Genomic DNA, 232,592 nt, shown 5'->3' on the forward strand with positions numbered 1-232,592 from the left:
GAAATTGTGTGAATGTGACTTTTCAAGACTAATTGTATATATTTGCACAGTTTAAATCTTTTGGTAATAATCTTGGTTTGAATAAATGTTGTCTTTAATAAGCTAATTCATTATTTGTTATGACAGGAATTCAGCTCCCTTGTTTCTGACACTGAGCTTTGTACAGTCATAAATAGCTATACAAAACTATTGATAATTGGCGATTAAACTGACCATTTTAAATTCAAACTTTGTTCTGGCTTCTGGTGGAGTGGGCCATGTCTCTACAAGAATGTAGCACAGTTCTGTAAGAAATGTCACACATTGTGGGAAAGTCCTGAACCGCAGTAAAACCTGCAGCCCTGATTCCAATACAACCTTCTGGGAAACTGCTTAGTCATGAATTGGTAGAGTGTGTGGGGCCCTGGACGGGTTTTCTGGTTCCCAGAGAGGCCACTCTCTGGGATGAGAATCATTACTGCCAGGGCAGTTGAGAAGTTAACCCATTACACGTGATGAGAACACCAGATGACAACGAAAGACATAAAATGCCTATTTTTATGTCTATTGTTTTCCAGAAAGTTATGGGTAATCTGGATAACACCCAATCAAATCCTAGTAGCAGGCAATTCAGAAGGCATAAGATTATTTGAGTTACTAAGCAAGGATGACTTACTGCAGGTAAGACGACAGATAGGCAGGGAAATTAAAACTATATGTGATGCACTAAAACAAAACTTGCCATGGAAGGGATGCAGTGGAGTTCACTTGGTTGGTACCATGGGTCATAGTGTGGAAACAGGACAGTGGGCCCATACCAACCCTCCAAAGAGCATCCCAACCAGACCTCTCCGTAACCCTGAACTTGCCGTGACTAACCCACACATCCCTGCACCCTACAGGGCAATTTAGCACTTAACCTGCACATCTGAGGACTGTGAGAGGAAAGCAGAACACCTGGAAGAAACCCACGCAGACATGGGGAGAATGTGCATATTCCACACAGACAGTTGCCCAAGGGCGGAATTGAACTTGGGTCCCTGACACTGTGAGGCAGCAGTGCTAACCACGGAGCCACCATACCGTCCTATCCCCAATAACTATCTTCTGAGGGTAGATTGGTTGGACTGGGCCTACATTCACTGGCATTTAGAAGGATGAGTGGGATCCGATTGAAATATAGGCAATCAGAGATGAACAGACTCGATACAGGATGGATGCTTTCCCTGGCTGAGGAGTCTAGGGATACAGTCTCAGGATATGGGGTCAACCTTTAAGGATTGAGATGAGAAAAAAAATGCCTTCACCCAGGTTGTAGTGAACCTGCAGAATTCTCTACCACAGAAGACTGTGGAGGCCAAATCACTATTCAAGTAAGAGATAGGTATCGAATTTCAAGGTACCAAGGGGGCGAAAACGGGAATATGGCAGTGAGATAAAGAATCAGCTGTGGCCATATTGAATGGAAGCACAGCCTCAAAGGGCTGAATGTGTGGTCCTGAAAAAGCACAGCAGGTCAGAGAGCAACCAAGGAATAGGAGAATTGACATTTTAAAAGGGAAGACACCAAATAGGAATTATGCCCGAAACGTCAATTCTCCTACTCCTCGAATGCTGCCTGACCTGCTGTGCTTTTCCAGCACCACACTCTCAACTCTTGAGTCCTCACTTTCTCAAAGGGCTGAATGGCTTCCTCTTGTTCCAGTTTTGATGGTGCTACACCCACAGTCAGAAGGGACTTTAAAGTGTTACTATCAGACTTCAATGTGATGATCAGGCCATGGGGTAAAGGGCCAGTATTTCTCTGGTTTACAACCCAGGGTTCACTCAGCGAGGGTACCCCTTTTCAGTCCATTTGAATTAGATTCTGGAGTGGGGTCCTCTGAAACTAATCAAGGGGAGGGTTTTCGTAGCTAGGCTGGGGTTGGGGGGTGGTGGGGGTCCTTCTATGTTAGATGACATCGTTGTGTTCCGGGAGCTGCTCCATGTCCAGGAACATCAAATTACAGAACAGAAAGGTGACGGAAGTGGAGGTATCAATGAGAGGAAACTGCCAGGACAAAGTAGGATGTATAACTTCAACCATACATTATGTAGATGTAAGACAATACACTTACGAAACAGCATCCTTAATATTTAGCTCCAGGAAAAGTGCAGATATTCCTATACACACTGGAAAACAACCCAATGGAATGCAGCCTAAACACCTAGAATGCTTGGACATAAAGCTGATGGTTTTCCCTAGTCCTGCTTGTTACATGGAGAGGGCATATTATTAACCAGAGTAGACCCCAACACAATTCCTCAGCTGGAAGAATATACTGAAGGGGTAGGAAGAGCCATATTTATAACTAAAATAAATTTTCTCAAGAGATACTGACAGGCTTCCTTAACACTCCAAGCTAAAGAAGACTTGGCCTTGGTCTCCCCAGTCAGTCTTTTCCAAAGCCACTTTATGCTTTTCAGACGAAGAAATTTTCCAACGACTTTCCAGAGGCTAATGAAACAAATATAGCAGGGGTTCCCAATTGTGTAATTCAGCTGGAAAGGCTTTTTTGAAAGATTATAGTTAGCTGATTCAGCGATAAACCTTGCCAAAGGTGAGTGGGGAAAACTGAGGGCAAACATAGGGTCAGGGATGGGTGTTGCTGGATCAGCACTAAATTGGGATTGATGATGTTTTTGGAGAAGTGTGATAAGTTGGTGCTGAATGTTAGCTTTGTAACCACTCCACCGATGGACTTGTTAGAGAAAAAAAACAATACGAAGATAGTGTGGTCAGGAGATGGCCAGCATCTTTTAAGAGACTGAAAGCTTCTTCCTCAACAAACCAATGCTGAGTGCCCTGAATTTATATGAACCATTCATAGTGGTTACTATTGATACTGTCGGTTTGGGGATAGGTTAGATTTACCAAAAATCAACACCAAAAGAGATATTCCACTGTGAGAAAGGAAACCTGAGACGGTTAAATGGTTTGAACCCTATTGGCTCCTGCAATACATGGAGACCCTAGAATAGGGCCCAGGCCATAGTAACAGAGGAAGAAACTCAGTCATAAGAAGAATTTAAAATTGATAAGGAGAAGCTTTTGGTAAGCTACTGGTATTTAAAGTTGCTAAGGCACTGGGGCCGAATGATAGATGTCCAATGAAATTGGTAGAAGTGAAAGTGGAAATTGCAGGGGCACTGATAGTTATCTTTCAGTCTTCCCTCCATCCCCTGTTTGATACAGCACCACACAACAGACGTGTTGGAAAGTCACAGATCATGGTATAAAAGGGACAGTAACAACATGGATCCAATATTGGCTGAGTGACAGGAATCAGAGAGTATGGTCAGTGGATATTTCTTGGGCTGGATGAAGGTTTGTGTTGACGTTCACTGGGGTGGAGGGTGGGTATTGGGACCTTCACTCTTCGTGGTATTTATAAGCGATCCACTTTCATGCATCACTGAGAGCTATCAATTCCCACATAAATTTTCACACATTTACAATTCAAAGAAAGCCAAATGCTTACTTTGCATCTGAATTCATTGCAAATCAAAATGTGTTTGACATACTCCTTGCGAGTTCACCTTGTTATACAAATCAGTCAAAATATCCTGGGGAATTGCAAACAACAGTGAAATGATCTGAGGGTGCACAAGTTGCATTATGGGTTGTCAGGTGGAGAGGGGCCAGCTACCACTTTTCTGTCTGTGTGTGCACAGAACCATCGAGAAACCAACAAAGGGACTGGCTGCTCTTTGTTAGTATCCACTTAATTGTTGAATTAATTCAATTCCTGGGGCATTTCCTTTTCATTCCCTTATATCTGGATTGACTGGGATATTGCCTGTACAATCCCGGCATACAGAATGTGGTCTTGCTTTCTTCTGAGGCAGTTTTAGCCAATGCACCTGGGGGTTCACATCTCTCCTGTGGGACAATGAGTTTTATGTAACTGACTGTTATGAGCCAGACCAAACTCCTTCAAAATACATTCAGAAGATGTATTCAGAGCCTAACTTTGTCTCATTTTAAAGGTGTTGTGTTCAGGATACAATTCGACTGGTTAAACGATGTTAAAGCAAAACACACTTTATTCATAATAATTGTTAAAATACAACAAAAGAAATTGGCATATCTTAACTCTATTGAAAACTTAACTGAATAATAGATTATTAAATGCTCATCATCGTCAACATCATAGACAGACCCTTGTAGATGAGGAAGACACTGTTTTACTCTCAGGGTGAGTCTGTAGGTGACTGTACAGATTGATATGGCTACCACAATCACTGTCACACTTGGGGTAGATGGTAGTTGCGAGAAGGGTGGGTGGGGGCATTGATATAGCTCCTTTTGCTGTTCTCACCTGGCTTCCATTTTTTCTACTCATAAACACACATGGCGAAAGGCAAGTTCAGTAAGATAGATTACCTCACAGGTAACTCTCCAGTCCAGGAGGAAAAACATCAAGGGAAAACTGTGAGAGAGAGAGAGAAGCTGGGAGAGATGTAGTGCAGCTTTCAAACCTAGCTTCAAGATCCCAGCAACTGCTACTGAAAAACTCAAACTAAAAACCTTGGTTCTAAGGGAGCTTGACCCCACCCATTCAGGCTGCGTCTGTTGTTGTAACTTAAAAAAAAACTAATGCCTCACAAGCTCTTTATTGGAGTCAAATAGATAGCTCTGTCTTAAAAGCTATCTGCAAAAAAAAAAAGAAATCAGGACAAAATACACCTCTTAAAGCCATAATATCATCACACTGATACATGACAGGGACATTAGTCCCAGAAAGACACCGGCCTAGAATGAGAATGTGATGACATTGCACTGAGAGCTGGATTTGAGAACTCAGGAGCTGCACATGTGAATAAAGGAGTGTTTAAACACATTATGAATTGAAGAGTGTCACTAAGTGTAAAAGGGAACAAATAGTTTCAGGGACAGTAGATGTACAGACACCGAGAGCTGGATAGATACCCAGAGTCTGGAACCTAAAGTATATTGACAGCTCAGGAACAAACTTCCAGAGTGAGGATCTGAAATTAAAACATAGAACAAGGGACAGCATCAGAAAAAGGAAGACACCAAATAGTTCCTTCAAAGTGGCTTCACAGCTAGATGGGGCGGGGGAGGGTGAAGGAGGCATTTGGCACACCTGCCTTCATTGTTCAAAGCATTGAGTCTCGAAATTGATGTTGCGGCTGTACAAGACATTGGTGAGGCCATTTTTGGGGCACTGCCTATGGTTCTGGTCACCCTGCTGTATGAAGGATATTATTAAACTGGAGGGAATGCGGAAAAGATTTACAAGGATGTTACCGAGACTGGAGGGTTTGAGTTATAAGGAAGAGGCAGGAGAGGCTGGGACATTCTTAATTGGAGTGTAGGAGGTTGACCTTACAGAGATTTATAAAATCATGAGGGGTGGTCAAAACTAGGGGGATAATTTTGTGGGCGGCACGGTGGCACAGTGGTTAGCACTGCTGCCTCACAGCGCCAGAGACCCGGGTTCAATTCCCGACTCAGGCGACTGACTGTGTGGAGTTTGCACGTTCTCCCCGTGTCTGCGTGGGTTTCCTCCGGGTGCTCCGGTTTCCTCCCACAGTCCAAAGATGTGCGGGTCAGGCGAATTGGCCATGCTAAATTGTCCGTAGTGTTAGGTAAGGGATAAATGTAGGGGTATGGGTGGGTTTCGCTTCGGCGGGTCGGTGTGGACTTGTTGGGCCGAAGGGCCTGTTTCCACACTGTAAGTCTAATCTAATCTAATCTAATCTAATTTTAAGGTGAGAGGGGAGAAACTTATAAGGGACCTAAGGGCAACATCTTTGCACAGAGGGTGGTGCATGTATGGAATGAACTGCCAGAAGAGGTGGTAAATGCAGGTAAAGTTCCGGCATTTAAAAGACATTTGGATAGGTACATAAATGGGAAAGGTTCAGAAGGAAATGGGCCATCTGCAGCAAATGGGACTAGTTTATTGGGAAACTTGATTGGCATGGACAAATTGGTCTGAAGGGTCTGTTTCCATGTTGTATGGCTCTATGACAGAATTCAGGAATCAAACATTCGAAAAGGAGACTCTGAAGGAGGGACATTTTTTCTTAAGATTACCTACAGTGACATGGTCTTGGAAAACACAAGGATGCAGAGAGAAAAGGAGCCTGAGGGTGGGGATAAACCACTTGGGAAGATTTTGAAGCCAAGTTATGAGGCTGCAACACCCTGGAGTGGGAACATGCAGAATAGTAGTCAGATATGACAGCCCAGAGGGATGGAAGCTCCAACACAGACCTCACCAATAACCTCAACAGTATGATAATGGAGGTCACACAGCAAGGCCAGAGTGGGAGCTCAGGAAGCAGCAGGAACAACTTCAGTCTTAAGGAACCTCACCATCAAGTTAGCATGTTCTATATACTTACGTCCAGCAGCCGATGATGTTCTGGTAAGGCAAAACATGAAAGAAAGTAATACAGAGTATGAGACATTGAATAAAATATTTGATGTTTGCTTTAGCTCCAAAAGAAATTTAGTGACAGAATGAGTGAGATTTAATTAGCTAGCCCAACATTTGGGAGAATCTATTAAAGCCTTTTTATTGGCTGTATATGATCTAGCAAGTTAGAAACAGAAAATAGCACCAGGATTAGGCCATTCAGCCCTTCAAGCCTGGTCCGCCATTCAACATAATCATCCAGCTCCCTTGTACCTGCTTTCACCCCTGTATTCTTTGAGCTCTTTAGTCCTAAGAACCGGATCTGACTTCATCCTGAAAACATTCAATGTTTTGGCCTCAACTGCTTTCAGTGACAACGAATTCCATAGGGTCATCATTGTCTGGGTGAAGACATTGCTCCTTATCACTGTCCTAAATTGTCTACCCCTGTATCTTTAGATTGTGTCCACTGATTCCGCACTCTTCAGTCATTGGGAACATCCTTCCTCCTATCTCGTCCTGTTAGAATCTTATAGGTTTCTATGAGATCCCCTCATTCTGCTGAATGCCAGTGAATATGCTCCAGCACTTTAAAGGTTGAATTGATTAAGTAGTCAGTGTCAGGGATGAGAAATTATCAGATTTTCTTCAATTCAAGGAGGAGTTTTGATTGTGGACTGAAGTGATAAAAGGACTGTTTTAATAAAACAAGGATTGTTGGAGGATTCCTGCGTGTTTTATTTTAGAAGAAAGTAACCTGTCACTCATTGTAAGCACTGTTTACACAGCTGCTGGTTCAGGCAGTAGGAGGGGAAGGTGTAGATGAGCTGGAGCTAGGTGTGTACAGATGAAGACTTACCTGGCAGCAAGTTGCTCATTGGTCTGTGGACTAGAGACCTATCATCCATGAGAAAGGAATTCTGCCTACCAACAACAATGTGATTGGTTGTCAGGTAGCTGAACAGTTTGGGGCTGGGAACAAGATGGAGAGAGGTTATTGGTTCTCCACCAGCCCAGGAGCCCTTTCTCTCTTTCTTTTTCTGTTTTCTGCAGCACAAACCCACAATCAGCATGAAGAAAATCTTTTTTTTTCCTTCAGCAGTTACCATAAACTGTGACTTTTAATCGATAAGTCAAAGACCTTCATAAGTGTGAACCAGTCACTCTGTGCCTAATGAAAACTGGTGAAAGCATCTGGAGAAGGACCATCAAGAAGTAGTTTTCTGATCAACACTGAAGTCATCCCTAGATTAGAATGGTGCTGGAAAAGCACAGCAGGTCAGGCAGCATCCGAGAGCAGGAAAATCAACATTTCATAAAAAGCCCTTCATCCCACACAACAATCTCTTTCTCAGTGTCCCCTCCACCCACAACACCGATGTCTTTTCCTGGCAGTGGCTGTGAATGTAAGGGGGAATTTATAAGGGGATTAGAGAGTTAATATATACTAACTATTGTTTACCCGTAGCCACAAGTCTAACTCCTCGTTATAAAGAACAATACCTGTTAAATACAGAAGCATGGTCTTTTCTTTTTGTCAACTTGGGTATAGCAGTCAGGTAATTTGGGAATTTTGCATCCTTCATATAAAAATATTAAATTTTGGGATGATTCTGTGAATAGCTGGCCTTGATTTCCACTGCATTAACTACCCTAGTGAGGTGTAATGCAGTTCAATTTTGATTATTGTCACATGTACTGAGATACAGTGAAATATGTTGTTTTGCATGCTATCCAGGTAAATCATACCTTACATAAGTACATCACAGTAATAGAACAGAATTCTGAATATTGTGTTACAGCTATAGAGAAAGTGTAGAGAAACATCAACTCTAATAAGCGAAAGGTTTTTTTCATAGGTCTGATAACAGCGGGGAAGAAGCTGTTCTTAAATCTGTTGGTAACTTCTGTATCTTTTGCCTGATGGAAGACAGTATAATGGGGAATGGGTGGGCTCTTTCATTATGTTAGCTGCTTTCCTGAGGCAGGGGAACTATAGACAGAGATAGTGGATAGACTGGGCTGTGTTCACAACTTTCTGTAATTTCTTGTGGTCTTAGGCAGAGCAGTTGCCACAACAAGCTGTGATGCATCCAGATAGGGCGCTTTGTACGGTTCATCTATAAAAATTGGTAAGAGTCATTTTGAACATGTTGAATTTCCTTAAACTTCTGAGGACGTAGAGGCATTGATATGCTTTCTTGACTGAATTCACTATACAGGCAGGAATCAAGGCACAAAATCAGTCAAAACTGCAAAGAATAATTGAGGATTTTACAATTTAGAAAGCACACAAACTGCTACATGGTTATCCCCCACCCCTCCCCACCGCCCCAAACCCTGTCAAAACACCAAAGGGATCACAATCCACATAATCGGCCATATTAGATTGAGCAAGACATGACTCCAAATGGAATCACAATCTCAATGTATGGCCAACAGGGGGAGCAACGTGCTATAAATATGGCCAGCCTCACCACCTCAGAGAATATTGTAAGTTAACAGCACCTTCATCATCTCAAAAACAAAGTCAAAAATCCTGCAAAAAGAACATTGCCAGAGAAATTGAAATATTGTGATGACAAAAGTTCAATAAATTAAAGGCACAGGGCAAAGGATGAAGAAAACATTCCTCAGGAAGATCAAAGAGGGTCAAAATAGATTCATCAACGTGAAGGTACAAGGATTTGAAATTGAATTTAAACTCAATACCAGCAAATATAGAATTCCAAGGATCAGGGAGTGCCAATCATCAGATGCATGGACAAATCACCACAAAACTTAGTAACAGGGGATGAAATATCAATGAAATATTAGACGAACTGAGTAATGAGCATACCCCATTATTCAGCAGAAAGCATTTGTTCATTGGCTTTCGAGAGTGGATATAATTCTTCAGAAGGAAGGCAGTGAGAACACTCCTGCAGCGATGTCCTGTAGCTGAGATGACTGATCCACAACAACCACAACCATCTTCCTATAAGTCAGGAATGACTCCAACCAGTGGAGAGTTTGCACCCTGATGCTCATTGAATATAGTTTTATTAGGGCTCCTTGAGGGCACACTCAGCCAAATGCAGCTTTGCTGTCAAGGGCTGTCCCACTCACCTCACCTCTGGAATGCAGTTCTTTTGTCCATGTTTGAACCAAGGTTGTAATGAGGTCAGGAGCTGAGTGGGTCAGTCGGAACCCAAACTGGGCATCACTGAGTAGGTTATTGCTGAGCAGGTGCTGCCTTATAGCACTGCTGATGATACATTGCATCACTTTACTGATGATCGAGAGAAGACTAATGAAGTGGTAATTGGTCGGGTTGGATTTGTCCTGCATTTTTGTGTGCAGGACATACCTGGGCAATTTGCCACATTTTTGGGTAGATACCAGTATTGTGACTGTACTGGAAGAGCTTGGCTAGGGGAGTTCTGAATCCTCACATCTTCAGCACTATTGCTGGAATATTGTCATGGCCCATTGCCTCTGCAGTATCCAGTGCCTCCAACTATTTCTTGATAACATGTGGAGTGAATTGAATAGGCCGAAGACTGGCATCTGTGATGTTGGGGATTACAGGAGGAGACTGAGATGGATTATCTACTTGGCAATCCTGGCTGAAGATCGTTGCGAATACTTCAGCCTCGTCTTTTGCACTGATGAGCTGGGCTCTTCCATCATTGAGGATGGGGATATTCCTGGAGCCTCCTCTTCCTGTAAGTTGTTTAATTGTTCAACACAATTCCTGATTGGTTGTGGCAGGACTGCAGAGCTATGATCTGATCCGTTGGTTGTGGGATGACTTCACTTTATCTATCACTTGCTGCTTATGAGATTTGGAATCAAGTAGTCCTGCCAGGTTGACACAGCATTGTTAGATATGGCTGGTGCTGCAGCTGGCATGCCCACCTGCACTCTCCATTAAACCAGGTTTGATCCCCTGTCTGGATGGGTGGGTGGGGGATATGCAGGGCCATGAGGTTACAAATTGTATGGAGTACAAGTCTCCTGCTGTTAATGGCCCATAGTGCCTCATGGATGCTCAGTCTTGAGCTGTTAGATCTGTTTGAAGTCTGTCCCATTTAGCACGGTGATAGTGTCACACATTACAGTGGAGGGTATTCTCAACGTGATGTTGGGACTGACTTCATTCAACCACCACAGCCTCGGTGATTGGACAACGAAAAGGATCATATTTGTGCTGTTAAAATTCCTGGATGGATTTGTCTCAGCCAAATTCAAGAGTGAGGATTTTGGGAAGTCCACTTTGGTGGCCGGCATCAGCTGGGTGACCCAGATGAACCAGTTCCCTGGAGCACAGTCTCCAGACAAAGTTAACCTCTCAAAGAAGGCAAAACAAGTTCAAGAGAAGCCACGGAGGAATAAAAATACTCACGACAACTTTAAAGGCAGCAGAAAGGGCTGTTGTTAAAGCGACAGGAAGTTAAGAAACCACAATCGTCAGAAAAACAGGTCAGGCTGAGATTGTCAGAAAGTCTGCAGAAACAGTCAGGAGGAACAGGGAAACAGGCCGAGGAACGAGACTGAGTCTGATAATCACAGAATGTGGGACAGCCGGACTGACACCTCATCAGACAGAGAACAGAATGGTGCATCAAACCCAGGCACAGTACAATACAGTGATCCCAGGGAATCAAATCAGGACATTTTGTCTGGATAGAGTTCTGGATCATCTCTGTTTGCAAGATTCAGACTTTACAGGATAGCTGGAGCAGGTGATAATGGTAAGAATTATGTAAGTTGTTGTCTAAACTATGTTAGGAAGCCAAAGCAAACTACTACAAGAATGTAGAGGGAATTCCCATGGGGAGATCTGGTATTATGCGATTCCTCCAAATTGTTGTCACCATAAAATTAATCTCAGAAAGAGGACTGAGGGTGCAAGCAGAGAGAGAGAGAGAGACAGACAGAGAGACAGAGAGAGAGAGAGAGAGAGAGAGACAGAGAGAGAGAGAGAGTGAGAAAGAGGTCCTAGATACTGCACTAGAGAACTGGACTTGAAAACCTTCAATGCACAGAAGTTAATGAAGGAGAGGGCAGGGCTCCAGCTCCAAGGAATGGAACTTACTGTGTGGACTGAAAACAATGGCTTCCCAACAATGACATGAAGGAAATGTCAGAACTAGCTGTCAGATATACATTCCCGATATAGAGCAAGAGATGAGCGAGGTCATGGGAAGGACTGACTGGACGATGTGCTCTCTGACCCCTGGATACTAGCTGGATAACGTGTTCTCTGACCCCTGTGTACTAACTAGATGATATGCCCTCTAACCCTAGGTAGTAAGTGGATGATGTGTCCTCTCACCCCTGGGTATTAACTGGATTTTGTGCCCTCTGACCTCAGGTAATGACTGGATAATATGCTGTCTGACTCCTGGGTACTGACCAGATGATATGTCCTCTGACCCCTGTGTCAGAGAGAGAGAGAGAGAGAGAGAAAGAGAGAGGCGATGTACCCTCTGCTCTTTGACCCCCTGTTCTTCATCATACCTCCATATTGCCTTACCCATCCGTTCCAGCACCACCGGCCTCAGGTGCAACAAATGCTGGGCCAGCCAGTGACACACAGTATAGTGAATCAATACTGAAAGACTTAACCCAATAACGTAGTGCAGTGTGTAACAGCACTCCCAGTGATTTGGAAAACCACATCGACACATGATGATGCACAACAGCAGGTTGAAAAATGCGAAAAACATTGAAGAGATCAGGCAATGTCAAAAAGATAGGGTGAGGCGTGGGTGTTATTGAAAGACTGAGCTGTCATCCTGGGACCAGTTACCTCAGTCTGCAGTACACCACAGCCATGTGGGTGCTTGTTTCAATCTGTCTACTGTCGGTTTTAATTTGCATTTCACTTTACATGCTGCTTGTTTTTATTTGACTCAGGACTGAGTTATAAAAGAACAGTGACACTATTTTTTAAACTCCTTCCTGGAATTATACCCTGAGTAAGAGCGTGTGTGCCGGTAGTGTGCAGTCAGACTCGATCAACAGTCACGCTAACATCCACGGATTTCATTGAGAATGGCAACAGAGGCAGCTCCTTCCTTGTCTGAGATTGTGGTCAAACCCTCCCTGGTTAACGGGGAGAAATTCATTAAATGGGACGATGTAAGTTGGCGCTGTAATTGACAATGTGATTGAGCCAGGAAACAGAGTTGGATATTCACTGGATGTTGCTGCACCTTTGAACAGGCAGTTACTGTTGAACCCAGCAGCAATGTTGGTAAAACACAAGTCAGGCAGGGAACTGCGCTAAGGCGTGATCAAATACAGAGAGCTGTGCGGGGAAGTTGTTATGCTGCTGGTCAATAAGAAAGCTATGGTGGAAAACACCAAGGGTTAGAGAGGAGCAGGTAGGAGCAGTAGGGTCAGTAAAGTATGGTGTGGTCAGTGAATGATAGTGTGTCAGTGAAGGATGGTGTGGTCAGTGAAGGATGGTGTGGTCAGTGGAGGATGGTGTGGTCAGTGAGGAACAAGTCAGTAAGGAACAGTGTGGCCAGTGTAGGCCAGTTCCCTTTAGCTCTGCAATGTGTTAATCCTTGTCAGACAGAGATCCCTTTCTCCCATATGTTGAAGTGTTATTCTCTATTGCTTCCTTTACCATTCACCTTAAATTGGTGATGCTTGCTTTGTAATATTTATACCAATGGAACTCTGTCCTTCTTTGGAAGATCTAATACAGGAGAGAGGTATACAGCAAATGGCAGAACCCCTAGTAGCATCAGCGTACGGAAGGATCTAGGTGTATACCTCCACAGTTCTCTGAAAGTGGCAATGCAAGTGGACAAGGTGGTTAAAAAGGCAGATGCCTTCATTAGTCAGGGCATAGAGTATAAAAATTAGCAAGTCATATTGTAGCAGAGAACTTTAGCTACATTTGCAATATTGTGTACAGCTCTGGTTTCCACACTACCAGACGGATGTGGGGGCTTTGGACAGGGTACAGAGACGGCTTACTGGGATGTTGTCTGGTTTGGAGGGTATTAGTTGTGAGGGAAGATTGGACAAACCTGGTTTGTTTTCACTTTAATGTCAAAGGGATGAGGGACGAGCTAATAGAAGTTTACAAAATTATGAAATCATGGGTAGAATGGATAGTCAGAGTCCTTTTCCCAGGGTAGAAATGTCAAACACTAGGGCACATAGGTTTAAGGTAAAAGGGGGAGATTTAAAGGAGATGTGAGGGGCAAGTTTTTTTATCATGAGCTGCCAGAGAAATTGGTACAATTACAACATTTAAAAGGCATCTGGATAGGTATATGAATAGGAAGGGTTGGAGGGATATGGGCCGGGTGCTGGCAGGTGGGACTAGATTGGGTTGGGATATCTGGTCGGCATGGACGGGTTGGATTGAAGGGTCTGTTTCCGTGCTGTACATCTCTATGACTTGATGACAGAGGGTGGTGAGTGCCTGGAATGCGCGAGGATGTTGTGGAGGTGGATACAAGACCAGGGTTTAAGGAGCATGTGGACAGGCAGGGAATAGAGAGATATGGACAAATGCTTTTTAGTTTCAAAAGGCATTGTGTGTTGCTGCAGCCTGGGTGGGTCAAAGGAGCTGTTCTTTGTTCTATCTACACTGTCCAGTCCGCCGATCAGTTTATAAAGCTCCACCAAACATTCCCCCGAGCCCCCCCAATCTTCTCTTATCCAGGGCAAACAGTCTCAACCTCTCCAAACTAATGGTATAACGAAACCTCTTCAACCCTGGGATCGCTCCTGTGACTTTTTTTTGCACCCTCTCAGACGCTCTCTTGTCTTTCCGAAACTACGATGACCCAGACTGGATGCAGTGCTCTAAATGAGGTGGAATCGGTGTTTGATCTCAGTTTAACATGACTCCTTGCTCCTGCACTCATAGTGGGGAGTGGGTTCAGTTGCATGGGAGAAGGGTGAGGGCTCAGCAGAGGTTATTGAAGTTTCCAGAACAAGTAATAGGACAGAGAGTGTGAAAAGGATCAGGAATCTAACTTCAGACACAGCAGGTAAGGGGACAACTATGACAAGGGGGTCAGTCGTTTCAGGACTGAGGGCATCCTACTTAAATGCACATAATATATGAAACAAGGTAAATAAGCTTGTAGTGTGGCGCTGGAAAAAACACAGCAGGTCAGGCAGCATCTGGGGAGCAAGAGAGTCAATGTTTCAGGCATACGGCTTCGTCAGGATCCTGATCAAGGGTTATGCCCAAAATGTCGACTCCCCTGATCCTCAGATTCAGCCTGACCTACTGTGCTTATTCCAGCATCACACTGACGCCCCAGCATCTGCTGTCCTCACTCTCTCCTAAATGAGCTTGCAGCACAGATTGAAACTGGTAGGTATGATGTTTGGGGGCTATTACAGAAACGTGACCATGAGGGGATCACAGCTGAGAATTAAATATCCAAGCATACATGTCCTATCGACAGGTCAGGCAAATGAGCAGATGGGGGCGTGGAGTTGCCTTGTTAGTAAGAAATGGAACTAAATCGATTGCAGGAGTGATATAGAGTTGGAAGTCATAGAATCTACATGGGTGGAATTGAGGAACCACGAAGGAGAAAAAAGACCCTGATGGGAATTGTGTACAGGCAGTCAGAATGTCTGAAGAAAATAAAAGGAAGAAAATAAATCAGGAATTTGAAAAGGCGTGTAAGAAAAGCACTATTACAATAATGGTGGGGGACTTCAATTTGCAGGTGATCTGGGAAAAACAGGTTGGTAGTGGATCCCAAGCAAAGGAATTTGTGGAATATCTTTGAGATTTTTTTTGGAACAATTAGTGGTTGAGCCCAGTGGGGAACATACAGTCCTGGATTTGGCAATGCCCTGATTAATAAAGCCCAGGGTACTGCATGTTTTGTGAACCATACTCTCATACAGGGAGAATGCTGGTAAGTGGAGTTGAAATGCCCATCAGCCAAGATTGAATGGCGGAGTGGACTCAATGGGCCGAATGGCCTTACTTCCACTCCTATGTCTTATGGTCTTAACTTACCCTATTAATGAATCACGAACACAGTCAGTTTCCCTATTCCTGTTCTCTGTCTGTCATTTTGCCTTCCATCTTTGTGTGATCTCTCCCCATTCTTTCTTTGAAAATGCATTGCTTCACAATTCTCTGCGTTAAAGTTTATCTTCCACTCCTCTGCCCATACTTTCATGTTTCATGCTATCTGAAAATGTTGGAGTCATGGCCCCGTACACTCAAATCGAGGTATGGAGGTCATCAGCATATCTCAGGAAGAGCAGGGGGCCCTAACACTGATCCCTGATCAACCCACTTCCAGTCCAAAAAGGGATCCATTAACTCCCCTCTGATTCCTCAGACAACCTTGCGTCCATGTTACTATCATCCATTTCAATCCAGGAGCTCTAGTTAGGCTCGTAATCCTGGTGTATTGCATGATATCTAAAGCTTTGTGCAAATCTGTGTGTGCCACATAGTCCTTATCCACCTTCTCTGTTACTTCATTGTAAGCTAATCAGCTGAGCAAGGTTAACCTTTCATCAATCTGCAATGATTTCCCTTCATTAACCCAGACTTGTCTAAGTGACTGTTTTTGTTCTGCCTGAGTTTAATGTTTCTAAACGGTTCCCCACCAAGGAGGCTAAGTCGCTGGGGTTACCCGTACACACTTTATGAATAATTGTATGAGATTTGCAAATCTCCAGACCCCCTGTAGTCTTGGATGATTGAAAAATCATGAGCTAGTACCTGTGCCTCCACAACTTCTGCCCCTCAATGGGTGCACCTCCTTCTTGCTAATGTGTCCCTCCACACCTTTCCCACTGGATGTGGGCCTGTGGGACGGACAGAGCAAAGCCATGGAGCTGCTCCTTGTGTTGCCTAGCTCCTAATCTCTCCTCTGGTGTCTAATCTATCTGGAAATCACAGGAGATGCAGCAGTTCTAGCAGGCAGGCCTGATTGTGAGCTGGTTATTTTCACACTGATGCTGTTTTATTATATTATCCCCTCAGGATACAGGAGTTGGATCACCAGTGGTTCTACGCATTGATTCCCATGGACACTTCCTGTACTGGACCTACCAGAACAAGGTAAGAAGAGGGTTCCACATGCCCACATTTCCCTCCAACTTGTGTCCACTCCTCAGGGTCAGGAGAAGTCCACTCAGCCGCTTCCATCATTCGATAGCTTTGAAGAGGAGTGAGTTCCATATTTTCTCCTGCTTTGCGTGGAGGGGAGGTCCTCCCTGATTTCATTCCCTGAAGGTCCAAGATTGGCCCTCACTGTTTTGGTTTCTGCCAGACAGGAAATCATTTCCCCCCCAGTACTGAAGTGTTTAGTCAACACAAACATATTAATCAGGTCAGTCCCTGCAATCTGATCTGCTCACCTCACTGACAGCCCTGGAGCAGGACCTGTGGTCTCTCTTGGCCTGTGGTCTGAGGGCCCATAGTTTCTTAAGGTCTGTGAGCTTCGGCCCTTAGCTTCCCTGGGTCTAGGTGTTTCTGGCATGGGTCTCTCTAAGCCTGGTTCTCCCTTTGGGCTGGATCTCCTCTGTGCCTTGGTCTCTCTTTTTGTGTTTGGGTCTCTCTTCCTCTGGCCTGTGTCTCTCTCTCTTTGGCCTGCATCTCTCTCTGTCTCTGGCCTGCATCTCTCTCTCTCTCTCTCTCACTCTCTCAGGCCTGCATCTCTCTCTCTCTCTCACCTGGGTCTCTCCTCTCTGGTGTGGGTATCTCCCTCTGGGTCTGGCTGTCTCTCTCTCTCTCTGGGCTGGGTCTCTCTCTCTCTCTGAGCCTGGGTATCTTTTGCTGAGCCTGGGTCTCTCTCTCTCTGAGCCTGGGACTCTCTCTCTCTCTCTGGGCCAGGGTATCTCTCTCTGGGCCTGGGTCTCTCTCTCTCTCTCTCTCTCTCTAAGCCTGGATATATCTCTCTGGGCCAGGGTCTCTCTTCTCTAGGTCTGGGCATGTATCTCTCTCTCTCTCTCTCTCTGGACCTGGGTATCTCTCTCTCTCTCTCTATCAATCTATCTCTGGGCCTATCTCTCTCTCTCTCTCTCTGGGCCTAGGTATCTCTCTCTGGGACTGGGTATCTCTCTCTCTCTCTCTATCTATCTATCTCTGGGCCTGTCTCTCTCTCTCTCTCTCTTGTTCTCTGGGCCTAGGTATCTCTCTCTCTCTCTCTTTCGCTCTCTGGGCCTGGGTGTCTCTCTGGACCAGGATATTTCTCACAGGCCCTGAGTCTCTCTCTCTCTCTCGGCCTGTGTTTGTGTGTGTGTGTCTCTCTCTCTCTGGGCCTGGCTCTCTCTTTGGGCCTGGATCTCTCTCTCTGGGCCAGGGTATCTCTCTCTCTCTCTCTCTGGGTCAGGGTATCTCTCTCTCTCTCTGGGTCAGGGTATCTCTCTCTGGGCCTGGGTCTCTTTCTCTGGGCCTGGGTCTCCCTCCCTCTGAGCCTGGGACTCTCTGGGAAATAGGGCTGACAGGTTTTCACAATAGTCACTCAGTTCTCGTTTCTTTCTGCAGCACGTGGACTGCCTAGACATGACTGTAATCCGTGACACAAGAATCGGAAAATACGCCAAAGTCCCGAAGGTAAGCTCTGGGACCTGAGCTATGGTACTACCCCCTTTCTCCCCACACTCACTTAGTCTCTCCACAAAGATCAGGAGGTGCTACCTATTGACTGATGCTGTCCTTACCCTCCCTACACTTTGCTGGGACTAGACATAGCGAGTGACAAGTGAAGAAAGAACTGTTGGATCCTTCCTGTTCTCAGTATCTTTACTCCCCATTCCCCAGGTCCCACACCCTCCTTTTACCCAGTTACAACTGTCCTATTGGCAGGTCTGACCCAGCAGAGATGGCAGCACTGTGATACACAGTTAGGAGGGAGTTGCCCCGGGAGACCTCAACATTGGCTCCACATTCCATGAAGCCTCATGGCATCAGGTTGAACATGGGTGAGGAAACCTCCTGCTGATTACCACATACCATCCTCCCTTGGCTGATGAATCATTACTCCTCCATATTGAACAGTACTTAGAGGAAGCACTGGAGTAACTTCTGGGAGGGGTGTGGTCACCAAGTCAATTACCGTGGGTTGATAGCAGCATACTTATTCTAAAGTTTGGATTTTGAACCAGTTTCATGTGGATTTAGTGATTTACTTGGCAGTATTTCTGATTTTTAAAAATCCGTTATGTGACGAGAGAATTTCTGGGTCTTAGTGGGAATTTGTGCAAATGAAGCAAGGATGATTTGAGGAAAAAAAACTATAATGTACTGCCTGAAAATGGCTTCTGGTTCAATTGAGACCTTCAAAAGGAGCATTGAATGGTGATTTGGATGGAAATGGTGGCAGGAATATGGACAAAAGATAAACTGTTACCAGCAGATAGACCCAGCACAGGGGCAATGGGATGAATGGCCTCCTTCTGCATCCTAAGAATTCAGTGTGATTGTGATTCAGTGACAGGTCACTTTAAAAATTAAAACAAAAGGTCAATGAAGCCAGATTTCAGACATGGGTCTGATTAGGGCTGTAATAAAATCAGTAGGGATTGTAACAACATGAGCTGACTGAATGCAAAAAGACACATCGTCCTCACTAGTGTAGTTCCCACAATAATCTAGGTAAGAGCCACCACTTGAGTATGCTTTGTGCAAATGGAGACTGAAGATTCGGACACCAGAATGTCAAAATCAGTGTAATTTATTGAATAAAGTATAGTCAAGGGGCCGAGTGGTTCCTGTGTATTTTTATGTTCTTCTGCAGTCATGTTTTCCACATGAGGTTTCACATGAAGAAGGGTACTGAGACTTGAGAGAGGATAACAACACAGATTTAGTATGATGTTGAACTGCAAACAGCAAGGTACACTTGAAATAATCTCTCGGTAGAATAATGAGGACTGCAGAGAAATAAAAATAGTTAAAATGGATGGGACCAGGATACGTAGAAGCAGACTATTTTCAGTAATAGTAGAGGTGCTTAAAATAAAGGAATGGAGGTACAAGATTGAAATTAAAACATTTGTAACAATGGACAGGAGAGACCTCCTCATAGAGATTTGTTGACGTAAATTCCAGGATTAGTGACTGTGTGAGAAAATTGGTTTATATTCCAGATTAGATTGGATAAGCGGACCAAGGTGGAGCTAAGAGCGGGAGATGTGCATGTGATGAGAATTATTAGCTCACACATGGCAGATAAACCACAAAACATGGATAATGTGGGATAGACTGCACAGAAACAGGCCATTGGGCCCATCATACACATACTGCCATTTATGCTGCTTCTATGAATCTCCTTCACTTTGTCTTATCTGAAGCTACTGTCATCACCCTTTATCCCAATCTCCTTTAAAGACCTGTTGAAAATCTCTTGATACTATTAATTTGACCCAGTCCCCATGTTGGGAAGCCTCCACTTGCTGACTGGAGATGTTTCTGTTAAAACAAAAACTTTTCAGTTGTAAACGGTGTGTATTGTCAGTGTAATGGTGACTCTTCTTCTCAGCCATAATAACCTGTGTCCAGAGCCTTTGTCAAAGCCCCCCCACCTCCACAATACAGGGAAACTGTATCGAGACTCCCCGACTTTGTAGTCCCTCCCGCTATACCCCCGGATAGTCTTTTGTGAAGGTCTCCAAACGCAGTGCATCTGTGTCAACGCTCCCCAGCAAGTGAGTGAGTGCCCTCATTTCGATTCACTAAAGAAGAGCAGGGATTTGCATTTTAATAGCCCCTGGATAACTCAAGCCTCAATCATTGAGTCATAGAGTCATGCTGATCAGGTTTCTTCAGTTAACCGCTTGCCTGCCTTTGGCCCAGATCCCTTTGAACCTTTTCTACCCTTGAAACTATCCAAATATCTTTTCAATGTTGTCATTGCTCCCGCCTTTATCACTTCCTCTGGCAGCTCATTCCATACACACACCCCACTTTGTGATTTCTTGGCACATTTAGCTGAAGTGAGGTTTATGGTGTATTTGTGTTTCCTATTATTAGCACAAAACACCACTGTGTGGAGACAACTTCTTGCTTTGAATAACAGAGCTTTCAATAACTTCCGTTAGTGAGTGTAACTAATTGTTAGGAGCCCCATCCTTGCTTTTTCCTTCTTTCCCCTTTTTATAAAAATTAAACTTACCTCCCACCCCATTCATCCAATAGATCACTTCTTGCCATTTGGCATAAATTTCACACATGGACAATTGTCAGAATAAACAGGCCTTTTTCTGAGCAGCAGGCATTGACTTGTGGGGCACGGTAGGGATCAGTGCTTGGACCCCATTTAGAGTCATAGATGTTCAGCAGGGAAATAGACCCTTCGGTCCAACCTATCCATGCTGACCAAATATCCCAACCTAATCGAGACCCATTTGCCAGCACTTGGCCCATATCCCACCCAACCCTTCCAATTCATATACCCATTCAGATGCCTTTTAAATGTTGTTTAAATAATTATACCAGCCTCCACCACTTCCTCTGGCAGCTCATTCCATACACGCACCACCCTCTGCGTGATAAAGTTGCCCTTAGAACCCTTTTATATCTTTGCCCTCTCACCGTGAACCTATGCTCTCTAGTTCTGGACTCCCCCACCCAAGCGAAAAGACCTTGTCTATTTATCCCACATGATTTTATAAACCTGTATAAGGCCACTCCTCAGCCTTCAACACTCCAGGGAAAACAGCCCCAGCCTATTCAGTCTCTCTATAGCTCAAATCCTTCAACCCTGGCAACATCGTTGTAAATTTTTTTTGAACCCTTTCAAGTTTCACAACATCCTTCCAATAGGAAGGAGACCAGAATTGCATGCAATATTCCAAAAGTGGCCTAACCAATGTCCTGTACAGCCACAACATGACCTCCCAACTCCTATACTCAAAGCTCTGACCAATAAAGGAAAGCACACCAAATGCCTTCTTCACTATCTTATCTACTTGTGACTCCACTTTCAAGGAGCTATGAACTTGCACTCTAACGTCTTTTTGTTCAGTAACACACCCTAGGACCTTACCATTAAGTGTATAAGTCCTGCTAAGATTTGCTTTCCCAAAATGCAGCATCTTGCATTTATCTAAATTAAACTCCATCTGCCATGCCTCAGCCCATTGGTCCATCTGGTCAAGATCCCGTTGAAATCTGAGGTAATATTCTTTGCTGTCCACTACACCTCCAATTTTGGTGTCAACTGCAAACTTACTAACTAAACCTCCTATGTTCATATCCAAATCATTTGTGTAAATGACAAAAAGTAGAGGACCCAACACCGATCCTTACGGCACACCACTGGTCATAGGCCTCCAGTCTGAAAAACAACCCTCCACCACCATCCTCTGTCTTCTACCCTCAAGCCAGTTCTGTATCCAAATGGCTAGTTCTCCTTGTATTCCATGAGATCTAACCTTGATGACCAGTCTCCCATGGGGAACCTTGTCAAACGCCTTACTGAAGGCCATATAGATCACATCTACCACTCTGCCCTCATCAATCCTCTTTGTTACTTTTTCAAAAAGCTCAATCAAGTTTAAAAGACATGATTTCTCACGCACAAAGCCATATTGACTATCCCTAATCAGTCCGTGCCTTTCCAAATACATGTACATCCTGTCCCTCAGGATTCCCTCCAACAACTTGCCCACCACTGACGTCAGGCTCACCGGTCTATAGTTCCCTGGTTTGTCTTTACCACCTTCCTTAAACAGTGGTACCACGTTAGTCAATCTCCAGTCTTCTGGCACCTCACCTGTGACTATTGATGATACAAATATCTCAGTAAGAGGCCCAGCAATCACTTCATTAGCTTCCCACAGAGTTGTAGGGTACACCTGATCAGGTCATGGGGATTATCCATCTTTATTCATTTCAAGATATCCAGCACTTCCTCCTCTGTAATATGGACATTTTTCAAGATGTCAACATCTATTTCCCTATATTCTATATCTTCCATGTCCTTCTCCACAGTAAACACTAATGCAGAATACTCATTTAGTATCCCCCCCATCTCCTGTGGCTGCACACAAAAGGCTGCCTTGCTGATCTTTGAGGGGCCCTATTTGCTCCCTGGTTACCCTTTTGACATTAATGTATTTGTAAAACTCCTTAATCCTATTTGCTAAAGCTATCTCATGTCCCCTTTTTGCCCTCCTGATTTCCTTCTTAAACATACTCCTACTGCCTTTATACTCTTCTAAGGATTCACTCGACCTATCCTGTCTATACCTGACATATGCTTCCTTCTTTTTCTTAACCAGACCCTCAATTTCTTTAGTCATCCAGCATTCCCTATACCTACCAGTCTTTCCTTTCATCCTAAGAAGAATATATTGTCTCTAGACTCTCGTTATCTCATTTCTGAAGGCTTCCCATTTTCCAGCCATTCCTTTACCTATGAACATCTGCCCCCAATCAGCTTTCGAAAGTTCTTGCCTAATACCATCAAAATTGGCCTTCTTCCAATTTAGAACTTCAACTTTTAGATCTGGTCTATCCTTTTCCATCACTATTTTAAAAGTAGTAGAATTATGGTCGCTGGCCCAAAAGTCACCTCAGTCACCTGCCTTTCCTTATTTCCCAAAAGTAGATCAAGTTTTGCACCTTCTCTAGTAGGTATATCTACATACTGAATCAGAAAATTTTCTCGTACACGCTTAACAAATTCCTCTCCATCTAAACCCTGAACACTATGGCAGTACCAGTCTGTGTTTGGAAAGTTAAAATCCCCTACCATAACCACCCAATTATTCTTACAGATAGCTGAGATCGCCTTACAAGTTTGTTTCTCAATTTCCCTCTGACTATTGGGGGGTCTATAATACAATCCCAATAAAGTGATCATCCCTTTCTTATTTCTCAGTTTCACCCAAATAACTTCCCTGGATGTATTTCCAGGAATATCCTCCCTCTGTACAGCTGTTATGCTATCCCTTATCAAAAATGCCATTCCCCCTCCTCTCTTGCCTCCCTTTCTATCCTTCCTGTAGCATTTGTGTCCCGGAACATTAAGCTGCCAGTCCTGCCCATCCCTGAGCCATGTTTCTGTAATTGCTATGATATCCCAGTCCCATGTTCCTAACCATGCCCTGAGTTCATCTGCCTTCCCCGTTAGGCCTCTTGCATTGAAATAAATGCAGTTTAATTTATCAGTTTTACCTTGTTCTTTGCTTTGTCCCTGCCTGCCCTGACTGTTTGACTCACTTCTTTTCTTAACTGTACCAGTGTCAGATTGTTTTCCTCACTATCTCCCTGGGTCCCATCCCCTACCTTACTAGTTTAAATCTTCCCGAGCAGCTCTAGCAAATTTCCCTGCCTGTATGTTAGACCCTTTCCAATTCAGGTGTAATCCATCCTTCTTGTACAGGTCACTTCTACCCCAGAAGAGATTCCAATGATCCAAAAATGTGAATTCTTCTCCCGTACACCAGCTCCTCAGCTATGCATTCATCTGCTTTATCCTCCTATTCCTGCCCTCACTAGCTCATAGCACTGAGAGTAATCCTGATATTTCTACCCTCAATGACCTTCTTTTTAAATTCCTGCCTAACTCTCTGTAATTTCCCTTCAGAATCTCAACCTTTTCCCTTCCTATGTCATTGGTTCCAATGTGTACAATGACCTGCTGCTGGGCCCTCTCCCCCTTGAGAGCATTCTGCACCCTCTCTGAGACATCTTTGATCCTGGTACCATGGAAGCAACATACCACTCTGCTTTTTCACTGCTGGCCACAGAAACGTCTGTCTGTGCCTTAAAAAAAGGCAAAAGTGAGGACTGCAGATGCTGGAGATTAGAGGAAAGAATGTGGTGCTGGAAAAGCACAGCAGGTCAGGCAGCATTTGAGGAGCAGGAAAATCGACGTTTTGGGCAAAAGTCCTTCGTCAGAAATTAGGCTGGGAGCCTAGGGGGTGGAGGGATAAATGGGAGGGGCATGTGGCTGCGGAGAAGGGAGCTGAGAGTACAATAGGTGGTTGACGTTGGGGATAAAGGTGAAAGGTTGCGGGGAAGGTGGAGCAGATAGGTGGGAAGGAAGATGGACAGGTGGGACAGATCATGAGGTGGTGGTGAGCTGGAAGGCTGGAACTGGGATAAGGTGGCAGGGGGAGGGGAAATGAGGAAACTGGTGAAATCCACATTGATGCCATAAGGTTGGAGGGTCCCAAGGCAGAAGATGAGGCGCTCTTCCTCCAGGCATCGGGTGGTGAGGGAGTGGCAATGGAGGAGGCCCAGGACTTGCATGTCCTCAGCAATGTGGGAGGGGAGTTGAAATGTTCGGCCACGGGGCAGTTCCGTTGATTGGTGCGGGTGTCCCGGAGATGTTCTCTGAATCGGTCTACAAGAAGGTGTCCTGTCTCCCCAATGCAGAGGAGACTGCATTGGAAGCCACGGGTACAGTAAATGACGTGTGGAAGTACAGGTGAAACATTGATGGATGTGGAAGGCTCCTTTAGGGCCTTGGATAGATGTGAGGGGGGAGGTGTGGGTGAAGGTTTTGCAATTCCTGCAGTGGCAGGGGAAGGTGCTGGGAGGGGAGGATGGGTTGTTGGGGGGGCGTAGACCTGACAAGATTGTCGCAGAGGGAACGGTCTTTACGGAACATGGGTAGGGATACGGAGGGAAATATATCTCTGGTGGTGGGGTCCGTTTGTAGGTGGTGGAAATGGTGGAGGATGATGTGATATATATGGAGGTTGGTGGCCTGGAAGGTGAGGACCAGGGGGTTCTGTCATTGTTGGAGTTGGAGGAATGGGGTTCAAGGGCAGTAGTGTGGGATGTGGATGAGATGCATTGGAGGGCATCATCAACCACACGGGAGGGGAAACTATGGTCTTTAAAGAAGGACCCCATCTAGTGTTTTCAGTGATGGAACTGGCCCTCCTGGGAGCAGATGCAGTGGAGGTGGAGGAATTGGGAATAAGGATAGCATTTTTGCAGGAGATGGGGTGGGATGAGGTGTAGTCCAGGTAGCTGTGGGAGTCGATGGGTTTGTAGAAGATGTCAATGTTGAGTCAGTCATCATTGATGGAAATGGAAGGTCCAGGAAGGGGAGGGAGGTGTCTGAGATTGTTCAGGTGAATTTAAGGGCAGGGTAGAATGTGTTGGTAAAATTGATGAACTGTTCAACCTCCTCATGGAAGCACGAGGTGGCACCGATGTCAATGTTGAGTCAGTCATCAATGTAGCGGAGGAAGAGGTGGGGAGTGGTGACGGTGTAACGACGGAAGATGAACTGTTCTACGTAGCCGACAAAGAGACAGGCATAGCTGGGGCCCATGCAGGTGCCCATGGCTACCCCTTTCATCTGGAAGAAGTGGGAGGATTCAAGTGAGAAATTGTTGAGGGTGAGGACCAGTTCAGCCAAACGAATGAGAGTATCAGTGGAAAGGTATTGGTGGGGAAGTCGGGAGAAGAAGCAATGGGGGGCTTGGAGGCCCTGGTAATGGCGGATGGAGGTGTAGAGGGATTGGGTATTCATGATGAAGATGAGGCATTGGGGGCCAGGGAAATGGAAATCTTGGAGGAGGTGGAGGTTGTGGGTGGTGTCCCGAACGTATGTGGGGAGTTCCTTTTGGGGGGATAGGACTGTGTTGAGGTATGTGGAGAAGAGTTTGGTGGGGTAGGCACAGGCTAAGATGATGGGTCAGCTGGGGTAGTCAGGCTTGTGGATCTTGGGTAGGAAGTAGAATTGAGCGGTGCGGGGTTCCCGAATTATGAGGTTGGAAGCTTTGGATGGGAGATCCCCTGAGGTGGTGAGGTCATGTACGGTCTCTGGGAGATGATTCTATGGTGATGGGAGGTGAAGTCATGGTCGAGGGGATGGTAAGTGGAGGTCTCTTCGAGTTGGCGAAACTCGAAGTAGAAACTACTTTCACCAATTTCCTCATTTCCCCTCCCCCCCCACCTTACCCCAGTTCCAACCATCCAGCTCAGCACCGCCCTCATGACCTGTCCCACCTGTCCATCCTCCTTCCCACCTATCCACTCCACCCGCCTCTCCGACCTATCACCGTCACCCCCACCTCCATCCACCTATGGCACTCTTAGCTACCTACCCCCCCGGCTCCACCCCACCCTCCCATTTATCTCTCCACCCCCAAGGTTCCCAGCCTTATTCCTGATGAAGGGCTCTGGCTTGAAACGCGATTCTCCTGCTCCTCGGATGCTGCCTGATCTGCTGTGCTTTTCCAACACCACACTCTTGCTCCTGACTAGAGAGTTCCCTAACACAATTGATCACTTGGAACTGATGTACCCCTCATTACATGAGACCCTTATTTGATATGAGCCTTTGAGGTGCAGTCCTTTTGGTGCTGATCATTTGGCCCTGCCATTTTGGCTCTGAACTGTTTCGGCGCCAATTCAGAAAAAAAAAGTGTCTTTTAGAGTCCATTAGAAATTTGTTTTTATTGCATTGTTAGAAATAAATCTAATTCTTTTTTATTCATTATTTTTAACCTATTCATTATAAAAACGAATTTCTACATTTTGCTACATTTATCAAACACATAGATAACCATCGTGTGAAAATTTTGGTTTGTCTCTCTTGCTTAGAATGTTTTCAGCCATTTCTGGTATGGGCTCTACAAGAAAATAGAAATAAAATTGTATTACAGCTTTCCAATGTGAAGACAGAAGGGCTTAAGTATCATCAAGGCAGTAGATGACTATTAACGATTGTAAAACGAGAAAATGATTACATAACGAGATTTGAATCTACAGCGGGTCATTACAGCTTTGACTATCAACTCTTGCTAGTTGTGAAAATTACATTCGGTTGTTAGTCATCCTCTCTGCTTTAACCAAGCGGGATGTTTTTAAAATTCTGAATTGGCGCCAAAACAGCTCAGCGCCAAAGTAATGAGTGCCAAAACAGTTTAGAGTCGAAACAGCAGGGCCAAATGATCGGCACCAAAAGGGCGGTGCCAAAACGTACCCGTCCCTATTGAAATATAGGAAACACAGCAGCCAATTTACATATAGCAAGCTCCTGCAACAGTAATGTGAGAAATGGCAGATAGATTGAGGAAGCTATTTGAGCCACAGTAGGCAGAAAGCTCCCTGCACTCTTTCAGAATAGTACCATGGGTATGGTGGCTTAGTGGTTAGCACTGCTGCCTCACAGTAGCAGGAATCCATGTTTAATTCCACCCTCAAGTGACTGTCTGTGTAGAGTTTGCACATTCTCTGGCGTCTGTGTGGGCTTCCTCCAGATACTTCAGTTTCCTTCCAAAGTCCAAGGATGAACAGGTTAGGTGGACTGGCCATGCTAAATTGCCCATATTATCTAGGGATGTGCAGGTTAGGTGGGTTAGTTGAGGAAATACAGGGTTACAGAGGTGGGTGTGATGTTTGTCAGAGGAGCAGTGTGGACTCGATGGGCTGAATGGTTTCTTCCCATACTTCAATGATTTATATTGATCTGAGAGATTAGAGAGGCCCTCAGTGGAATATTGCATCCAAAACGATGTTACCTGTGGCAGCACAGGATATTTTCAGTCCAGTCTGGGAGTGTCAGTCTGACTAAGTATGTTGTACTTTCCCTCTGGTGCCTGGAGCTTGAACAATTTGATACACAGAGTGAAAGTCATTCGACTGAACCAGTCATGAGCGAGGCCTGGGGACAGGATAAGCAAGTTGTTCGACCAGAATGCAAAACTGGTGTCCCTAAAGGCACGCCCCTGATTGATTATCAACACTAACAAAATATGCAAATGCTACAAACCAACAATCTGAAGCACTGACTGCACACAACAGCAACACAAAGGGAGAAATTCAGCTGCAGGTTGGGCCGATACTACCTCAGCTGGATGTTTAAATATAGCACCACAGTGTATGGGTTCAAATCAGAACTCAGCACATTAACAGCAGCATCAGAAACTGGGAAGAGTTATGAACAGTAACAAAAACGGCAGTCAGTCAGTCCATCTCCATACGTGGGATCATTCAGTCTGTGTACATGGGGTCAGTCAGTCCCTGCACACGGGGTCAGACTGTCCCTGTTCATGGGGTCAGTCAGTCCCTGCACACGGGGTCAGACTGTCCCTGTTCATGGGTCAGTCAGTCCCTGCACACGGGGTCAGTCTGTCCCTGTACACGGGGTCAGTCTGTCGCTGTACACGGGGTCAGTCAGTCCCTGCACACGGGGTCAGTCAGTCCCTGTACATGGGGTCAGTCAGTCCCTGCACATGGGGTCAGTCAGTCATTGCACACGGGGTCAGTCTGTCCCTGCACATGGGGTCAGTCAGTCATTGCACACGGGGTCAGTCTGTCCCTGCACATGAGGTCAGTCAGTCCCTGTGCGGGGTCAGTCAGTCCCTGCACACGGGGTCAGTCTGTCCCTGCACACTGAGTCAGTCAGTTGCTGTACATGGGGTCAGTCAGTCCCTGTACATGAGGTCAGTCAGTCCCTGCACACGGGGTCAGTCAGTTGCTGTACATGGGGTCAGTCAGTCCCTGCACACGGGGTCAGTCAGTTGCTGTACATGGGGTCAGTCAGTCCCTGCACACAGGGTCAATCAGTCTGTGTATGCGGGGTCAGTCAGTCCATGTGCACAGCGTCAGTCTGTGTGTACGGGTTGAGCCAATCTGTGTACACTGGGTCAGTCTGTGTGTGTACACTGGGTTAGTCGTTCTCTGTATTCAGCGTCACTCTCGATACATGGCATCAGTCAATCTCTGTTCACAGAGTCAGTCAGTCCCTTTACACCAGGTCAGTAGTTCAGAAAAGGTTTACAAGTCTAATATCTGGAATGAACAGATTGCCTTATGAGAAAAGGCTGGACATAGCAAGCTTTGAAGTATACAAGAGTCAGGATTTGGAGATGCCGGTGTTGGACAGGGGTGGATGAAGGAGCGGCGCTCCAAAAGCTAGTGCTTCCAATTAAACCTGTTGGACTATAACCTGATGTTGTGTGGTTTTTAACATTGTGCAAGAGTCAGAGTTGATTTAATTGAAATGTATAAGATCCTGATGGGACATGACTGGGTGGATGTGGAAAGATGGAGAATCTGGAACTAGGATCAGAAATTAAAAATAATGACACCCTCTGAAGACAGAGTTGAGGAAAAAATATCCTGTCAGGGTTATGAGTCTTTGAAATTCCTTTCCTAAAAAGATATTAAAAGCAGAATTTCTCAATATTTTGAAGGAGAGGTTTCTCCAATGATTTGCTAAGTCCACTGTTACAGCAATTCTCTTACTGGGTCTGAAACTCCAAAGCAGATAAAGGCTGTACCGTGAGGCAATGGCCTTTGGGAGCAGTCCTGCTTTGGGGTTCTGTAGTGTGTGAGGAGAGTCTGGAGACTCCGTGATTAAACCTTGAAGCTCCCAGTGGTCAATCTTTAAAATGAGGCGGTGCAGATGGGCTCAATGGCCTCTTTCCATACGGTAGGGAATGTACGATCAAAGGAAGACAAGAGCAGTCAGATGCCTCTGAGTAATCAAATTAAATGATGATCAAATGGCTACAAACAATTTGGAAGAAAAGTTGATAAAAGAAGTCAAACAAAAGGAGTTGGAGAGCTGACAAGGATTTGGTGTCAAGATTAGAGTGGTGCTGGAAAAGCACATCAGGTCAGGCAGCATCTAAGGAGCAGGAGAATTGACGTTTCAGGCAAAAGCCCTTCATCCTGGTGAACGTTGATCTTCCTGCTCCTCGGATGCTGCCTGACCTCCTGAGCTTTTCCAGCACCACTCTGATCTTGACTCTCATCTCCAGCATCTGCAGTCTTCACTTTCACCTAAGGATTTGGTGTATCAACTGAGGTACCAGGCAGGGGATAGCCAGCACTATTGGACAGAGATAGACATGCTGATGGGATAAAAATGGCTAAGGTTAGACTGGTGGCTCAGGTTTCAGAGAGAAACCCAGTGATTAATCTGTCTCTGTGGATTCCCCTGCTGCAGGAGAATTGATCTTGAAGAAAGATGACACCAAAACTTGATGTGTAGTGGACTGTGAAGATGGTTATCTCAGAGTACAACTGGATCTTGATCACATAGGCCGAGGAGTGGCAGATGGAATTTAATTTAGAAAAATGTGAGGTGTTGCATTTTGGTAAGGCAAATCAAGGCAGGACTTGTATACTTACTAGTAGAGTCCTGGGGAATGTTGCTGAACAAAGAAACTTTGTGGTTCAGGTTCGCAGTTCCTTGAAAGTAGTCTCAGGTAGATAGCTGGGGGGGGGGGGGGTGTAGAAAGCGTTTCACACACTGGCTTTTATTGGTCAGTGCTTTGAGTAAAAGAGTTGGGAGGTCATGTTGTGGCTAGCCCACTTTTGGAATACCGTGTTCAATTCTAGGTGCCCTGCTACAGGAAAGATGTTGTTAAACTTGAAAGATTTACAAGGATGTTGCCAGGGTTGGAGGATTTGAGCTATAGGAAGAGGCTGAATAGGAATTATTCTCCCTGAAGCATTGGATGGTGTGGGGTATCCTTGTAGAGGTTTATAAAATCACGAGGAGCATGGATAAGGTGAATACCAAGGTCTTTTCCCCAGGGCAGGGGAGTCCAAATCTAGGGGGCATAGGTATAAGGCTAGAGGGTAAAGATTTAAGAGGGACCTAAGGGGCAACTTTTGCACGCAGAAGGTGGTGGATGTACAGAATGAACTGTCAGAGGAAGTGGTAGAGGTAAGTACAATTACAATATTTAAAAGGCATTTGGACAGGTACATGGATAGGAAAAGTTTGGAAGTATATAGGTCAATGCAGGCAAGTGGGATTAGTTCTGTGATGGAAACTTGGTTGACATGGATGAGTTGCATTGAAGGATCTGTTTCCATGCTGCATGACTCTATGACTTTATGATTCCAGCAATAGGTAAAAACAATGACTGCAAATGCTGGAAACCAGATTCTGGATTAGTGGTGCTGGAAGAGCACAGCAGTTCAGGCAGCATCTGAGGAGCAGTAAAATCGATGTTTCAGGCAAAAGCCCTTCATCAGGAATACAGGCAGAGAGCCTGAAGGGTGGAGAGATAAGTGAGAGGAGGGTGGGGTGCTCCTTGGATGCTGCCTGAACTGCTGTGCTCTTCCATTGTTTTTACCTCGTTGATTTTAACCCTACTGCGAATCCTCTTGCAAGGATGCCTGCCTTGAAGAAGTTTTCCTCCTCTCTCTGCAAGAATCTCAGGGAGTCCCTCTCCCACTGCAACTCCCAGGTCATTTCCTCTGCCCTGCCACCTATCCACTCCCCTCTCCCCCCCGACCTATCATCTTCATCCCCTCCCCCACTCACCTATTGTACTCTATGCTACTTTCTTCCCCCACCCTCCTCTCACTTACCTTTCCACCCTTCAGGCTCTCTGTCTGTATTCCTGATGAAGGGCTTTTGCCCGAAACGTCGATTTTACTGCTCCTCGGATGCTGCCTGAACTGCTGTGCTCTTCCAGCACCACTAATCCAGAATCTGATTCCAGCAATAATCCACTGGTGTCACAGTGAGAAATTAACAGGATTTCTCATTACCCACTTCAATGATGTTCTGTGGGCACGTTCTATGAAACTTGAATAATTCATTACTGAAAAATGTTTCACCTTGTACTCATCAGGACAATTTCCAAGAATACCAATTCAAGGGGAACATTGCTACTCAACCTTTTGAGATACTTCACTCTTTTGAGATAAACTGGGTACTTTTCAGGTCCAAAAGTACAGATTTAGATCCATGCATTTTTTGTGTCTTTTATTGTGAGAAATGATCTGGCCAGGTTTTAAAGCAGTCACAATTAATCACTGCGAAAAGTGCCCATTCTATCTCAGAATATGTTGAAAATATTGGCTTAAATATTGAGCTGAATAAACTGAGAGTGACTCTGGATCAATAATCCTTCTTGAAAAGTGTTAACCCCTTCCTGATAAATCAGGCCAAATCCTCAGAGAAAGATGACTTTACATCAAAACAGACAAAGGGAAAGTCTACTGTTGAGAAAAATCTACAGAGCTAAGAAAATGTTAAGGGAATTAAATTTAGAAAAACATACACTCAAGTTTCTATCTTTGGGTGACCCAGAAGATATAGAACATAGCTGAAAATGTGTTGCTGGTTAAAGCACAGCAGGTTAGGCAGCATCCAAGGAATAGGAAATTCGTTTCGGGCACAAGCCCTTTATCAGGAGGACCCGAAACGTGCCCGAAACGTCGAATTTCCTATTCCTTGGATGCTGCCTAACCTGCTGTGCTTTAAACAGCAACACATTTTCAGCTGTGATCTCCAGCATCTGCAGACCTCATTTTTTACCCGAAGATATAGAACATAGAACAATACAGCACAGAACAGGCCCTTCGGCCCTCGATGTTGCACCGACCTGTGAACTATTCTCAGCTCGTCCCCCTACACTATCCCATCATCATCCATCTGCTTATCCAAGGATTGTTTAAATCTCCCTAATGTGGCTGAGTTGGCAACATTAGCAGGTAGGGCATTCCACGCCCTTACGACTCTGCGTAAAGAACATGCCTCTGACATCTGTCCTAAATCTATCACCCCTCAATTTGTAGCTATGTCTCTTCGTACAAGTTGGCTTCATCATCCTAGGAAAAAGACTTTCAGGGTCTACCCTATCTAATCCTCTGATCATCTTGTTATGTCTCTATCAAATCTCCCCCTAGCCTTCTTCTTTCCAATGAGAACAGACCAAAGTCTCTCAGCCTTTCCTCATAAGACATTCCCTCCAGACAAGGAACATCCTGGTAAATCTCTTCTGCACCTTTTCCAATGCTTCCACATCCTTCCTGAGATATGGCAACTAGAACTATACACAATATGAAGTGAATCCTTTTTGGTGGTAATCCACATACGGATCTCCTAATAGGTACTCTAGCATATCAAAATTTATCATATTCTTGGTAGAAAAGAATAATAAATATGACCTGGGAAAAGCAAAGAAAATAAATAGGGTTGTCAAAAGTGCCTTAGCTGCTGAAACACTGGAAATAGTAATAGTTACGGCAGTATGCTTGTCTAACATTCAGAAAGAAATCATAGTGCAATCTGAGAAATATTAACCCATAGAAGTTAATGTTCTATCTTTGGAACAATGTATATTTGACAGAAGGCATTGCTGAAGAAAGGTTGAGGTCTGACCTTGCTGAGACAAAGGAAATGTTAACAAGAAACCAGATGCTCAAAACCAAGTGCGAAGATGCAAGTCTTCAGAGTTGTTGGAAGCATTGGGACAGCCTGCAAAGGCTGAGTACATTAATGGTTCTGTATTGGAGGCATGGAGTCAACTTGGTGGTCAGAAACGCAAAGAGCTCATTCAGATGATCCACTACATAACGAGAATCCAGTACTTGGCCAATGCTATGCGGGAAGCTGAGCTGAAAGTTGTGTTGGTCATTCCCTCAGCCATCTCTCCAGGGACCAACCAGCCGGGAACGTTTGGGAAGCAGGGTTTTGAGAAGTTGGCTCATATAGAGGACTGATTCAGTCTCATGATGTATGACCTTTTGAACCAACATCAACCTGGCCCCAAATCCCCCATCCCCTGGATACAAGCCTGTGTTCAGAAATTGGACCCAGATATGGTTTGGAGAAATCACAGGAGGGATGTGATAGCATTAGCTGGGTACAGAGGAGGTTCACCAGGATGTTGCCCAGGATGGAAAAATTAAGCTGTGACAAGAGTCTAGATAGGCTTGGGTTGTTTTCTTTAGAGCAGAGAAGACTGAACCTAGACATGGTTGAGGTGTATCAGATTCTGAGGGGTATGGACAGAGTGAATAAAGAGTAGCCGTTCCCCTTAGTTGTGGAGTCAATCATGAGAGGGCATAGTTTTTGGATAAGGAATGGAAAATTCAGAGGGGATTTTTCACTCAATGGATGGTAGGAATCTGGAATGCACTGCCTGGGAAGATTGTGGAAGCCAGAAACCTTACAACCTTTAAAAAAAAATTTGGATGTGCACTTCAAATATCATAACATTCAAGGATGTGGGACAAGTGCAGGACATTGGGATTAGTGCACTTTCAGTGGTAGTTAACGTCAGTGTTGACTTGATGGGCTGAAAGGCCTTTTCTGCACTGTGTGAATTTATGAATCTAAAAATAAGATTTTCTTGGGAATGAACGTCTGTAGCGTGGATTATGGTATCCTTGGAGGAACAGCAGAGCCGATTGTAGGACACAGATATCATGAGATTCTGTAAGATTACAAGGCAAAACTGCAATGGAATGAGCAAATTGCTGAGCATTACTTCAACTATAAGAGGTACCATGGTGGGAAACACATTGTATTTTACCCAACATTAAAGTCAATCCAGGCGTGGTTGGAGCTGGCAATAGTGTTGGGCATCAGGATACTTAGGAACTAGGCCAGGGCCTGAACTATTTTTACACAGCGCACTGAGCCCCATGTTGATGCACCATTGGCTGCTTTGTTTCTAAAGGCCTGAAAGGAAGATCTCGACCAATCACAGTGTCACCATGCACAGCTCCTGTGTCTAGTGAAGGAAATGGTTTCTACAGGTGAGTTTGGGGAAGAACATAAAGTTTGAAACAACATTGGAAATCTTAACCTGGAGTTCCTAAACCTTCTCATTAAATAAAGGTTTTTGTGAGTTACAAAGAGAGAGATGTAAGTCGACAGCTGTTTTACAAGTAAAGGTGGTTCTGCAAAGAAATTATTTGAAATACTCAAAGAAGGTTGTCTTCTGGTTTGAGGAGTTGTAAGAAAATAAAGTAAGTTTGTTGTTCTGTTCAGATTGTTTAGTGACTAAAACTGTTGTAACTTTTTTGTTTCTAGAAAGAAGGGTAAGTATTCAAAGTTATGTTATAAGATGCAGAATATGACAAAAATATTTTGATTATTTTTCTATGGCTTCTATTTGATTTTAGAAGTTTTATTTAAAAGCAAAGATGAAGTACAGCAGAAGTTAAGCTGTAGACGGGGATAATTAACTAGTGAAGCCGTTGTATAAATATAAAGTGGAATTGGTAGTGTGGAATGAGCTATGTGTCTGATAATCAATAAACTCTGTTCACAAGGAAGAGGGGTTGAGTGAAGAAAATAAACACAATAACCATCAAGAGACAAACTGAACTTAGGAAACTAGTGGCTCTGATGGGATGTATTCTAGGATATTAAAGAAAATAGCTACAGAGAGTGGATACACTGGTAGTCATATTCCAAGAATTCTTAGCTTCTGGTAAAATCCCAGAGGATTAGAAAACTGGCAATGCTACACCTTTATTTGAAAAAAGGAGACAATAAACTGGTAACTATAGTTAAGTCAGCTTATTGGGAAAATGTTAGAGTGTATTACAGAGGATGTAATAGCAGAGCATTTAGAATTACATGATATGATCAAGTACAGTCCATATAATGTCAAGATGGAAAATCATGCCTGACTAATTTATTACAGTACCTTGAGGATGTAACAAGTATGGTAGATAAAGGGGAAACAATGAATTCAATATATTTCCAAAAGACATTGGATAAGGTACCACACATTAGGCTGCTTAATAAGAGCCCATGATTTTGGAGATGGTATATTAGCATAGATAGGGGATTGGATAGTTCATGGAAGAAAGAGTGTTGGGATGAAAATGGAGTATTATCAGGATGGCAACCTGTAACTAGTTAAGTGCAAGGCCACATATATTTACAATATAGGCTAATGACTTAGACAAGTTTACATTTGTCATAGATAGGCATGAAGGCAGATGGTGAGGTTGACACAAAGTCTGCAGAGAGGTACAGACAGGTTAAATGAGTGGGAAAAAACTTGGCAGTTAGAATACAATGTAGGGAAATGTGAGGTTATGCACTTTAGCAGGAAGATCAGAGTAGCTGAATATTACTTAAATGGAGAAAGACTGCGGAAAGCTACAGGACAGAGGGATTTGGATGTCCTTGCCCATGAACCACAAGAAGCTAGCATTCAAGATCCAAGGATAATAGTGGAGGCAAATGGAGTATTGATCTTTACTTGAAACTCTGTGTGGAGGATTCCCACAAACCAGTATTCACTATCTAGCCGAATATGGGAGCTTGTTCCATAGGATGTCCAAACTCAGGTACAGAAACATCCGGAAAGAGTCTGTACATTGGATCCTGCTACATGGAAAAGGTACAACTAGGGGAATACCCAAAGGGAGTACTCCTAAAGGAGGTGGTGGCTGAGTTGTATCATCATTGGACTAGTAATCAAGGAGCCTGCCTAATGCTCAGGGGAACATGAATTCAATTGATAATGGTTACCTGATTGTCATTAGATTAACTTTTCATTGCCAATTATATTGAATGGTGCAATTTTCAATCAATATATTCAGCAATTAAAAGCTAATCTCATGACAGCCATTTAATCATTATCATTTGTTGTAAAACCCCATCGAATTCACTCATGACCTTCAGTGAAGGACATCTGCCAACCTTACCTGGTCTGGCCTACACGTGACTCCAAGCCCACAGCAATGTGGTTGACTCTTAACTATCCCCTGGGATGGGCAATAAATGTTGGGCGTAGTCAGTGACTCCCAAATAGAGTCATAGAGATGTACAGCATGGAAACATACCCTTAGGTCCAACTTGTCCATGTCGACCAGATAATCCTAACCTAATCTAGTCCCATTTGCCAGCGCTTGTCCCAAATCCCTTTAAACCCTTCCTATTCATATACCCATTCAAATCTTGTGAATGATTTTAAAAAATGTGTAAATTAAGATTTAACTTAAATATCACATGCCAGATGACAGTAAGGTAATGGGGAAACAATTGGAGTTCTGACTGAACATTGCCGTGACAACGTGATGAGGACTGTTCACAATGGACCTGTGAAGGTCACCCTGCTCTATGCGGATTCCGAATCTATAATGTGGGAGGTGTTGTTGTCATTGTCGAAGGGAGGTGTATTGACTGCAAGATCTCCGTGAGCGTGTTTCTGAGCCTGCCTCATTTGAATTTACCTTTAGTTAGACAATCAAAGCTGGCCGACAAACCAGAACACAGGAAGGAACTCACAGGCAAATGAGCTGTGGCTGATTTCCTCCCACAGCTCCGAACGTCAGGTTTTTCCAGATCATGGACTGAATGTTCAAACTGCTGTGAGGATCAGAGATCCCAGCTCAATGCGACTGCCCCCTACAGACACTTACCCTCCCTCACCCCCTCACTCACCTTCAACCAACAACCTCTGTCGCTATACCCTTACACCCTCCCATCCCTCCACATTCTCACTTACTCGACCACTCATCCCTACACATCCTCACATGCTCTTACCTATCCATCCCTACACATCCTCACATACCCTCTTGCATCCATTCTCCCACCCTTACACACCATCAGCAACCTTCTCACACTCTCACCCACCCAACCATCCCTACACACCTTATTCACCCTCACCCAATCTTGACCACACACCCATCTCTAAACAGCCTGACCCACCCTCACACACCTCACTTACTCTAATACACCCTCACCCATCCTCACATACCCTCACTCACCTTACCCTCATCTACTAAACTTACACACCCTTATCCACTCTCACGTACCCGCATTCACCCTACTGGCCGTGCCACACTCATTACCCCCACCTCTAAGCCCCTCTCCTGTTTGTCTCTGGTCAGCCTCAGTGATTCTGTCTCCATCCTCAGCAGGGTTGTGAGAGGTCCAGGACAGCGGACTGACTGTCGATTGTCAGTTGGATCCAGCGTGCGTTCTTCTGATGATTCTGTAACCCTGTTTATTTCACAGCATCCGAAAATCCGGGAGATTTTTAATGTGGAAAACCCAGAGTCCAATTTTTATTCCAAGTGCCTCACGGTGGTGTCAGGACCTGATTTCGTGAACCTGACCTTCGATAACTTTGTCGCCTTCAAAGCCAATGTGGTGAAGGTAAGAGGCTGCTGCCCAGAACAGTGTTACAGAGAGGCAGCTGTCTGTGAAATCACAACAAAAATATCACTGTCCAATATCAGCACAGCTCAGCACCTTCCGACAGTGCAGCACTCCCTCAGTACTGACCCTCCGACAGCGCAGCACTCCCTCAGAACTGATCCATCGACAGTACAGCATTCCCTCAGCACTGACCCTCTGACAGTGCAGCACTCCCTCTGTACTGACTTTCTGACAGTGCAGCACTCCCTCAGTATTGATCCTCTGACAGTACAATGCTCCCTCAGTAATGACTCTTTGACATTAGAGCACTCCCTCAGTACTGACCCTCCAGCAGTTCAGGGCTCTCTCAGTATTGCTGGGTGATCTGTGCTGTTTGACGGAAGATTGGATCAGGTAATTAGGGTACAGTGGGATTAAAGACTGAAGGAACCTGGCGGGCCCCTGTCTCCTTTCTTTGTTCTCGCGATGTGAGTGGGGAAAGGGAGTATGTACCGGAAGTTGGAGGGACGTGGTTTCTGACTGAATGTGTGCTTCCTGCAGGAAGACAGTGTCAGTGCTTGGAAAAATAATCTGCAAATAAAGCAGTCACTGGCTCTGTCTTTCCCGGAGCTCTGACATTGCACCGCTCCCCAGTCTGTCCTGATGGTGTGTGTGTGTGTCGTGCTGATACAGATATAGGCTCACACTCTCTGGTCACTCACTTGTAACTTTGCCTGTTCTCCATAGGGCTGGGCTGATGAAATACTCAATCTTGCGACTCACGTGCTGTCACACAATCCCCCTCGATTGGTCTCCATCCAGAAAATGTAAGTCTTCGTCAAAGGTCTGTGCAGATTCTGCCAAAACACCTTCAACCACATGGTAGGGACTCTTTAAAATACAACACCTTCACAGGCACTGAGTGTGGGTCTGACAGAGTGTGTTCGGGTGACTGTGTGAGATCGGGACTAAGGGACAGTGTGTGTTGGTGCAAGTGTGAGAGAGAGATGTGGGTTGGTGGGCGTCTGAGTGAGAGTGTGTGTTGGTGTGAGTGTGAGAGTGTGTGGGTGTTGGTGTGGGTCTGAGGGAGAGTGTGTGTTAGTGTGGGTCTGAGGGAGAGTGTGCATTGGTGTGGGTCTGAGGGAGAGTGTGTTAATGTGTGTGAGAGAATGTGTGTAGGTGACAGCGTGTGTGTTAATGTGTGAGAGAATGTGTGTAGGTGACAGTGTGTGTGCTAATGTGTGATCAAAAGAACATAAGAACTAGGAGCAGGAGTAGGCCATCTGGCCCTTCGTGCCCACTCCGCCATTCAGTAAGATTATGGCTGATCTTTTCATGGACTCAGCTCCACTTATCCTCCCTCTCACCATAACCCTTAATTCCTTTACTGTTCAAAAAATTATCTATCTTAGCTTTAAAAACATTCAATGAGGAAGCCTCAACTACCTCACTGAGCATGGAATTCCACAACTCTCTGGGTGAAGAAGTTCCTTCTCAATTTGATCCTAAATCTGCTCCCCCTAATTTTGAGGCTATACCCTCTTGTCCTAGTTTCACCCGCCAGTGGAAACATTCTCTCTGCTTCTATCTTATTTATTCCCTTCATAATTTTATATAAAGAGCCCCCTCATTCTCCTAAATTCCAATGAATATAATCTTAGTCTACTCAGTCTCTCCTCACAAGCCATACGGCTCAACTCAAGAATAAACTTAGTGAACCTCGTCTGCATCCCCTGCAACCTAACCTCCCTGCTTTTAAACTCAATCCCTTTAGCAATGAAGGACAAAATTCCATTTGCCTTCCTTGTTGTACCCGCAGACCAACCTTCTGTAGTTCATGCACAAGGACACCTAGGTCCCTCGGCACAGCAGAATGCTGCAATTTTTTACCATTAAAATAATAGTCCTTTTTACTGTTATTCCTACCAAAATAGATGACTCCACATTTATATATATTTTACTACATCTGCCAGACCTTTGCCCACTCGTTTAAACTATCTATGTCCCTCTGCAAAGTTTCACAGATCTCTGCCCTGATTTGCCTTTCCAAAATGCAGCACCTCACATCTATCTAAATTAAACTCCATCTGCCTCCTGCCCACATAAAGACAGTATTATGTATACCGTGACACTGTGGATTCAGATACACTGTTCATGCCCCGTCCCTCAGAAATTATAGGCTTGCTTCATGAACTTACTCCGTCACAGGCCCAAGGAGCTGTCAGGTTCCCTGATACTGGGTTCTTCTTCCAGGCGCTGGGTCCCTGATACAGCCCCCTGACACCACTGGGAGGCTTCTAATCCAGATCAGGAAGCCAAATGCAGAAGAAAATATGTTTCAGTTGTAAACTCTTTACTACGCCATTGAATCATACATCACAACTGTGACTTTGAACAAGTATAAGTATCTTGACTTTCCCACTCTTCCACCGTGATCCTGTAGGTTTTTACTTTCTTGCTTCACACACACACACACGAAGCCATAGAATCATGGAGATGTACAGCATGGAAGCAGACTTTTCAGGCCAACTCATCCATGCTGACCAGGTTTCCTAAACTGATCTAACCTCATTTGCCTGTGTTTAGCCCATACCACTCTAAACCTTTCCAATTCATATACCTGTCTTAATATCTTTTAAATGTTGTAACTGTATCTGTATCTACCACTTCCTCTGGTGTTCATTCCATGTACAAACCACCCTCTGCGTGAAAAAGTAGCGCTTCAGGTCCCTTTTAAATCTTTCTCCTTTCACCTTAAAATTATGCTTTCTAGTCTTGAACTCCCCTACCATGGTGACACACACCCTACTTACAAATACCGACACACAAACAGACACACTGCCACGTATACGCACAGCCATGCACACATCAACATACAGGTATACATACAAACATGCTGACCCAAAGACACCCAAAGACATACCAACTGTGCCCCGCCCCCTCCATCATTCGCTGCCTCCTTTCTTCAACAATCTCCTTTTCTCTAAGAATCAGTGCCTGATACCATAGAATCCCTACAGCATGGAAACAGGCCATTAGGCCAAACAGGCACACTCACCAATTCTCTAAGGAGTATCCCGCCCAGACCCACTCCCCTACCCTACACTTCCCATGACTAATGCACCTAACCTACAAATCCCTGAACAATATGGGCAATTTTGCAGTCAATTCACCTAACCTGCCCCATATTTGATCTGCGGGAGGAAACCAGTGCACCCGGAGGAAATCCATGCAGACACAGGGAGAAAGTGCAAACTCCACACAGTCGCTCGAGGCTGGAATTGAACCTGGGTCTCTGGTGCTGTGAGGCAACAATGCAAACCATTGAGCCATCTTGATCCAATTTCCTCATTGAACATATCCTACACCTCCCCAGCTTCCCCAACCTCACCCAGTGATCTCTAACCCAGCCACTCACCGATTCTCTCATGGGTTTACCCTCCACTCTGTGACCCGTTCTCACAACTACCCCCAGGCCACAGTCCCGGCACTGATCCAGTGAGGAACTGGCAGTTGATGGATGTAGGTCAGTCCACGCTGAGAGCTCAGGAATCTGTGAGAAATGTTGACTGGTTCTGTTGTTTTATCTATTGCAGGTATACAAAGATAAAATTATTTGTGAATGAAGAGAGAAGAATTCCAGTCAGAAAGTATGTAGAGAATTTTCAAAGAAATAATCTCAACTTTGGAAGTCTGAAATTTAAAAAATCTCAGATATAACAATAATCTCTGTGGACAAATCATTGAATATAACTACTGATTCTGATATTTAAATAATTCATTGATGATAAAGTATTGCTGTCATTTAAGTCACTGTGGAGTTAAGGGTCACAACCAAAACAGAAACTCAATTCAGTGGAGAAAAATAAAGTTGACATTTTGGGTTGAGGGTGACCCTTCCTCAGAACTGGAGTCACCCTTCCTCAGAACTAGAACTAGAGTTCTGAGGGAGGATCACTCAACCCGAAAGATTATCTCTGATGTGTCTCCATAGATGCTGCCAGACCTGCTGAGCTTTTCCAGAGATTTCTGCTTTTGCGATTTCTGCTGACTTACAGCACCTTCAGTTCTTTTGGTTTTTCCTTTGTGGAGTTCAGGGTGTTCTCTTCTCTCATGTCTGCAGTATTTACCAGATGTTTCCAGCTGATAGGAAGAGGGTAGAAGCAGCACTGGTTGCGAGTCAACTCCCCAGGCTCAAGGTGAGTGTCAACTGAACCATATCATTGCTGTAAACTACTGTAAATATATGGTCAAGAGTGGGAGAATCTGCCGTTCAATAAGATGTGGCTGCTTTGATTATAAACTGAACTCTACCTTCTGACCAATCCCTGATAATCTTTCACTCCCTTAGAAAAAGTTTGTTTCACAAAAGTTTGAAAACATGTATCAACAGATTCAAGAACAACTTCTTCCCCACTATTATCAGACTTATGAACGGAGTTGATCTTTCTTTGCATCTTCGCTATAGCTGTAACCTATATTCTGCATTCTGTCTATTACCCTGATGTACTTACTTACATCAGCGGGATAGCATGCAAAACAGTACTTCTCACTGTATCTCAGTATATGTAATAATGATAAATCAAAACAAATCAGATCAATACTATCTCCCTCGCCCTTCAAAATATTTAAAGATTCTGCATGCACTACTTTTTGAGGAAGGAAATTCCAAAGTCCCTTAAACCTCAGAGAAAAAGTATATTTCCTCATCTCTGTTTTAAACAGGTGCCCCTTTATTTTTAAACTCTGACCCCTAGTTCTAGATTATCCCAGAATCCTTTACACAGCCATTCAGTCAAGTCCCCTCACGATCTTAGATGTTTCAAGTAAGTCACCTCTGACTCTTCTAAACTCCAGACGATATAGGCCCAATCTGTCTAGCCTTTTCTCACAAGTCAACCTGATCATTCTAGTCTAGTAAACCTTCTCTCATCTGCCATGATTGTATTGTTATGAAGTTGAAGATGTGTACTGTACCTTTAAGAGAGATGCTGTTCTGAATTGAGAGCTTACAACCACCTGTATATATGACCAGATGGCAGTCCCAGAGTGTACTGGAAAATTGAAACTATGTATCATTTGGCTGTGAAATAGAAACCGGAGTTTTGGTTGCTATTTTGCTGTTTGCTGTTTTGACAATAATTGGAATTTAACCAACCAGTTTAAATTATGCCCCAGGATACCGAAACCCAATTGAGTTTGAATTTATTGCTTTGCCAACATCGAACCAATGAGATGATCCAATGTTAGGGGTATAAAATGCGGACATTTTGAAAAGTGGTCAGAGAGCAATTGCAAAGCAGACAGAAATTTAGGGAGAACCAATACTTTGCTCTCCAGAAATTAGGGAACACTCTCAATCAAAGGTACCTTTTCATATGAAACATACCCACAGTAAAATCAAAGAAGTGACTCAGGGAGGTCTTTAGCTGGAAGAAGAAAGACACAGAAGACGACAGTGGCTGTGTGGTTTTGAAATAAAGTTAATGTAATTTTAATAAGTGTTTTATTGGAACAGCATATTGGTATAAAGTTGAAGACTGATATTAAGCAGTTAAAAGAAAGGGGGAATTAGAATTGTGAATAGTTGTTTAATGTTCACTTCTAGAGTTAAAAATAAATTGATTATTTTCTTTAAATAGTGGAATTTGGGAGTTCTCTGTCACTCATATTTGAACAGATTACGAGGCAAGGTGAGCTTTTCTGGGTGTTTGGTTTAATTAATAGGGAAGGTTCACCTCTGTGTCGTAACAGTGTTCAATGGAAGAGCAGACTTGAAGAGGTGAATGGCCTATTCCCACTCATTTTTGTTTCTCTACATTTCTATTACAGCCCCAAAAAGTGTACAGTCCTGTCACTCCTAAGAAGTTACAATCATTCCAAAGATTACAGTCTCCCCCTATAGTGATGGTCACACCCCAGAGTTTGTCCATCATCTTATTGAAAGGTGGAGCAAGAACAAAGACCTGGTGACCTCTTCTTGTGGCTAACAGCTATGTTCCTATTACAGTCTCCACAGGCATAACAGCTCCCCTGCAGATTACAGCTGCACACTCCACCCAACCCCAGGATTACAATGCATCCAGAGACTACAATCGCTCAGTCAATAGCTGCCACACCCATTAACAAGACCCTCCTTAGTAATGTTTCTCTTACTGTTTATATTCAGACCGACTCGATCAATCCAGAAGATTTCACTGAATCGATCTTCAAAGTGTTTCTGTCGCATTTGTGTCTCCGGCCAGAAGTCAATCAGATCTTCGAACTGATGTAAGGCTCTTCCTCAAATTTTGACCTGAATCGAATTTATTGTCACGCGCACCGAGGCACAATGAAAAGCTTTGTCTTGCGAGCAATACAGGCAGATCACAGAGTTAACTAGCATAGATAAGTAAATAATAGGTAACCAGTGTACAGGCGAATGTTCAGAGTTTGTGAGTCCATTCAGTATTCTAACAAAAGTAGGGTAGAAACCGTTGCAAAACTGGCTGGTGGTAGAGGTTGTAGAAAAATGTTGCCAAGGTGGGGTGAAGCTTTGAGAATGCTGGTGGCCTTTACTTGACAGCGGGCCTGGTAGATGGATTCTATAGATGGGAGGTTGGTCTTTGTGATTGTCCGGATTGAGTTCACCACTCTCTGTGACTGTCTCTGATCTTGAATGGTACAATTGCCATACCAGGTAGAGATACATCCAGACAGAATGCTCTCGATGGCACACCTAAAAAAGCTGGTAAGGGTATTCACCGTCATGCCAAATTTCCTCAGCTGCCTGAGGAAGAAGAGATGTCGTTGGGCCTTTGTAACCAGTGTGACCACATAAAGAATCCAAGAAAGCTTGTTGTGGATGACCACTCCCAAGAGCTTGACACTCTCCACTCTTTCCACCTCTGTGCTGTGTAAGGGTGGGGGAGGGGGGCATGAATAACATCCCACCAAAAGTCAATAATGAGTTCCTGGTTTCTACAATAGTGAAAAATGCTTCTGTTCAGTGTGAATTGAGATCCATTCCTGAACTGTACATTCTACTATCACTTTGTCCCAGGGTTTGCCTGGATCTCTGTGACCTGATTGGGTGTGGCTGTTAGCAGTGAACCTCAGGGAGCGAAAATATGGCAGCACAGAGAACCCCCTCTAAGGGCAGTTTCCATGACCTAGTGGAGAGCTCTCTGCCTATCTACCGCTCAATATTTTATCAAATCTTTACATGAATCTGGAAGGATTTACAGACAGAGGAAGGGCTGAATGGAGGGATGATTATACTTATTTTTTGGGGAGAGTTAGTCGACCCCATGATGGGTTACTGTTTACATTTTGTTTCCTCTATTCTTTCACTGGATGTGGATATCACTGGCTAGGCCAGCATTCATTGCCCATTCCTAACTGCTCTAGGGTTGAGTGGCTGACTCAGGAAATTAATAGTGAACCAGACTACCAATGGTCTGGAGTCACATGTAGGCCACACCAGGCAGATGGATGGCAGATTTCCTTCTCTGAAGGACATGAGTGAACCAGATGGGTTTTGGTCTCAATTTGATAAGGGTCACATAAACCTTGGCTTTCAATTTTAATTGAAATGAATGAATTCTGAATTGAAACAACAATGGCAGTAGTGGGATTTGAAACTATGTCCCTGGAACACGAACCTGGGCCTCTGGATTACTAATCCAGTAGCATCAGTACACCTTTACACAGGTAATGAGGGTGGGATTAAGCTGGTTGGATAATGTGTACATGAAGTATGATGCAGCTTGTATACTCTGTGAACTCCCGAGCTAGTGAGATAGGTGGTTGAATTCACAGGTCAATCTTCTCTCTTTCTCAGGGATGTGATGGTAAAGCCATACTTGACTCGACAACAGCTGTCCACCTTTATAAACACAATCCAGAGGGATTCCCGACTCCCTGACTTTCTTTTTAAACTAGCACAACCTGAACAAGTGCAGAAACTGATTGAGAAATATGAACCTGCAAAACATAACATTCATAAAGGTCAGTCTTATTCATGAATTCCCACTAACCTGAAGTGAAAGGTCAGTCTGATTCATGTATTCCCACTAACCTGGGGTGAAAGGTCGATCCTATTATGCATTCCCACTAACCTTGTGTGTAAGGTTAATCCTAGTCATGTATTCTCATTAACCTGGGGTGAAAGGTTAGTCTTACTCAAGTATTCCCACTATCTTGGGGTGAATGGTCAGTCCTATTCAAGTATTTCCATTAACATGGGGTGAAAGGTCAGTCCTATTCCTGTATTCCCATTAACCTTGGGTGAAAGGTCAATTTGATTCATGTATTCCCACTGAACTGGTGTAGCAAGACTTTCCAGCAGGAGGCAGTGATGGTATTGGAGGGCACTGAGAGAGGGAACTGAGCACCGGCAGGTGGTGGCAGTGAGGGAGGATAGCTGGGGTCGTAAAGTAGACTCTTCATGTCTTTTGTTGAAGGAGAGCAGATGGGAAGGTGGGGGAGTAGATTAGTTACTAGCAGTAGCCCATGAGTTCCGCTCCAAGTATGTACAGTAAATAGTTTATTGTTTATCCTTGATTTCCCTTCTCATTTGTAATAACCTGATGCCAGTGGAACAAGGAATTCCACCTCATGATCTTTGGGGCTTCTGTGTGTTCAAATCTCATGTCACATGAGGTCACATTCCCAACAACCTGGGGTAAAAGGTCACTCTGTTTCAGGTATTCTCACTGTTAAGCAACAACTTGATTCTAAAACTCTCCTCCTTGTTTTCAAAGGGTTCCATGGGTTTGCACTTTCGTTTCTCTGCAACCTCTTCTCTGAGTTGTAACTCACTGTGACGGTTGACCTCTTTACAATTCCAGGCTTTAATCATTCCACCGCTGGTAATCATATTTCCTGCTTTGTCCCTCAGAACTTGCCTCCCTATTTCTGTCATCCTTTTACTGCTACTCAATGAGGCTCCTTGGACCCTCAGACCTAACAGGTTTGGACTTCATGGGGTGCTGCGATCTTCCACGCGCAAACCCCACCCCCCACCCCGGCCCCAGGTAAATCACAAATGCAGTACCCTCAGGTAATCATCCTGGGGACAGACTATGTTTCTCTTACTCACAGACATCTCACCTCCCAGAGGCTGCTGGCCAATCAGATAGAGTCCCAGCAGTGCTAGTTGGAAGCAGTGGCCACTGCCAGGATTGCAGGCTGCCTTGCCACCCAGAGAGACCCATGTCAGTCCGTAGGTGGAGTAAGATGGAGAAGGGGGAAGGTCATTCGCAGTGAGGGGGCTAAAATGGTTAGTGGGCGGCGCGGTGGCACAGTGGTTAGCACTGCTGCCTCACAGCACCAGAGACCCGGGTTCAGTTCCCGACTCAGGCGACTGTGTGGAGTTAGCACATTCTCCCCGTGCTTGCGTGGGTTTCCTCCGGGTGCTCCGGTTTCCTCCCACAGTCCAAAGATGTGCAGATCCGATGAATTGGCCATGCTAAATTGCCCATAGTGTTAGGTGAAGGGGTAAATGTAGGGGTATGGGTGGGTTGCGGGTCGGTGTGGACTTGTTGGGCTGGAAGGCCTGTTTCCACACTGTAAGTAATCTAAAGAAAAAATGGGACATGGGTCTGGGTTCAAGAGCACTTATAAATGGGTCCCCTGTCTCACCAGTACCAGTCCATGTGGCTAAAACCGCCTAACTCCCCTGCAAAATGGTGGCAACAGAATGACCTTTTTAGTTGGCCACTTAGAAGCCTTAATAGGTCTAAAGGTAAATGTAAGACAGGTGGGGGATGCTGGACACACACATGGCAGCACAGTCTAGATGGGATGAAAGGTCCCTTCTCATACTTTATGATTCAATGGTACATGTGGCTGTGCGTTGAATTTTGTTTGAGAATGCTTTGAAAAGGGTGAGGGTTTGGGCAGATGCCATTGCTCAGATTGAATCAAGAATCGCTACTATTTTGTGCAGAAGAAGGGCATTCAGCCCATTGTGTCAGTACTGGTTCTATTCCCTAGCACCAATCTCTCGCCTTTTCATTCCAACTAACCTGGGGTGAAACGTCAGTCTAATTCATGTATTCCAACTAAACCTGTGTAACAGAACCACCAATTGTAGGTGGCGATGGTGTTGGAAGACACTGAGATAGGGAGCCGAGCCTCTGGGACCTCCACCAGCAGGTGGCGATAGTGACGGAGGAACCCCCCCCCCACTCCACAACCATGCACACCATCCAATGCGGAGAGAGTGAGGACTGCAGATGCTGGGGATCAGAGCCTAAAAATGTGTTGCTGGAAAAGCGCAGCAGGTCAGGCAGCATCAAAGGAGAAGGAGAATCGATGTTTCGGGCATAAGCCCTTCTTCCAGCAACACATTTTTAAACACCATCCAATTCCCCTCATGAATGCCTCAATTGAACTTGCCTCCACCACACTTCCAGGCAATGCATTCCAGACCCCAACTACTTACTATGTGAAAAATACTTTTCTCACAGCACCCTTGTTTTATTTGAAGGTCACTGTAAATCAATGCTCCACTTGTTCATATTCTTTTTACAAGTAGGAACAGCTTCTACCATCTACTCTATCCAGCTCCTGCTTGTGATTATGAAACCTTCTTTTCAATTTCTTCTCAGCCTTCTGCTCTCCAAAGAGGACACTGCCAACTTCTTCAGTCTATCCTCATTACTGAAGTTCCTCATCCCTGGAACCATTCTTCTAGACTTTGGATTTGAACCCACTCCAGCTCAGATAGACCCAAGGCCCCCTTTATCTTACCCTTGACCAAGCCAAGCACACAGGTACTTTGACGTGATTCTGCAAAAGGTGGGGCAGCTTGGTCACGAGCACTGCTAGGGATTTGGGTTCAATTCCAGCCTTGGGCAATTGGGTGGAGTTTGTCCATTCTCCCCAAGTCTGCATGGGTCTCCTCTGGGTGCTCTGGTTTTCTCACAGTTAAAGGATATGGAATAGACAGGGTTACAGTGAGGTCTAGGTAGGATGCTGTTTAAAGGGTCAGCATGGCCTTGATGGGCTGAATGGCCTACTGCCACATTGCAGGGATTCTGTGACATATCTTTAGGCAGGGAAGTAAATCACTTTGGAGTGCTCTATTACCTTAAAAGACACTTGATATCTGCACATTGTTGTTATTGAGGGCAATGAGGAGGATATAAGGAACTGAATGCAGAATGAACGTCCTTCAGGTTCTGAAGAGGAGTCAAACTGGACTCAAAACATTAACTGTTTGTTTCTCTACGGATATGCCAGACTTGCTGAGTTTCTCCAGCATTCTCAGCGTCTGTTTCAGATTTCCAGCACCCATAGTAGTTTGCTTTAACTAATACAAAAAAGTTTACTAATATAACATGAAATAATACTTAACTAATAAATGTTGAGTGTAGAATGAGAGGGAAATGACAAATCCTTAGAGTAGGGTATATGGAATTGAGGTTACTTCAAACAATCTTGTGTAAATGAAAGAAAGTGAGAACTGCAGATGCTGGAGATCAGAGTCGAAAAGTGTGGTGCTGGAAAAGCACAGCAGGTCAGGCAGCATCCGAGGAGCAGGACAGTCAACATTTTGGGCATAAGTCCTTCATCACGAATGCCTGAAACATTGATTCTCTTGCTCCTCGGATGCTGCAATGACCTGCTGTGCTTTTCCAGCGCCACACTTATCGAACTTTTTGTTAGCACCTGCTCAATGGCTATTAACATATCATTTTACTGTTGAATTTGAAGATCCAATCCTGTGTAGCTCCCAGGGCCCACCAGATCCACTTTGAAACAGCTCACTCTCTGATCTAACTGAGACTCTTTTGGTTTCTTCACAGGTCACATGTCTCCAGAAGGGCTAGTCTGGTATTTATCTGGGCCAGAGAACTGTCTGTTGTACCCAGACAGACTGACGGTGTATCAGGACATGACGCAGCCTCTGTCACATTACTTTATCAACTCCTCTCACAACACATACCTCACTGGTAAAAAAACATGGCGGGACCCAAATAGATCCTGAAAAAAAGAGGGATTGGGAGTGCTGTAGATTCACCCTCAGTGTTGTCAGGGAGAGAATTCCAGTATTTCGACACAGCCACAGTGAAGGAATAGCGATATATTCCCAAATCAGGATAGTATGTGGATAATAAGGGAACTTGCAGGGTGCTGTGTTCCCAAACAGCTGCTGTTTTATGGATGCAAAGGGAATGAGTGAGGAAGAGAGTGATGAATATGAAACACATACTTGTTGTTTTGTGCCAGAAATCATTTTGCAGGGGTCTCTGAGAAGGCTACCCATTAATCAATAAAAGTGATGCAGCAATTGGTGCTGAAGGCCAAGGACTAGATTACCAACAGGCCATTTCCTTTCATCTTGTGTTCACATTTGTTTAGTTGATGAGTATGCAGATACTTCGATAAATACATACATTTTCTAATTAACCTGATAAGAGATCTTATTACACTTCTATGGAGCAGGTGGGATTTGAATCCAGGTCTCCTGGGTCAGAGGTAGGGACACTATTACTGTGCCACACAAAACCTTTTCGATAACAAGGTATTCTCACTAATAAATATGATTCGTAAATATGTACATTCATTTAATATATTTATATTTTGATGAGTACATTCTTTCATGTATGCAGAGACCTGCTGGAGATTGTACAGAAGTGTGAATGAATAGTATTAAACATTGATGAACATATATTGAATACTCATTATGAAGTATGTGCACTTGCAGAATATTGATATATATTCAAGGTTAAGTGTGCTCATTGCCGTATGTGTGTACCCAGTGACAAAGATCCATATCTATTGATGAATGTATGTATTATTGATGTATATATATGCTGATCAGTGAAGCTGTGTACCATTGATAGGAAGGATATTATTAGGCTGAAGAGGGTTCAGAATAGATATACCAGGATGTTGCCAAGTATTGAAGGTTTGAGTTATAAGGAAAGGTTGGGTAGGCTGGGACGTTTTTCACTGGAGCATAAGAATTTGAGAGGTGACCTCATAGAATTTTATAAAGTAACAAGGGGTATAGAGAGGGTTAATGGTAGTTGTCTTTTCCCTAGGATAGGGAACTTTAAGACTGGGGACATATTTTAAGGTGAGAGGAGTGAGATTTAAAAAAGACATTGGGGCAAATTTTTTACACAAAGGGTGGTTCGTGTGTGGATTGAACTTCCTGGGGAAGTGGTGGATGGAGGTACAATTATGTTTAAGAGACATCTGGATAAGCACATGAATAGGAAAGGTTTTGAGGGATATTGGCCAGGAGCGGGCAGGTGGGACTAGTTTAGTTTGGGAACATGGTCAGCCTGGATTTGTTGAACTAAAAGGTCTGTTTACGTGCTCTATGACTCCATGTATTCTCATTGATGAATATGAGAGAAAGTGAACACTGCTGATGGTGGAGATCAGAGTCAAAAACTCTGATGCTGGAAAAGCACAGCTGGCCAGGCAGCATCCGAGGAACAAGAGAGTCAACGTTTTGAGTATAAGCACTTAATCAGGACTGAAGAGCTTATGCTCGAAATGTTGACCCTCCTGCTTCTAGGATGCTGCCTGACCAGCTGTGCTTTTCCAGTACCACAATTTTTGTCAATGATGAATATGTGCACTAATTAATGAATATGTATATTTATTCATGAGAATATGTTTGTCATTGATGAGTGTCCGTACCCATTCATAAGTATATGTACCATTGATAAAGATGTACATCCATTGATAAAAACATGTACCATTGATAAATACGTATACTCATTGATAAGTGTGTGTACCATTGATGAAAATGTGCACTTATCGATGAGTATATGTACCATTGACAAAAACGTATACTCATGGATGAATATGTACAATCACTGCATACTTTTGAAGGAGCTCTTACCACTTTGAGCATTTCTGCCTTTGATGTTGATCCTCTCTGCTTTGTTTCTTCCTCTCCTGCCAGCTGGCCAGTTCTCTGGGATCTCCTCCCCGGAAATGTATCGCCAGGTCCTGCTGGCTGGCTGTCGCTGCCTCGAACTCGACTGTTGGAAAGGACGGCCGCCAGATGAAGAACCAGTCATCACACACGGCTACACCATGACCACAGAAATTCTCTTCAAGGTAACCTTAGGGACCCTGGACTTGGTGAGAGGGTCGGGCTGAAGCTGGGGAGGTGGTTTTATTGAGTTCATGACTCAGGCCGGTGTACATTGATGGCATTTGTTATGGACGAACATTATTGCACAGATTCACTGGGAAGTCCCCTCTCTGAGAGTGACCTGCTTGGTCTCTGCAGTGAAACTGGGTCCCAGCTCTTGTTGCTGTTGAAAGAATCGAGACATTTCCATTTGGTTTATGGGGTTCCTCAGTAATGTCCAAAAAGATGCTAAATTGCCCAGTGTTAACATTGCAAAGGCCATGTTTGGGTGTTATCCCAGTGTACCTGACCACATTCCAGAGCATCTGATCCACGTGATCACATCCAGCGTACCTGATCTATGTGCTCACAGTCCAGAATACTTGATCTAGCTGATCACGTCCCAGTTTACTCGATCTACCTGATCATGTTCCAGATTATCTGATCTGCCTGGTGACATCCCAGGGTAGGAGAAAGTGAGGACTGCAGATGCTGGAGATCAGAGTCAAAAAGTGTGGCGCTGAAAAAGCACAGCAGGCCAGGCAGCATCCAAGGAGCAGGAGAGTCGACGTTTTAGGCATAAGTTCTTCATCAGATATGTTGGAGGGGTAAGGGGACTGAGAGATAAATAAGAGGATTGGTGTGGGAAAGGTAGCTAGGAAGGTGATAGGTAGATGTCCAGGGGAGGGTGAAAATGATAGGTGGGAGGGGAGGGTGGAGCAGATAGCTGGGAAGGAAGATGGACAGGTAGGACAGTTCAAGATGGCGGTGCCGAGTTGGAGGATTGGATCTGGGATGAGGAGGGGGAAAAGGAGATTAGGAAACCCCACACTGCCCAGTTCTACCACCTACCCAAAATCCACAAACCTAACTGCCCGGTCGACCTATCATCTCTGCCTGCTCCTGCTCCACCGAATGTATCTCCTCTTATCTCGACATCGTCCTGTCCCTCTTGGTCCAGGAACCCTCACATACATTTGGGACACCACCTCCACCTCCTCCATGAGATTTGTTTCCCCTGCCCCCAATGCCTTGTCTTCACCATGGGCATCCAGTCCCTGTACATGTCCATCTGCTATGGCGAAGGCCTCCAAGCCCTCTGTTTCTTCCTCTCTCGCTGACCCAACCAGCATCCCTCCACTCATTCAATTGGCGGAACTGGTCCTCATGCCAAAAACAACTTCTCCTTCGAATCCTCCCACTTTCATCAGACAAATGGACACCTGCATGGGCCCCATGCCTGCCTCTTCATTGGATACATGCAACAGTCCATCTCCTGCAGTTACACCCACCATACCCCACCTCTTTATTTGCTACATTGATGACTATATTGGTGACACCTCGTGCTCTCACAAGGAGGTTGAACACTACCTCCTCCCCCCCCCCCCCCCCCCCCCCCCCGGAAAAATGTGATCCCTTACTTCCAATACCTCCGCCTCGGCCATATCTGCTTCCAGGAGGAGCAGCGGAGCAATTCCACTCCAGGACATCCCAGATGGCCTTCGAGTTCAAGTACTGCAAAGGATCTTTTCATATCCAGCAGATATCTTCCTGCACATCCAAACACCCCATCACTTGAGTCCGTTGCTCTCCATGTGGCCTCCTCTATATTGCGGAGACAGGACGCCAACTCACAGAATGTTTCTGGGAACCTCTCTGGGACACATGCACCAAACAACCCCACTGCCCTGTGGCTGGTCACTTCAACTCCCCCTCATACTTTGCCAAGGACATGCAAGTCCTGGGCCTCCTCCACCACCAAATCCAAGCCACCTCAACTCCCACCTTGGGAGCCTTCAACTGCATGGCATCAATGTCAACTTCACCAGTTTCCTAATATCCCCTCCCCCCACCTCATCCCAGATCCAACCCTCCAACGTGGAACAGTCCTACCTATCCACCTTCCCCTCCAACCTATCACTATCACCCTCCCCCACCACCTGTACCTACCTATTACCTTTCCAGCTACCTTCCCCCCACCCTCCTATTTATCTCTCAGCCCCCTTGTCTCCATATTCCTGATAAAGGGCTTATGCCCAAAATGTCGACTCTCCTGCTCCCTGGATGCTGCTTGACCGGCTATGCTTTCCCAGAGCCACACTTTTCCAACCACATCCCAGAGTACTCAATCTACCTGATCACATTCCAAAGCACTCAGTCAATAACCCAGTAATTAGTTTCATCACTTAACCACAAGATCAATATTCTTAGAACCATAATAAGAGGCCTCTCTTGTTAGTGTCCTTAGCTCTGGATGCTGCGTGTATTAGAGCCAGATTGTGTAGGTTTGTGTAACCCGTTTAAACTATAGACTTAAAAAAAACCTTATGTAATTGTATTGACACTAAAGTATTGTTAGTTCTACATTAACTTGTTTTAGCTCCCAACAGCTAATGTTAACATGACACAAACCAGTGTTTATGGTTCACAAAGTCATGCCGTCATAGCCCAGCCTAGCATCGAGGATTGCAAGCTGGTTTTATTCTGATGTAAGTTACTATAGTAACATTGGTATTTACTTGACAATAGTTCCAACAACTGAGTGCATCATCACGCATGATCACACATGGATGTGTATGGGCTGACATAGGCACTTACTCCTTCGGTCTGGATCACAAATAAGTAAAGAGATACTTTCATGCAGATGCATAAGATAACCCCTGGAGTTGTATCCATGGGTGCAGATGCATTCATTTATGTGTGATTAACACTAGTTTCTGGGCTCTGACAATGATTTGTGTGGCATTGGTAAAGTGGTAATAACAGTGCTATCCAGCAGCAACCACTCAGCAATAACCTGCTCAGTGACACCCAGTTTGGATTCCACCAGAGCCACTCAGCCTCTGACCTCATTACAGCCTTGGTTCAAAGATGGCCAAAAGAGCTGCATTCCAGAGGTGAGGTGAGAGTGACAACCTTTGACATTAAGACTACATTCGACCAAGTGTGGCATCAAGAAGCCCCAGTAAAACTGGAATCAGTGGGTATCGGGGGTCAAACTCTCCGCTGGTTGGGGTCACAAACGAGGAAGATAGTTGTGTTAATCAGAGATCAGTCATTTCCACTCCAGGACATAGAGTTATACAGCACGGAATCAGATCCTTCGGTCCGACCAGTCCATGCTGACCATGTTCCCAGACTAAACTAGTGCCACCTGCCTGTGCTTGGGACATATCGCTCCAAACGCTATTCATGTACCTATACAAATGTCTTTTAAATGTTATAGTTGTACCCACATCCTCAGGAAGTTCATTCCATACACATTGCCCCTCTTGTCTTTTTGAAATCTCTCTCCTCTCACCTTAAAAAAGTGCCCCTCATCTGAAAATCTCCAATCCTAGAGAAATGACAATGATCATTAACTCTATTAAAGCCCTCATTATTATAGAAACTTCTATAAAGTCACCTCTCAACTTCCTATGCTCCAGTGAAAAATGTCCCAGCCTATCCAAGCCTTTCTTTCAAACCTTCCATACCCCACAACATCCTGGCAAATCTCTTCTGAACCCTCTCCAGTTTAATAATATCCTTCCTATAACTAGTAACTCAAACAGGCCTCACTAATGTTCCATACAACCTCAAATCCTGTACTCAAACATAATCCTGTACTCAAACATCTCTTCAGAAGTTCCTCAGGATAGTGTCCTAGGCCCATCCATCTTCAGCTGCTTTATCAATGACCTTCCCTCCATCATAAGGTCAGAAGTGGGAATGTTCACCAACGATTGCACAATGTTCAACACCATTCACAATTCCTCAGATACTGAGGCAGTCCATATTCAGATACAACAAGACCTGGACAAAATCCAGGCTTGGGCTGACAAATGGCAAGTAACATTCGCGCCACATAAATGCCAGATAATGAGAATCCCCAATTAATGATAATCCACCACCACTTGACATTCAATAGTGTTATACCATTGAATCCCCCAATATTAACATCCTGGGTGTTACCATTGACCAGAAAACTCATTGGACTCACACAATAAACAAATGGCTACAAGGGCGGGTCAGAGGTTAGGAATACTGCAGCAAGTAACTCACCTCCGGATTCCCCAGAGCCTTAGCACCATCTACAAGGCACAAGTTGGGAGTGTAATAGAGTACTCCACACTTGCCTGGATGAGTGCAGCTTCAACAACACTCAAGAAGCTTGACACTATCCAGGACAAAACAGCCCACATGATTGGCACCACGTCCACTCCCTCCACCACTAATGCTCAGTAGCAGCAGTGTGTACTACTTACAAGATGCAATGAAGAAATTCACCAAAAATTCTGAGTCAGCATCTTCCAAACCCAAGATCACTTCCATCTAGAAGGACGAAAGTAGCAGATACCACCTGCAAGTTCCCCTCCATACCACTCACCATCTTGACTTGGATATATATCACGGTTCTTGAACTTTCACTGGATCAAAGTTCTGAATTCCCTCCCTAAGATCAATTTGGGTCAACCCACAGCACATGGACTGCAGCTGTTCAATAAGGTAGCTCACCCCTAACATCTCAAGGGCAGCTAGGTGATGGCCCAACTGGTGTTGCCACTTTCCTTATATGAATAAAAAAAACACCGGTATGTGGGCACAAACACTAGTCTGTGTGATGCCAACACAATATTTGTGACATGAGCATTAGTTGGGTCCATTACTTTTTGTCATTTACATAAATGACTTGGATGTGAATATAGAAGGTATAGTTAGCAAGTTTGCAGATGACACCAAACCTGGAGATGTAGTGGACAGCTACGAAGGTTACATCAGATTACAACAGGATCTTGATCAGGTGGGCCAATGGGCTGAGGAGTGGCAGTTGGAGTTTAATTTAGATAAATGTGAGGTGTGGCTTTTTGGAAAAACAAATCAGGGCAGGACCTTAGTGGTAAGGTCCTAGGGAGTGTCGCTGAACAAAGAGACCTTGGAGTGCAAGTTCATAGCTCCTTGAAAATGGAGTCACAGGTAGATAGTGAAGAAGGTGTTTGGTATGCTTTTCTTTATTGGTCAAGAGTATTGAGTACAGGAGTTGGGAGGTCATATTGCAGCTGTACAGGGCATTGGTCAGGCCACTTTTGGAATACTATTGGAAGGATGTTGTGAAACTTGAAAGGGATCAGAAAAGATTTACAATGACATTGCCAGGGTTGGAAGATTTGGGCTGGTGAACAGGCTGGGACCTTTTTCCTTGGTGCATTGGAGGCTGAGGGTGACCTTACAGAGGTTTATAAGATCATGAGGGACATGGATATGATAAATAGACAAAATCTTTTCCCTGGGGTGGGGAAGTCCGGAACTAGAGGGCATAGGTTCAGGGTGAGAGGAGAAAGATATAAAAGGGACCTTAGTTTCTATATTAGTTTCTATACATACAAACAAAAAAGGACATCACTTAGACTGGGACAACACACACATCCTAGGACAGGCAAAAAAAGACACGCATGAGAATTCTTAGAGGCATGGCATTTTAACCAGTACTCTCCATCAACAAAAACATTGATTTAGATCATATCTACCTTCCCTTGAAAAAAACAGAAATGACATCACCCACCTTAAGAAACCAAGATATTTAAATAGAGAAGGGGACAGACCACCAGCGCTTCCCTGGAGACTCTAACTGATGATGTTACCTAGTATGGTGACAAAAAGTCTGAAAACAAACCTTCAAGCTCAGCAAGCTAACTGCCATTATTATGCTAACACTAATTTGTAGATACCATCTCTACTTTGAATACATTTTACACTGCAGTTTGCTGCTCACAATGCAGTCTCCTCTCCACTGCAGTGATGAAGCATAAACCAGGGGACCACTTTGTGGAACGTCTACGTTGTCTCCATAAAAATGACCCTGAGCTTCCAGGTGCCCGCCACTTCAACACACCACCATGTTCCCTGGTCAATGTTTCTGTCAGGGACCTTCTGGACTCAATATAGAGTTTAATAATTTTAGAACCTTTAACCACCCCCACAGTCCAGTCCAGACTCTGTCATGACATGGGCTGCTTTCAGCACAGCCAACCTATTTTCACCTATTTATGGGCCCCATTACCAGTTTATCTGTCCCCTTGGTCATCCATTTATCTGTCTTTCTCTCCCTCTGGGCTCCATCTCTGCCTACTGTTTCCTCCTTTACCCTCCTGCCTTTAGCATATATACCAATTTTTCCTCGCTACTATCTAGTTCTGAAGAAGGATGATTGACTGAGTTTTTCCAGCAGTTTCTGCTCTCGTTAACATTGGTTTGTGTTCAATTATAACTAGTTTGTTTACTGGTAACACTCATTTGGGACACTAACACTAGTTTTTGTAACAGCAACACTTGTGTGAATGCACAGTAAATGAACATTCTGTCGATGTTTCTGTAACAGGATGTGATTGAAGCTATCGCAGAAAGTGCTTTCAAAACGTCCCAGTACCCAGTTATACTGTCCTTTGAGAACCATGTTGACTCGTAAGTAAATTTAACTGTCCTGTTCCAAACTGTTAGTGTGGCTGATAATGCAGACAGATTGTGGCTAATCCTCAACTCCACTTTCCTGCCTTTTCTCCATTACCTTCGATTCCTTCTTACTAATTAAAAATCTGTCTATCTTAGCCTTCACTATACTTAATGACACGGCCTCAATAACCCTCTGCGGAAAACGAATTGCACCGATTCACTCCCCTCTGAGAGAAGAAATTCCTCCTCATCTCTGCCTTAGATGGACAATGCTTTGTTCTGAGATGATCCCGTTTGGTCCAATACTCTCCCACAAGGGGGAACAACTTTTCCACATCTTCCCTGTCAAGTGTCCTAAGAATCTTGTACATTTCAATAAAGTCGTCTCTCATTCTTCTAAACTCCCAATGAAAACAGGCCCAACCTACTCATCCTCTCCTCTTAAGACACCCCCTCCATATCTGGGATCAACCGAATGGACCTTCTCTGGGCTACCTCCAATGCCACCATATCTTTCCTTTTATAAGGGGCCCAAAACTTAGAACATTACAGTGCAGTACAGACCCTTCGGCCCTCGATGTTGTGCCAACCTGTGAAACCAGTCTAAAGCCCACCAAAGCTACACTATCTCATTCTCATCCATACGTTTATCCAATGACCATTTAAATGTCCTTAATGTTGGCGAGTGCATTACTGTTCCATGCCCTTACTACTCTCTGAGTAAAGAAACTACCTCTGATATCTGTCCTATATCTATCACCCCTCAATTTAAAGCTATCTCCCCCCATGCTAGCCATCACCATCCAAAGAAAAAAGCTCTCACTGTCCACTCTGTCTAATCCTCTGATCATCTTGTATGCCTCTATTAAGTCACCTTTGAACCTTCTTCTCTCTAACAAAAACAGCCTCAAGTCCCCCAGCTTTTCCTCATAAGACCATCCCTCCATACCAGGCAAAATCCTGGTAAATCTCCTCTGCATCCTTTCCAATGCTTCCACATCCTTCCTATGATGTGGCGACCAGAACTGTAACTGTAACTCCAAGTGCAGCCTCACCAGAGTTTTGCAACATGACCTCATGGCTCCGAAACTCAATCCCTCTCCCAATAAAAGCTAACACACTGTTCATCTTCTTAATAGCCCTATCAACCTGGTGGCAACTCTCAGGGATCCATGTACATGGACACCGAGATCTCTCTGCTTATTCACACTACCAAGAATCTTACCATTAGCCCAGAACTCTGCATTCCTGTTATTCCTTCTAAAGTGAATCACCTCACACTTTTCTATATTAAACTCCACTTGCCACCTCTCAGCCCAGCTCTGCAGCTTATATATGTCCCTCTGTAACCTACAAGATCCTTTGGCACTGTCCACAACTCCACTGACTTTAGTTTCATCCACAAATTACTCACCCATCCTTCTACGCACTCATCCAGGTCATTTATAAAAATGAAAAACAGCAGTGGTTCCAAAACAGATCCTTGCAGTACACCACTAATAACTGATCTCTAGAATGAACATTTCCCATCAGTCATCAGCCTCTGTCTTCTTATAGCTAGCCAATCTCTGATCCAGACCCCTAAATCACCCTCAATCCCATGCCTCCGTATTTTCTGGAGAACCTTATCAAATGCCTTACTAAAATCCATATACACCACATCAACTGCTTTACCCTCATCCACCTGATGGTCACCTTCTCAAAAAACTCAGTAGGGTTTGTGAGGCATGACCTACCCTTTACAAAACCATATTGACTATCCCTAATTAACTTACTCCTTTCTAGATGATTATAAATCCTATCACTTATAACCCTTTCCAAAACTTTACCCACAACCAAATTAAGGCTCACTGCTCTATTTTGGAACACTCGGGGAAGTGCCTTTGCCGAGTCTTTACAACGTTCGTCGATGTTTGTGTACTCTCTAATATCACCACAGACCAAGGACCAGGTGATACTGGTGGTATATGAGGCTGGTTGTTATCGTCATTATTAGCGGGGACCTACTGATGTTGTTGATGTTGTAGGATTTTGTGGACCGGCTTCCCCCCGTTTTTTATTTTTATATTTTTTTGGTGGGGTTCGTCCGGTCCTTGTCTCGGTGGAGGATCTTATCTCACCTTTTACGGTTTTTGCTCACTTGTCGCTAAAGAGTTGTTAGGGTTCAAGTGTCAGTGACAGAGTGAGTCTTGGTGTCTTTTGGGCGAACGTATCATATCTCTCGATGCCCAGGAATTTCATGAGGCGGTTATTCATATCCAGCCACTTGTCTCGTGCGCCCATCACGAAGCCAAAGTATTTGGGGTCCACGCCTCCCGTCAATTCCGTGACCTCGGCATTCAGGTGTTTATATTTCTCTTGCTTTTCTTGCCATGCTATTTCCAGTGCTTTACTGTCATTCTCGTACCGCACTGTGACATCTACAACCGCGACCTTCTGGTATTTTCCAAATATGAGATCGGGCTTCCATCGGGAGCCGTCTTTGGCAAACAGCCTGGGCTCCACGTACGATGTCCAGCCGTACTTACTGACATGTTTCTGCAACTGGTCAGTGATTTTGTTACGGCGTTTTATTCGAGCATTTTTCACGAATGGGCAGCATCCTAAGATGTGTGATATGGTCTCGTTTGGCATAGTTTGTTTCGGTTTGGCCTTCCTCTAGATAATGTGGTTCTTGTCAGATATAGATTACACCAGAAGAGTACGCTGTTTATGAATCTAGAGGATTTTTGTTGTACTCCGGCTTTTGTCCAAGAATTAGAGATCTTGTCATCTCTTAAGTACTGGATGCCTGCCCCTTGACATTCCAGCTTTTGCCACTTTTCGAATTCCCACTCCCTCCAGCTTGGGTGGTTTTGGTCGCCCCGCGTTTGTCTCCTGGAGTGCAGGCATGATGTCTTGGATGGCGGTCATCGGGTCGATTTCCCCTTCGCCGCTGCTGTGGCTACTGGGTTGGAATTTTTCAATTTCCTTGAGGATCTTGAGCTCGCGCAGTCCCGCAACAGTCTCTGTGTTATTCTCTCCTTTATAGTGAAAGAAGCCTGAATGACCACATCACTGGATATGTCTAGTGCCTCGCATTTGTGAACAATCGTGGATGGGATTTGCACTTCCAGTTTTGGGACGCCTAGACCACCATTCCTGTTGCTAGCGTATAGCACTCCGTCTGCGGTATGAGGTGGTAGGTGTAGAAATTCTTTGGTGGCGTTGCGGATTATTTGGTCCAGCTTTATGACCTGTGATGCTTCTGTCAGGATCAGATGAAAGTATAATCGGGGGATGGCATGTATCTTTAGGATCTCCAGCCATTGTCGTGGTCGGAGAGGTGCTGCCTGTATTCCTTTAACCCAGGACTTAAGATTCTCCTCCACTCCCCTTCTGCCACACCTGCTCATGGATTGATATGGGCACCCAGGTTATTTTTCTGTGTCGCCTGGGGGTATGTAGGCTATGGATTCATCCCGCAGCTTCCAGTCTGCAAAGTGATTTTATAAGAAGGTTTTCCTTTTAAAAGTGAAGTGGAATCCCTTCGTCTTTGAGGCCTGTATGGTCACAGTATGCCTGGAGCAGCTTCAGATTCCTAGCCACGCCAGTGTGTGAGTCGCTTAGAAGGGCGATGTCATCCGCGAAGGTCAAAGTCGAGCAGTTGACTCTTCTGCCACCCAGGGGTATGGAGACCCCTGAGTTGACACTCTCCAGAGAACACACCAACGGATCCAAAGCAATGTTAAATAATATTAGTGAGAGTGGGTTGCCCTGCTTTACGCTCCTCTCAATAGTTATTGGGGTGGTTAAGTTTCCGTTCCCTTCCACCACTGTTGTGTTGCCAGTGTATAGGTCTTCAATAAGACTTACAAAGGCTTTGGGTAGTTTCACTCTTTGCAAGGATTTGATCAATAGCTTGTGCTCAATCGAGTCAAATGCTTTCGCTAGATCGACAAAGACAACTGCAAGGTCCTTACGATTGTAATTTGCTCCCTTGATGATGTTTTTGAGAGTGGCGGCTAGGAACCCCTTTTGCTTGTGGTTTATTTCGACTGTTTCACTCAGGCGTTTTGCCATTATTTTCATGAACAGCCGGAGCAGCATTGGACCGATGGTTATTGGTCGCCAGTTGTCAATGCTTTTCAAGCAGTCCTTATCCTTGCACTTAGGAATCAGGACCGTTTGACTCTTTTTTAGTGAATCGGGGATCGTGCTTGACTTTAGCCATAGGGAGAAGAGGCGGGGTAGACGAGTCTCCTCCTGCTCATGGATTGTTCTTATGTCCTGCAGTTTCAGGCTGTCTGGTCCAGTGGCACTGTTTTTGTCTATCCCCTTGATGGCCGCTTCAACCTCCTCTACCTTTATGGGTTCCATCAAGGACCCGTCATCAACCTTGTCTGTATATGGGGCATACTTATTTATGTTTGATTTCTTATTTGGTCCTGACAGTTTCTCGTGGAAACATGTCTCCAATTCCTCTGTTGAGAAAGGACAAGCGGATGAGGTCGTGCCCCCATGAACTTGCGAGCTAGTTGACGCCGGTTGGATTTGTAAAGCTGCTGTGTTGCTCTAAACAGCGCTTTACGTGCTGCCCACTGTTTTTTGGCTCCGGTATTGCTACCGGTCCTTTTGTCTTTCTTGGCCCAATCTTTTTGGGTCCTCTTGTGTTTGTCCTGTCTTTTCCTCCTATTCATTAGGAGGTCGGTAATACTTTCCACTAGTCCGATTCCAAGGGCAGGTGTGTCCGGGTCATTCCTCGCGCTCAAGAGCTCCTCAGCTTGTGTAAGCTGGTCATCTACGTCCTGATGTTTAAGATCGAAGCCGGTGTTCTTTGGCTGGCTCTTTGGCATTGGGCTTGATTGTCAGAATTTTCTTGGACACTCTCTGCCTCAGGATCGTGCGAGTCTATACCTGCTGTTGGCTCGCTGATGGTCTTGACCTCTGTCGGGGTGTTTGCCAGGAACCTGCACTTGTCTGAGATTTGATTTGGTGTATTGGTTTTCAGGATGCTAGCGATGGATTTGTTTATAAATTTGCATTCTGCAAATCTCACTTCTAAGTCCCTCAGGAGTGCCACCTCCTCCTGTGACCATATGCGGTCGCTTCTCCCAGGTTTGCCCTTGACTTTGGGTGCCGGTTTGAAGCGTTTCTCATTTCGTAGAACCGGGTGTCTGTGCCTCTCGTGTTAACCAAGGCCTGATTGCGTTGAAAACCGTTGGTCACACATGCTGTATGCAAAGTCCCCAATTTGGGGTTGTTTTGTTCCTTTGCATTTTGGATAATGCCAGGCTATTGAGTGGTATTCTCCTGCCTTATCGCAGCATGAACATTTTATTCAGATGTTCTTTATTCCATGCACTTTAGTCACATGGGTCTTAAACAGGCTCACTGTGGGGAAGAGGGTGTCGCAATCCTTGCAGAACAGCCTATCGATGGGGTAGTGGATGATTACCTCCGAGACAGATGTTCTGTCGCATACTGACTCGATAACAACTCCTTCCATGAAGGCAGTTGCATCAGCTGTTTCTTCGCCAGTCTCATTTATAGTCTTTTTCATGTCTATGCCCTGCTTTATGTCTCGATAACTTTTGTTGTAGAAGGTTTGGGTGGTTATGCTTATCTCAACTGCAGGGTGGGCTGCCCTTACAGTGCCTTCTTCAACGTTATCTATGTCATCCGTTACAGGGTGAGCTGGCTCCCTGGGAGGGGTGACTGGTCTCAGCTCCATGTAAGGTAGGAGGTAACGTCTCAAGGCCGCTGTCTCGGTCTGGACCGAGATGGACCTTGTTGCGGGTTTTAAACATGTACAACCTAATGACTTATCACAGCTCTCGGTTGTGGATGAGGCTGCGGGGAGGTTGTTTTTCTGGGACGCTTCCCAGCTGGACTGCTCCATTGAAAATGGAAGACTCATACTGGTTTTTTGAGAACTGGTCAGTCTAGACCACGGCCGTCTCCTACTTTTTCTGGTCGTTTGGTCGCCAACAGCCAGGACTGCTGGGCTTACCTGCGGGGCCAGCGGGGAGGCACGACACACACTATGCGCCAAAAATACGTGAAAATGTCAGAGTCAGCAATTATGCCTTCTTAAGGGAGTTATTAAAAGAGTCAGCCCTTAAGAAAGTCATAGTGACTCCCGCCACAGTTGTCTCTACTCCCCTTCTTGAACATGGAGACAACATTTGCTATCCTCCAGTCTTTTGGCACTATTCCTGTAGATAATGATGACATAAAGATCAAAGCCAAAGGCTCTGTAATATCCTCCCTAGTTTCCCAGAGAATCCTAGGATAAATCCCATCCAGCCCATCCAGAACTGCTAACACCTTCTCCTTCTGAATCACAATCCCATGTGGTCGAACAGCCTATATCTCAGTATTCTCCTCAACAAAATTGCCTTTTTCCTTTGTGAATACTGATGAAATATATTCATTTAGCACCTCTCTTATCTCTTCGGATTCCACACAGAACTTCCCACTACTGTCCTTGATTGGCCCTAATCTTACCTGACTCATTCTTTTATTCCTGACATACTTATAGAAAGCTTTAGGGTTTTCCTTGATCCTACCTGCCAAAGACTTCTTATGTCCCCTCCTGGCTCTTCTTAGCTCTCCCTTTTGGTCCTTTCTGGCTAATGTGTAAGCCCTGAGTCTTCATGTCTCATCTTTACATAAGCCTCCTTCTTCCTCTTGGCAAGAGATTCAACTTCTTTAGTAAACTACGGTTCTTTTGCTCGACCACTTCCTCCCTGCCTGACAAGTCCACACTGATCAGGACATGTCGTCGCTGTTCCTTGAACAAGCTCCACATTTCAATTGTGCCCATCCCCTGCAGTTTCCTTCCCTATCCTATGCATCCTAAATTCGCCTTTGGCTAAATGCATCATAACTGCCATTCTCCCAGCTATAACTCTTGTCCTGTGATATATACCTATTCCTTTGTAACCGAGTTGTGATCATTATCACCAAAGTGCTCACCGACCTCGAAATCTAACACCTGGCCAGGATCTTCCCTCCTGTTATACTCCATTCCCCTTTATCCACCCAGATGACCTACATCTGCTCCTAGTTCTTATATTCTTATTTCCTTTGAAATAACCTTTTTCTGATTTATGCACTAGGACACTCAGATCTCTCTAAATCCCAGAGCTCTGCAATCTCTCACCAATTAGATAATGCCCTTTTTTCATTGTTCCTGCAAACACAGTCAGTTTCGTACTTTCTCACATTATATTCTATTGTCCACTTCTTTGCCCACTTACGTAAGTCTTCTCAATATGGTTTGATGGTTTCCCTAGTCACTTCAGAGAGAAGTTGAATGTCAAACACATTGCCATGAATCTGGAGTCATCTGCAGGCCAATCAGTTGCACATGTAGAACCCCTGTTCCAGAAAGGAAAGAAAGCTGGAAACTAAAGGCCAGATAGCCTTAGGTCTGTCATGGAGAAAATGCAAAAACTGTTATTAACCAAGTTGCAGCAGGACATTTAGAAAATCATAATCTATCAGGCAGAGTGAACATGGCTTAGGGAAAGAGAAATTTATGGAAGCTCTTTGAGGGCATACCTTGCAGGGTGGATAAAGGGGAACCATTAGATGCAGTGTATTTAGATATTCTTTGAAAAGGGCATTTGAGAAAGTGCTACATTTAAGCTAAGAGTTCATGGTGTCGGCATTAATTTATTAGCAAGGATAGGCAATTGGCTGATTCACAGATAACAGATAAATGAATCATTCTTAAGATGGCAAACTGGAACCAGTGGAGTGCCACAGAGATTAGTGCTGGGGTCTCACCTGTTTACAATCTATATCAATGACATGGTTGAAAAGATCTACTGTATTATTGTCAGATTTGCTGAAAATACAATTACAGGTGGAAAAGCAACTTATGAAAAGGTTATAAAGAGTCTGTAAAGGGATATAGAGATACTAATTTAGTGGCCAATGATTTTGGTGATAGAGTAAATGTGGCAAAAGAAAAAGCAGAAAAGCAGGACAATACAAAAATAGAGAGAGAATGCAGGAGGTCATGTGCAGAGGGATCTGGGTGTCCTTGTATAGGAATCACAAATGAAGCTATAGAAAGTGTTCATGAAAACAAAAGAAATATCGGCAACGGGGATGGAGCATAAAAGTAGGGAAGTCTTGCAACAACTTGGCACAGTGGCTAAGTGGTTAGCGCTGCTGCCTCGCAGTGCCTGAAACCCAGGTTCGATTCCATCCTTGGGCAACCATCTGTGTGGAATTTGCACATTTTCCTCATGTCTGCGTAGCTTTCTACCACAGTTTGAAGATGTGCAGGTTAGATGGACTGGCCATGCTAATGTGCCCATAGTGTCCAGGGATGGGCAGGCTAGGTGGATTAGCCATGGGAAATGCTGAGTTACAAGGATAGGGTAGGGGAGTGGTCTGAGTGGAATGCTCTTTGAGAGACGGTGTGGACTCTATGGGCCAAATAGCCTGCGTCTCCACACTGTAGGGATTCTGTCTGAACAGGGTATCAGTGAGATTATATCTGGAGTACTGTGTACAGCTCTGATCTCCTTACTTGAGCATTTTTGCATGCACTGAAAGCAGTTTAAAAAAGGTTTGAACAGGTTGGCCCTATACTCGTTAGAGTTCTTAACAAAAACGGGATGATGTTACATCTGAGAGAGGTTGATGGGATAGATGCTGAAAGTATGATTCCTCTTGTGGGAAGTTCTAAACCTAGGGCCACAGTTTGAAAAGGAGGAGATCTTTTATTTAAAATAGAGATGAGAAGGAATATCCCTTCACAGGGTTTGTTAGTGTTTGGATCTCTCTGCCCCAGGAGCAGTGGAAAATGGGGTCACTGAATATTCTCAAGCCCAAGTTTTGATTGATGACAGAGTCGAGTGTTATGAAGAAAGCCAGGCAGGAAAGTAGACTATATTGAATGGTGGACCAGCCTTGAGGGGCCGAATAGCCTACTTCTGATTCTGTTCCTTATGGTTTTATACACTATGAACGCAATATATTGCCCTGAAATAAATAGTAAATTGGAGATGGGGGGAGTTGTGATCAGCCAGTATTTCACAGTCACATGAAACCATCTTTTTCATTCCTGATTCCTTAATTAAATTCAATTTCCACCAGTTCTCCTGAATTGATGTCTCCAAAGCATTGGTGCAGACCATTGGATTCCTAGTCCACTCGTATATCTGCAGCTATTTACTGCTTGACTATGTATCTCACTTTTCAGTGTCTCTATACTCCTAGTGCCTGTCCCTCTCAGTTTCTCTCTTGCTCTGCCATGTCCATCTTTCTCTCCTTCTGTGCCTATCTCTCTCAGCACATCTCTCTCTTTTTCTCTTTCCCTCATCGCCTGTATCTCTCACTCTCTTTCCTTCAATGCCTGTCTCACTCTCACTCTCTTTCACTCAGTGCCCCTCTCTCTTTCTCCCCAGTGCCTCTCTCTCTCTTTCTCCCCAGTGCCTCTCTCTTTCTTTCTCTCTGTGCCTGTCTCCCTCTCTCCCTCTTTCTCTCTGTGCCTGTCTCTCTCTCTCTCTCTCTCCACCTGCCTCAGTGCCTGTCTCTCTCTTTCCCTCTCCCTCAGCACCTATCCCTCTCTCTTCGCCTCAGTGTCTGTGTCTCTCTCCCATTCAGTTCCTCTCTCTCTCTCTCGTGCTCACTCACTCACTCTCAGTGCCTATGCCTTGTGCACCCTCAATGCTTGTATCACTCCCCATCATATTGCCTTTCTCCTCTCACCCAGTTTCTGTCTCTTTTCCCCCATGTCTGTTCCTCTCTCACAGGGTCTCTGTCTCCTTCTGCATGTTTCTTTCTCCCTCACTTTCTCTCTACCCCAATATCTCCCTCACTGTCTCTTTCTCTCTGTGTCTCTGCATCTCCCTCTCTCATTGTCTCTCCCCCTCAACCTCTGTTCTGATGGCTCTTTAAAAGAGAAGCTTCCCTAATTTCACATCTTTGTCTTTTCTCTTGAGACATTGCATTTATAAATGTCTGACCATTTCCTTTGATTTCCACCAGCCCGAAACAGCAAGCTAAGATGGCTGACTACTGCCGGACAATATTTGGCGATATGTTACTGACAGAAACCATGGAAAAGTATCCAGTAAGTAAGGATTGTAAACCACAGAGGCTGCGACATGATTGGGGTGGTGGTTGCATAGAAATTTGTGATGGGGAGGGCATATGGAAAGTTATGTGGAGGGTGGAAAGTTGTGGTGGTGAGGATGATGGAAAGTTGCGACTGTGGGGTGTTGGTTGTGTGGAAAGTTGGTGATGTTCACAGTGAGGGTCTTTGCCATGAGCATCTTTGTAGGATATCTGGTGTGTTCCTGGGAGAGTCCGGCATGTCTTGGAGCACTGCAGTGTGGTGCAGCCTCTATCAGGTCCTGAGATAATGAGCTTTAATTCCTCTCCTGTGCCTCCCGGCACCTCAGAGAGAGCCCACAGCCTCCTCCTCTCGCCAACTGAGGTGGGGAATGAGCAGGGCTCCTCATTCTGATCACCATCCTGTGGCCACTGCCAGCTAACTGGAATGTGGTCAAGGGAAAGATGGCACCTCATGCCCGCCCCCATTTCTGAAGTTTCCCTTTGTTCAAGAACAAAGAACAAAGAAAATTTACAGCCCAGGAACAAGCCCTTCGCCCTCCAAACCTGAGCCGATCCAAATCTACCTTCTAAACCTGTCGCCCAATTCCTAAGCATCTGCATCCTTCTGCTCCCCACCTACTCATGCATCTGTCTAGATGCATCTTAAATGAATTTACTGTGCCTGCCTCTACTACCTCTGCTGGTAATGCGTTCCAGACGTTCACCACCCCCTGTGTGAGGTACTTGCTGCATGTATCCCCCTTAAAATTTCCACATCTCACCTTGAAACCGTGGCCTCTCGTTATTGAATCCTTCAGCCTGGGAAAAAGCTTATCTCTATTCAGGCTGAATGCTGTTGCTTATTTATAAACTTCATCTGACCCCACAATGCAGTGGGGCACACAAGTTATCTCTTGTTGACAGGTACCAAGTATTAAACCATTATTTGGCTGCAGAAAGGGAATTGGATGATTATTTGAAGACAGATTTGAGGGTAATAGGGTAAAGAGAGGAAAGGGGACTGACTGACCTGCTTCTGTTGAGAGAGGGGGAGAGACCAGAATTAATGTTAAAGAGGTCTGTTCAAAAGTCTGATAACAGTGAGGAATAAGCTGTTCTTGAATCTGTTGGTTCATGTACTGGTGTCCAAACTTTTATATCTTCTGCCCAACGGAACAGGATAGAAAACAGTATAAAGGGAGTGGGATGGTCTCTGTAGTTTCTTGTGGTCTTGGGAACAGCAGTTGCCGTACCAAGCTGAAGCATCCAGATATTAGAATCCCTATGGTGTGGAAACAGGCCCTTCAGCTCAACAAGTCCACACCCACCCTCCGAAGAGTAACCCATCCAGACCTATTCCCCGACCCTATTACCCTATATTTACCCCAACTAATGTACATAACCTACACATCCTTGAACAGCATGGGCAATTTAGCATGACCAATTCACCCGCCCTGTACATCTTTGAATTGTGAGAAGAAACCAGAGCATCCAGAGGAAACCCACCCAGACCCGGGGAGAACGTGCAAATTCCACACAGACAGTCGCCTGAGGCTGGAATTGAACCTGGGTCCTGGCAATGTGAGGCAGCAGTGTTAACCACTGAGCGACTGTGCTGCCCATATGATGCTTTAGGTGGTGTACTGTAAAGTAACCATCCCAAGTGGCAATTATTACAGAAGACCTGAGGTCAATGACTCAGTGATTCATCAAGAAATTTAAAAACATTGCTGCAGTTCCTACTCAAAGACCATTGAACCCTGAGGTCGATAACACACTTGTCATTCCTCACTCCCCTCAATTCTTCACCTAGCACATTGGCTGGTATCTACGTATCATTCAATCCTTTTTGCCCTGATTCCATCTCAGTAACCTCCCACACCATCTGGTTTGGAGCTGGGAATACGGAGAAAGGTTGACGTAGAATCCCCACATCCACGACTAGGCCAATGGGCCCATTGAGTCCACACTGACCCTCTGAAGACCATCCCATGCAGACCCCAACCCCCTATCTGGAACCTGTATTTCCCATGGCAATCCACCTAACCTGCACATCCCTGGACACAGTGGGTAATTTAGCATGGCCAATCCACCTCACCTGCACATCCCTGGACAATTTAGCATGGCCAATCCACCTAACCTGTACATCCCTGGACACAGTGGGTAATTTAGCATGGCCAATCCACCTAACCTGCACATCCCTGGACACAGTGGGTAATTTAGCATGGCCAATCCACCTAACCTGCACATCCCTGGACACAGTGGGTAATTTAGCATGGCCAATCCACCTAACCTGCACATCCCTGGACCATAGGTAATTTAGCATGGCCAATCCACCTCACCTGCACATCCCTGGACAATTTAGCATGGCCAATCCACCTAACCTGTACATCTCTGGACACAGTGGGTAATTTAGCATGGCCAATCCACCTAACCTGCACATCCCTGGACACAGTGGGTAATTTAGCATGGCCAATCCACCTAACCTGCACATCCCTGGACACAGTGGGTAATTTAGCATGGCCAATCCACCTCACCTGCACATCCCTGGACAATTTAGCATGGCCAATCCACCTAACCTGTACATCCCTGGACACAGTGGGTAATTTAGCATGGCCAATCCACCTAACCTGCACATCCCTGGACACAGTGGGTAATTTAGCATGGCCAATCCACCTAACCTGCACATCCCTGGACACAGTGGGTAATTTAGCATGGCCAATCCACCTAACCTGCACATCCCTGGACCATAGGTAATTTAGCATGGCCAATCCACCTCACCTGCACATCCCTGGACAATTTAGCATGGCCAATCCACCTAACCTGTACATCTCTGGACACAGTGGGTAATTTAGCATGGCCAATCCACCTAACCTGCACATCCCTGGACACAGTGGGTAATTTAGCATGGCCAATCCACCTAACCTGCACATCCCTGGACACAGTGGGTAATTTAGCATGGCCAATCCACCTCACCTGCACATCCCTGGACAATTTAACATGGCCAATCCACCTAACTTGCACATCCCTGGACACAGTGGGTAATTTAGCATGGCCAATCCACCTCACCTGCATATCCCTGGACAATTTAGCATGGCCAATCCACCTAACCTGTACATCCCTGGACACAGTGGGTAATTTAGCATGGCCAATCCACCTAACCTGCACATCCCTGGACACAGTGGGTAATTTAGCATGGCCAATCCACCTAACCTGCACATCCCTGGGCACAGTGGGTAATTTAGCATGGCCAATCCACCTAACCTGCATATCCCTGGACCATAGGTAATTTCGCATGGCCAATCCACCTCACCTGCACATCCCTGGACAATTTAACATGGCCAATCCACCTAAACTGCACATCCCTGGACACAGTGGGTAATTTAGCATGGCCAATCCACCTAACCTGCACATCCCTGGACCATAGGTAATTTAGCATGGCCAATCCACCTCACCTGCACATCCCTGGACAATTTAGCATGGTCAATTCACCTAACCTGCACATCCCTGGACACAGTGGGTAATTTAGCATGGCCAATCCACCTAACCTGCACATCCCTGGACACAGTGGGTAATTTCGCATGGCCAATCCACCTCACCTGCACATCCCTGGACAATTTAGCATGGCCAATCCACCTAACCTGTACATCCCTGGACACAGTGGGTAATTTAGCATGGCCAATCCACCTAACCTGCACATCCCTGGACACAGTGGGTAATTTAGCATGGCCAATCCACCTAACCTGCACATCCCTGGACACAGTGGGTAATTTAGCATGGCCAATCCACCTAACCTGCACATCCCTGGACACAGTGGGTAATTTAGCATGGCCAATCCACCTAACCTGTACATCCCTGGACCATAGGTAATTTCGCATGGCCAATCCACCTCACCTGCACATCCCTGGACAATTTAACATGGCCAATCCACCTAACCTGCACATCCCTGGACACAGTGGGTAATTTAGCATGGCCAATCCACCTAACCTGCACATCCCTGGACACAGTGGGTAATTTAGCATGGCCAATCCACCTCACCTGCACATCCCTGGACAATTTAGCATGGCCAATCCACCTAACCTGTACATCCCTGGACACAGTGGGTAATTTAGCATGGCCAATCCACCTAACCTGCACATCCCTGGACACAGTGGGTAATTTAGCATGGCCTATCCACCTAACCTGCACATTCCTGGACACAGTGGGTAATTTAGCATGGCCAATCCACCTCACCTGCACATCCCTGGACAATTTAACATGGCCAATCCACCTAACCTGCACATCCCTGGACACAGTGGGTAATTTAGCATGGCCAATCCACCTCACCTGCACATCCCTGGACAATTTAGCATGGCCAATCCACCTAACCTGTATATCCCTGGACACAGTGGGTAATTTAGCATGGCCAATCCACCTAACCTGCACATCCCTGGACACAGTGGGTAATTTAGCATGGCCAATCCACCTAACCTGCACATCCCTGGACCATAGGTAATTTCGCATGGCCAATCCACCTCACCTGCACATCCCTGGACAATTTAACATGGCCAATCCACCTAACCTGCACATCCCTGGACACAGTGGGTAATTTAGCATGGCCAATCCACCTAACCTGCACATCCCTGGCCACAGTGGGTAATTTAGCATGGCCAATCCACCTAACCTGCACGTCCCTGGACACAGTGGGTAATTTAGCATGGCCAATCCACCTAACCTGCACATCCCTGGACACAGTGGGTAATTTAGCATGGCCAATCCACCTAACCTGCACATCCCTGGACACAGTGGGTAATTTAGCATGGCCAATCCACCTAACTTGCACATCCCTGGACACAGTGGGTAATTTAGCATGGCCAATCCACCTAACTTGCACATCCCTGGACACAGTGGGTAATTTAGCATGGCCAATTCACCTAACCTGCACATGTTTGGGCCATGGGAGGAAACTGGAGCACCTGGAGGAAACCCACACAGACATGGGAGAATGTGCAAACTCCACACAGTGACCCGAGGCTGGAATCAAATCCTGGTCCCTGGCACTGTGAGGCAGCAGTGCTAATCACTGAGCCACCATGCAGCCCCATGGTTACAAGATTTAATTGTCACTGACCAAACTGATTCTGTCACCCACCATCTCACCAAAATGATCAATGCTTACTTCACAGCATATTCATTTTAACAATGTGGGATTTGGCGGACTCAGACTTAAATTCCCATGTTGAGGTTTGAAGTTTGACAGTTTGGGGTGGGGCGGTGAAGAGGGTGGCTTGGAAGAGTGGAGGGAATGGTGGGAGGTCAGAAAGCTGTGTGAGAGAGGGTAGGGGAACAGGAAGAGTTGTGAGAGTGGGTGGAGGGGGTGGGGAGTGGAGGTGGGGGTTGGGGTTGGGGGGTAGTGGGGCGGCGTCAAATGCTCTTTCCTATTTTGCTGGGGTTTCTCAGGAAAGACTCAGCCAAGATCTGGGTCAGTCCAACTGGGCTCTCTGTGAAAAAAGATGCACAGGGCCTATCATTTAGAACTCCACTGCTGCTTCGGAGTTTGGGACCCCAGCAATTTGGCAGATGCTCCCCACTGTGGGAGGTCAGTCCTACACAGGGAAGTCCAGGACTAACTCCACTCTTAGAACTTCAAGGCAGAAGCAGACAAATTAGGTAAGATTTCTATCTATATTTGTTTTTCAACATATGCAGGTGATCAATTGCGGTATTTTTAAAAATCTTCTGCTGGGCTGTGTGTAACACCAGGAGTTATTTGGCTGAGATTTCAGTGACGGTCAATAGTTGACTGTGTCAGTCTGCAACAGATCTCAATGTGTTTGCTCTACTGTGTGACAGCTGAGACCCGGAGTCCCCCTTCCCAGCCCACAGGAACTGATGGGTAAGATCCTCATCAAGAACAAGAAGAACAAGATGAGCAGTGCCAACAACCAAGATGGGCAGAGGAGGAAGAGCATGGTCTCAGAGGCTGATCAGACAACACTGCAGGGAGAGATCTCTCAAACAGGTATAGCTTCCTGTGGCTGATAGGGCAATAACTGAAAATATACACATCAACCTGTAACAGCAATTTACCGCGAACATCTCACTGTGACACACTGATATACCCCACTTCCATCACTGTAACACTATGATAGACCACACCCCTCACTGTAGCACTGATAGACTGCACTCCCCTCACTGTAATACTCTGATATACTCCACTCTCCTCACTGTAACACTGATATACCCCACTCCCCTCACTGTAACACTCTGATATACCTCACACCACTCACTGTAACACTTTAATATATCCCACATGCCTCACTGTAACACTCTGATTTATCCCACGCCCCTCACTGTAAAACTTATATACTCCTCCACTGTAACTTGATATACTCCACAGGCCTCACTGTAACACTGATTTACCTCATTCCCCTCAGTGTAATACTCTGATATACCCCATACCCCTCACTTAACACTGTGATATACTGCACACCCCTCACTGTAACACCTTATATAACCCACACACCTCACCGTAACACTCTGAGAGAGACAACACCCCTCACTGTAAAACTCTGATATACTACACACCCCACATTGTAACATTCTGATATACCTTACACCCTTTACTGTAACACTGATATACCCTACACTCATAGAAATAAAACATTACAGCACAGTACAGGCCCTTCGGTCCTCGATGTTGCGCCGCCCTGTCATACTAATCTGAAGCCCATCCCACCTACACTATTCCATGTACGTCCATATACCTGTCCAATGATGACTTAAATGCATTTAAACTTGGCGAATCTACTACCGTTGCAGGCAAAGCATTCCATCCCCTTACTACTCTCTGAGTAAAGAAACTACCTCTGACATGTCTTATACCTATCTCCCACTCACTTTAACGTTGTGTCCCCTTGTGTTTGCCATTCCCACACTTGGAAAAAGGCTCTCCCTGTCCACCCTATCTAACCCTCTGTTTATCTTGTATGTCTCTATTAAGTCACCTCTCAACCTTCTTCTCTCTAACAAGAACAGCCTCAAGGCCCTCAGCCTTTCCTCGTAAGTCATTCCTTCCATACCAGGCAACATCTTAGTAAATCTCCTCTGCATCCTTTCCAAAGCTTCCCCATCCTTATAATGCGGTGACCAGAACTGTACACAATACTCCAAGTGTGGCCGTACCAGAGCTTTGTACAGCTGCAGCATAATCTCCTGGTTCCAGAACCCAATCCCTCTATAATTAAAGGCCAAAACACTGTATGCCTTCTTAACAACCCTGTCAATCTGGGTGGCAACTTTCAGGGATCTGTGTACATGGACACCGAGATCTCTTTGCTCATCTGCACTCCCAAGAATCTTACCATTAGCCCAGTACTTTGCATTCCGATTACTCTGTCCAAAGTGTATCACCTCACACTTGTCCACATTAAACTCCATTTGCCACCTCTCAGTCCAGCTCTGCATCCTATCTATGTCTCTCAACAACCTACTACATCCTTCGTCACTATTCACAACTCCACTGATCTTAGTGTCGTCCGCAAATTTACTAATCCACCCTTCTAAGCCCTCAATCAGGTCATTTATAAAATGATGAACAGCAGTGGACCCAACACCAACCCTTGCAGTACGCTGCTAGTAACTGGATACCAAGGTGAACATGTTCCATCAACTACAACCCTCTGTTTTCTTTCAGCAAGCCAATTACTGATCCAAACTGCTATGTCTCCCACAATCCCATTCCTCCGCATTTTGTATAATAGCCTGGGGAACCTTATCGAATGCCTTGCTGAAATCCATATACACTACATCAACTGGTTTACTCTCATCTACCTGTTTGGTCACTTTGTCAAAAAAGTCAATAAGATTCGTTAGGCATGACCTACCCTTTACAAAACCGTGCTGACTGTCCCTGATCAGATTATTCTTTTCTAGATGGTTATAAATCCTATTTCTTATGACCTTTCCCAACACTTTACCAACAAATGAAGTGAGACTCACTGGTCTGTAATTACCAGGGTTGTTTCTATTACCCTTTTTGAATATGGGAACCACATTTGCTATCCTCCAGTCCTCAGGCACTATTCCTGTAGACGATGATTTGAAGATCAATGCCAAAGGCTCGGCAATCTCTTCCCTTGTTCCCAGAGAATCCTAGGATAGATCCCATCTGGCCCACGGGACTTGTCTATTTTCACACTCTGCAGTATTTCTAATACCTCTTCTTTGTGAACCTCAATCTCTTCTAGTCTAGATGCAAGTATCTCTGTATCTTCCTCGCCAGCATTTTCATTTTCTATAGTGAACACTGTCGAAAAATATTTATTTAGTGCTTCCCCTATCTCCTCTGACTCCACACACAACTTCCCACTATTATCCTTGATTGGCCCTAATTTAACTCTCATCATTTTTTTATCCCTGACATACCTGTGGAAAGCCTTAGAGTTAACCCTGATCCTATCCGCCAACAACGTTTCATGTCTCCTCCTGGCTCTTCTGAGCTCTCTTTTTAGGTCTTTCCTGATTTCCTTGTAACCCTCAAGCGCCCTAATTGAGGTTTCACATTTTGTCCTAACATAAGCCTTCTTCTTCTTCTTGACCAGGATTCCACTTCCTTAATAAACCACGGCTCACATGTTCTATATCTTCCTCCCTGCCTGATAGGTACATACTTAGATTAGATTAGATTACTTACAGTGTGGAAACAGGCCCTTCGGCCCAACAAGTCCATACCGACCCGCCGAAGCGCCACCCACCCATACCCCTACATTTACCCCTTACTTAACACTACGGGCAATTTAGCATGGCCGATTCACCTGACCCGCACATCTTTGTGACTGTGGGAGGAAACCGGAGCACCCGGAGGAAACCCACGCAGACACGGGGAGAACGTGCAAACTCCACACAGTCAGTCACCTGAGGCGGGAATTGAACCCAGGTCCCTGGCGCTGTGAGGCAGCAGTGCTAACCACTGTGCCACTGTGCCGCCCAAATCTAGGACACATAGGAGCTTTTCCTCGAATAAGCTCCACATTTTTAATGTGCTCATCCCCTGCAGTTTCCTTCCCCTTTATACGCTTCCTAAATCTTTCCTAATTGCATTGTGATTTCCCTTCCCCCAGCTGTAACTCTTGATCGGTGGAGTACACCCATCCCTTTCCATCACTAAAGTAAACCTGACAGAATTATGATTGCTGTCTCCAAAGTTCTCACCTACTTCCAAATCTAACACCTGGCCAGGCTTGTTACCCAGTACTAAATCTAAAGTGGCTTCGCCCCTTCTAGGCCTGTCTACATACTATGTCAGGAAACCCTCCTGCACACACTGGACAAAAACTGACCCATCTATAGTACTCGTACTGCAGTGATCCCAGTCAATATTTGGAAAGTTGAAGTCCTCCATGACAACTACCCTGCCTCTCTCACTCCTATTGAGAATCATCTTTGCTATCCTTTCCTCTACATCTCTGGGACTATTCGGAAGCCTATAGAAAACTCCTAGCGTGGTGACTTCTCTTTTCCTGTTTCTAACCTCAGCTCATGCTACCTCAATTAACAAGTCTCCAAACATCCTTTCTACAACTATAATGTTGTCCCTGATCAACAATGCCACACCTCCCCCTCTTTTACCATCTTCTCTGTTCTTACTGAAACATCTGAATCCCGGAACCTGCAACAGCCATTCCTGTCCCCTCTATCCATGTCTCCGTAATGGCCACAACATCAAAGTCCCAGGTACCAACACACGCTACCAGTTCACCCACTTTATTTCTGATACTCCTCGCATTGAAGTACACACACTTCAAACCAGGTTCTCGCTTGCCAGTGTCAAATACTTGATTTTGGAACTCCCTACTCTCATCCTCTTCTGTACCTGTCCCACAATTTTGGTTCCCATCCCCCTGCTGTATTAGTTTAAATCCACCTTAATAGCTTTAGCGAATTTTCCACCCAGGATATTGGTACCTCTCTGGTTTAGATGAAGACCATCCTGCTTGTAGAGATCCCACCTACCCCAGAAAAAGCTCCAAATATCCAAAAACCAGAAAACCTCCCTCTTGCACCATCCCTGTAGCCACGTGTTCAACTCCTTTCTCTCCCTATTCCTCACCTCACTAGCACGTGGCATGGGCAGCAAACCAGAGAAAACAACTGTTTGTCCTAGCTCTAAGCTTCCATCCTAGTTCCCTGAATTTCTGCCTCAAGTCCCCATCTCTTTCTGACCTATGTCGTTGGTCCCAATGTGGACCACGACTTGGGGCTGCTCTCCCCCCCCCTCCCCCCCCCCCCCCCCGAAGGATCCCAAAAAACACGATCAGAGACATCACAGACCCTGGCACCCGGGAGGCAACACACCAACCGTGAGTCTCTCTTGTCCCCAAAGAACCTCCTATCTGTCCCCCTAACTATCGAGTCCCCAATGACTACTGCTCTGCTCCTCTTCCCCCTTTCCTTCTGAGCATCAGGTGCCCCACTGCTTTCCCCTGGTAAGTCATCCCCCCCCCCCAACAGTATCCAAAACGGTATACTTATTGTTGAGGGGAATGGCCACAGGGGATCCCTGCACTGCCTGCCGGTTCTCTTTCTGTCCCCTAACTGTCACCCATCTGTCTTTTTCTTTTATCTGGGGAGTGACTACCTCTCTGTAAGTTCTGTCAATAACCCCCTCTGCCTCCCGAATGATCCGAAGTTCATCCAACTCCAGCTCCAGTTCCCTAACTCCTCACAGTCACACTCTGATATATTTCACGCTCCTCACTGTACCAGTTTATATACCTGACACCCCTCACCGTAACTCTCTGATATAGCCCACACCCCTCACTGTAACACTGATATACCCTAGACCCCTCATTTTAACATTCTGATATACTGCGCACCCTCACTGTAATCTTCTGATATACTCTACATGCCTCACTGTAACACTGATATACCCCACACTCCTCAACATAGCACTCTGATATAGCCCACACCCCTTACTGTAACACTCATATACTCTTCACCCCTCACTGTAATACTCTGATATACTGCACACCTCTCACTATAACAATCTGATATGCCTCACACTCCTCACTGTAATGCTGATATACCCCTCACCCCTCAACCTAATACTCTGATATAGCCCACATCCCTCACTGTAACATTGATATACCCTACACCCCTCACTGTAACACTCTGATATATTGCACACCCCTCACTGTAACATTCTAATATACCCACACCCTTCATTGTAACATTCTGATATACCCCACACTCCTCGCCGTAATACCCTGATGTACTGCACACACCTCGCTGTAACACTCTGATATACCCCACTCCTCAAACTAACAGTCTGATATAGCACACACCCCTTACTGTAACACTGATATACCCGACACCCCTCAATACAACAATCTGAAAAATCGCACACCTCTCACTGTAGCATTCTGATATATTCCACACCACTCACTGTAACATTCTAATATATCCACACCCTTCAATGTAACACTCTGATATACCCACACCCTTAACCATAACACTTTAATATATCTCACACTCCTCACCGTAACATTCTGATATAGCCCACACCCCTCTCTGTAACACACTGATATACCATACACCCCTCACTGTAACATTCTGATACATTCTACATGACTCAGTGTAACTCTCTGCTATATCCCCCACCTTTCATTACGACACTCTGATAAATCCCACACCCCTCACTGTAAACCTGATATATCTCACACGCCTCACTGTAACACTCAAATATATCCCACACCCCTCACTATGACACTCTGATAAACCTCACTCTCCCCACTGTAACACTTTGATCTACTTCACTCTCCTCACTGTAATACTCTGATATACTTCACTCTTCTCACTGTAACACTCTGATATACCCCACTCTCCTCACTGTAACACTCTGATATACTTCACTCTCCTAACTGTAATACTCTGATATACCCCACTCTCCTCACTGTAACACTCTGATATACTTCACTCTCCTAACTGTAATACTCTGATATACCCCATTCCCCTCACTGTAACACTGTTATACCCTATGCCCCTCAGTGTAACACTGATATACCCCACTCCCCTCACTGTAATATTGATATACGCCACTTCCCTCACTGTAACGTTGATATACCCCACACCCCTCACTGTAACATTGATATACCCCATGCCCCTCAGTGTAACACTGATATATCCCACTCCCCTCACTGTAACACTAATATACCCTACACCCCTCAGTGGTAACTCTGATATACCCCACTCCCCTCACCGTAACACTGATATACCCCACACTCCTCAGTGCTAACTCTGATATACTCCACTTCCTTCACTGTAACTCTGGTATACTCCACTCCCCTCAGTGCTAACTTTGACATACCCCATGCTCCTCACTGTAACACTGATATACCCCACACCCCTCACTGTAACACTGATATACCCCATGCCCCTCAGTGTAACACTGATATACCCTACTCCTCTCACTGTAACACTGATATACCCCACACCTCTCAGTGGTAACTTTAATATACCCCACTCCCCTCACTGTAACACTGATATACCCCATGCCTCTCAGTGTAACACTGATATACCCCACTCCCCTCACTGTAACACTGATATACCCCATTCCCCCCACTGTAACACTGAAATACCCTACTCCCCTCACTGTAACACTGATATACCCTACTCCCCTCACTGTAATACTGAAATACCCGCACTCCTCACTGTTACACTGATATACTCCACACCTCTCATTGATATACTCTATTCCCCTCAGTGTTACACTGATATACTCCACACCACTCATTGATATACTCCATTCCCCTCACTGTAACACTGATATATGCCACACCCCTCAGTGTAACACTGATATACCCCATTCCCCTCACTGTAATATTGATATACCCCACTCCCCTCATTGTAACATTGATATATCCCACTCCCCTCACAGTAACGTTGATGTATCCCACACTCCTCACTGTAACATTGATATACTCCATGCCCCTCAGTGTAACACTGATATATCCCACTCCCCTCACTGTAACACTGATATACCCTACACCGCACAGTGGTAACTTTGATATGCCCCATTCCCCTCACTGTAACACTGTTATACCCTATGCCCCTCAGTGTAACACTGATATACCCCACTCCCCTCACTGTAATATTGATATACCCCACTTCCCTCACTGTAACGTTGATATACCCCACACCCCTCACTGTAACATTGATATACCCCATGCCCCTCAGTGTAACACTGATATATCCCACTCCCCTCACTGTAACACTAATATACCCTACACCCCTCAGTGGTAACTCTGATATACCCCACTCCCCTCACCGTAACACTGATATACCCCACACTTCTCAGTGCTAACTCTGATATACTCCACTCCCTTCACTGTAACTCTGGTATACTCCACTCCCCTCAGTGCTAACTTTGACATACCCCATGCTCCTCACTGTAACACTGATATACCCCACACCCCTCACTGTAACACTGATATACCCCATGCCCCTCAGTGTAACACTGATATACCCTACTCCTCTCACTGTAACACTGATATACCCACCTCTCAGTGGTAACTTTGATATACCCCACTCCCCTCACTGTAACACTGATATACCCCATGCCTCTCAGTGTAACACTGATATACCCTACTCCCCTCACTGTAACACTGATATACCCCACACCTCTCAGTGGTAACGCTGATATACCCCACTCCCCTCACTGTAACACTGATATACCCCATGCCTCTCAGTATAACACTGATATACCCTACTCCCCTCACTGTAACACTGATATATCCCACACCCCTCAGTGATAACTCTGATATACCCCATGCCCCTCACTGTAACATTGTTATACCCCATGCCCCTCAGTGTAACACTGATATACCCCATTCCCCTCACTGTAATATTGATATACCCCACTCCCCTCATTGTAACATTGATATATCCCACTCCCCTCACAGTAACGTTGATGTACCCCACACTCCTCACTGTAACATTGATATACCCCATGCCCCTCAGTGTAACACTGATATATCCCACTCCCCTCACTGTAACACTGATATACCCTACACCGCACAGTGGTAACTCTGATATACCCCATTCCCCTCACTGTAACACTGTTATACCCTATGCCCCTCAGTGTAACACTGATATACCCCACTCCCCTCACTGTAATATTGATATACCCCACTTCCCTCACTGTAACGTTGATATACCCCACACCCCTCACTGTAACATTGATATACCCCATGCCCCTCAGTGTAACACTGATATATCCCACTCCCCTCACTGTAACACTAATATACCCTACACCCCTCAGTGGTAACTCTGATATACCCCACTCCCCTCACCGTAACACTGATATACCCCACACTCCTCAGTGCTAACTCTGATATACTCCACTCCCTTCACTGTAACTCTGGTATACTCCACTCCCCTCAGTGCTAACTTTGACATACCCCATGCTCCTCACTGTAACACTGATATACCCCACACCCCTCACTGTAACACTGATATACCCCATGCCCCTCAGTGTAACACTGATATACCCTACTCCTCTCACTGTAACACTGATATACCCCACACCTCTCAGTGGTAACTTTGATATACCCCACTCCCCTCACTGTAACACTGATATACCCCATGCCTCTCAGTGTAACACTGATATACCTCACTCCCCTCACTGTAACACTGATATACCCCACACCTCTCAGTGGTAACTCTGATATACCCCACTCCCCTCACTGTAACACTGATATACCCCATGCCTCTCAGTGTAACACTGATATACCCTACTCCCCTCACTGTAACACTGATATACCCCACACCTCTCAGTGGTAACGCTGATATACCCCACTCCCCTCACTGTAACACTGATATACCCCATGCCCTCAATGTAACACTGATATACCCATGCCCCTCACTGGAACCTTGATATACCCCACTCCCCTGACTGTAACACTGATATACCCCACACCCCTTAGTGTTAACTCTGATCTTCCCCACTCTCCTCACTGTAACACTGATATACCCCACACCCCTCAGTGGTAACTCTGATATACCCCACTCCCCTCACTGTAACACTGATATATCCCACTGCCAACACTGATATATCCCATGCCATCACTGCAACACTGATATACCCCACCCCCTCACTGTAACACTGATATACCCCATTCCCCCCACTGTAACACTGAAATACCCTACTCCCCTCACTGTAACACTGATATACCCTACTCCCCTCACTGTAATACTGAAATACCCACACTCCTCACTGTTAAACTGATATACTCCACACCTCTCATTGATATACTCTATTCCCCTCACTGATATACCCCATGCCCCTCACTGGAACACTGATATACCCCATGCCCCTCAGTAGTAACTCTGATATAACTCACTCCACTCACTGTAACACTGATATACCCCATGCCCCTCACGGTAACACTGATATACCCCACACCCCTCAGTGGTAACTCTGATATACCCCACTCCCCTCACTGTAACACTAATATACCCCACACCCCTCAGTGGTAACTCTAATATACCCCACTCCACTCACTGTAACTCTGATGTACTCCACTCCCCTCAGTGGTAACTCTGATATACCCCATGCCCCTCACTGTAACTGATATACCCCACACCCCTCAGTGGTAACTCTGACATACCCCACTTGACTCACTGTAACACTGATATACCCATGCCCCTCACTGTAACACTGATATACCTCACTCCCCTCACTGTAACTCTGATATACCCCACTCCCCTCAGTGGTAACTCTGATATACCCCGCTCCATCACTGTAACACTGATATACCCCATGCCCCTCACTGTAACATTGATATACCCCACACTCCTCAGTGGTAACTCTGATATACCCCACTCCCTTCACTGTAACACTGATATACCCCATGCCCATCAATGTAACATATACCCCATTCCCCTCACTGTAACACTGATATACCCCACTCCCCTCACTGTAACACTGATATAACACATGCCCCTCACTTTAACATTCTGATATACCCCATTCCCCTGACTGTGTCCTGAGTTCTCATGGTTATCTTTACGATCTGTCTGCTGCTGGCTGAGTTTGGACCTGGTGCTGATCGTTTGCGTGGGTCTTTTGCTGATTGTAGGTGAGCCTGTAGAGGAGCACTGTGATATCGAAGATGAACCTGAGAACATGGAGCAGGAAGAGGCGGAGGATCTGAAGAAGCAAGAGTCTGATGAGGTCTGTTGCTTGCTTCTCTCCAGTTTCCTTTTCAATCTGAGGTTTGAATTGTGTCGAAAGATTGGAGATGAACCTTCCTTATTACCTGTCCATGGTTGTCAGACATATGTTCTCTCACAGTGCTGTCCATTGGTTGTTCCTGAGTTTTGATGTAGAGATGACTAATGATAGCATTTGTATTGATGTAAAAATCTACAAAGGCTTCGCTCCATCTCTCCCAATTGGGCCATCTTTGTCTTTGGAATCTGGAGCCTGTGACTCTATCATATTTCTGAACTCTAATGCCTTTTGAAAAGGCCGAATCATTCCTCAATTGTAAACCATCTCAACGTTTTGTTTCTTGAAATGATTGTTATTTGGAAAACATTTGTTGCTTTTCTGTTATTCCTGAAGGGTGGAACAGAGTTCAACCTCTTGGGAGGCCAACCAGGAATTTAGGGGAGGGGACGATAGGGATGTGTTGCAGGGAGGGTGGGGGGGGGGGGGGGGGGGGTGGCGTCTTCTGTTGAGGAGTAATATCACTGGACTCACGAGTCTGTGCCAATCGTTCCTGGGACAGGTATATGAGGAGCTTGATGCAGAGTAAAATTCATTCTGCAATGCTCCATGAAACAACAGGAACCATGCAGGGGATCTACATAAGGAGGAAGGCTAAGGGTCTCAAAGAATGCAGTGCACCTGCCCTTACCAAGATAAACAATGCTACCCAAATCATAATGAAAGTAGTTCATGAGGGGTTACAAATTGATCAAGGCAAGGCTGGATTTTAAGTCACCCGGATCGAATGGGATGCACCCGCAGATAGAAATTGAAGAAAAATTGACCATAATCTTCCAAGCCAATCCTTGACCATGTTAGAAGATGGGAGAATGGCAAATATCACATGCTTGTAAGAATAACCCCAGTCAGTTTAACCTTAGTGATAGGCAAGCATTGAGAGGTGATCATTTGGGACAGAACTAACGGTTACTAGGATATGTATACTTTACTAAAGGAAAGCCAGTGCAGATTTGTTCAAGACAAATCATGTTTAATGAACTTGATGAATTTTATTGATGTGGTAGAGTGAGGTCAAGGCAGTCGCATGGGGGGGGGGGAAGGTGTTGCTGTGATGCATTTATTTCCCCTGTTGGAGGACCTGTTTCCTTGACTCCCCCGCATAGTATTGCTCCAAGTCAAATATTCAGTCCAGGGAATGGAGTTAGGACGTGCCTAGTTTTGCTTTTTTAAAAAATTACTTCTGGGGTTAAACTTCACTCGCAGTTTTTATTTCCTCTCCCCAATTGTCCTTGTACTGAATGACTTGCCAGAACTTTTGAAAAGCTATTTCTTGGCCAAATCATCAAAATATAGAATACATATGGTGTGTAAGCGGGCCATTCAGCCCATCAAGTCCACACCAACCCTCTGAAGTGCATCCCACCCAGACACACCTCCAACTCTATCCATGTAACCCCGCATTTCCCATGGCTAATCCACTTAACCCACATATCACTGGACACTGTGGGCAATTTAGCACAGTCAATCCACCTAACCTGCACATGTTTTTACTGTGGGAGGAAACCAGAGCACCCGGAGGAAACCCACATGGACAGATTGTGCAGATTCCACACAGACAGTCACCCAAGGCTGGAATCAAACCAGGAAACCAGGAAAGGACTCGAAGGATTTCCTGTTCCTCTGCCATACAGGTTTTTAGTAGTTTATACATGGTAATTAAACCATGATTATTAATGATGAACATCACATTCCAGGGATTTTCCAGAGGTTGGATTTGAACATGTAACTCACGGCTTAAGTTCAGGGTTCCTATGTCTGGTAATATAATCACTGTGCTGCCTTTTGTACTCATGGGCCTATGGTCTTAACTTCACAGTTATTGCTGCTTCAATTGGAGTGTCTGTAACTGAGTGATGTCCATGTGTTCTTTTCTAACAGGGAACTGCTGGGCAGGAAGTGACAGCGTATGAAGAGATGTCCAGTTTGGTCAATTACATTCAGCCTGTGAAGTTCCAGTCCTTTGATGTGGCTAAGAGTAAGCTATCCCTGTACTCTCGGCACGATTCAGTTCAGTTTGTTAGATCTACCCTGATAGGAGATCCAGTGCACTGGTTCCAAGTGAGGAACTGTGCATGGACGGCTGGTTCCCAACTGGTTCCGATTTTGGAACTGTGAGGTTAGAAGTCCATGGAAAGCCCTTGTCTCTCGAAGCAGGAAGACTGAGGCACCTCCTGATAGAGGTCACTAAGTTAACGAAAGGCTGTGGTCAATGTTATCGATTTCTCAGAGATTCCAAGCTGCACCTTTCCATGCATGTTGTCACCTGGAGTTACCGATAGTGAAGGGCAGATGCTCCAATGTTTTCCCGCTATATAGGTGACCAGGACTCTCTCTCACTCTCACTGCCTGCCACGGGGCTGTGTCAGGAGGCTCTGCAGGATGTATGATTGCATGTCTTGGGTAAGCAAGGCCTATATCCAGAGATTTTCTTTCCCAAAGTTACCCCATTGCGCCCCAAGGCCCTCAGTAATGAAAAGGCAGAGATAGATATAAGGCTTCCACTTGCACCACAAAATAGAAAGGGGTCAGTAATAAATTCAAGAGGACATTCAGGAGAAACCCTTTTACCAAGAGAGTGGTGAGAAGACAGGACTTAATGATGCAGGGAGTCGTAGAGGTGAGATGTTGGGATGTATTGAAGGGGAGGCTCCATGGTCAAGGAAGGAAAACGCCCCCATTCTTGACTTCCTCTTTAGCAAATCTGCTTATCCATGCAAAGCTCTTTGTTGGCCATTTGTTCATTCATTTGAGAAAAACCAACAAAACAACATTAACACAAAGCAGAAACTGTGCTCTGATACAACAAGGTTTAAAGGTGGGTCAGCACACTGCAGGCCATCGCACTTTATAGCAGGGAGTGACAATCATCCAGACACCATTTTGGCTGGAACCCATCAAACTGACTGTCAATGTAAAACACGCTCGGCATGCGCTGTTTCATGGGAACGTGACTCTTGCAAATTTGCTGATAGATTTAGAAAAAGAATGGATGTAAGAACCAGGAGTAGGAGTAGGCCATTCAGCCCCTCTGGCCAGCTCTGTCACAACTGATCTCATCTTGGCCTCAACTCCACTTTCCTGCCTGCTCCTGAGTACCTTTCAACCCATTACTAATTAAAAATCTGTCTACGTCCTCCTTCAATTCATTCAGTGTCATGGCGTCCACTGGACTCTGGGGTAGTGAATCCCACAGATTCACCACCCTTTCTATATAAAATCTTAGCCAGGAGGAGGATGGTGTGATGTGTAGACCAGCTGGGCTGTGGGACCTGTATTTGACGGTACACTCTGTGTATGAATTCTAGACAATATTACTCCAATCCAATATCAATATGTGTTGCAATGGCAAAGATGGTAGCACAGACCCCGAAGTGCTATGTTCAGGTGCTCTTTCACTGTCTCATTCTCTGGTCACTAACCGGTGTTATCATAGGCTTCAGCTCCCCTCCAGTAACTCGGTATGAGGCTGAAAGAACTACCTTGTATTTCTATTCAATCTATTCTGGTAGGAGTACAGTATAAACACTTGCTAACCCTACTCTCTTCATTTTACAGAAATAAATAAATCCTACATCATCTCTTCGTTCACTGAGACCAAAGCTCTGGATCTGCTCGTCAAATTCTCAGTTGATTTTGTTGAGTATCCTTCCACATGTTGTTCAGCACTGGCCACATATTAAGAAATCTAAGCTAGAAAGGTGCACTTTGACACCTGGGCAGCTGTTGTCAGGGTTGGCATAAACTCCCATGGAAGAGAAAGCCACTTGATTAGCTGACACGCAGAACGACAACGTATAGTGAATGGTCAATTCCCCAGAGAGTGTTACAGACTTGAATCTAATTGATGGCATCAGGGGTGGTTTATATGTAGAATAACAGATACCTGGGAGTGAGTCACAGACTGAAGTCTAATCGAGGGGTTCAGTGTAATTTATATGTAGAATAATAGATTCCCAGTAGCAAATTACAAAGTGGAATCTAATTGAGATATAAGGTGGTTTATATATAGACTAACAGGTACCTGGGAGTGAGTTATAGGCTGGAATATAATTGAGGACTTAGAGGTAGTTTTTAGATCAAATAACAGATACCCAAGGGTGAGTCAAGTTTGAGTATAATTGAAGGGTTATAGATGGTTTATCCTTCTCTTACTGGAACTCCCAAAATGCACCACCTCACACTTATCAGGATTGAATTCCATCTGCCATCGCTCAACCCAATTTACCAGTTGATCAGTATCAGATTGTAGACTGAAACCATCCTCATCACTATCAACAACAATTTTTGTATCATCTGCAAACTTACTAATTATACATTCTCATTCATGTGAATGTAGATTATAAACAGCAAGTGTCCCAGCACTGACTGCTGTGGCACATCACTGGTCACAGGCTTCCAATCTCACAATTCTAGGCCAGTTTTGGATCCAGTTTGCCAACGTTGCTTGGATCCCATGGACTTACCTTTCGGACCAGCCTTTCATGTGGGACCTTGTCAAAGGCCTTACTGAAATCCATATAAAGATTAGATTAGATTAGATTACAGTGTGGAAACAGGCCCTTCGGCCCAACAAGTCCACACCGACCCTCCGAAGAGCAACTCACCCAGACCCATTCCCCTACATTTACCCCTTCACCTAACACTATGGGCAATTTAGCATGGCCAATTCACCTAACCTGCATATTTTGCATATGTGGGAGGAAACCGGAGCACCCGGAGGAAACCCACGCAGACACGGGGAGAATGTGTAAACTCCGCACAGACAGTTGCCTGAGGCAGGAAATGAACCCGGGTCTCTGGCACTGTGAGGCAGTAGAGCTAACCACTGTGCCATCGTACCGCCCACATCAACTACAACACCCTTATAAATAGATCAAGTCACCTTTCCTATCCCTGATCCCTGATCAATCCTTTCCTTTCCAAGTGTTGATTGTCCCTCAGAACTTTTTCCAATAATTTCCCAATCGTTAACATTAGACTAACTGTTGTGGTTCTGCCACCGAGCTGGGAATTTGTGTTGCAGACATTCCGTCCCCTGTCTAGGTGACATCCTCAGCGCTTGGGAGCCTCCAGCATTTATAGTGATTTGTATCTGCCACTTCCGGTTGTCAGTTCCAGCTGTCCACTGCAGTGGCCGATATATTGGGTCCAGGTTGATGTGCTTATTGATTGAATCTGTGGATGAGTGCCATGGCTCTAGGAATTCCTTGGCTGTTCTCTGTTTGGCTTGCCCTATAATAGTAGTGTTGTCCCAGTCGAACTCATGTTGCTTGTCATCTGAGTGTGTGGCTACTAAGGATAGCTGGTCGTGTTGTTTCGTGGCTAGTTGGTGTTCATGGATGCGGATCGTTAGCTGTCTTCCTGTTTGTCCTACGTAGTGTTTTGTGCAGTCCTTACATGGGATTTTGTAAACTACATTGGTTTTGCTCATGCTGGGTATTAGGTCCTTCGTTCTGGTGAGTTGTTGTCTGAGAGTGGTTGTTGGTTTGTGTGCTGTTATGAGTCCTCGTGGTCGCAGTAGTCTGGCTGTCAGTTCAGAAATGTTTTTGACGTATGGTAGTGTGACTAGTCCTTTGGGTTGTGGCATGTCCTCATTCTGTTGTCTTTCCCTTAGGCACCTGTTGATGAAATTGCGGGGGTATCCGTTTTTGGCGAATACATTGTATAGGTGTTCTTCTTCCTCTTTTTGCAGTTCTGGTGTACTGCAGTGTGTTGTGGCCCTTTTGAACAGTGTCTTGATGCAACTTCTTTTGTGTGTGTTGGGTGGTTGCTTTCATAGTTTAGGATTTGGTCCGTGTGTGGCTTTCCAGTATACCTTTGTGGTGAATTCTCCATTCAGTGTTCTCTGTACCATCACATCTAGGAATGGGAGTTGGTTGTTCTTTTCTTCTTTTCTAGTGAATTAGACTAACTACTCTGCAATTACTTGGCCAATCCCTGCTGCCCTTCTTGAACAAAGGAACCACATTAGTGATCCTCCAGTCACTTGGCACTTCACCTGTGGCCAGCCAAGTATTAAATATCTCTGCTAGGGCCCCAACAATCTCCTCCCTTGCCTCCCATAGCAGCCTGGGATACATCTCATCAGGCCCTGGAGAGTCACACATATTTACGCACATTAAACATCTAACAGCCCTCCTTATTAATCTTAACATGATCTAGTGGCTCACAATCCCAAATTAAATCTTCAGCTATTAAATCTTTCACCTTTGTGAGTATGGATGAGAATATTCATTGAAGACCTCACCCACATCCTCTGTCTCCACATACAGTTTGCTCCTTTGGTCCCTAATAGGCCCCACACTTGCTCTTAATATACTCATAAAAAGCCTTGGGATTTTCCTCAACCCTATCTGCCCAAGATAGTTTGTGGCCCATCTTCGTCCTCTGAATTTATTTTTTTAAGCAACTCCCTACATGCTCTGTACTCCTAAAGAGTTTCCCCAGCTCTTGGTGCTGTTTACTTCACAAAAACATCCTTCTTTTTCCTTATCAAACTCTTGATATCCCTTGATGTCCAGGGCTCCCAGACTTGCTGCCCTTGCCTTTCTTGTTGCTGGTCCTGAATTTTCACTACATTATTTTTAAAAGACTCACACTTTCCAAATGTAGACTTACCTACAAGGTGCTGCTTCCAGTCCATGTTTATCAGATTCTGTCTAATGATGTTGAAGTTATCTTACCCCAATTCAGACTTTTAACTCCTGCACTATCTTTATCCTTTTCCATGAGGACTTTGAAACTTACAGGATTATGGTCACTATCCCTAAAAATGTTTACCCCGCTAATACTTCAACTACCTGAAGCAGCTTAATTCTCTAGGATTAGGTCTAACATTGCCTCATCTCTAGTAGGACTACCTACATACTAATACAAAAAGCTCTCCTGGAAACACATTAGAAATTCCTCTCTGTCTAATCCTTTCACATGAAGGCAATCCCAGTTAACAAAGTATCCTGTACTGTAACCTGTTCCTCTGATGCCTCTGTGATTTGCTTCTCTATCTCCCTGTGAATGTTGGGAGGCCTGTAGTACAATCCCACCAAAGTGATTGTCCCTTTTTTTATTTCTAAGCTCTACCCCAATGGCCTCATTTGAAGATCCTGCTGAGACATCCTCCCTTATTATTGCAGAGATGGTTTCCATTATCAATAAAGCAATGTCCCCACTTCTCTTACCTCCGCTCTATCACGCTTGAAACTTCTATATGTTGAGCTGCCAGTCCTGACCTTCTTTCAACCATGTTTCAGTGATTGTAACAAGATCATATTCCCATGTGCTGATCAATGCTCTAAGTTCATTTGCCTTACCAGTCGGATTCCTTGCATCAAAATAGATACAGTTTAGCTTTCTGGTCCTCCCTTATTCTGCCCTTACCTTATTTCGGTTATGGGTAAAGTGTTGGAAAGGGTTATAAGAGATAGGATTTATAATCGAGGTTAAAAACTACAGATGCTGGAAACCAGATTCTGGAGTAAAGTGGTGCTGGAAAAGCACAGCAGTTTAGGCAGCATCCAAGGAGCAGGAAAATCGACAGTTCGGGTAAAAGCCCTTCATCAGGAATTCTTCATCAGTATTCCTGATGAAGGGCTTTTGCCTGAAACGTCGATTTTCCTGCTCCTTGGATACTGCCTGAACTTCTGTGCTTTTCCAGCACCACTCTACTCCAGAAATAGGATTTATAATCATCTGGAGAGGAATAAGTTGATTGGGGATAATTATCATGTTTTTGTGAAGGGTCGTTCATGCCTCACAAACCTTATTGAGTTCTTTGAGAAGGTGACCAAACAGGTGGATGAGGGTAAAGTGGGTGATATGGTGTATGTGGATTTTAGATAAGGTTCCCCACAGTAGGCTATTGCACAAAATATGGAGACATTGTTTCACAGGTCGACACAACATAAAGGGCCGAAGGTCCTGTACTGTGCTGTAATATTCTAATGACAGCCAACTTGACACTGACATTTTTTACAAACCCACTGACTCCCACAGCTACCTGGATTACACCTCTTCCCACCATACCTCCTGCAAAAATGCCATCCCATATTCCCAGTTCCTCCACCTCTACCGTATCTGCTCCCAGAAGGACCAGTTCCACCACAGAACACACGAGATAGCCTCCTTCTTTAGAGACCACAATTTCCCTTACCCCATGGTTAAAGATGCCGTCCAACGCATCTTGTCCACATCCTGCACCTCCACCCTCAAATCCCACCCCTCCAACCGTAACAAGGACAGAACCCCCCGGCTTTCACCTTCCACCCTACCAACCTTCACATAAACCACATCATCCGACAACATTTCTGCCACCTCCAAACAGACCCCACCACCAGGATATATTTCCCTCCCCACTCTTTCCGCTTTCCACAAACCGTTCCCACTGTGACTACCTGGTCAGGTCCATGCCCCCCAATAACCCACCCTCCCTTCCTGATACCCTCTCCTGCCACCGCAGGAATTGCAGAACCTGGGCCCACACCTGCCCCCTCACCTTCATCCAAGGCCCCAAAGGAGCGGTCCACATCCATCAAAGTTTTACCTGCACATCTACCAATGTCATTTATTGTATCTATTGGCCCCGATGCGGTCTCCTCTACATTGGGGAGACTGGACGCCTCCTAGCAGAGCGCTTTAGGGAACATCTCCGGGACACTTGCACCAATCAACCACACCGCCCTATGGCCCAACATTTCAACTCCCCCTCCCACTCTGCTGAGGACATGCAGGCCCTGGGCCTCCTCCACCACCGCTCCCTCACCACCTGGAGGAAGAACGCCTCATCTTCCGCCTCACAACACTTCAATCCCAGGACATCAATGTGGACTTCAACAGTTTCCTCATTTCCCCATTCCCCCACCTCATCCCAGCTCCAACCTTTCAGCTCAGCACCGTCCCCATGACCTGTCCTACCTGCCTATCTTCCTTTCCACCTATCCACTCCACCCTCCTCTCTGACCTATCACCTCCATCCCCACCCCATTACCTATTGTACTCTATGCTACTTTCTCCCCACCCCCACCACCACCCCCCTCTCATTTATCTCTCCACTCTGCAGGCACCCTGCCTCTATTCCTGATAAAGGGCTTTTGTCTGAAACGTCGATTTTCCTGCTCCTCGGATGCTGCCTGATCTGCTGTGCTTTTCCAGCACCACTCTAATCTAGACTCTGGTTTTCAGCATCTGCAGTCCTTGTTTTTACCCTGGAAAATTCTATGTTCCATGTCTTCTCCACCTGCTGGACTGTGCGAGCAATCCTTCTATTTTTGATGAAAACTTGTTCCTAAGTTTATATCTATTCTTGTTCCACATTCCCCTGACAAATCAGTTTAAAACCTTCCCAACAGCATGAGCAAACATCCCAGCAAGGATACTTGGCCCATTTCAGTTTAGGTACAATCCATTCACTTACTACAGTAACTATCCCAAAGGATCCAAAAGTCTCAAGCTCTCCCTCTTACACTATCCGTTTAACCATGCATTCATCTGACATAGCTTCCTATTCCTGCACTCAGTTTCACATGGTACACAACCAATACGGAGATTACAATCTTAATAGTTTTCTTCCTTAGTCTACCAGCTAGCTCCCTAAGTTCCTGTTGGAGGGCCTCATTCTTTACCCATGCCTTTGGTGGCGCCATTTACCGTGACTGCTGGCTGTTGGCCCTCTCCATTCAGAATGCCCTACAGCTGTTCTGAGACATCCCTGACCCTGGCAATCAGAAAGGCATCATACCATTCAAGAGTCTCATTTGCTGCCACAGAGCTTCCTGTCAGTTTCCCTTACAATGAAGTTCCCTGTTACTGAAGCTGTCCCAGTCTTTGTCCTCACCTACTATGCAACAGAGGCAACTGAGGTACCACAAACTTGGCTGCTGCTGTTGCTTTCCCCTGAGAGGCTATTCTCCCCAACAGTATCCAACGTGGTGTACCTGTTTGTGAGGGAGATAGTCACAGGGGACTCCTGCACCACCTGCCCAAGATTTACTAGATTTCCAGGTAGTCACCCAATGCTTTTCAGTCTGTGTAGTCCATATTAGTAGTGTGACCAACTCGCTTGACATGCTATCCACTACAGTGACTGGCCTTTCTTCACATCAGTGTGTTCCCCTTGTAGCTCTGCTATCTGTCACCTCTCTTACAATAACTGTGTACTAACAGCTGCCCTCACCTCACCCCTGTTGAGTCTTCACAAGAAGACTGGTGCAAAGCTTTATTATAAATTACCACAGTGAATTGTAGAATGATATGGTGGCTCAGTGGTTAGCACTATTGCCTCGCAGCGCCAGAATCCAAGTTCGATTCCACCCTCAGGTGAGTTTGCGTGGATTAGATTAGATTCCTCACAGTGTGGGAACAGGCCCTACGGCCCAACAAATCCACACTGACCCTCCAATGACCAACCCACCCAGACCCATTTCCCTCTGACTAATGCACCTAACTCTATGGGCAATTTAGCATGGCCAATCCACCACCTGTACATCTTTGGACTTTGGGAAGAAACCGGAGCACCTGGAGGAAACCCATGCAGACACGGGGAGTGCTAGGCCTTTTCTCATTGGAACGGCGAAGGATGAGGGGTGACTTGATAGAGGTTTATAAGATGATCAGGGGAATAGATAGAGTAGACAGTCAGAGGCTTTTTCCCCAGGTACAACTGAGTGTTACAAGGGGGTATAAATTTAAGGTGAAGGGTGGAAGGTATGGGGGGATGTCAGGGATAGGTTCTTTACCCAGAGAGTGGTGGGGGCATGGAATGCGCTGCCTGTGGGAGTGGCAGAGTCAGAATCATTGGTGACCTCTAAGCAGCCATTGGATAGGTACATGGATAGGTGCTTAAGCTAGGACAAATGTTCGGCACAACATCGTGGGCCGAAGGGCCTGTTCTGTGCTGTATTGTTCTATGTTCTAATGTGCAAACTCCACACAGACAGTTGCCCAAGGCTGGAATCAAACTTGGGTCCCTGGAATTGTGAGGCTGCACTGTTGTATGGAATTTGCACATTTTCCCCGTGTCTGCAAAGGTGTCCTCTGGGTGCTCTGATTTTTTTCCTGCAGGCCAAAGACATACAGGTTAGGTGAATTGGCTATGCTAAATTGCACATAATGCAACGGCTAGGTAGACTGTCCATGGGCAACATGGGGTTCCAGGAGTAGGGTAGGGTGGTAGGTTTCGGTGGGATGCTCTTCAGAGGGTCAGTGTGGACTTGATGGGTTGAATAGCCTGACTCCACACTGTAGGGATTCTATAATTCTCATTCCTTTCCTATCAATTGACCCCAGCTCTTAATCAAACCAGATCTTGAAATCTCAGTGCCGTTTACCTTTTCCCCCAAATCTTCCCTTTCCTTCACCCTTCCCCTTCTCTCTTTTTTCACCTCTTCTTTTTTTCCCTTGTTCCTCCAACCACTGTTCAGCTCCTTTCCATCCCCTTTTCCTATCCTCTGTGTCCCATTTCGCCCTCCAGTGGATGACATATCCCCCCTGTCATTATATGTTATTGTGGTTCTGTTTGCCAAGCTGGGAGTTTTTGTTGCAAACGTTTTGTCCCCTTTATAGGTGACATCTTCAGTGCTTGGGAAGCGCTTCTGTGATGTTTCCTCCAGCATTTATAGTGGCTTGTCTCTGCCACTTCCGGTTGTCAGTTGCTGTCCGCTGCAGTGGCCGGTATATTGGGTCCAGGTCGATGTGTTTGTTGATAGAATCTGTGGATGAGTGCCATGCCTCTAGGAATTCCTTGGCTGTTCTCTGTTTGGCTTGCCCTATAATAGTAGTGTTGTCCCAGTCGAATTCATGTTGTTTGTCATCTGTGTGTGTGGCTACTAAGGATAGCTGGTCATGTCGTTTCATGGCTAGTTGGTGTTCATGGATGCGGGTTGTTAGCTGTCTTCCTGTTTGTCCTATGTAGTGTTTTGTGCAGTCCTTGCATGGGATTTTGTACACTACGTTGGTTTTGCTCATGCTGGGTATCGGGTCCTTCGTTCTGGTGAGTTGTCTGAGAGTGGCTGTTGGTTTGTGTGCTGTTATGAGTCCTAGTGGTCGCAGTAGTCTGGCTGTCAGTTCGGAAATGCTCCTGGTGTATGGTAGTGTGGCTAGTCCTTTGAGTTGTGGCATATCCTCGTTCCGTTGTCTTTCCCTTAGGCATCTGTTGATGAAATTGCGCGGGTATCCATTTTTGGTGAATACATTGTATAGGTGTTCTTCTTCCTCTTTTTGCAGTTCTGGTGTGCTGCAGTGTGTTGTGGCCCTTTTGAATAGTGTCCTGATGCAACTTTGTTTGTGTGTGTTTGGGTGGTTGCTTTCATAGTTCAGGACTTGGTCTGTGTGTGTGGCTTTCCTATATACCTTGGTGGTGAATTCTCCATTCGGTGTTCTTTGTACCATCACATCTAGGAATGGGAGCTGGTTATCCTTTTCTTCCTCTCTCATGAATCGGATTCCTGTGAGTGTGGCGTTGATGATCCGGTGTGTGTTCTCTATTTCTGTGTTTTTAATGATTACAAAGGTGTCGTCCACATATCTGACCCAGAGTTTCGGTTGTAATTGCGTTAAAACTGTTTGTTCTAACCTTTGCATTACTGCTTCTGCTAGGAGTCCAGAGATCGGTGAGCCCATGGGTGTTCCGTTGATTTGTTCAAATATCTGGTTGTTGAATGTGAAGTGTGTTGTGAGGCACAGGTCCAGTAGTTTAAGTTTGTTAATAGGTTCAACGCCCTGTTGTCTGTTCTGTATGTCCAGCAGGTTGGATATTGTTTCTCTGGCTCGGGTTTTGTCGATAGAGGTGAACAGTGCCGTTACATCGAATGAGACCACAGTTTCTTCCTTGTCTATGTGTATATTTCTCATGATGTCCAAGAATTCTTGTGTTGACTGTATAGAGTGTCTGGATCCGCTGATCAGGTGTTTCAGTTTCTGCTGTAGCTCTTTAGCTAGTTTGTGTGATGGTGTCCCTGGTAGTGATACTATGGGTCTGAGTGGGATGTCTGGTTTGTGTACTTTAGGTAGTCCATAGAATCTGGGGGTGTTGTTGCTTTCTGGTTTCATTCTTTGTAGGTCAGACCTGGTTATCTGTCCGCTTTTTCGTAGGTTCCTCAGTGTGTTGTTTATCCTATTGGTGAGCTGTGGCGTGGGGACAGACTCCCTCTTTTGGTAGGTGTTGGTATCTGCAAGTAGTTGTTGTGCCTTTTGGATGTACTCTGCTTTGTCCAGTATGATGTCATCCTGCCTTTTGTCTGCTGGTAGTATGATTATGTTCTTATCGTTTCTTAGTGATTTTAGTGCTTCTTTCTCATTGGTGTTGAGGTTGTGTGTTTGTCTTTTTCTTGTTATCAGAGGTACGATACTTTGTCTCACTGTTTGTTGTGTCTCTTCTGTCAGTCCATTGTTCCTGAGTGTGCATTCTAGTGCTGCTAGAAAGTCTGCTGTCTTGGCGTCCCTGTGGTTGTAGTTGAGTCCCTTGGCCAGTATTGTTCTTTCCGTGTCTGTGAGCTGTCCGTGGGAGAGGTTTTTAACCCAGGTGTATGTTGTGGTGTCTTCTTCGTTGTGTGTTAGTTTGCCCATTTTTTCTTTTAGTGCCGTTTTTTTTGCGGTTCTATGGTCTGTGTCCATTCCTGATTGGTGGTTTTTGAAATCAACGATTTTTGGTGCGCAATTTCTTATCTGTATTTGTGAAGTCTGTTGTGAGTGTCTGTAATTATTACCTGGATCATCCTGAGTCCGTTCTGTCTGGCTGTGTCCTTGGCTTGTTGACTGGTGGTCTGTATCTGACACATGGTGGAAGGATTCAATTCTTTCAGCATTCATGCAGGAACAGGAGTTGTTCGTATGTGTCGCTTAGGCGGTTAGCACAGGATTCCCATTTCCTGGCTTGTCTTAGCATCTCTCGCCCGTAGGAGTTCAAAGTTTGGGAGAAGATTTGTAGCTCAGGTGCTCGTTGTTATGGTTGTGTTCGCCGTGCTGGGAGTTTTTGTTGCAAATGTTTCATCCCCTTTCTAGGTGACATCCTCAGTGCTTGGGAACCTCCTGTGAAGCGCTTCTGTGATGTTTCTTCCGGCATTTATAGTGGCTTGTCTCTGCCGCTTCCGGTTGTCAGTTGCTGTCCGCTGCAGTGGCTGGTATATTGGGTCCAAGTCGATATGTTTGTTGATAGAATCTGTGGATGAGTGCCGTGCCTCTAGGAATTCCCTGGCTTATATGTCATATGTTAAGCCAGTTACTAACTCACACCCTAACCCCAAACTCAAACAGGTTGACCAATTTCGAAGCTTCAGAACAGGAGCTGAGGAGGCAGTCAAACCAATGTCCGCCACTTCGTCTCTCCATCCTCACTGTGTACTTTCAGTTTAGCAAACGGTTGGTGCTCCCCTGAATGTGTGTGTCCTCCTGAGCATTACACCCATCATCACTGGGTGGTGGTAACGAAGGTCCAAACACAACTCTCCAAGGGAACATCAGCTTCTTCGGTTTCCAAATTCCTATACGAGCCCACCCCGCCACAGGTACAACAAGAGGCAAATGAGTCGCATCTACCCCAAGGGGACGAGGGTAGACTCCTCCAACTACATGCCCCAGGTCTTCTGGAATGCTGGCTGTCAGATGGTAGCTCTCAACTTCCAGACTGCAGGTGAGTGGAAGAGCGGGGACTGGCCTCCTGACCAGAGCACACCCACCACCCACCACCCCACCCCCACTCCCACCAATTGGCAGGACAAAGGGATTAGTGAATTGAATTGATGAGAGAAGTAATGAGTGATGAACAAAAGGACAGAGATCAACAGTCATTTTAACTATTAACTATAAGTATAATAACTAATATTAATGAGAGATTACTCAGAGTGAATAAAGCATTAACTTGAGGAATGACACCGATGAAAGGTAAAGATCCTCTGATAGTCACATTGGGTTTGAAAGTAGAATCTCTGATAGTGACTTTGAATATAGCCTAGAATCCACTGAAATTGACTCTGGGTTTGATACAGGATCTTCTCAATCTGACTCTAGATCTGATTCAAGATCATTCATGATAATGATTCGGGGAGGGTTTGATACAGGATCCTTTGATCCTGACTCTGGGTTTGACACAGGGCCCAGTTTTACTGAACCCTTCCCCCCCATTTCCACTTTATCAGAGGTTGTGGTGACTCCAAAATATGGGACCATTAGATCCCTAGGAGTTGCTGAGTGAGTGAATGAGCTTGGCTAATCTAGTTCTCTGACTCTCCCCAGATCTGCCTATGCAGTTGAACAACTCGTACTTTGAGTTCAATGGGCGGAGCGGATATATTCTGAAACATGAACTTCTGCGTCACCTGGATAAGACGTTTGACCCTTTCACCACTGATCGCATTGATGTCGTTGTGTCAAACACTCTATCCATCTTGGTAATGGTTACATTGGTTCCAATTGTCCTTGTGTTAATATCTCACCCTCTGTCCTTTTTTTCAATACATCACCTTCTGTCCATACATCTTGAATACATGACTCTCTCTCTCTGTTCAATGCATCACTCTCTGTCTTTGTTTGATATGATTTGGAGATGCCGGTGTTGGACTGGGGTGGATAAAGTTAAAAATCACACAACACCAGGTTATAGTCCAACAGGTTTAATTGGAAGCACTAGCTTTCAGAGCGCTGCTCCTTCATCAGGTGGTTGTAGAGTACACAATTGTAAGACACGGAATTTATAGCAAAAGTTTACACTATGATGGAACTGAAATTATAGTCTACATTGAAAAATACCTTGATTGTTTGTTAAGTCTCTCATCTGTTAGAACGACCATGTTAGTTTCACTTCTTTCATATGTAAATTGCAAAACTTTTAAAAAAAAAGTTACATTCTCATCCAAACATATAAATAGAAAGCAGGAATTATCAGCAGTGCTTCATTCGGAGGCTCACTGAAGATGCTACCTAGTAGAGTGATGAAATGTCTGGAAATGAACCTTCCAGCTCAGTGAGCAAACCTACATCCAGAACCTCAACCTGAGCCACAAATCTTCTCAAAACTTGCTAAATCTGTTGGACTATAACCTGGTGTTGTGTGATTTTTACCTTTGTTTGATATATTATTGTTTGTCCACTTTTCAGGCAGTAGTTGAGATTTTAAGATACCGTTTACTGGACTAAAACATGTGACATCCTGTGTATTGGTCCAGGATATAGAGTTTTCACACTGGGAAAATGCAAGGGGTTGGCATTCTGTGAGCTGGCCTCTCATATTGATGGCATTGAAGTGATTGGCTGAATGGCATCCTGTTTTGACCATTATCTGACTGCATGGCCCAGCAATGCCCTTTTGACAGGAGGTGTGTTGAGCTAGGCTGGCTGTTGTTTGGGTTAGTGGCTGGTGCCTTGAATTTGGATTGAAGTCAGCCCTCGACCAGTGCACCATGGTCACTCTTTCAGGTGGGTACATGGATTTGAATCCTGTTCTCTCCCTCCCATTCAGCCCATGTGCATATCTCCCTGCTGCTGTTCCCAGGTGCTACCCCATCTCACCTCCATTGTCTCCTTGCTGTAGGTAATTTCAGGGCAGTTTCTGTCTGATCGTAACTCCAGATTCTTCGTTGAGGTGGAGTTGCTGGGCCTCCCAGGTGACCCAAAGAGGAAGTACAGGACAAAGCTTAGCACCGAGCCGAACTCGATTAACCCCCAGTGGAAGGATGAAGAAACGTTTGTGTTCGAAAAGGTAAAATTTCCCATGTGTGCTGTACAATCGTGCTTAGACAAATAGGAGGCTGGAAGTACACAGCATCAGGAGATGAAGAAATCAACATCTTGGATGTAAATCCTTCTTCAGGACTAGATGTGGGTGTAAGGGGAGCTACAGAATTTTTTTTGTCTCGAACCAAGTGCAACCCTGCTTGATATGGCCACCGACTGTGTCAGCCCCTTCAGCACACTATTGCTCTCCCTTCGTCCCCTTTCTCCCTGATAGGATTCCCCTTGCATTCATCTCCAAACCCCATCCCTCTACCTAGAGAATCATTGAAGTTGGTCATCCTTCACTATTTGCACCACCTTCAGTGTGGCACCACCACCAGAGGGAATGTTTCCCTCCCTTCCCGAACCTCCCAAAGGATTCCCTGCAGACTCTGATCTCTTGGGTTTCCTTAACGACATCTTGGTCCATTCCATATGGGTGGCACGGTGGCTCAGTGGTTAGCACTGTTGCCTCACAGCATCAGGGTCCCAGGTTCAATTCCAACCTCGGGTGACTGTCTGTGTGGAGTTTACGCATTCTTCCCGTGTCTGTGTGGGTTTCCTCCGGGTGCTCCGGTTTCCTCCCACATTCCAAAGATGTGCAGGTTAGGTGAACTGGCTATGCTTAAATTGTCAATTAGGTGCACTAGTCAGATGGAAAAGGGGTTTGGGTGGGTTACTCTTCAGAGGGTCGGTGTGGACCTTTTGGGTCGAAGGGCCTATTTCCACACTGTAGGGAATCTAATCTAATCTAATTCCCAACATTCCCGCCCCACCCAATGTTGGCTTCCCACCAAGGAGATGTCAACCTTTCTCCATACGCTCAGGGTCCAAGCCCCACCCCCCTCCCAGCTCCAGTTCGCAATTTGTTGGGACTTCCTTCAATGTAATCTCTGGCATTCGCTGCTCGGAATGTGTTCTCCTCTACGCTGAGGAGGCCAGTTGCAGATAGGGTGGCCCTTTTTTTTGTGGAATTCCTCTGCTCAGTTTCCAGTAGTGATTCTGAGCTTCCCGTTTCCAAAATCTTAACACTCCAGTTCAGGGAGGAAGACCGAGTTAAACCTGTCGTCCACAAACACTGGAACTGTCCGGTGCGCACCAAGACCTAGATAATTTATTTATTTATCATGAACAGCAAGGGTTCAAGCAACAACCCCTGGGGAACTCCACTACAAAACTTCTTCTGGCCCCCAAAAGATGTGATTGGCCATAACTCTGTTTCCCATGCCTCAGCCAATTTTGTATCCACGTTGCTCCTGACCATTTTATTCCATCACATGTAACTCTTCTATTGGATGGTACTGTACAGAACCCATTTTTTAAACCCGTGGACATCACATCAATTCCATTGCCTTCTTCAATCTGTTCTGTTACCTGTTTAAAAAGCTCCTGCAAATTAGTTAGACTTGACTTCCCTTTGAAAAAATCCATAAGAATTAACTAATCTCTTTTCATGTGACTCTTAATCTGACCCCAAATCATTGAGTTGAGAAGCCTCCCTACCACTGAAGTTAAACTGAGTCTGTAATTTCTGGGCTTATCCTTACCCCCTTTTTTGAACTGGGATGTAACATTTGCAGATTTGACTCACATTTCAAATTGGAGCTCCGGAGGATTCACTTTTAAGTTTGTCTGGCTTTTCCCTCTTTTATTCTGCGCTTAGCCTCCAGCGCTGCTCCTAATGAAGTATGGATGGAAGACCGTTAGCCATGACACTCTCCTCGCTGCATTGCAACATTTCACTTTCAAGTCCCGCCCCCCCCGTCAAAAATCATCTGGTCAGTACCACATTGCTCTTAGTGGGATTGAACCTGCTGCGTGCAAGTTGGCTGTCTCATTTCCTACATTGCAACAGCAACTACAACTCAGGGGCACTCCATTGGCTGACAATGCTTTGAGACAACCAGTAGTTGTCTGCTATACAATTGTCTTTCTTCCTGAGGTTCATGTAAACTCTAGGGTCAGTTCTTCATTTTTCCATTGAGCACATTGTCATACTCCAGACTCAACTTGGATTTCAGACATTTCAGATTGTTGCCATCCCTCCTGTTATTTTCAACAGTGGCTGTTGGTGTCAGCTCTGCTATTGCCATTCACATCTCCTCTAGATTCCATCGTGTCATGAGGTAGCAGTTCACCCTGTGCCCAAAACGTCTGTTCTTACTCTGTGGGCCTGTACATGCATCCTTTAATGGATAATAGTCCACCTGCCTCTTGAATGCCCCAATTGGACCTAGCTCCACTGCCCTCTCAGGCAGGGCCTGGGGCAGGAAGATCAATGCAGTGCCAATCATCAGGGGCATCAGGCACTTAGCTGCATCAAATCACAACGGCATCTCCAAACTCGAGTGTGATAGGTCAAATGGACTGAAAGAGATACAGAGGAAAGAGGAGAGAGAGGAGAACAGAAAGAGGGGGGAGAGCAGAGGAGAGGGAAGAGAGAAAGGGGAGAGAAGAGGGAGAAAAGAGAAGGAAGAGAGAAAACAGGAGAGAGAGGGAGAGGAGAACAGAGAGAGAGAGTGAGAAAGGGGAGAGGAGCGGGAAGAGAGAAAAGAATAAAGAGAGAGAGAGAAGAGGGGAAAGATGGAGAAAGCAGAAGGAAGAGAGAAACAGCAGAGTGAGGGAGAAGACAGACAGGAGGTGGGAGAGAGAAAGAGTCAGGTGGAGGAAGGCTGTAGGGATTGCATAGGAGGGAGCAAGCAAGAAAGAGTAGCATTCAGGATCAGGGAGAGAATGAGAGAGCTGGAGGAAAGCTGCAGAGTTCAGGGGAGAGGGAGAGACAGTGGACAAGGCTGTAGGGGATGCTGGTGAGAAAGGGAGTGGCAGAGGTTACAGCGGTCAGGGTAGAGAGAAAGAGGGATGGGGTGGCTGCAGGGGTTGGGGAGGAGAGAGAGAGATGGAGGGGAAGGCTGTAGGAATGAGGGAGAGGAGATGGAGCCTGAGCAGGGAGAGAGAACAAGATTGCACAAATGTGAGAGAGGTTGAGGCTGCAAAGCTGGGGAGGAAGCTGGGAGAGGTGAGCAGGAGAGAGGCTGCAGGGAGGATAGTGTATGGAGAGACAGGCTGAAAATCCTGCCAACAACAGAATACTCAGTGAACTAGGAGTCAGGAAAACTGGAAATCCATGGAGTAATGAATTCCTTGCAATTACTTGTGGAACTACTCACTTAAAACTATACATATTCAAAAGTTACCAATATAATAGGGGTGTGGATGCCATATTAGTTACTAACTTTAAATCTGATGTTGACATCTACAAGACAATGGAAATGGTAATAAGTACCAGGTTAAACTTTTCCAGTGATGTGGTACAAACACAGTAGCTTTGACCTTATCAGTCGGTAGAAAATGTGCTTAGAGAATGGCTTTTTACATGTAGAAACGCAAGATTTATTTTGATGAAAAAGGTTTTGTTGCTAACTTGTGTCTGTTTTCTGGTGCCAATTTGAAGACTGAAATTGAGGAAACTAATGTGTTAGTTGTGGGCTGTGGCTTTATTTTTATTGGAACATTGCTAATTATGGAATATATTATAATCCTCCTTCTGTGTGAGTCCGAATACCTGTGTCAACATAAACACGGGAGGTGCTGTTACAATATGATGGCATTGCAGAAAATATGAAAATATGAAAAAGTAGCCTTTAGGGGTTGAGGAGAATTGACCCCTTGTTTCCAATTCTGAAAGAGGTGAGGAGGAGGTATAAAGGTGATGATGGGAGGAATAAGGGACCTGGAAACAGAAACAGGGGCCACTGCTTGCCCCCACCTCAGGCAGTGGAATCCCGCATCACTTAGTATTGGCCAAGTTTTTCCCTGTGTCTCTTTTGCTAATTATTTTAAACTTGTGCCTTCTGCTTCACCAATCTGACTACCTACACTGGCCAGACCCCCTCATGATTTTGAATGCCTCTATCAAATCTTCTCTTGGACAATTCACAGCAATTCTCCTGTGATTAAGTCTCACTGTCACCCAACTGATTGCCTGGGCTGTGAGGGTCTACCTACGTAAAGTGTTAACATGCTGGGGATAAGTAACATCAAATACGTGTTTTGTTTATTGCCCAAGTTTCTGGTATTGAGACTAGTTCTAATGCAATGAAGGGTATGTTGGGTTCCAAGAGATCGATTGTGTTAGGGGACTCTCTAGTCCGAGGCACAGACAGATGTTTCTGTGGCCAGCAGCGAAAAATCAGAGTGGTATGTTGCTTCCCTGGTGCCAGGATCAAGGATGTCTCAGAGAGGGTGCAGAATGCTCTCAAAGGGGAGAGAGGCCAGCAGGAGATCCTTGTGTACATTGGAACCAATGACATAGGAAGGGAAAAGGTTGAGATTCTGAAGGGAGAACATAGAGACTGTGGCAGGAATTTAAAACGGAGGTCCTCGAGTAGCAATATCTGGAATACTCCTGGTGCTATGAGCTTATGAGCTAGTGAGGGCAGGAATAGGAGGTTAGAGCAGATGAATTCATGGCTGAGGAGCTGGTGTACGGGAGAAGGATTCACATTTTTGGATCATTGGAAGCTCTTCTAGGGTAGAAGTGGCCTGTACAAGAAGGATGGATTGCACCTGAATGGGAAGGGGACTAATATACTGGCAGGGAGATTTGCTAGAGCTGCTCAAGAGGATTTCAACTAGTAAGGTGGGGGGTGGGACACAGGGAGATATTGAGGAAAGAGATCAATCTGAGACATGGACAGATGAGAAATGGAATGAGTCAAACAGTCAGGACAGGCAGGAACAAAGCAGAGAACAAGGTAGAACTGATAAATTAAATTGTATTTATTTCAATGCAAAAGGCCTAATAGGAAAAGCAGATGAACTCAGAGCATGGTTAGGAACATGGGACTGGGATATTATAGCAATTACAGAAACATGGCTCTGGGATGGACAGGATTGGCAGCTTAATGTTCCAGGATACAAATGCTACAGGAAGGATAGAAAGAGAGGAAAGAGAGGAGGAGGAGTGGCATTTTTGATAAGGGATAGCATTACAGCTGTGCTGAGGGACGATATTCCCGGAAATACATCTAGGGAAGTTATTTGGATGGAACAGAGAAATAAGAAAGGGATGATAACCTTATTGGGACTGTACTATAGACACCCTAATAGTCAGAGGGAAATTGAGAAACAAACTTGTAAGGAGATCTCAGCTATCTGTAAGAATAATAGGGTGGTTATGATAGGGGATTTTAACATTCTAAATATAGATTGGGACTGCCATAGTGTTAAGGGTTTTGATGGAGAGGAATTTGTTAAACATGTACAATAAAATTTTCTGAGTCAGCATGTGGATGTACCTACTAGAGAAAGTGCAAAACTTGATCTACTCTTGGGAAATAAGGCAGGGCAGGTGACTGAGGAGTCAGTGGCGGAGCAGTTTGGGGCCAGTGACCATAACTCTATTAGTTTTAAATAGTGATGGAAAAGGATAGACCAGATCTAAAAGTTGAAGTTCTAAATTGGAGGAAGGCTAATTATGAAGGTATTGGTCAAGAACTTTCAAAAGCTAAGTGGGTGCAGGGATGGCTGGAATATTGGAAGTCTTCAGAAATGAGATAATGAGAGTCCAGAGAAAGTGTATTTCTGTTAGGGTGAAAGGAAAGGCTGGTAGGCTGAGGGAATGCTGGATGACTAAAGAAATTGAGGGTTGGGTTAAGAGAAAGAAGGAAGCATATGTCAGGTATAGACAGGATAGATCGAGTGAATCCTTAGAAGAGTATAAAGGCAGTAGGAGTATACTTAAGAGGGAAATCAGGAGGGCAAAAAGGGGACATGAGATAGCTTTGGCAAATAGAGTTAAGGAGAATTCCAAGAGTTTTTACAAATACATTAAGGACAAAAGGGTAAACTAGGGACCACAAAGATCAGCAACTTGGCCTTTGTGCTGAGTCGCAGGAGATGAGGGAGATACTAAATGAGTATTTTGCATCAATGTTTACTGTGAAAAATGACATGGAAGATATAGAATGTAGGCAAATAGATGGTGACATCTTGAAAAATGTCTATATTACAGAGGAGGAAATGCGGGATATCTTGAAATGCATAAAAGTGGATAATTCCCCAGGATCTGATCAGGTGTACCCAAGAACTCTGTGGAAAGCCAGGGAAGTGATTGCTGGGCCTCTTGCTACAATTGCAATGTTTAAAAGGAATCTGGATGGGTATATGAATAGAAAGGGTTGGAAGGATATGGGCCAGGTGCTAGCAGGAAGGGATTGGTTTGGATATCTGGTCGGCATGGACGAGTTGGACCGAAGGGTCTGTTTTCGTGCTGTACATCTCTATGTTCTGATTGATTCTGGATTATGATGGGTTAATTAAGGTTCTGTGAGGGCGGTCGTTGCCATTTGAAGATTCAGCTATTCCTCTCGATGTCATTGCAGAATTTTAATGAGAATCCATTGCAATCATGCATTAATATTCATTCAGTGTAGATGGGACTTTCATGTTTAATCCTTCCTGTTATGAAGGAGAACATCCGTTAAGCCTTCTTGATTATATGCCATACCTGCATATTAACTTTGTGTGACTCATGCACTAGAACACCACAATCCCTGTGTACATAAGAATGACTCTCTACAGTTGTTCTCCATTTAAGTCTTCCTAACAAAAAGTGAACAACTTTACATCTTGCCACTTTACACTCTATCTGCCAGATGTTTGCTCACTCAGTCATTCTGTCTGGAGCTTCCTTGTGTCATCTTCACAACACACCTTCCTACCTATCTTGGTGTTATCTGTGAAATTAGCTGTCATGCCTTCACTTGACTCATCTAAGTCACTGATGCAAATTGTGAAAGGTTGAGACCCCAGTGCAGAACCCTGCACACTCCGACGATCAGGCAAAGACCTATTTACTTTCCTCTTTATCCACAGTGGATTACTTCTTCAAAGATCTCCAGCAATTGATTAAACAGGATTTCCCTTTAATATAACCATGCTGACTCTTCCTGATTACCTTGTGGTTTTCTAAGCATGCAGCTACAATCTTTTTAATGATCAATTAAAGCACCTTCCCCATAAAAGATGTCAAGCAACCTGGCCTATTGTTGCCTGTTTCCTGCCTTCCCAACTCCCTTCTTGAACAGTGATTATATCTGCTATTTCTCAGACAGTTGGAATATTTTCTGAATCTAGAAAAGTGTGGGAAACTAGCACCAATGAATCGATGGCCTCATTAACCACCTCTTTTCCAGCTCTGGGATGCAGTCCATCGAATCCCAGGACCCAAGAGAATGTAGCTCCATCAGTTTGCTCATCACTGTCTCCCTAGTGATAATAATTTCACCAAGTTCCTCTCTCTCCCTTCCACTTGCTGATTTATAGCTCTCGCTAGAATGTTTCTGGTATCCTCTCTAGTGAAGACGGAAGTAGGTTCTTGTTCATTTCATCCACTGTCTGCTTATTATTCGCTATTAACTCACCATTTAGTCTCTGGAGCACAAAAACGCACATGCATTCAGATACAGTGCCTTTAGTTTAGTCATTTTGTTATCTTTCAAATATCTAGTCTTGACTGTTGGTGTATTCCTAAGTCTTTTTTTTCTCTTTGTTCATTCCTGCCATTCTCTGACACACATTTCCCATACTACTATTTTCCTCTCTTTGTTGTAGCACAGCTTTCCACATTTTATTCCTTGCGCCATTATTTAGTTTTGAATTAGTTACAGTATACCATTTGCAAGTAGTATCAACCCTTCAATAACACTATCCGGTCCGACCACTGCATTCCTTGTTGCTGCTCCAACTTCAAAGGCTTCCTGTACCACAGTGCCAAAGTTCATTTCGCATATCCACCTGGCTATTTATTTCATTCATTCCTGATTTGCAGATCCTTGTCCCGGAGATGGCTTACGTAAGAATCGCCACATTTGAAGATAACGGCAAATTCGTTGGACACAGGATACTACCAGTTCCTGCTCTCCAAACAGGTAACCTAGGCACTGCTGCCTCCCACAATGTAGTAAGGGGCCGTCAAATCTCCTTCCTGTCAGAGCACTATACGGACAAGTCCCATTAACCACATTACATTGATATATCTCATACTCCGGAACCACATTACACTGACATAGCGCATACTGCGGAACCACAATTCACTGACATAGCCCACACTGCGGAACCACATTACACTGACATAGCCCACACTGCGGAACCACATTACACTGACATGTTCCACACTGCGGAACCACATTACACTGACATGTTCCACACTGCGGAACCACATTACACTGACATAAAGGGCAGCATGGTTGCTCAGTGGTTAGTGCTGCTGCCTCACAGCACCAGGGACCTGGGTTTGATTCCGCCTCGGGCGACTGTCTGTGTGGAGTTAGCACGTTCTCCCCATATCTGCGTGGGTTTCCTCCCACAATCCAAAGATGTGCAGGTCAGGTGAATTGGCCATGCTAAATTGCCCATAGTGTTAGGTGCATTAGTCAGAGGTAAATATAGGTCTGGTTGGGTTGCTCTTTGGTGGGTCAGTTTGTACTTTTGGGCCAAAGGGCCCGTTTCCATACTGTAGGGAATCTGATCTAATCCCGTACTCCAAAACCACTTTACACTGACATACCCCACACTCTGGAACCACATTACATTAACATATCCCACACTGAGCAACCACATTACACTGACATATTCTACACTCCTGAATGATGTTACCTCAACCTATCACAAAGTATTGGAATAGACATAATGGATATATCCCACATCCCCGAACTACATTACATCGACAAATTCCAAATTCTCTAACCATATTCCTGAGATGTAACACATACACACAACTTTTTAGGGACTATACCCATGCCCCTGAAAGACATTACAGGGACACACTCCCACCAATGTACCACAAACAGGTCAATTTCAAGCTAAGATACAATTTGGCGCAAGTGGACTCGAAACAGCTGCTGGCAGATAAAACTGTGTCAGAGTGGTGGCAGCCTGTCAAGGAAATAGCAAAGAGCACAGTTCCCATAAGGAGAAGGCCATGACTGTGAATGCTGGATACCAAAGGACAAAGATCAAGTTTAAGAAAAGAAAAATAGGCTTATGGCAGATACAGATGGCTCAATGTGGCAGGGTTCTTGGAGGAGGAGTAAAGAGGGGAATCTTAAAAAGGAAATTAGGACAGCTAATGAATGAGAATTTAGTTTACACAGAGGGTGGTACGTACCTGGAGTGTGTTGCCAGCAGAGGTAGTAGAGGCAGGCACAGTAGATTCATTTAAAATGTGTCAGGACAGATGCATGAGTAATTGGGAAGCAGAGAGATACAGATGCTTAGGAAATGGGAAACAAGTTTAGACAGTGGATTTGGATCAGCTCAGGCTTGGAGGGCCAAAGGGCCTGTTCCTGTGCTGTAAATTTTCTTTGTTCTTTGTAGAAAGCATGTGGGGCTGGAGAGGGGAAAATAAAAAATATAAAAAGCAAGAGAGTAACACAGGAACGGGTCGGTCATATTCAAGACAATAGAAGAAATCTGTGTATGGAGCTGGAAGATACAGGTATGGCCAATAAATACTTTGTGTCAGTCTTCACAATGGAAAAAGATAACTCAGTCATAGACATCGGGGGAGCGGGGGGTGCAAGGGGAGGGAGGACTGTGAAATATTGGAAGAAATTATCACAGAGAGAGGTGGTCCTGGCCAGTTTAACAGCCTTAGAAGTGAATAAATGAGACCAAAGGCTGTTGAAGGAGGCAGGGGAGGAGGTATCAGGAGACTTGGCAGCAACTTCCAAATCCTCTCTGGCCCCAAGTGAGGTACCAGAGGTCTGGAGGACTGCTAACATTGTTGCAATGTTAAAACAGATAGGAAGGGATAGATCAGGAAACTTCAGGCCAGTCAATAACCTCAGTGGGGGAGACGCTATTGGAAAAACCTCTGAAGGAACTCGTTCATGCCGACTACAAATCCTAACCTAATCTAGTCCTATTTGCCAGCACTTGGCCCTATCCCTCTAAACCCTTCCTCTTCATATATCCATCCAGAGACCTTTTAAATGTTGTAATTGTAGCAGCCTCAACCACTTCCTCTGGCAGCTCATTCCATACACACGTCATCCTCAGTGTGAAAACGTTGGACCGTAGGTCCCTTTCAAATTTTTCTCCTCTCACCCTAAACCTATGCCCTCTAGTTCTGGATTCTCCACCACCACACCATTCCACCCACCCAGCCCCCCCCCCCCCCCGCAGCCCCCCCAAAAGACTTTTGTCACTTACCCTATCCATGCCCCTCATGATTTTATAAGCCTCTATAAGGTCTGCCCTCAGCCTTTGCTCCAACTCTGACAACATCCTTGTCAATCTTTTCTAAACCTTTCAAATTTCACATCATCCTTCCAATAGGAAGGAGACCAGAATTGCATACAATATTCCAAAAGTGCCCTAACCAATGTCCTGTACAGATGCAACATGACCTCCCAACTCCTGTACTCAATGCTCTGACCAATAAAGGAAAGTATACCAAATACCTTCTTCACTATCCTATCTACCTGCAACTCCACTTTCAAGGAGCTATGAACCTGCACTCCAAGGTCTCTTTGTTCAGCATCACTCCCCAGGACCTTACCGCTAAGCGTGTACGTTCTGCCCTGATTTGCCTTTCCAAAATGCAGCAGCTCACCTTTATCTAAATTAAACTCCATCTGCCACTCCATTGGCCCACCTGATCAAGATCCCTGTTGTAATCTGAGGTATCTTTCTTCGCTGTCCACTACACCTCCAATTTTGATGTCATCTGCAAACTTACTAACTATGCCTCTTATGCTCACATCCAAATCATTTATATAAATGACAAAAAGCAGTGTACCCAGCACAGATCCTTATGGCATTCCACTGGTCACAGGCCAGATTGGCTAGGAGACACAGCAGTGACAAGTTTACCAGGATATTGCCTGGCCTGGAGGGTCTAAGCTATGAAGAAAGATTTGATAGGCTGGGGTGTTGTCCTTAGGGTTGAGAGGTGGCTTGATAGAAGTGAATATGATAATGACAGGCATAGATAGGAAGGCAGAAATACACTATGAGTAGAGGAGTCAATAACCAGAGGCATAGATTTAAGGTAAGAGGAAAGTTGAGGAGCAGTCTTAACACCCAAAGGGTGATGGGTGTTTGGAACTCTACCTGAAAGGGTGGTCCAGTCAGAAATGTTCATGACATTTAAGCAGTATTTAACAATCATTTGCATTGCCATAAATCCTGGGCTATGGACAAAAAGCTAGAAGCTGGGATGAGTATAATCAGACCTTTGTAGACTGGAGTGGACATGATTGGCTGAATAACTTCCTCCTGTGTTGATGAGTCTATATTGCTATCTTATTCATCTAACTCCCTCCTCTCTGATCCCTTACTGCCACTCCTCAAGGTCGTACTTAATTCTGTATTCCTGTCCTGATTGATATATGCCTTATTATGTTACAGGATATCGCCATATTAATCTTCGGAGTGAGACGAACCAGCCACTCACCATGCCAGCTCTGTTTGTCCATATCGAAGTGAAGGACTTTGTGCCTGACACTTGGGCAGGTATAATTAAACATTACACATTGAACGTAATCCTCCTCCCCATTAATTCAACATACAGAGGTTCCAATCCCTGTCGAACCCCATGCTATCCCTGTCCTAGAAGTGTTTGATGGGGACATTGGAGAGGGAGCTTTACTCTGTATCTAAGCTAGTGGTCTCTCTATCCTGGGAGTGTTTGATGGGGACAGTGTAGATGGAGATTTACTCTGTATCTAATCCCGTGCTCTCCCTGACCTGGGAGTGTTTGATGGGGACAGTGTAGATAGAGATTTACTCTGTATCAAAGCCCGTGCTGTCCCTGACCTGGGAGTGTTTGATGGGGACAGTGTAGACAGAGATTTACTCTGTATCAAAGCCCGTGCTGTCCCTGACCTGGGAGTGTTTGATGGGGATGGTGTAGAGAGAGCTTTTCTGTATATCTAACCCCATGCTGTCCCTGTACTGGGAGTATTTGATGGGGATAGTGTAGAGAGAGTTTTACCCTGTATCCAATCACATGCTGTCCCCATCCTGGGAGTGTTTTGAGCCTGTCCAATCCTGAATGGATGGGAGGGGTATGGAGATTATGACTTTGGAGTTCAGATACTATGAGGGTATACTTTAAAGGATGCTCTTGAATGGAATTGTCTCCAAACTGTTCATCCCAGGATGAAACAGCTGACACTCTGCTTCTCTTTGCAGATTTAACAAAGGCTTTGATTGACCCAATAGAATTTGTTGGCTCCATGAACATGCCATCCAAACAGGAGGAAACAGTGTCATGTGATCAGGTAGTGAACAGCAAAGGATCAGAGGGTGAGGGGGTGGGTTAGAGCTGAGAAATGGGGTCAATACGAGTAATGGTGGGAGATGGGAGTACTAGGGCTGATGATGGTGGAGGGGGATAATAGGTGTAAGGTTGGGAGATGGGATTATTCATGAGACATGGGGTAACAGTGAGAGACAGGGGCATAAGGGTAACAGTGAGAGATGGGGGATAATGGGGCGATACTGAAAAATGGTAATAATGAGAAATAGCATTAATAGAGGTAGCAGAGAGAGATTGGGGTAATAGGTGTATTGGAGTAATGGGATAATGGTGAAAGACTAGTAACAAGATAAAAGTGTATTGGGGTAACAGTGAGTCACAAGTATTAAGGTTAATGGTGAGGGACAGCAGTAATAGGGTTGCAGTTAGATACTGGGGTAATGGTGTGAGACAGAGTTGATAGAGGTAGTGGTGAGAGATTGGGGTAGTAGGTTTAACAGTGAGAGATAGAGGTAGTAAGGATAATGATGAGAAATGGGGTAATGGTGAGAAATGGAGATAATGGGCTGAAGTTGAGACGGGGCATATTGGAGGTGACAGTGTCAGACAAGTATTGGGGTAATACTAAGGTGGGGTAACATTGTAATGGTGAGAGATGAGCATAAGAAAGTGGTGATGTTGGGAGGTAGGGACATAGTTAATAGAGGTCTTGAGAAAATGTTGAGAAAAGGGGATAATGGTGGAAATAATGAGATGGGGTTGGTAGAAGTAATGGTGAGTGGTGAGGATTAAGAGTGACAGGCAGTGACAATTGATGAAAGATGAGGATAAATAGGGCTAACAGTGAGAAATGGGTTGGATAATTCTGAAGCATTTTGCGCCCATTTGCATTAAATCCTGACTATGAAATGGCAAATAACATTCTCACCATCAAAGTGCCGGCAATAAATACCTCCAGCAAGAGAGAATCTAACCACCACCTCTTCACATTCAATGGCATTATAATCAATGAGTCCCCCGCTATCAAATTACTGGGGGTTACCATTGATCAGAAACTGAGCTGGACTTGCCATATAAATACAGTGGCTTTCAACAGCAGGGCACAGTTTGGGAATTCTTGCCTGGATGAAGTCACCTGGCTCCAGTAACACTGGGAAACTCTATACCATCCAGGACAAAGCAGCCTGCTTGATTGGCACACCATCCACCACCTTTAACATCTACACCCTCCACCACTGATGCTGAGTAACAGCAGTCTGTATCAACTACAAGAGGCACCACAGAAATTCACTGAAACACCTTAGACAGTTCCTTTGAAACCCACAAAACTGACTATTTAGAAAGATAAGGACTGCAGATACATGGCAACACCAACCCCTGCAAGTTTTCCTCCAAACCACTCACCATCCTGACTTGAAAATAATTTGCAGTTCTTTCAGTGTCACTAGGTCAAAATCCTGGAACCTCCTCACTAATAGCATAAACCCTAAACCCCAAAGACTGTACTGGTTCAAGAAGACAGCTCACCACCATTTTCTCAAGGGGCAACTAGGGATGGGCAATAAATACTGGCCTAGCCAGTTACACCCACAACCCACAAACAAATATAAACTGGGAAACAGTCGAGCATGTGGTGCTGGGAATGCAAAGGTCAGACAGCATCTGAGGAGCAGGAGAATCGAAGTTTTGGGCATAAGTCCTTCATCATCCTGAAACTCTGATTTTCCTGCTTCTCGGATGCTGCCTGGCCTGCTGTGCTTTTCCAGCTCCACATTCTCGACTCTGATCTCCAGCATCTGCAGTCCTCACTTTCTCCTAAACTGGGAAACAGTTGGATGTAGAAAAATAATAGAGAAAACAGGGAGTGATGAGTTGCTAATGAGGGTGTTATCTTTGGGCAGGTGACATATGGGAATGTGTATGTTGTGTCTGGGATGGGTATTCACTGGTCAGAGAATATGACTAGGGAGCAAGTCATTAATCCTGTTCTAATATGATAGAACAAAAGTGAGCTAATGAAGAATGCCATAAGATTCACTCCTCTCTCAGTAACATTAATGCCTTTAATATTGAATTGTAATATATTGATAATTGTATTAGCAAACTTTAATATACAGCCTCTGAGAATGAAACACCATTCAATTTCTGTCTTGTAACTCCTTTCATTTTCACAGCAGCAGGGAATGGAAACTGCACAGCGATTCTGACTCAGCCAGTGCATCAAAATTGTGGACTGTGGGTTCAATTCTATTTTAGATAGTTTCTAATCAATCTGTTCAGAGACTTTACAACATTCCTATGGGGGTGAGTGAGATTTGAACCTGGGTCTCCTTGACACTACCATTGCACCACAAGAGCCCTTCCTCAAAAGCTGGCTCTGAAAAGCGAAAGCAAGTTGCAGCATAGGCAGAAGTCACATGAACATGGCAAGCCAGCTACTGCAGTTTGCACAACTATATTTCTTCAAACAATATACAGGTCCCACTAATGTTGGGTTGTAACATACAGATTCCCTTAATACGTGAATAATTTCCATGTATTCTGGTGCAAGGTGCATGAGGGAGCTTAATGTTGTTGACACTGGGTTACATGAGACTGAAATCTCTCTTGTCTATTCTTTGTAGGTTGTCACAGACAATACACAAACGCCGGACAGCAGCAATGGAGCACCAGACACTAATGGGCCAGGCAGTAAATTGATAACCATCAACCTTTAATTATCTGATATTAATCTCGGGAGAGTAGCACTGTTATGTCTGAGGGAATAAACTGGGATAATCCAGAATTTGGAATCCACCCCCCTTTTCTGCTGTCTTTTGATTTCATTTGATTTATTATTGTCACCTCTACCTAGGTACAGTGATATGTTTTGTGTTGTGTGCAGTACAGGCAGACCATACCATACAAAGTGCATTAGGGTAATAAAACAGAGCGAGGAATACAATGTTACCGCTGCAGAGAAGGTGCACAAAGAGTGAGATCAATACTAAATTTCAAACTTAAGAGGTCCATTCAGAAGTCTAATAACAGTGGGGAAGAAGCTGTTCTGGAATATGTTTGTACGTGTGTATAAGCTTTTGTATCTTCAGCCCGACGGAAGAGATTATAACCGGAGTGGGAGGGGTCTTTGATGCTGGTGCCTTCCTGAGGCAGAGAGAAGTGTAGATGGAGTCAATGAATGAAAGGTTGGCTTGCATGATGGGCTGGGTTATGTTCACAACTCTCTGTAGTTTCTTATGATCCTGGGTAGAGCAGTTGCCATTCATCCCAGCCTGCCTCCCTCTCCTCTCTCCCGCCCGCATGCACTGAACTGAGGGAATCTTTCAGAACGAACCCATTAATTGAGGATATGTAGGTGTAATGGTCCAGGGAGAGTGATATTTGAAATGGAGTTGTGGAGATGAGTGATGGGAAGCTGGTTTCCTGTTAGGAGGAGGGGAAGGACAGTGTCTCCAAACCCTGGTGAGGTAATAGGTCAGAAAGAAACGGTTCGAGGCTGTCTCAGAAAGGAATTTGTGCAGCCTCAGGATGTCCCACAGCCGGTGAAAAGCACTTTCCAAAATTTAGTCACTGTTGTAATTTATGGAAACAGACAGATTGTGCACAGAGAGATCCCATAGCCAGCCACCTGATAATAATCAGATTGCCTGCTGTTCTTTTTCCAACAGTGCCGTGCGACCTTCGTCATTCAGCTGAGGGAACAGATGGAGTCTTTGCTTAAGACCTCCCCTGAAAGATAGCGCCTCCACCAACGTCTCACTTCCTTGGTGCAACAGTGGTTTTGGTTTCAAGACTTTGGAGCAGGATTTGAAACCATAGCTTCCTGACTCAGAGACAGGAGTGTGATTCCCTGAATGCTAGTTGACACTGTTGGATAGCAAGTTGAAGCTGGGTGGCAGGATAGAACCGGCTGATAGAGCAGGCCAGGAACTGAGGGAGCTAGCAGGCAGGGAGCTGAGGGAGTCATCAGGGAGGTTAGAGAAGCAACAATGTCCTTTTCATAACAAAACATAGCAGCTCTGGTGAGAAATTGGAGTTAACGTTTCGGGTTCAGGAACCCTTCCTCAGAACTGTCCATTCCAACCGGGTCAGCAACATTACTGGCTCAGAAATATTCAACAAATTATGAGCAAGACCACACTCTGGTGTTGTCCAAATAACTCTGTTCAGTCAGAGAGACAAATACTGGAAGCTGGGGAGATGGTGACATAGAGAGGCATTGAGACCACAGTAACCAGATTTATCTGCATTTCTTCCAGCTCCCAACATTCTATGCACTGGAACTGAGGAATCTTCCAAGGACATTGCAGGTAACATGGCATCTAAGGGGCTCTGTGTGACTGAGGGTGGGTGGGGGAGTTGCAGGGGTTGTGGTCAGAAATTCTCAAGAGGGACTTGTGTTGGTTTTGGGGCAGCTTGCCCCCTGTTGGTCAGAGGGGGAAATACCACGGTAAAATGCATTGCAGGTAGGGAGGCAAGGAGAGAGCATCTGGAATGGTGGTGGGGGAACTGGTAGTCGGGTGGAGAGGCAGGAGAGTGGAGAAGAAGTAAAGACTTGGGAAGTCGATCATGGCAGGATTTATAACATTTTTGCTGTTCTGGACCCACAAACAGTGCTGTAAAGGTTCATGCTTCTAGCCTTCTCACCTCTTTTTAACAGCTAGGTTTCCTGAGCTTAGGGAAATCAGTTAGCATGGCATTTATTAATGATAAATTGATTGTAAATAACAGAATTAAAAGATTACAATGACTGACCTGACCCCTGAGATTGCACTTACTCTCCCCAACAAAAGTAAGTTTGAGGGGGCTAGGGTTCCTGATGAAGATTTTTTGTATCTTTAACTTTGACTCGGACCCACTAGTTTGAAAGGGCTAAATTCAGCCCACAGAGCATCCAGCAGTTTTCTTCAGCCTGCAAATGAATTTAATTCATTTACATAGTGTGGCAGAAGGTCCTGGAAGACATGAAGCATCTGCCAGATTGAGTGTTTTAATTGGTTTGTGCAGCAGATAGAGAGCATGAAAGGTCAGAGGTAGCAGTTAATGCTTCAAAATGATCAAACTGCACCATCTAAACGAAAAATCACAACCTCCCATTCACATTCCAACAAAAATCCTATGTCCAGAACAAATATAGCGCATGATACATATCACAAACTATTTATCCACAAGATATATACTGGAAAATATATCCAAATCTATGCACTCTTTCATACCCCATTGAACTCCTCACACTGTACCCCATCCAATTCCCTACACAGTCTCTCACACACTGTATCACGTCCAACTCCCCACTCTGCAGTGCATTCTCTGCACACACTCACCTTGTGGGCGGCACAGTGGTTAGCACTGCCACCTCACAGCGCCAGAGACCCAGGTTCAATTCCCGCCTCAGGCAACTATCTGTTTGGAGTTTGCACATTCTCCCAATGTCTGCGTGGGTTTTCTCTGGGTACTCCGGTTTCCTCCCACAATCCAAAAATGTGCAGGTTAGGTTAATTGACTCTGCTAAATTGATTGTAGTGTTCGGTCGTAGGGGAATGGGTCTGGGTGGGTTGCTCTTCGGAGGGTCGGTGTGGACTTGTTGGGCTGAAGGGCCTGTTTCCACACTGTAAGTAATCACATACACTACTCGATCCAATTCTCTCAGAGTCGAAGTGTGGCGGGCTTAGGCCCAAAATGTCGATTCTCCCACCCCTCAGATGCTACTTAGAACATAGAACATAGAAAAATACAGCGCAGTACAGGCCCTTCGACCCTCGATGTTGCGCCGACCAAAGTCTACCTAACCTACACTAGCCCAATAACCTCCATATGCTTATCCAATGCCCGCTTAAATGACCATAAAGAGGGAGAGTTCACCACTGCTACTGGCAGGGCATTCCATGAACTCACAATCCGCTGAGTAAAGAATCTACCCCTAACATCTGTCCTATACCAACCTCCCCTTAATTTAAAGCTGTGTCCCCTAGTAACAGCTGACTCCATACGCGGAAAAAGGTTCTCACTGTCAACCCTATCTAAACCCCTAATCATCTTGTACACCTCTATCAAATCTCCCCTAAACCTTCTTTTCTCCAATGAGAACAGCCCCAAGTGCCTCAGCCTTTCCTCATACGATCTTCCTACCATGCCAGGCAACATCCTGGTAAACCTCCTCTGCACTCGTTCCAATGCCTCCTTCCTATAATATGGTGACCAAAACTGCACACAAAACTGACCAGTTGTTTTTTTTTTCCCAATGCCACACTTTTTGACCCTGATCTCCAGCTCTCTCGGATTCTACCCCATCCAACTCCCTACCCTCACAAACACCCTGTATCTCATTGACTTCTCAGATTCTGTTCTGAGACCAGGCTGAGTGATCAGAACAGCTCCTCCTGTCTAACTCTGCAGTGCATTCTCTGCACACACTCACCCTATGGACCTGCTACTGGGGTTTCTGTGTCGTCCTGTGTATTGACAGGATCTCCTTGTTGCAGAGATAGAGCCTCTGACTATCGATGAGCTAAAGACACAGAAAGCCTTTCTCAAAGTGCAGAAGAAACAGGAGAAGGAGATAAAAGAACTCGAGCGGAAGACACAGAAGAAAAAAGATGATCTGATACAGAAATATTCCAGCAGCTTCACGGAGCTTCGCCGGAAAAATTCCGGCAATAGCAAAGGACACAAGAAAAAATGGTAAACATAGAAACACTTCAATGTAATATATCCAACGCCCCACCCTCTCGCACACACTGAACCCCATCCGATCCCCACCCTCACACACACACTGTACCCCAGTCCGATCCCCACCCTCACACACACTGAACCCCATCCGATCCCCACCCTCTCAGACACACTGTACCCCAATTCAAACCTACTTTCACACACACTGTACCCCATCCAATCCCCACCCTCTCAGACACACTATACCCCAATCCGATCCCCACCCTCACACACATTGTACCCCATCCGATCCCCACCCTCTCAGACACACCTTACACCAATGTAAACCCCACCCTCTCACACTGTACCCCATCCAATCCCCACCCTTCACACTGTAACCCATCCGATCCCCACCCTCTCACACTATACCCCATCCAATCCCCACCCACTCACACTGTACCCCATCCAATCCCCACCCACACACACACTGTACCCCATCCGATCCCCACCCTCTCAGACACACTGTGCCCCAACCAACTCCCCACCCACAGACACACTGTGCCCCATCCAACTTCCTACCCTTTCTCACACACTCTACCCCATCTAACTCCCCATCCTCACACACACCATACACCATTCAATCCTCACTCTTACACACACTTAGTTAAAAATCACACAACACCGGTTTATAGACCAACAGGTTTATTTGGAAGCACTGGCTTTTGGAGTGCTGCTCCTTCATCATGTGGTTGTGTTATAACCACCTGAAGGAGCAGTGCTCCGAAAGCTGGTGCTTCCATTAAACCTGTTGGACTATAACCTGGTGTTGTGTGATTTTTAAACTTTGCACACCCCAGTCCAACACCGGCACCTCCAAATCATGACTCACACACATTGTACCCCATTCAACTCCCCACCCTCACACACATTGTACCCCATTCAACTCTCCACCCTCACACACATTGTACCCCATTCAACTCTCCACCCTTTCTCACATACTGTACCCCATCCAACTTCACATCCTCAAATACACTGTACCCCATCCAATCCCCACCCTCTCCCACACTGGACCCCATCCAATCCCCACCCTCTCTCACACATTGTACCCCATCCAACTATTCCTCTCACTGGATCTGACCTTGCCTTGATATTTGTGTTTTATATTCACATGTTTGGTGGTTTGAAGTTTGGTTCAGATTTGTTTAAGTGTTCCCAAACTAAGCACAGAGGCTGTTGAGTGATGTGGGTCTTTTGCTGTTGCAGGAGTCTTGGCAACATCCAGGATAGTATGCTCTGTGGGGAATATCCGAGTGTGACCAGCATGCAATGCAGTGGGTCAGTGACTGACCGAGTCAGTGAGCTCAGAGATAAGCTGCAGACAGATTTACAACGAGTGCATGGAGAGCAGTACGAACTTATCAAGAACAGAAAAGAACAACATGTCTCTGAGGTGCAGTACTGTGTTAATAACACCACAGTGTGGAGATACAATTGTTCGTTCTCACACTCTGCTGGGCTATGGAGTGTTACTGTTATACACTTTTTCACTCGGCTAGGCTGTGGGAATTTACTGTAACATATTCTCTCAATCTGCTGGGCTATGGGGTGTTACTGTAACACATTCTCTCACTCGGCTGGGCTGTGTGGATTTACTGTAACACATGCTTTCACTCTCCTGGGCTGTAAGGAATTACTAAAACATTGGCTGCTGGGTTTTTGGGATTTACTGTAACACATTCTCACTATCTGCAGCTCCTGACTGCTGGGTAGACCTATCTAGACCCCTGAGGATCTCGACAAACATGGCTAGTCCTGCCCTTTACCCTGGCAATATCTTTCCCAGTACCAGCTGAGCTCATCCCTGGGAGGAGCAGGGTAAGCAAACAGAAGAGAGTTGTCCTCTGTAGTCATGACTTGGAGATGCCGATGTTGGACTGGGGTGGACAAAGTTAAAACTCACATACACCAGGTTATAGTCCAACAGTGCCGCTCCATCACCTGATGAAAGAGCAGCGCTCCGAAAGCTACTGCTTCCAAATACACTTGTTGGAATATAACCTGGTGTTGTGTGTTTTTAAACTCCTCTGTAATTGGAGTCCAGTATATCCTTCCATCAGCAGTGGAGGTGTAGCATTGAAGTCCAGTATATCCTTACATCAGCTAGGCAGAAATGGGTACTAACAAAGTAAAAACAATGACTGCAGATGCTGGAAACCAGATTCTGGATCAGTGGTGCTGGAAGAGCACAGCAGTTCAGGCAGCATCCAACGAGCAGCGAAATCGACGTTTCGGGCAAAAGCCCTTCATCAGGAATAAAGGCAGTGAGCTGGAAGCATGGAGAGATAAAAGATGCCCTCCAACGCATCATGTCCACATCCCGCACCTCCACCCTCAGACCACACCCCTCCAACCGTAACAAGGACAGAACGCCCCTGGTGCTCACCTTCCACCCTACCAACCTTCGCATAAACCAAATCATCTGCCGACATTTCCGCCACCTGCAAAAACCCCCACCACCAAGGATATATTTCCCTCCCCACCCCTTTCCGCCTTCCGCAAAGACCGTTACCTCCGTGACTACCTGGTCAGGTCCATGCCCCCCCTACAACCCACCCTCCCATCCTGGGACTTTCCCCTGCCACCGCAGGAACTGTAAAACCTGTGCCCACACCTCCTCCCTCACCTCTATCCAAGGCCCTAAAGGAGCCTTCCACATCCATCAAAGTTTTACCTGCACATCCACTAATATCATTTATTATATCCATTGCTCCTCTACATTGGGGAAACTGGGCGATTCCTAGCAGAGCGCTTTAGGGAACATCTCCGAGACACCCGCACCAATCAACCACACCACCCCGTGGCCCAACATTTCAACTCCCCCTCCCACTCTGCCGAGGACATGAAGGTCCTGGGCCTCCTTCACCGCTGCTCCCTCACCACCAGACACTTGGAGGAAGAACGCCTCATCTTCCGCCTTGGAACACTTCATCCCCAGAGCATAAATGTGGATTTCAACAGTTTCCTCATTTCCCCTTCCCCCACCTCACCCTAGTTTCAAACTTCCAGCTCAGCACTTGTCCATGACTTGTCCGGACTTGTCCGACCTGCCTGTCTCCTTTTCCACCATCCACTCCACCCTCTCCTCCCTGATCTATCACCTTCATCTCCTCCCCCACTCACCAATTGTACTCTATGCTACTCTCTCCCCACCCCCACTTTCCCCTAGCTTATCTCTCCACACTTCAGGCTCACTGCCTTTATTCCTGATGAAGGCTTTTGCCCGAAACGTCGATTTCGCTGCTCGTTGGATGCTGCCTGAACTGCTGTGCTCTTCCAGCACCACTGATCCAGAAGTGGGTACTGCAGATGCTGCAGATTAGAGCCAAGATTAGAGTGGTGCTGGAAAAGCACAGCAGGTCAGGCAGCATCCAAGGCTTTTGCCTGAAACATCGATTTTTCCTGTTCCTCAGATGCTGCCTGACCTGCTGTGCTTTTCCAGCACCACTCTAATCTTGACTAATCTCCAGCATCAGCAGTACCCACTTCTGCCTGGTCGATTTTAATCTTACTGTGAATCCTCTTCCAAGGATGCCTCCCTTGACGGAGACCCCCCCCCCCCCATTAGCTGCTAATCACTGTGCATAACAGTGAAGAGCTACAATGGGAAACAAACTGTAATCACTTGCAAATTCTGTATAATCTAACACATGATTGTATCTTTAAAACTGCAGCAAGTGTCCAAACTGCTGGAAATAGCGAAGGAGAAACAAGCAGCAACCCTGAAGAGTTTAAAGGAGTCCTATGAAAGGTGAGGAATTCTCATTGAAAAAAACTGGGTTCACGTTCACCAAAAAAATGCCAAGACTTCCAGCAGGGACAAGGGGATTAGATTAGATTGGATTTACATTTATTATCATGTGTATAAAATTATGGTGAAGAACGTTTTCTCACGTGTTATATGCAAAATGTGCTATCTTGAAACACTGAATTTGATGCAAGATTTTACTACAGTACAGTTCATCTTTCCCCTTCTCTTGTTCCTTCTGCAGTCACTGCTTTGCATTGGCCAGGGTCTCTGAAATGGTCAATCCCATAACCGCTGCATCCAAGCTACATGGGTTTTTTTTTCTCTCTCTCTCTCTCTCTCTCTCTCTCTCCCATCAGGGACAGACCCTGTTCCAGGATGCTGACAGGGGCAGCATGGCTGCTTTGGAGAGGGCCTGTTCAGTCCACGTGGCAAAAGGAACTGGAAGGGACAGCCGATGATATTTATCAGCTGCAAATGTGTTGCTGGTCAAAGCACAGCAGGTTAGGCAGCATCTCAGGAATAGAGAATTCGACGTTTCGAGCATAAGCCCTTCATCAGGAATCTTTTATTTATCACTCAGTTAGGTTGAAGCTGATCCTGTCTCACTCCTCATTTAAACTGGGCTCCACCTGGCTTGAAATCTACTGCTATTCCACTTCATTCTTATTCAGGTTCCAAGTCTACCCCAGTGTTCATGATGATGGGGGGGCAGTACAGCTTTGTGTTAGTGACACTGGACCTGTGGTACAGAGGCCTAGACTAAAGCTTCAGAAGCAGGAATCAAATCCCATGGCAGCAGCTGCAGAACTTTAAATTCAGTTTTTAAAATAAATCTGTAATGGCAAAAGTGATCTCAGCAATGAAGTTACCCTGGTTATTGTGGGGGGAAAAAAACTCCTATCTGGTCGGGCTGTCCTTATCAGGTAAGGACATGCAGCAGCCTTACCTGGTCTGGTCCAGATGTGACTCCCGTTCCCAGCAGCGCAGTTCACTGGACCATTTGAAAAAGGGCAGTCAGGGTGGTCAGTGAAGACTGACCTTGCTATGGGGATGGCACGGTGGCTCAGTGGTTAGCACAGCTGCCTCACAGCACCAGGGACCCCGGTTTGATTTCAGTCTTGGACGACTGTCTGTGCAGAGTTTGCACATTCTCCCCGTGTCTGTGTGTGTTTCCTCCAGGTGCTCCGGTTTCCTCCCACAATCCAAAATTGTGCAGGTTAGCTAAATTGGCCATGCTAAATTGCTCATAGTGTTCACTGATATGTCAGTTAGTTGTATTAGTCAGGGGCAAATATAGGACAAGGGAATGGGTCTGGGTGGGTGACTCTTCGGAAGGTCAGTGTGGACTTGTTGGGCCGAAGGGCCTGTTTCCACATTGTAGGGATTCTAATTCTAGTGTTGCCATGCCCCAGGTGTGAATTAAGACACTATTCTCAGAGCTAGCTGAGTGTGGATGCCCAGCAGTTGATGGACCTTGGAATGGGTGAGTTGTGAGTCATTGGTCTGACTCCTGTGCTATACAGCATTGATTCCTCCAGATTGCAGCATTTTGCTCAGGTGGTACTGAATTCTTATAGTGCAGAAGGAGGCCATCATGCCATTTAAGCCAGTGTTAATGCCAATGCCAATCTCTTGCTTTTTCTCCCCATACCCCTGCACAATATTTTTATCCAAATAATCATTGTCTTGAATGCCTCAATTGAAACTGCCTCCATCACCTTTCCAGTCAATGCATTCCACACCCTGACTACCCACTGGATGAAAAATCCTGCTACTTTTGTAGATCACTTTAACTCTGTGCCCTCTCATTCTTGTTCCTGTTTTACCAGCAGGAAGGGTTTCTCCCTAACTATTCCATCCAGTCTGTTCACTAGAATCATACAATCCCTACAGCATTGAAGTAGGCCATTCAGCCCACTGACCCTCTGACGAGCAGTTGACCCAAACCTATTCCCCTACCCTATTGTTGTAACCCTGCATATCCCAGCTCTAAGCCACCTTTGGACTGTTGGGGAAAACCAGACCACCCACAGGAAATCCATGTAGTCATGTGCAGAATGTACAAACTCCACACAGACAGTTACACAAGGCTGGAATTGAACCCAGGCCCCTGGCGCTGTATGGAAGCAGTGCTAACCACTGAGCAACTGTGCTGCCCCTTCATGACTTTGAAAACCTTTTATCAGACCTTCTCTCCGCCTTTTTGTCTCAAAGGAGAACATTCCTAACTTGTTCATATACCCTCCAGATGCCCTTTAAATGTTGTATTTGTACCAGCCTCCACCACTTCCTCTGGCAGCTCATTTCATACACTCACCACCCCCTGCGTGAAAACGTTGACCCTTAGGTCACTCTTATATCATTCTCCTCTCACCCTAAACCGATGCCCTCTCTTTCTGGACTCCCCCACTCCAGGAAAAAGACTTTGTCGATTTTTCCTATCCATGCCCTTCATGATTGTATAAACCTCTATAAGGTCACCCCTCAGCTTCAGACGCTCCAGGAAAAACCTCTCGCTATAGCTCAAATCCCTCCAACCCTGGCAACATCCTTGTAAGTCTTTTCTTTCAAGTTTCACAACATCCTTCTGATAGAAAGGAGACAAAAACTGCATGCAATTTTCAAAAGTGGCCTAACCAACTTCCTGTACATCCGCAATATGACCTCCAAAGTTCTATACTCAATGCTCTGACAATTAAAGGAAAGCATACCAAATGTGTACAGTTTTGGTCTCCTTACTTGAAAAAGGCTATACTGGCATTGGAAGCAGTACAGAAGAGGTTCATTAGATGGATTCTGGAATTGAGAAGGTTGCCTTATGAGGAGAGATGGAGTAGACTGAGATTGTACTCACTGGAATTTAGAAGATATGAGAGGATCTTATAGAAATATATAAAATTATGAAGGGAATAGATAAAGCAGAAGTAGGGACATTTCCACTGGAAGTGAGATTAGAACTATAGGGCATAACCTCAAAATAAAGGTAAGCAGATTTAGGGCTGAATTGAGGAGGAACTCCTTCACTCAAACGGTTGTGAATCTGTTGAATTCTCTGCCCAGTGAAGCTGTTGAGGCTCCCTTGTTTTATGTTTTTAAGGCAAAGATAGATTTTTAAACGGTAAAATAATTAAGAGTTATGGTGAGCAGGTGGCTAAGTGAAGCTGAATCCATGAAAAGATCAGCCATGATCTTATTGAATGATGGAGGAGGCTTGATGGGCCAGATGGCCTACTCCTGCTCCTATTTCTTATGTTTTTATGTTCACTGCTACCCAATCCTCCTTTGTCTTGGGTCTATCTAATGATTAGTGATCAAGGACTCTGAAGAAGGCGTTTGCTATGCTCTCCTTTATTGGTCAGAGTATTGAGTACAGGAGTTGGGACGTATTGTTGTGGCTGGACAGGACATTGGTTAGGCCAGTGTTGGAATTTTGCGTGCAATTCTGGTCTCCTTCCTATCGGAAAGATGTTGTGAAACTTGAAAGCGTTCAGATGAGATTCACAAGGATATTGCCAGGGTTGGAGGATTTGAGGTATAGGGAGAGGTTGAATAGGTTAGTGCTGTTTTCCCTGGAGCATTGGAGGCTGAGGGATGACCTTATAGAGGTTTATAAAATCTTGAGGGACATGGATAGGATAAAGAGACAAAGTCTTTTCCCTGGGGCGGGGGGAGTCCAGAACTAGAGGACCTTGGTTTAGGGCAGAGGGGAAAGATTTAAAAGAGATCTAAGGGGGCAACTTTTTGCACACAGAGGGTGGTTTGTGTATGGAATGAGCTGCCAGAGGAAGTGGTGGAGGCTGGTACAATTGCAACATTTAAAAGGCATTTGGATGGGTATATGAGTAGGAAGGGTTTGGAGAGATATGGGCCGGGTGCTGGCAGGTGGGACTAGATTGGGTTGGGATATTTGATCGGCATGGACAGGTTGGACCGAAGAGTCTGTTTCCGTACTGTACATCTCTATGACTCTGTAGTGTTTACAGAAAAGCCACTGTCCTGAGATAGCAAGGTGGTTAATTGCATGAGATCTTTAAGTACAATTGGTCAGAACCTTAGGGAGCTCGTACAAATCTGTTCCCTGTGAAAGCTCAGGTGGAAATTCCTCACCCCCACCCAAAGACTGTGTGTTACCTTAGTCAATGGGTTGGAGCCAATGTAACACGAACCCCTTCAGAAGTCTGACTTTATGCAATTTCTACCCTCATTTTTTTTCCCCAAAATCCATTATACAATGATGTAAATAACTACTCATCACTCCCCCATCTGCCCCCAAAGTCTCTGCCTTTACAAATTCTGGGTACTTTTTACTTCTCTCATATTGCATTCTCTTTGCTCTTGGAAGAATAACTGGCTTTGATTTATGGTGAACTAACCCATTGGGTAATAACAGTAAGTGCCACTGGAGAAGGCCAGCCCACCCGTTTAACCATACTGCTCAGTCCGTGACATTCCAAGAGATCCCTGAAGTTATTCACCATAAACTAACCTTTTCTTTTAGTGAAATGAAAGAAATGAAGAAAAAGATTGAGCTGAAGCGACAGGAGAAGATTGAGAACATGCTGAAGAGCACGGTGGATAAGAGTATCCAGGAGAAGTGAGTAATCAACACCTGCCCTTGCTCTGCGATGATAAACAGCTTTAGAAGTAATCCCTTAATCACTGGGTAACAGTGTGTTCAACCTGTCCTGCAAACCACTCCTGCAGTAACACAGCAGGGTTAGGGGATATTCAGTTCAAAAGGTCTGGGTAACCAGTATCCGCCATTACTCAACATTGCTGATGCCATGGTATGAGCCCAGGGCTAGTCTTCAGGGGAACTGAGTGCAGTGGGATGTCACACCCCCTTGGTTTTATTGTTTTACTTTCTTGGGTACCTGGGAAAACTGCACAAAAACACACCAATGATTAGATCTGCATGTGTCTGTGTCAGCAGTGGAGACAGAGAGTGAAGGGAGATGAGTGTGAGTTATCAGAATATGAGGAGCCATTGCCAAATCTGTTGTCAAGAAACCTGGAATACTGTGTGTAGTTTTGATCTCCTTATCTGAGGAAGGATGTTTTGGTTAAGGTGGGAGTGCAGCAAAGGTATACCAGACTGATTCCTGGAAGAGAGGCTAGATCAGTTAGGATTGTATTTGTTAAAGTTTAGAAGAATGAGGGGGTGAATCTCATAGAAAGCTATAAAAGTCTAACAGAACTAGACAGGATAAACACAGGAAGGATGTTCCTGATGACTGACAAGGCCAGAGCCAAGATAAGGGGGAGGGCATTTCAGACAGAGATGAGGAGAGATTTCTTCACCCAGTAAGTGGTGAGCCTGTGGAGTTCACTACCACAGAAAACATTGAATGTTTTTAAAAAGGAGTCAGATATAGTTCTTCGGGAAAAAGGAATTAAAGGGAAAGTTGGAACAGGGAACTGAGTTGGATGATTAGCCGTGATCATTATTGAATAGTGGAGCAGGCTCGAAGGGCTGAATGGTCTACTCCTGTTCCTATTTTCCATATTTCAACACCTAAAGTTCTCCCATCTGCTGAGTGAGCTTCATGGTGGACGGTGGGCCCACCCACCCATACGACAATGTTTCCCAAACGGTTTCCCACTGAGAGCCCCATTTTGAGACTCGGACCTCTCCGTGAGAGCTGCAAGGGCAATGGCCTGTTACAGTGGATTTAAGGCCATTGTAAAGTGTCTGGAAATCCATTGGCGCTCGTTCTGGCCTCGAAGTTTTCAACCCCAAAAGTGTAGCTGTTGGGACAGTTTGGGGTCCTGTCCTCACTGGGGGAAGCCCTGTCCTACAGTAAGGGGACATGATTCCTCTGGCTTGGGAATCTACAACCAGGAGGTACAGTCTCAGAATGAAACCTAGGACTGAGATGGGGGAAATTCCTCCTCTCACAGGGTTGTGAATCTACCTCAGGGAGTAGTGATACTCACTCATTCAGTATGTTCATGGAAGAGATTGATGGTTATTGTAGACGTGAGAGAATTGCGGGATAGTGCAAGAAGATGGAGCTGTTGTGGAGTGGCCGGGTGGCTCAGAGGTTATAGCTGTTGCCTCACAGAACCAGAGACCTGAGTGTGATTCCACACTCAGGCGATTTCTGTGTGGAGTTTGCACATTCTCCCTATGTCTATGTGGGTTTCCTCCAGCTGCTCCAGTTTCTTCCCACTATCCAAAGACATGTAGGCTAGGTGGATTAGCCATGGGATATGCAGAGTTACAAGGATAGGGTAGAGGGCTGCGTCTGGGTGAAGTGCTCTTTTGAGGGTCGGTGTGGACCTGATGGACCAAATGGCCTGCTTACATACTTTAGGGATTCTATGATCTTACTGAATAGAGGAGCTGTGACTGTGGAATGCATTGCCACATGACCCAGACGACCAACATGCAGCTGCAGCTTGACCACCTTCAAGTCAGAGTTGCTGAGCAGTAGGTACAGTTTCAGATGTCAGCAGGTAGGGGGAGGAGAAATCACCTGGGCACTTTGTTCCTGGAGACAGTGACACCTCTTCACTTCGGCAGAACTATTTGCCTGGACTATCCCAAGGACTGTCCTGCAGGCGAGCAGACTAACCATAGAACCATGAAGCAGGAAGCTACTCAAGTCAGTATGGGAGGGAAACGTGAACAGAAATGTCGTAGAGAGAGGGGTACAGTGTAGTCAAGGCGATAGAAACTGTTCTCTAGCTACACCAGAGCTCTGAATGCATTGTTGTTTGTCTAGTGCCAGTTTTAAGGATATCTCCTAACACCTGAAATTGAAATCATCAAAATCCTAGAATCCTAGAATCCCTACAGTGTGTAAGCAGGCCATTTGGCCCATCAATTCACACTGACAATCTGAAAAGCATCCCCCGTGTCCTATCCACGTGACCTTGCATTACCCATACCTAACCCACCTAGACTGCACATCCTTGGACACTATGATCAACTTAGCATGGCCAATCCATCTAACCTGCACATCTTTGGATTGTGGGAGGAAATAGGAGCACCTGCAGGAAACACACAGGGAGAATGTGTAAACTCTGCACAGACAGTCACCCGAGGCTGGAATTGAATCCAAATCCCTGGTGCTGTGAGACAGCAGTGCTCACCATTGAGCCCTATGCCTTGGAACTTGAACTTGGAATGAGAAGGAAAGCATTCCGTTGTCATCAGCCTACACAGGAACCAGCAGCAGAAATACTCGGGAGAGTTTGAGGATTTGGGGTCTAAGTTAAAAAGAATAATCTTTAGATTGATAACTGAGCCATGTGCTAATTGGCAGAGGAATTAGAGAATTAAATGCATGACCCAGTGGGCAAAAGGGATTTTGATTCATGAGGCACTGTCACTAGTATAAAGGAAGGTGGGGCTGTATTGCTGGAATGGGGTTTACTTAAGGGTAAAAAATGAGGTCTGCAGATGCTGGAGATCACAGTTGAAAATGTGTTGCTGGTTAAAGCACAGCAGGTCAGGCAGCATCCAAGGAATAGGAAATTCGACGTTTCGGGCATAAGCCCTTCATCAGGAATGAGGAGAGGGTGCCAGGCAGGTTAAGATAAAAGGTAGGGAGGAGGGACTTGGGGGAGGGTGATGGAGATGTGATAGGTGGAAGGAGGTCAAGGTGAGGGTGATAGGCCGGAGTGGGGTGGGGGCGGAGAGGTCAGGAAGAGGATTGCAGGTTAGGAGGGCGGTGCTGAGTTGAGGGAACCGACTGAGACAAGGTGGGGGAAGGGGAAATGAGGAAACTGGAGAAATCTGAGTTCATCCCTTGTGGTTGGAGGGTTCCCAGTCGGAAGATGAGGCGTTCTTCCTCCAACCGTCGTGTTGTTATGTTTTGCCAGTGGAGGAGTCCAAGGACCTGCATGTCCTCGGTGGAGTGGGGGGAGAGTTAAAGTGTTGAGCCACGGGGTGGTTGGGTTGGTTGGTCCGGGCGTCCCTGAGGTGTTCTCTGAAGCGTTCCGCAAGTAAGCGGCCCGTCTCCCCAATGTAGAGGAGGCCACATCGGGTGCAGCGGATGCAATAGATGATGTGTGTGGAGGTACAGGTGAACTTGTGGCGGATATGGAAGGATCCCTTGGGGCCTTGGAGGGAAGTGAGGGAGGAGGTGTAGGCGCAAGTTTTACATTTCCTGCGGTTGCAGGGGAAGGTGCTGGGAATGGAGGTTGGGTTGGTGGGGGGTGTGGACCTGACGAGGGAGTCACGGAAGGAGTGGTCTTTGCGGAACGCTGATAGGGGAGGGGAGGGAAATATATCCCTGGTGGTGGGGTCCGTTTGGAGGTGGCAGAAATGACGGCGGATGATACGCTGTATACGGAGGTTGGTGGGGTGGTAGGTGAGAACCAGTGGGGTTCTGTCTTGGTGGCGGTTGGAGGGGCGGGGCTCAAGGGCGGAGGAGCAGGAAGTGGAGGAGATGCGGTGGAGGGCATCGTCGATCACGTTTGGGGGGAATCTGCGGTCCTTGACGAAGGAGGCCATCTGGGCTGTGCGGTGTTGGAACTGGTCCTCCTGGGAGCAGATGCGGCGGAGACGAAGGAATTGGGAATATGGGATGGAGTTTTTACAGGGGGCAGGGTGGGAGGAGGTGTAGTCCAGATAGCTGTGGGAGTCAGTCGGTTTATAGTAGATGTCTGTGTTGAGTCGGTCGCCTGAGATAGAAATGGAAAGGTCTAGGAAGGGGAGGGAGGAGTCTGAGACAGTCCAGGTGAATTTGAGGTCGGGATGGAAGGTGTTAGTAAAGTTGATGAACTGTTCAACCTCCTTTACTTAAACCAGGCTGAGACCAGTGCCGTACAAATACACAAACAAGGAGCAGGAGACTTGGTGAATCATAGAATCTATATGCACAGCCCTAGTTATAACAGTGGAGGAATAGTTTGGGTGCATAGGAAAACAAATTCAAAAGAAAAAAAAAGTATAAACAACAGAAAAATGTTGGTAAATACAAGCAAAGGACAACTCAGGGCAGAATGTTCAATACCATATGAGAATGAAGGTGCACGTAGAGAAATTTTTAAAAATTGTATGAAGTACCCACTGTAAGACAGACAAGTAGAGATAAATGGTTTAGATTCAATAGCCGTTACATAAATGCAGTTACAATGTGTCCAAGGCTAGAAAAGAATTATTCAAGGGGACACACCATTTCAAAAACACAGACAGAACTGAAAAGGAGTATACAGGGAATTCTTACTTAAGTTTGGGGTTTGATCCATTCACCAGGATCTTGCCATGAATGGAGGGTTTGAGTTATCAGAACAGCCCCTTTGGCCCTCAATGTTGCGCCAACCTGTGAACTATTCTCAGCTCGTCCCCCTACACTATCCCATCATCATACATGGCCTCTTTCCTAAAGTGGGCAATTAAAAACTAGGCAGCATATTTTTAAGGTGGGAGGAGAAAGATTTAAAAAAGACATGAGGTGCAACTTCTTTTGGACAGAGTGGTTTGAGTGTGGAATGAACTGCCAAAGGAAGTGGTGGATGTGGGTAAAATTATAACATTTAAAAGACATTTGGATAAGTACACAAATAGGAAAGGTTTGGAGAGATATCGGACAACTGCAGGATAGTGGGACTAGTTTAATTTGTGAATATGGCCAGCATGGACTAGTTGGACCAAACGGTCTGTCTCCGTGCTGTATGACTTTAAGACTCCATATTTTTAAAAAATGTGACTTTAAGTTAACAACTCTAGATGAAGCGTAATTTCCTATAAGAAACAATGTTTAAAAACAGACTTATGTTCTCAATGACAATTGTTGCCTGGAAAAGCCAATGTAGAAGTTGAAATGCTTTGCCATGTTGAGCAATCGTAATTAAAACAACTTGCTAAACGAAACAAGGAAAACTTATGTGAAGAAAGCAAACATTTTACTTGCTGAAGTATCTTTAAAGACATTTACAGTATGGTACTGTAATAAGTTATATTGTGCCTGTTCAGGTAAAGTTCTCTAGAGTACAATGTAGCAGAAAATGCTTTAAAAAAAGTTCTACTGGTATAGGTAAAACTGGCAGGAAAAATTATAAACAAATTTTAAAAACAAAGCTTGCTGAAATAACTGAACAGACAACTGTTTAAAACAGACTAGATTACAGTGGTGCTGGAAAAGCACAGCAGTTCAGGCAGTATCCGAGGAGCAGGAGAATCAGGAATAGAGGTAGGGAGCCTGCCGGGTGGAGAGATAAATGAGAGGGGGGTGGGGGTGGGGAGAAAGTAGCATAAAGTACAATAGGTAAATGGGGGTGGAGATGAAGGTGATAGGTCAGAGAGGAGGGTGGGGGAAGGTAGCAAAGAGTACCATGGATGAATGGGGGTGGGGATGAAGGTGATAGGTCAGAGAGGAGGGTGGAGTGGATAGGTGGAAAGGAAGATACGCAGGTAGGACAAGTCATGGGGATGGTGCTGAGCTGGAAGGCTGGAGCTAGGGTGAGGTGGGGGAAAGGGGAAATGAGGAAACTGGTGAAATCCACCTTGATACCATGGGGCTGAAGTGTTCCAAGGCGGAAGATGAGGCGTTCTCCCTCCAGGCATCAGGTGGTGAGGGAACGGTGGTGGAGGAGGCCCAGGACCTGCATGTCCTCAGCAGAGTGGGAGGGGGAGTTGAAATGTTGGGCCACAGGGCGGTGGAGTTGATAGGTGCGGGTGTCCCAGATATGTTCCCTAAAGCGCTCTGCTGGGAGGCGTCCAGTCTCCCCAATGTAGAGGAGACCGCATTGGAAGCAACAGATACTCCATTTCTTCCTCTCCTGATGTCCCCAACAGCACCCTTCCACTGACACTCTCATTTGATTGGCTGAACTTGTCCTCAACCTTGACAATTTTTCCTTTGAATCCTCCCACTTCCTCCAGACCATGGGCACCCGTATGGGGCCTAGCTTTGCCTGTCTCTTTGTAGGCCATGTAGAACAGTCCATCTTCTGTAGTTATACCAGCACCACTCCCCACCTCTTCCTCTGCTACATCGATGACTGCATTGGCGCCATCTCATGCTCCCGCGAGGAGGTTGAGCAAACCTCATCAACTTCACCAACATATTCTACTCCGACCTTAAATTCACCTGGACCAGCTCTAACACCTCCCTCCCTTTCCTGGACCTCTCCATCTATGACGACCGACTTGACACTGACATTTTTTACAAATCCACTGACTCCCACAGCTACCTGGAATATATATTTTCCCACCCTACCTCCTGCAAAAATGCCATCCCGTATTCCCAATTCCTCCACCTCCGCCGCATCTGCTCCCAGGAGGACCAGTTCCACCACAGAACACACCAGATGGCCTCCTTCTTCATAGACCGCAATTTCCCTTCCCACATGGTTAAAGATGCCCTCCAATGCATTTCATCCACATCCCACCCCTCCGCCCTCAAACCCCACCCCTCCAACCGTTCAGAACTCCCCTGGTGTTCACCTTCCACCCTACCAACCTTTGCATAAACCACATCATCCGACGACATTTCTGCCACCTCCAAATGGACCCCACCACCAGAGATATATTTCCCTCCCCTCCCATTTCCACCTTCCGCAAACACCGTTCCCTCCGTGACTATCTGGTCAGGTCCACGCCCCCCCATCAACCTACCCTCCCCTGCCACTGCAGAAATTGCAAAACCTGCGTCCACACCTCCTCCCTCACCTCCATCCAAGGCCCCAAAGAAGCCTTCCACATCCATCAAAGTTTTACCTGCACATCCACCAGTATCATTTATTGTATCCGTTGCTCCCGATGTGGTCTCCTCTACATTAGGGAGACTGGACGCCTCCCAGCAGAATGCTTAAGGGAACATCTCCGGGACACCCGCACCAATCAACTCCACCGCCCCAAGGCCCAACATTTCAACTCCCCCTCCCACTCTGCTGAGGACATGCAGGTGCTGGGCCTGCTTCACTGCCGCTCCCTCACCACCGAACGCCTGGAGGAAGAACGCCTCATCTTCCGCCTTAGGACACTTCAACCCCATGGCATCAATGTGGATTTCACCAGCTTCCTCATTTCCTCTTTCCCCCACCTCACCCCAGCTCCAGCCTTCCAGCTGAGCACAGCCCTCATGACCTGTCCTACCTACCTATCTTCCTTTCCACCTATCCGCTCCAACCTTCTCTCTGACCTATCACCTTCATTCCCACCCCCATTTACCTATTGTATTCTATGCTACTTTCTCCTCACCCCCATCCTCCCCTCTCATTTAGTTCCCCACCCTGCAGGCTCCCTGCCTCAATTCCTGATGAATGGCTTTTGCCCGAAACATCGATGTTCCTGCTCCTCGGATGCTGCCTGACCTGCTGTGCTTTTCCAGCATCACTCTAATCAAGGTTCTGGTTTCCAGCATCTGCAGTCCTTGTTTTTAACTAACTGTTTAAAATAGCACGGTGGCTCAGTGATTAGCACTACTGCCGCACAGCACCAGGGACCTGGATTCGATTCCACCCTCAGGCAACTGTGTGTGTGGAGTTTGCACGTTCTCCCTGTGTCTGCATATGTTTCCTCAGGGTGCTCCAGTTTCCTCTCGCAGTTTAAAGATGTGCAGGTTCGGTGGATTGGTTTACAGGTGACTGGGTGGGTCTGGGTGGGATGGTCTTCGGAGGAAGACCCTTTCTGTGTTGTAGGGATACCATGAAAAATGATGACAGGGCACAGACACAGTGGTGCCAACTCTAGCAAGACAATCAGGGCGCTCTCTGATGATGCAACTCAAGAGTCATAATAATGTGAGACACTCGGTGATGTAGCCAGTAAGTAAGGGGTGCTAAATTGGGAATTTTAAATTTAGCAAGACAAGGTATTATAGAAAAGAGACAACTTTAAATGAGGAGACAAGGTATTATAGAAAAGAGACAACTTTAAAGCAAAAAAACTTAACAAGAGGAGACATAAAATGAGGACTCCCTGTAATAAACAATGACATAAGCGCTCTAGTGAGAAAGGATCTTCACTAAGAATAACGAAGTAGAATGACTATTTGTGGAGATCAGGATTAAAGTCTGTTTGAGAAACCTGGTGGACATAGTTTACAGGCCCTTTAACAGTAGGTAGAACTTTAAATAAACAATTAGTGGATCTTGTAACAAGGACTATATCTTTGTTTCTGCATATGTAATAAGAGAGAATCAGTGCAGTCTAGTCTGATTACATTCTAATATTAAGGTCACACTGCTCATAGACCACTGTGTTTCCTTCACAGACGCAAGAAGGAAATCAATGAGCATCATATTCAGATGTCAGTGAAACTCTTTAAGCTGGTAGGTGGCATGGCACAGAGGAGAGTTTGTCTCGACATCAACAAACCAACAAGAAACAACAAAATATGAGGATGCCCATTCAGCTCATCACTGTGCATTTGCAATGACTGGTGTACTAAACAATAATTTCGCTTTCTAGAACTGATATCTGCACTCTCAAGGCAACACTCCCCCTCCACAAATAACAGTCATAGAGCTGGACAGCAATGGAAATAGACCTTTCGGTCCAACTCATCCAAGCTGACCAGATATCCTAAATGAACCTTGTCCCATTTGCCAGCACTTGGCCTACATCCCTCTAAATCCTTCCTATTCATATACCCATCCAGATGCTGTTTAAATGTTGTAATTGTACCAACCTCCACCACTTCCTCTGGCAGTTCATTCCAGACAAGCACCACCCACTGCATGAAAAACTTGCCTCTTAGGTTCCTTTTAAATCTTTCCCATCTCCCCCTCCAGTTCTGGATTCCCCCATCCCAGGGAAAAGACCTTGTCTATTTATCCTATCCATGCCCCACATGATTTTATAAACCTCTATAAGGTCACCCCTCAGCCTACTCCCAAGAAACAAGTCCCTCTCCCCAAAGAACATTCCCACTCCGTAAACAACATTCCCACTCCCCAAACGGTTCGGTTCCACAAATTACAATCCCACTTCTGCAAATGAAAATCTCACTTACCAAACAACAGCTTCACTTCACTTCTGATCTTTTTTTTATTGCAGGCTTATGTGAATCAAACGAATCTTGAGAGCAAGCTTGAAGAAAAGTATTCAACAAAATTAGAGGAAATTAAGGAAAAGGAAAAAGAGGTAACTGAGTTGGACCAAAACTATATAAGGCACTAATCAGACCCCCTACGCCCTCGGATTAATGAGTTCAACACGCGGCGAGATATTGAACAATTCTTCCGCCGCCTTCGCCTCCGTGCCTACTTTTACAACCAAGACTCCCGCCCACCCTCTGACGACCCCTTCTCCCGCCTCCAACACACCCCATCCACCTGGACACCCCGTGCTGGCCTCTTACCCGCCCTTGATCTATTTATAGCCAACTGCCGCCGCGACATTAACCGACTCGACCTGTCCACCCCTCTTACCCACTCCAACCTCTCACCCTCAGAACGTGCAGCCCTCCTCTCCCTCCCCAACCTCACCATCTAACCGGCAGACAAGGGAGGCGCGGTAGTAGTTTGGCGCACCGGCCTTTATACCGCTGAGGCCAAACGCCAGCTCGCGGACGCCTCCTCCTATTGCCCCCTTGACCATGACCCCACCTCCCACCACCAAACCATCATCTCCCAGACCATTCATAACCTCATCACCTCAGGGGATCTCCCATCCACCGCCTCCAACCTCATAGTCCCACAACCCCGCACCGCCCGTTTCTACCTCCTGCCCAAAATCCACAAACCTGACTGCCCCGGCCGACCCATTGTCTCAGCCTGCTCCTGCCCCACCGAACTCATCTCCGCATACCTCGACACGGTTCTGTCCCCTTTAGTCCAAGAACTCCCCACTTACGTTCGGGACACCATCCACGCCCTCCACCTCCTCCATGATTTTCGCTTCCCCGGCCCCCAACGCCTTATCTTCACGATGGACATCCAGTCCCTGTACACCTCCATCCCCCATCAAGAAGGACTCAAAGCCCTCCGCTTCTTCTTTTCCCACCGCACCAACCAGTACCCTTCCACTGACACCCTCCTTCGACTGACTGAACTGGTCCTCACCCTGAATAACTTCTCTTTCCAATCCTCCCACTTCCTCCAAACTAAAGGAGTTGCCATGGGCACCCGCATGGGCCCCAGCTATGCCTGTCTCTTTGTAGGATATGTGGAACAGTCCATCTTCCGCAACTACACTGGCACCACCCCCCACCTTTTCCTCCACTACATCGATGACTGTATCGGCGCTGCCTCGTGCTCCCACGAGGAGGTTGAACAGTTCATCAACTTTACCAACACCTTCCATCCCGACCTCAAATTCACCTGTCTCAGACTCCTCCCTCCCCTTCCTAGACCTTTCCATTTCTACCTTGGGCGACCAACTCAACACAGACATCTTCTATAAACCGACTGACTCCCACAGCTACCTGGACTACACCTCCTCCCATCCTGCCCCCTGTAAAAACTCCATCCCATATTCCCAATTCCTTCGTCTCTGCCGCATCTGCTCCCAGGAGAACCAGTTCCAATACCGTACAGGCAGATGGCCTCCTTCTTCAAGGACCGCAGATTCCCCCCAGACATGATCGACGATGCCCTCCACCGCATCTCCTCCACTTCCCGATCCTCCGCCCTTGAGCCCCGCCCCTCCAACTGCCACCAAGACAGAACCCCACTGGTTGTCACCTACCACCCCACCAACCTCCGTATACAGCGTATCATCCGCCGTAATTTCCGCCAACTCCAAACGGACCCCACCACCAGGGATATATTTCCCTCCCCTCCCCTATCAGCGTTCCACAAAGACCACTCCCTTTGTGACTCCCTCGTCAGGTCCACACCCCCCACCAACCCAACCTCCACTCCCGGCACCTTCCCCTGCAACCGCAGGAAATGCAAAACTTGCGCCCACACCTCCTCCCTTACTTCTCTCCAAGGCCCCAAGGGATCCTTCCACATCCGCCACAAATTCACCTGCACCTCCACAAACATCATCTATTGCATCCGCTGCACCCGATGTGGCCTCCTCTATATTGGGGAGACAGGCCGCCTACTTGCAGGACGCTTCAGGGAACACCTCTGGGACGCCCGAACCAACCAACCCAACCACCCCGTGGCTCAACACTTTAACTCTTCCTCCCACTCCACCGAAGACATGCAGGTCCTTAGACTCCTCCATCGCCAGAACATAACAACACGACGGTTGGAGGAAGAGCGCCTCATCTTCCGCCTGGGAACCCTCCAGCCACAAGGGATGAACTCGGATTTCTCCAGTTTCCTCATTTCCCCTCCCCCCACCTTGTCTCAGTCGATTCCCTTGGACTCAGCACCGCCCTCCTAACCTGCAATCCTCTTCCTGACCTCTCCGCCCCCACCCCCTCTCCGGCCTATCACCCTCACCTTGACCTCCTTCCACCTATCACAGCTCCATCGCCCCTCCCCCAAGTCCCTCCCCCCTACCTTTTATCTGAGCCTGCCTGGCACCCTCTCCTCATTCCTGATGAAGGACTCTGGCCCGAAACGTCGAATTTCCTGTTCCTCGGATGCTGCCTAACCTGCTGTGCTTTAACCAGCAGCACATTTTCAGCACTAATCAGACCCCAGCTGGAATGCTGTGAATAGTGGGGGCCCCTTATCCCAGGAAAGATATGCTGGCATGGGAGGCAGTCCAAAGAAGTTTCACTGACTGATCCTGGAAACAGAGGAGACTGTCTTGTGAGGAAAAGTTGAATAAGTTCAGTCTATACTCATTGGTGTTTAGAAGAATAAGTGACCATTTTAAAACATACAAGATTCATAGGAGACTTTACAGGATAGATATTGAAAGGTGGTTTCTCCTTTTGGAAGGTGTAGGACCAGAGGACATAATCTCAGAATAAGAGACAGAGATGAAGAGGAATTTCTTCACTCAAAGGGCAGTGAATAATTTGGGCTGTTGAGGCTGAACCATTAAGTATACTCAAACCAAGATTAACAAAATAGTTAATCTGTAAGGGAATCAAGGGAAAAGGCAGGAAAGTGGAGTTGACAATTATCATATCACCCATGATCTCATTGAATGGTGGAATAGACTCTGGGCTGAATGGTCTGCTCCAAAACCTTACCAGCTAAATTTGCTGATGACACAATGATAGGTGGGAAAGTAAATTGTGAAATGGCGTAAGGAGACTATAAAGATGATATAGACGGATTAAGTGAGTGTGCAGTGATGATGTTGCAGATGGGGTATAATATGGGGAAAATATGAAATTGTCCATTTTGCAGGAAGGAAAAGAAGAGTCATATTATCTAAAAGGTGAGAGGTTTCAGGGCTCTGAAATACAGGGAGATCTAGGATTCTTGTACGTGAATCACAAACAACTGGTACTGATACAGTTAGAGAAATTAGGAAAGCAAATAGCATGTTATCATTTATTATGAGCGGATTTCTTACAAGAGTAGGAAACTTTTGCTTCAATTATACAGAACATTGGTGATTGTATATCTGAGGTACCGTGCAAAGGGCTGGATCCTTATTTAAAGAAAGATGTAAGTGCATTAAAAACAGTTCAGAGAAGATTACCAGACAAATACCCAAAATGGGAGAGTTGTCTTGTAAGATAAAGTTGAATAGGCTAGGTTGTATCTACTGGAGCTTAGAAGAGTAAAAGTTGAACTTGATTGAAAATATAGATGTATTCCCACACCTAATTTGTACTTTTCTATGTTTGGGTTTAATTTCTCATCTGAATTACTGCATCGTTGCCAGTGCAAAACTCTCTCAGGACTGGTGCAGAGAGTTATCCAGGCAACATACGAGGAACAGCTGAGGATCCTGGGATTGTAACTTACAAGATAATACATGGAAAGGGTGGACACTAGGAATTTTTTTCCATTAGGCGAGGAGACTAGGACCCGTGAACACAGCCTTAAAATTAGAGGGGGTCAATTCAGAACAGAAATGCGGAGACATTTCTTCAGCCAGAGAGTGGTGGGCCTGTGGAATTCATTGCCACAGAGTGCAGTGGAGGCCGGGACGCTAAATGTCTTCAAGGCAGAGATTGATAGATTCTTGATGTCACGAGGAATTAAGGGCTACAGGGAGAATGCGGGTAAGTGGAGTTGAAATGCCCATCAGTCATGATTGAATGGTGGAGTGGACTCGATGGGCCGAATGGCCTTACTTCCACTCCTATGTCTTATGGTCTAACATTACCCAAAGCAGTTTAATTGTTTCCTTAAGTACTGTCATGGACAGAATATGTGTTGCTTTTCACTGCCTGTGATCAATATGGTTGTATGTAAGAGGTATGTGTTCTTACCTTGGTATGTGCATCCCAAATAAATAAAAACAGTAGTTGAATTTTAAGGAGTTTGGTTTGCAGGTAAATTCCAAATTGGAACAGGTTGGGGGAGCAGTTTTCTCTGGGAACTCCTACTTTCGAGGTATTGCTCATTAATTATCTTGCAGTTGGTTTGATGGCATTTTGGTGGAATTCTGCCTGCAAGTAACTTTTGCAACAACAAAATCAATTCTCATCAGGTGATTTCGACAAGTTCGAAGTCTTTTCTGAATAAAATTGGAGGGTGGGTGGTTACGGGTTATTTGACATCTTGACCTATTCAATGTGATAGTAGTCTCTTAAATTTGTTTCAGGAAAGGGCATCGATTCAGCATCAGTCTGGAAGATTGTTTAGGTCTTTTGCAACAAAAGAGTGGTTTCATTCCTTAAAAAGATGTCAGGTGACCCTTCGGTATCCATCTTTCCAGCCTTTGGTGTTCTACTTTTAAAAACATGAAAATTGGTTTGAAGTTCAGAATATACCGGAGTGTGACAGTATAGACTAGGATCTGATTGAGGTATTCTTATCATTAAAGGATTTTATATGTTAGATAGAGTGAAACTATTTCCTCTGGTGAGGCAAGTCAGAACAAATGGACATAACCTTAAAACTGGAACCAGTCAGTTCCGGGGTCATGTCAGGAGACGATTGTGGGAATCTCAAACTCCCTTCTCCAACAGCTGTCTTAAATCCTTATGTTGATATTGTGCTGTATCGTCTAAGAGTCACTTTGCTTCTGCAAGTGTGCCCTGAGCCTTTTCACAGAATGCCAGTATCGTTTTGGCACAGGAGAGGCCATTTCACCCATCATGCCTGCACCATTCCTTCAGAACATGCCTATTCACAGCACATGGACCAGGTAGGCATGCAAATTGCTGCCTTGAGGTTCACATTCCCAACGCCAGAAGCCTGTGGCATAGCTGCCCACACACTGCAGCTATAAGCCCCCTGAGCAAGTGCACAGTGTTAGGGAGAAGGGTCCTGTTTGAGCCACCATTGATCTGCTTTCCTTTCCTTGTTTCCCACCTGTTCAGTACCAGCAGGAGGTTCAGGACGAGTACGAGGCAAAAATGACAGCCTTGCCGCAGTTGGTGGAAGAGCTGAGCAAGTTGATCATCACCAGCAAGTTCACCCCGGAGCTGGAGAGAACGCAGAGCCAAGAGAAAGATGTGGAGGAACCAAAAGCACTTGAACCACTGCCACCCACAACAGAGAACACATCAGAGAGTATAGCAAATGAAGATGAGGATGGTCCAGAATATCTTATTGCTGTGCTATAACTAACAATAACACTAGTAAGCCCTGGATCAGGGATGTACTGCACAGATACCAGGCTGAGGTCAGCAGAGAGATGAGTTGAGTACTTTACACTGGTGCAGGGTAACATGTGCTCCCTCGCTGATTTATAGCTTGCACGGTCTCACTTGTTAATGTGCACACATCGAGTTAGGGGTTGACACCCATTGTCAGATGGGTTGTCATAAAAGTGCTTCCTCTCATGGTCTATCTATATTTTCTTGTGACATTCCCTCTTCCGTAGTTACACGTCTCTCTTGTAAGGACTTGCAATCGATCAGTGACTTTTGTGACCGGGCATTCTGGTCTCCGGTCCCCCTGTCAGTGAGACATTTCCCCTTTGAGCTTGGTGATATTAAAACACGGAAACCACGTCTATCCTGCCCTTTATCTCTCCCTTCTCTTCGCCTCTGCCTTTTTATAACAACAGGGGAAGTGACATCTCTTGGAGAGCTATCACAGAGGTGACAGTCCAAATGATTGGACTCTGCACTTTAACATGTCAGTGAAAGGCTGTCTTTTTCATCGGTTTGTTAATCAGTTAGTTCCCTTGGAATACAAGCTGTTCCACCTATCCTTAAAAAATTCATTGTTGAAAGTGGATTTTCTGCTCTGTTTACCCCAGGGGAGATGTTTCCAGGTATTGGAGGTAAACATTAATGTGCAGCAGGAGCTTGATGGCTGATCTCATGGCAGAGACCTTGGGGAGCATGCATGCAGCAGTGAGGGTCTACTGGGACAAGAATGATGTGTTCACTAGAGCAGGTAGCTCACCAGCAAAGTGGCCTGCTGTTCAAGAAATGCTGGGCTCCATGTAGATGCTGGGATAAGATTAAAACCTTTGTAGAACCACGAGTTATAAATAACCTTAAGTGGGTACAGTACCTCTTCCTCTGACTCAGCTTGCTATGGTTTTCTGAAACTATTTTCTGTGGTTTGTGTGAAGAACGATTATAGTACTTTTACCTTGACTTAAACAGCAGTTTGAGTGAATAACACCTGTGAATGTTTTCGAAAATAAACTTAGTGTGACCATTCCCTTCTACCGATGTATGTGTTTTTTTTAAAGTGTATTTGCCGAGTTACCATTGGAGCCTAGAGCGGGACTATTAAGGGGCATATACCTTGGAAGCAGGGGACCAAGGGAGGGGATGAGTGAACTCTCAGCAGATCAAATGATCTGAAGCTTTGGTTAACCATTAACTGGCCTCAGAGTGAAGGGATGGCCCTTTAGAAACTAGATGAGAAGGAATTTCTTCAGCCAGAGGATGGAAGCCATTGCCTCAGAAGGCTGTGGAGGCCAAGCCATCGAATGTCTAAGACAGAGCTTGATGGCTTCTTGATTGGTAAGAAGATCGAGGGTTATGGGGAGAAGGCGAAAGAATAGGGTTAAGATATGAGCCATGATTGAATGGTAGAGCAGATCCGATGGGCTGAATAGCCCAATTCTGCTCCTATGTCTTACGGTCGTGGTTCCGGGCTATCAGTGTCAATAGCATAGTTGGTAGACTATAGCAGGGGTTTAAATCACAATTGGTAATATTAATGACAACAGCAAGCATCCATCAATGAGGTTTATGGTTGGATGGGTGGGTGGAAGGTGAAGGGGGCAATGTTTCTAATTATCAACATGAATCAGCCCAGGAGGTTCTGCTCTGACTTTCAGTGAGCTGGGAACAAGCAGGGATGGTGGGACTGAAATTGGTCCGAATCTGGTACTGTGAAGTGCTACAAAAACAGAAACCTTTGGTGAAACTCAGATCTGTAGAGAGAGAGAAAGGTAGAATTTATGTTTTGAGTCCAGAAACTGTCAGACCTGCTGACTTTCTCCAGCAATTTCTGTTTTGTTTCTGACTTCCACCATCTGTAGTTCTTTGTTTTCTGTTTACCATGAAGTAGTAGCTCATCTCACACCGTGTGCAATGTCTTTTTCTAGTGAAGACACAAAATTAGGCTGTCCAGTGCATGTCACTCAACTGAAGAGAACTGCTTTCATACCATGCTTACTTTGAGGCTGAGGGACATTACAGCTCTTCCCCCACAGGAACTGATGATATTTCCTCTCAGGTTATGGTTGTCACTGCCAAGGCCCATTCATTGCATGGAATCTGCTGATATGTGTGACTAACATTGTCCCAGAGCATACCATTCCAAAATATGTCCTGGGGATAGCCAAGACCTGGGCATTGACACCAGCTGGATCTGATTCCCCACCAGACATGGCTCTCTCAACATGTACAGCTACTACACCATGGACTATGATACAGATCACACCCTAGCCCACATCCAGGCTAGGATGCAACCTTTGAACCTTTTACGACCAATACAGAAAATTCATCTTTGTATCAATGTTAGCCACACTGCTTATTCTGGTTAAATAACAGTCATAGAGAATTAGAGTCCTTAATTTTCCATATTGTACAATACTTTTAGGAGATTAGTTAATAGGGCAATGATTTGTTTTCCTTTGAAAAAGACAGTTCCCAAACAACAGTCAACATTTCTAAGCAATCCTTGGAAATGTCAGGGTGCCTTGGTTTAGGTTTCCATGTTGACTAAGCAGGTAGGATAGCCCCTTATTGATAGTGTTCAGAAATGACCCTCAGTAGGATACACATACAAAAAACATCTCAAGTTGGCAAATGAACAGAAAGAAAGGTGACTATTCTGGCATCTTCAGTACGTGTTCTTTACTCTTTGGTTAGAAAGTTCAAACATTTTGCAAACTTCCTGCCCCTAGAATCAGGCTATATTTACTAACAGCTCCTCATTAGGGTGCAGACCTTGTAAGATAGCTTATCTGATAGAAGATGGACCATGGAAGATGTTGGAAGATCCAGGGAAGAGTCTCCTAACACTTTGGTGAAGAAACAGGATGCTCCATCTATTAGTTACTGAGATCAAAACACTCTGTACCATCCTTTGTTTCATCCTCTGGTAGCAGTGAACTGATCTCAACTATCGTGGTTGTATTCTCTTTTTGCCTGTTTAATTAATATACTAAAGCTAAACCGCCACTACTTAATAAAACAGCTTAAAATGACTTAAACGGTCGACTGTCAAACTTAGGTAGGTAATCAACTCCAACATCTCATGCAGTCAACCATCTCAGCGGGACAAGTAATCTCTGGCACTACCATGAGTACAAAAGCAAAATGAACACGATGTGCAACACCATATTCTCAACAAATGGGATACAACAATTCCCGTAGAAATTCTCTAAACTCCATTCTCTCTGAAATAAAGATCAATATTCCATTTGTATTCCCTATTTCCCATTCCTTTCTTTTTGATGCTTATGCAAAAGGATATCCCAAAGTTCTCTGTGTTGTGGTTTTCTAAACTCTTTCACCATTTATGATCAATTACTCCATATTTCCTGCCAAATCATCACTTTTTTCCCCACATTATATTCCAACTGCCAAGCTTTTTCCACTTGATTAATGTGTGTATATCCCTCTTTAGAATCTGTGTGTCATCCTGGGATGTGGGTGGCTCCGGCTAGGTCAGCATTAATTGCCCATCTCTAATTGCCCAGCCGTCAGCTAAGAGCATGTGTGTCTGAAGTCACATGACCAGGTTAGGATGGCAAATTTCCTTCTCTAAAAGGACATTACTGAATTATATGGGTTTTCCCAAAAATCAACAATGGATTCATTGTCCTCAAACTTGGCTAAAGCATATTTACTTTCCTCATTGTTAATGTACCTTGTGACCCAATATTGATCCCTGTAGCACTTGGTTAGTTATAGGTTGCAATCGTGAAAATACCCCTCTATCCCAATTCTGTCTTCAATGAGTAATCCAATCCTCTCTGACCGACATTTCCTGTGACCCAACCTACCCACTCTTGCCTCCTCCTTCACTGACCTCCCCCCCCCATTGCTCCTCCCATTCTTCCCCATTTCTCTGCCTCTTCTTCACTCAGACATTCCCTCCATCCCTTCTTCCTCTGGGGTTACGGGGTCAGGGAGAAGGCAGGAAAAGAGAGGTAAGCAGAGCCAAGCAGGATATTAAAGATCAATGAAGTTGTCTTTGTGTTGAACATCAGGAGAAAGGGGGGGGGAGGGGGGAGTTATTCAATGAATACTCTGCATCAGATTTTACTATTAAGGAAGAAATGGAGGCTAGGGAACTTGGAAATAATATCGATGTTTTGAAAACAGTTCATACTTCAGAAGAGAAAGTGCTGGGGGTCTTAAAAAATATAAAGGTTGGTAAATCTCAGGACTGATTGAGTGTATTCCAGGACATTGTAGGAAGTTAGGGTGGAAATTGCAGGGCCCCTAGCAGAATTACTTGTATTATCTATAGACATTGTTGAAGTACCGGAGGACTGGGGGGGTGGCGAATGTTGTGCCATTCTTTAAGTAAGGCTGTAAGAAAGAGCCTGGAAACTATAGACCTGTGAATCTGACATTGGTGATGGGTAGGTTGTTGGAGATGATTCTGAAAGATAGGATTTACATGTATTTGGAGAGGCAAGTGTTGATTATGGTTTAGTGCAAGGAAAATGGTGTCTCACAAACTTCATTGAATCTTCTTAAATGAAGTAACCAAAACGATTAACAAGGGCAGAATGATAGCTGTTGTTTACTTGGACTTTTGTAAAGTCTTTGACAAGGTTCTGCATAACAGACTAATAAAGTTAGGTCACATGGGATTCAGGGTGAGCATGCCACTTGAATTCAAAATTGACTTGATCCTTGACACTAGGAGAAGGAGGCTGATAGTGGAAGGTTGGAGTGGTGCTGCAAAAGCACAATAGGTCAGGCAACATCCGAGGTGCAGGAAAATTAACGTTTCGGACAAAAGCCCTTTGTCAGGAATAGAGGCAGGGTCCACTGCAAGCACCCTGCCTCTATTGCTGATGAGGAGCTCTTGCCCGAAACGTCGATTGTCCTGCTCCTCGGATACTGCCTGACCTACTGTGCTTTTCCAGCACCACTCTAATCTAGACTCTGGTTTCCAGCATCTGCAGTCCTTGTTTTTACCTACCTGATAGTGGAAGGTTGCTTTGTTAGACTGGAGGCCTATGACCAGCGGTGCTCCACAAGGATCGGTACTGGGTCCAATTTTGGTTTTCATTTATATAAATGATTTGGATAAGAATATAGGAGGAATGGTTAGTAAGTTTGCAGATGACACCAAAGTTGCTGGTATAGTGGACAATGAAGAAGGTTATCGAAGATCACAAAGAGATCTTGATCAATTGGGACAATGGACTGAAGAATGGTAGATGGAGTTTAATTTGGATAAATGTGGGGTATTGCATTTTGGTAATATGAACAGGGTCCTGGGTGGTGTTGTAAGAACAGAGAAACCTAGGGGTTCAGGTACATAATTCTTTGAAATTTGTGTCACAGGTAGACAGGGTGGTTAAGAAGGCATTTAGCTCACTTACCTTCATTGCTCAGACCTTCAAGTGTACGAGTTGAGGCGTTACGTTTAAGTTGTACAGGAGGTTCGCGAGGCCTCTTCTAGAGTTCTATGTACAATTCTGTCACCTTGTTCCAAGAAGGATATTATTAAACTGGAGAAGATTCAGAAAAGATTTACCAGGATGTTGCCGGGAATGGCAGATCGGAGATATAAAAATAGACTGGAAAGTCAGCATTGGAGGCTGAGGGGTGACTTATAGAGGTTTATAAAATCATGAGCGGCATGGATTGAGTAAATAGACAATGTTTTTTCGATGGGGTGGTGGAGTCCAGAACTAGAGGGCATAGGTTTCGGGTGAGAGGGGAAATATTTAAGGGGTAACGTCTTCACACAGAGGGTGGTGTGTGTATGAAATGAGGTGCCAGAGGAAGTGGTGGAGGCTAGTACAATTACAACATTTTAAAGGTGCCTGAATGGGTAAATGAATAGGAAGCGTCAAAACATGTATTGCTGGAAATGCACAGCAGGTCAGGCAGCATGTGAGAAGCAGGAGAATTGACGTTTTGGGCAGAAGTCACTCACCAGAAATGCAGAGGGGGAGGGGGCCTGAGAGATAAATAAGGGTTTTGGGGTAGTGGTGGGAAGATTGGTGGGATGGCTATAGGTGGATGGTAATTGTGATAGGTCAGTGAGGAGGGTGGAGCAGACAAATGGGAAGTAAGATGGACAGGTTAAGAGGGCTTGAGGGTTGGAGCTGGGATGAGTTGGGGGTAGGGGAGGTTTGGAAACTGGTGAAGTCAATGTTGATGCTGTGTGCTTGTAGGGTCCTGAGGCAGTAGATGAAGCATCCTTCACCCAGTTGGTGGTTGGCTTTGATTTGGCAGTACAGGAGGCCCAGGATTTTCATGTCGGGGGGGGTTGAAGTGGTTGGTTGGCTACAGGGCAGTGGGGCTTTTTTGGTGTATGCAGACCAGAGATGTTCCCTGAATTGTTCCACAAGTTGGCATTCTGTCTCCACAATGTACAGGAGACCACATCAAGAGCAATGGATGCAATAGATGGGAGTGGGTGGATGTACAGGAAAATCTCCGCCAGATTTGAAATGATCCATTGAGGCCTGAAATGGAAGTGAGGGGGAGGTGTGGGTGCAGGTGTTATGTCTCGTTTGGTGGCAGGGGAAGGTACCAGGTGTGGAGAGTGGGTCAGGGATTGTGGACCTAATGAGGAAGTCGAGGAGGGAATGCTTCCTGTGGAACAAATCTGGAGATGGTGAGGGAATATATAATTTTGGTGAGGTCTGGCCATAGGTGGCAAAAATGGTGCATAATAATGTGCTGTATCATCAGATTCATGGGGTGAAAGGTGAGGACCAGGAGTTTTTGAGGTGGGGGGACATGTTCCATTTTTATTGCATTTGTAGGGGAGGGGTTAGAGAGTGGAGGTGCGATGTAGGGCATTGTTGATCTCATGGGAGGATATCTGAGATTTCCTGGAGTGGAATTGCTCCTGCTATGAGCAGATAGGGCAGAAGCGGAGGAATTGGGATTAAGAGATCGCATTTAACCTGGTAGGGATTAGTGGGAGGAGGTATTATCCAGGTACCTGTGGGGGGTTGGTGGCTTTGAAATAGTTGTCAGTATTGAGTTAGTCACTGGAGAGGTCCACGAAGGGATGGGAGGTATTGAAGATGGTCCATGTGAACTTGAGAAGTTGATGAACCATTCAAACTCCTGCGGGGAGAGGGGCGGGGAAGTATGGGTGACGCTGATAAGGTCATCAATGTAATAGAAGAAAAGGTGGGGAATAGTGTCCTTGTAAATCGGGAAGAGGGAATGTTCCACTTATCCTACAAAGAGGCAGGCATAGGAAGAGTTTAAAGGGATATGGGCCAAGTGCTGGCAAATGGGACTGGATTAAGTTAAAAATCTCACACCACCAGGCGCTTAACCACCTGATAAAGGAGCGGCGCTCAGAAAGCAAGTGCTTCCAAATAAATCTGTTGGACTATTACCTAGTGTTGTGTGATTTTTAACTTTGTACACCCCAGTCCAACACCGGCATCTCCAAATCGGGACAAGATTAATTTAGGATATTCGGTCAGCATGGACGAATTGGACCAAAGGGTTTGTTTCTATTTTGTATGAGTCTCCAACTGAGTGCGCAGAGCTGGAGACCGGGGCGCGGTCGGTGTTTGTGGACGCAGGTGAGGGCGGGAGATGTTAGCGCGAGGCGGGGGATGGGGGGGGGGGGTTAAGGGGAAATGGGCGGGGTCTGTTTGGGACACCTTATTGTGACGGCGAGTGGGCGGGGTCTGAGGCGGGACTCAATGCGATAGGGGGGGACTCCACGAAGATGGTCGGGGATGAGCGTGACTGGAGCGGGGCTCGGTGGGCGCGGCTCGGAGCGAATGGGCGGAGTCATGACGTGCGCGCAGGGGTGAGATGAATGGGCGGAGCACCGGGCGGGGGACGGTTGGTGCGGGCGGACGGGCCCGGCGAGTAGGCGTGGCCTTGGGTGGAGTTAGGGAAAAGGGGCGGGCTCTCCCGGTGAGTGGTGTTGTTCCAAGCGGACGGGAGTGTGGGTTGAGTCAGTGAGCTCGAGACCAGTCGGGGTGAGGCACCATGTTCAGCTGGCTGTCTGGGCCTGAGGCCCGCGGGAAGGACTCGGTGGTGTTTAACACGGTGTCCGAGGGCTTGCGCTCCCTGTACAACAAGAGGCTGCTGCCGCTGGAGGATTACTACCAGTTCCATCACTTCCACTCGCCCGCCCTGGAGCAGGCCGACTTCGAGAACAAGCCCATGGTGCTGCTGATCGGCCAGTACTCCACCGGCAAGACCACCTTCATCAGGTAAACGCACACACATGACAGCTAACATCGGGTAAACGCAAACATAGAGGGCTTCAACTAACCCTCCATCTGGGCTGACGAGCTAATAGTGACTAACTTTCTGTCAGAAACGTTGGATCGTCGGCAGTGCAATAAACGAAAAGTTGGCAGCTGGCAAAAAGATCTGAAACTGAAAAGGTCTGTGAAGCAGCGGCCAAATGTTTTAAATGTTGAAATTGTACCAGCCCGAGGAAGTGGTGGAGGCTGGTACAATTACAACATCTGAAAGGCATCTGCATGGGTTCATGAATAGGAAGGATTTAGAGGGATATGGGCCTGGCAAATGGAGCTAGATTGGTCCTACTTGCACAAAGAGTCTGTTCCTGTGCTGTAGGACAGGATCTGGTCTGACAACAAGCCAAAGGCTGTGGTATTGGTATTGATAATGAAACTAAATGTTTGTCCAGAGGATGTGTGAGTGGTCCAAACATAAGCGCAGTAAGAGAAATGGGTGGGGGTATGAATAAAGATGTGACAAGATGGGAGCTAATCTTACAAGCATAGTCATAGAGATGTACAGCATAGAAACAGCTCCTTTGGTCCAACTCATCCATACTGACAAGATGGCCTAACCTAATTCACTCCCATTTGCCAGCGCTTGGCCCATATCCCTCTAAACCCTTCCTATTCATATACCCATCTAGATGCCTTTTAAATGCCACAATGTACCACCCTCCTCCACTTCCTCTGGCAGCTCATTCATACACGCACAGCCTCTGCATGAAAAAAATTGCCCTTTTTATATCTTTCTGGAAAAGCGCAGCAGGTCAGGCAGCATCCAAGGAGCAGGAGAGTCGATGTTTCGGGCACCTGCACCTTGGATGCTGCCTGACCTACTGCGCTTTCCCAGCAACACATTTTCAGCTCTGATCTTCAGCGTCTGCAGTCCTCATTTTCTCCTTTTATATCTTTCCCCTCTCACCCTAAATCTATTTCCTCTAGTTCTGGACTCCCCCACCCCAGGGTTTGTCTACCAAGGCTTTGTCTATTTATCATATCATATCCATGCCTCTTATGATTATATAAGTCTCTATAAGGTCACCCCTCAGCCTCCAATGCTCCAGGGAAAACAGCCTGAGCCTATTCAGCCTTTCCCTATAACTCAAATCCTCCAACCCTGGCAACATCCTTGTAAATCTTTTCTGAACCCTCAGTCTGCTGACTTTAAAAAATGGACCAAATCCAGAATTGGCTAACTAACAGGAGGCAAAGTGGGGCCAGCTAAACTTTGTAACTTGCAAACTCCTCTGTAGGGCAAGGAAAGAAGTCCATTTCTCAGAATTAGGTATTTTGCTAGGGTAATATATGGTTATAAAGAATCTCCCTGAAAATGTCTTTTTCCTTTGAGTACCTGGTTGCATTTATTTATTCATTCAAGGTTTATTACATTATTGTGGATTTTTGGATTTAATGCTAAACCCCAAAAGTCAGAATCTCTTGTTTGGGAATAACTATACTGGCCTAAAGAACAATCGCTAACCTTAGGGGGCAAACTAACAGGATTAATTGGACAAAATATAAGATTTGATTTTCCATTCTGAAGATATGTTGGTGTAGAAGACCAAAATAGGTCGATTTGTTCTTTTAGATTCCCACACTTCGAGACTCCTCTTCACTCCTTCAGGCTGATGCTTTGCTAACTTAAACTTTTATATACATTTCTCTCTCTCCTGTCGCCCGCACGCATACATGCGCACATGTGCGATTCAAGATGTTTCATACAATTAACTCATGCCCATACGATTTGCTAGTTTGCCACCAACATGCTACCAAGGTGAGGGATATAAATCTCGGTATTGATTCCGGATGTATTTTATAAAGTTCCCAGTTGAATGGTGAAGTATTATCTATAAACCGATCAATCAATCTCAGCGTTAAAATTTAGTGTTCAGTAGATCCTGTGTCAAGTTCCATTAGCAAAGAGAATTACAATATCTTGACTTTAGTATCTTGAAAGCTTTGATCAAATCTCTTCTTCACCTTCGAAGATCAAGCATCTTCACCTTTGTGTCTGTGTCTGTGTAAGTAAGTAATTCATCATTATAATTTAACCTTTTGGAGTCCATCATTTAGTGAATCTGCACTGCATTTCCTCCATATCCTTTATAATGTAGATGGTGCAGAACAGCTTTCAGTACTCCAGGTATGGGGGGTCTAACCAAGTCTTTGTTTTGTTGAATCATGATTTCTTTGCCTTACTATTATGATCCCCTAAACATAAATCCGAGCATTCTAATGTACTTATTGGTTATTTTCTGTACCTGTGATATGTTAATGATTCCTGATGAAGGGATTTTGCCCGAAACGTCGATTTTCCTGCTCCTGGATGCTGCCTGACCTGCTGTGCTTTTCCACCACCACTCTGATCTAAGCTCTGGTTTCCAGCATCTGCAGTCCTCCGTTTTGCCATGTTTAATGATCTGAATAAACACTTTTTTTTTACTGGACCCACAAAAAACGAAAATACTTCGTAGAGGACTCACACCACTCCATTCACTCCACTCAAGAATTCCTGAACACCATGAAAAATGCCAAGATAGAAAAGGATGAAGTAATGGTCTCCTTTGATGTTTCAATCCTATCCACATCCATCAAAATCAACATGGCCAAAGAGACACTGACAACACTATTAGAAGAACCTAAGACACAAACACCAGACACAGCCAAGTTCACCAGCAAAGACAACATGGTCGCACTAGTAGACCTATGCTTCACCATCTACTTCACTTTCAATAACAAAGGCTACAGAAATCAACAGAACACCCACGGGATCACCAGTACCAGGATTCCCTGCAGAAGCAGAGACTCGAACAAACAGTTCTCCCAACCATCCAACCCAAACTTTGGGTCGGCTTTGTGGATGACACATTTTTCATCACTAGAGTCAGAGATGTACAGCACTGAAACAGACCCTTTGGTCCAACTCGTCCATGCCGACCAGATATCCCAACCGAATGTAGACCCACCTGCCAGCAACCGGCCCATATCCCTCCAAACCCTTCCTATTCCATATACCCATCCAGCTGCCTTTTTAAATGTTGCAACTGTACTAGCCACCAACATTTCCTCTGTCAACTCATTCCATACAAATATATGAAAACATTTCCTCTTGGGTCTCTTTCATATCTTTTCCCCCCCTCATCCTAAACCTATGCCCTCTAGTTCTGGACTCCCCCACTGCAGGGAAAAGACTTTGTCCCATTAACCTATCCTCGTGACTTTATAAACCTCTATAAGATCACCCCTCAGTCTCTGACACTCCAGGGAAAACCGCCCCACCCTATTCAACCTCTCCCCATTGCTCAAATCCTCCAACCCTGGCTACATCCTTGTGATTCTTTTCTGAACCCTTTCAAGTTTCATAGCGTCCTTCTGATAGGAAGGAAACCAGAATTGCACGCAATATTCTAAAAGTCGCCAAACCAATTATCTGTATGGCTGCAGCCCCTGTCCTCCATATTGTCTCCGATTAAAGGAAAGCATACAAAATGCCGCCTTCATGATCCTAAACACCTAGATTCTACTTTCAAGAAACAATGAACCTGCACTCCAAGGTCCCTTTGTTCAGCAACACTCCCCGGACCTTACCATTGTGTATTAGTCCTGTTAAGCTTTGCTTTGCCAAACGCAGCATCTTGCATTTATCTAAATTAAAATCCATTTGGCACTCCTCAGCCCATTGGCCCATTTGATCAAGATCCTGTTGTAATCTGAGGTAACCTTCTTCATTGTCCACTACACCACCTCCAATTTTGGTGTCCTCTGCAAACTTACTAACTACACCACTTATGCTCATATCCAAATCATTTATGTAAATACGAAAGTAGTGAACCCAGCACCGCTTCTTGCGGCACTCCACTGGTCACAGGCCTCCAGTCTGAAAAAGAACCCTCCACCACTACCCTCTGTCTTTTGCCTTTGAGCCAGTTCTGTATACAAATGGGAGGTTCTCCCTGTATTCCATGAGATCTAAACTTGCTAACCAGTCTCTCATGGGGAATGTCTTACTGAAGTCCATATAGATCACATCTACCACTCTGCCCTCATCAATCCTCTTTGTTACTTCTTCAAAAACTCCAGCAACTTTGAGACATAATCTCTCATGCACAAAGCCATGTTGACTATCCCTAATCAGTCCTTGCCTTTCCAAATACAAGTACATCCTGTCTCTCAGGATTCCTTCTCCATAATATGGAGATTTTTCAAGGTGCCACCATCTATTTCCCTACATTCTATATCTTCCATGTCCTTTTTCACAGTAAACACTAAACAAAACAAATTGGAGGAAAGCTTCAAGACCATCAACAACATCCTTACTGCCATAAAATTTACGAAAGAGGAAGAAAACAACAACTGCCATTCCTCGATGTCACAGTAGAGTGTAGAGTCAGTGGGGAATGTCAAGCCAGCATCTACAAGAAAACAACACACACGGACCAAATATTCAACTACAGGAGCAATCGTCCCAACACCCATAAACAAAGCTGCATTAAGACATTATTTGAACAAGCCACCATGCAGTGCAGCACTGAGGAGCTACGAAGAGCAGAAGAAAATCACCTATGCAGTGTTTTCAAAAAGGACTGGTAGCCAATAAACACAGTCCACTGATTTCTCAGCAACAAATCCAAACCAGCAGACAAAATGCGGCCAGAAACCCTAGCCACTTTAAAGTACATCAAAGATATCTCTGAAATGACTGCCACGTCAGTCAGACCTCTTGGCATCATGGTAGTCCACAAAGTACCCACTAGAGAGGGTGCAAAACCTGACCTACCCTGACAGGGCAGGTGACTGAGGTGTCAATGGGGGAGCATCTAGGGGCCAGTGACCATAATTATGTTAGTTTTAAAATGGTAATGGAAAAGGATAGACTGGATCTAAAAGTTGAAGTTCTAAATTGGAGGAAAGCTGTAAAAAATAAGCAATAACTTCATTCACTGTCTCAATCAGTTATGTTTTTTCATCCAACATACCATTTCTGGGTTAGCTGTAGTCAACATGCTGATTACAAATAATTGACATGCTGGACAAGTGACGTAAAGATAATCCTTAGAGAGATTGAGTGTGTGTAGTCAGAAGATTGTTTTAAGCATACAAGTGATGTTATCACTAGCAGGGTCAAACAACCAGCAGTTTTCTCCAGTTAATTCGAGTAGAAGCAGCAGTTCTGAATAATAAATAAACAATTGGGACACCAAAGGCCAGCTTTCTCTTCACAATCATTCACTCCACTGTAAAGCTAGGGGATAGAGCCTCGCTCAGCCCACCTTCCACGTGAGACAGTGACTTGATAGTAGTGGAAAAATAAAGTGGCTTTAATTTCTAATAATTTATGGAAGAGGGTGGCATTAATGCAGCAGAGTTTTAAATCATTTAAACAAACGGTGGTTGTTTGACTGGTTCAAAACTATAACTTTAAATATCACAGATATCCCTGAATTCTTTCAGACTTGTGAAAAATCTTGTTGAAAGCCCCAACGCTTTTGCAATATTTCCAGATTATTTCCCCGCCACCTTAATTTAAATTGGACCCTACACAGGTATTTTCTAAAATACCAAACTGAGCATCTGTAAACAGGGCATCTCTCTATTATATATCACTTGTATGATCAGCAGTACCTGTTAAGGAAAGCTCTCAAGATCTTTTTTTTTCACCTTGGCGATAGCTCGTCATTCCCTTCTTCTCTCTGGTTACCCGCTCCTCTCAGTGCAACCCTTCTTCAGTGCTACACTGGAGATTGCAGTCAGACTTCCAGTAATGTTGAGTAATGACATCACCACAGTTCTTACAAGGTATTTTATAAATGACATCAGTTTTGCTTGTTGTCTGTATAGGATCTTTTAAGTTCATTAGCTGCTGTTTTAGCGCGCTGGTGGGTTTGTGGGCTACCAGAACATCGAGGTCAGAGTAGTCTGGCAGTCATTTCCAAGATGTCTTTGATGTAGGGGAAGAGTGGCTAAGGTTTCTGTGTTTTGTCTGCTTGTTTGGGTTTATTGCCATCTTATTGCAAATGGTTAAAAATTCCAAAGTTTATATTGATGTGGCTAGGGGAGTTATTAGTTTTTCGTGGATGTCCAAGGGCTGCCATATTCTCCTAATGCTGCAGCTGTTCATGTTGACCACTTCAATCTTTTCCGCTTTGGCCAGCAAATATTGTGCCAGGCAAATATTGTGTCAGTTATTTTGTGCAATATATGAGGGACAGCAGCACACTGACTTTTTACTGAAGGAGAAAACTGTATTGAATCAGAGATGGATTTGAGATATGTTTGCCTTTATTTACAATGCTTTAAAATCCCTAAGTATATTTATTTCACTCTTCTACACCAGCCTGCAATTAGGGAACTAGATAAGGGCATGCAGTGGCGAAACCAAACACTGATGAGCTTCTTTTCAATTACACATGGGTTTTGGTAAGCTATTCTTGTTATATTCAAGAAGTCAATTTTCTAAAGTTAACTTAATCGGGATTTATTTAAATAGACAGCTCTCTTTGTTTCCTGGAACCATATGGCTTCCAAAGATAACACTTCCCTATTTTAATGGCTGCTCACAAGTCACAAATGTAAATTCAAGTAAATAAAAAGAAAATAAGTCAATTTTTTTAGGTGAGAATCCAGTACAAATTTCAGGAATGTTTGACTCGACTTGTTTGTTTTATAGCAAAGGGGTGCTAAAAGTCTGAAATTTAAACAGGAAACACTTGGACAGTACCTGTGGAGAGAGGAAGAGTTGTATAGAACACAGCAGTTTGAGAGTGCTACAGAGATGGAAAGGTTGAACAGTTACCTTCATAATGTGCCAGTCAATGTACAATGATATTACATGTGGGTTCATCAGGATGACGGTTTTGATGATGTAAAAATTTGAAACAGTTACCAAAAGAAAGAAGTGAAGAAATGATGATTAATGAAGGGGAGAGTAAGGTCAAATAAATGTTCTTGAAGTATGAGCATGCTGGAAATCTGAAATAAAACCAGAAAATGCTGAAAATATTGGGCACGTGTGGCAGCATCTGTGGAGAGGAATATAAAAATGATTTTGGGTCTATGACCTATATCAGTAAAAGGTCCTTGAAAAGTTACCTCTTTCCCCACAGAAACTGCACCTCCTGGTATTACCAGCATTTCCAGTGTTTCATTTCAATCCTGCTGACATCAATTAAATCTCATGAGCAAAGTCTTTAAAGGAGGTAACTGTTGGTGACTGTTAAAAGCGTGTGTGTGTGTATATAAAAGATGCTGTTTAGGGAGAAGAGAGTTACAGTGCAGATCCATCTTAATCTGTAACTACAATGGCACACAGACTGGAACAGCTCTTTTAAGCAAAGTATTTGAGCTTTGGCAATATACAGTGAACGGGAAGCACAAAAATCATTGGCATCCAAGATTGCAAAGTATCTTTGAAGTTTCTTAATAGAAGATTTAAATAAAGACCCAAACACCATTTTAAATATATAGATTACTTAAGATGTCCAATAAAATTGCCTTTATTGTTTTGTCCTTTCCTCAGCTCACCTTTTCAACAGCTTTAATATGCACCTTAAACTTGAAAATCATACAGGTTCAAATTTACCATTTCAAAATGCCTTTTGACTGTATTTGAACATTCAGAAGAAATCAGAAAGTTCCTGTTACTACTAAAACCATTGGTGCAAAGCTTTCTTGTAGGATGGAGTTCGTAAAGGTTTGATCAAAGTAATAGATTTTAGAGGTACTTGTGCATCTATCCATATAGGAAAATAATTGGTTTGAATATTTGAGAGCTTTCTCTGCTGACTTCTGATTAAAGTTTGTTTTGAACAGATGCGTGGCCATGTGGGGGCTTATTAGGTTTGCACATTTTCGGGTTTGCATGTGATTTTCCAGAAACTTTACCTTAAAACATTTGGCATTGTGTGTGAGGCTAGAACTTAACTGCATTAACACTTCCATGAAGTAACTGCTCTAAAATTGTGTGGTTCAAGTGTTTATCCGTATTTCTGATGGATCAAAATTAATATCCAATGTCGTGGAAACTTGGTTCAAAGCACTGACCTCCCTGCACATCATAAATGTTACAATGAAACCATTTTGTTTCCTATTTGTTTATAGGATGTAGATGTAAAAGCCAAGCCATATTGCTTAAGTCTGTTGTCCGCGAGCAAGTAACCCAACTTTGAGTCTGATGTGACTTTTTCAAAACAATGTCTGTCCTCAGATGCTGCAGAACTGCTGAGTTTCTCCATTATTTTGTTTTATTCTTGATGTGAGTCTGCTCTGACTCCAAGGGAATTTGGAGTCACAAACATGCAGTTACTGTAAAAATGGTAACAATTATGTAATTGTATCTGAAAACCATAGGAGACATTTAAAATTCTATATCCATAAAAGCTGTTGCAGTAAATATAAACACCACAGCCTCTAGTAGGCAGAATTCAGTGTCCAAAACAGAAAAAGCTGGAGAAGCTAAGCAGGTTTGGCAGCATGTCGGAGAGTCATACCAGACTCTTTAAATATTAACTGTTTCTCTCCGCAAAGATGCTGCCAGACTCGAGTTTCCCATGCAGTGTTTTCATTTCAATTTTCCAGCGCCTCTAGATTTTACTTTTATTAGGCAGAATTTAATCTTGTTATTGGATGCTCTCTAATCCAATGAATAAAAACTGGCTCTAACAAAATTTAAATAATAGTCATGAGATGACAAGACACAAGCATGAGATTTTTGACTCATTTGCTTTAATTGAGCAAGGAAGCGTTTGTGTGATGATAAGACAACTAGTCATACACTATGTAATTTTAATTCCTGTTTCAAAAGAGCTTAAATGTTTTCAACCACAGCTGTAGTTGTGGTCTTGATTATTCATTTCATATAATAGTAATTATAAGTGGTATGACGCTGCACTCAGTGAGAACTGGGATGGAGGTATTTTGGAGATCTTTTGACATGGAGTAGCAAGTCTGATGCCAGAAGCTCTGGGTTAGAGTGTCCCCTCCTCCTGAAAAGGACTTGATGGCCAAGAAAGGTCCATTTGTGATGTAGTCAAACAGTTTGAGTATTGGACTGTAAATCCTCCCCTCACTGATGGCAGGCAGCAAGAGTGGGAGGGAATCCCTGATCAGCCACGTGATGGAGAGAAAGTTGGAGCCTGGATCATCCCAGCTGCAACACATATAGAAAAATGTACATTTCTGCAGCAGCGCACACTCCGAGTGAACTACACTTATTTGATTCATTTGTTGTCAAGTATCTCTTTTCACAAAATACAGTGAAAAGTGTCACGACTCTCTGGCGCTATATTAAAACACAGAAAAATAAGCCAAAATATAGAATCTGAAGACAAAAGATGAAGAAATTTAAGAAATTGTCCAACTTCACAGTCCGTCTTAAGTCCTCCATCAGTGGACTAGGCCCGGGTTCTCTTCACCATGCTGTTGGAATGAAAGTCGTCACTCCTCGGTACCATCTCCCCTCCACCAATGCCCTTGCCACTGAATCCTCGCAGGACCTTGCCATTGCAGATGCCACCAATATCAGCCCAAACTTGACTCCACCACTACCATGTGTCTGTTTCAGGCCGACCTCACTGATGCAGCTGCTGTTGAAGCCTCAATACAATGCAGATAATATTTTTACAAGACAGTATCAAGTGGCCACTCGGCCCATTGTCAAACCTGCTCCACTGTTCATTAAGTTCGTGAAGATTTGTCTATTAACTCCATTTACCCACCTTGTTTTTGTAATGCCTTTTATACCTTTGCCTCGCAAATATCTAGCCATCAGTTTTGAAATGTGTAATGACCCACAGTCTCAGTAGCTTTGAGAGTGAGGAGGTTCAGATTCCCACCAATTTTGTGTGAAGAAGTGCTGTCTGATATCATCTCCAATGACTTAGCTCTAAATTTAAGGTCATGTCCCTCATTCTGCACTTCCTCACTATAGGATAGATATTTTTAATTAACCTGCTCAGATGTGTTATGATACGACTCTAGAGCTGGTAGGACTTAAACCTCGACCTTCTGACTTGGAGGCAAGGACAATATAACTGAGTTGCAAGTCTTTTCAAAGAAAAGCTATCTCTTCAGGAATGTTAAAACATGTCTGTGGAGCCAAATTGAATGCTGAGTATTCAAAACCAACCCCCCACCCCCGACATTAGTACTTTAGTAACTCCTCCATGTATTGGTCCCAATGCTCTGCTGGTCACATAACAAACATTTTTAAAAGTTTCCAACGATCGAGGCTAGACTTCTTAGTTTACCTCTTTTACCATTTGCTTTTTTTCCTTAAATTATTAAACAACCTCTTTTATTTTCCAATTCAGGAATTTTGCAAGATCATGACTAAAACGTTAACCATTTCCTCATGACTTTTAATCATCTTCCTAGGTAGTTCTTTGTCAGTGACAATGACCTTGCTCCTACTCCAGTTTGATGGGTTCTGATCAATCCAGTGCAGACTGTGCCATGTGGGATGTGTGATGCTTGATGTGTTGGGAAGATGGTTTATTTGAATGTTTGTCTTCCGTCCGATGCCTTGGCTTCACCTCTGCACATTCCTGATGAGTGCCTTCCCAAATTAACCTTCTATAAATTGGTTGAGCACAAGCCAGGATCTCTCATGAGCTTCCAGGTATGTTTGACCTCCTTCAGGGTGGCTTTGAGGACATCCCTAAAGTGTTTTCACTGTCCTCCAGAGCATCTCCTGCTACGACCAAGTTCCAAGTATAACAGTTGTTTAGGGAATCTAGTGTTGGGCATGCAAACTACATCACACATGCACTGGAGCTCATTTTGAGTGATTCTATATTGGACTCATTGGCTTGGGGGAAGAGACTGATATTGAACTTTCCTGCCACTGGATATGTAGAGAGGGAGATGAACAGGCAACGTTGAAGATACTCTGGTGATCACAAAGAGAAAAACCTTTCGCCAAAACCAGCACATGTATTGCTTTGGGTGATTCAGTAGTGCTGCATTGCATGACCATTATAACAATAACTCAAAGATTGTTATCCACGTGGAACTGCAGAAAGAATTTCTTTGTGGTACTATTATAGGCAATGCAAATTTCAGGGTGCCTTGTTACATGTTGCCATGCAATTAGTGTAAAGCTGCTACTTCCAGTGCATTGCATAAGTATGCAAAAGTGAGGCCATTATCCATGCCTTGGTGTTTACCTGCTAGGTGTATGCTACTAATTCTAATCACGTTTACTGACCCTGTGCCCCAATTCATTTAGCTCCTCTTTCATCCACGTATCCAGTCTAATCTGGAATATTAGCCAAGTTTCTTTCCCAGCCACTAATCCTGGGAATTCAACAACCTTCCAAATTTCTGAAGTGGTTTCTCCCGCTCATTCTTGTAAATGACTTAATTTAATCTTGTATCTTTTAAGCACTGCTGCTACTAAAAAAAGTCTGTTTCTATATGTCTTAGCCCATCTGTTCATAATTTAAACTAACTTTATTGTTCCACAGTCTTTATTATTCTATTGAGTTTGTTTCAAATGTGCCTTGCTGTTTGTTTGTAATTCTTCATAGCAGACTTGATTAGATTAGACTTACAGTGTGGAAACAGGCCCTTCGGCCCAACAAGTCCACACCGACCCGCCGAAGCGAAACCCACCCATACCCCTACATTTACCCCTTACCTAACACTACGGGCAATTTAGCATGGCCAATTCACCTGACCCGCACATCTTTGGACTGTGGGAGGAAACCGGAGCACCCGGAGGAAACCCACGCTGACACGGGGAGAACGTGCAAACTCCACACAGTCAGCCGCCTGAGTCGGGAATTGAACCCGGGTCTCAGGCGCTGTGAGGCAGCAGTGCTAACCACTGTGCCACCGTGCCGCCCACTTGATCTTACTAAATATGTGCAGTTATCCTCTCTCAAATCTGTCTCCTTCCTTACATGGAACCTTCAAAGCACAACTATTCTAGCTGAGATTTTACTAAAAGTAGACTGTAGGTTCACCACTTTACACTGTATATCTTGTGATAAACCTGGAATTCTATTAATTTTTTTTTAAAAAGCTTTGTTAACTTCAAATATTGCTTTCAATAAGCTGTAAACCTGTACCTCCAACTCCACTGAATATACATATTCAGTGTATAACAACTACTGACATGTCACTTTACCCATTTCCCCATCTTACAAATACTCCTTTGCAGCTTGATCATTTGAAGAATTAATTGTGTCTCCGATTTCAATATAATCTCTGTTTCAGAACACTCCTTCTAGACTTGTATCCACATGGGAATTAGTATTTTAAAAAGAAGTCTCGTAGAGCTCTATATTTGCCTTTAAAAAACAAGTCAGACATTGTGTTTCACAGTAATTCAAGAGCACTTGCATTGTTTTAAAGTTGTTACAGAACATAGCAATATCCTAATTCTAATTAATGTGATCTTTTGATACTGTTAGATATTTACTGGAACAGGACTTCCCTGGCATGAGGATTGGGCCTGAACCGACAACTGATTCCTTCATTGCTGTGATGCATGGGCAAGAGGAAGGGATCATTCCTGGCAATGCACTTGTGGTTGATCCCAAAAAGCCTTTCCGGAAGCTAAATTCCTTCGGGAATGCTTTCCTAAATAGGTATGTGTGACCCTTGCATGTTGAGATTTTCTGAATGTGATTCTAAAGTTATAGTCCTTTACAAATGCTTTTCCATGGAGGTAAAACCGTATCATGTTCTTAGCTAAAGATATTTGACTTGGGGTCAGTGTTTTGACTCCAGTATCGATCCCTCTGTGCTAGTTACAGAACTCTGGTAAGAAATGAGTGATGAAAATGTATTACTAGAAAAGCGCAGCAGATCAGGCAGCATCCATGGAGCAGGGGAGTCGATGTTTCGGGCATGCGCCCTTCGAGGGAGGAGGGGAGCTTCTTCAAGAAAGGTATCCTTGCAAGAGGATTTGCAGTAGGATAAAATCTTCTAGGAGAAAGTGAGGACTGGAGATCAGAGCTGAAAATGTGTTCCTGGAAAAGTGCAGGTCAGGCAGCATCCAAGGAGCAGGAGAGTCGACGTTTCGGGCATGAGCCCATGCCCGAAACGTCAACTTTCCTGCTCCTTGGATGTTGCCTGACCTGCGCTTTTCCAGGAACACATTTTCAGCTCTGATCTCCAGCATCTGCAGTCCTCACTTTCTCCTATAAGAAATGAGTGAGGCAGTTTTAACCTGAATTTCATATTTGTCACATGAAGCTTCCCATAATTTGCATTGCTGCAGAATTCTTTTGTTTAGGAACCAATATGGAAGAGCAGTTTCTTTGAGTCCCTAATTGGTGATTTTGGTTGTATAAGTTAACGGGAATAAATAGGAAAGAAATCTTCCACCAGTTTACTGACCTTGCCTACTTACAAAGCCATCAGCAGTGACTTTCTTGATGGGGTGAACCTAAACAGCGGGTTAGTTAAGTGTGATTATCATGCTTGCTCCTATCCACCAGATGGGTGTGTGGTATAAGTCTGTTAAAAGTCATCAGGAATAGGGTACCATAATTCCACCCTATGGGAATGGCTGAGACCAACTGAGGTACGGCAAGGTGGCTCGGTGGTAAGCACTGTTGCCTCACAGTGCCAGGGACCTGGGTTTGTTTCCAGCATCGGGCGACTGTCTGTGTGGAGTTCGCACATTTTCCCCATGTGTGCATGGGTTTCATCTGGGTACTCTGGTTTCCTCCCGCAATCCAAAGACATGCAGGTCAGGTGATTTGGCCATGCTAAATTACTATAGTGTTCAGAGGTGTGTAGGTTAGGTGCATTAGACAGGGGTAAATGTGGGCAATAGGGTGAGGGGGGGGTGGGGGATCTGGGTGGGTTACTCTTTGGAGGGTTGATGAAGGGCTTATGCCCGAAACGTCGGATTTCCTATTCCTTGGATGCTGCCTAACCTGCTGTGCTTTAACCAGCAACACATTTTCAGCTTTGTTTCAAAGCAGTTTGGGCTGGCCCCTATGATTCTGTAAACCTGAACAGTGCAATGAGATGTTGTTTGGAAGTGCTGTTTGAGTTGCTGTCTGTCCTCAAACTGACTGGACTGTTGTGTGACTTCACTGGATTTGTGAACAACGGAAACCTCCACCCAGAGGCATTCTTTGACATGTAACATGAGAAAGAGCACATTTGTATTCACTTGAAGTGAACAGGCAACTGTACAAAGAATTACTGGTTGAAATATTCAGTTGTTATATGCATTGTCATTTCATAATGTACATCCACACAGCTTAAAGTTGAACTCTTAGAAAAGATTAGGGACAATTTCTGCTTCTGTACAGTAACATTTTGCCTTTGACAAGGATACACTTCACATGTGGTGCTGTGTTGTATGGGGTCTGTCACATCCCAACATGGAAACTTTTCAAGCCAAGTTAAACAATTTGGTCTGAGTATTCACATTGAGGATGTGGGATTTTGTCATTTGTCTGTTTGTGTAAGTCCTTGCATCTCCGTTTCTAAGGGATACTGTCTAAGGTTTGGAAATAAAACAATTTGCGCAATGTGGCACAAGGAGACTTAAGATAAAGAGTAAAGTACAAAATAGCCTCAATCTATTTTTGATATTCTTAGCACAGCTATGAAATCTTAAAGGTTTGTGCTAACTGGATGCAGTTCCTTGTTTCATACAATTTAAAGAAAAGCTGAGTGAGGGTTATTAGATTAAAGCATAACATTTTTTTTCAGCAAGCTCTCCTTGATTTTTTTTAGCCTCCCTATTTTTCCCTTTCATGGAAAAAAAATGACTGCAGTTGTGAGTTTTTTGTGTTTATCAAAATATCCATTGGGTAGAGGTAGTGCAACAATTGTAGTTTGGATATTTGCAGTTTTAGGCTTTATCCTGCTTTTGCTTACTGTACTTTTTTCCCCCTAGATCCCTATCTTAAATCATTTTCTTGGGTCAATCCCATCTCCGAGTGACCTTGAGAGTATCTTAATTAACCCTGATATGTACACTAATTTGCACAGGGTAACAAACATCTGTTTTATTTATTCATGTATTTACTGATTATGTAACATGCATTTACAATTAAAAAATCATGCTGTCTTCCTTTTCAAAAGAAAAACCTGTGTAATTGCTGTATGAAACATTATTTTTAATAAACGTTTCACTGTTCAGTGATTCATACTTGTCACCACTGATCTGACCTGATGTTTAAATTCCAAACCAAAGCTCTGAATGGAACAATTAAGCTTCCTTAAATAACTGAGTCGGTCACAGGGACTTCCTGGATTTACATAATGTGACAATTGAAAAAGGAACTGTTGCACACACCCATCACACACGTTTGTGTCTGAATAATGTTGCTTGGCTTCTCATTCAAAACTATAATCTTTGACCAAGGCATTGTATTGATTTAAGGTTGAGATGTGGAATTTAATTACAATTGGGGTTTAAATTTCCCGTGCCTTGTGATTGGAGTCAAAGGAGCAGTCAGCAAGCCAAAAAAATGCAAGAACAACTTAACATTTGCATCTTTCATACATCTTGATTCTTGAATGGGGCAAGTTTAACAGCTAGGTGACCAACACAGCTGCTGCTTTCTCCTTATTTAACACACAATTGTTTAAGTAGTGTTATGGACCAGGCCAGACCCACTCAAAACATTTTAAGAACATTTAAAACTTTCTAGTTTTAAGCAGATGTAAGTTGAATGTTCCAGAAGTGACACAGCTGGTCAAAACTCAGTTCTAAACAAAGCAGAATTTATTTATACATGAATAAAAGAAAACCAAATTTTAAGTAACATAACTATTTGAAAACACAACTTAACAAAGAGCTATTCCAATTTCCTGCAACATCCCATAAACACACCCCTTGGCAAGAAGGTAAATTCAAACACAGGTTCTTGCAGGAGAGAGTTGTCAGAGAGACGATCAGCATGGAGCTGTTTCTTTGGGTCCCTAGCTATAACTAACCCAAAACTAGAAGGAAAAAACCCTGAACTGGGAGAACTGTCCACTCCCCACTCAATGTACAAGTGTTTTTGTAAAAAAAAATGCCTGAAAGCCTTTTTTGATTATTAATTTAGACAGCATCTGTTGGTCGTTATTAAAGTAGCCATTTCAGACATTTCTCACCTCTGCCTTTACGACCCCTCTTGGGGGGGGAAAAAACCAAGGACAGAATAACCTTGTTGAAGGAGCAACATTGTCACAGGTGCACACTGTATGTTAATATTATCTACCTTCCTCTTCACTCTCCTACTGGTACAGTGACTTGTTGGGATGTAGTTTCATCAGTGTTCTCTGTCCTCCACCACCCCTCAAACGTATACATTCTTCATTCATGAGTCTGAACAGTGGATCAGCAAGCTGCTGGATATCATTCAGATAGAGAAACCTGCATCTTCTCTCTTCCTCCTGGGCTTATGGGTGTTTGGTAACCCTGTCTGAGATTGGCAAATTAAACAGAAACCGCTAAACCACTAATTATGGTTTGTATAGTTAATTGCAAGCAGTTATTGATACATTGAAACATTGCAAAACTCCTAAAATGTATTGGTCTGGGTGACTGAAACAGTGACAGAATGCGGTCTGTGCTATTCGTATTTTGAAATAAAAATCTATATATGGTATCAGTCATCTAATCTCTTGGTCCTGCAGTTTCTATAACCTTCAATGTCATGATTGGTTTTAGCTGAAGGCAAATTGTGGACAAATTTCTCTCAATTTATTGCCCTGTTGTTTCTGGATGCACTTGTATTGCAAGTGCAGGTTACATGCAGAACTTTACTGCACTTTCCTTTCCAATGTTTTGATTAAAATAGGTTGACTGCAATGTTTGAGGTGTACAAAGTTTAAAAAAATCACACAACACCAGGTTATAGTCCTACAGGTTTAATTGGAAGCACACTAGCTTTCGGAGCGATGCTCCTTCATCACCTGAAGGAGCCACCGGCATCACCAAATCATGTTTGAGGTGCAATATGTTTAGCGTATATAGGGTCTCCTTGATGCTTTTCTTTTTCCCTCTTTTTTTTTGAACAGATTCATGTGTGCTCAGCTCCCAAACCAAGTACTGGAAAGCATAACTATCATTGACACACCTGGAATCCTCTCTGGGGAGAAGCAACGAATGAGCAGAGGTGAGTGGACTCCTTTTAAAAGGAAGCTGCGTGGATATAAGGCATTTCTCCTGAACTGCGCACAGGAAGAGCTGAGTATTTTGTTTCTGTTTCCTCCTGAGTTATGCTTTTATTGATTGTGACCTTGACTGACGTTTTCAACTTTTAACTTTTCCCATGCAAGGACAGTTTTTGTCTTGTTTGCTAATTTAGTTTCTTTCCTTTCTTCCTCCATTTTAAAAATAGCTATTTCTGCAATCCTCTCCTCAATGAAATTATGTCTGTGATCTGTACACTCCAGGCTAAATGTCTGATATCCTGCCCATTAAACAAACCCATAGAATGAAGCCTGTCACAGTAAACAACTGGAACCAAGGGCTGGCAGGGACACAAATTCTGATGCTTGCAACAAATTACATGGTAGTTAGTCGCATAACACACTTCCACAACAGAGTTTGTAGGCTGGAAATAGAAACGTGATAGCAAGTGTGTTTGTGTTAAACCAATTGAAGTAATTTCTAAATTTTCATAAGTGCAATTGTTCTGGTAGTTCCTCACAATAAGGTTATATCTGGAAGCTTTTTCAAGTGCTAGCAGGGATTTTGAGTAAATGTCTCATTGTCCTGAAATTAGGAACAAAAACTGCATTCACCGATCACATGGGAACTCTTGTTATGATACCAGCTGACTGTCAACTAGACAAGTCAGATCCCAGAATGAAATCTGGATCACTTTTAAATTTTAAAAATTTTGCCTAATGTGGAAGTCATTCACTGAAACATAGGTGGCATAATTTCTTAACCGCACAACAGATGTTTATTACTCAAAAGACAAAATCAAAAGAAAATCTAAGATGATTAGTTATAGAATGCAGTTAACAGATCTTAAGACTACCTTTTTCTCAATCTTTAAGTTTAGACTTAACTGATTCTCTATCCTGTGAACTGTGGAGTCTTCTTACATGAACACTCTCAAAGTTGAGAGCTTAGATTGTCCTATCTTCTAAACATCTACAGAATTCTAACTAAGCCCTTCTAGTCTGGAAGTTACACAAACTAAGTTTTAAAAATTTATTTCATTAACTGCCTCAAAACTCTTTTTGAGAGACAAGATTGTACTTGCTTCTGTTTCAGCTTGAGATGTTTCCAACTAAACAGTTTACAGAGAGAAATTGCAAGGTCTGTCTGACCTAACTTTTTTTTCCAAATATAAACTTTCTCAAAAGTATCCAACACCAGTGAGCCACTATTTTAAAATCCAAGCTCTGAAAGTGTTGTAAATGATTAATTTACTCTCATTGCACTGATTATTTACTTGGATGCTAAGTGAATTTGGTGAAATTCTTCTTTTAAAGCAGTGCTTTAGTGTAATCTACTTTTGTCGAGTGAATAGTAGCATGCTTTTCCTCCATGAACATGCCTTGATAAAGCTAAACAGTTAGACCAATGAGTTGAACCCTGGCATGAATTCAACTCCTGTTGCACAGTAGGACCCCAATACATTGTAACAAACAGAGTTACTTAAATAACTAAGGTGGTGATCACAAGTAAATCAATAAGCCCTTGCAACTTCTCATATGTTTGGTTGAATCTCTTCTCTCTAAATTAATATTAGCTAACAGGTTTCAGCAGACAATGGAAGCAGTGCTGGAGTAACTCAGCAAGCCTGGCAGTATTCTTGGAGAGAATCAGTTAACATTTTGAGTCTGATATGACTGTTCTTTGGACCAGTCAGGAACTTGAAATGCTGTTTTTCTTCCCATGGATACTGCCAGACCTGCTAAATTTTTCCAGCATTTTGTGTTTGTATGAGATATGCAGTATCCACAGCAATCTGTTTTCAGGCTAGGCTTTTGTACACATTCTGTAGCAGCCATGTAGATATTGAATTTTGGGACAAAGTGAATCTCATTTGGCCACATCTTCAATGCAGAGAAGTTTCTGAAGGGTTGCTTTTTCCAACCTTGCTTTATATCTCGGCTACTTTTATCAGATGCTGCATTTAGTGCTGAACAGCTGAGGGTGAATTGCCAAGCTGAATATTTTGAGCGAATGACAAGTAATCCTTCTATAAAGGGTACCTTTTGTTTCTCTAAGTTCAAATAGATCATTATTAACCATAAGTACACATTGCTAAATTGTACACGATCATTCTCCATTTTCACATTTGTCCGCTCCTTGAGAAATTGAATATTACTCCTGAGTAAAGACCTAAGTTTTATTTTATCTGCAGCACAAGTGTATTTCTGGCACCTAAAATGTCCTGGGTCGTAAGTTTTTCCTGGAGTAGATTAAATATACAAACTGATCCAGATCATTTGAAACCAGTTCAAAACTAAGAATACGGAGTTGTTATTTTAAAGCTTTTTCATCACTTACACAAGTCAGAATGGAAACTAACTGTGATTACTGTTATAGACATACATGGGAGGACTCCTCTGGAAGAGTTGCAAGGTTGTAGCTATAATCTGTTTACATAGATTGTTAACAGAGGTTCAAATTCTTAGGCTATTGTATGTTTCACTAATTACGGGAATAACAATTTTGTAAAATGAGAACTACGACGTCTTGACAAGTTATTTCTAATTAATATGTAACACATTAATCCATTGAGTTATCTTGTAAATTCTAAAGGCATGTGACACTAGCATTGCTTTTTACCATATTATCTCATCTCTTTCTGATAGTGTGAATCATATTCTTTGTATTAAATTTATCTCCTGATTTATCTGACTTTGTCCCTGGAGCACATGTTAGACCTTGCAGATTATCAGGCCATTAATGTTTGCTCATCTTGTCCTAAATGTGATCTCTCACAATGTGCTTATATTGCAGATATTTTAGTTTGAAGATATGCAAATCACCTTTAATGTTAAGAAATGTTCCACTAAGTTTATTAAAATGAATGCATTGACTATTGAGAATACTACATAAAAATCATCCTTTTTTCAGAGTGTGGAGATTAATTTACTAGGTGCCAATTATAGAATATGTAGTTGAACAAATAGAGGGAGCAAGTGTTTGGAGTTTTGGTGAGTTGTTGCAGTGCACCTTGTAGATACTACTCAATGGTGCGATTGTGCATCAGTACTGAAGGGAATGACTGTTGAAGATATTAGATGTTGTGCCAGTCAAGCTGACTGCTTTGGTGTTAAGCTGTTTGTGTTGTTGGAGTTGCACTCATCCATGTGTAAAATGGAAATAGTGCTGTAATTGTGATTTAATAATTGCACCTAAAGCTGTCTTATTTTAACCTGAGAAATCCACCAACCTGTCTTTTGTAAAAAACCCCCCCCCCCACACACACACACACACACACACACACACACACACACACACACACACACACACACAGAGAGAGAGAGGATGCTGTCTGCAGGTTGGATGTTTTCACTCTACTGCTTTAAGCTCTTGCAGTTTTTTAACATGCTGCAGCTCAGCCAGTCAGAGAGTTGTTGCCTGGCCAAAGATGATTCTTAGTGCTATTCATTCTCAACTTTTCTCTCGTTTCCAGAAACAACTCAACAATATGCAACGCTTGTTTATTAAGTTATAAATTTTATTTTCAAATAAAGCAATCAAATTTTCGTTTGAGTTTTTAATCCAATGAATTAAAATGTGGTCCTCCCATGTGTGTGTCTATAATAGTAATCATAGTCGATTTCCATTATGACTTGTGTAAATGATTAAAAAGCTTTAAAATAACATCTCAAGGTATTCCATCACTCTCCTGATGATCCTGGTAGGTCGTGGATAGACATTGAGGGAACAGGTGAGCTATTTGCCACAGAATTCCTTGACTCTGAGCTCCGCTTTGGCCACAGTATTTATATGGCTTATTCAGTTTCTGGTTAATGGTAGCCTCTAGAACTATGATAGTGGGATTTTGTGGTGGTGATGCCAGTGATCATCTGGGGTGGGGGGGGGGGGGAACAGGGGAAGTGATTGGATTCTCTCTTGTTGGAGATGGTCATTGCCTGACATCTGTGTAGTATGAATGTTAATTGCCACTTATCAACCCAAACCTGGATATTGTCCTGGTCTTACTGCATGTGTACACCGATTGCTTCTGTATCTGACGAGTCATGAATATTGCTGAATGTTGTGCATTTGTCAGTACTGACCTTATGGTGGAGGGAAAGCCATTGAAAAGCATTTGAAAATGGTTGGACCCAGAACAATACCCTGAGGAACTCCTGGAGCTGAAGTGATTGACTTCCAAAAACCATAACCATCTTCCTTGGTGTTGGGCATGAATTCGACCAAGGGATGGGTTTCCCCGGTTCTCTTTAACTCCAGATTTTCTAGGGTTCCTTGATGCCAAGGGCTTTCGCTCTCGCCTCATCTCTGGAATTTCGCTCTTTTGTCTATGTTTGAACCAAGTTTGTGATGAGGTCAGGAGGTGAGTGGATCTGTTGGAACCCAAACTGGTTTGTCACTGAGCAGATTATTGCTGAGGAAGTGCTGCTTGATCTCACTGTCAATAACCTTGCATCACTTCAATGCCGTTTGAGATTAGACGGATTTGCCCTTTTTTTTTGTGTACAGGATACAGCTAGACAATTTTCCACATTGTCGGGTAGCTGCTAATAATGTAGGTGCATTGAAACTGCTTGGCTAGGGGTGCACGTTCTGGATTGTACATCTTCAGTAAAGGATGTTGTCAGGGTTGGAGGGTTTAAGCTATAGGGAGAGGCTGAATAGGCTGGGGCTATTTTCCCTGGAGTGTCCGAGGCTGATGGGTTTATTAAATCATGAGGTGAATAGACAAGGTCTTTTCTCCAGAGGTGGGGAATCCAAAACTAGAGGGCATAGGTTTCGGGTGAGAGGGGAAAGATTTAAAAGGAGCCTAAGGTGCAACTTTTTCTCAGAGGGTGGTGCGTGTAAGGAATATGTTGCCGGAGGAAGTGGTGGAGGCTGGTATAACATTGAAAAGGCATCTAGATGGGTCTATGAATAGGGAGGGTTTGGAGGGATATGGGCCAAGTGCGGGCAAATGAGACTAGATTTATTTCGGATACTTGGTCGGCATGGGCAAGTTGTACCAAAGGATCTGTTTCCATGTTGTATATCTCTATGACTCTAATACCAATATGTTGTGAGGGCCCATGCCTTAATGCAGGTAGAGTGGATCAGATTGTCTGAAGACTGGGATCTGTGATGCTGAACCCAAGAGGAAGTATTAATTAATTCTTCTAATTACTTAAGATTCATTGATTTGCACAGAGTGCTGCTGATTACCACTATTTGGAAATGCCGGTGTTGGACTGGGGTGTACAAAGTTAAAATTCACACACCACGTTATAGTCCAACAGGTTTAATCGGAAGCACTAGCTTTGAGTGCTGACAACCCCTGATGAAAGAGCAGTGCTCGGAAAGCTCGTGCTAACAATTACACCAGGTTATAGTCCAACAGGTTTATGTGATTTTTTAACTCTGCTGATTACCTGTTTCATTTTGAATAAGTTCAATTGCTTTATTCTGAATGTTGATTTGATTCTAAGAAGATGAGAGTGCAATATAAAATGACATTAAGCTGGTGTGCTGTTTGTTGTTCACACTCTGGGAATTGCTAATGCTTACATTAATGGTGAGAATGCAGTGGCATACTGAGCAGTTGAGGAGATTTTTCTCTTGCTTATTGGAGAGAGAATATTTATTTCTTTTTGTTTTACTTTTTGCTTTTTCTTCCATAAATCCCATTTATTTTTTCTTCAGATTATCTCCACGCTAATTGATCTCTAGCTCTTGACCCAGACTTTAGGTAACTTTTCGCTTCCCCCGGCCCATCCTCCTCATCAAGACTCCTGTTGTTGCCCTTCCCGAGAAGGGAAAAATTACCATTGACCAATACCCCAAATCCAACTTGCCTTTTCTCTTTAAGATCCTTGACACTGTTCAGTCATCTACTCCATGACCATCTTTCCTGAAGTTTCTTTTTCATTTATCTACATCCAGGTTTTTATACATGCCACATCACTGAGGCTACCAGGGATCGTTTCCACTGTGACCATGGAACACTATATCCGTTCTTATACTCTAACTTTTCTCCACCATTTGACATTGATTATATCGACCTTCTCCTCTACAATTTTTGCCCTCTTTCCCATCTCCACAGATTGCCTTTGAATAGCTTTCCCTCCTAAAGTATCAAACTCCAGTGTTTCTTGCACACTGACTTAGCTTCCCTCAAACTTCCTTGGCTGTGAAGTCATTTAGGACATCCTCAAAACAATGGAAGGTGTCAATTAAATGCTAATTTTCCTTTAAGTGGTGAACAGAAAGTGAGCTGAAAATATCAACTTACAGTCAGTCAGGCCAAAATCTCTAAATATGAATGAGGAGCATGTGAACTTAAAACTGAAAGTGGTTAAAATACTTTCCTCAAATTGCTCCAAGGATATTATTAAGTGTAAAGGGTGGAGCTAGATGTTGGGATGGGCTTGAAACACTAGCAAGGTGTGATCATGGCCCAACTAGCCTTTTCTTCTAATTTAGCAGATTTTCATCTTTCTCTTGCAAGAGTGTGGACTCACCTGCACCATCTGTTCAGTGGTGAAACCAAAACCAGGCACCATGACCAATTGTGCAAATACTTCTAAACTGAAAATTGCAGAAGTTGAAACTAGTTTTGAGTCTTAGTATCTGAATTAATCTGGCAAATGAGGAAGTGTGCAATATAATCTAAATTTATCTTAGTGCTGGCTGTGTTAACACTTAATATATGCTTAAACTGTGTTGAGCAATATGTGCATGATATTGAGTTATGAAAGATGATTCTCGATTTTGTAATGTTGCTTACTCAGTGTTAATGTTGACCACATTTTGGGAACTTTCAATCTGGCAATTATTATAGAATTCTCCTAGTTCCCAGTTGCTTAACTCTTTAGTCAGCATTTGAGCTTGACAGTGCCTGATTATTTTTGGTTAGAAGAATGGACAATACCAGACTGAGACCAGGCTTGGAGGAAAACATACCCCTGTGATGATACTTCAAATCAGCCTCGACATTCCTGATGTGGCAATTAGGGATGGGCAATAAATGACCTAGCCAACAATGCCCACATCCATGGATAAATAAAAATACTATTAAGGAAGCAGTTTTTCACAGTTGGCTCATTTGCTGTTTTATGTACACACATCTGCTGGATTGCCTGCAAACAGTTTTCTCAATTAAATCTCTACCTCAGGGCATTTAGGAGTTGACACTAAATGCTGATCTAGCCAGTGACACTTGCACCCCAGGAATCAATAATATAGAATAATTTTTGTCTCTCCCCAAGTTTTGTTTTGTACTGTTTTGTTCCTCACTGTTTAAGTAATGAGAGTAGGCGGAGTCAGCCAATCCCATTCTGCTGTTAAAAGGCACCAAACTGGAATGCATCCTCGCAAGAGGACAGTCAAAATATTCTTGGCAGCTCCCTTGGTAACTGCTCCAGGGAGACTGGAGGCTTGGAAGCTGGACTAAGCTCAGCTTTCAATGGCTTAATAAAAGTAAGTTGTTGTTTTGGACAGAAAGGAAGATCATGCAAGAAACAAAAGTACTCCTTCCTGAACTCCATGCATCCAGAATGTCTTTATATCATTCCTATGATTTCCATTTGTACTGGTGATATGCTTTACCTGCAGAATTTTGTCTTACATCTGATTTCTCCCCTAGTGCTTCTGTCTTGATCTGCTTCTTTGTGTGTCTCTGCATTTGTTTAGCTGCCCTCTTTTGCCTTTCACAGCTCTACCTTTCAGGGTAGTCTCCGAGAATTTTTGCTGTATAGCACTAGCTTTAAGAATTTCTGGTTGCTGGATAGGCATCTGTTGTGCAAAGAGCAGTCGATATGAAAGTGTGTTCATTATAGTATATTGGCTTAACTTTATAAACAAGAATCAAAGTAATTACTATTTATGACATTACAAAGGTTGTTCAGTAGTCCTATAAAAGGATTCTTGCTTCACTAACTTAAACTCTGACCATGGATTTAAAAAAAATTAAATATTGAGAGATTGTAATTAATCTTAGAGCAAAACAATATAATAAAGACATTGTTCTGTATGACTAACATACAATTTATTGCATAAAGCTATCAAACCATACAATATCTTGAAGTTGAAGTTACAATCCTTTTCCTTCCTCAGCCATATATCACTATCTATTTGCATGTTGTTTCTTGGCCAGTGGAGGATAACATAGCTTACTGGCTCCTCACCAATTTGCAAGTTGTCAATATTTCTGTAACATGACAAGCATTTAGTAGGCCAACTGAGGAATACATTATCACTTCATCTACAACTCAATAGGTTGTCAAAATGAGAAAACCTGCTTGGCTGGTTGTGTTATGACTGTAGCCTATTAACCCACACTAAACTATTCTAAACTCAGGGCAATTCTGCAGAGTTGAAGGTTGTTGTAAAGCAGGGAAAATTGGCCAATTTCACATTCGTCTCTGATCACAGTTGAGTGCAGCTCTAAGAGAAACCGACACTCAATAAGTTATGATTAACTCTCGCCACACCTCACATAACTAGAAACATCCTCTTTTTGTTCTAGGTCCTGTTATGTTAGTCATTAAAAGATTGCAGTTAGTCTATATGCGCCTTCCAAACTGGCAACCTCCATCACTTGGAATGGCAAGAGCGGCACATGCATGGAGGCAAATTCTCCACCAAATTACACATATTCAGGTTTGGAATTATACCCACATCTCTTCACTGTTACTGTGTCAAAAAACAGGAATTCTCTCCATGATAACACTGTTGGTCTAGCTAACTTGAGTGTTCTAAGAAGTCAGCTCATCAAAACCTTCTCCAAGGCTATTATGGATTAGATTAGATTCCCTACAGTGTGGAAACAGGCCCTTCGACCCAACAAGTCCGCACCAACCCTCCGAAGAGTAACCCATCCAGACCCATTTCCCTCTGACTAATGCACCTAACCCTATGGGCAACTTAGCATGGCCAATTCACCTGGCCTGCACATCTTTTTTGGATTGTGGGAGGAAACCAGAGCACCCAGAGGAAACCCACGCAGACACTGGGAGAATGTGCAAACTCCACACAGACAGTTGTCCAAGGCTGGAATCAAACCTGGGTCCCTGGCGCTGTGCCAGCTCAGTGCTAACCAATGAACCACCATGCTGCCGGATGGCCAATAAATGCTGGTCCAGTTGGCAATGCCTACATCCCACTAACAAACAAAGAAGTACTCGCTACATTTTGAAGAATTCTGTTCAGAGCGTGATTTACTTCAACAGAATGGTGTCGTCTTGTTTTTGAGATTATACTCTTAACACATCATTGTCTATATTTGCATAAAGTTACCACTGGTCTTGTATTCAAGAATTTTTATTTTTATTGAGAGCTGGATGAAGGCAATACTGGAAAGTTTTATTTTGGAAAAGTCCATATCATGATTATCCTGAACATTTGTCTGAGTAAAGTCTCTCTCAGGCTCCATATTTTTTAATGTAAACTCTCAGGGCACTTGGCATGCTGTTCATAAGGAATGTTGTTCCATACTGATGCAGAATGCTCTGGGCATAGCGAGGAAAGTTTAGGATGTTGCTACCACTCTTTCTAAAATTTATAATTTGAATCATTCAAAGGACCAGACGTCATGAAGTGTGATTCTCTCACTCATGCCCTTTTACGCTTTTTGATTTTTAATTTTTTTTGCCTGCAAAATTGCTGAGAAAGTTGAAAATTGCCTGGTGAGAATAACATGCAGTATTTGACCTTGGTAAACAGAGAAGCAAACAATGTATATTCTTAACTAGTGAGGTCAAAAAAAATAAGGAATACAGCGCTGAGAGGAGGACAAAGTATCAAATCAAGTAGAGAAAGAAAATTGAAGAGAGGAGTGTAAAAGAGAATTGACAGATAGACAGCAAACAATAAAAATTTAAAATGTGGTAATTTTAATATGTCCAAAAATTCAATCTGAAGGGAGGAAACTCTCAGCATTTTGAATTGTTCAATTTCTGGGTGAGGACCATTGAATGATACTCGTTATCAATGCTAACATTGGCAGAGTACTTGCATTGTTAATTAAAATGGTGCGTCTAGTGGACAATTGATATCCAACGTCGTGAAAAGTATGATGCTAAAGGTCAAATGTTACTTTTGCAAATTTAATAACAAATCAGCAGGTAGCTTGGGTATTTCACAGTTTCAGGGTTATTTCTTCCTCACTGCATTTGTCAGCTAATTTGTGTAGTAACAGCAAGAGTCATTAGGAGTTATCTTTTCAGTGAATTGTAGACCAATACATTGTCTCCAAGATTCCTTTTTGCGAAATGAGATAGTGCTTGAATGCTCTATGTTCAGAATCCTTTTGTTTAGAGACATTCAAAGTGGATTTTTCAGAACCAATGGCGTAACAAATAGCCACAATGTTCTACTATAGGAGGCGAAATGTTTGAACCTTGATATCCTGAATACTATAATCTAAGGGTACTTCCTTATCTTTTAATCTTGTATTCAAAAACCTCCATGAAGTCCCAAGATTCTGTGTAGACAGAAGCTGCTCCCTCACCAGTGGGAACGTCACTTCTTTATTTGAAACTCCATTCTGCTAATTTGGGTAGTTTTCATTTTGTTCCTTGTCTGAGTAAGAATCAGCAGGAAATTGTTTCTGTATTCTGAAACACAACTGAAATTTTGGGCATCTGAAATAATGGAAAGTGCTGAAAACACTCAGCAGATCATACAGCATCTGTAGAGGTGGGAAAAAAAAGTTAACATTTTCAAGTTGATAACTTTCATAAACTGTCCAATATGTTGTAGCTACAGTCCAGGTTAATGTGCTCTTTTGTTCTCCGAGCAGTCTATTTTTCAATAGGACTAATCTCAATGACTGACCTGTATTTTAAAATGGCTTCCTTAAAACTCTCACCTTTAGTTTTCTGTTCTGCTTTGGCATAAGACAATAAGTACATGACGGTAACTTGGGAGGACTATATTGTAATTATGTGGTTCTCATTCTTTCAAGTTCATTCATTTTTCTTTTTTAAATTGGCAGGTTAAACTGACTTGTATGAAATTTGTTTCCTTGCGTCTATCAGAAAAATGTGTTTTTGGGCTCTTTTAAAAAAGGCAGTAGTTATGCGCTTTACACTGAGAAGGCAGAGGCAGTTTCTATGTGGCTGTCTCCATTCTGTTTTGAAATCCGGAAAGAATTCCACAGATGCCATCCTTTGAAAGAATTCCTCATCATCTTTGTTCTAAATGGGTAACCTCTTATTCTGAGATTATGTCCTAGACTCTACCACGAGGGGAAACAACCTTTCCTCATCTACACTGTCAAGATCAACCACTATGATCATAATCTGGTATATTACAATAAGCTTGTCTGTCATTCTTCTAAACTCTAACTTGTACTTAACCTACACTCACCAGACAGTCCCCAGTGCCAGGATATCTTAAATAAGGAGCCCAAAACTGTCCACAGTATTCTAGCTGTGGTCTGATCAGTGCCTTGCATAGTTTTAGCAAGACTTCCCTTTTTTTTCCTGACTTTTGAAGAAGAAATCCATTTGGTGTAAAAGCCCAATTGCTTCCTCTGGTAGCTACTCCAGGCAATCTGTGCAGCAGTTATCTCCTGCTTATCTGACTTGCATCATCTTTGCTTCTACTCTGACATTCGTCATCCAATTACACCTAGGCTCATCCCTGTTTCTGCTGCCCTGTACTTTTCCCTCTTCAGCAAACCCATTGTCGGTTGTGATCAAATGGTTGAAATACTGACCTTGTTTTCTAGATGCCACTTAAGAGTCTTTTTTTGCTCTTGTAACCGCAAGAATCTACAAATTTGTCTTGTGCTTATGTCTTAGCATCCACATTTCTAAGGCCTGTTTTGTTTCATCCATCTTTACTTGCTGTCCAGGTTTCTGAGGCACGTTAGAGAGTGGATAGAATGTAGCATCTTGAGTTATTTCCCCTGTTGTAGCTTGAATTTTCCTGTTCACACACCTTTCACCTTTACAAGCTTATTTCTGGCTATTGTTATACTCCTCCTGATTTCAGCATTCCAGCTATAACTTGTCCTACTTAGACTTAGCTAATTTTTCCAGCATGACACCCATCTACTTCATATTCAGTTTTTAGTTTCTTCCAATGTATTTCTTCAAATTAACATTTTTTCTTGTCTTTTTAGTGTTCAGACTTCAACCTTACATGAAGGAATATGGCGATTTAATGTGGGAAAATGGCACTGAGGGGATTATCTAGAATGGCAGTGTCAGCTCAAAAAGGATGGCCGAATGGCCTACTCCTGTACTGAAATTCATGCTCTAAACTTCTAGATTTTATTTGATTGACAATAGTTGTAGGGTGTATTCTATTTTTGTTTCTCTACATCTTTATATCACAATATATCAGGAATGAAATAAATATACAGTATGGGATGAATTTGTTGCAAGCTTCTAGAGTTGAATACACTGAGGATGTGATCAACACGAGGCTCTAGGTGGAGCTAATTTGAGTTATGGTGTCAGGAAGGTAAAGCATTAATGTTGGTCCTGAAATCTGTTGGGGGTTTCTCTCATGAGCTATTTCATGCAATTTATAGGTGAAACATGTACTTATGCATGTTTTCTGTCTGTATCTCTATTAGGTTATGACTTTTCAGAAGTTTTACGATGGTTTGCTGAGAGGGTTGATCGTATCATCCTGTTGTTTGATGCTCACAAGTTGGATATATCTGATGAGTTTTCTGAGGCTATCAAGGCACTGAAAGGCCAAGATGATAAAATCAGAGTTGTCTTGAACAAGGCAGACCAAGTTGATACACAACAACTCATGAGAGTGTATGGAGCATTGATGTGGTCCCTTGGCAAAGTGATTGACACCCCAGAGGTTGTACGTGTCTACATCGGCTCCTTCTGGTCTAAACCTCTGCAGATTACAGAGAATCGGAAACTTTTTGAGTTGGAAACGGAAGACCTGTTCAGGGACATTAAAAGTTTACCTCGGAATGCTGCACTACGCAAACTCAATGACCTCATCAAACGGGCCAGGCTTGCAAAGGTATGCATTTAAATGATCTTTCGAACTAGTTCCTTGCAAAATGGTAATGGATCATGGTATATTGTCAGCTGCTTACAATAAAACAAATTACTTCAGAGGAGTGGAACCTGAAATAATGTCAGCATTCTGGTAACACTCCAAGTTAGGCAATATCCACGAAGAGCATTTCTGAGAGAAATGGGCTCAGTGTTTTTATCATCAGCTATCTAGTTGGTTAGCTTTATTTGTATTTGGGACTGCATATATTTGTAGAAATCTGTAATTGGTTTGAATTTTTATAAATTAATTCACTGGGTATGGGCATTGCTGGACAGTCCAACATTTATTGTCCATCTGTAATTGCCCTGGAGAAGATTGTGGTGATATGTCGCCTTGGAGCTACAGCAATTTATGATGTAGGGGCACCCACAGTACTGGCCAGACTTGATGACATTAAAAATGATCAAGATCAGAAGGCTTGCTTGGTATATGGATTTGATCCAGCTATGTATCTCCCATCTGAGCAAATGAATGTCAAAGTTTGAACTGATACTAAAACCTGGTTATCATGGCAGCCACTGCATTGATGCTTTTTTATTGCAAATTTTGCAATGGCTTTGCTGTCTGTTGAGCAGAAACTGAAGCATCACAGGGTTGAATGTCACAACAGTACATCATTAGGTTTAACATTAATATGAAAAGGGCTTCGTCACGGCACTTAACAGTGCAGCAAGCAGACTATAGATCAACTTGATTAATAAATCCATCTGTTAGCTGGGTGAGATGAGCTTACTAGATTAATATAATCATTTCTAAATATAGTTGTTGCTGCAACTCCATTTGTTGAAAAGCAAATTGCTGTTTAACAACAAGAAACTCTTTTTTACCAACTATGATATATATATTTAGTATCATACTTTTGGATTAACTATATTGGACTGTTGTACAATAAAACCGGACAGACGTAATGCAGCCCTTGTTCTGACTAAAGATGAAAGGTGTATGATATTTATATAACTTGTATCCTGAGGATGTGCTGTAGAGTCATGCTTGAAACTTTGGAACTTCTAAAGCTGCAAGGTCATGTACAAACAGTAATTTAATATCACATTTCCAGCGACCCATAGATTGAGGTTTTTTAAATGTATATTTTCTTTCTGGTTTGATAAAATTATGAGCACTGGCCATTTAAACATTGGGTTAGGAATGTACTTTGTGTTCCTGGGTGCAGTTGGCCTGATGAGCAATGGTGTTGCATTTGTTTTGATAGTAGAAAATGTTGAACTCATTTATCTGTGCTTTGTAACACATGAAATTTCTTCCCCTTTTTAATCCTTTCAATTGTATTTATAAAATGTTAATAATTCAGGCTATGAAATATTTCACTTCTGTGAAGGATTTCTTGGGATAACTTGACAATTTGTCTTGAGTTTAATTTCATAAATTAGAGCAGAAATTCTGGAGAAACTCAACAGGTCTGGCAGTATCTGTGGAGAAAGAGTTTCCAGCATTATCTGTTTTTGGTTCAAGTATCCCAACATCTTGCTTTTCTTTGCTACGGTCTTTATGTTGCTTTTCGATGACACTGAGTTTAGGTTGATGAATCTAGATTGTGTTAGGTTCTGAGGTCCGTGCTACAGCTACAGTTTGCAACTGTGTTCTACAGCAGACTTTGTATCTTCTGAATGAATCACAGCATGTTGCTGGCCTCATTTTATCCACTATTCCATCAAACAGGCCCAATGTACTCCTCCCTGTCTGAAGTTTAACTGTTGGTGTCTGTACCTAGTAAGTGTGTCTCTACTGTTTGTATTTTTCTGATCTAACTCTTAAACCATAATCTTAGTGTCCTGTACTTTGTTCCGTACGTTCCTTTTTGTTTCATTATGTCTGTTACTTATTTTGGGCATTTTCTGCTCTCAACAACTGGATGTTGTAATGACACGTGCTGAGGAAATGTCTGCACTTTCTTTTGTGTATTCCCTTTTAAGACCAAAGTAAACTGGGGAGTATTCATGAGCCAACATATAAAAATTGTGGCTGCAATCTGACCTAGGCCCATTTACCATCATTTGGCCCATGTGCCTCTAATTCTTCCTATTCATGTATCCAGCCAGTGCCTTTTTAAATGTATATATAAATGTTTAAATATATTATACCTGCTGCCTCCAATTCCTCTGGCATCCCTTTTACTTACATGCATCACCCTCTGTATGATAAAATTACCCCTCCAGGTCTTTTTAAAATCTTGCCCCTCTCACCTTAAACCTATGCCCTCCATGCACCCCCTTAAATGTCACTCCCTCAACACTGACTTCCAGTGTACACCATTGTACAGGATGCACCGCAGCAATTCAACAAGTTTCCTTTCATAGTAGCTTTCAAACCCATGACCTCTACCATTTAAAAGGGCAAGAGTTGCAGGTGTCTGGGAGCACCAGCACCTCCCAGGTTCTCCTACCAGCCCCACACAATCCTGACTTGGAAATACATTGCTGATTGTGAGTCAGAATTCTGGAATTCTCTTAGTGCTTCTCTGAACTGTAGAAGTTCAAAAAGACAGTTCACCCCCACTTTCTCCAGGACAATTAGTGGTGAGCACTGAATGCTGGCCCAGCCACTGACCCCCACATATTGTGAATGAATAAATTTAAATAAAATGTTCACATATGTCTCAGTATATCTATCACTGACGACTTTTGATACTTTTTTAATGTGAAAGAAATTAAAACATTATTTCAGTGCCATCCACAATAAAATCACAGAAAATCCACGATATGGGAGAAGGCCATTTGGCTCAACATGCTATCCTAGGAATTACTCAGACTAAACATGACTTCAGGCCTGGCAGCATCTGTGAATAAAAAAAATCAGTTAATGTTTCGGGTCCAGTGACCCTTCCTCAGAAGGACCTGAAACATTAACTCTGATTTCTGTTAACAGATGCTGCCAGAGCTGAGCTTTTCAATCAATTTCTGTTTTTTGTTTCTGATTTACAACATCCACAGTTCTGTAAGTTTTTTTTAAAACAAGATTTCAAGTAGACCTCTATATAGTTTTTAAATGTTTTCCCTCTACATTAAGGTTCTGTCATGACTCCCAACCATCCCTCATTCTGTTCAATCTGGTGTTTAATAAACTCCCTTGTACTGTGATTTTGCTTCAAGCTGATTTCTTTCCCCAGCTGTTTGCAATAGTTTGCAACTCATCTATTTCTTGACCTTTTTTGCAGCATTTTCTCACCAATGTCTTTCCCCCTTTCTTAGCTTTATGTGTTTCCATTTCGTTCTGCCTTGTACACATCGATGATGTCTCTGTGCCTTTAATGCCTCATGAGCTGCAATGGCTGAAAGCAGCTAAGCACATTTGGATAGGGAGGTAGGGCTGCACATTAGAAGTTAAATACTTTTAGACAGGTTCAAGGTAGACACTTTTTAGTCAGAATTTAAGTGCACTGTAACACCTTCCAGCCTACTGGCTCACTGTCTACTGATATTTTCTAACTAACCTGTTCTGACATATTAGTACACATCTAACAGACACAGCAGTGAATCTGCACAATTACGGCCTTTGGTGTTTGAGTTAATGTATCTCTGGACATGGGTGAGCATCTAGGAAAAATTAACAAATAGCAAAACTCACAGCTGATCTTGGAGGAACCTGTGTGGAAGAGCTCACAGCAGAGGAATAGAAAGTGTACAGTTTTAAGTGTAACCTTGCTGTAAGTCTACAGTAGTGAGTAGAGTGGGTTCTTTCTTGATTATATGTTTTGTTGATATCTGTCCCTTGATTAAATTTTAAAAATATAATCCATAAGTACTTTTTTTTTAGCAAAAAAAGTGCTATTTTTGGGTTTCTTGATGGAGCAAAGATGGCCTTTAGTAGAGTGAAATGCTCTTCCTGTTGGATGTGGGAGTTTAGGTGGAGTTTCCATGTTATTAGTATGTCTGCAAAAAGTGTCTTTGGATTGTGAATCCTATCAGATTGCTTGGATCAGTTGGAGCGGCAGTTAAAGGCAATAAGAGCTAGGGGGTGTGATGGACAGCAGTTATAGGAAGGGAGAAAAGTAGCAGATACAGTCAGGTATATGGGTTAACTCCAGGAAAGGGAGGAGGGGTAGGCAGGTAGTATAGGAGCCTTGTGTGGCTATTCCCATTTCAAACAAGCAGCACGAACAGTCAGGTTTCTGGCATCAAGACTGGCTCTGATGTAATGGGGGGTACGTCGGGTTCCAAGCGATTGATTTTGTAAGGGGATTCTGAGGCATAGACAGACGTTTCTGAAGCCAGCAGCAAAGAATCAGAATGGTTTTGTCTCCTGGTGCCAGGATCAAGGATGTCTGAGGTGCAGAATGTTCTCAAAGGGAAGAGGGACCAGCAGCAGGTCCCTCTTCAAAGTTAGTACACTTTGGGACTAACGGCACGGGAAGGGAAAAGGATGAGATGCTGCAGGGAGAATATAGAAAATTGGGCAGGAATTTAAAAAGGACATCCTCAAGGATAGTAATATCTGGATTACCCCCAGTGCTATGAGCTAGTGAGGGTAGGAATAGAAGGATAGAGCAGATGAATGCATGGCTGAGGAGCTGGTGCAGGGAGAAAGGGTTCATATGTTTGGATCATTGGAATCTCCTCTGGGGTAGAAGTGACCTGAAGTGAGGAAAGAGGTCAATCTGAAATTGGTACAGTGGGAAAAGGAGTGAGTGAGTGAGTCAGTCAGGGCAGGCAGGAACAAAGCAGAGAACAAGGTGGGACTGATAAATTAAACTGCATTTACTTCAATGCAAGAGGCTTAACAAGGAAGGCAGAGAACTTAGGTCTTGGTTAGGAATATAGGACTGGGATATCATAGCAATTGCAGAAATGTGGCTCAGGGATGGACAGGACTGGCAGCTTAATATTCCAGGATACCAAATGCTATAGGAAGGATAGAAAGGGGGGCAAGAGATGAGGGGGAGTGATATTTTTGATGAGGAATAGCATTTCTGCTGTACTTAGGGAGAATATTCCTAGGAATACATCTAAAAAAATTATTTAGATGGAACTGAATGATCACCTTATTGGTGAGTGGCAGGGGGAGTTTAATTTAGATAAATGTGAAGTGCTGCATTTTGGAAAAGCAAATCAGAGCAGGGTGTATACACTTAATGGTAAGGTGCTAGGGAGTGCAGCTGAACAAGGAGACCTTGGAGTGCAGGTTCATAGATCCTTGAAAGTAGAGTTGCAGGTGGATAGGAAAGAGAAGAACGCATTTGGTATGCTTTCTTTTATTGGTCAGAGCATTGACTACAGGAGTTGGGAGGTCATGTTCTGGCTGAACAGGACATTGGTTAGGGCACTTTTGGAATATTACGTGAAATTCTGGTCTCCTTCCTATCAGAAGGATATTGTGAAACATGAAAGGGTTCAGAAAAGATTTACAAGGATGTTGACCGGGATGGAGGGATTGAGGTATAGGGAGAGGCTGAATAGAGTCGTAGAGATGTACAGCATGGAAACAGACCCTTCGGTCCAACCCGTCCATGCCGACCAGATATCCCAACCCAATCTAGTCCCACCTGCCAGCACCTGGCCCATATCCCTCCAAACCCTTCCTATGCATATACCCATCCAAATGCCTCTTGAATGTTGCAATTGTACCAGCCTTCACCACATCCTCTGGCAGTTATACTGAAGGGTCTTTTTCAATGTTGTACTTTGTGTGAGGTCTGGAGCAGGTGGGACTTGTACCTGTCTCTCGTGATGCACTACCACTGTGCCACAAAAGCAGCAGATGATAGTTTACATTCTAATATTTTCGGTAAAAACGAAAACCAAATTGTATCAAATTTAGAAGAGCCTGTAGTTAAAAGGAAAATGGGCAGGAGTGGGGTGGTTAAAATTAAAACTTCATTTGTGAAGGAAGTAATGTCTGCCAGTTGATCTCCTACCCAGCCCCGATCCCCAAAATTTCTAATATCTTGTTATTTTGTAGTACCTATTCACTCTGTTATCTTTTTAACTGCTCATTATTTAGCATGCTCTTAATAGAATCTGATACCAAGAATGGGGAGTGACTTCTTGGGGCAAAGGAAGCAGATGAGACTGTGTACAAAACATTAAGCAGCCTGGAGAACTGCAGGAAATAAGGGCGACAGTAGGATCAGTTCAGAGGATGCGAGTGAACAGGAAGAGCGGGGCCAGAATGAAGGAAGATGTGCTTAAATACAGATGGATGGCTATTGGGCCATGGGAACACCAGTGCAAAGTTTGAGCAACACCCAGTCGTAAAACTTGTGGGAATTCTTGCAGTCATGAAAGTTAGCTGTATAGTCCTGGGAGCTGAGATATGGGGCCAGGTGTCAAGCAGCATTAGTGGTAGAAAATTCCTGCTGTGAATGTTTGCATAAAGGAAGCCCCTTGATGCCGGGGGAAGAATGCCTCATTTTCTGCCTTGGGACCCTCCAATCACACAACACCAATATCAACTTCACCAGCTTCCTCCTCTCTCCTCCCCCACCTCGTTCCCAGATCCACCCTTTCAACTCTGTACCACGCTATCTGCTCCACCCTCTGGTCCGACCTATCACCCTCAACCCCCACTTGCATCTTCCTATCACCTTCCAAGCTACCTTCTTGCCGATCATCCACAAACTCCATTAACAGACACATAGACCTGGACCCCATATACAAACCACTACAGCTGAAACTGACACTCGGAAACGGCAAGAAGATCCATCAACAGACACATCAACCTGGACCCCACATACAAACTACTACAGCTGAAACTGACACCCGGAAGCGGCAAGAACAAACCACTATAAACACCGAAAGAAACATCAAAGCAGCACTTCACAGGAGGCTCCAATAGCACTGATGATGTTCCCTAGCCAGGGAACGAAACGTTTGCAGCAAAAACTTCCAGCTCGGCGAACAGAACCACAACAACGGACACCCGAGCTACAAATCTTCAACCAGACTTTAAACCTGGGTTCAATTTCAGCCTTTGGAAACTGTCTGTGTGGAGTTTGCACATTCTCCCTGTGTCTCTGTGAATTTTCTCCAGGTGCTTCTGGTTTTCAAAGGTATGCAGATTAGTTGGACTGGCCATGCTAAATTACCCCATAGTGTCCTGGGATGTTCGGGTAGGTGGGATTGCTATGGGAAATGCAGGGTTATGGGGATAGGGTAGGGGGTTAGATCAGGGTAGGATGCTGTTTGGAGAGTTGAAGTGGGCTCGATGGGCTGAATAGCCTGTTTCACACTGCAGGCATTCTATGATTCTAGCTGTGGCCCCAGTACAGCAACAACATTGTAATCTACACAGCCATGTGGGAGGTTGCCCAGGTGTAGCCCGTTCACAAATCTATCTACAGTCTCGACAGTCTGTTTTCAATCATCAAAGCAATGCAAGTGAATCAGTAACATTGCTGTCAAGTGCTACTTAGTCGTCAATAAGCTCCTCATAGAGGCCACTCATCTTAACCACAGGGCATCACATCCAGAGTTATTCAGGGGAGTGTCCTAGACCTGATCATCTTCAGCTGCTTCATCGATGTGACCTTCTCTTCAGAATGAGGTCAGGAGAGGGGATACTCACTGATGATTGCACCATGTTCAGCATTATGCACAACTCCTCTGATATTGAACATAGAAGAACATAGAAAAAATACAGCGCAGTACAGGCCCTTCGGCCCTCGATGTTGTGCTGACCGAAGCCTACCTAACCTACACTAGCCCAATAACCTCCATATGCTTATCCAATGCCCGCTTAAATGACCATAAAGAGGGAGAGTCCACCACTGCTACTGGCAGGGCATTCCATGAACTCTCAACCCGCTGAGTAAAGAATCTACCCCTAACATCTGTCCTATACCTACCACCCCTTAATTTAAAGCTGTGTCCCCTAGTAACAGCTGACTCCATTAGCGGGAAAAGGTTCTCACTGTCAAAAGTGAAGCGTCCCATATCCAGTTGTAGCAAGAAACTGGAACAATGTCCAGGTTTGGATTGGCCAATGACAAGTACCATCCCTGCTACACAGGTGCCAGGCATGATCATCTCCAAAAAGAGAGAAATGGCACTGCTTGACATTCATTGGCATTAAGCTAGCTGAATAACCCCTTATTATCATGCTGTGATGGGGGTTGCTATTGGCCAAAAATTAAACTGGGCTATTTACATAAAAACTGTGGCTCCAAACATGTAATTGTGCAAAGTTAGGGCTCTTGCAGTGCAATGACAGTATTTCAACTTTCCAGTCCCACATACCTGAGAAATGTTTCATAATGTCTCTGAACAGGTTGATTTTAAAACAAAACTAAGGTTTTGTAAAATTGGGTGGCAAGTCAAAAGTCTGAACAGAATATTTTTTAAAAAGCCAAGAATGACTAAAGGATTACTAAAGACGGGGAAGTTTTCAGTACAAAAGAAAGTTAATTAGCAATATTAAAAAATGATGGCAGAAGTTTCAATATTTAATTTTGAAAAGTAAATAATTACAAGCATTACTCCTATAGAGTGAGCATCAAGGTAATTAATAATGGAAAATAATGGCTTGTTAAACGAATTTAACCTGTATTTTGCATCTTTCTAAATGGACGTTAGCAAAACTTGCATCTCACTTGAGTGCGTGTAAGCAACATCCCAGAAATAGCTGTCAATCAGGAAATAAGCAAGAGGAACTTAAACCAATTAGTCACCATGGGAGTGGTACTGAGCAAATTATTGGAGCTGAGGATTGATACATCCCCAAACGATGGTGGATATCAACTAAGGGTCTTAAATAAAGTGACAAATGATGTATTGATTTTAATTTTCCAAATTTCCTACTTTTTAAAAAAAAGGTCCATTCGATTGGAGAATAGTGAGTTTATTCAAAATGGGTGAGAGACAGAAAGCAGGAAATATGTTAAGTTATTCAAGATGTCATAGGGCAGTTAGAAAAAAATCAAGGTAATCAGGTCAAGTCAATGTGGTTTTTGTGAAAGGGAAATCTTAGTTAACCAATTTAAATTCTTTTAGAAGTAACACACGGTGTGGGTAAAGGGCAAATCAATTGGTATACTGAGGTTTACCGAAGATGTCATAAGGTGCTGCATTAAAGGTTATTGTGAAAAATAAAAACTTATGGGATAACATATTGGCATTGATAGAAGTTTGGCTGCTACTAGGAAACAGTAGACATAAGTGGGTTATTGGTAGATAAAATATTAACCACAGAGATCAAGGCTGGGGGCTTCATGTTTTACAATTTACAAAAACAAATTTGCATGAAAGGTTGGGAGGTTTTGTACCTAAATTTATTGATGACACACATAGAAATGAAATTAAGTTGTGAAGAGACATGAAGCTACAAAACGTTTATAAATAAGTTGAGCGGGCAAAGTTGTAGCAGATGGAGTTTAGTATGAAAAATGTGAAGTTGTCCATTTTGACAGGGAGAATAAAAAGTGAAGCATGGTCTAAAAAGAGAGATATTGCAGCACTTCGTAATATAGAAGGATCTGGGTATCCATGTGCAAGAATTGCAAAAGGGTGGTACACGGTGACCCCTGTACCCGCAAGTCCGGTTACTGCGGTTTACTGTGGCCCAAACATATTATAGGGAACATTCCAGAACCGGGGACCAGGAGGCTGCTGGGAACGTACGTTTCCCATTTAAATGAATGGGTTCGCACCTATCCACAGTTTCGGGATTCCACGGTAGGTCTTGGAACGTATCCTCTGCAGGTACGGGGGGACTATTGTACTATAGGCAACTCTTGCAAACAGTTAGGAAAATTAATAGAATTCCTTTACTGCAAAGCGAATTCCTAGAAAAGTAGCAAAGTTATTCTTCACTTATACACCTGGAGTATTGTCCACAGTATTGGTCTCTGAGGAGTCATAGAGAGGTACAGCACAGAAACAGACCGTTCGGTGAAGCTCAATCAGATATCCCAACCTAATCCAGTCTCACCTGCCAGCACCCGGCCCGTATCCCTCCAAACCCTTCCTATTCACATATCCATCCAGATGCCTTTTTAAATAGTGCAATTGTGCTAGCCTCCACCACTTCCTCTGGCAGATCATTCCATACACATACTATCCGCTGCTTGAAAAGGTTTCCCCTTAGGTTTTTTTTATATCTTCCCCTCTCACCCTAAACCTATGCCCTCTAGTTCTGGACTCACCCAGCCCATTGAAGAGACTTGTCTATTTGTCTTATCCATGCTCCTCATGATTTTATAAACCTCTATAAGCCTCCGATGCTCCAGGGAAAACAGCCCCAGCTAATTCAACCTCTCCCTATAGCTGAAATCCTCCAACCCTGACAACATCCTTGTAAATCGTTTCTGAATTCTCTCAAGCTTCAGAACATCCTTCCTATAGGAAGGAGGCCAGAATTTCGTGCAATATTCCAACAGTGACCTAACCAATGTCCGTAAAGCCACAACCTGACCTCCCAACCTCTGTACTCAATACTCTGACCAATAAAGGAAAGCATACCAAACACCACCTTCACAATCCTATCTACCTGTGACTCCACTTATAAGGAGCTATGAACCTGCACTCCAAGGTCTCTTTGTTCAGCAGCACTCCCCAGGACCTTACCATTAAGTGTATAGGTCCTGCTAAGATTTGCTTTCCCAAAACGCAGCACCTCGCATTTATCTAAATTAAACTCCATCCACCACTCCTCAGTCAATTGGCCCATCTGATCAATATCCTGTTGTAATCTGAGGTATCATCCTTCGCTGTCTGCTACACCTCCAATTTTGGTGTCATCAGCAAACTTAGTAACTATACCTCTTATGCTCATATCCAAATCATTTATATGAATGATGAAAAGTAGTGGACTCAGCACCGATCCTTATGGACTCCACTGGTCACAGGCCTCCAGTCTGAAAAACAATCCTCCACCACCACCAGTCTTCTACCTTTTGAGCCAGTTCTCTATCCAAATGGCTAGTTCTCCCTGTATTCCATGAGATCTAACCTTGCTAACCAGTCTCCCGTGGGGAATTTTGTCGAACTCCTTACTGAAGTCCATATAGATCACATCCACTGCTCTACCCTCATCAATTCTCTTTACAACTTCAAAAAACTCAATCAAGTTTGTGAGACATGATTTCCCACACACAAAGCCATGTTGACTATCCCTAATCAGTCCTTACCTTTCCAAATACACGTACATCATGGCCATCAAGATTCCCTCCAACAACTTGCCACCACTAACGTCCGACTCACTGGTCTATAGTTGCCTGGCTTGTCCTTATCATACTTCTTAAACAGTGGCACCACATTAGCCAATCTCTGGCCTTCCGCACCTCACCTGTGACTATCAATGAGACAAATATCTTGGCAAGAAGCCCAGTAATCACTTCCCTAGCTTCTCAGTTCAAGGATGCATCCGATCAGGTCTTGGGAATTTATCTATTTTTGTGTTTCAAGACATCCAGCACTTCCTCCTCTGTAATATGGACATTTTTATGATATTATCATCTACTTCCCCACATTCTTATCTTCCATGTCCTTTTCCACAGTATGCACTGATGCAGAATACTCATTTAGTATCTCCTATATTTAAGGATGGATGTAAAAATATTGGAGGTAGTATAGAGAAAGTTTACAAGATTAATACCTGGGATTGACAGTTTGTGTTATGAAGGAAGTTTGGACTGGCTAGACCTGTATCAGCTCCATTTAGCAGAATAACATAACCTGATTAAAACAAAATTCTGAAGGGTCTTGATAGGGTAGATGTGGAGAGGATGTTTCTCTTGTGGGACAATCCAGAACTAGGAGGTCACTATTGTTGAAAAATGAGTAGTCACCCATTTAGGACAGAGGAGATGACGTTTGTGAGGTTTGGAATGGTCTTCTTAGGAAGGCAGCATCAGAAGAACCTTGAAATATTTTCAAAGTAGCGATAGGTACTTGATGAGCAAGGGAGGTGAAAGGTTATCAAGGATAGATAAGCAATGATCTTATTGAATGACAGAGTAGGCTTGAGGAACCTTGTCCTGCTCTGGATTCATGTGTTTAAGGTTTGTAAGCAGGAAGTGTGTATGGATGTAAGATTTTTAGTATACAATGTTATGGGTACAGGTGAAAAAATACGTTGGATGTTGAATGTACTGTCTAACCACTCCCAATGTTGTTTCTAGGTTCATGCCTATATCATCAGTTACTTAAAGAAGGAGATGCCAGCTGTTTTTGGGAAAGAACTGAAGAAGAAGGAGATGATAAGTAGACTTCAAGAGATATATTTCACACTCCAGCAGGAACACAATATCTCTGCTGGTGATTTTCCCAATGTAAAAAAGATGCAGGTATGATGGTAGCAATGTGCATTCAATTGTTTTCATTTGACAGAGCGCAAGATGTAATTTTTTAATGCGAAGAGATATTGGATATGTGAGTGAGAGAGGGAAGGAATCGATACTGTTATTTCTAGAATTAATTTACAGTAATCCCATCTCACTATTCTTTTAAAGAATAAGTAATGAAAATTATCCTTAGTATTCTTTGCCACACCACTTCAGACATTTTGAGAGATGAATGTTACAAGGGTAGCAAAATGAAAGAATACAGAATAGGCTGCACCAAAGAGTGTTTGTTCATTTAGGTATCATCCTTAGGTGTAAGTGTATAGACGTTACAATATGAAATGGGTCATTTAGCTCAACCTAACATTGTTGGTTCTTGTCCTCCACATAATCAAGTAATTCTAATCCTATTTATCCAGCTTGTTCCTGGATACTTTTTAAATTCTCTTTTCCTTCCACACTATTCAATCTGATTGTAACTGTTGACACAGTTTCTGCCTTAACCATGAAAACTGGGAGTGCAAACATGTTACTCCTGTTCACTGTTCTATGTATCTTGAATTTCATCTTGAATCTCTGAGCCTTTCATCTGGACTCTTCAACTACTTGCCCAGTTTTCCCATACTTCCAAACACATCTACCACAGTCTCTCGTTTAATCTCTTCATAAAAATAAGTTCTTAAATGCTTTGCATCATAACCTTCTGCATTTTATGTTCTGTATCCAAAGATTAAAATCTAGAATTCTTCAATTTTTAAGAACACCTTACTTTTATTCTTTCATTGAATGTGAGAGATCCTGGTAAGACCAGTCAGTGTTGTCCACTATTTATTGTTCTTATGGTGGTAGTGCAGTGCCTCTTTGAACCACTGAACTTCCTGTGGTGTAGGTACCCCCGCAGGGAGTACCAGAATTTTGATCCAGGGCAATGAAAGGGACTGTGATATATTTCCAAGTCAGAACAGATGTTTGGAGTGGCTTGGAGTAGAACTTGCTGGCCATGTTGTTCCCATGTGTCTTGTTCTTCTAGATGGTAATGGTCCTACCTTTATAGAACATAGAACGTTACAGAGCAGTACAGGCCCTTCGGCCCTCAATGTTGAGCTAACCTGTCATACCGATCTGAAGCCCATCTAACCTACACTATTCCATGTCTGTCCATATGCTCGTCCAATGACGACTTAAATGTACTTTAAAGTTGGCGAATCTACTACCATTGCAGGCAAAGCATTCCATACCCTTACTACTCTGAGTAAAGAAACTAAGTCTGACATCTGTCCTCTATCTATCACTCAATTTAAAGCTATGCCCCCTTGTGCTCGCCGTCACCATACTTGGAAAAAGGCTCTCCCTGTCCACCCTATCTAACCCTCTGATTATCTTATGTCTCTATTAAGTCACCTCTCAACCTTCTTCTCTCTAACGAAAACCCATCAAACCCATTATAATTATGGGACTGGTTCAATTTAGTTTCTAGTCAGTGCTAACTCCAGAGTGTTGATAGTGGAGGATTCAACAATGATAATGCAATTGAACATCAAGGGACAGTGGTCAGATTTTCTCTTGTAGTTTTCTGGTACTTGTGTTGCATGAATGAAACTTGCCATTTAGCAGCCCAAGCCTGCGTGTTATCAAGGTCTGCAGATGGACAGCGACTACTTCAGTATATGAGGAGTCACGAATGATGCTGAACAGGCAGTCATCAGAAAACATAGTTCAGGAAGGTCATTGATGAAGGAGCTGAAGAATTTGAGGTACTGTCGTCTTCCCCAGTACAACAAGACAGAACATAAAATATAAGCTTAAGGAACCAATAAATCTGAAAATAAAGCTAATTTCTGCAATAGTGATGTGAAGCAGTCATTGACTGATTTTGATTTGATTGTCACATGTACCTAAGTGCAGGGAAAAGTTTTGTTTTGCTTGCAATACAGGCAGATCCTAACACAAAGAGCATAGGGTGATTGAACAGAGCGAGAAATACAAAGTTGCGTTTGCAGAGGAGGTATGCAAAAAGCAGAAATGAGGTTTAAAAGAACAGAACGGTTGTAAGAAATGAGAATAAGATCTGCTGTAGAAAGATCATCACCCAGTGTCAGCACCATTTTGTCATCTCTCAAGGTGACAAGAGTCTTGTATTGTAAAAACTCATCTAATTCACTAGGTTCCTTCAGGAATTCTTACCCAACCAACCCCACTTGTAACTCCAAACCAACAGCAAAGTCTCTCAACTCTTATTTTAAATGGTTCAAGATGTCACTGTAAACCCACTGCAAATCAAAATGGTACAAAATGTCAAAAAGGAATAAAACCAAATGACCACTCAGCATTAACCCAGGAACTGGAGATGACAGGGCCTTGCAAATTTCTCCTCAATAACATCTCTGGGCTTATGCTAAGGTTGAGAGAACTGTCTTAGAGTAATTGAGCAATAGCTTGATGCACCTCCAAATTATAATTTATAGCCACTGCCCTAGACAACTCATCACTGTCCCTGGATATGTCCTGTCCTACTAGCAGGACAGTGGGACACAACCAGAGATGTTGGCATAGTTCTACAACAATCAACGTGCTTGGCAATGGAAATCCTCAACATTGACTCAAGATCCCATAACTTATATGGCAAACATGAGCAAGAACGCATCCTTCGGGTTACTAGCTACTGCCCTCCTTCATTCATACTCCTTTATGGTGAGCATCACATGGAAAAAGCACTGAGTGGTGAGGAGAAGAATCTATTCTGGATAGACGGCTACTTCCAGTATTCATTACCAAGAATGCCTCAGTTGCACTACTACTCACCATGCTGGTCCAGTTTTGAAGGCAATGTTTGCCAGGTTGAGCCTATGGCTGGTAGTAAGAGAAGCAACAAGATGGAAAACCCACTTATCCTCACCCTCATCAGTTTATCCCTGTCTTGGATATAGCTGTCCATGCCTGTATTAGTAGGAGCGACCACTGCACAGTCCTTGTGTAGAGGATCTCCCAACTTGAAACTAATGATACTGTCCATAATGTACAGAACTGCCTCTGTGAGATAAGAGATAGATTAATGTCAAAGTTAATGGCTGAAAGTTGGGCAGTGGTAAGTTGTTGTGAGCCATTAGTAAAAACAGAACTATATTCAATGGCAATATAATCCTATTTTCCAGAATAACGGTCATTCTGTCATTACTAGCTGGTAAGAAAATCCCGACATCAGTAAGGACCGTAGGGAGATGTGGCAAAAACAGCACCATACAACCATGCATACCTAAATATGCAAATAAAAGCAAACACTACAAATTCAGGGAATTTGAACTAAAAGCAAAGTACTGCAGAAACTCAGGTCTGGCAGAACTGAAAAGGACTGAAAAATAGTTTTGATGTCGTTGATCAAGAGGAAGAAAGAGAGTGGAACAGATGGTGACAGTGCCCATAGCAAAATACAGGAAAAGCTAATAGTCATAAAGAAGAGACAGATGTAAATTAGGTGTAAATATTGGGTGTGAAATGCAAAAAATGGGTCTGCTTTGTGAGAGAGAGGAAGAATAGGGACAGCAAGTCATACTGTGTTGTTTTTGAACTCCAATATTGAGTCTTGAAGCAAAGTACTGCAGAAACTTAGCAGGTCTGGCAGAACTTAAAATGCTTAAGCTGAAAATGAGGTGGTGTTTTTTCTGTTTTGACAAAGGGTCAGTTAGACTCGAAACATTTTCTTACAGATGCTGCCAGACCTGCTAAGATTTTCCAGCATTTTCTCTTTTGGTTTCAGATTCCAGCATCCGCAGTAATCTGCTTTTATTCCTTCAGCTTGCTTTGCAGTCTGTACAATGAGATTACAGTGAATACCCAGTGAACTAGATTGAAAGAAGTTTAAGTAAAACAGGACTCCACCTGGATGGTGTATTTGTGGCCTTAGGCAGTGAGGAGGGAGAAAGTGAATGGGCAAGTGATACACTTCCTGAGATTTCATGGAAAGGTTCCACATTAGGTGAGGATGTATTAGGAGTGATGGAGTAGTGGACCGGATGACATGGAGGGAATGACGCCTGTAGAATGCCAACTGCAAATGTAACTGCAAATGCAAATTCACCCCATAAAGGGAGGTGAGTGAGTGAGTGAGTACAAGAGAGTGAGAGAAGAAAATCTTTTACTTATACATTCTGTGTCCGATGTATCTATTTTTGCGCTCTCGCGCTCTAACTGCCTGAGGAAGGAGCTGGGGCTCAAAGCTTGTGGTTTCAAATAGACCTGTTGGAATACAACCGGTGCGGTGTGATTTTTGACTTTATCTTTCCTGATCGATGACTACTATGTTTAGAAACAAACTCTAAATGGTGTATCTGGCACAGTGCTGATGTTCCTACCTCTGGGCAGCAGTTTCCAGCTTTGAATCCCAGACATGGGTAGGTTATAACATGTTTCACCAGGCCAATTAAAATATATCCTCTTTTTCTTCACTCAATCTGAGCTATACCCTCTTCTGGCAATTATAGGCACTACTGTTATGTAAATATTAACAACATTGTGTTACTCCTATAAGACCTGTTTGATCAAACATTAGCTCAGAATTAGGTGAGCTAGCCTCCAACAATTATGTAACAAAATCTCGGTCACACTTTAAACTGCTGAATTATAGATGTGGTGCAAGCAGAATAAGATAGAGTGGAGGAAGTCACTAATGGAGAAAATACAACTTTCTCACCTGCTGATGTGTCCCATCTCTATTTTACAATGTGAACATTTTGATTATTGATAAAGATTACATTCTTTCAACACAAGTTGCAAATCTTTCTGCCAAACTAGACTGATCTCATCTTCTAATGAGATGCCATGCATTGCTTGTTGTAAATGGAATAGTCTGCACTGGAATCACAAGTACCAAACTATATGGAATTAAAGTAGCACTGATGGTGCTTTGTGTATCCATTTAGTTTGGTAATGTATTCAAATTTTCCCCATCCCTTCATCTATCAGGAAAGATAAAGTCAAAAATCACACCGCACCGGTTGTAGTCCAACAGGTCTATTTGAAACCACAAGCTTTGAGCCCCAGCTCCTTCCTCAGGCAGTAAGAGAGAGAAAGTAAATACATCGGACTCAGAATGTATAAGTAAAAGATTTCCTTCTCTCACTCTCTCATACTCACTCACTCACTCACTCACTCACCTCCCTTTATGGGGTGAATGTGCATTTGCAGTTACATTCTATTTTGTTCCAAAAGTAGACAGTCGGTCAATGTGACATTTTATAAATTCCTACTTTAGAAATAAAGCTAGTTTGACTCCAGGCTGAGACACTTGACAATTGGCTTCACACCTAAAATGAATTTTCTGACTTGAGGTGTCACCCTTATTCTGATAAAACCTGAAGTTATCTCAGGACAACGATTTAAAAGAAGTTCTGGAATTTACATATTAATCAAAGAAACCTGCACCTCCATTCTAACTAGTTAAAGACTTAATAGCCATCCAGGTTTATTCAATATATTTGCATAAGTTGAGTGACCCTTTGATTTTTTTACTTATAAATTCAGTGTCTGATGTATTATCTCTCACTAACTGCCTGAGGAAGGAGCTGGGGCTCCGAAAGCTGGCAGTTTCAAATAAACCTGTTGGAAATGTAAATATCACCCAGTGTTGTGCAATTTTTGACTTTGTCCACCTAGTCCAATGCCAGCACCTCCAAATCATGGGCAAGATAAAGGCTTCAAGCCTAACTGGGAGACTTTTCAATGGATTTCCAATCTATTACCTTAACCACTTGGCCAGCCAGGGTTCACGTAGGATAAACTGATATAAACAAATAAGCTGACTATTGAAATCAGGGAGGTATTAATGATGGGTGAGTTATTAGTCATTTGCCTAATTAGATTACTTACTAACAGTGTGGAAACAGGCCCTTTGGCCCAACAAGTCCATACCGACCCGCCGAAGTGCACCCACCCAGACCCAGACCCATTCCCCTATGTTTACCCCTGCACCTAACACTATGGGCAATTTAGCATAGCCAATTCACCTGACCTGCATATTTTTGGATTGTGGAAGGAAAACATTTTTGGATTGTTTGCACAAGGAGAATGTGCAAACCCCACACAGTCAGTTGCCTGAGGTGGGAATTGAACCCAGGTCTCTGGCGCTGTGAGGCAGCAGTGCTAACCACTGTGCCACTGTTTTAGTCTTGTACCAATATCTGCTCAAACTGCAAGTATCTCTAGCATAGATGGTATATTGCACTTGTTTTTGTAGTTTCTCTTTGAGCTGGGTCAGTGTGTGTCTGTTTTGTCGAGTATATGTATATGGGTTTATTTATTTGTGTGATGTTTATGGGAGTAGTTATATTGAGTGAGGTTGAGAGTGCATAATAGGCAATCTGTAGGTATCTCATCTTGTTGACACTTCTGCTATTGAGATTGCCTTCAGGTTAACCACGTTGAGAAGGAAAGTAGTTCTGTCTTGATTGAGATAACAACATTCACCTGTTGAGCTCACTCTGTTTTGGAAAACAAGCTTGGTGAACAGGTTTAGCATAATTCTCAATACCATCTAGAATCTGGACCCTCCAAAGCACTCAAGGCTCCTGGTACATTAATCCCTTTGGAAGGTGCCAGAAATAGTATTTGTCTGTAATTATACCTCCCAAAACTTTCTGGGACTGAGTAATAGAGTTGAGTTGATTGGTCTGATAATGATATGTGTTTATATATCATTTATACTTGTGCATTCACAAAACAATCTTCCGACATTTTAGGGCTTCCTTCAGCAATGGTCATGAATTTTGAGAATTTCATCAAAAAATGTAACAAGGAGGCAGTTGTGCCTTTTGATCCAGCGGTAATGTGCGTCAGCAATTGCATTTCTGAAGTTTTGGTTAGAATGCAGCAGAAAGAAAATACTTCCTCTAGGCTGGAGGGTCTTCAGCCAACATCACCTATAATCCGGGGGATCGTAACAAGAACTACTGTCAAAAATTGTGATCATCTGTGCCTTTCCTGTCAAAATGTTGACACTGTTCAAAGATTTCTAAAATGTTGAAATGTCCATCAACCTCACCACACAATAGTTGGAGCAAAATTTGTATTGAACTGTAAGTTTTGCAGTTAACAAGAATTAACATTTACAACGGGTGAAACAATATCTTTTTTAGTTAGTCATAGAGATGTACAGCACGGATACAGACCCTTTGGTCCAACTCATCCATGCTGACCAGTTATCCTAAACTAATCTCGTTCCATTTCCCAGCACTTGGCCCATATCCCTCTAACCCTTCCTATTTATGTACTCATCCAGATGCCTTTTAAATGTTGTAGTTGTACTAGCCTCTACCAATTCCTCTGAGAGCTCACTCCATACATGCACCACCCTCCGCATGAAAAAGTTGCCCCTTAGGTCCTTTTTATATCTTTCCCCTCTCACCCTAAACCTATGTCTTCTAGCTCTGGACTCCCCACCTCGGGGGAAAAAAACTTTGTCTGTTTACCCTATCCATGCCCCACATGATTTTATAAATCTCAATAAGGTCACCCTTCAGTTTCTGACATTCCAGGGGAAACAGCCCAAGCCTATTCAGCCCCTCCCTATAGCTGAAACCACACACCCTCCTCCCCCCACCCAACCCTGGCAACATGCTTGTAAATCTTTTCTGAATCCTTTCAAGTTTCACAACATCCTTCTGATAGGAAGGAGACCAGTATTGCACACACTATTGCAAAAGTGGCCTAATCAGTGTCCTGTACAGCCACAGCATGACCTCCTAACTCCGATACTCAATGTCCTGACCAATAAAGGAAAGCATACCAAACACCTCTTTTACTATCCTGTCTACTTGCGACTCCACTTTCAAGGAGCTATGAACCTGCACTCCAAGGTCTCTTTGTTCAGCAACACTTCCGAGGACCTTACCATTAAGTGTATATGTCCTGCTGTGATTTGCCTTTCCAAAATACAGCATCTCACATTTATCTAAATTAAACTAGTTGATAATCTTAACATGCTGGAAATATCGACGTTTTCATTTTATGGCTTAGAGTTGTTTCCATGCTCAGTGTTTTGAATGTTTCGAGCAGCTGAACCTATCCAGGTTCTTCCGTTTTAGATTGCGTCATGTCATTAGTTGATGTCATTGGGCAGATACTGAGAAATGTTGATTCCTAATTGCGCAGAAATTCATGTTCCCAAAACCAAGGTTTAGATCAAAAGCTTTATATTTTGCAGTGCTTAATTTATCATGCACTCTTAAATTTGGAAAGGAAATTGAGAAAACAAAGAATCAACATGTTATGTTTGGAAGATGCTGACAGGGCAGTGCAGTTGTTTGAAAATAGTTCCTGATCCAGTCCCCAGTGTAAACACAGTACAGTCAAGAATGGTCGAATACAATGGTAGTGGTTCTGCACTCTCTTTAAAGGTCAAATATTGACGCATTTTGCTTGGATGTGAGAGTTCCTTTGCACTTCCTCTTGTTTCTGGAGTTAAATGTTGATTGTGTTGATTGCATTCACTATGTAATATCAGACATAAGATAGTAGTTAGCCATTCATGCCCTTCAAGCCTGTTGTACCATTCAGTAAGATAAAGGCTGATCTTCCTCAGCTACATCCTACATTTCCTCTAGGCTATGCACTTATGTAACTACTCCAAGATTCCTGCAATCTCTTTCTAGTGTATACTCTGTGAATGATCATTCACAACTTTTTAGGACTTGGTTTTCAAAATATTCACAATCTCTCCTCCTCTCAGTCCAAAATGACTGACCCTTTATTCAGAGATGCAGAGCTGCCCTAAATCCCTAGTTGTAAAATTTCCATTCTGGTGAAACATCCTGCTAGCTGCTTATCCTGAAACTGTTGTACCTCAATAAAATAGCTGTCATTCTTCTGAAAAACCGAGGTAATGTAGATCTAGTCCACTCAGTCTCTCTCCATAAAACAATCCCATCATCCTAGGGATTAACCTCTAATGTACCTTTGTCACATACTCTCAAAGGTGAATCATTGTCATAGTCATAGAGATCTACAGTACAGAGAAAGGCCTTTCGATCCATCGCATCTGCGTTAGTAAAAGCAACACCCAACTGTTCTAATCCTACTTTCCAGCATCTGACTCATAGCCTTGTATGCCTTAGCATCTCAAGTGGATACCTAAATATTACTTCAATGTTATGAGTGTTTCAGCCTCCACTATCTATACAGTTAGTGAATTCCAGATGCAGTAAGACATAGGAGCAGAAATTAGGTCGTTCGGCCCATTGAGTCTGCTGTGCCATTTAATTACTTTTGCACTTTCTCCCCATAACCTTTGATCCCCTTGGCAATCAAGAACTTATGTATGTCTATTTTAAATATACTAAATGATCTGTGGCAATGAATTCCACACATTCCCTACTCTCTGGCTAAAGAAGTTTCTCCTCCTCCCCATTCTAAAGGATCTTCCCTTTTACTCTAAGGCTGTGCCCTCACGTCCTTGTCTCTCCTGCCAATGGATACACCTTCCCAGCATACACTTTGTCCAGGCAATTCAGTATTCTGTAAATTTCAATCCAAACCCCCTCATCCTTCTAAACTCCATCGGGTATTGTCCCAGAGTCATCTCACGTTCCTCATATGTTAAGTCTTCCATTCCTGGGATCGTTCTCGTGAACCTCCTCTGAATCTACTCCAGGGGCAGTACATCTTTCCTGAGGTCTGTGGCCCAATACTCTATGTTGTCTGACCAGAGCCTTTTAAATCTTCAGAAGTGCATTCCTGCTTTTATATTCTTATCCTCTCAAGATGAATAGCACATTGTATTTGCCTTCCTATCTACTGAATCAACCTGCAAGTTTACTTCAAGAGAAACCTGGACTAGGGCTCCCAAGTCCCTTTGCACTTCAGATTTCTGAATTTTCTCTCCGTTTAGAAAATAGTCCATGCATCAATTCTTCCGATCAAAGTGCATGACCTCACACTTTCCCATATCGTATTTCATCTATTACCTTTTTACCCACTCTCCTAACCTGTCTAAATCTTTCTGTAGCTTCTCTGCCTCCTCAATACTACCTGCCATCCATCTATCTTTGTACCATTTGCAAACTTAGCAAGAATATTCTCAGTTCCTTCATCCAGATTATTAATGTATAAAGTGAAAGGTTGTGGTCCCAACACTGAGTCTTGTGGTACACCACTAGTCACTGGCTTCCAACCTAAGAAGCAGCCTTTTATCCCCACACTTTGCTTTCTGCCAAACAGCCAATCATCTATCCCTGCCACTACCTTGCCTCTAACACCATGGCCATTATCTTACTCAGCAGCCTCTTATGCGGCACTTTATCAAAGGCATTCTGGAAGTCTAGGTAGATAATACCCAGTACCTTTTCCTGGTCTAACCTGCTCATTACCTCCTCAAAGAATTCTTAACAGATTTGTCAGGCGTGACCTCCCCTTGGCGAAACCATGCTGACTTTGCCCTATTTTACTATGCACTTCCAAATATTCAAAAATGAACTCCAAAATCTTACCAATGACTGGGGATCAGGCGAATCGGCCTATAGTTTCCTGTCTTTTGCCGTACACTCTTCTTAAACATTAGCAATTTTCTAGTCCTCTGAGATCCTCCCTGACTCCAGTAATACCTGAAAGATCACTATTAAGTCCCTCTGATCCCTGGTGCTTCCCAAAGTCCTATTTTTCGTCATGTATATGCTTGTCTCGTTTATCCAGACTGAATTCCATTTGCTACTGATCAGCCCATTTGACCAGCATTTCTGTATCATCCTATAATCTAAGGCTGTATTCCTCACTAATTACCACCCCTCATTAATTTGTTGGAAAAAAGAACTGTGATCACCCTTGGCATGGAAGCAGTACATTAAGAAGAAAATGCTCACTTTTCAAGATCTATGGAATCAATAATTATTTTTAAGAAATTTGAAAGCTAGTTTAAAGAATTTGTATCAGTTGTAAAGGAATAGATTGTAGTTTTATTCAATAATAAGGAATGCTGGTCTACTTGGCCTGGAAGTAGTACTAACTGTAAGTAGGTTAAGGACAGAAGCTATTTGGTCCTCAGACACACAGGAGAGCTGGAAGCAAAGGACCTGGAAAGTGATTAGTGCACTGACAGATACAAAGAAGAAACAGAGCAGAAATAGGAGCACAGAATTCTTGAGATGAGGAAGCAACTCACTCTTTGAAGCAGGTCAGTTTTTCTGTATGGCAAAAAGGGTGATGAGATCTTGAAAGCATTATGCAATCTAGTTAAAATGGCCTTGGAGGGCTCTTGTGGTGTAGTGGTTGTGCCCTGCCTCTGAGCATGTTGATGAGAAAATATCTAAAATCGTCTCAAACCTAGAAAGCTATGTGATTAGCTTGGCAACACTGAATTGGTGGAGTGTTTTCACAGAAATGGCTGATCCACAAAGTGTGGTTATTTTGGTTGAGAACGAACTTGTGAAAGCAAACTATTGGCTCTGTCTCATTATGACAGGACCAGAGTGTGATTGTACCTGTGAAACTCTAAGGTAAAATATGCTGATATATACTGCATGAATAAAGAACATTGTGTCATGGAGCTTTATAATGCCCATACATAGAGTCATAGAGATGTACAGTACGGAAACAGACTCTTCGGTCCAAACTCATCCATGCTGACTAGATATCCGAAACTAATCTTGTCCTATTTAGATTGGATTAGATTAGATTATATTCCCTACAGTGTGGAAACAGGCCCTTCGGCCCAACAAGTCCATACAGACCCTCCAAAAAGTAACTCGCCCAGACCCATTTCCCTCTGATTAACACTCTGGGCAATTTAGCGTGGCCAATTCACCTGGCCTGCACCTCTCTGGACTGTGGGAGGAAACTGGAGCGCCTGGAGGAAACCCACTTGGTCCATCTCTCTCAATCCTTCCCATTCATATACAACACCAGATGCCTTTTAAATGTTGTAGTTGTACCAGCCTCTACCAATTCCTGTGGCAGGTCACAGGAGGAGGAGAGGAAAAGTAAGCATGTGTGCAGTGGAATCCCATCCAGCTAGCCAACCCACCCCTGACTGCACTGTTAGGTGCATATCGTTCATCAACCCTACCCCACCCCCTCCCCAATTGGTCATCCGCTCAGTTATTCACATAACTTCATTCACTTCCCCAGTGGACAAATGTTACCAAAGAGCAGTCTGTGAGGAGTATAGATCCCTGTAAAACACCAACTAACTATTTGGAGCATCTTGATCAAAGAGAGACACTTAGTAAAGTAGTTGAATTTTGTTTAGAGGAAGATTAAGGGTAGTGCAGTGGATGCTGTCTGCATGGGTTTTCATCAGTCATTTGTCACCTGCCCACATGCCAGACAGAGCATAAAAAAATTAAAACTCATGGGACATGGGTATGTAACAACGTGGGTCTATAGTTGGTTCAGAGATAGGAAATAAAGTGTAATGTTGGCAGATATGTTTGAGTGGAAAGTGGTTCTAGCAATATTCCACAGGCCTCAATGCCATGCCTTAGAAAATCCAAATGGCTCTCATCACTCTGTTCTAAAACCCTCCTCCCTGCACCTTACTCTTCTCCTGGCCCTCTTTGGCACAACTGTCAGCCTGCTCCCACTCTATGGTGGCCTGTCTAACTCCACCACCCACTCTGTGGCCTACTCAACATTCAACCCAACTTGACATGTGTTTCCCCCTCTATTACTAAGGATGTAGTAGCGGGGCATTCAGAAAATCAGAATATAATTGATCAAAGTCAGCATGTTGTTTAATAAACTTATCTGAGTTATTTGAGTATGTAACACCAGAAATAAGAGCAGGAGTAGACTATGGTGCCTGTTTGAGCCTCTGCCACAATCCAGTATGATTGTCTGCAACCTCACTTTCCCATTCACTCCCCAAATCCACTAAAGCCCAGTCTGTTTGACCTTTAACTATATTCACTAATAAAGTTGGATATTCCAAATTGTACTCTGGGTGAAATCATTTCACCTCAACTCAAATCCCTAAGCTGCCACTGTGCCCTGTGTTTAGAAATCCCTGACCAGCAAAGATTTCTCAGCATTTGTCCCATTTAAACCCTATTAATTTTGTATATTTATAAGTGATTCTTCCACAGAATATAGGTCCAGTTTGTTCAGCCTCTTGTTCCCTGTGTATGAATGTTCATGCCATTTATATCAAGTGTCAGCAAAAATCACATTTTGAACACACTCCCTGCAAACTAAAAGAAAATACTTGAGTGTTGTAACTTTTTTGAATAACCCAAGAGTCTGGGGAGCTTATTGTTCTCTGTTGCTTTATCCATGGCAATACCTTGTTTGGCACCCCACCTACAACTTCCAACATTTTCATCCTTTACCACTGATGCACAGAACCAGCAGTATGTACTGATATCTAAGTAACTATAGGCCAATTAGATTAACATTTGTCGTTGGGAAAATGTTAGTCTATTAGGAAGGGCATAATAGCAGAGCATTTAAAAACCCCAAATACAATCAAGAGAGTCAGCATGGTTTCATGAACAAGGGACCATGCCTGACAAATTTAAACCAGTTCTGTGAGAAAGTAACAAGCAGAGTAGATAATGGAAAACCAGAGGATATGATAGGTTTGGATTTCCATAGGACACTTGATAAGGTGTCATATACAAGGCTGCTTAATAAGATAAGTGCTCGTTATGTTAGGAGTGATATATTAATATATGTTTAGAGAATTGGCTAACTAATAGAGTTGAGATAAAGTGAGTACCTTCAGGATGGAAATTTGGAATGAGTGGTCTATCCAGTGCCTTTTATAATTCTGGAAAGATTTTATACTATTTCATATTCCCTTCCTTTTCAATTAAAGGTCAACATTCCATTTACCTTCCTTATTACCTAGATAGGTGGAATAGATTGAATGTGTACTCATTGAAGTTTAGAAGACTGAGGGAAGACCTTATTCAAGTAGTTCCTCTATAACAGTGATTGCTTTCTTGTGCAATCCCGTGTTATAGAAAAATTGCTCTTTAGAAACAGCGTTTAAAGTGTTAGTGATGTAATCGTGTTTCAGCCAACACACGTTTTAAAAGTTTGTGCTTTAGAAACAGTGTCCCAATTTGTCAATGTCATTATAGCGAATTCGTGCTAATGAAGTGTGCATTATAGCAGAATGACCTGTACAAGATTTTTAGTGGGCTTGACGTGGTAAATGCGGCAAGGCTGTTTCCCCTGTGCCAGTGTCTAGAACTAGACTGCATAATCTCAATGTACGGAGTTGCCCAATTATGGTGCGAATGATGAAGAATTTCTTTTCACAAACAATGGTAAACTGTGGAATTGTTCAGAGGGCTGTTGAGGCTGGGTCATTAAGTATGCTGAAGGCTGAGATAAACAGATTTTTAATCAGCAAGGGAATCTAGAGTTATGAGTGAAGTTGCAGATTATCAGATCAACCACAATCTTATTGAATGGCAGGGCAGACTCGATAGGCTGAATGGACTACTTCAATTTCCACATCTTCTGGTCTTGTGGTGCCATCTACACAGTTCCCTGCAGAAACTTCCCAAAGCTTCTCTAACAGCATCTTCCAAACTGGTAACCTGGACTGTGAAAAAGGACAAATTAGGAGATACATGGAAACTTTGCCATTTACAAGCTTCTCGCTAAGCGCCACACAATCCTGACTTAAAACAAAATCACTGTTCCTTCCCTGGTGTGCCAAAATTCCTTCATTCCTAGCAGCCTGCACTATAAGGATTGAAATAGCTAGAAAAAGGCAGCTCACCATAAACTCCAGAGCAATTAGGGATGGAAATGCAGGTCCAGCCAGCGATGCACATCCATGAATTAATTCCAAAGAAACAAAGTCAACTTGCTAATAAATGGTACCTTTTTTTTCCAGCCGTAGAAGTCATTGTGACCATTTGAAACCAGCAATTTTTGCATTTAACGTGGTGAGAGCAAGGTTAGATGTTTCAGGGTGTCTCTATTTTCAGCAAGATTCAATTCTGTACTACTGAATAAATGTTGAGAAAGATCGCAATATGTTGACTTTATGGTAAAAGTGTATGACTTCTATCAATTTGTGTTTCCAAAAGTGAAACTGGAGTCCTGAAAATGTTTTAGAAGTGCATTTTAGATTAGATATTTCATTGGTTCCTTCCTCAAATTTCTACCATTGTGGTAGTGCCAGTGGGTATAATTCTATACTGGAGATGCTAATGTATTATCTGAGAGAACAGTGTAAACCTGGTCAGCAAACTCTCACCCATATAAGTCCAAGAAGTTGTATATATGTATAATACATTAGATGTCCACCACCAACAGGCTATTTGGCCCAGTTAATTCATTCTGGCATTCATGTTTTCCATCTCTCCTCATCCACCCTGATCAGCTCCTGTTCCTCTTTTTCTCTTTTTTTTAAATTTTCTTTTTTAAAAACAGTTAAAAGTGACTCCTTAGAACCACAACCATCAAAACTATCCAGTGCTTTACTGAGTAGATGACGTTTGGAGATATGCACGCTTGTAAGTGGGCATCAAGTTCTGTAGTACATTGACCAGAAAATGAAAAGACTGGCATTTGGGACTGATGTGATTTTTGCTGCTGTTTGATGTTTAACTTTCTTCCCTTTTTGCTTCGGCAGGAGATGCTGCTGTCCTGTGACTTCAGCAAGTTTCATACCCTGAAACCCAAGATGCTGGAGTCTGTGGATGAAATGTTGGCCAACCACATCGCTGAGTTGATGAACCTGATCCGACAAGAAGAGGCGAGCAAGCCAGCGCAGGCTGTGACTGGCGGCGCATTTGATGGCAACGTGAACGGACCCTTTAACGAAGGGTATGGTGAAGGTGCTGGAGCAGGCATAGATGAAAGTGAGTGGATTGTGGCAAGGGAGAAGTCAAAGTATGATGAAATTTTCTACATGCTCTCACCAATTAATGGCAAAATCAGCGGGAACAATGCAAAGAAAGAAATGGTGAAGTCTAAATTGCCAAACACTGTGTTGGGGAAGATCTGGAAACTGGCTGACTACGATCGGGATGGAATGCTGGACGATGAAGAATTCGCTCTGGCCTGTCACCTGATTAATATAAAGCTCGAAGGATATGATTTGCCTGGTGAATTGCCAGGGCACCTCATACCTCCATCCCAGAGAAAGAACTGAATCAATTTAACATTTTAAAATAGAGACAAATTAGTGGATGGATGGCAGAAGAGCCCATCCATTAATTCTGGGGGAGGATGGTAAAGCCTGTAGATTTGAGTATACAAGATCTATTTTCTATACAATATAAATCTAAGATAGCCACTTAACTGTATTTGCTAAATCACATGCTGGTGCATAATAACTGAAAGATATAAAATATTAATGGGTCTCCCTGCAGTTTCTGATACTTCCCCAGAGTGCGACCCAGTGCTGTTGCTGAAACGTCTGACTAATATGACTGAGCAGTTCTCCATAAACTCCATGTTTTTGCACTGTCCTAACTGGATACGGATGTGCAGAGACCTTTCCACTCCTCCCCTCATGTCTTCCCCTCCTTCCTCCATCAGCTTGTTTTCTGGGTGGCTGAGCAGTCTTGATCTGGTACATGAGAGCAAGGTGTGAGAACTTTCTGCTCCTAAACAGGCTGTGAGCACCCTGATGGTAACTGCACACTGCCCTGTCAGTTCATTGTTTGTCAAAGCCTTCACTCCTTATGTAAAGCATTTCATGCCCATGATCTGGCATCTGACTACAGGTAAGGCTTGAACCTTTTGGGCATGTGATCACTGCAGTTCTAGGTGAGACCGTTAGCAAATGCTAAACTTGTAGCTGCTGTCAAGAGCTAAAGGTGGCATCAGCATAAAATGCAGAAGGAATTATTTATTAATTTATCTTTTAAAATTTTATATTTTAAACAAATATTCTGCTGACCAAATTATTTTTCTCTCCTGGCCTCCCATATTTTGTTTGGCAGAGACACAGTTAAGAGTTAGGGAGAGGAAAGTTTCATGCATGGTCAATCATTGAGGCATTGGCTTTAACTAGTGAGTAGCAAAAATACAACCAGAGGGACGGCAAGCCTTGAACCCTAGTCTCTGTGCTGCAGTGTGACGTTATGAACTGTGAAATGGAAAGTTAACTTAAGTTCACAGGACTGAAGGGCCTGAATTCTCTTGAACTGAGTCAGAAATAAGCATTCCAAATCACGGTGGTTCAGTTCAGAGTCTTGACTAGAACAAAATGGGCAGACCATACATCGTCTTGTATCAGTCGCACAAAAGTAGATGCGTTGCTTGCACAATAAAGCCTTCTCTTGCTTTCCTTGTTGCAGTGCCTCATGTTGACCTGCTTTGAAGATTGATCTTGTGTTGGAAGTCCTGTGCTGTAGCACAGGCTCCTTGTAGTAGCAATAGTATTATTGACCACCCTAAACAACAGCCACAATCTGCACTTATCATGTTGTGGAGGTGCCAGTGTTAGACTGGGGTGGACAAAGTCAGAAATCACATGACACCAGGTTGTAGTCCTACAGATTTATTTTAAATCACAAGCTTTTGGATCAGTCCTCCATCACGTGTGAAGGAGCAGTGATCCAAAAACTTATGATTTCAAATAAACCTGCTGGACTATAGCCTGGTATTGTGATTTTTGACTTTGCATTTATTATATGATTTTAAGGTGTAGGTGCAATATCTTACACTAGGATGAAGTTGCCAATGGAGTTATATAAGGATATATTTGCTTCCAAGACACCTCCCTGCACTTTTAAAACTGAGGTAATGTTATCAGAGCCATAAGAGATGCTGATAATTGTTCAGCAGCATCTGATGCTGTGGGTTCATTGAAAATTAGTTTGATCTGAGAGGTTGCCCATGCACTCATTCTTCTCTCAGTTATGCAGACATAAGAATTTTTATTCCTATTCAATCAGGTTCAATCATTATTAGAGTTGCTTGAGTCTTGTTCAATTGGGGAAAAGAGCCATTTGGAACATGGCAGGTATTTGTGAAACTGCATTGTTATTTGAAACATCGAGAGTCAAAATCAGGCATCAGCTGGCATGAAAGAAACTCAGCTCAAATAATGAAAAGTTATGCTGAAGTGTTGGCATAGTTGACATTTTGTCAAAGGTCAGAAAAATTACCCTGTGTGCAGAATGTGTGCATGCCTGTCCTTTTAGCATTCTTCTTGACTCTGCATCATTTTGCACATTTAAAAATAACATGTACAAATGAAGTGTAACTTTCTTGATCTTCTGTAATTTCTTAACAGGGTGAAGTTCTGAAAATCGTAATCTGAGAGCTGATGAGATGATATTGGTTAATACATCGTATTGCAAGTCACTTTACAGCCAGAGCTTTTAGGAAAGGTTCCATTTTTAAACTCAGCTGCTTCAGTGCAGTAGAGGGACACACCTGATTTTAGGTCAGTTCCATTTAGTGCTGATGCCACAGATGAGCTTTGTTTTATCTTGCCCTGTTTATGAAGTGCTGATAATTAAGCATATTTCTGTTTACTCAGCCCATTGAGAGAGTTTCAGGGAAATATTAAATGTGACAACTGAACTGGGGGCTACTGTGAACACTTCAGTGATGAAAAATGTTGGAAGGTGCAAACAAGTTCGGAGTGGCAATTCTTTATAGCAATGGTGCCAATGAGCTTTTATTGAGGCATGACAATATCATAACAAGAGATCCTAGGTGTGTAATGATAGTGTCTGGTCGTGGGAGATGGGTCCTGGATATGGCTGCTGATAGTAGCTTTAGCGTGTTATAAATGATCTCGCACAACACTGTTGAGCAACACACTTACCTAGTAATAGTATGTAACTCCCAAAGTTGTTCGTGCATAGTGTCATACAGCTGCTGAAACAGTTCAAACTGTCCATGCTGACCATGTTCCCAAACTAAACCAGTCTCACCTGCCTACATTGGCCCACATCCCTCCAATCTTTTCCTGTTCATGAACTTATCTTTTAAATGTTGTAACTTAACTGCATCCACTACTTTTGCTGACAACTCTTTCCACACACGATCCACTCTGTGTATAAATGTTGCCCCTCATGTCCTCCTTGAATCATTCTCCTCTCACTTTCAAAATATGCTCCCGTTCTAGGGAAAAGACCTTTGTCATTCACCTCATCCATGTCCCTTATGCTTCTTAAAACCTCAATAAAGTCACCCCTCCTCCTCCTATGCTCCAGTGGAAAAAAAAGTCACATTCTTTCCAGTCTATTTTTATATCTCAAACCTTCCATTGCTGGCAAGATCCTGGTAAATCTTTTCTGAACCCTCTCCAGCTTAATAATATCCCTCTTATAACAGGGTGGCCAGAACAGCGCACAGCACTCCAGAAGAGGCCTCATCAACATCATGCATGACATCAACATAACATTCAACTCCTATACTCAAAGGTCTGAGCAAGTGCGCTAAATGCCTTCTTAACCACCCTGTCTACCTGCGAAGCAAATTTCAAAGAATTAAGTACCTGAATGCCTAGGTGTCTGTTTTCGACAACACTACCTAGGGACCCACCACTAATTGTATAAGCCCTGTCCTTGTTTGTATTGCCAAAATTTATCTAAATTAAACATTACCTGCCACTCCTCAGCCTATTGACCCTTGCAATTCAAATTTTATTGATAGGTAGTTTTGGTTATTTCTATCTGATAAATGTGAAAAATTTAAAGTTAAGTGTATTTGCTCAATTATGACTATTTCTTTTTTGAAGTGAGTATGTTTATTTTAAGGCTGATCCACTGGCTGCACCTCTTGATATTAGCCCGCCTATATGTTACAGCAGCGTGTTGCAGTCCTTCTGATGGCTTGGAACAAATACCATTGCTTCGCGTAAATCTCTCAACAAATATAGCCTCCTATCTGTTTTTGCTGTCCTGTGTAATTCTGTTTGTATCACAGGATTTCAAGTATGTATAATCCTGTTGTACAGTTTTCCTGTCTGTCTAAGCCGTTTTCAAATGACAGGTTCTGACAGCTCAGAGCTCAAAGCTACCCATTTCCTAAACTACGAACACGCAGAGAACTTGTTTCTCAAGAACAGAATAAAGCACATAGCTGCTGCCATCTTGAGGCAATAAAATGATTGTAATATTGTCTCCAGTCACTGGCAACCCTCAGTTGAGTGGAAATGTCTTTTACCTGCTGGCTGGCAGACTTGTCCTGGGAACAAGCATTCTCAAACAGTAGTCTTTCAATTCACTGTCTACTTGTGAATCCACAGTGTAGATCCTCAAATAGCTGCTATTGAAACTACTTGATTAATCTTTGTTAGTGGAAATAGATCTCATGAGTGCAACCTTTTCGTGTATAATATATGCAGAAATTAATTTCGAGGAATAACAGGAGACTGCGATGAATTTACAACCTAGCTCTCCCTTTTGACTGGAAGAAAAATCTTAAATGGAATCTAGTAAACAATGAATCCTGTCTGAGAATCCAGAGTTCTGGCACCTTGATAATTCCTGATGTTTTGCAGGCAAGTGAAGATTGAACAAGCTGCTTGTTGACACTGTTCAAATTATTTCAGTTTCTCTCTGCGGGATGAGAGATTGTTCACCTCTGCACCTGAATTTGGATATCAAACTTAGTTCAAATGGGAATTACTATTATGAAAAATTGTTATAAAAGCTGGAATTCCAAATAAAAGAGTAAAAATTGGCAATGCTTGGCAGGTCTGACAGCAAATATAGTTAGAGAAAAATGGGGTTAACGTTTCAGATTGATGATCTTTCATCAGAACTGGGAGAGCGAGAAATGTGATAGGTTTTCAACAAAGGGTGGCGTGTGAGAATAAACAGAGTTAAGGAACTTCAGCCTTGAGTATTGCTGATATGAAAGGCGACATTTTGCGATTGTCCCAATGAGTGCAAGATACAAAACTTTGACGAAAAGTCTTTTTGTTTTGTTTCAGCAGTACTTGAGTTCTGTGCTACCAAACAACTATTGGAACTTCAGGCTGTTGTTCCTCAGAGTTAAAGGTTTCAGATTTGCAGTCTTTTACTGGAACTTTGGTCACAGACCTGAAACATTAACTCTGTTTCTCGCTCCACAGACGCTGGCGACTTGTTTTTTTTTTATTTTATATGTTGATCTGGATATTTATTCCCCCAGTGAATGGAATGTCTCTATTCTGCCAAGAAGCTGGCATCTTGACACTGCAGCTCATTGCTGAACCACATTGCTTGAATGTTTGTAATATTCCATACGAAGTAATGAATCAGAAACTGTTACAATGTGCAAGTTAGAGGGGTTGGTGGTGTGGGGGCTGTGTGAATGCTAGTTGTGAGTTTTCAAGTGAAGATTGAGCCTTCTGATGGGTGGCTCATTGAATTTTTCACTGTTACTGACCTTGGACAGGAACCAAATCTGCCACCTAACTGAGAATTAAACAAAACCCCCTCTAACTGTCTGCTGGTCTCAGTTGAGAAGTACCAAATATCAAAAATATATTTACGACAGATGTGGTTGACAAGAGGCTAGACCTCATTGACTCTGTCATTAACTTGATTTTTATCAATAAACTGTTGTCAGAATGTCGGTCACAAACTGAAAGGGGGAATAAATATTGAAGATAATGGAAACAATAAACAAAACACATACATATTTGTCAAATAAAAATATTGAGATCCTATGAAGGTTACAAGCAAAAGTAAATGGTTCACATCCATCGAAGTAACCTTATTTCAAGCATGGGTGCTGCATCCCGTTACAGCTAAACCTCTTGGATAATGAAATAATATTTGTATCAGCCTTTTCGCCCCTCAGGTGGATGCATAATCCTCTGACAGATTCCTTGCATGACTTGTATTTCATCTGAATTTAGTTATTTTATCATTTAGAGATGTCAGGTGTTTCATCCATCAACACATCTCTAAATTTCCCCTCTCGTTGATCATGAGGGAAAAGGGTAGTGCTTTCTGTGAAATGAAATTTAAAGGGATGTATTAGTAACAGTTATAAGATTCTTTTTATAGTGCAATGAGCATTGAAACTAAATGCTGAAGTTCGAAAATTGCTTTAATAAGAGGATTAATGTGACAGTTACACTGAACACAGCTAATGATAAAATTCCTTTGTACCCAAGCTGAGATCTGTTAAAGCTTGTTTTGCTGTTGCATTTGATGTTTAACTGCAACTACCTACAGTGTTTTCAGTAACCCAGCAGTACATCCTCCTGTACTTTCTGCATAGCCTGCATACCCCTCTTTTTGATGTACAGTTGGCTGTGCGACTCTTTCTGTTCAGCTACAGGTCTGTTTTTTTTTGGGATGGTTGTTCATCAGGCTTCCAGTTTGAGATGTCAGTGAACTAACTTTTGGATGCTGTTAATTCAAGTAAGTTTTCCTACTCTAAGGCTTGAAAATATTGAGCTATCTTTATTGTTGATCCTTGGCACTGTGTTCCTGTTCTTAATGACTGGGGAAGAGGTGAGGAGAAAGGTGGGGGAGTGTCCTCTTATTCAGTGGCACTCTGATGCCTGAGGGATACAGCTTTGGTTAAGGAGGTTGAATTTCACCCACCTTGCCCTTGTGATGGGAGCATCTCGCTGGGGTCCCTCTTCAATCTGAGACCTAGGATGGATGGCATACCAGCAGCAGCCACTGACATTCCAGTTATTAAGTGCTGAAGAGCTTTTGCTGGATGGGACATGCAAACGCTGGGCCCTTGATCCAAGGGAGGAGGCTGGTGAAGTAGCTGTGGGACACAGTATGAGATGGCTGTTTCCAAAAAAGAGCTGGTGTGGGGTTTTAAGAGCCTCCGATCAACAGCTGAGACCCTGCCATGGCCCCAGGTTTCCTGTCACAAGGATCTGTCACTGTCAGATTGTGCTTTACAACTAAATGTTTCTGTTTGTTATCCATTTGTGATTTTTCATATAAATGGTGGAGTATGAGAAATTCATGTTTGCTGTGAGAATTTTGCATATCGTATCAATTGTACAATCACACTTAATACTCTAAAGAAATTGACTCATTTCATTTGCCTCCCATCTACTTTAATTGTACTTATGAAATCTTGTTTCAAAAAAGCAATGAGCAGAAAAGAGGTGGACTACAGAGCTGCCAAATTTTATCTCCTACTGCTTGGGCTCTGTGCCACTGTCACAACTACATACCATTCTTGAGGAAAACTTTCAACAAATGTGAATGATGAGGGTGTGCTGACTGCTGTGATGAGCACTATGTTGCCCTGCTCAGACTCTAACCGAGTGGTTTACGCTAGATAGGTATTTTTGTATGCTGGAGGAAGCCGGACGGGTGATTTGCTGTAGGTTAGTGAGCATTGCGCTTCAATCAGCTTCTGGGGGATTGCAGTGAATTGAAACCGTTCCAGGTGTACTGGACAAGTTTGTGTTGTGCACGTCCAGCACAGATAGCTTGATCCTGTCCCTCTTACCTGAGAGATTTGCAGCCTGTTACAGAGAAGCATCAGCAGAAGACGCAGCCAAAATAAAAAAAATTGATCTCTTGTCATTATCTATGTTGGCAAGCTGAACAGATTCATTATGTTGGGAAAGGGAAAGAAGATGACTGATAAATCCACTGTTGTTGTATTCTTACTGTTTAAACTTACAAAATGAAGTACTGCTACAGAGGTTTTTCCAAAGTGCCTTCTGAAAATGTAAGAGACACGCCAATATATATTTTTTGTTTGTGACAGACCAGTGGATTTTATTGCAAATGAGGGACTTTGATCAGCTGTCAAACCTGTTCTGTTTCTGCAGTTTTCTTTCTGGGGCTGTTAACTTGTCAATGTATTTAATATTGCACTGTATATTTTTGGACAAAACTGTAGCTCGGCACATTGACATGAGAATATACTGTTCAAAAGTATTCCTTAGGACTGTTTCTGATGGATTGTTACTGCATGTACCAACCTTGGAAAAGTCACAAACTTAACTGGCTTATCTCAGATGTGCCCAAGTATTAGGCAACTCTGGATAGTTTATGAATGTAACTTCAAAGTGATACTAGAAATGTATTTAAAAACCTGCTTCTGCTTTATATACAACTCTTAAACTTGAATCCTGGACCGAGACTTTAAACATGGCATATCTATTTTTTCTTTCAATTATTCCTATATTTGAGCAGATAGAATGATGTTACAGTTTTAAAATTGTTAGATTTGCAACTTCACTGTAAAATTGCATTAGAAAATTCTCTATGAATAAAATTAAAATTTTAATTTCTAGCTTAGTGTGACTTTCTTTGAATTGTTGTGATTACATTCTTGTGTCACCTTTATGCAAGCATAATCTTTGAGGTGGGAAAGTGAATGATCAGGGAAAATGGACACTGTGTGAAGAGAGATTAAGCATCTTGCCCTGTGGCTTTGTAACGCATCTAAGTGCAGTTCAATAGGAAAATTTCAATAGCTCACTTATATTCTGCTTGGCATCTCCATTGTATCAGATAACACCACTTCAAGCTTGTTAATTGTGTGGTCAAAATGCAGCCAACATGTGGTGTTGGCTGTGGTGAAGTTGAGAGTCTGGCTTATCACGAGTGGGATTCTCTTGGTTCGTATGGGTGCTGTCCTCCTGAGCAGAGTTGAGATTTCCCCCAGTGGAATTCTATAGACCTTGGAAGTCTACATCAAACCTGGAATTGTTTCCTGAGGTCCAATGATCACCTTGGTTAACTTATCTCATTATATTGACCAAACTGTGACATTCGATCTTATGCGGCCTCGGGAATAATGCTTACCTGAGAGTCGAGAATTCCTGTTTGGATTAAATGAGGGTTTTTGCTGAGAGTTATGAAACACTGAGATTATGGAAAAAGATGCAATAATCAAGTGTTTGATGCTTCCTGTATTTCTCAGATTGTGCAGCTTAATGCACCACCTTCCCCAGTTGTGGCAATGCAAACTCTTACGAGGGGCAAAAAAAGAAGCAAAGACAGTTGTGGACAATTTTTGAGGAAAAAATCAGGAAGCCAGTGTTCACATAAGGAATCTCCAGAACAACATAGGAGAAAATAATTCAATGCAGAGTACCTTTATTCCAAATTTATCCTGGAAACCCTCAGAGAAAGTGTGCCAAACTAATGGAAAGAATAAGTTTGTGTTTGCACAATTTCTTTCAAAATCTCAGGATGCCCAAAAATACTTTATCCTGAATGAAGAGCTTCTGAAGTGCAGTTATTGTCATATAGTAGAAAGTAGGAGAGCCGATTTACATACAGTGTAATCTGTTTCAGTGAGGGAGTAATTGGAGAATGTGTTTTTCCTTTGCTTGTTTCCTCACAATAAACGCTTCAATAAGCATTAGACAAGAAAAAGAATAGGTACAATGGGCACTCATTCCTTAGAGGATGAGACCGGTGATTTTAATAATGAGAATCTAGGAAATGGAAGAAGAATCTAGGAAATGGAAGAAGATTTTTAAAATCATCTTAATAGCAGAAGACCCAAGAAGTAAACCAAGCGTATTTAAAGTAAGAGGCAAAAGGGAGAGATGAACTTAATGCAAACATAGCCATTAGAAAACAACCTATAAGACTTGAGCATGACAACTTGTGTGGACCCAATGGCCTGCCCCCTAGGGACGTAAGGAAGTGCAAGTACAGACTGTGAATACATTACTGTAATCTACCAACATTCCTTAGATACTGGAAAGGTTCTAATAGATTTGAAAAGTGCAAAAGTGACACCACTGTTCAAGAAAAGAGAGAGATGGAACATATGTCATTGGGAAAATGTTAGAATCCATGATTAAATAGCATTTAGAATATTACAATATAATCAGCAGTCACATTTATAAGGATTTTATTAGGAAATATATAGTGGTGGGGGGGGGTGGGGGGAGAGGAAATGCTGGTTTGAACTGCTTTGAGAATCGACCAGTTTTATTTTGTAACTTGACGCAAAAGTTGGAACAGCATGGTGTTCTTTTTGTGGCACTGTATTTGATACTTTGTACTGGCAATTGATGTCTTTGGGGGGGAGAAAAGAAGTAACTACCCAGCAAAAGAGTTTAGATTGGTTTAAAGTAGCAATTTGGCACTGAACTGAGAGGAGAGAAAACAATTTAGATACAGACCTGTAAAAAGCCTGCAGTACGTGAAATCACTGTCTCTTTAATTGGAAAATAAATAACACTTAAAGACTTTGCAAAGGAAAACTTCTAAATCAGGCTAAAGACCTGGGTCAATTGATCAGCTACTGATCGAGAACGCCAAACGTCAAGAAAAGAGAATTGAGAGAAGAGTTACTTAATTCTACCCACTTTGGCTTAGATTTTGATCCACAGACATTTTCTGCCTATATTTTCCACCCATAAGGTTCCTAAAAAGACTATTTTGACCACCTGTCCGTCCTTTGAATGAATTTATATGTGTTGGATTTAAAGGACAGATTATTTAAGTTTGCATTAGTAATTACTAGTTTTTATAATGTGAGAGGGCAATTTTATAAATGTTTTTGTTTTATTGTTCATTGATGGGACCTGGTATGTCCTTTATCAAAGATAGTGCTCTCAGCCAGGCATTGATTGTCTTAGAAATGAAATTTCACACTTTACTGTTAGAGTAGTGGGGCTTGACTTCCAGCACAACCAATCCCACTCTGGTCATGATAACATGGTATACTGAAAGTGTATAATTTTGGTCTGTCACTTAAGGAAAAATGTCCTTGTGTTGAAAACAGTTCAGAGAAGGTTTATTTGGTTAATTCCTGCGATGAAGCTTTTTTTGTTGGAAGGTTGAGTGTGTTGGGTCTATACTCACGAGGGTTTAGGAGATTAAAAAGCGAACTTATTGAAACAAATTTCTGAGGGGGTTTGACAAGGTAGAAGCTGAGGGGATGTTTTATTTGTGGGGTAATCTAAAACTAGGACTGAAAAGCTTAAAAATAAGGTGCCCCTTATTTAAAAAGTAGATAAGGAGGAATTTCATCCCTCAGTGTATCTAAAGTTTAGAATTCCCTACCCCACAGATCAATGCAGGTTGGGTCACTGAATTAATTCATTGTTGAGTGAAACAGATTTTTGATTAACAAGGAATTAAAGGTTATGGATAGTTAGACAGGAATGTAGCTTTGAGGCTGCAATTGGATTAGCCATGATGTTATTGAATGGCAGAACAGGGTTGAAAAATTGAATAGTTTACTCCCATTCCTGTTTAATGTGTTCTTGTTCCTCAGCTTAAGTGACTAAAACTTGGTTATTGATCAGGACAGCTGCAAAATTCTCCCCTACTCGTGTTTAAAATCACATCTAGGGATGTTTTTTACACCCACCTAATGGGTAGACTGTTTGATGCACTTTCCTCAGATAATCAATTAAAGTGTCAGCCTTGATTTTGTACTCAGCTCTTTAAAAGTGGACTTGATCTCATGTTCTTCTGACTCAGAATCCTACCAGGATGTAATGTTCATCATAGATTGAAATGATATTGCCCAAAGCAATTTCACATACTCACTTTGCACTTTCCATTTGATTTAAGACTCTGTGTATGCTGGATTTAGACCCAAATACCAAAGTGCAGTGTGTTCATCCATTATGTACTACCTGCCTTTTTTACCTATCGCTTGTACTTTCAATTACTTTCCCAGTTTGTTGCCTGACAACTTGCTACATCATCTATTAGTCACCAAAATCTGTGTCATCTTTAGAAGGAGAGCTGAGAAATGATTATGATAAAATCAACCTTTGCCTTCTGAGTATAATCTGAGCACTTTATTGCCCATTGGAGCCAAGCTATTCTCAGCCTTATCTACACATAAGGAATTTTTATAAGTTCTCATGATTCCAAGCATTCATCAACCTTTTGATCACAGGAGAGTTTCCTTGTTGGGTGTGGAGAGCATTTAGTTGGCATGTGATTCCTTAGTTTTGACCTGGGAAAATATGACCTAGAGTTAGAGTTGTACAGTACAGAAACTGATCCTTTAGTTCAACTCGTCCATGCAGATCAGGTATCCTAAATTAATCTAGACTTATTTGGCAGAGCGGTAATAGCATAAATTCTGTGCCTGTGCGCTTCCCTCCACTTCACCTGGTGAAGGTGCTGCGTTCCAAAAGTTTGAGATTTCAAATAAACCTGTTGGACTATAACATGGTCTGAAAATGTGTTGCTGAAAAAGCGCAGCAGGTCAGGCAGCATCCAAGGAACAGGAGATTCGACAGTTCGGGCATAAGCCCTTCTTCAGGAATGAGGAAAGTGTGTCCAGCAGGCTAAGATAAAAGGTAGGGAGGAGGGACTTGGGGGAGGGGCGATGGAGATGCGATAGGTGGAAGGAGGTCAAGGTGAGGGTGATAAGCCGGACTGGGGTGGGGGCGGAGAGGTCAGGAAGAAGATTGCAAGTTAGGAAGGCGGTGCTGAGTTGTTTTTGAGCTGGGTTTTTTAATCCCACTTTGCTGCCTGTTTTTGTTTTCTTCCCTTCCAATATATGTCAAACTCTATTTAACAAATTATAGTTAACTTTTGGGTCCTATTAGTCAGAATTTATCGGGGCAGGTGGAAATGAGCTGAGATTGCAATCCAATCAGCTGTTATTATTTTGAACAGCAGAACAGGTTACAATGGCCAAATAGCGGTCTCCCGCTCCAAATTTGTGTGCTCATTTCCTGCTTCTAATCTGTCTCCACTACACTTTCAAGCAGTGCATTTGAGACCATACCTATTCTGAGAAACAGCAGCTAATAATCACCGAGCTGCTATCAATCCATGTGAATTGAATGGTGGGGCACATGCACATAAAAACTCAACACCCCCATCACAAATAGAGGCCCCAGTTTTTGTTTTTCCCTCAAGACAGTGGACAGCACTTAAGTGAATGTACGCAAAGCATAGGCAATGCTGTTGCCTGCTGCATAGGTGAAAGATGAGGGGCCATCCGAAATGCCATTGTGGCTAAGTGTACCAGACTGTGGAATGCAGTCCACCAATCTGTCCATTAAGATCTATTATGAGAAGGCACCTGGGTATTTCAGGGGGCCGTTGATAGATAAACTATACACTATTATAAGGTTTCCCTTTTTGTTAACTCACTGGATGTGGGTGTTGGCTGACTGGCCAGCATTTATTGCCTGTCTCCAGTTGCACTTGAAGTAATGGTGAGCTGCCTTCATTAGCCATTGCTGTCTATATGCTGTAGGTAGACTTAGGAGGCCATTCCAAGATTTGACCTTGCGATAGTGAAGGAATGGTAATGTATTTCCAAGTAAGGTTGGTGAGTGGTTTGGAAGACAACTTGCAGATGATGTGTTTCCATGTATCTGCAGTTCTTGTTCTTCTAGATGGAAGTAATTGTCAGTTTGGAGGTTGCTGTCAAAGGATCTTTGGTGAATTTCTGCAGTGCATCTTGTAGAGAGTACACACTCCTACTACTGAGTGCCAGTGTTGGAGGGAGTGGATGTTTGTGGATGCGGTGCCAATCAAGTGGACTACTTTGTCCTGGATGATGTCAAGCTTCTTGAGTGGTGTTAGAGCTGCACTCATCCAGGGAGGTGAGGAGTATTCCATCACACTCCTGACTTGTGACTTGTAGATAATGGACAGACTTGGAGAGTTGGGAGGTGAGTTACTTGCTGCAATATTCCTAGCCTGTGACCTACTCTTGTGAATTTCTGGTTGACAGTAACCCCCAGGCTGTTGATCGTGGGAAATTCAGAAATGGTCACACCATTGAATGTCAAGGGGTATCTGTTACATTGTCTGTTATGTGGCGTGAATGTTATTTGCTATTTGTCGCCCAAAACCTGGATTTTGTTGCATTTGAACATGGACTGCTTCAGTATCTGAGTATTTATGAATGGTGCTGAACATTATGCAGTCATAGGTGTATCTCCACCTCTGACGTTAGAATGGAGAGAAAGTCATTGATGAAGCAGCTGAAGGTAGTTGGGCCGAGGACACTATCCTGAGCAACACCTGCAGTCATGTTCTGGAGCTGAGATGACTGACTTCCAACAAGCACAACCATCTTCCTGTGTGCCTGGTATGACACCAACTAGTTTTGCTAGGGTTCCTTGATGCCACACTTGGTTAAATACAGTCTAGATATAAAAGGCAGACACACTCACCTCACCTCTGGAATTCCTCTTTTTTGTCCATCTTTGAACCAAGGCAGCAATGAGGTCAGGAGCTGAGTGGCCCTGGTGGAACCCTTACTGGATGTCAGTGACCAGGTTATTGCTGAGTAGGTGCTGCTTGATAGCACTTTTGATAACACCTCCCACTTTACTAATAATTGAGAATAGACTAACGGGGCAGCAAATGACTGGGTTGGATTTGTTTTGTAGTTTTCCACATTGTCAGGTAAATGCCAATGGTCTAATTGCATTGGAACAGCTTGGCTGGGGAGGCACAAGTGATAACCTGCTGCCTTGTGACAAATGGGCAATTAAACTGCCTGCAGAAAGAATTTCCTGAAACAAACTGGCTAATTGCAGGACATGCTACTTAAACCAAGAGCTAACACTGAACAGGGAGCTACTTCTGATAAGAAGGCGAGCTGCAGACTTGATGGCCTCAGAAGTGTAATCACTTTTGGGGATGAAAGAATCAAACAGCTCATTATTATGTCATAACACAAACTTGAAAGAGAGAAAGTTGGTCTAAGAATCCAACATACGAATAATTCAGCAGCAGAACTTCAAAGAACAACACTGCACAAGGACTGAACCCTGGACACTTCAGGGGACAGACATTGTTGGTTGGAATCATAGCTAAATTCCACCATTAATTAGGTAATAGTCAAGTTGAGTTGTGAGACTTAGCTTGCTTACTTTGAAGGGTCTTATTTTGGTTGCTACCTGCATTAAAGTTTCAATCATTGTTTCAGTATTTGATATCACCTTTTCATTTTGACTGAAGCTGCAAAGCAGCTATTGTATTTCAGCTGCACCCTGCCTCTTTGTTCTTTTCCAGTATTTTTCTTTCAGTTGTGTGTAGGGACTTTCACAGCTCTACGCGTGTGTCTCTTTCCGAAGCTACGTGCCTCAGCTCTTCAACAATTCAACTCGACTCCATTTCTGACTATATTATGAACTCTCAAGATAACATTCAAGCCTGCACTGTGTCTTATTAAAACTGGCTGTAAGGTAGACATGGCCATCGGTGCTTCATGGTAGAAGTCACTGAATACAGCAAGTCAGGAGGCACATGGATACAGTGTTACATTTAATCCAATACAATGATCTCTATCCTCCTATAACAACACCTTCTTGATCGTCCCCTAACTTCCTTCATCGCCTCATTCTCAACACTTTCTTTAACTGTCTAGAATTAATTTCCTAAAAGATGAGTGATGGACCGGTTTAATGCACTGCTTACATCCTGTCTCTTTGGCTAAACTTTTGGTCGCTCTTCCTAAGCCTTACATTGGTTAGGTATAATTTTTTCTTTAATAACAACAAACCTTTTAAGTGCTATGGGATATTTCAATATTGTTAAAGGTTATTTGAATTTCTCACCCATTGCTCACAATTCCCCTAGCCCAAATTGACTTTCCTGTCTCCATTTCTGAGTTTGGAGAGTGGAAATAATGCATTACTGGGAGTTAAGTGGTAAACCCGGGCTGAAAAACTACTGCATGCAGATGAACGGAGATATTATCAGGTTGAGAGATGAAATTGAGGTTAATTATTTGAGTAATTTCTGAGCCTTAGTCTTTGCCCTCTTGTTTAGGGAGTGTCGCTTCCTCCCTTCCACCCCCTATCTCAGTACATTCATTTCTCTGCCATTTCAGATCTGATTTGTGGCTTTTAACCGTGCTGTTGGTCAGGTGCCTAGCAAGGAGGACTGTAAATACCTTTGAGTTATTATCAGAGGTCACAGGAAGAAAATGAAAGTCATCTCAGGGACTGGAATAGATTAAGAAAGAGCTTGACCTAAATCTTTGTCCGTGAGGGAGAACTGGTGCAGCTCATTCTTATACACTCAGAGATTTGGCAACACCGATCATTACTGTTGGAAGATTCAACCAGAACAGGTAAGGAGTCATCGGAATATGTACCTCTGAAACTTTTGCATTTGCTTCAGGTAATTTGAAATGGTTATTGGTCAATTTTTGCAGTTTTAAAAAAAAATACATATGCCTAAATAAACAGAGATAAATCAAATTTTAATTCGGAGCATAAAGATTGTGTTCCATTTCGTAAACTTTGAACGGAGGCGGTTTCTACTTTCTGAAAGTAAGAAGGAATCTTGGATCTCAAGCCGTGATTGGCCTGACCTAGAATCTTTTTGAATTTTAAGCAACCTTCATATGCTGTATGGTAGGAAAGCTTTCACCATGACTGACAGTTAGTGAATCCATCAACGTTGGCCCAACATTGATTTGTACCTCTGTCATTTCCTATATTTATCAGCTCAGTGGGGGTCCGTTTAGCTCAGTTGGCTGGATGGTTGGTTTTGCGAAGCAATATGAAGTCAACATTGTGGGCTCAATCCCGGCACCAGCTGAGGATACCATAAAGGACTCTTTCACAACTTTTCTGCTTGCCTGAGGTGTGGTGATCCTCAGTATAAATCACCACCAGTCGTGGCTCTCTAATAAAAGAGCAGCCTTCTGATCTGGTATGACTACGGCAATTTAGAACATAGAACAGTACAGCGCAGAACAGGCCCTTCGGCCCTCAATGTTGTGCCGACCCGTGAACTATTCTAAGCTTATCCCCCTACACTATCCCACCATCATCCATGTGCTTATCCAAGGATTGTTTAAATCTCTCTAATGTGGCTGAGTCAACTACATTGACAGGTAGGGTGTTCCACGCCCTTACCATTCTCTGAGTAAAGAACCTGTCTCTGACATGTGTCTTAAATCTACCACCTCTCAGTTTGTAGTTATGCCCCCTTGTACAAGCTGACGTCATCATCCTAGGAAAAAGACTTTCAATGTCTAATCATCTGATCATCTTGGCTTGATTTATTGGCTTAATGGATAGCAGTCTCTCTCGCCCCTGGTTGGAAGGTTATATGGTCAGGTCTCACTTCTGAAACACCTATAAAGCAAAATCTATGCTGATTGGAATACTGATGGAATGCTGCATTTTGTTTTGGATCAAATATTAGATTGAGGTCCTGTTGGTGCAATCAGTCAAACATAGAATGGTGCTCTTTGAGGAAGAGCAATGAAATGATCCCCTCTGACCTGAATAATATTGATCTTAAAGTAATACAATTAAAACAGCCTTTCCGATTGTTGTAGTTTGTAATGCAATTGGAGCTGCAGTTCCTATATTATAACATTGACAAAACTCCATACCTCATTGACTGTAAAGTATTTTGGGGTGTCCTGGGATTGTGAAAGACACTGTATGACAACAAGAAATTAAAGATTTTGCCATCCTTCAACCTTTTACAATCTTTGTCATTTTAAATCTGCAAAAGACTGGTTAGACACATAAGTGATACATAGACTATGAAGCAAATAACTTAATTAACACAGAACTGAAGCTTTCTGACTTAATAGTTATATCACCATTATCTCACGTTGGGAATCGGTAATTCATCCAAAAACAGTAATGCAACGCTACCAAGACTCAATATGTATTTTACAGAAAAGAACACACAAATGAATGAATTCATTATCTGACGAGAAAAAAAACCTTTACATCAAAATACCTAAAGCTGAAATGCATCATATCCTAGAAGATGTTAGTCTTCCCCCTAATTGTCACCATTATTTTCCCTTGTCACTCTTGTACATTGGTAATGGAAGTATATGGTCATGTTATATGACACTGTGTTTCTTGCTGTCTGTGCAGTCTGACCAGCAAGGAGTCAAACTGACTTTTGTTGAATGTATATTTACCAGCTAGTGACCCTGCTCATGTTGGATAGGAGATGAGTGGCTTGTCATTGAGACATACAGCCTGGAAACAGACTTTTCGGACCAACCAGTTCATGCTGATCATAACCCCAAACTAATCTAGCCCCACCTTCCTGTGCTTGACCCATATCCCTCCGAACATTTCTTATTCATGTACTTATCCAAATGTCTTTTAGATGTAACTGTACCTACATCTACCACTTCCTCTGGAAGTTCTTACAAGCCAGTGTTTTTTAAAAAAAAAGTCCCTCATTTTTTTAAAATCTTTCTCCCGTACCCTTAAAAATATGCCCCCTAGTCTTGAAATCCCTCACCCTAGGGAAAAGACACCTGCAGTTCACCTTATCTATGCCCCTCATGATTTTATAAACCTTTATAAAGTCACCCCCAACCTCCTACACTCCAGTGGGAAAAGTCCCAGCCTAAACAGCCTCTCCTTATAACTCAAACCGTCTATTCCGGCAACATCCTGGTAAGTCTTTTCTGAACCCTATCCAGCTTAATAATATCCTACCAGTGGTCGATGATTAACTGTGGTAATAAATCAGAACCAGTCAACTCTGACTATCCAGAAAGTTAATGCCTAAAGCAAACCAGTCCATCATATTCCAAACCAAGAATGGACCCACTGGGATGGCTTAGAATGAAATTGAAGGGTGAAAATGCCTTGTACTTTGAGATATTCTGAGGTCATGAGCAGTGCTCTATATCAAAGTCAGTTCTTTCCTTTAGCATGTTTTCAAGTTCACTGCTACAGATACTTTTCAACACAGATGACTCGTGCTGTATTACACTTACACAGGTTTACAGGGGGTTAGTTTGGTGAAAGGGGAGAAAATGTATTGGGTGGATGCAGTGTTAGGATGATAGATCTATCTGAAGGGCTGATTTTAGCATGGAATCCTGTTCCTAATTGCTGATCAGGGATAATTTGACCTTGCCTGGATGAATGCAGCTCTAGCAACACTTCAGTAGCTAGGTACCATCTGAGATGAAGCAGCCTGCTGAATTAGCACCACATCCACAAACACTCAATCCCTTTACCACCAATACTTAGTTGCAGCAGAGTAATACCTATAAGATGCATTACAGAAATGCACAAAAGCTCCTTAGACAGCATCTTCCAAATCCACACCCACTTCCATCTAGAAGGACAAGGCAGCAGATACATGGGAATGCAATCACATGCAAATTTCCCTCTGAATCACTTACCATCCTGACTTGGAAAAGGTCTTTTCAGGTGAGACTGGTTCCAAATCCTGGAATTCCCTCCCTAATAGCACTGTGGGTGTTCCTCATCCCAGGACTGCAGTGGTTCAAGAAGGCTGCTTAGCCTTACCTTCTCCAGGGCAATTAGTGATGGACAATAAAGACTGGCCCACAAAGTGATGCCCATTTATCCCGAATGAGTGAAAAGAAAATCAAGCTCTGATTCCAAGCGACATTCATGGGATGGTCTATAATCACAACACTCGCACTTCCATGGAAGGTGCAAACTGTGCTGACTGATGCACAGTGATAGAATTCAAGATCACCCAGAGGCAAAGAGAGAGGGATCCAGTAGAGAGGTCTCCAGATCCAGGTGAAGAAAGTTGAGTAGGAGGAATGTCCTGGACCCATCAGCTTCCTATTCTTCCTGTCCTTTTATGTTGGTGCTGCTCTGTCTGTCCTCCCAAAGGTGACCTCCTGGTGACCCCGATAATGTGTCTAATTAGGGATTAACAGTAAATGCCAGTCTTGTCAGCAATATGCACAACTTTTGACTGAATTTTAAAAAAAACAATGCCTCGCAGCTCAAGACCTACCTCATCTTGGCCACCAGTCTCCCAGATATCTTGGAAAAACCCAAAATACCAATAACGTGCTCCAACACCTCTGCACTCACACAATACACACAGGTGAAGGCAGCCAAGGACAGGTGTTTTTACTTTTCGTCAATTATTAGTCCTTTTAAGGTGAGGGAACAGAAAAAAAAAGGGAATATAGTTCAGAGATTTAAGAGAAATAAGTTTTCTTTTAGAAATTGACAGACTGATTTGTTTATTCGGTATGTGTTGTAGAAATTGGGATGCACTAATCTGCCAAACAGCTCTGGTTAGCACTCCCTTTTATGACTTACTATAAAACAGAAGTTTGATCTTTTCAGGAACTGAGTTATTATGAGGCCCAGTCCTGATCAGCTTTGTGAGCAGTTATTTAGGGTGAGTAGATTTCAGGCCTATTTTATTTACTAGCTTCAAAGATGACCAGTTTAAAAAGCAGGTTCTTGGCAAGGTTAGAGGTAGTTAATTCATTAGGTCAGTGGACCATTTCACTGGCACATACTTAATAGGCTAATGCTGTGTTACTGGCAAATTCTACTTTTGCATAGAGTTGTAATTTTCTGTAGAAATGTTGTAACATTGGGGTGTTCTCTATAGTCCTTCATCTCTCTTCCCCCACCCCTTCCTAATTTATCACTTTGACCTAACATTTGAACATCTCCCTTAAACTCTTATCACAATCTGAAGGACAAGCTGACTACAGATTATCTAGTTCAGTTTTATCCATATCCAATCAGCATGCTGTCTCAAACATTAAATACACATATAATGACATTTCAACTATACGTATGGTATTCTTAGGTTAGTGTTAAGGCCAATCTAAGGAAATTGCCAACTTAAATCACTGATGGCTCATCCACCTCTGCAGTTAAATTGAAGTATCTGGGGGAAAGGACAGGAGAGTTAGTTAAAAATGACATCTCTTTCAGAGATGGCACTGGATACTACATGAATCGAGAAAGAGTAGCTGATCAGGACTGAGGCTTTTCAGAGAAATTGCAGACTGCCATGCTGTAAAATGTGAGGATTCAGCATTTACATCTGCAGTAGAAATTGGACTGTTTAGTTCTTCAAATGAAAGGCGAGCATTTGCATCCTTTGTATGAGGATTTGGCACAGTCTGATGGGGATGCAGTGCTAAATACTCTGAGACAGTGGCCTGGCACAAAGCTCCTAGTTGCTCCATATGGTAGGATCTCTATCTTGAGGTTTGGAATAAAGCGTGGCCTTCTGAGTGGGGCACAGATTGGAGTGACCACACTGCCATTGCAGAGGTGGCTGTTTAAAATGCTCCCCCGCTTTTCTGTGTGACTGACTTTAGTTGCTCTGGGCACATTGGTCGTATTCCCCATGCCTGTAAGGACTGACTCTTGCTAACCCGTGCTCTCGGCCCACACCCATAGCCACAGCTTTGTCCCCTCTACTGAACAAGTTCCAGCTCATGCCAATCTCAGCCCCTCACATCCACCTCCCACCCGCCACTCGTAGCCCTAAACCTCCCATGAAAGAACACTCCGTATCCCTCTTGGATAGACCTCAGGAGACATGTCTCGGATGAATTAAAATAAAGATCTAAATGCTTATTATAGGCTTCGCTGTATTTAAAAGTATTAATTAAAACCTCTTCAATACATTAAAGTCTCTTCAAGTAATTCATCCCTCAAAAAGACTCTTATTCATAAGTCCACATCAAAGATATAAAATCCTTTAATAATTTTCATGAAATGTCATTAAAACTGTGACATTACAGACACCCACAATGATAGTAATAGTTTGGGGAAAGTAGTCAAGCATTACGAATGCTATATGGATAGCATTTATGGTTATGCAAATAAATGGCTGTTGAAATTTATTTTAAATTGCAGGCAGGCAATTGTTTTCTTTCCAATTTTTAGATTTTTATCTACTTAAAATAACTTGACAGCTTGACAGTTCCATAGACTATATCTGCCTTTTTCAATCATTGTAGATCTACTTTAAAAAGACTAGCCACTGGCAAGATAAAAGCCCTTGCTCCAGTGAAACTGGAATTAGCACTCAGTTCAAATGGCCCTCCTGAGTTTGGGTTTACCTCATGTCTGCAGTGCTTTGTCTCCTTTGCCCTACTGGCAACAATGGGATCTGCTTGAAATGAGGGCAGAATCTCTGGGTCTAGGTCCCACTCACCATTTTTAAAGATTGCCATCATCGCAGAGGTGGGACTGAAGACTTGTGATCCAAGCTGTATCATGACATCTAGACACTGTCATCTAACGGCAATGTGGAAAGTTGCTAAAATGTTCTGTTTATGAAGAAGCTAGACAATTCCAATCTGTACAGTTACTGTCCCTTCAGGCCACTCTCAATAGTCAACAAAGTGATTGAGTGTCTCAAAAAGCTAATAAAGCAATAATCTACTCTGTGATGCCCAGTTTGGGTTCCAGAGGTGAGGTGAGAGTGACTG

At 43.6% G+C, this 232,592-nt stretch overlaps 2 protein-coding genes and 1 pseudogene across 2 annotated transcripts; all 3 read left to right on the plus strand.

Annotated features, from left to right (window-relative positions):
* Positions 1-12,410: 12,410 nt before the first annotated feature.
* Positions 12,411-144,981, plus strand: LOC132817808 (1-phosphatidylinositol 4,5-bisphosphate phosphodiesterase beta-2-like). The gene is made up of 32 exons (XM_060828304.1): positions 12,411-12,539; positions 16,396-16,473; positions 17,902-17,970; positions 38,075-38,215; positions 38,945-39,024; positions 41,794-41,847; positions 42,321-42,396; positions 44,367-44,467; positions 46,020-46,186; positions 49,993-50,139; positions 52,113-52,270; positions 58,645-58,727; positions 68,709-68,793; positions 74,610-74,778; positions 84,896-84,990; positions 86,929-87,025; positions 88,606-88,690; positions 99,546-99,670; positions 100,273-100,427; positions 101,567-101,734; positions 109,580-109,679; positions 113,164-113,268; positions 113,950-114,038; positions 116,641-116,707; positions 118,276-118,326; positions 120,499-120,697; positions 121,928-122,114; positions 124,396-124,472; positions 128,971-129,066; positions 137,645-137,702; positions 138,430-138,516; positions 143,729-144,981. The coding sequence occupies exons 1-32, from the start codon at positions 12,453-12,455 to the stop codon at positions 143,972-143,974; spliced, it is 3,582 nt and encodes a 1,193-aa protein (XP_060684287.1). The 5' UTR covers positions 12,411-12,452; the 3' UTR covers positions 143,975-144,981.
* On the plus strand, positions 24,696-34,729 carry LOC132817789 (chitinase domain-containing protein 1-like; annotated as a pseudogene).
* Positions 144,982-151,942: 6,961 nt separating the features above from the next.
* LOC132818075 (EH domain-containing protein 1-like) lies at positions 151,943-218,644 on the plus strand. The gene is made up of 6 exons (XM_060828728.1): positions 151,943-152,220; positions 164,673-164,849; positions 169,243-169,340; positions 181,923-182,335; positions 194,445-194,609; positions 210,181-218,644. The coding sequence occupies exons 1-6, from the start codon at positions 151,994-151,996 to the stop codon at positions 210,700-210,702; spliced, it is 1,602 nt and encodes a 533-aa protein (XP_060684711.1). The 5' UTR covers positions 151,943-151,993; the 3' UTR covers positions 210,703-218,644.
* Positions 218,645-232,592: the final 13,948 nt, after the last annotated feature.

This window comes from Hemiscyllium ocellatum, chromosome 8 (genome assembly GCF_020745735.1).
Source record: "Hemiscyllium ocellatum isolate sHemOce1 chromosome 8, sHemOce1.pat.X.cur, whole genome shotgun sequence".
Lineage (NCBI taxonomy): Eukaryota > Metazoa > Chordata > Chondrichthyes > Orectolobiformes > Hemiscylliidae > Hemiscyllium > Hemiscyllium ocellatum.

Coding starts and splice junctions, on each gene's coding strand:
- LOC132817808 (XM_060828304.1), top strand. CDS start 12,453: ATGGCAACAGAGGCAGCTCCTTCCTTGTCTGAGATTGTGGTCAAACCC. Junction 116,708..118,275: donor AGACACTAATGGGCCAGGCA/GTAAATTGATAA, acceptor CATTTCTTCCAG/CTCCCAACATTCTATGCACT. Junction 137,703..138,429: donor CAGTGAAACTCTTTAAGCTG/GTAGGTGGCATG, acceptor TTTTTATTGCAG/GCTTATGTGAATCAAACGAA.
- LOC132818075 (XM_060828728.1), top strand. CDS start 151,994: ATGTTCAGCTGGCTGTCTGGGCCTGAGGCCCGCGGGAAGGACTCGGTG. Junction 169,341..181,922: donor GAAGCAACGAATGAGCAGAG/GTGAGTGGACTC, acceptor TATCTCTATTAG/GTTATGACTTTTCAGAAGTT. Junction 182,336..194,444: donor AACGGGCCAGGCTTGCAAAG/GTATGCATTTAA, acceptor TGTTGTTTCTAG/GTTCATGCCTATATCATCAG.